This window comes from Salarias fasciatus, chromosome 5 (genome assembly GCF_902148845.1).
Source record: "Salarias fasciatus chromosome 5, fSalaFa1.1, whole genome shotgun sequence".
Taxonomy (NCBI): domain Eukaryota; kingdom Metazoa; phylum Chordata; class Actinopteri; order Blenniiformes; family Blenniidae; genus Salarias; species Salarias fasciatus.
Window position 1 is genome coordinate 6847146 of NC_043749.1, and position 229732 is coordinate 7076877.

General features: G+C 46.2%; 10 protein-coding genes across 22 annotated transcripts in view; 8 read left to right on the plus strand and 2 right to left on the minus strand.

Annotated features, from left to right (window-relative positions):
• Positions 1–44335: 44335 nt before the first annotated feature.
• On the plus strand, positions 44336–78209 carry sulf2a (sulfatase 2a). 7 transcript variants are annotated; one of them, XM_030091194.1, is made up of 21 exons: positions 44336–44646; positions 66747–67017; positions 67756–67995; positions 68086–68237; positions 68483–68652; positions 70195–70345; positions 70630–70805; positions 71119–71247; positions 71500–71556; positions 71687–71816; positions 72250–72457; positions 72870–73146; positions 73228–73324; positions 73417–73511; positions 73600–73659; positions 73750–73916; positions 75297–75439; positions 75588–75696; positions 75788–75821; positions 76356–76409; positions 76818–76848. In XM_030091194.1, exons 2-21 carry the CDS (start codon positions 66819–66821, stop codon positions 76846–76848), a joined length of 2679 nt encoding a protein of 892 aa, XP_029947054.1. In that variant the 5' UTR covers positions 44336–44646; positions 66747–66818. The 7 variants fall into 7 exon arrangements, with proteins under 7 accessions (XP_029947054.1, XP_029947058.1, XP_029947059.1 ...); XM_030091196.1 differs by lacking the exon at positions 44336–44646 and adding an exon at positions 51826–51844; XM_030091195.1 differs by lacking the exon at positions 44336–44646 and adding an exon at positions 62540–62903.
• A 2315-nt stretch (positions 78210–80524) lies between these two features.
• Positions 80525–111399, plus strand: arhgap46a (Rho GTPase activating protein 46a). Of its 3 annotated transcripts, none has more exons than XM_030092713.1 (10): positions 80525–80624; positions 91426–91932; positions 101129–102587; positions 104933–105599; positions 105822–105914; positions 108015–108088; positions 108352–108551; positions 109225–109316; positions 109405–109574; positions 109833–111399. In XM_030092713.1, exons 1-10 carry the CDS (start codon positions 80611–80613, stop codon positions 110025–110027), a joined length of 3471 nt encoding a protein of 1156 aa, XP_029948573.1. In that variant the 5' UTR covers positions 80525–80610; the 3' UTR covers positions 110028–111399. The 3 variants fall into 3 exon arrangements, with proteins under 3 accessions (XP_029948573.1, XP_029948574.1, XP_029948575.1); XM_030092714.1 differs by having other exon boundaries at positions 104933–105575; XM_030092715.1 differs by lacking the exons at positions 80525–80624; positions 91426–91932 and adding an exon at positions 99184–99719.
• A 1760-nt stretch (positions 111400–113159) lies between these two features.
• phf20a (PHD finger protein 20, a) lies at positions 113160–125683 on the plus strand. The gene is given in 18 exon segments (XM_030092716.1): positions 113160–113318; positions 115232–115338; positions 116028–116199; positions 116465–116549; positions 116888–116964; positions 117066–117633; positions 117742–117792; positions 117886–118155; positions 119093–119287; positions 119459–119554; positions 120117–120194; positions 120197–120271; positions 120659–120840; positions 120928–121027; positions 122723–122918; positions 123021–123465; positions 123786–123966; positions 124328–125683. Coding segments are annotated over 17 exon segments (2997 nt in total). The 5' UTR covers positions 113160–113318; positions 115232–115255; the 3' UTR covers positions 124471–125683.
• A 1755-nt stretch (positions 125684–127438) lies between these two features.
• Positions 127439–164054, plus strand: ndrg3a (ndrg family member 3a). Of its 3 annotated transcripts, XM_030091298.1 has the most exons (17): positions 127439–127592; positions 143020–143103; positions 145897–145929; positions 155493–155598; positions 155752–155872; positions 156098–156160; positions 156248–156308; positions 157372–157458; positions 159366–159422; positions 159790–159893; positions 160649–160714; positions 160795–160846; positions 160935–160982; positions 161056–161091; positions 161176–161227; positions 162444–162482; positions 162993–164054. In XM_030091298.1, exons 2-17 carry the CDS (start codon positions 143047–143049, stop codon positions 163166–163168), a joined length of 1158 nt encoding a protein of 385 aa, XP_029947158.1. In that variant the 5' UTR covers positions 127439–127592; positions 143020–143046; the 3' UTR covers positions 163169–164054. The 3 variants fall into 3 exon arrangements, with proteins under 3 accessions (XP_029947158.1, XP_029947160.1, XP_029947159.1); XM_030091300.1 differs by lacking the exon at positions 162444–162482; XM_030091299.1 differs by lacking the exons at positions 127439–127592; positions 143020–143103; positions 145897–145929 and adding an exon at positions 151250–151689.
• A 2479-nt stretch (positions 164055–166533) lies between these two features.
• On the plus strand, positions 166534–170865 carry sla2a (Src like adaptor 2a). 2 transcript variants are annotated; one of them, XM_030090682.1, is made up of 8 exons: positions 166534–166750; positions 167694–167818; positions 167894–167996; positions 168076–168162; positions 168509–168612; positions 169617–169769; positions 169858–169987; positions 170388–170865. In XM_030090682.1, the coding sequence occupies exons 2-8, from the start codon at positions 167746–167748 to the stop codon at positions 170509–170511; spliced, it is 774 nt and encodes a 257-aa protein (XP_029946542.1). In that variant the 5' UTR covers positions 166534–166750; positions 167694–167745; the 3' UTR covers positions 170512–170865. The 2 variants fall into 2 exon arrangements, with proteins under 2 accessions (XP_029946542.1, XP_029946543.1); XM_030090683.1 differs by having other exon boundaries at positions 167897–167996.
• A 1332-nt stretch (positions 170866–172197) lies between these two features.
• Positions 172198–184463, plus strand: trpc4apa (transient receptor potential cation channel, subfamily C, member 4 associated protein a). Its single transcript, XM_030090681.1, has 18 exons — positions 172198–172347; positions 174704–174832; positions 174918–175034; positions 175166–175223; positions 175322–175377; positions 175477–175605; positions 175997–176198; positions 176295–176480; positions 176566–176708; positions 176795–176926; positions 177008–177066; positions 177157–177342; positions 178250–178340; positions 178453–178593; positions 178679–178790; positions 180255–180367; positions 180478–180684; positions 182033–184463. Exons 1-18 carry the CDS (start codon positions 172222–172224, stop codon positions 182168–182170), a joined length of 2325 nt encoding a protein of 774 aa, XP_029946541.1. The 5' UTR covers positions 172198–172221; the 3' UTR covers positions 182171–184463.
• Positions 184464–184535: 72 nt separating this feature from the next.
• On the minus strand, positions 184536–197541 carry myh7ba (myosin, heavy chain 7B, cardiac muscle, beta a). 2 transcript variants are annotated; one of them, XM_030090679.1, is made up of 42 exons: positions 197397–197541; positions 196840–196943; positions 196604–196747; positions 196371–196527; positions 196256–196283; positions 195896–196013; positions 195091–195183; positions 194948–195011; positions 194759–194857; positions 194574–194677; positions 194326–194464; positions 194118–194236; positions 193686–193835; positions 193305–193475; positions 193052–193231; positions 192834–192966; positions 192676–192752; positions 192312–192399; positions 192109–192226; positions 191908–192031; positions 191225–191361; positions 189776–190031; positions 189454–189696; positions 189162–189338; positions 188898–189043; positions 188716–188806; positions 188250–188639; positions 188048–188174; positions 187838–187956; positions 187550–187746; positions 187280–187463; positions 186983–187148; positions 186751–186875; positions 186550–186665; positions 186276–186468; positions 185977–186180; positions 185765–185890; positions 185489–185659; positions 185295–185399; positions 185113–185208; positions 184881–185015; positions 184536–184641 (listed from the first exon to the last, which is right to left on the minus strand). In XM_030090679.1, exons 1-42 carry the CDS (start codon positions 197491–197493, stop codon positions 184630–184632), a joined length of 5823 nt encoding a protein of 1940 aa, XP_029946539.1. In that variant the 5' UTR covers positions 197494–197541; the 3' UTR covers positions 184536–184629. The 2 variants fall into 2 exon arrangements, with proteins under 2 accessions (XP_029946539.1, XP_029946540.1); XM_030090680.1 differs by lacking the exon at positions 184536–184641 and having other exon boundaries at positions 184850–185015; positions 195917–196013.
• A 16814-nt stretch (positions 197542–214355) lies between these two features.
• On the minus strand, positions 214356–217579 carry snai1a (snail family zinc finger 1a). Its single transcript, XM_030092704.1, has 3 exons — positions 217228–217579; positions 216192–216710; positions 214356–215600 (listed from the first exon to the last, which is right to left on the minus strand). The coding sequence occupies exons 1-3, from the start codon at positions 217301–217303 to the stop codon at positions 215416–215418; spliced, it is 780 nt and encodes a 259-aa protein (XP_029948564.1). The 5' UTR covers positions 217304–217579; the 3' UTR covers positions 214356–215415.
• Positions 217580–222965: 5386 nt separating this feature from the next.
• LOC115389087 (glutathione hydrolase 7-like) lies at positions 222966–225016 on the plus strand. Its single transcript, XM_030092480.1, has 9 exons — positions 222966–223119; positions 223208–223295; positions 223371–223501; positions 223589–223671; positions 223858–223998; positions 224112–224229; positions 224308–224445; positions 224528–224619; positions 224697–225016. The coding sequence occupies exons 1-9, from the start codon at positions 222991–222993 to the stop codon at positions 224698–224700; spliced, it is 924 nt and encodes a 307-aa protein (XP_029948340.1). The 5' UTR covers positions 222966–222990; the 3' UTR covers positions 224701–225016.
• A 1371-nt stretch (positions 225017–226387) lies between these two features.
• cyld2 (cylindromatosis (turban tumor syndrome) 2) overlaps positions 226388–229732 on the plus strand; it is a 5621-nt gene continuing 2276 nt past the window's right edge. Inside the window, exons 1-8 of the mRNA XM_030092479.1 lie at positions 226388–226505; positions 226702–227218; positions 227383–227494; positions 227980–228224; positions 228298–228466; positions 229027–229159; positions 229341–229445; positions 229629–229708. Of these exons, the coding sequence (XP_029948339.1) occupies positions 226766–227218; positions 227383–227494; positions 227980–228224; positions 228298–228466; positions 229027–229159; positions 229341–229445; positions 229629–229708 (1297 nt within the window). The 5' untranslated portion in view covers positions 226388–226505; positions 226702–226765. The remainder of the gene's footprint in view (positions 226506–226701; positions 227219–227382; positions 227495–227979; positions 228225–228297; positions 228467–229026; positions 229160–229340; positions 229446–229628; positions 229709–229732) is intronic.

Genomic DNA, 229732 nt, shown 5'->3' on the forward strand with positions numbered 1-229732 from the left:
TTACCGCCCCGCGCACCTGCAGAGCAAAGGGCTGTCAGCCGGAGTGTTGCCGCATTTTAACGCAAACGAGCCCCGCATTCCTGCAGAAACTTTCCCAGCCCTGCTTCTGTCTGACTAGTGTCTTTTTTTAAATACTGCAGTTTTTGCAAGTATGCAGTTTGCCTTCAACCTTAAAACATTCTGGTTATTGTAAGTTTAAAATGCAAAAAGATGAAGTAATGATATCAATTTAAAAAAAAAAGCACATTTCTATTTTTTTAACAATTGTTTCCAGTAAATTCAACTTCTGCATGAGTCATGTCTGTTTACTTGAGAAATTTTGCTTAAAAATGAATTTAAGACAAAACCATCAAAAGTAAATAAAACTTTTAAACATGTTTTTTTTTTTGTTCCAACCTCAGAAAAACAAAAAGAGACTTCCAGAAAATGACAACATCTGACTCAGTCTTGAGATTTCTGTTTGATGTTGAAAATGTCTTCAAAGAGGCCATACAATATTATAGTGACAGTATGCCTCCTATACATTTATATATTACAAACAATGTCTCTATATAACAAGAAGCATGCTTTATATTGTTTGAAATGATCTCTTTAAAACAACCTCAGCAGATGAGGTATGGTTTGAATATGCTTGAATATCTCCTTTGTCTGATAAATCTTGAATATTTTAAGCAAAATATCTCCAATATAGCCTCACAAAGAGTGAAACAAACATTTTTTGGACATGTTGGAAGCACTGCTGCTCCTACGTCTGCTCCCTCTGTGAATGCAGCCTCAAAATATTACTATAGTACTCTGTCTAAAGTGCCATTCCATTTATTCACATCCATATTAGTCCCTTGAAATGCTATTGAAACCAGATATTTTCATGAATCTATAAAATGTCTCAAACTCCCTGCACAAGATGTGAATAGTGGACATGTCAAGGGACAAATTGATATTTGATCACTCTATGTTAGTTCAGTACTTCTAAACAACAGCATAAAGGAAATAATAGAACTTGTTAAAATTCTAATACTTACAATTTGAAGGAAATAGAATATGACAAAAACATTCACATCCTCAGCTTAAGCTTAAGAAATATCTTTTATTCAGCTACAGTAAAACATAAATAACTAATTAGATAAAAGGGAGAATTTATATATATTAAGTATAAATTAACAAACATTGTAAGTTGAATCAGTATGAAATAAAGTTGAATTATTGTGCAAAGTCAAACATGTTCTTAATATATCAATGTCTAATATCATTTGCCACTCATTCAACAGTATATCCCTTCACTTTCATTTAGCACAAAGTTTTACATCCAGTTTAATAGCTCTGCAGGCTCCTAAAGGAATTATATCCAGCTTGTTCTTTCCAGATTTTAATATAAAAGCCATTTAAAGTGCAGTTGCTTGTATGTGCACAGATGTTGTACCATACTGAAGATAACGTCACTATAACAAAGTTAACTACCACCGGCTGTTTCTCCTAGCTTTTGCAGTAGCCTGTAAAAACTTTTTTTCTCAACTTTCTTTCTTTTTTTTTTTCCTCCCTTTTTTTTTTCACCCTCTGTCCTAGGTCGCAGCTGACAGGGCGGAGGGAAGGCCGGGTGGGCAGAACAATGGGAGTGCGGTGCAGGGATTGTGGGAGAGAATCTAGGCTGGAGCCACAGTGTCTGGAGCGCCCCTCCACTCCCCTCATCCAGCTTTTGTTCAGCTGCAAAAGCTATCAGCACTTCCTACTGACACCAACAATAACTCCACACAGCTGGGCCCTTTTTAGCCTGTTTACAGCACATCAAGGCAAGGGGAGAGAGAAGACAGAGGGAAGAGGCAGAGGAGGGGAAAGAAAAGTGAAACATATTAGCTCCTGATTTTAACTGACAGAGCGACATTGCCCTCTCTCAGCTCCCCGTCCCTCCTCTGTCGCTGACACAGAATCCCGTCCCCTCTGGATTATTACTTTGTGTATTGTTTTTTTTTTTTTATTTCTGTGACAGGCTGCTGTTTGTGTCAGCGCTGTCGCAACACAGTTTAGATATCAAACAGAAGAAAAGCAACACTTGCAATGTTATTATTTCAGAACATTGTGTATCTGTATCCTCGCCAGAGCGCAAAACGGCTTCCCAGCGGCGTTTTTCTGGATAAATTGTTCCATTTGGTGGCAGAGGGGAAACGTATTCGCTAATACGCCCTCTTTATCACAACAGCAAATAGATCTACAAAGGCACAATACAGGAAACCACAGGGGGAAAAGTTGGTGCCGGAATTCACTCAGAGGAAATCGGACATTCCAGCAATGCTTCGACACTTTTGCTGTTGTTATTACTGCTGCGAGGACAATAAGTGGAGCTCGTACTACTTCCTGAGACATGAAAGTGACCAAAGCACAATAACTGCAGACGGGAATAGAAGGTTTCTTAGACAGAGGGATTTTCACTTCGATGCGATTCCTGAGACACGCTGCTGAACAGAAGTGGAGAGGAGAGCAGCACATGCTAGTTTTCAACAATTTTGACTAACAGACACACACATGCACACACATCCACACACACACACACACACACACACACACACACACACACACACACACACACACACACACACGCACACACGTAGGCCATCTCCTTGCAGCTGTGGGATTAGTTTCCAGTTCCCAGTCAGGCTCTTCCTGTTTGCTTGATAATGATCACACCTGTGTGCAGGTGTGTGGACAGACTCGTATGAGACTGGGAGGGGTGAGCGTGGTGTCAGATGCAAAAACCTTTACCACGCCACAATGTCACATCTATTCTGCGCTGGGTGTTGACTGATGTCTGGCACCCGAGGCTCATCGGTCACATGTTTCTGCTGAATTTCGGCGATTGTGACTCTGAGTGTTTGTGTCACGCCTTCTGTGGGGGTGTGTTGTGTTTGTTTCCGCCTCGAATTCCTCATGTGTGCCCCGGCGTGGCCTGGCACCTCCCCGGGCCGCCCTCTGTAATGACTGAGGACCGAGCGGTTAGGACTCACTTCCTGTGGGAGTCCTGGTTCAGAGATGTGTCATCGGGAGCGCAGACCGTCTGGAGCCTTCACCGCCTGTTTTTCCCTCAGTGTGTGTGTGTGTGTGTGTGCAGGCCGGCAGCCGGCTGTGGGCGGGTGGATGGATGCCCTTCCCTGGGAGCCAGGGGCAGGTTTCAGGAACACTATCTGCATCTGATAGTATATGTGTGGCTGCAGAACCTCACAGAGGTCCTTGAACGTCCCCACAGGTGTCCTCTGCTCTGTGTCCTTGGCCCCGAGAAGAGTCACAGGGACAGCCCGGTCTCCCTATCTCTTGCTTGTGTGTGTGTATGTGTGTGTGTGTCTGTATTCACCGGACCTGAAGCTCACCCCCCGCCCCCCCCCATTTACACCCCTGTGGCCATCTCCCTCCGCCTGGTTCCCACACACACTATCAAAGCCCTTTAATGGCTTCTAATTAGCTCCCCATCTGCTGGTGACAGCGCACTGGTGGCATGCTAAAGCACCCATTGAGAGCATAGGCATTGTGCTCTGGAATACTTTCCACTCCAGTGGCAATTGCCTGGAGAGAGAGCTTTAGTTGAGCGTGTGTGTGTGTGTGTGTGTGTGTGTGTGTGTGTGTGTGTGTGTGTGTGTGTGTGTGTGTGTGTGTGTGTGTGTGTGTGTGTGTGTGGGTTGAGGACTGGTAGTCTCCGCTACGGTTAGGGGGTGGAGGACATGGGTGGAGGGACACACAATGGGAGACAGTGTTACGGCTTGTTGCAAATCTAATAACGCCGGAGTCTCTTTTCCATCCAGCGGTCGTCGCCGTCCGCGACTTCTTTTTCCCACGTCACCTCCTCCCTCCACTTCAGCCTCGCCACACATTTGGACGCCGATCCGTTGGGCGAGTTACCTCTGACTCCGCTCAGACGCCACCGTACGATAATGGCGGCGACGCAACCTGATGAGGCTGCCTCCATTGTCCCGAGAGGTCCCGGCGGCTGCGGCTCCCGTTCTGGACCCGACAATAGACGCACCTCTATAGAAACTGTAAATGAAGCCTAATGAGGCCTGTTCATTAGCAGAACCTGTCTGTGTGTGAATGCTGCCTGTTTGTCAGATCCTACAGGGACCCCTCTCCTTTTCCAGGACTTCCAGCAGGGCCCAGGTCCACTGATTGCTAGCAGAAGCAGGGAGGGGACCAGCTGTTCCCAGCTGGTAGCCAGAGGATGCCTATGGGGGACAGGCCTGATTGCTGCTGGCCAGCTGCCCCCTGCTGTATGAGGGAGATGGAGAAACAATAAATAGCTGCTTCTGTACTCACTCACTCTTCTGTATTTTCCTATTCACACCTAGGATATCTGACTAGATGTTAAAATAGATAAATGATTACTTTTGGAAGTAATGTCATGATTTGTGCATTTTTTAAGTTAAGACTATTAACAACATCATATCATGAGGAGAAATCTCACAAACATTCATGAATTCCAACCATTCGGTTGAGATTTACTTGGATTTCTTCATCCAGTACTTGACTCGCTCTCTTGTTTTCACGACTCCAAAGCAACTGAATGTAGCACAATCAAAAAGTAAGACCTGATGTCGAGCCACATATTTCTGTGTCTCTGTGTGTTGTGAGACAAATGGCCCCATCACCTGACCTTTCTCTCCACCAACCACCCCAACACACACACACACACACACACACACACACACACACACACACACACACACACACACACACCACACACACACACACACACACACACAAGCCCGCACATCCCCACAGCTGCACAGAGGCGTCCAGTCAGCACGGCCAGGGGACATGGGAGCCAAAGCCCAAAGATGGAGCATGGACAGTGGCAGCTGGGGAGCTGACAAAGCCCCATTCAGAGGGCCCAGGCCTGGGGACAATGGCTGGGCCAGGCTGAGCCCTCTCCTCCACTCTTCCACCAAAAGATTAATACTTCAGATGGGCTTCCCAGTGGCAGGCAGGGCTAAAAGGAGAGCCCTCCTGTTTGTCACTGGGCATTGTGCGACTCGCCTGAGAACCAACCTCTTGGATGGGCTTGACAAATGAGAGCCGCCATTGACAGTGAACAGATTGGGCCTGCCACTTTTGTTTTGATTGTGGAGCGGGTATAATCAAGTTATTTGGGCCTTGGGGAGTTTTTGTTTCTCTCTCCTGATGCTCTTGACACTAAAGTCCCACCTTAACAGTCTCCACTGGCTCAGCTGTGATCAGAGGCTGCTCGAGTTTCCCCCCCTGTCTTGTTTGTTGTTTCTATTTATCAAAGCTGTATAGAGGGCACAACAGCAAGAGGAAGTTAATTTACTAGGGTGTGGGAATCTGTCGCCTCTTTTCATGTGTCCTTAAAGAAGGCAGCACAGGTGCAACAGGTGTTGCCGTGCGTGTTGTTGTCACGGTGGAGCTCCAGCGCCGGCTTATTGTCATGTGTTCTATGCAGATGTCCCTCGTGCACCTGACCTGAATAGCGCGTGAAAAGACACGGTGCAGCCAGAGGACAGGAGTAATCAGAGACCCTGTTAGGTAAGGTTGCGTATGTGTGTGTGTGTGTGTGTGTGTGTGTGTGTGTGTGTGTGTGTGTGTGTGTGTGTGTGTGTGTGTGTGTGTGTGTGCTGCAACCCCCTTCCCACACACACAAACACACACACACACACACACACACACACACACACACACACACACACACACACACACACACACCACTATGTAACCCTGTGATTGCAGCACAGGTGTTTTGCCCCCAGCAAGGCAGCATTTCAGGTTAAACTGTAGGAACGCTGCCCCGCCTTCAGACTCGGAACGAGAAGTGGCCGCAGAGTACACAGAGCGTCACACCCGCACACCTGTGCTCCCAGTGTGTTGTTTCTACTCTGATCCGTCACCTGATTTCACAACAGGAAATATTCTGCCTCAGATTCCTGTCAAGAGAAGAGAGCATACTTTCATTTAGCACTTCACATGCCAAAGACACTCTTTTGAGCGCGGCATGCAAATGATACTGACCCAGAATTACACAATCTCCCGTTGCAACTTATACCTCAACAGATCGACGAAGGAACAGGCAAGGACACAGCCATTGTTTTTGCGTTGTGAGGCCATCTGCCCCGTCTGTACCGGTGTCTGTGCTGTGCATCGACGAGCCATTCTCACGATAAAGGAATGTGCCCAACTTCTAAACATACATCAACCCCCTGTAAAGAGGCAGTTCTCTTGGAATACGTCCTCCCACGCTCGGGTGTCCCTTCATACACCCCACTGGATGTGGCCCTCTTACCCCCCCCCCCCCCCCCCCCCCCCCGTCACTCCTGCCAGCCTCCCAGTCGGCCGGGCCGCCCGGTGGAGAGCCACCTCCCGCGGTTCCCACGTACCACTGATAAACACACGGGGAAGACAGGCCCCCTGCTTGCGGCCCAGGGCCCACTTCCAGGAATCTGCTGGTGTGAAACTTTGATGCAGCAGAAGGTGCCCTACTTTTTAAACTTCATTCTTCTCCACGGGATTGTTCCAGAGAACTTAACAAAAGGGGAAAGAGCCTGTGTGTGGGTCACCATTAGTGTCTGTGTGTGCATATGTGCATCTAGGTTAGACTAATGTGCACGCCGCATGTTGATGCAATAGCGCGTATGTGTGTGCGTGCACGTGAGGGGAGGGCAGGGGGATTATAAAGAGGAAGTGAATGGGAAGTACACACTCAGTGACAAAATAAGAGGGAGACATTCCTTTGCTGGCCCTCGCCTCCTCCTCCTTCCCTGCTCCCTCTTTCTCTTCTCTCCCTCCGCTGTGGCAGGGCCCTGGGAAAATCAAACAGGTGGTTTGTGCCTGGCAGGAAAGCTGGCTGGGTCCGGGGTGGGCAGGCCTACAGGCTGCTGGGGGCTATCAAAAGCTCTTAGCCCCAGCTTTAGGCCAGCACTCTGAATGGCCCCGGGCTTCATTATCATGTGAATTCTGGGAACTGCCCCGGGCCCCCAGTAACACCAGTGAGCTGCCCATATGGTGTTCGCTTGGCAACTAGGGAGACCTAGCACCCCTCCCTCCCACCCTCCACTGCTGCTCCTCCATTCCAACACTCCTGATATCAAGAGAAGAGGGAGAGCCCTCAGCCTCACCCCTCTCCTGCGGCAGCGGGGGGAGGAGGGGGTCTGGACCACACAGCGAAGCCCCGGGCAGTCCTCAGGGACACGGGGTGACTCCGCTGCCCTGAAGGGCACTGCGGCGATCCCAGCTCGGTCTGGATTTAGCAATCGAATTAGCATTAAAAGCACATTCCAAAGTGGTCAGTTTAGCATGAGAAGCTGAAGCTTTGACAGACAGAGATGTTGACAGGCCCTCCATCCTCTTAATCGGCTCCCCATCATCCTCTAACTGAGATGAACTGAGATGTTCAGGGGGTGATTTCCACACGCTTCATGAACTACCACTAAAGTGTAAAAGGTACACAATAAAAATCACAATGACATTTATGTGTGAATTTATGTGAAATGCGGCTTCCAGGGGTTCCATAGAAGCGGATTCTAATCTACTCCATTCATCAGACAAGTCCTAAACAAGACAGTTCATTTATTTTCCCTGACATTTTAAAAATATTTATCATCAGTTAAAGTTTCCTAGAAGAGTGTTTCTTTATTTGGTCTGAGCTGTGAATGATGACTACAGAGGATGTTGTGTAGTGTCACAACTTTATTTGCAGCCTGAGCTTAACTGACTTTACTTTTACCAAGAAACCTAAAGGCTATTTGTTGTTTTCGAGCTATCCATAGTCATGTGCGATTCCACACATTCATCATCGAGGAGACCTAAAAAACACATTATTTTTCAGTACGTCTATGAAAAGACACTTGGACAACAACTATTCAATTATATTCTCACTGTAGATATTTTGCAAACAGTAATATACAGCAACTAATTATCTTTCCCGCGTTACAGTGCCATTACTATTACTGACAATAATATGAGGCGTGGTTCTGTTTCTATAATTCACCGCTTAGTTTTTCCTCCTCCGGAGTCCAGCTGAACCGACAGAACATGAAGTTTGTAAACACAAACAAGAAACCGTATTGGTGCAAAGTGCACCAACAGAGAGACCCTGAGACCCAACGGAGGCCATAGAGAGCCCTGGTCATTCAACAGCAGCTTTTAAATGGAAGTACAAACATGTATGTCAGTAAATATATGTCAATGAATGTAGAAATGCTGTCTACAGTTACAAATCAAATCAGATTTTTGTCAGTGGTAGGTGGGGATGATGTGCTGTTGAAATAGTAATCAAGATAATATTTACATTAAATGCTTAATCATTAAATTAAATATTATACATTATATTGTGTTTTGTAAGAAAAAAGTTGCTTTAAAACTGATACATTGTTGCAAACTGCTCAGATGTCATAATCTAATTTGCATATCTGCTCATTTGCATATGTAGTTCAAATTAGATGATGATGTCAATTCAAACTGATACATTGTTGCCAACTCTTCACTCAGGAACATTTCAAATGAAATCATCACACAGAAAGAAGGAACCTTAATGGTGCAAAGTGAGAAGTGAGAGAGCTACATCCATAGAGCCCTGGTCATTCAAAGGCAGCTTTTAAATTGAGGTATAGACATCTATTGACATACATCTACTGTGTTTTATTATTCTTTGACAAATGCTGTCTACAGTTACAAGTCAAATTTGATTGGTGTCTTGTCTCATATTATCACACAGCAACATTTGAATATTTTAGATTAATGTAACATTTCCTGTTTGTAATTTATTCTGTCGGGTGTCAGGTGGATCTTAAAAGTTCCATTAAGGGGAGATCCAAATTCTCTGACATATTTATGCTTGGTTAGAATATTGCAGTAGTTACTTTGCCTAGTAATTATTTATTTTCAAAAAGTTGTAACTCAGTTAAGAACTCAGTTACTTTTTTTGAAGAAGTAAGTGTAGTAACTATGAGTAATTACTTTTTGAAAATAGCTTGCCCAACACTTCTCGTAACATGCAGTGTAGTCTCACATTTGATGATTGCAGTGACCCTGCATGGAGCATTAATACAGTCAGCACTAACAGATGTGAGATGAGTAGCTCCTATTCAGTGCAACAGCTTCCTTCTCTGATTCTGAAAGTGTGTGTTCTGTTTGTGTCAATGCGCACAGTGCTAACTTTGCAGCCTGCTTTTGTTTCCTAGTGCACAGATGTACCACAGCAGCCAGAATAATAGCTGCTCGCAGCAAATATTTTCCTCCATTATTATCTGTGCTACAACTCCTCTGAGATGTCAAGGGCCCCATACAACCCATAAGTATTCCAGTTACGTTTCTGGCGACATCCGACCGAGGTAAATAACCCCGTGAGTCATCTGATCTTCCTGGAGGAGGATGAGGACACTTCTAGAGAGGAGATGTCACTTAACAGTGGAGCAGGAATGCTGCTGCGGCTGCCGCAGCTCGGCCACCTGTGCTCCGGCGGAGGAGACGCGGGGGAGCGGAGGGAGATGAGGAAGTGTGTGAGCAATGTGTGTTATATGTGCCACATGATCTCATGCTGATGAAGCGACTCTGGATGGCTCCGGCATTGTTCATTGTGATCAGTGAGGTGTGCGTATCGGCATACATCTGGATGTGTGCGCGCACATGTGTGAGATCTTATAGAGCGCATGTGGACAATCTTGTCAGCTTACTTCACCGCCTGCACCTGTGCTGATGGGAAAGGAGGTGCGGAGTAGATGGAGAGAGAGCAGCAAAACAGAGCTGGAGGAAGAGACGCACATGTGTGTTTTACACACACACACACACACACATAGAGAGAGAGAGAAAGAGAGAGAGCTGAAAGTGTGATCTGACTTCTGAGGAACTTTACTGGTGATTCATGCCGTTACACATGGAGCGATTCACTCTGCAGCTGTGCGGGTCACATGCGCAATATGATTTCACAACATCTTCCCTGTCCTTGGAAATTCCTTTTTTTCATGCAGCCTTCTCGCTCGCCCCCCTTCCCTCCTGTCAGTGTGCTGGCGGCATATTTCTGACTGAGAGGCAGGTGCATGATTCAGTCACCCCCCTCTCTTCCCCGAACTGCTCTTCGTTTCAGCCAGAGCTCCAGTCAGCTGAAAAAGGGCTCGACTCGGTCCCGTCACAGGCGTGTGTTTATCATACTGAATCTGCTTCACCGTGACGGCATTATTGTTGTTATCACTCAGCTCGGCGCCGTTGCCTTAAGCGTCCGCAGGCAGCTGGGAGGGGAGCGACGATCTGTCAGCCTGGAGTGACTCAGCATCTCCGAGTTTCAGCTCCCGCTCCGTGCCTTCCAGTGTGTTTTGTTTATCTCCACAGTATCGCTCTCTTTCGAGGATTCACATCCACTCCATGTCCACTTGTTACCCAGGGGGCCGTGTCTGGGATCCCACCCAGGATGACGTGTGTGTGCGTGTGTGTGTGTGTGTGTGTGTGTGTGTGTGTGTGTGTGTGTGTGTGTGTGTGTGTGTGTGCTGGGGCTGTGATTCATCCCACAGCTGCACCCCCCTCGACCGGTGTTTGGACCGCTGTTCGCGGCTCACGGCAGCGGGGAAAGCAAAGCCGCTTTCACACTTGGAAGCCGTAATGATACCATGTTCAATTATCCAGGTAACATGATTGTTCCACACAGATTAGGCCGCTCGGACTCGAGTGCAGGCCGGAGTTTGTGAAAGCTTTGATGTTGTTGCCTGGGAATGCACTTTGGTTCGGCGCCTCATAAAGACTGGATGAACAACTCGCCTGCTGAGAAATCAGCTAAACTCATTTCATAACACTTTTTAATCAAGCGGATAGAACATCTTGGATTTCCCCATGACAGTCATGTCTTATTTCACTGACCTAATAAAAGAGGTAGATCAGTAGGGGTGTTTATTTAACATAAGCATTATCAATCCATATGAGCCACTGCTCTGTCTTGGTCACTTCCACACTGATTGGAGATTGTTCTTTTTCAGTAAAACAGTCACTACATAATATAAATTTACTGGAACGCTCAATGAATGCATTTCCTTCAACTTAACGAAGCATCTATCCATCCATCCAATACACTTTACAGTGGGGTTGTTTCAAATCACATGAGTTAGCACTACTGATTTGATGAAAAGTTTAGCTAGCTGATCCATATCTTATGTATGGATAGCTTATGTGGATTCTATAATGTCATGTGCATTACTTGTAAGTGAAATCTACACCTTTCACTCAGTCGAGAGGTTTGGATGATTCACTTCTCCAGCATGCCACGGTGTTGAAGGCCGTCTTACTCAGACAGACGTGGACCGGATCGGCAGATCTTTATAGTGTGTGAATTTCTTCCCTCATTGGAGTTACGTGGCGGTACGTCTCTCCCAGCCCTGCTGACGGTTCAGTCCACCTGCGCCTGCCCTGGAGGTTCACTGGTGTGCGAGCAGTAACAACACCGGTATGTCTGTTTGCATGGTGGACTGCACAATGTCAACTTAATGAAAAACACCAAGATTTTATGAGAGCTGATTTCACCAAACTCATTTGAAATAAAGGAGAGAAGCTTGTTGTTTTGCATCAAGATGCATTGAAAGCTTAAAATTAACAGCAGGGTTAAACATCTTTTCAAGAATCATGTTGTGGTTGTCACAAACGTTAATGTAAAAAAAGAAAAGATAAACACCTTTCTCAATGTAATAAAGCCAATAATGAAACATCTTGACAACAGAGTAATAAGGTATTGGATGCATTATCATAATAACAGTTTGCCAATAATGTAATATTACATAATTAAGGCTGTATTTCTTTTGTTTTGTGGGATTTGTGCAGTTTATTTATCAAAGACAGGTCTACTGGATGGGACAGTCGTCATATTCATTCTCTGAAAATGTGAAAAGTTGTAAAAAACCCTTTGTTGTTTTGTTATATTTTTGGTTCTGATCACTTTATTGGACATTAAGATGTTATTGGTTGCCATAGGTTGGAGTTTTGTACCAATTCGTGGAGCACTCAAGTCCCCAACAGGAAAGGCTTGATTGAATTTAAACAGGAACATTGTTACAATTAATTGACAATACCAACCACTCTGAAGCTCTATGTCACTCCAATAGCAAAGAGTGAGACCCCATCTATAAAAACACAGGTTTATTTATGTCTGCATGTTCTTTTGTATGTTCTATCTGTGAGTTGTTTTCACTCTGGAAAGGATAAATCTGTGAACACTGGCTCGAGGTTTCCAGCTTCATGGAGAAAAACACTCTAAAATACTGAAACTTTGACGTTATGGTTGCGCCGCTCCTTTAACCTGCATGTGTGAACCACACCAGCCAGGAACACCACAATCGAGGGCTTGTGCTGGAGCTCCAGCATCGACTGAGCTTGAAATGGGGTTTTGGCCATTTTTCACATTTTCTTGTAATTTGTTGGTTTTGTAATCTGGCGTGAGAGAAGTTCTTCATCGTCAATGTGAACAATGATTCTGTTCTGTAGACAGACACGTTTTTGCTGCAGATTTGTAAATGTGAAAAACTTTTTGGAAATGGAAACTTTTGCATCTCCATGAGGACAAAGACATGACATCTTAATTGCTGAATTGAATTATGCAGAAAAAGCTTCCTGAACTTTACAATGAATAACAAAAGGAAGGAGTTGTGATTGGAGGCCATCTGTTATGATGATAATAAGATATTCTTATACGTAATTCATTTATTTTGGAGAAACAAATCATTCAGAAGTGCTTTTATTAAGGGCATGAGCCTACGCTAATGTTTATCCTCTGCTTTCCCTCATATAAATCAGTGTTTTTATGGAATTAGGAGTAATAAATAGCATAAAAATGCAACAAAACAAAACATAATTAAAACTCTCAGATATAAATGTTTTACATTCTTTATTTGGTTTTTAAAAAATTGAATTTTCTGGTTTCCTGCTTTACAGGGTTGAAAGACATTTCCTCTGTGAACAGGTGAGATGTTTTTGCCATAATTCCACATGGGTTCAGTGTGTGGTTTCGTTCTCTCCACTGAAAATGGATCCCGGCTTTCAATGAACGTAATCTGTTTGATATAGATATAAATCACAGCTATCAAGAGGTGTACCCATTGTTTTCTTGAGTTATTTCAACTCCTAATCCTCCTCTCCACCCACACACACACACACACACACACACACACACACACACACACATACATGCACATCTCTTATCCCTCTTCGCGCCAAAAGAGCCACCAGGACGAACTGAAAGAAAGGAGAGAGAGCCTTCCAAAGGCGAGGAATGAGAGCGGAGTTGAGGAACAAGTGAGTGAGTTGGAGAATGAGAAAATGAGAAGGAGAGACAGCATGGATTCTTTTCTTTGGGGCCTTAAAGACATGTTTCCCTCAGATGTTGGCTCTTCTTCAGATGCTAATGGTTCACTCTTATTCCCAAGCCGGGCCTTAGCATAACAATGCAGTGGAAGTGAAAGAGCTAAACCTCTGCTTTCTTTAAGAAGCCAAAGCTGGGCTTTTCTCGTGGACTAATGCCCCTCTCAGTCTTTGTGCTCCCAGTGAAAGGCCCGTGGAACGCAAAGGCAAGGTGATCACAGAGTTTACTGAAAATGAGACTGAAACAACACATGTGCCTGGACCGAGGCTGCGCCGCTGAAGTCACCGAGGGCCGGGAGAAATGACCAAATATAGAGCAGAGCGCCGGCTGGCCGCGCGCCAGAGCGCTCGCTCCGCCGGGCTCCATGACGTTTTGAATACTATCAGCTTTTTTTTTTTTGCTTTTAAAGCTGCACCGAATTATGTCTGTTGGAAGACTCCTATCCAGATGTTATGACTGTGCGTCCCGTGCCGACTCCACCGCAACCGTCCCATCTGAGGCGGAGCTGAGAGCCCACAGGGTGCAGGCTGACCTTGACGAGGCCCTGCTGGATACCGCCGTGTATCTGACGGGGGCCCTGATATCCTCCGATAACAAAAGCAGAGCGCGCGTTTCTCTTCCCTGTCATTTATCAGGGCAGGGATGAACCCGATTGGAGGTAAAGGACAGGCGGGAGGACACCCAGATACCGTGGGTCGCACCGGCTGCACCGCGGCGTGACGACTCCAACTTATCCGTGTTTGCGGGAAAGTCAGACTGTTCGTTCTTGCAGCGCGTCACTCCATCCTCTGTACCCCCGTGCAAGAAAAAAAATAAAATATGAAATAAATAAAAAAAATCAGTTTCTTGAAACTTGGAGACGTCTCAAAGGACACATTCTGAGATGTGGTTTTAAAAGAGGCTGACATTTTATGATTCAATGTTTACGACACAGGAGCACATAAAAAAATATTCCGTGCTGAAACATGTGTTACATTCAAAATGAATTCCCACTCTGGAAAGAGGGAAATATTGCTACAGTGGAAATTAAGCAAGAAACAAGAGACGGTAAAGATGTAATATTAATGGACTGTATATGAAACACTAGCGGGGCTGTAATTTAAGACCTGCAGCTTTATAGTTGGAAAGACGTCACATGATACAAAAGTAGAATGGAACTGGGGGTGCATCTGTTCAACAAGGCCCAAACCAGGCTGCTGCTGCTGCTGCTGCTGCTGCTGCTGCTGCTGTCAACCTGCTACCAAATGTACCGAGTCCCGTCTCCACTTTGGACTGTACAAGCAAGACCCAGAGACAAACCAGGTCCACTTAAACCAATCAAGTCTTAGTGTGTTTACATTTTCAGAAATCAAGACAAACATACGATCAGTTAGGCTTGGTAGAGTTCACAGGATGTAATGTGTAGCTATCATCAAAAGGTAAATGAAGCTTAGCTCTATTCGTGTAGTCAAGCCTCTATAATTAGGAGATTTGCAGCTTCTGATGAAATAACATAAATAAGGAAAAACGCCAACAAAGCTCCTCAAATATGAATATGCAGGCTGGCAGCCAACATGCTGATTCATGTCAGCTACATCAGCATGGTTTGTCTTATTCGGGGTTTGTTGAAATGCAAAGCTAACATTTAATAAATTCTGCTATTTCACAATTTTTGTAAGCAAAGAAAAGAAAAACAGGTTGTTTTGGATTGAATTGGATGCTTCTTCTCCAGTAAGTTCAGTGAACCAGACCAGTCCAGGAACCTCATGCTAAACTTCAGAAGTCTCTGCAGCACCTGATTAAAATAAATAACTTGAAATATAATCAATGACACATTTCAAAATAGGCATCTTTCATGATCTATTTGGACACTGCAGCCAAGCCCATGAACATCTCCCGATGGGCGCTAGCCTAATTAGCTGCAAATCAACTTGTAAGATCCTTTGAATTAAGAAATCTGAACTAATCTCATGCTGTTTCAGTTTGCTGAAACGTTGTCCGAGCACCATCTGCAGCCTCTAACTGATCGATGTCAGCAGCATAAACAGCAAAGCCCATGGCTGAAAGATTGCATGAATAGAAATTAAGCTTGTGTGCTTCTGATAAAGCTGATCCACCCATCAAGATTAACAAAGTCTTTCACTGTTTGCTGAGGAGTAGTCGTTGGCTTTTAACCTAACCAGAACTGGTAATTCACTCCAAGTTCTGTCTCAGCAAATAAAGTGGAAAATTTTCACCAACAAACATGACGTAACAGGAGTGGTTGTGCAATTATTTTTTGATTTGGCTGCACAGACTGTTCATGCATTTAATAGTCTCAGTTGTCTGCAGGCATGTCACCTGAACAGACATCCAGTGGCTGCATTAGTCCCTCGGTTTATGCCCATTTCATCTACTCCTGTTTCGTCTACTCCCAGTTCGTCTACTTCCTTTTTGGCAAACATTCCCATTCCATCTAATTTTGTCTACTTCAAGATTAGACCACCAAAATAACATTAATTATGAAAGTTATTTAAGAAACAGGATATTTATTATGAAAACTGCTACAACAGCTATTTATTTCAGATATTATTAATGTGTTCATGATATAGAAATGACCTGAAAATAGGCTTGTAGCTGGCAAACTGTCTATTGCTGACTTCATGGACTCTGCCTGCCACTTGTCTGGCTTGTAAAATAGCTTGTAAATTTTCTATTATGCATTTGTAATTGTCAGTGTGAACTGTGATAAAGTGAATTGATCAATTTGTCAACGTGAACTGTGATAAATAAAGTGAAATGTTGAAAAAAAAATGGTGTTTTGTGTTGAAGTTTAGTATTTAAAAGTAGTGAAACGTGGGATAAATACGCAGTAGACGAAAGTAGACGAAAAGGGAGTTACCAGTCCCTCTCAGACGACATAGCAAAGGTTTCCCTTTCATACAGCCTGTACAAATTCATGAAGCATGCACATGCAAATATTTCAAAATAGAGATTTTGTAGAAGTAGTTATCATGTTAAACATTAACAAGAAGTGTACTATTTGTGTTTATTTAAAAGCACAATGTGTTGCACACTCACTGAAATGAAGACAAAAACAATTTGTAATCTAATGCTTCAACTGCTAAATACAACGTTTTATCTCCATTTCAGACTGTGAGAGCTTTTTCCAAGAACCTCTGTGTAAACCCGAGCGTTTTAAGTGGCTCCCTAAATTACCAGGTTTTCACCCATTAACGCCTCTGATGTCCCTCTTCCCTGTAGCTCTTTATTTTCCACTCCCCCCTCTGTCTTTATGTATATGAGCAGTCGGTCCAGGTGCAACACAGAGAGGAAGTTAGCACCTCCTCAGCACAGCCACGCACTCTATTTACATGCAAAACACTGGGCCCAGTCACAAAATGTGTGAACACAGGTGTGTGTGAGAGCGGGACATGACGGGGATGTTGTTCCTGGAGGCACTAATCTGTTTGTCCTGACGTACTCTGTGTTTGCGCCGATACCATTTGAAGCACAGTATTGTGTAATTAGATGCTTTGTGGAGACACATTTCTACTGGAGGAGATTTCAGGAGGAGCAGCTGAAAACACGCGTCTCTCAAGCCTGCATTTACTTGTGCTGAATTGAGCTTTTTGGTGCTCTTTCATTTCAGTGTGTGTGTGTGTGTGTGTCTGTGTGTATACATGTGTTTGTGTGTAGGTTGAGAGGAAGTCGGTGGTGGCACCCAATGTCATTTGAAGCGGAGCGCCTGGCGCCACAGCATCAGGAACATCACTCCCTGGTGCCAGGCTCGTTTTTATAAGCGCTCAGTAAATGGCACACAGCTGGCGGCACAGAGACAGCTGTCACTGCCGTCACTACGCCCTAATCTGTCTCTCCCTCCCTCTTATGTGTCTTTCCCTCTCTTTTCCTCCTCTCTCACACTCTGGTGTTCAGCTGGGCTGCCTCCCGTCCTCCTCCCCCCCCACCGCCTCCCCTCCCTTCAGGGTCCAGACTTCGTGGAGCCGAAGCTGCAAAAAAATGCACTTCCCGTAGCTGGTGCTCACTTCCTCTTCTTTTTGTGGGACTTCCCGTGCTGCCTCTGTGATCAGGCCGGTCAGAGCTGACTCTCTGGGAGAGACTTCCTGATGCACGGACAGCTGGGGAGATAATTCTCTCTCTTTCTGCCTTTGTCAGGACATTTTTTTTTCGATATCTTTCTCTCGCCGTGTCTCTGGAGGGTTTTTTTTTCCCCCTCTGTACTGTTTTTCCATTTACTTTGCTCAGCTGCAGGTTTATTTTTGATATGATGCAAAGCGAATCAGATTCCCCAGAGAAAGATCATCTTCTGAGAGAACTCATCTATGAAGGACACCATCCCGGGAAAATGCGTTAAACAGATATCATGCTGCAGAAAGGTATCAGGCCCGGGGATAAAAATGCCTCCCAGATACCTGCTGATCTAGAGAAAATATACTGAAATGTAGCACCAGGCTGTCCCATCCTTTTTGGACTGATGTTCACCTCATCAGGCACCTCGCCCTCCCCTCTGGCTCTGAAGTGGAGGAATGTGGTGGGTGTGTGGGCCTGGGCAGCTCGCAGAGACTGGCTCGAGTCGGTACGCCGAGCCCGAGAGCGAGCTGCTGCCACGGGCCGGGCGGGACAAAGCACAGACAGCCCGGCGAGGAGGAGGCCTGAGCAAACACAGGCCTCCACAGAGAGGAGCCGCGAGCGATAAAGGCAAAGTGGGCAGGAGGAGTGAGAGTGTAGGAGGTGGAGGAGAGAGTACGGTCTGATTTTAGACGCCTTTCTGTCTGAGATCCCGGCCTAGCGTGCTGCTACACATCACCTATCATCCATAAATGTTACTTTAACGCCGCAACGGCTGCAACATTTTAGTCTTTGAAGGCCATTTGTTGCCAAAATAAGAACAAAAGAACTCAGTTGTGAATCTCCCACTTCGCGGTACATCCACCTGTCGGCCCAGACCACCACCAACGACAGGCCGGCAGGTAAAGGGAGCTCAAAGAGAAACTAAACAAATGGCAGAGTGCCAGAAGCTCCAGGATTTACAAACTCATTTGGCAGATGCAAATCAAAAAGTGAGATTATTGTATTTTTTTCTGAACCTTCTCTACATTGCCCACTAAACTGTGCTGTCTGCGTGGCTGCTCTCATATGCTGGGAGCTCTCTGAGGGGAACGACCTGCAAGAGGCAATAAATAGCTGAACTGGATAACAAGTGTTGTTTCACCTGAGCACTGAATCCCGAGTCAAACAAGCCCAAGGACTACCCATTGAAGTATGCGGCTGTTAAGGTTTATATTACCTCGGTTAACTTTGACACAGATAGTATCAGAGCGTCTAGAATCTGAGTTATGCAAACAGAGCTGAAGCAGGACGGGTGATAGTGAGCAGCGAAGGTGCCTCGCAGAGATAGGAGTGTTACGCAGTTATCTCCTGGCAGCTTCACTTTCCTCCAACAACAAAAAAATAGCAGGAGTCGTGATACGATCTCAATCCATCATAATGAAGGTTTTGTCGTTTTTTTTTTGGGGCCTCGTCCTCGGGGGGGTATATATATATATGCTCAGAAACACCCTCGTGATAGGGGTATGCTCCGATTGTGAACCCCCTTCGAGCTGCACTGCTCTCTGGCCCCGGTCCGCCTGGCTTGGCCCAGCTGGCTGTTCCCCCGAGTGCTGAGTGACAGGCGAACACTAAAAGCTCTCCGCACGTCCTCCTGTTCCCGAGCTGCCGCTGGGCCCGGCGGCCCTCGGGAGCTCGGCGTGGCAGCAGGCTAAGTACACACACAGGAAGAGGTGACATCTGAAACAGCAACTGCTCCAACAGTTTGTCATCCCCTCAAAGCCGGTGAAACTTTTTGAGGGTGTGCTTCGTGTCCCCGGGCCATCCCATCACACTCGAGCATCTGGCAAGCAGCAAACAGCCGAATTCAACACGAATTAAAGCTTTTATTCCGCGAAACAGCAGTAAAAGACTCCCAAAACTTTCAGTTTGCTCATCACTGCATGAAATATAGATTGGTGTCTATGACGAATATGGCATGTTTTGACAGAATAACAAAAGTTTTGCCATCTGGCCTAATTACGGAAAAGGAGAAACAGCAAGAACTCGACATATTAGTCATTTTTGTAACTGTAATCTGTCAAGAAATTATTCAATTATTACAACAAAAGAGCTACAATTCAGTTTCCTGAGAGGCTAAACTTTGGATTTTTTTCCTCAGATCATTTAAACTTTCTTGATTTATCAAGAAAAGAAAAGTAATAATGAATTCTAACACTTCCAAGGTATTAGCAGCTTAGCCCAGAATGTTTTTTTCATATAAAAGGAGATGCTTTAGGAGAGCTCAGGGATGAATGTGTAATGAGCTCGAAATAACCTAAAGCCCTTTTTTTCTCTCTTTTTCTCCTCTCTGTGTCCTCCATCCCTCCTCCCCTCCCTGTCCTTTTTTTTTTTCTCCTCTTTTGGGAAACATGCCTTTCCCAGCTGCACAGCCCCCACAGCGCGAGGCCAGGCCAGGAGCACAGCTGGCCAGACTTGGTGGAGCCAGTCGACAGGCGCATGGAGCGCAGCCCGCCCAGGGCCCGCTTCCTCCGCAAACATGCCCAGGTGTGGGGCCTCCGAGCCGGGCTTCTGATCTCCACCAAACAGCAGTGTGTGTGTGTGTGTGTGTGTGTGTGTGCGTGTGTGTGTGGGGATGAGGGATCAAGAAGGCAAAAAGGGGAAAGAGAAGGAGGAGGGAAGGGGGGGTGTCATGGTGTGTGTGTGTGCATGTGTGTGTGTGTGTGTGTGTGGGGGGGGGGGGGGGGGGGGGGTCGTCCCTGTTGAAGCTGTGTCAACAATTGTGTGCTAATGTGTGTGAGTGTGTGCATCTGTATCTGCATGTGTTTGCGTTCGGGGAAGCGAGGGGTCACCCCTGGGGGAGACAGTGGGCAACAACAATTACCGCAGCATTGTAGCTAAATTGTGTCTGAATTGTTCTTCCCTGCCCACAGCGAGCCGGTGCCAGCAGAGAAAAGCTCAGAGTGGCTGCGTAATTACTGTGCAGTGGCTCATTTGAAAGATGCAACACTGCTTATTAGCATATAATAGAAAATAAATGATCACCTGCTGGATGAGTACACACTTGTGCCGAGCTCAGAGGGCTGTTTGAAGAATGTAATTCCCCGCCGATTACTGATTACTTTACACGTGTTGGAAAAGCACCTCAGTTGAGCGATAAAAGATAAATAATGACAACTATTTACCGTCATTAGTCATACAGAAAATTTAGTATCAGGCTCGATTAGGCACCAAGTGGGGTTTCTTTTTCACATTCAGTTTCTTTGGTAGTGAAAAACCTCATTAGATCCTTCACTAGAAGTTCTCCTTCTCTCCTATCTCAGTACTTTCTGCTCGCTCCAAGTTTTTGCCGTGCATGCTGAACCGTGGTCTTAACTCACTTAAGCAGAAACACACTCCGCTAACTCCATCCAGCTCAGGCCACAGAGCTCGCCTGAGCGACCCTCCAATAATTCCCTTCATAAATCACGGCACAAATGTTCGCTTAAACGATCTCAGATTGTGTCGTAACTGCAACGTTACCTGCGGCCGATTTGATATGCAGCCCCCTCCCATTCACTGACCTCACACAGGTCTGGTTGACTTTCAACCCAAGCATTTAACTTCATAAACAGATCCTAACACACACACACACACACAAATGCACACACACACACACAGACACAGACACACAGGAACTGTTTGCATGTGCGGCACCAGATGAAACGTAGTGTAACAGGAGGCGTATGAGCCGGGGTCAGATCAGATAAGGCGAGGCCAGACGGCCTCGGATAAGCTCTTTGAACGGCTCTATCTGCAGCGTCAGGGAGACGCTCTCCCCTCCAGCCGTTTCACGTGATGACTGCGAGCTGGGCTGCCGCCGCCGCCGCCGCCGCCGCCACGGCTGGCCCGTTTGTGGCCTGGCCCTGCTACTAATTAACTGGGAGAGCCCAGGGCCCTCTGACTGACTGCCTTGTCTCCTACAACCCCGACCCCCACTGCAACCCCTCATCCCCACTCAGGATTGCTCATGCATGCATGCTAACTGACACTCACATAAATACACACACAGACACACAGACTCCCATCTGCTGCCGAGCCCCTGGAGGACGGTGGAGGTGGCCCCCTTGTGGTACACAGCGAGGATGGGAAGAAACTCTTCACAGCACCAATACACATCTGTCTCCTGAAAGCCTAATCAGTTTTCATGCTAGCACACATACAAAGCTGAGGAAATACTCAATCACACTGGAGAAAATGTTAGAATACATAGATGTGAAGTGATCTTCTGGGACAGAGTGAAAGAAAAAGAAAATCATATCATGTTCAGCTTTAAAGGAGGACAGGAGGACATGTCCTTGATTCATTTCATAAGGAGTCACATTTATAATTCTTGCTTATTTCAGGTGGTTTCACCTATTGGTCAGATTTTCTGCCTCTGTAAATACTTTAACAGCTCAAACTAGAGAAGAGAGCATGAAGTCTTAGTCATCTTTCCATCAGTTTGGCATTTTTAAACCTAATATGATGAAGTTCTTCCCTTTTCAGAGTGCTGTCAGCCTGTTAGTCACAACAAACTGTGGAATCAATCAGTTTCTCATTAACCCTCAACATCTTATAATTTGCAAATATTTTCCATTTAATTACCAAACCATCCCAAATAATCACTCACAGCCTAATGAAAAGTAAAAATTATCCAATTCAGATGATGAAGAATTGGACTGAAGCAGAGAGAAACGCTTTCTCTCTGGATTCATCGTCGATACTAACACAGCTTTCTTTCTGTGTGTTTACTGATTGTTTCAAAGTGAGGAGATGCCGCGTGTCTTGCCTCATGCGGTCGAGCGCCGCTCACTTCAGGGTCTAACGTAATCTCCTGATGACAGTGGAGCTGGAGGTCGGCGCTGTGTTTGAGCTGCCGTCCACTCCCACAGAGCGGAGGTTAAAGCCCAGTTAACCTCATCTGTGTCAGCTGCCTTTCCCTGCAGCGCCCCGTCCAGCGCCTGGGCCTCGGCGGTGGGAACGCTCTCCCCCCGGCATCCCAGAGACAAGGAGCCGCTCAGCGGAGATGTTTGAACAACCATAAAGTGAAAGCACACACAGAGAAAGCAGCTGCAATCCCACCGTGAGTAAGCACAGGTATCTCCGCGAGGATCAGCTGGGACTTGTGTGTACGAGTGTGTGTGAATAGGTGTGTTTGTGTGTTTCAGTTACTATGTTTGTGTCCAATTGGTCAGGCTAAAAATGGTGGCTTGCTCACCTGTTCACACACACACACACATACACACACACACACAGGGCGGACAGGCGGAGCAGCCACTTCTTTCACAGGGCCACAGTCACGGCTGAGCATACACACACACACACACACACACACACACACACACACACACACACACACACACACACACAGAGTGACCTCCACATTTTTTCCCCTCGGCTCACCTGTTTGTTCAGAGGATGTCTGCTGCCCGATCAACTAAAACACAGCGCCGATGTTTCCACGCTACCTGTTTGAACAGCTGAGCGTTTGACTTTAGCACTCTGCACAATAGCTTGTGATTTGTGTGGAAGTACACACACACACACACACACACACACACACACACAAATGACTAAACCCTAACATGATCTTATTTGGGATAAGTTTGGCATTACCGCCCCATTTTTTCGATCAAAATATCACCAATATGTTCTTCCCCCTTTTCACTGTTCAGATAAATCTTTCCTGTCATTGTTCAATCACACTTTGTATGATAGCACAATACCATTCACCCCTCATCCACAACCGTGGCAAAAAAAGGACATGCAATAAGAAGCAGAACACACTTTTTCTGATCAATAAGCAACGTGTCGATATTGGACAGATTCTTGAATATATGGATCGTGTATAATGGGGCGATCTGACTGATGGGATGAGGCTCCAGCTCAGCGCCGGTGGATCTCTGCTGGACTGGAGTCAAGTTTGATGGTGATTGTGAGGTTAGCAAATGTGAGAGATGAGGAAAAACACAAGACAAAAGAAAATGTGGGAAATGAGCTCTTGTGGGAAATAAAACAGAATGCATGAGTTCTTAATGTAAACAACATGACGGTCTTCACATTGTAGCATGTACAAGAAAACACACACACTCACACGGTCACTGGATGTGTGAAGCACTGCTCTGTGAACCACCAAAGGACTTTGTTTCTCCTTTAAAATAGCTTACTCCGGTTTGAAGGAGCACAATAAGAAAATTTGGTTTTAAGTGCATGTTTGTGGTCTGCATTGCTTACTATATATGGGCCGGGCCTCCAAGTCCAACATTTAATTATGTGTTGAGCACTGATGGGAAAGGATTACACACACACACACACACAACAGACACAGAGTCGCACAGAGAAGGAATCTGTAATTGTGTGAATGCAGTGTGTGGATGTTGGAGTGGATGTGGAGTATGGGAAGCAGTGTGCTATTGAAGGAATGCCCTGGTGCCAGTCAGACTAGGGAGCCGGGCGGCAGACGAGCTGCGGTGGAGCTAAATTAGGGGAGACGGCGGCGTTTATGACACTGAGCTGCATTCCTCTCCAACCTATAGGCAGCTGCACGCTGCTGGGCGTCATCTGTATTCGGAGCGCACCTACTCACACGTGCAAACACGCACGCTACAATAAGAAGAAGCCGAAAGGTGTACGCGGAAAAAAAGGGCGGCAACTCCTGCGAGTCGGAGGCCTTCCTGAGCAGCGAAGGAGACTATTACAGGCGTAACACGGCACAGCGGGCTCGTCGGCGTCCGTCTGTCGCCGGCCGGCCCGCTTCTGGGGGTCCGGGCGGAGGGGTTTTGTGGCTGCGGTGCTGCCTGAGGCCTGGCTGGGCTGATTTACAGGCGGCGTGGGGACATGTGCCGAGGATACTCCCAGAGCAGCCTGGTGGGGGCCAAAACAGCCACACTGCTGCTGCCTGCACATCTGGAGTCTAGACTGAGTGGCTCTGCCGAGCGCCTCGCTCCCCTCCCTTCTTCCCTCTCCACATCCATCCATCCATCCTCCGGCTTCAGCTGCTCGCCCCCACCTTCCCCCTCCTTCCCCCCCAAAACCCAGCCATCATCCACTGTTTGTGTAGCTGCCGGGGCTCCATTGAAACTTAAGATCAGCTCTCACTTTTTCCTGTCTCCCACTCACTTTCCTTCGCTCCTGTCTCTCTCTCTCGCTCTCCCTCTCCCCTCGCCGCCTCTCACTCAACCTCCAACAAGCCCAATGAAGGACGAAATAGCCAGAAAAAAAAAAAGAAAAAGAAAAAGAAATGAGCGCACGTCACGGAGCGCATGTGGAAGAGATCATAGAGGGGATTGTTATTCCTCTCCCTCTGAAGGCTGGAGCCAAGCGTTCACAAGGGGACCCTCCGATGATCTTTCAAGGAATGGAGGATCAGGCTCCCGAGCCAGAGAGCGGTCATATAAACATATTGGCTCTGACACACATAATAAACAGCAGTAATAAACACAATACCACACACACACACGCAAACAAACACACACACTGCTGAGCTGCTTTCTATCAGGACAAATATTCCTCCTTTTTTTCTTTTTTTTTTTTCTGATGACCTCGTGGCGATGAAGACGCTGTCCGACGGGACACCTCTGGGATCCATCCTCCCCTCCTCAAACATAAACACGCCATCTCCTACCACTCACACACACACAGACACACCATCCACTGCTCCCAGTTTGGTTACACACACAAACACACAGACGAAGAGATAAAGCTTCCCATGCTGATAGTTTTCTTTTTTCCAGTTTTTCTCACTTATGCGTCCCATAGGGGAGCGCTCATTAGCATCGTATGGGAAAAACATAAAGCATAAACAGAGACGAGCGTTATCTCTCATTACTCTGACATGACGGATGAATCCCCTCACGCTCACAAGATGAATATGCTTTGGTAGTTTGAGTCTTTTCGATAGGAAGTTAGGAACTGTCTGTGCGCCGCAGTGGCTGGTTTGAATTTAAGGAGTGAGAGTGTGAAAGCAGCACGCATCAGGGTTTCCCCTCTGCACAGCAGCACAGTCACAATACTGTGTCCGTTCTCAACAGCGGAAACTTGCAGCAGGACCAGAGAGGCAGGCGTCACTGTAATTTACACAAACGGGCAGCTCGCTTTATTTCCATGCAGCCTATTTTCCTTCAGGAACACGAACACCGGTTTTGTTTTTTGTTTTTTTTTACTACTGTGTTCACCTCATTTCTCATATACGATTGGCTGCATTCGCCGACGCTCCCACTCTCAAATCATATAACTTTAATGCAGCACAATATTCACAGCAGAAAGAAACATCCCCAGGTTACATCTGGGTAGCACTGCTGTTTGCCTTCTCTGGAAGCCATTAGAACAAATAGTTTTCTTTCCCTATCTGACCCGTCTTCTCCCGCTCTCATGTTTCACTCTGGTTGAACTTCGCACATCTTCTCACCACCTGTATCAGCTCCGGTTCCCACCCTTGTTTTTTTGTCACAGGAGAGATACGGAGGGTGAGAAGAGGGAGACGGACACCAGATACAACGGAGGGAGGGACTCTTTGTGCGAAAGACAAAGAGAGCAAGTCGTCCCACCAAGTGCTGGAGGTGACCTCAGCTCTTCCGATTACAGGTGCAGGCCGCCGGCAAGGCCCTCACCTGCGTCGGGGGCCACGGGGCTTCGGTATCGCACATGACAGAAAGTCACGGGGACACTTGAGAGCCACACGGCTCAAAGCTTCACGTCAGCCACCTGCTGGTGCGCCGCGCTGACCTGCTGGACGCGTTGACAGGGCCTGCTCTCTGTCCGAAAATAACTCCTGTTGGCCACAGGCTGAAATCCTGAAGGGAGTCCTGGAGGTCTTTCTGACCTTTCTGAACAATAGTGCAGTGGTCAAACACTGTCGACCGGGTCTATTTTTACCCATTGTAAGTAAAAAATAGACCTTAATGTGATTGACAGGAAATTGCAATGAGAGGCAAACTGAGACGCCGCAGCTTGCACAATAGAGAGAACATCACATTTAGCTTTCTGCTCATGAGTCTGCAGAGGTGAGGAAATTTTTTTTTTTTTCTTTCGCCCTGTGGTTGCACAATAGGCCACCAGCTGGCTAGGCGTGTGCTCTGCTGGTGTGTTGAGACCCGCAGATTGGCACAGCATTGTGTGTGAATCATCAGGCTTACAAGGGCAACACCACTGTCAACACAAGTCTGCCCAACGCCCGCTGGGAGAGGCTGAGGGGCAGCGGCGCTGCTGCCGCCGCCGCCGCCGCTGCTGCTGCTGCACCCGGACAGGTATTAACTGTGTTTGTGCTCGGAGAGTCAAGTAAACACTGGTTTAACATGTTATCTGGAGGCTCAGTCGAAAAAGATCTGTGCCCAGTGATGAAGCCGGGGATGAAGAGCGTCACTTTAGGTTTTAAGTCCTGCATGTGTGATATGCCTGCTGATACAGCGGTGATAACCCTTTAAAGGGAGCTGTGTGAAAAGGCGTTTGGTACAATGTTGCATGATGGATATGAGAACAAAAACAAACTGACTTCAAGATTATTTCAACTCAAAAGGTGAATCCACAAATCATTCCAACACTTCAAGATGAAAAGCCAGACACTCCTCAAGTCAATCTGTGCCCAAACACGCAGGTCTAGAAATATGATGAGTCCAAATCACAACCTACCTTCACAGCCCACAGTCAACACACTTTGTCGCCTTTATTAGTTGTTTCTCAAGTGAAAGGCTGAGACTCTGAACCCCAAACTGCTCGATATGAACGGACTGAGCGTCCAGCGTGCTACATATGATAAAGTAGATTAATATAGTTAAATAAAAGTTTAAAATGTGATGTAGCTGCTAAAAGGTGTAACTTCTCCCCTGTTGGTGCCCAGATCTCCTTCCTTCCAGTCTTGAAGTGGATATAACCGTATGGAAGCTGGATGGATGTATAAAGAGGCATTATTACAGAGGTTTCATGTGTTTTATCAACAGAAACACATTCAGAGATTCTGTGATTGTCACCGTGTCAGGCTGTATTTAAACTGTGACTGTATGGATGTATTTCACAGTGCTGTCAGAGGTCGTTGTAGGGCTGAATGTGTCAGATGAACGTGAAAGAGTTTGTGTCAGCAGTCATGGCCTATCAGCTGGAACCAGACCAGAACATCCTGACTGACAAGTGACTTGTTATTATAGCGCTCACTGAGCCGGATCATGTCAGAAAAGATAATTGTCCTGTGTCAGTGTGGCTGAATGAGTCTTTTTCAGCTTCAGCATGTATGTGGGGGATCTGCCAAGCCAGTCAGTCACAGCAACTGTGTAAAATGCTTTTACAGCGCAGCAGCTCCAGTTGTTAACAGCTCCAGTGCGTTAACTTGGTTTGTAACAAACTACCTTAACAGGTTTTCTTTTTTTTTTTTTCTTCTTTTTTATGGCTAAGCTGTAGTGTCCTGAGCGGTTCGCTGACTGCAGGTGGCACTTAACCTTTTACTCAACTTTCCTCAAGCCACGCCGTATCTTTCCTTTTCGCCTTCACCCACGGCCGATCTCGTCTTGCTCCCGATCGACCCGGATCCGCATCTGACGGGACGCGGTCCGTCTGTCTGTCCAAACAGCTGTTGTTCCAATCTGTAATCTCAACAGCCTCTCTCACAACTCACTGCAATTCCTGTAATAACAGCTCTACGGGTAATTGCAACTCCAATTCTCACAGACACATTTAAATAGATCACTCCACTGGTGGAGCCTGTTGTTATATCTAAGACTCTTCTGTCTCTTGCAGAAAACTAAGACAAAGCGTGACACTGTTATTTAGCCTTCATCATTACAACCGTTTTCAAGACTAAAAATAGGACGGTTAAGACGGAGAGCAGTTTGGACGGGGCGCCGTTCTGTGTATGGAGCCTCTCTTGCAGGAGCTCAGTGCCTTTGGGAAATAATGAAAAATAAACAGAGAGGCTTGATGTTGACTCAGGGAGAAGTGATCCACAGGTTATTGCTGCACGCCTCGTTCTCCTTTCTCCCATGGCTCCTGGATGAGTTTATGTAATAGAAGAAGATCGCTGACCCTCCACTCCCTCCTCAAATCACACACACTCACACACACACACACACACACACACCTGAGGCAATGCATGTCAGATGCTGCTGTCATGTCTCATTTACACCTATTGCTCTGCAGCTGTAATGGATGAAAGAAAGCTATTTATGACAGCAGAGGTTTCTCACCCAAGGCTGGAGGTCAGTTCACTCAGAAAGAACTTTCCCGTAGTACAGCACACACACATTGTGACGATGGAGCAGTTTCTTGGGGACGATATCAGAACGTCTTGATTCAAATGTGTTTTCATGCCATTGGAGACTGACCTACTGGTGCATTTTGTGAGTTATAAAGTGAAATTAAAGTGTGTGAAGGAGGTCAGGACTGACTATGTGCTTAAGGGAAGTCGACAGAGTGAGTTTTTTCTCTTAGGCATAAACACACTTCATCCTGGAGTGGTAAGATCGGTGAAAAGGTAGCAAAAACAGATGAATTAATTTAGTGCACAGAGGCTTGAAAAGTGTTCATTTGCATTTGGAAAATGGCCGTATTTAACTCAACTTTTCACGTTTTATTTTCAAAGAAAAAGCATTTCCTCCATTCGAGGCTCATATTCCCCTCTTGAATTTTGTTGCATTCAAAAATAAAACAAATGACTCAACTTCAACATTCTGCAAATCTGATGAAAGATCTGAAATCCTGCTGCAGTGTGTTTCTCTGGAGACTCACATAGGCAGCTTGGCTTTGAAGCCAATGCTTCTCCACTAACGTTAAGGTATCATTGATCACTCAGCTTGGGTTTCTGTGCTGTGGAGGGTGTTCTTCTCTTATTAAAACAGTCCAATCCCCAGTGAACAAATTAGGAGCTGCTCAAATAGAAAGATTAAAGTTAAAGTTTTCTTTGTAACTTTTTCATCTTTGCAAGGTCATCCTGGAAAAACAGATTCAACCTTTCTTGTTTTGGTTTGGAACACAGGCCTCATGTTAGACACCTACATGAATAAACAACATTTCATCCACTAATATAAGAATGTACTGATTGGTAGCTGTGAAAAATTTGCAAATAAGACTTTTTGTAGCTAAGGCATTAAGGTATGGGTGGAAAACGTTGAATGAGGTGAGTGATAAAGGGAGAAAACCCCACTGAAGAGAGGTGGCGTGAAAGGATTAAACCGCTAGATTATCCCGACACTCACCTTAAATCTGTAATGCACCCACACAGTCACAAAGGAGCTCTCAGGTTTTCCACTGACAGCTAACAGAAAAAGAAAATAGTTAAAGTGGCGCTTTTCCCCCACTGCTTCCAGCTCGGACGTGCCTGAACGCACGGCGCGTGAAGCGCGCGAGGCGCGAGCTGCTGGCGCCATCTGCTGCTCCACACTGGTAACAAAACGGGACTTCATTTTCTCTCTCTTTACAGCAAGTCAGGCATGAATATATCAGCACGCCTCGTTGAAGTGGTAGGTGAATATTATCGAATTCCAGAGGACGTCGAGTCGAGGGACATATCGGGAAAAAAACAGAGGTGACATTAATACATTTTATCATCAGCCGCCATCCACGGAGGTGTTACAGTAGTTTCATATGGTGCAAATGTATCTTATCTTTATTGCAATGCGTGATTTCATATTGCTTTAAATATATCACCATGTTAAAACTGTTCTAATTCCTGAAAAGTTAGAAATAAAAGAGGAGCACAGCTGCTTTATGGAATATTATTAGTCAATTAACTCCTCTAACTGAATAAATACTGCCAATAGCAGAAGATGTGTAACAGATGGAATCCGGTAGTTTGAAAACTGTTAAATCTTTCTGAACCCGAAACCTTTTCCTTACAAATATTCAATATTTTGTTCTGCAGGTTGTACTGTGGAATATAATCATTTTTAACCACACGGAAGTTGCAAGTTGTTGATTTTACCCCAGGTGCACTTGTTGCCTCCACAGGGACTCGAACCAGTGCTACAGTCCCCACACTCAGTCAATTCAACTTAACCGTAAAGACTCGAATTAATTTCCCCATCTTCAAGACTTTTTCAGAAAACCAGATAAACATCTCTTCGCTAGTGCACCAAAAACTATTGTGCAGCATGGTATGCATGTGCATCATCAAAAATGTGTCAGAAAGAAAACAAATAACAGTTACACGAAACAGGATTAGCTCGTTAACCCCAGATGAATTGCAATGTGAACAGAGAATAATATTCCATAAAGCAGATAAAGTGCTGAAGGACTGAAGAGGGCAACATGTAGTTCATGTGCAGCGGAAAACCTAAAGTTAGAATACAATAAATTATTATTATTATTATTATTATTATTATTATTATTATTATTATTATTATTATTATTATTATTATCATCATCATCATCATCATCATCATCATAAGTATTGAAATTAATGTAAATTTCTGTATATTTTATATTTTTTGCCAGTAGAGGACACTGTGGAGCAATGCCAAACCGGAACTCAGACAGGTGTGTGTGTGTGTGTGTGTGTGTGTGTGTGTGTGTGTGTGTGTGTGTGTGTGTGTGTGTGTGTGTGTGTGTGTGTGTGTGTGGCACCAGGTGTTTTGCAGGGTTTTTTTTTTTAAATAATGTCCACAGGGCCAGAGAAAAGAAGCATTATGTTGATGCATCCAGCTAAAAGTTTAAGCCTGTTTTTAACCAGACAGCTGTTCCTGTGATAAGTCCTGGTCTACTGAGCACATTTAGCTGCATAAATATGGCGATTTATCAACATTTTTTTCTTTTCTACAAACAAACTGTGATTCATCCAAGCCAGTCTTTCACAGTTACGTTCATTCAGGTAGATTTCTGTGGATTGCTCAGGGCCTTTTCTTCTATTTGTCATGAGTATTTTGTTTGTCAGATTTAAAAAAAACCTGGGTTTGTGTCTGAAGGCAGCTGCAATATTTTCCCATTAGAGTTGTGAACAGAGCTGCAGCAGCTTATGTTTCTGTCAAACTCATTTGGCCAAAGATGACTCACAGCCAGGCTTTGTGTTGCACTATGAGACTGATTGCTTACCCACACTCTGTAAACAGCCAGCCGTGTCATTTATGGTTGGGTGAAAACACGGTTGTTAATATTTCTGCCTGAGTTTTTCCTTTGAATCCCTCACGTCATGCTGCTACCTGTTTGTGTCTGCGGCGTATTGATTATATAACAAGGCTGTGTTTATTGGGATTTGTGCAAGCTTGTTAATCACATTGTTACCAATTACAGAATAGCGGGAGAAAATATGCAAAACCCACGAGGGGAAAAACTGTGAGAGGGAAAACGCCAGCTTCTGTTTGGAGCCCAGATTGGCCCCAGGGGCGGCTGTTTGCCCACCACTGGTTTAAACCTCGTCGATGAGGTTTATTCTCCTCACAGACAATGAATTCAAGTGTTTGTGTTCGCAGTTTGTGTCATGCTGGAGAACACTTTCATCACACTGCGAATTTGATATTAATAGACTGTGAGTGATGTTTGGAGATTCAATAGACTGAATGAATTATAGATGATACGTCCTGGAAAATAAAACTCTAATCTCCGAGCAAAACATGGGAGACCTCAAGAGTTGTTTCTTCCACACTGCTCCGAGACATCCAGCCAGGGAGTAAGAGACACAGAGAGAGAGAGAGAGAGAGAGAGAGAGAGAGAGGGAGAGACTGTCACAAAATACTCCCACTGTTTGTCTGATGTGTCCTCAGCCGGTCTGACTGTCTCCCTCTGGCATATTCAGGCACCCACAGGTCAGCGGTGTGTCGGGGACGTGTGTGTGTTTGTGTGTGTGTGTCTCATTGCGGCTGTGGCAGAGGGGTCACTCAACGGCTGAAAAATACTCTCTTATTCTTTTTATAGATATCCTGTGTTCCACTCAGCGGGAAGCGGCTTTGACTGACAGAGGTCCTCAGCAGCGAGTAACAAAAAGCTAAGCGTCTGAGATCAAGGTAAGAGGGTTCACTCATTACGGCGGCCGAGGGAGGCATTCGCATGATTTGTTTACCAGAAGCTACACGGTGATGTGAAAATCAATTTTGTCAAGCTGAAGAATATCAGCCATATGCCGTGGCAGTGTTTGTCATCCGTAATATCGCTTTGTACAGTGTAAACACTCCTGATTGTTTTTGCAATATGTTTCATCAAATCCAAGACATGACATTGAGATTTTTGAGAGATTTTATCCGCTGTGAAGCTATCTTGTAATCTCAACTGTCAGATTAATTCGGGAGAATAATTATACAAGATTAAAACACTCAATTATAAAAACTATCAGTAAAGTCAAGCATACAGTTCCACCCATCAGTTTTCTCCTTAATACTATTTTGCTCCTCATATTGTCAAGTTAGTTTAAATATTTCTTTCAAAATCTTTGTCATTTTAGGTTGTTTTGAAAAAACATTAATTAAAAAAAGTATTTGTAAGTAAGTGTGGCATATTTTCAATCTATTTCTAGTAAGAAGTGTAAAATCTTTACCTTCACACTGGATTATTTCCCTGTAAGGCTACCACTTTAATGACCTGTTTAATGTCACAATATATGGGTCACAGGACGTTTGCTTTGAGCTCAGTGCGGCCAGCACTGGTCAAAGGGCAGGACACATGTCTGTACTCCACACACACACACACACACACACACACACACACACAGTCTTGTATTTCTATCCTTGTGGGGACCATCCATTGACTCCCATTCATGTCTAGCCCCTAACCCTGACCCTTACCCTAACCCTAACCCACACCACAACAAAGCCTAACCCTAAAGAAATGTTTTTGCACTTTTACTTTTTTCAGTAACAACAACATGGTCAAGAAAACACTGTTTCTCCTACTTAGGACCGGAAAAAGGTCCCCACAAGGCACGTCGTTCCACGTTTTGCTATCCTTGTGGGGACATTTGGCCCCAACAAGGATAGAAATACGAGAACACACACACACACACACACACACACACACACACACACACACACACACACACACACACACATCCACAACAGCAGCCAGCTTCAGAGTTGCCAATTAACCTAACAAGCATGTCTTTACCCGGAGAAAACACGGGGCGATATGCATATTCCGAACAGAGGGCTTCGGTCTGCCAGCAGGTTTAAATCAGGAATCTCATTGCTGTGAGAAAGCAGCGTGAACCAGGGCTGCCTGAAGAAAAGAAACAATCTCCCTCTGAATAAAAACACAAATCCATCTTTCATACAAACTCGCTATACCCTGTTCTCTTCAGTAGATTTTTATACACTAACAATCGCGGCAGACTGTTTCAGCGTTTCCTCCGCGAAAAAAGTCAATACTGTTATTAAAGAGAAATACACCCCAACTGCGACTTGACAAAGAGAAAACTGGTTTTTGTGTGTTTTCTTTAATGAAGCCATTGTCATTACAGTTTCTTCTGTTGGACAGATTGCATTGTGGGAAAGTGGGATCCATCAACAACACATTCAGGTTGACCTTATCCAGTAATTTGTTTTGTGTGCTGAACGAAAACATGTTTTTTAATGGAAGTCTGAATTCCGTTTAAACTCTTTACCTTTAGTCACCTGGAGGATGCTGGATACTGATCCAGCAAATCACATGGCAACCTTTTGGTGGATCTGATGTTTTTATCTGATTGAGGGATCAGATTATCCTGCTTATATGAACACTGAATGCAGTGATGTACATGTTTATTTGTACAAAGAGCAAGATCTGATTCAATCAGTGAACCGATCCTGGAGTTTGCAGGTAGAGGTTTACTGTTTGTGACAAACTCCCACATCCAGCTTTACGTTTTACATAGTTAAGATGGATCTATTGCATTTTTATGCATCCAAAAAGAAACATTCTCTTCATTCAGAGTCTGATCGGGAAGAGTTATAATCTGCTCTCCTGCATTGACCAGTTGTTCTTTGCCACTGCGATTTTTACCCTAAAACACAGTATGAAGCAAGTGTCACGTGTTAAAGCTACATATTAGATCAGATCTGACCCCAAGCAGGGCTACTCCTCCAATCCGATGGAGACTTCACTTGAATAGGGCCAATCTAATCAGATAGCCGTGTTTACATGATGCGGTTTAATCAGATTTGTTAAAACCTGCGTAACTGCAGCGTTCAGTTATTCCGAAAGTTGCCAAACAGACCATGCACAACTCAGCATTACAGAGTAAATTCAAGAGTGTTTATACTGTTTTTTTTCTCCTTGCAGCAAACTCAGTAGAAGCAGACAAAATGTTGTGCGTAGCAGGTACTATTTACTCCCATTAGACCGCACTAATCTAATTATTTGTTACACCTCCTCAGTTCCTCGGTGTTTTATATATTCACCTCATCTTGCCAGCAGATTTCTCTTGAGCACGCTGAGCCCACCGTGCTTTCAACACAGGGTCGGTCTCTCGTCTCGGTGCGCCTTTGTCTCTTCCTGTCCCTCCCATCCATCCATCCATCTGTGCTCTCGCCTCTCTGACTTTGTCTCTCCTCTGAGCGTGCTCCATCCATATTGTAGTTTGAAGTGTTTCTGCTTCTAATGAGCCAATTGTTCTTATGTTTTGTTCCCCTCGGGGAGTGTTGTCTAGCTAACAACATTCTGCTCACAACCATTTTAAAACATATTCACTGCACCGGGGAGGGATCGGGGCCAAGCAAACAATAATGCCTTGGAGCGTGTACAAAATGAAAAATGTGTTAATGACAGTCGCACCAGCGAAGTGACAGCGCATTCTTTTCCTGTCAATTAGACCTTGGTTATTCAAAAGCAATTTGCAACTCCCTGCAGAGCAAAATGTGTGCCATCTCCCGGGTCTTACACTGTGATTGTGTAAGTGATGTATTCATTCCGTTTCTCTGTGTGTGTGTATGTGTGTGTGTGTGTGTGTGTGTGTGTGCCCCAGTTTGAGGCAGGGAAAAAATATTAAGGTTAGAGTTAGAAAGAAACCACAGCACTTTATCCACTTCCAGCTCTTCCCGAGAAAACAGAGAAAAGTATAGGTCTATTCTGAGGTGTGTGTGTATTTCCTAATGTGTGCAGTGCTCCCATAACTGTGATATAAGGGGTATTGATACAGCTGGCATTCAGGGCCCTGATTAATTGCCATGGCATTTGGCTGTTCGAGGTAAATGCCATATCCCATGCTGAGCGCTCGGTTAATGGATGTCTGCCCATTGCAGACCCTGCATTGCCCCCCTCCCTCCATTTTCCCCCCCCCCCCCCTCCTTCCCTCTGCTCCCCTGCCTCATAAAAGGTTAGCTGTGCTTTATCAGCAGGAATAGACACACGAGTGGACTGAACCCATGCGGCTCAGATGTCCGTGCTCCTGACAGTTTTGTCCAGACAGAGCTGGCCACACAAAGGCCCGGCCCGCTTTTCACTGCTGCCAGCGGCAGTTCAAAGGTAGCTTAAGGTTACATCCTCTCCCCTTTCCCTTTAATCTAACAGTAAATAGGTTGTGATAAGAGCTGAGTAAATAGCTCTACCTCTATTGAGGTGTATTTGTATACCGACAGTACACAATTTTCCGAGTTTGTCTCTATATCTTTTTGAAGGGGGGGAAAAAAAAAAAAGATATGAAGTATTAGCTCTCATCCTCAAGTGAATTAGTTTGCTCTATCTTAATGAGGTTTGCCATGTCAGAGGGAGCAGTTCAGACCGTGCATGCTAAACAGATGGAAATTGGAATAGAGTATTAGCTCCCAACTGCAAAAATACCTTCTCTCCCGCTCTAATTCAACCGCTGCCATGCAATTACCCTTATATACCATTTTATCTTGTCACTTTCAAATGGGAAGAGAAGACCAAGCAGAGGAGAAATCATCCTGTTTTTTTTCCCCCCTCCGTTTTCCTTTCTTTTTGGAAAACTAATTCCAAAATCTAATTAACTGCAGAAAAACATGTCACCAGTTTGGCTGGAAACACAGAATGTAGTTATGCAAATACGGCCGAGAATTGTAAAATGTGATTTGACAGAATCTCATTCTGGATGATGGGAGTCCAGATAGAAAGATTACTCAGCCGTATCTGAGCGGAGGCAAACAGGAAGCGATGAGCCCGGTAATTTATTGTGTTGGTATTTCTCCTGTTTGACTTCAGACAGCTCATTAAGGGGCGAGGTGTCACCGGACTGGACAGAAAGACAGACATGAGCGTTTCTCTAATGGGCCCTCTTCTGCCCCGTCTGCATCAGCTCTTTTCTGCCTCATAGCGTGGCTTGCTTGGTCTCTTGACTTTTTTTTTAATATGAGGTGGCAAATAAGATTTTCTACAATTCATCATTTTGCTGCTCCTGGGAGCAGAAGGTGCAACTTCATCCTCCCACTTGTCTTCAGTCTGCTTACAGGGCAGTTTCAGGGCAGGAACAGAGAAGAAGCCCGCGGGCTGTGACAGGGAAAGGACGTCTGTCTTGTGTCTTCTGAGGAGACAATGGAGAGACGCCGTGTTCTGTACCGGTGTCCTGCTGCTGTTGCTTTAGGCAGTAAGTTGTTCATATACTGCGACTCAATTAACCTCTGCTCGTAGGTGCATGCTTATCCAAAGCTGCAAAGACTTAACTGGACTGCTTTAACCTTATTTCGTCTCTTTTATATAACTGCGAGACCACAAACAGAACATCATGACCCCAAAGTAGTCTCTCAAGGATGCGCAGTCAAGCAAAACATGTTCGCTTGTAATGTTTTTACTTTTCAGATTCATTTAGTCTCTCGGAAGTATAAAAATAAGCACGGGAGCACATTTGGAGCCGGCGTCCCTGCAGCGTTGACCTTTTCCTTGCGAGTTCAGTCCTCGCAGCAGACTCATCAGGAGCCCTCCTCACACCCTGACAGCCCCTCATTGCATGCCGGACCCGTATGTTTGTTTGCAGACACCGAGAGCCATGCTAAAAAGATGCAAGGTCCACCTCGGTGCAAACAAGTAATTAATTATTGAGGACACCAAACACGACTGCTTGCTAATCTACATAGCCGTTTAAAGCCCCTTGATTTATAATTCAGGTCGCTCTCTCACTCCGCCGAGCTCCGAGACTGGAGGGCTGCACTTGAGAGCACTTGAAACTTCAGCGGGGCAAGGTGTGTCTTTTCAGCGAGGGCTGTGCTCCGAGCTCTTTCTGAGTACAGCAGAGCACGCTCTGCAACTGTGACGCATTTCAATCAGGACCGAAAGAGCCGGACGTGTGCAACACAGCAAGTTCACACAAACATTCACTCCATCACAATGGAAAATTCACCCGTTTCTGTGCAATTCGCCTCCTCTGTGGAGCGGGCCCCACATCGTTTTGAAGCGATTACAAATGTATTTGTGCTACAAACACTGGGGTGCCTTGTTAGACAAACCCACCAGCACTTCTTATTTAATATGTGTGGCAGATATTACTCTGAGTGCCGTACATTAGGAATGCAAATAATACAGCGTCAAAGGGGTTTTAGTTAATTAGCCGGAGATGTGATGCCGACTGACTCTGGCCCACAGCGGCTTGAGCTCCTTGGGACCACAAACCTCGACGGGGGGCCACTCTTTGATCCGTGGATCCCACGGTCTGCTGCCAGTTTCTCAACTTCTGTAATGCTGCTGCAGATGGACAGATGGTAGCAGAGTGTGTGTGTGTGTGTGTGTGTGTGTGTGTGTGTGTGTGTGTGCGTACACACAGTTGTCAGCCCATGTTTATCTCTGTGCTGATCAAGTTTAGTTTTTAAATTCCTTTACACTGACAGCTTCACACTTCAAGTTTATCGGATTTGACTATTGACGGTTTATATTACTCATCTGCAGATGATAAGCTCAGATTCTCATCTCTTTTGCAAAGCCAAGAGAATCATAAGGAAGTGCAAAAGGGGGAAATCACTTTAGTTCACTGAGAGTTCACTGATCATAACATATCCCCCTCTGGACTCGGTTTCAGTGTTGATCTCTGCAGATTCTCCCATTACCGCTTATAACTTAAAACCTTTCAACGCTTACGCTAATTAGCATTTCATAGTCTGACACCTACAGAAATCGGCTTGTGAGAACATGAAGAAACAGGATCAGAAACACAGGAACTTAGAAAAAAGGAGAGAGACTTCAGCATTGCGGGTGAACGGCAACAGTCAGGAATTAATCAACTTTTCACACCAGCACAGCAGTATATCTCGACACAAAGTCTTCCTAATTCTTCTGATTAACAGTGGATGATTTATTCCACACAGACCTGAGTACGCCTCCCCCTGCTGGCTGTTGATCACACAACATGGGCTCTGTTGGCGAGCCTGGCAGGGCGTCCCACTTCTAATTACTGCGCGCGAGTACACTGTGTACTAATGTTTACGGCGCGCTGTTTTGGCAGATAGATTACACCAGAAATCAACGGTGTGCACTGTTCTGAACTAGCAAAAAATGGATAGAGGGTGTGTCGGGATGTCAGTCAAGCTCAAGCTTGGGAATTGGATGTTAAATTGAAAAAGAATCTTCGAATCGGCTCCAAAACAAATGTTTCCAGTTGTCACTGGCAGGAGTGAATTGATGCTGCTAATTGCTGTCTGGTCAATTCAGTCCTGTGAGCCGCGATTTCAGGCTCACTGAAAGAGTTACAGGATATGTTGGTGGAATTGAGCCATTGCTAGTGTTGGACAGATGCTGTTGCATCCTGTTTTCATTTTTCAGCCTGCCTGGACATTGTAAGTAACTGTCTTCATTTTCGGATTGATCAAAAGTCCAAAATGTGGTCGAATACTTGACAGTCAGACAATCAAGCAGGACAGAATCTTTCTCACTGTTATTCTGTTCCAGCTTTCATATTTTATTGCAGCGCTTTTACTTACTGAGTCGTTCAGACTGTTTTCAGACAGTAAATTGCGTTGGAAATCAGCACTGGGGAAAGTTTGACGACGCCTCTCTTCTTTTTAATTGTATCATTCAAAATTGCGGGCCACTCATGAAAGAATTATAACACCACCTCAGGATATGAAACCCACTGCGAGAAAATGATGGCCGCTCATACCAGCCTTATGAACTATTTATATTTTCAGTGGGTGCGTGTGATGGGATGGTGACAGCAGGGATGAAATAAATAAGAGGAGAATATATTAGACACGACAGGACAGTGTGTGATGTGTACCGGTGCTGGGGTTTCATGTCGAAGGGATATATAGCTAATCCTGGCTGACATACCGGCCACCTTAAGCTCTACCTATAGGAATAGACAGGAGAACGAGCTCAGGTGCAGAATGCAATGCAAATGATTCCACTATTTGCACTTGTAATTAGCAAAGGAAACACTCCATGGATGTCTGCGCATTATATTTCATTCCTCACTGGAGTATTTTGTGTGATATGTTTGAGCCTCTGCAAGCTGAGCAGGAGGTTGCAGTAGATGTAATTTGTCTATCTGCTTTTGAAGTTTTGTGCTCGCTGGTTCGATTGCCCTTTTAACTATTCCACCTGCAGAAGCCCCCGTGCTGCGCTCAGGAGAATCGTTTCACAGTGACAGGACTTCTGGCAGACTGGTGTCCTTGAGTGTCCAGACTGTTAGCTCCCGGGCTCCTCGCCTTTGTTTCTCCCTCTCTGTTCTTCTATCTCTGCTTCTCATCATAATGTAGCCATGGTGATGTGGAGCTGTCTCAACACACACACACACACCCACACACACACACACACCCACACACACACACACACACACACACACACACACACACACACACACACACACACACACACAGGTTCGTATTTCTATCCTTGTGGGGACCTTCCATTGACTCCCATTCATGTCTAACTCCTAACCCTGACCCTTACCCTAACCCTAACCCACACCAAAACAAGGCCTAACCCTAAAGAAATGTTTTTGCACTTTTACTTTTTTCAGTAACAACAACATGGCCAAGAAAACACTGTTTCTCCTCATTAGGACTGGAAAAATGTCCCCACAAGGGACGCCATTCCAGGTTTTCCTATCCTTGTGGGGACATTTGGCCCCCACAAGGATAGAAATACAAGCACACACACACACACACACACACACACACACACACACACACACACACACACACACACACACACACACACACACACACACACACACACACACACACATAGTCAGGATTTCATTAGTTTAGCAGACACTAAATTGATAACCTCCTGGAGACCTACTGTCACCTTAACTGAAACTACTCCATGTCCAACTGAATTTGAATTATTTATGTTATTTGGACATTTTTCTTTTTTACCCAGGAGCAAAACATCCTCGCAATATGACTGTGTTTCTACATTTAAGTCCCTACAACAATAACACCACACACACGCACACACACCTTCTGCTGGGAATTCATAGAGTGGGCCTGCGGCTCTGCGGTGGATACATGTGTGTATGCATACAGTGTGTGTGCTGGTGAAGAGAAATCAGCCCTTCAGCCTTGAACCAAGGAAATGAAAGGCGAGGAATATATACACTGTGTACATACTGCCTGTCAAAAGTTTGGACACAACTTCACTGTTTTTCGCTATTTTCTTGACTATTTACATTGTAGATTCTCACAGGGGCATCAAAACTATGAATGAACACATATGAATCATGCAACAAGAAAACAAGTGTGAAATAATTGTAAAGATGTTTTATATTTAGATTCCTCAAAGTAGCCACCCTTTGCTTTGTCGACAGTGCTGCAAACCCTTGGCCTTCTCTCAGGGAGCGTCATGAGCCTTGTCAGGCTTCATTTGTGGAATTTCTTGTCTTCTTATTGTTGGGACCATCAGCTGTGTTGTGCAAAAGTGAAGTTGCTATGCAGTTGACAGACCTATTTAAATTCATATTATGGCAAGAACCAGTCACCTCATTATTTGAAGAACTGAAGGTCATTCAGTCTGGAAAATTGCAAAAACTTTGAATGTGCCCCCAAGTACAGTTAAAAAAAAAAGCATGAAGCGCAATGACAGAACTGGCTCACTTGAGGACCGCCTCTGGAAAGGAAGACCACCTCTGCTGCTGAGGAAAGGTTCATCTGAGTCACCAAGCCTCAGAAATTGCAAGTGAAGAGCACCTCAGATTAGAGCTCAGATAAATGTCACACAGAGTTCTAGTAGCAGACACCTCTCTGCTGCAACTGTTCGCCAATCAGGCCTTAATGGTCAAAATGCTGCTAGAAAGCCAATGAAGAGAAACAAGCAGAAGAGACACAGGGGATGGATGTTAGACCAGTGGAAATCTGTGTTTTGATCTGACGAGTCCAAATCTGATATCATTGGTTCCATCCGCCATGTCTTGGTGCAATACTGACAAGGTGAACTACATTCATAATTCACACTGTGAAGCATGGAGGAAGAGTTGTGATGGTCTGGGGGGCTTTACTCATGACACTGTTGAGGATTTATTCAAAACTGAAGCCACACAGACCAGCAAGACGACCAGATCACCTGGCCTCGACACGGTTTGAGATGAGATGGGCCGCAGAATGAAGATAAAGGGCCAACAAGGCCTTAGCATCCCTGGGACCGCCTTCAAGACTGTTGGAGACACACTTCAGTTGAAGCTCATCAAGACAAGGCCAAGAGTGTGTGAGGAGTAATTAAAGGCTGGCCGCTATGAGGAATCTAAAATATTAAACATGTTTTGAGTTATTTCATACTTTGTTCATTGTGTGTGTGTGCATGTGTGTGTGTGATTATATATATAGCAGACAGTGAGGAGGTCTGCTTCATTGCTTCACTGAGACTTCCCCTCTTCATGCAGCCAGCTGACAGGGGATATTTTTATCAGCCTGGCACCCACAGTGTGCAGAAAAGGAACAAATTCATTTGTATCAGCACACTCCTAGCCAAGGACAAGATCTCAGCACGATAGAACACAGCTATCTTTCTGTGCTATCAGAAGAGACATAATTCATTTTTATTTATGCACCTGCCTCTGCATTATCATGCAAAGGTTGCACACAAGGCCTCCCCTCACTTTTAGTCCAATGAAGCAGAAAAACAAAAGCAAAATGCTTTTCCCCAAGGTCTGGACCCCTTTGTGTACGCTTACAGAGATGTTTCTCTCCTCTAACATGCAGACATTTGTATTACTGCGTCTCGTTTTTGCTCGGCTCTTCTATTTTTCTTTCTTTCCCAGAATGCCGTGTGGTTGTAAGGGCTCATCCTGTGGTTTACATCAGGAGAGTTACCCCGTCGGCAGATACTGATTTCAGAGAATACGTCTGTTGATGGGCGTTGAACCCAATTAGAAGCCAGCGGGATGACACAGCTTTGGTGTGCGTGAGAGCGAGTGAGACAGAGAGGGTGCGAGCATGAATAAACCATGTGTTAAAGTGGAGTCGCTGGGCTGCTGTGTTGGCATGCCGGCATCGCTCAGGAAAAACATGGCCATCTCTTGGGCATTGTCTGTAATCCGACATGTAGTCTTAAGCAGCCCCCGAGTCTCAGACATCATCACATAAGCATATATTTGGGAAATAAATTTCCAGTCATATATATTTTTTTGTTTTCAGGTTATTATGACAAGTATTAGGACAGCTTAATTCTTTTTTAACAAAGGGCTCATGGGACCAATTGGCTGACATTGAATGACAAAGCTTTTTTAAAAAAAATCAGGATTAGTGTTGAATGCACCTGATGTTAAAGCAGAAAACACAATTTCCTTCATCCTCAAATGCCATGCAAATCCCCTGCTTTGAATGGCTTGTTTTCATCTGCGAGGGACAGTCGTGGCCAGGAAAATAGCTTTTGATTTTCTCCAAACGGCACAGTTTCATCTCTTCGCGGTGACACAAATAGCATAGTGTGCCAAGCTGACAGATAGATGATCCATTGCAGACGTTGTAATTGAAAACACTGAGAGGGGGTGGACAATTAATCTCTCTTCTCTCACCGCTTCAAATTTCCATGGAGAAATGCCTCAAAATGCAGATAATAGATAAGAGGGTTATTGATTAGATGGGGTGGGAGGAGACGCAAAGAGGTGCAGAGGTTCTCCATCACTAATCTTTCTGGCTGCGTCTGCATCTAAATAACCTGCAGAGGGGGATAAACAGGTGCATCCATCATGGGACGCCTGGTGCGGACAGTGATGGATGTCTCCGCCCTCCGCCGCACCTCTCCCCTCCTGGTCAGGGATAGGAAGTGACACTGGCACTCAGGAGAAATACCTAGCTTAAGCTGAGCTGGAAAATGGTCACTGTGGCTCTGCGGTGATAGAGGGACTCTGGGAAGGCTTTGCATGTGGGAGCTTCTCAAATTGTCCCCTGTCCTCCATCACCCTTGTCTCTTTCAGTTTGTAGCGTCATCCATCTTGATAAGATCTGGTTTGTTTTGTCTAAAAGGAAATTGGTTTTGTGAATTTGTGAGAGAGGCAGCAAGATGGAGAGAGAGAGTGAGAGAGAGAGAGAGAGAGACAGAAAGAAAGTGCGTTTCTAAATCTGCATGTACGTGTCTGAACTTGCCCTTATATGCTTTTTTGTGTAAAATTGGTTTGTGTGTGTGTTACCGATTTGCGAGCATGCCCGTGCACTTGGGAGCCAAATCCCCCATGCTGCCTGGACCCAGCACGCAGCCCTGCCAGTGCCAGCTCTCCTCCAAGGTGCCAGCCTGATAGATATGGTGTGTGCGTGTGTGTGTGTGTGTGTGTGTGTGTGCGTGTGTGTATATATATGTGTGTGTGCCTGGCTATGGCTTCCCTCCCCAACCCTGCAGCATTAAGATTGATCCTCAGTTCCCTCCCATTCTTTTCTCTCTTATTCCTCTGTGTGCCTCTGCCTTTATGAGACTGTGAATGGGTGAAGCTCACAGGCTCCAACAGATGGCCAGAGCTGCCCTTGTTCACTGTCTAGCACACACACACACACACACACACACACACACACACACACACACACACACACACACACACGCACGCACACACGGTGCTGCCCTATGAATGAGAGCCCAGAAAGAGAGAGAGGAAGAGGAAAATGTGACAGAGAGACAGGGGAGAGACAGGAAGCAAGTGAAGAGAAGAAAGGCTACAACTGATGGAAACAGAGGGAATCGGTGGCAAATAACACGCAGGAGGGACGATGGAAAAAGGACACCGAGTGTTCGAATAACAGCAAGAGCATGTTGAGAGAAGTAAAGGACAAAAACGCCACTGGAAAAAGGGAGTGAGGGCAAAATTGAATTGTAGATTGAGGGAGCCTCTCTCCTCCCTCTTTCCCTCCCTCTTTTATTTATCTCATGTGAAACCACGCCTCCCTCCTTTCACTTGTCAGTGCATCTATAACAGTGAGCTGTCTGCGCCGGGCTGTGAGCGGGTGAGTCGAGCACCTCACTCTGCCAGCACAGCGGACCGGATCTGAGCAGACCGGACGGGACTGGATGGTACTGGACTGGCCAAACAGGTGTGTAAACGTCTGCTTGTTCCGCGTGTGTGTGATAGATGACGGAGGGCAGCGTGCGTCTGGCTCAGCGTGCGATCGCCCGCTCCTCCACAGGACTTGCTTCCTGGAGTAGCGTATCTAGAAGGTACAGTGCTGGAGCTTTGCCCTAGTTTACACTTGAATGCTCTGATCCGTTCTGTTCGCCTCCGAGATTTATGCATGGAGTCACTAACGGCACTGCTCATTGGGGTAAGAGAGACGAGACTTCTTCATCAGATGCACTGGAGCATCTGGCTCTGAATCAGAGCGCCGTGGAGATGAACCGCTGTTTATTCGGTGGAACAAGTTGGTTGTCTTTTTCACTGTACGATTTTGAGATGTGCTGTGTCTCCACGAAGTTTTGAAGTCCTTTAAGTGGGGCTCCTGTTTCCATACGTTTCACAGTTTCCTCTCTAAAGGTAGGCGATACAGTCAAGCAGCACTGAGAGTCTGGAGGAATCAGTAACACACAAGTCAGCACGGTTTTCACGGCTCTGTGGTTTGTCCTGTGGTTGAATCCAATTCGCCATCAGTTGTTTTTGTCTTCCGGTTTCACAGTCTGTAACGTGCATTGTTTCAGCGCTGCTTTGTATCCACTCAGCCAAAAATAATCCTGATGGTGGCTGAATGGTATGCAGGGGATTTAAATTTGGATCCCAAAAAAAAGGGACAGAAATAAATGTAAACAATAAAAATACAGCTTTTTTTTTTTTTTTTTTTTTTTTTTTTAAGACACAACTGACCAAACCAGGTGTGGGTTGTAAACTTCTTGGATCCATTTTTTGAGGACTTGAAATCCAACATTGATTGGAGAGTCGCCATTTCGACAGCAGCAGGCGCTGCCACTCCTATGGAAGCCTCCCCGCCTTCGCTCCATGACGCCGGTCCCAGCAAATGTACTCACTATCAGTGTTTTGTCAATATGTTTATGGGTCAAAAGGAAGTGTCATCAGCAAGTGGCGGCGCTTAAGAGCAGCAAAGTGGGTGGGGTGGGTGGTGGGGGTGAGGGGGTTGTAAGCGCTGACCTAGAGGCTGAAATATTTATGACGGAGACAGCTGAACGTCCCTTGCTGTTTGTAGCGATACGGGCGGGTGGATGAACGAATGCACAGATGAAGGAGTGGTTGGAAAGTAACGAAGCTTCGGAGATCTGTTCTTTAAGCATTCATTATTTATCACCACGCACTCTTGCCATGGAAGCTGTAACCCCCACATCAACTGGCCTCTTTTTCTCACCGAGATGCCAGTGGACTGTAGGAGGAGGCTTTTGCTGGGTCTACCTGTCCTCTTCTCATGTGATGACTGAAGCTGCACGCCGCGCACTCGCGCCCAGACGTGCGTTTATGTCCACACTTGTGGCTACAGAGACAACGCGGTAATTGCACAATTAAATTTGCTGACGCAATGGGAAGCGTGCAAAAATCACGCTCGCTTATTTGCATTGAGTTAATTGCAGACGCGTTCTGGGTACACTGCAAGTGCATAAATTTACGCTCGAGCAGAAGCAGCAGACGCACAGCACCTTGTTAGCCACCAGCCATATTTCTCATTTTCTGTCTGTAATTTTTTTCATACTTAAGTAGCTCGCACACACACTTTCTGAGACACAGGAGCGCCACACACCAGCCAGCAGACACACACCATCAGTGGGAGTGACGACCTTGAGACCTGTTGATGTTTGCGGCAGTCGTGTTGCGAATACATAAGAGGCCATGCGGGACCGCCGGCAAAAATGGGGCGCTTGACATGCAGTTTGTAAAAAATGGCTTGAAAATGTGCAAAGGGGGCTGGCGATGCGGGCGAGAGGAGACGCCAGCATGAATATGTATTGTATGCTAATGCCGCACGCCATGGCCTTTGATTCAAGCTGTTGATGAAAGCAGAGGACACGTTCCCCCCCACCCCGTCTCCACTCTTGGGAGGAAGTACTATCGACAAACCTATTGTCAGCGCAGCCCCATCCTCTGGCAACAGGGCCAGCCTGGTGACAGGTGGCAGATATCAGTGACAGCAGCCAAGGTGACACTGCTCGGCGGTCTCTGCGGTCCCGCAGGCGGCTGGGGCAGCGCCTGTGTCTGCCCGCCTTACCGCCGCCTTGACCTTTCGTAGTTCGACACAGGGAGGTTGGATCAGAGGGTCCTGAAGTTAATGTCACCCATTAGTGTCATTCAGCTGTCGCTATAGCGCCTCGCACATGCACCACCGCCTGTTCTGTGTTGTTTACACTAAAATATTTGTTCCTTATCACATGTCCATTGTGATTCGTCATTTAACTGAGGCGGAAGGAACGGGGCAGATGTGCATGTAAATATGAAAACCCACAAAGTTTTCAGTCCACAAGAATGTGTCGGTGCTTCTTGACTGATTTGGAAACGTCATATCCATCTATCCATCTGTACATCTTCTGTGGAGTGTGGTCCAGCGCTGCTGCGGTCCATCTCAACCAACACAGGCTGAAGTACAGCTGCTGTCACTAAAGGTCGGATAGTCAATTAAACCGATAGAAAGAACATGCAAGCTCCACTCAGAGACATCATGTTGACTTGTGCGACACAAATCTTGATGTTATTTGTCAAAATAATAGTCACTCACATTTAGGTTGAGCACAGAATGACATCTCTCGTGGTTGTAATTTTATGAAAAGATAACCGGAGTGTGATTGATCGTTCTCGTCCACGCGGAGCTGATTTAGAGACGACCGGACGGAGCCCGACAGTAAGTAGCACTCATGTGAATCTCTGTTCATCTGTATGTATGAGCTGCTGTTAACCGGTCCTGCGATGAGGCGGCTTCAGGAGATCAGTGTGTAAATCTCGGCGCTTCAGCTCCTCTCAGCTCTAATGATAGAGAGGCAGAGGGGCTCTTTGACAACACCTCTCAAATACTCCTCTCCGAATGGCGTGCCGGGCGCGAAGCGCCGTCTACGCCTGATAGGAGCAAATAAGGAGAGGCATGCTGGTGTGTGTTTGTGTGTGTTTTCCTCCCTGAGTCATATCCGATCAGCGTGCACAGCGTGCGTACGTGTGATTTCCAGTGTTCACGTGTGAACAGCCATTCGTTCGACTGCTGTGTGCGAGCGCAATCACATTTCAATCTCTTCCCTCTGTATGGCTGAGCTGCTGCAGCGGAGGTGCCCCACGGGGAAATGTAATTATACCCTGCTGGCCACAGAGTACGGGCTTCACTGCCCTATCTGTCTCAGGAGAGACGGCGGCTGGAGGCCTCTTCTCACTTGCAATATCAAACAGCAGAGATGTCACTAAAGCCCTGCTATAGCTCACAATTTTGTATTAAATCCCCGCTCCAATCTCCTCCCTAATCAGCTCTTAGATCCCGGGGTTATCTGTGGCCTTTTGCTACAGTTTTGTTACACTTGTGAATAATTTATGACAGAATTAACTGTGGTTGCTAAGAGCAGTGATTGGGAGATTTTGGAAGACGGCCAAAATGTGACTCCAGTTCAAAGGCTTTCTTTTTTTTTTTTTTTTCTCAGCCCTTTTTTTTCTGTCTGATAAGCAAAAATTTTTATCAGCGCGGGTGTAATTACGGCCATAATTACTTTCATGTGCATTCTCCTCACCTGAGTTCTTCACATATGAATCTGAAGAGAGGTGCTGGTTTATTGGTCAGCGCGCTGGACTTTCCTCTCGTCTTGGCGTTTCTGTCTTTTATGGCGGTTTCCCCTCCTGCCTCGGCTGCGACGGAGGTGTTTGAGAGCCGAGATGGTGTCCATTAGTAAGACTAAACATACAGACACACCCCACTCTCCTGAATTTAGGCAAACAATCAATGGGAGCACTCAGATAACGGCACACTAAGTGGCCCATTGATGTTACTATTAAATGTATACAGGATGCTGTGGTGGTAGTAGAACACAAACTCAAAGCCAATTTAAATATGCTATTTTCTATTCTGGAATAAACATACTCTGAGCTTCTTCCAAAACTTTCTTTGTGTTGAAAGGTTTTTGTTTTTTTGTTTTTTTTTCAAACCAAAGAGATAAAAGATTAAAAGGAAAGAGGATAAAAACAAGAAGAGCTTTGACAAACTTAAGACATCAGAACATTTTGTGAGTGTTGGGTAATGCCAAGACAATGAGCTTTAGGATGCTGGCTTTAAGTACTGACTGGCAACTTGAAAAATTCTCCCTACAAATATTAGCCTGTCACCCATTTCATCATCTCGCACCGAGCCATGGCAACTTACTGGAGGAGCAGCGGAGCCAAAACACTTCTGTCTTCTTAATTTCCCTGATTTGCCACACTCCAACTCAGCCTTAATCTCCGTTTCTGTGTTCCTCGCCCTCTCTCCATCCTGTGTGTTTGGCCCGGTCACAACCGCCGCTACCCGCCTTGCTCCACATCCTCACCCCCGCTTCCACATGCCTCCCCCTCAGGGTGTAGTATCCATTGTTGTGCCTAATAAGGTTTATGGAATTACAGATCTCTGAAATTGGATTTTCTCACTCTACCAAAACAGTGGGATTAGGGATTTAAGGCATGGTGCATAAGGGCACAGCTGACCTGTGACTGAACTGTTTCTGACTGCACCCTCAAGGTGGGCAGATCAAGAGATTGACGAGCCGACAGCTCTTCAGTGAGACAGACAGGCAGACAGATCCCCTGTTTCGGTATGTACCTGGCAATTAAATTGATTCTGACTCAGACAGCTTCTTGGCTCCTACGTGAGGATTGCTGTTTCTCCCATGTCGACCATTCTCACTCTTACACTCCTCTTCTGTCTGTCCTCACAACTTTGACTGTGTTTGATCTAATTCTCATCTAATGAATCTTTTGATCCTCCTCGCCTGACACCCAGACACATCCCAGATTTCTACATCCAAAGTAGCTCATTTCGTTTTTAATCCTCAAAATCTGGCTGCCGGTGAAGCAATTGATTCCCAGTGATGTAGAAAGATTTGCACTGTCTACCCCGGGCTTTTGTTTAAAGAACTGTGGGATTTCTTCACTAACCTTGATACAGCACACACACACACACACACACACACACATACACACACTCCCCACACCTCCTTTAAAGCTACCTCATCAGAAATCCACATCAGTGGAGTTATTATTGTTCAGACGCGACGGAGCTTTAACTACAGCTGGAGTGGAGGAGTAGCGGACACGACTGAGGAATGAAGTGAGAAAGCACCAGAGACAGTGGAGCGAGCGCAACGCTGGGATGTTGGCAGGAAGGTGGTATTCATTAGCAGCTGTGGCTTAGTGAACTCTTAATTGGGGGGAGAGACGGGGCCGGGGATGGGGGATCAATAGAGTGAGAGTCGGGGTTCCAGCCCGCTGAAATCAATCAGCCCCCACCCTCTCCTCCTGCGGGGGGAGAAAGCAGCCAATCAAAGAAAACACGGCCTCGGGCTGCCGCTCGTTTACCCTCTCGGTCAAACTTCATCAGGATCAGCGTGAGCAGACAGCTCATTCCGACTTATCTCCATCAAAGGAGGAAGGAGTCGGCCGGCTGCTTTTATTTGTTCACGCTGGCATTTGATCACACTGCTGAGAAATGTCTTCGCAGGTTCGCTTTAATACTGGCCAGAACAGAAGATTATTGAAAGGAATATGAAGCAAACTCCTGGCGTATTTTTACTCCTCCGCTAAAAATAGTCACTTTCTAATCTTTTCCCTCTTCATCTTGCTCTTTGCCTGGGTAATAGCCATCTTTCTGCCCTGTCACTTTTTGATGTATCATCCTCTTACTCACATCAAGGACAAGGCCAGGTGTCGCATTTTCCCTCAGTTGCCACGCTTGTCACACTGCCTTGTCACCCACCGACTGTTTCAATCCCTGCCTCTCGTCTTCCTCCCCCTCTCCGCTTATTTATATTAAACCTGTCACTCCTTTATTTTAGCGAGAGAAAAAGAAAATAAATCACTTTTGCCATTTGCAGCCTGCTGCGTCTGCTGAATGCTGCAAGTTTATAAAATCCTGTCAGAATAAATGATGTCTTCGCTGTTTTGTGTCGCTGTCACACAACAGAGGTTCCTGCTCGTTGTTGTGGCCTCAGACTTGAGTGCGTTTGTCACTTATGCGTTAAGCTATCAAGGAAAACACGCCAGGGTGTTAAGAACGCCTCGACGCTGGTCTGGTGCGTTTTGTTTTTTATTTTTCCAGATGGACGGGAGGCACAGGTGTCAACACTCACCTCTCTTTGATGCCCATGAGAGGCTGGCAGAGCAGCCGGGGTCAGAGGAGAGCCTCGGCTCTGAGGCTCTCCGGGGTATTCTTAGCCATACATCTCATACCAAACCACTGATTGTGTGTCTGCGGGCTTCGCCGCATTGGCGTATGCAAAACATCTCTCTGAAGACTACATATAGGAGAGATTAGGCTTCTGGCATTCGCTGTGATGTTGTATTTGGCTTCAAGATCACACCGCTCTCGTCAACAATGCTGTGCAGCTTGTAAAATCACAGGTGAGCTCTCACAATTAGCACTATGGGAGACATGGAGACTGTTTGATTGCCAAGTGTGAAAAAAAAGGGGGAAAAAAAGAAAAATCGTTTCACCGAACCTCGGCTTCTTTAAACAGCAAGTTTGCAGCTGAATAAAAATTGACTTGTTTGCCTGGCTGAATGCGCTCACAGTGTTACCAACACAAAATGATTATTATCACTATAGCTAAAAATGTCCTAGAGGGTGAGAAGTAATTATGTTAAAAATGAGCCCATTTTTACTCTCTGGCACAGGTCTAATTAGAGCACACCCTGAACCGCTGTGGGCTTCTTCAGGCGTCTCTACATCACTCAAACAGATTTTTGTCTTGCTTCAACCTGGACCGATGTGACGCGTGTGTGTGTGTGTGTGTGTGTGTGTGTGTGTGTGTGTGTGTGTGTGTGTGTGTGTGCGTTTGGGTACCGTCATGTTGTGGTTTGGCATCCCGACTCAAAAAGCTTTATGACATGCACAAGGGAGAAAGGATACAAAACAGGCTTGATTCAAGCACAGCTGAAGGGAAATGTGCTCATTATTCCTTATTTAAAAAGATTATAAAAGCAAGCTGGAGTGGCAGAGATATGGCTCTGTTGGAGCTTAAGAGTTAGAGTTGCGTATGTTCCAAGTCTTCATTCAATCTGGACTTTGTGTTTGCTTGCAGAAGGAGGTCTGAGGCTGATTTTTGAGGGAGAGGAGATCGTCAGAGGCAGCTTGTTTAGAGAGTAAGGTAAGCCTTCTTACCGCTTCGCTAACTCACTGTTAACTCAGACCTTATTTTTGTTGCTATTACTTGTCGAGATTTGTAAGTTTTTCTATGTTTTTTTTGCCTGTTTTCACTCACAGATGTGGGTCAGCATATGCAAGGCCACGTTTTCATGTTTCATCATTGATAAACCGAATCATGTAATCACAGTGCCTAACTGCGCAAGCTTTGCTCCCTCCTGAACAGCCTCATATATATTTATCAGCCTACCTCTGGGTATCACTCCACCATGTTTTTGCAAAAATAAGTCAAGTTCTGATTATTGTTGCTGTTACCATGGATTCCACAGATCCCCGAGGAAACAAACATCCCAGCAGGCTACGGCTAGTGTCAGCACTTTATTTGCTGCGGGGGATAAATTCAACACCTCCATCACGCCGCCTCAGTCAGAATAAAAATCGCACGACCTGATTTGATTTGCATGCCAGTGATTAGCACTTTGTTCGCCGCAAATGAGGGACTGGTTATTGTTGGCCCCGCTGAGCTGGTATTGATGTTCAAAGAGACCTGTGGGTGTGTTGTGGCCACAGCGGACATCCGCTCTGTGGCCGTCAGTCCGAACGGCATTCACGACGGGAGAGGAAATGAAAGTGAAATGAGCGATGCAGACAGTGGCGGTGAGGTGATGCTGTGGGAAATATTTATAAGAATTAATGAGCCGTTCTCAAAGCGCACGGTTATTAAATCAATAGCTGGAAAAAAAAAATCACCTTCACAGCCCCCTGTGGATTCAGCTTTGTGTCTTTTCCTAAACACTGGTTGTGTTTTGTGCCTTCAGTGAGGAGCGGACGGCACTGCAGCGTTACCACGGTTCTGTTGGCTTTTCACCAGTAACTTGCTTGTAGCACCGCAGTGATCAGAATCATCCTGTTTGAACAGTTGGATAGCAGCAGCAGAAGCAGCTCGCTGCACATGTGGGCATATTATGTGCACAGCTGTGCACAGCTGACTCATTACCACTTGCAAATGCATCAGTATATGCGACTGTAATCAGCTTCCCCTTTGATTAGCAGCTCCCTACAAAAGGCTCGTAGCGTGGAGGTGATGGTTCAGTGTTTAGCTGGCGAAGAAAATTTGCCTGGCTATGAAACTTTTATTGACACGGCATTTGGGAAAGCTGAACTTTGATTTTCCTTCTTGTCTTCTTGACACTAGCAAGAGCAGACAGGTGAATGATGTGCCTTTGGTAAGATATTCTGTTTGAGGACTGATCTCCACTTCAAAAACCCCGGTGTGAGGACAACGTTCACCTCTTTCTTTCTTCCTCGTCTCCTTGCTGGCAGAGGGGGCCTTCGGCGGTGAGGGATAAAAACCAAAAGTCTTCAAGAGAAAGTCTTCAAAGGCAGCGTTCATCCACTGAGTGAAGGCCTCATCAGCTCAGTTTTCTTCTGCTAAACCACTGTCCTTGCACACAGCTCTTGTTGTTTGTGAGCAGTGTTTTGTGCCGTGTCTCTCCCATTTCCTTGCAGCGAGTTGCATAAGGTGCTTTTGATATCCTGTTTGTGACAAAGGGATACTTTAACACTTTTGGGGGTGTTATTCTCTTGTTAGCTGCAGTTTCTCTTCAGGCAGGTTGCTCGCGTCCTCCCCGGGGTATGTAATGCACACAGTCGGACTCTTTGAGCATTTCCCTGACCCTCATTTTCCACATCAGCAAGACGGGAACTGCCAGCTTGCTTCCATGCTCCATCCTGCCTTCTTCCCACTGATTAAAAGTCAAATATTAAAGTGCTCTGTTGTGAGCTCGGCCTAATTGATTCTTTCCGCCGGGTGCACACAGAATGGGCTGACAGCAGGCGATACCAGGCTTTGTCAACATCGGGCACGCTGCCTGACGCTGAGGACGGCACCCCAATACAGCCCCCTGAGAGCGTGCCAACCTGCGACACCACACACAGTGAGGCCACTCGGCACTCTGGCCCAGCTTTATAGTAACAACACAGAGGCGGCTCATTCTTTCGCTATGTGTCAGCTCGCATCGGCTCGCTGGGAAGTCGGCGTTCTGTCTGTGAGGAAGTGGCTGGCTGTGTCGAAAGCCTGTGTGTGTGTGTGTGTGTGTACGTGTGTTTTTTGTGTGTCTGTATATGGAAAAAAAAAAACTCCACTTCCAGCTTGTATAGCCACTCATCTAACTTAAGCAATCTGGGGCGACGGTGCTGAAAGGAGCATTCATCTGAGCTCCACAAAAAGCCCTCTTATTCTCTTCCGATCCCCAGCTTTCCTGCCGTTAAGATAATTGCTTTAATAGTTTTTAATCACAGCTGCGGTGCACGAGGAGCTTACCAAACACAGGATGACACCGGGGTCTGTCATCACTGGCTGCTCTGCGAGGGGCGAGGGACGGCAGGTGGAGTTTCTGGTGGAAGCCTTGTGTCTTTCGCTTATAGTGTTTTACACTCCCTTAACTGCGATTTAAGGGTAATTAATTGAATCACTACAGCAGTAAAACAGCGTCCCTCTCTCCTCCTCTGATGGAGGCAGTTTAGTGTCCCTGTTCCTCTTTTGTCTGCTTACCCTTTGAATTTACTGGCCATTTTATGTGCCTCACAAATTCGGTTTTTGTCGCTCCTTCATTCTTTAATTCTGTTCGCGCCGCACATGTTGGGTGTGCGTAGCAGAGATTCTCGCTGCTATACAATGTTCATTAAATGCAGACATTCACCCCGGGCACTTTTCCCATGAATCTGATTGACCTTTTTGCTCAGTGTGATCCACAGTAAAAGAGGGTATGGGTGCCTATTAATCGTTTCACGGTTGAAAAGCTGGGTTTGTCTCCTGTCTGGTCAGGTGCTTTATGATCCATCGGAGCTCATGAGGAAGGTGCGATAGGAAGGTTTGAAAGGTGTGTGGGTTGGAGGTCAAAAAGCAGGCTGACGGCGCGGTAATTACTCTATTAGTAAGACGGAGGGACTCTGCGCTATGACACAGCGCTAATTAGAACACAAGGATGATGAACCCGATCGAGGTCCTGTTAATTCATGTTTAATTGAAGAGAGAAGGAGGAATCGGGTGAGAACGACCGTTTTGCAGCATGTAGAGAGCATTTTGAAGAGGACATAATCAAAATGTGAACGTTTTTTTTCACCCGTGGAAAATCGAGCAGTCAGTATTTGGATTTTTTTTTCCCCCCACATTGCGTCTCAGTGTGACCAATTCACCAGCACAGTCGCTGAACGGTCTCCCGGCTGCTTCAGTGGTAAAGGCCACTGAAAAGTAATCACAATGTCCTCTCCCTCGGAGCGCCGCGCGGGATTTCATTTCTGCCTCCATCCTGTTACGTTCCGGCTGCGGATCTAGGAGGGGGGTGAGGAGAGTGTGTGTGGGGGTCATGATCACACCCACCGGGGGTCCGACAGCTGGCTGCCTTTCTGACAGGAGTCTAATGGAGGGCTAATAGGAGAGAGTCAAGTCCCAGAGACCACTGCTGCGACCTTGACATGAGCCCATTGAGGGAGGTAAAGAGGAGGAGGGATGGAAAGGTGAACAGAGACTGACAGGCAGGTGCTTTAAATATTTTTTTTCCACTTGTTGCTCTCTTCCCCTCCCTTGACCTTTGCTTACCTCTGTTGTCTAGTTAGTGATTCCACAGTAAACGTTTTACTCCGCCACCCCCCCCCCCCCCCCCCCCCAGGCGGCAGGAGATTCACGGTTAACCGAGTGTGTCCGCCTGCTGGGGTGTAACTATGAATACGAGAAGGTTTTTGGGATATTCTCAAGATTTATTTTTTCCAGCGTTTCCTTTATATTATTGCTTTGTTGTTTTCTTTATTGCAGAAAAGATTTTCAAGTGCATTTTCCACATTCCGTTCAGCTTGGGGGAATAATCATTGAGATTACAGCAGTTTGATTTTTTTTTTTTTCACTGCAATAATTGAACTTTTCCAAGTAGCAAAATTCAGGTTCCAATAAAGTTTACTGCTGGTAGTTTGTTTTAATGTTTGATGGCTTTGATGACAGATTGAGCCCGTTAAGCATTTTATTCTGTTCAGCTGTTGCAGAACAACAGGATCCATCGCCGGAGTCACCTGACCTTTTATGGCACCGACAGCGTATGTTTGTAGTTAAAGAAAACGCTTTTGCTCGGGGAATAACTTAATTACAACTCAATGTAGCTAATAAAGCAACAAGTTTGATTATTACAAAACAAACAATTCATTCTCACTCTTCTTCTGTATTAAACAGACATAAAATGAGATATATGGACCCAAAACACAAGGAGTCTCTAATGATTTTACTGCACTGGATTGTAAAAAAAATCCCTTCAAACAAAATTATGATTATTTGTGTTTAGCAGAAAAAGATTTAATTGATCCTCTCTGTGCGCATGAATACCTTTCCTATTAATCTCTCTTTGTCAGAAATCAGACGGTTCTCAGGCCTGCAGGGACATCCAATAAGCGTTATCCATGGTGAAGAGAGAGCCACTACTGTCTGATCAATCTGAGCTCTCATTAAAAGGCTGCCAAGCCCTTTGCAACCCGATACAATATCAATACTGTAGCACCACAGAGAGACCTCCAGAGCTGTTAGGCAAGCCGCTGGCAGCTTAACTGTCATTACAGGGCGGGCAACATGCCAGAGACCCCCTTCATGGGCCACTTAGGCTCCCCCCATGGTCCCAAACACAGGTCAGGACAGACAGATGGGCTGTCTGGGCAGCTGTCCCAGAGACGAGGCCGAGAGAGATAGATACCGACCTGTAGAGGAGGAGACAGCCAGACCTCTCTCACAATGTGTGTGTGTCTGGGGGGGGGGGGTTGTTGATATGGACTGTGTGTTGAGTGCGTGCAGCTACACGAAGCTGCGGTCTCACCCGAGGCTCGTTTGTTTGCAATTAGCGTTTTCCGTGCGAGTTGTTCTGTGTCACCAGCGAGGATGACGACGAGGAGGGCTGCTCATGTTTGTGTTTAAACCGAACAAAAAGACCAAGACTTTGGTTAAGAAGCACACTCGGTGAAGAGCGTTAGGGGTTAGAGACTTTTCAAAAATCTGCGTTCTGGCATATCGCCCAGGATTCCTGCTGGGAAAAACCACAGGCACTGAATAGCACTCTGTGGTGATTTCTGAGTTGAGCAAACGGGGAGGCGGAGGGGGGGAAATATAAGTGGTCTTACATGGAAAGGCTCCGTAATTCAGATCATTGTGCGGAGGTCTCCCCTCTGCGCTCCGGCCTGAACCCCCTGTGTGGTTCCGATAGGGGAGGGGAAAGATCTGCGTGTGCGTCTCTAAACCCCCAGTAATCCGCTGACAAAGGGGCCGAGAGAAAGGCAGCCAGCGAAGGTGGGGGGGCGAGGACAGAGAATGGGAGGAGTGAAGAAGTAAAGAAGCGGTTGTTGCCTCTCCAAACCCCAAGGGTGTGCTTAACATCAGATAAGATGGTGCTCTGTGCACCCGCGGGCCGCTGGCACCCCTCAGTAAAACATCCCCATGCTGTGTAAGGCCTCTTTTGAGTTGTCAAGAGCCATTGTTTATCAGCAGAGTGGAGGAATCTCCAGTCCACAGAAGTGATTACTTCTGCTGCAGCTCAACTGTAACTTCCAGCCAGTGTATTGATTTATCTGGGCCCGTCAGTAATTTATTCAGCAGCAGTTGTTTACTGAAAGTTGAAACCGATATTGTCTGTAATCATCATTAAGTCAGGGCCATTAGGAGCAGTTCCCACTGCAGGTGCTAATTTGATGATGGGAGAGAAATGGCATGTAATTAAAACACAACAGATGACAGCTAAAAACCTATGAGTCCTCTGGAACCAGATCTAATTTTACCCGCACGTGCGCGGATTGCAAACTACAGATGCCCACCATTATTAAGAGAAATCACTGCAATATCGTTTGCGCCTAAACATCGCCATGTGTATCCCCTCGCTGAGTTCACCGCCCAGCTCTGAGCAGCTTGTGTTTTGAGCGATGCTTGATTTCTCAGCGGTGCGGCAGTCACACAAAGTCATCCAGAAGTCAGTTGGCTGCTGCGAGGTCTCAGCGAGGTAGTTAGGTTGGCGGAACAATGGGCCCCGGCTGATTTCTCTGTAATCCATTTAGTTGCGACGTGACACACTGTAGGGGGGCTTTGCCTCTGGTCAATAAGTGCCAATAAGAAACAGTCATCACTCAGCGGGCTGCCCTGTCCACCAGCTTGCTCACTTGTTTCAGCTGTCAACCCCGGTGTCAAAGGAGCTGGCGATTGCGCCGCGCTTTCGGACGCATCGCAAATGGCTTTCCCATACAAACCTGAATAGGACAGGAAAGGCAAGGACACTGGCGGACTGCAAAGCAGGCGCATTTCCCTCCGACGTCTGAATAAACCCATCTGAAGTGAAACCACAGCCACGTATTTGCAAAACACCATTGACAGTTGCTCATTCACTCAATCCTAAACCCCTGGAGGTGGGGCCGCGGGGGGGTTGAACCCAATTCCGAGACAATCGGGGCTCTGTTTGTGTTTTCTCTAACACCTCCGTGTTCTCTTTAGGCTCTCATGGAGCGTACCGCAGGGGTGCGGGGAGGGAGGGCTAAATGCCGTGACCCTACCGTGGACCCGAACTGAAGCCCCCTAAAAAAAAAAAAACCCTACAGACCACCACGCTAGCCCGACATGCCTCTCGGTTGCTGCTGGAAACAGAACGAGCGCAGAGTGGTCGAGTGTGCAAACGGGCGTCGAAGATGATGAAGGCTGATTTCAGGCATCAAAACACCGTCTCTGCTGCAGGTTCTGACATTGTTATCTGTGATGTGACGGCAGTCCAAGCTCATTAGAGCGAGAGCCTGTACCGAGCTGGCTTGTTACACCTTGAGGAGACGAGAAAAATGAAGTAAAAGGGCAGACAGTAGACGTGTGACGTCCCGCTAATGCTGTCTGGGCCAAACAGTTTGAGAACAATATAACAATATGAGGCTCTTCATTTCCTGCAGATGCAGAGATAATTAGCCTAACTGTTGTTCTCTCCTTTTATGTCCCCTTGTTGGAAAGAGAAGTTTGAAGTCTCATACACAGAGTGTGGGAGTGTTTGTGAGCCTGTCTGTTGCTCTGTTTGCATGTGTGTATATGTGTGTGTCTACATTTATAGTCAACAGAGAAGACCCGGGGAGTCTGTCAGGGCTCTTTGTTCTCCAGCAAAAACACATCCCGACTGGGCCTTTTGTCTGAAGTGACACCATCATGCAGTCTCCTTCTCCTTCTACCTCTCTCTCTGAGTTTATCCACCAAACCATTCAGGCAGCATCCCATCACTTTCTCCCTTGTGCGTTGAAACTATTTAAAAGATAATGGCCACTGTGCATTATGGAGCTGCAGAGGTGCAGATGATTTTTTTTTTTCTCCTTCCACTTTCATCTGGGTGTGGACCGAGTTCTGTGACTCTCTGAGAATATCCTGACTGCCACAGGACCACGGCAGCTTCTCAGGTTGTGTATTCCCATTTATAATTTACCGCTTTGTTTGTTCATCACCCAAGTTAATTTAATTTACCTGGCTTGCTGTGCTGCATAGCAAGTTCCTCTTAAAGTCTGAGCTCTCTGCAGGCCAGTCAGATTCATCCAAAACAAACAAGAGGAACAGTTCATCTGAAGACCTGGCCAAAATGTCATTTCTGTATTCAGTGAATACAGCAAAAGCGTCATGTAATGGGAGAGAAAAATGTATGAAGATTTGATGTGTGGATGTGTGTTTACAAGAGAGGGAGAGACAGAGAGAGATCCATCCAGAACACATCACAGCTTCACCTTTTTCCTCAGAGCAACCGCCTCGCTGCAGGATTAATGAGGTGCTAAGCGCTAAAATTACACACATTCATATTTCACCATCTGGCCGGCACATTCCACATAGTATTAAAGGTTAGGGAGGAATATTGCGTATAAACAAGAGAGGAATCGCACATTTCAGTGCAACCAGTTGAACTGTGAGTGCAGAGGGAAATACTTCACACTCGAGTCCCTTCATCGCGGCAGAAATCTCATTTTCTTATTTTTAAAGTCCAACTGCTGCTCTTTTGTGCCTGCGTATTCAAACAGAAAATTGCTGTGCAGGTTCTGACTGTCATCTTAAAATGTCTGCTGAGTGCGGAGCTTATCAGAACCTGGGGGAAATCTAAATTAAATCTTCTCGGTGAATGGGATCAGCCTCCACATTATCTCTTGTCATTCTCAACTATTAAAGTTAGTTATTAGGAAGTAAAGGCACATTTATCAAAAGAATATGCAGACGCGGTTTTAAACCAAAGAGCAGCGGGAGAGTTATTGAATATGATTTCAGGGTTATCTGTGAGGCGCGCAGTGTTTGGCTGGACCATGCTGACCTGTTAAAAGTCATTGTTTTCAGGCGGCGTCTCGCCAACAGGAATACCGGTCAGCCGCTAGTTTAGAGGTTACTGGCTGAAAAGTTAACCAGAGACACTGACTGTATGGCTTTTTTTTCTCTCTCCCTCTGTATCCATGTAGTCTAGTCACATTTACAAAAGTTGAATTTAAAAAAAATAAACCCACAGATTGCCTGGATCCATTTCAAGGACTGATGGTGTTTCCATGGAAAAACTGTGAAGTGTGACTGTTCTGACTCCCAGAGAAATAAACACACCTGAAATGTTTCCCAGTTTTATGGAACTGAGCTTCTCCATTTGAAATAATATTTCTTTTTAACGTACCCTGTAATGTCCTTATTTTCTCCCAGCTCAGCTCGACACGGTGGCTCTACATTGCCCAACTATAAAAACAGCAATAACTACAAATGAGTAGAAGTGAAGTGTAGATTTATTTCAAAACCACATTTTTTTTTCCTTTCTGAACTTATGTAGTTATGAAGGTTGCCGTTTTTTTTATTGATTTTGTTGGCTTTTTAACCATGTCATCTCAGATTTTCCCTGATGGCAATTTTTTTCAAGTTCCCCGCTAAATGAATGCTAAATAAGTCTAAAATGTTTTAATTTAATGACGTTCGAATTGAACTCTGTGGAGAGTTGCATGATGTACATCAGTAGCACCGTCAGATGGTGTAATTTTTTTGTTTTTGTTATTTCTTTAAAATGGTATAACTTGTTTTTTTTTGGTTTTGTTTTTTAAGATAAGACTGTAGGAAATGAATGTGGAATATTTTTGTTCTATTGCAGTAGTTTAATACAGTAATACCTTGGGTTATCAATAAAGTGTGATTGCCAGCATGCCCTGCTTATAATTGCAATGCAGAACTAGAAAATTAAAATTTAATTTAATCAATATAAAATGTAATGTGTACCCTGTTTCATAATTATTATAGTTGTTTTTGGTTTTTTTAGCATACTCAGATACATTCAATTTTCATAGTTTTTTTTTTAATTCTACACTTGGACATTTTCTGCTAAATTAAATTCTGACTTGATGGAAATCATCTAAATAAAATCCCAATTGCACATTTAATTAATTTCCGCCTCTTGGTTTCTGCATCTTAAGTTTGAAAAGTATTTAAAAAAGGAAAGTGCAATTAGTCTGTGAAGCACTGAACAGATGATTACGGCATTTCTCACATTATGCCTCTATTTGCCTTTTCCCAGGATATAAGGTTGACGTCTGGGATCTGCTATTACTGTCACGCAGACAAGCAACAACCAGGCCAAGCTACCAGTTCACCCTCTTTTTTTATTTTTCTATCTTGACTGGACAACTTAATTAAAAAGCAGCCGGCAAAACATACCCTTAAAATGGAAGAGGGTGCAATATCTCTCAGTTTGATTGTGTTGATGTTCACAACATCACTATAGCAACCAGCTGCAGTACGGTCTGCTCTGGAAGTGAAAACCAGAAAGCGGAGCTGCTACGGTGCAGCAGAAACTCGGCTCTGCAGCACAGGCGGCAGTCAGAGGGGAGCTTCAGGATGGCTGATAGCTACACAAATCTTTTGACACCAGGAAGCATCGCTGGTCCCCTCATAAAATGCATCATGAGACCCCCGCTAGCCGTCCGCTGTCCTTTCGCCAGGGTGTGAGTCATGCCCCGAGCTTAACTAACTGTCTCTGCTTGCCTACAACGCTGGAGAGGATTATTTTTCACCGCCGAAGTCCTATCTTGGCCTTGTGCAATTTTGGCAGGCTCAACTCGTTTCATAATAAAAATGCATCAAAGGACGATGAGAAAACAATGTGACGAGGTGAAAGTGGCTGCTCGTGTTGAATTATTGTGTTACTATCCCCCCTGACTCTGCAGCTGCCCTCAGCTTCATAGATTTTTATTACAAGTTTCCAGCTGAGTGGAAACCAAAGAGGGAGAAGAGGGAGACTGAATATTGAACTTCATCAGGTGGCCGAGGCAATAAATCCAAACAGATGATGATGTGTGTCTGTATATTTCAAAAATCTGACAGTAACATGTTTACAATTGTTTCTGGTGCCCTCAATGTGTCTCATTGGAGCTGCAGTGTGGAAAATATGCTTATTGTTATCTTTAAATCCAACATCTAAGGATGTTATCCATCATTAATCGGTGCGATCAATGAGCCTGATCGAGAGTAATGACAGCACCTCCCGTTCTGACTCCGTGAATGTGATGGTGAAGCGAAGATTAGAAAACAAATGAACCGGAGATGAGGAACGACTACAAACCACAGGTTCTGATTATCATAAAAAAGGCATTCCATACTGTATTGCGAATTGCAAACCCCTCCTTCCACTGGCACACACACACACATACACACACACACACACACACACACACACACACACACACACACTTCTCTGAGAGAAAGTTACTCTCACATAGATGCATGCCGTGGCGCGATTTGCATCTGAATACCAACTTTTGTTGGTAAATTCAAGGGTCCTTGGAGATTTTGCACATTCTGTTCAGAGCCGGGCCGGCCAGTGGGAACAAAGTCACACATTAGCAAAGCCCTGCCAGCCTCAATTATGACCAAAGGGATTGGCTTGATAGTGTTGCAGCAGGCCGCATTCAGCTCTGGATGTGTCTATTTAAACTCTCCCAGCCACTTCCTTTATGTTGTTCAGCGCAAGAATATAGCGGATGGCAAATTCCTGTGTCAAGAGCAACGCAGTGGAGATATGGAGGTTAGCTGCTACTGCATTCTGTTTCATTCTGTTCTATTTTATATGGAAGCCTTGGTCTGTGAGTCTGGTTTTTATGTTTTTGGAAAAATCCATCTGCAATGGAAGTGCCTGGTCTTTGTTCTCTCCGCACTGCATGCCTAGAGGTTTTTTCTCTCTTTTTCTCACACTTGCTCTGCCTTTTTCTCTCAATCTTTTTGTGTCTCAGAATACTCGTGGTAGAGAGAGCCCAGTATCGGGCTTTATGCATTAAGAGACGCAGCTGATTAAATTGCCAGTGTACGCCATCACTCGCCCTCCTTCGATATGTAATAAATGTCTGTGTTTTTTGGGGATTTTTTCCCTCAGTTTTCTCATATTCTGTCTGTGTTTTGTGCCTTCTCGGGGGGCCGCAGATTGGATGAATCAGACTTTATGCCTGTTTCAAAGCCCAAGGTGTTTTATTTATAGGGGGAAAAGTACATTAACGCCTCTGCAAAGTCTTTGGAAGATTTATCAAGTACCCTCTCTTCCCTGCTTCCACCCCGCAATGTGGTACTTCACGTACAGCTGGGTGTTGCTGGGCAGCATAATGTATCTATCTGTCGATTCGGTCTGTGTTTTCATCCCTCCGCTCTTGCCACTGTCTTATCATCACGCCCATGCTGTGACATGGCCGGCTGTGTTGTCACTCCATTTATAATTCAGCCTTATCAATAAGAGATGGGAAGCATTAAGTTTTTATCTGGTGATGCAGTGCTGCTGTCTCTTAGAGCCTCTTTACAAGCGACTGACTGAAGAGCAAAACTTTTCCCTCTCCATTCTGACTTCCAGGCATCACTTGGCATTAGTATAACCTCAGATGATCCTTGTTCCGTATACATGCTTTTAGAAGCTTATTCTCTATGATCTCATTCCGCTAGCTTACTCCCACTGCCTTCCTCTCCCAGCCTCCAGCCTTTAATGAGTTTTGCTGAGAGTTATATTTACTCGTGTTGTCTCGTGCTTCTGTCTAAATTGCAAAAAAAAAAAAAAATTCCCCCCTTTCATTCTGTCGTATCAGGCTGAATCAGCACTGTCTCCTCATAGTTCACTTAGTGCAAAAAGCTGATGTGGGCAGAGCTCTGTCAGGAAAACCGGCTGTAAAATCATCCGCGTTTACAGAAACAACATGGATTTTCCTGCTTTTTAAAACGCGTACAAACCGTTACACTTGTCATGACTGAGATGAGCTTCACTCTTTGTCCATCCCTGTTTTTTTTTTTTTTTCCCAATCGTCTTCAAGGTGGAACGGCTTCTGTCTGTTTAGACATCCGGGTTTCATCTGCTTCTTTCTTCGTGGTTTTATGTAGCATCTGCCACCCAGAGAGATAAACAATACGTGTAGATAAAAGAGCGAGGGAGAGCGAACAAACTGGAGAGAAAGAACTGTATGTGTCAGTTGGAGCTGATAAAAGCCTGAAAATCCAATTAGTCCTCAGTATCGGGGAAGGAGGAGGCCCCATGGGAGCAATGTCAGGAAATATCCAGCACCATAGCATGACAATAACACAGCATTTACATACTTGTCTATTGATGGATTTGCGTGGTGAATGGCAGTGGATGTTTTCTTGTACGTCATGACTATATTTGTTAGTCTCCCCTGATGGAGGCGAGTGCTGAACCTTCTATGCCAGAAATCGCTCTTAAAGAAGAGCCAGTGGTGGAGGGTGGAGGGTGATCCAAATTTCAGCACAATGAAACATTCTTTATTGACTGTTGATGTCCTGGATTTCATTTCGGTGATAAGGAAAACACCACTGAATGCAGATGGAACTGGTTAAATCAGTGTTTTTCTTTGTCACAAGGGTCCTTTTTTGTGGATTTCCTTGTTGCTTGTGCCTTGTTTTCATCCCATGCCAGAAATGAAAAGCGGGATGCAAGCCGGGAATGAACATGAGAAAGAAGCAAGGACAGTTTCAAACAGCACAGCGCTTCAGGTCAGAGCTCACGAGATCCTCCAGGGAAGAGCCTCACGTCCTGGGAGGAGGAAACCGCGGCAAACACAGCTGCTGCTTCGCGTCTAATCCGCACGTATTCACTTGCTGGTGGTGTGCGCAGTCTGTGCAGAGCCAGCCCGTGGAGGTGGGTGGAGGACAAGTGGGTGTTTGTGTGATGGAGAAGACCTTAATGAGCACAATCTGGACAACAGCACACGCCGGAGAGGAGCGGGGGACTTTGTATCAGAGCCTCCGCTCGCTTCGTCTGCTGTGTGGCTCTGCATGAGGGTAAACATAAACAGGAGTAAAGTTCGTTTGCAGTATTCATCTCTTCCCTAAATGATTAATATGTTTGTGATTCATGCTTTTAAGGGGCTTTGCTCTGTCTTTGATGAGCGTCTCGGCTATGTGCGTGCGCCCAGACACAGTTGTTCATTTGCTCCTGCTTTATCCCTGTGTCAGCCTGGATTCCGTTCAGGCTGCTGTTATAAGGACGAGTTGCGGTCCCAAAAGGCAGCGCGTGCTGTTGTGTTGTTGTTATTGTCTTCATCTTCAAACGGGATCCGCTCTGGCCACATACTCCTGGTGGACTTGCAGAGACGCAAACACGCACTCCCCAAACCCCCACCTTTCCATGGCAGCGGAGCGTCTCTGCACTGCTTGTAAATTGTATTTATGATTACGATTGCTGGAGTGTGTAGCTGCTCTGATTATGTGTCATCATAAATTAGCCACAACATTTCAGTGTTTTGCTTTTGCCGCAAGTATCAATTGAACACTAAATATAGGACACCGGCAAGCTCACTGAGTACCAGTTATTCATTTGTACACAATATGCATTCTCACCTTTGATTGAAGGAGATGTAAATATTATAATCATAAGATGAGTCGTCCCTGCTCCATCTCAGGAGCTTGACAGGCACTGAACATGAGTAATCTGCAGTGTATTTGATTAATACTGCTGTGCTGCAGTTTAATTGCTTTATTTCCAGCTCCAGCAGCCATTGTTTCTCTAGTTTTATTCGAACGTTAATTTAGCTTCACAGCAGAAAGTCAGGTAGCTCCTGCTGTGTGTTTGCAGGGGAGAATAACCAATAGTTGCCATGGTAAGCGCAGAAGGGATGTATTGTTAATGAGGGAGAGTTATTAGATCGCTAATAGGATTGAAGTGTGATTTTAGCAAACTGCTTGTAGAGATTAATTAAGAAAAGGCTCAATTTACCTCGCGCTTGACTCTAATTGTTGTGTTAAAGTTATGCAAAGGGAGGAGAAGTTCTCATTTTCTGTAGATCTACCAGCTGCTCGTGTCTATTGACCTTGCTGATGTTGAAACATTAATTTTGCCTGCTTTTTAAATGCAATTACTTTTTTTTTTGGTATACATAATGCATTTACTTGTGATGATTTTACATCAGCATTTTCTATAGAGTCTGCCTCCCTCTTCACGGCGTCGCCCTGTGCATTGACCCCTATCTTCATTTTCCTTCTCTCATCCCATCTCTCCTTCACCTCTGGCCCACAACCCACCTCCCCACATCCCTCATATCAACACTAACCCTCTCTGGGGGAGGTGAGTCCTGAGCTGGCCCAGGGCCCAGGCCCATTAGCCCCAGCTTGGCAGCCATGTGCTCATCACCAGAGATCATTACAACCAGCCAATGACACCACTCTAATGCATCATTAATGATTGATTAACGAGCTGAGCTCAGCCCAAACGGGTGCATTTATATGGAAGAGCACCTCGTAATGGCTGTTCAAGGCTTGAATCTGCTATTTTCTGATGAGTGTGTACATCTGCGTGTGTGCTTGTGTCTATTTGCATGTGTTTGTATACGTATTTTATTCCTGTTGGTTGCTCTGTGTGTGTGTGTGTGTTGTTGTTCCTCAGGTTGACTGAGGGGAGTGCAGATTCCTCTCTGTGTTCAAAGAAAGGCTGAGGAGGTGACTGCAGGGTAGCGAGATGGCAGGGCGGGGGCTCTCCGCCCCTCTCCCTCTTCTGATTCTCTCTCTCGTCCTGGTGGGAGTCCTTCCTGAGGCGCATGGCTCCGGATACCTGTCCGGATATCGTCTGAGGTCGCGCTTGCAGAGGGACCGGCACGTCCGCAACATCCGGCCCAACATCATCCTCATTCTCACCGACGATCAGGACATCGAATTGGGTAAGACGCCCCCCGCCCCTCCCGATAATCCCTGGCTTTCTTTTATCTATTTGCTGTGTGACTCTGCATCTGCCTCTCTGTTTGCTTTGTCTCGGTGTCCCATGGGTATGGATATACCGTCCATGTGTATCCAACAGCATCAACAGGGGAAAGTCAACCTAATGCTGCCTCCTGGCACCACAACAACTGGCCCACTCAAAGTCATGTGCTCCCGTTGCCAACTCCTCCGTCGCTGGCATGAAATGAGGGCGGCCCATGGCTTCTATTGTCTGGTTGCCAAACCCTGGCCATCTCCCTACCCGCTTAAGTCCTTCAGCGGCGTATTGGGCTGGAGTGGCTGTATAATGGCCTCGGTGACATCCTTTGTCCTCCTGTGATCGCTACTGAGAAGACTCCCATTGAAAAGCGGGAATTTATGGTCAAGCATCTGTTTCCCCAAACAATCACCATCAGCCTGAAAAGCTTTTCCTACATAAGAATCCAAAAGGGCTACACTTTACCAAGAAGACTTACTCCCTCGTTTAATTTCCAACAATTCTTTTCCTCTTAATATTTTTGTTAAGACGACTCAAGCTCTGTGTTTATATGTTTCACTCTTAACCCTCTCCTTTTGCTCAGTCCCTCACTCTTATTCTTCTGCAGCTACTTTATATCCCCCCGGGGGATTTCAGTCCCTGGCCTTTGAGTCTCCTCTCACCCTCCTGTCCCCTCACATGAACTCCCCTCTTTCTCTCCCAGGCTCGATGCAGGCCATGAACAAAACTCGGCACATCATGGAGAAGGGCGGCACACATTTCTCAAACGCGTTCTCCACCACACCCATGTGCTGCCCGTCACGCTCCTCCATCCTGACGGGGAAGTACGTGCACAACCACCACACGTACACCAACAACGAGAACTGCTCGTCGCCCTCGTGGCAGGCCCACCACGAACCGCACACCTTCGCCGTGCACCTCAACAGCTCCGGCTACAGGACAGGTGAGCCCTGCGAAGCGCAGTTTCAAGATTCCCACATCCAGTGTGAGTGCCTGAATACGTTAACATACCGCTCACCTGTTCCTTTCTCAGCCTTTTTTGGAAAATATCTGAATGAGTACAACGGCTCCTACGTGCCCCCTGGCTGGAAGGAATGGGTGGCTTTGGTGAAGAACTCACGCTTTTACAACTACACGCTCTGCAGAAACGGAGTACGAGAGAAACACAGCAGCGACTACTCTAAGGTATTAATGCTCTCTGTCGTCTCCAAGATACATGACGCCTGCCTCTGCAGAATAGCTCCCTCCATGACGCAAGTAAAAGTTAAGGAAAATATTTTTAGTTTGTTTGGAGAAGTGTGGATTGCTGTGCATTTTAAGCATTTGACATTAAGATATCCGCATGTTTTCCGAACACAGAGCACTGCGCTCTTTCACTCCTTGCCTCACTCCTCTGACTGCCTGATAGAAAATCTTTACTTGCTCCACAGGACTACCTGACAGACATCATTACCAATGACAGCATCAACTACTTCCGTATGTCTAAGAGGATGTACCCTCATCGTCCTATCATGATGGTCCTGAGCCACGTTGCTCCTCATGGTCCAGAAGACTCCGCCCCTCAGTATAGCTCTACCTTCCCCAATGCATCACAGCACATGTAAGGAAATCAGTAAGCTTCAAAATGCCCTTTGATAGCTCAAAGTTTCAGGATGTTCTGCGATGGAACAGGCACAAGTCATTTCAAACTGACAAAAATAGACTGCTTTTGCCGATATGTTGTAAACTCGGTTGTGTTCCCTGGGACACAGCTGAGAAGCACAAGGGTACACTTTTACATTTTCACATTCACAGCTATTTGCACAGCGATATGAGTCATCCACACGTTCACGCTCCCTTTCATTTGACCCAGAATGACACAAATTCCATAATCTCAGCCCGATCTCATCTTCCTCCGTGTTCCTTCCTCTGTGTTGCTGGCAGCCGAGGCCTCTCCGTGCACAGCCAGTGTTTTGCTCCACTTTATTTGGCTCATGCGTTCACATCAGTGTTATCACCATAATGAGCCCGGCTCATTTGTAGCATTTTGCCAGACATAATCAAGGTGAGACATGAAGGATTGATATTTAATACGCAGGTAATGGATTTCTCCCACAAACGGACCACACATACGCACGTGCTTGACACTTCAGCCTTTGTCTTACTGACCCTCCCTTCTGCTGGCTGGCTGTCTGGTGCTGCCAGCTAATAGCAGACCAGCTATTGGCCTCTGGAGATGCATCCAAGGCCAGTAATGAGACTGCAGTTTCTACCCCCTCCTACCCTCTACTTGCTTCAACTAATCCCTCCAGCATCATTAACCTGTGCCACACAGGCTTTATACACAGAATATTCTGAAAAAATCCAGCCCCAGTGTCTTTGTGCAAACTTTTAATTGCTCTTCCTCCATAAATTTCCCGTCCCTGGGGTGATGTTTCCAAGAGTACCCTCTCTGGCTATTTTTCTCACTCCATCTACTTCTGTCCTTATCAAGCACCCAGAGAGACCTCGGCAGTAAAAGTCCAGCACTCCTCTGGTGATAAACCTTCTTCTCACCTTGGTACCTCACAGACCTACAGTATCTTCACACCACATTAGACTTCCCGTTGCACAGCGGACTGAGCTGTGAGGCATTAGCATTTCTTAAAAGTCAAATCGATCCACTTTAAACGCTAAAGATACTTTCTTCTTGGAACTCATTAGCTATTTAGCAGGTTTTATTCTCAAATAATTAAAGTTCCATATGGCCGGGAGTTAAATATTGATCAGACTGTGCTCACTGTGTGCTGGCCTATTGATTGCAACACGTTGCATTATACATGGTTTATGCAACCTCCAGTTTAGCATTGCATAAACACTTTTTTTTGGCTACTTTTGAATTAAATACACTGGGGGACATTAACCAGCTCAGGCACTGAATGCTGCTGTGAATGCACTACGCGACCATACACATTTTTTTTTTCTTTTTTTTTTTGGCATATCTTCATAATCCAGTTTTTAAGTGTGGAATATGGAAACTTCCCAGTAGAAATATATGATTACCTTCTGTGATTTTTAAAAAGTATCTGTTTCAAGGTGTCAAAAAAAAACTGTGAGGAAATTCTATGCTTATTACACCACATGTGTTTTTGTTTCAATTAATCCCATTTTGCTCCTTTTTCAGAACTCCCAGCTACAATTATGCCCCAAACCCAGACAAGCACTGGATCTTACGCTACACTGGACCCATGAAGCCTGTTCACATGCAATTCACGAACATGCTTCAGCGTAGGAGGATGCAGACTCTGCTGTCTGTGGATGACAGTGTGGAGAAGGTAGGCAGACAAGCAGACAGGCAAACATATGCTTAACCATCGAAACACACACACACACACAGGCTCTTAAACACAGATATACACACTCTTCATCTGACAGCCTCCAGGTCCTGAGAGATCTGTGCTTGTTCTGGCTGGGATTGTGTAATGTATTCACTGACACACTTGGTAAATTGTTCAATCCATTTTTCCTTGAAACTGGCACAAGAGATTTGAGCCACTGAGCGTGAAGCATCACTTTTTTTGCCACCGTGTGGGTGTTTAATGTGGCATATCCTGTGCAGGTGTACAACATGCTGGTGGAGACGGGCGAACTGGACAACACCTACCTCATTTACACTTCAGACCACGGCTACCACATTGGCCAGTTCGGTCTGGTGAAAGGCAAATCGATGCCTTATGAGTTTGATATCCGCGTTCCCTTCTTCGTGCGAGGACCGAATGTGGAGCAAGGAGCCATGTGAGTGACTCACACTGATGTTTTATCTGTTACATATTCAATAATCCGTCAATCATCGTGAAAATGATGGCACTGCAAAGATCCACATTTTTTTTTCATAGAAGTAGGTGGAATTTTGATATTATATAACAGGGTTTTTTAAAGCTGAGAGGATGAGACTCCCCCTCTTCATAGAGCTTGATCAACATTGCCCCTCTGGCGCCCCCCCAGGGGAGCCCACTCTTTGAAAACCAGTCATAGATAAAGGGGTAAATGACATGTTGAGTCTTCAGCGAACTAAAAAAAGCTTCTTTTTTTTCTTGTTTCTCTGCAGTAACACTCACATAGTGCTGAACATTGACCTGGCTCCAACTCTGCTGGACATGGCCGGGGTTGATATTCCTGCCGAAATGGATGGAAAGTCTATCCTCAAGCTCCTAGACACAGACCGGCCAGTCAATAGGTGAACACACTCTGCATTCAGTATGCAAGACTGACATTTGAAATGCCACATTAGGCAGCAACGTGTCAATAATATTCTGGTAAAGTTTCCCCTTTGTTCCTTTTGGATATAATGAAATCTCTTTGGCCTGATATAAATGTATAGCACCACTGTCTCTGCAGTGGCATTTGAAAATGGAAAGAATGTTTGTTCTGTACAAATATCACAGAGTGCTTTGACAGGATTTTTGATTTCTTTTTGCTCATTTTCCAGGTTCCAATTGAGCAAAAAGGGTAAAACGTGGAGAGATTCTTTCCTGGTGGAGAGAGGGTATGTTTTATCGACTGACCTTTTTTCGGGAGATGTTCTCTCTCCAGTCATTGTCTTCTGGCATCCTCAAACTCCTTGTCTTTTGGCTGGTTTGGGGGGAAAAAAGCTATGTATTTTTCTGTGCTTTCAGGAAGCCTCCACACAAGAGAGCTGATGGGAAGGAAATGGCTCAGGAGGAGAACTTCCTGCCAAAATACCAAAGGGTGAAGGACCTGTGCCAGAAAGCAGAGTATCAGACCTCCTGCCAGCAGCCAGGACAGGTACCTGACCTGCAGGAGCTAAGAAAGAGAGGCCATTAAATTTTCAGGAGAACAAAATGGAGTGGAGCTCATGCACGGTGATAATTCGCAGTCTGCTTTACAACTGACTGAGTATAATATGCAGTCATTGTCCTCTCAGGGATCCACTTGACATCAGAGTGCCTTTTTTATGTCTTTTAAAAGGAGAAGCTCTCGGTAAAGCCTGTGCGTGCAAATAAAAACATCTTCCTGCTTGTTAAAAATCTGAATAAAGCAAGGGAAGACTCTCACTGGAAGAACTATTACTGTTGATTTGGAATATGTCTTGTTTTTTAAGGGCTCTGCAGAGCATCATTAGAGATCTGTGTACTGTAATTTTAGCATAACCTCATTAAGGCTGGGTCAAAATTACGCTTTGCTCTAGTACAAGTTATTTCCCTGTGGTTTGTTTCAGAAGTGGCAGTGTGTGGAGGACCCGACTGGCAAGCTGAGGCTGTATAAGTGCAAGGGCATGGCCAGTCTCTTTGCCCCACGTATGCAGGCTCTGATGGCCAGCAGTGCCTCCCAGCTGTCGCTCGCGTCCAACTTCGACAGCTGTAACTGCGGGGATGTGGGATTAAAACCATCCGTCCTCAAGAGGAAGAGGCTGCTCTCCAAGAAGAGTAAGTTCCTCGTGTCGCTCACGTGAACTATCGTTCTGGTGGTTATTAATAGAGTTGATTTCTGCACAGAAAGACACCCGTACTTCACTTTGAAACGTCCTTGCAGTAGCCTACAAAGTCTCGCCAAACAGGGCCATTAATCTCCATCTAAAATAACCAGCTTTTGAAGTATTCATGAGACAAGAAGGATGTGTCAGTGCTGCCATCAAGTGGTGGACTAAAGGAGATGAGGGAGTCTTGAGGGCCTGAAGTCACCAACAGAAAAGCAATTGTACATACTTGGCTATAATAGCAATTAGACTAAACTGTAATTGATGAACATTCTTTTGTTTGCCGTTCTCCACTTGTCTGCCTCATCATACATCCTGATCTGCAGCTTCAAAAGCAAGTCCCTCTTTTTCATCCTGTTCAGATTCCTCTGTCTCGTCTCATGCAGAGGTGAAATCCAGTAAGTCGGTGTCGAGGAAGCGGTGGGCTCGCTCCGTTTCATTCGAGCTGGATGGAGACCTGTATGCCGTGGACCTGGAGGAGGGCTACCGGCCCCTGGGGTACAGGAACAGCAGCTGGACCCAGAAGAGAGGAAGAGGTGCAGAGGAAGACCCTGAGGAGTTCAGCGGTATGGGAGTCACAGTCAAACCAACCGTCAGCAACAAGTTAACGCCATCCGCTGCTCTCAAAGTCACTTATAGGTGTGTGTGGGTTTATTTATGTACTTCAATGTGGTGCTAGTGGAGATGGAAGATTGTTTCATCGTTTCTTGCCTCCTTCAGGTGCTCCATCCTCATGAACGACACAGTCAAATGTGATGGCGGCCTCTACAAGTCCCTCCAGGCGTGGAAGGACCACAAGCTGCACATCGAACACGAGGTACAGCTTCAGGCTTCACGTCTGTTTCTACAGTCACTCAGCATCTCGTGAGGGTTGAGCACTGACCGTGTGATTGCCGATTCTGTATCCAGATCGAAACCTTGCAGACCAAAATCAAGAACCTAAGAGAGGTGAAAGGTCATCTAAAAAAAGTGCGACCAGAGGAATGTCAGTGCAACACTCCCAGGTGAGAATTCATTCATGGCAGGTTGTCGCCAAATCGCATGTTCATCAAATGTGAAAAAAACAAACAAAAAAAAACCATTTCTTCTCAGTTATCTTCTCAAGAATAAAGACACCTTCCGGCTCAATGTGGGGCGAATGCACTCAATCAGGTAAAATCTCTCATTTACTTCTTCTGAATTTACAATTTTCATTTTCTCACAGGACCTTTCTTTCTTATTTTTTTCTTTTTTATTTACCAGAATGCCGTCCAAGCAGAAGGCTCAGTGGCTGCAAAAGGAGCAGAAACGCAGAAAGAAACTTCGGAAATTTCTCAAGAGGCTCCAGAACAACGACACCTGCAGCATGCCTGGCCTCACCTGCTTCACCCATGACAACCATCACTGGCAGACTGCCCCCTTCTGGACAAGTGAGGAATTATATTTGGCTACAGAACAATTAAAAACCCAGTGGGACCTACTTTAATGATCTGAAGTGCCCAGTCTCGAGTTCAAGCTGCACAAGGATATGGAAATGTGTTTTTTTTTTTGCTGTTGTAAGGCTAGGAAATCTACAAGAAACAAGTGAAATATGTTTCAAAGGTTTCTCATGCAATCATTTAAAAGTATTTCATAACATTTACAAGACAAACAACAGTCAGTGTGTAACTTCGCACTGTCTGTCAGAGAAAAGTACACTCACATTTTGGCCCAAGCTGAACTGAAGTGGGGTTTTTAAGCAGCAGAAAATGCTTTTTTCTCATTCTCTGTGATTGCCTGTGGACACACGACAGCTGCTGTGTAACTAATAAACCTGCGGTGCCGCCGCATCTTTATAAAGTGGCTAAACGCACATAGATACTGACCCATACTGTGCTCCAGCCAGTGCTAACAAGTACATAAATTCATATTTTACTGCTGATATATGGGTAAATGTGCACTGCGCGCACACAGCAGCACATAAAGGTCCTGTCACAGAGATTTAATACATCTTAATTCCAAAATACTGCTGCGAACATCAAACACAGCTCCCAAGAGTGTATGGGTGTTGCCAGCTGGCTGTATATATGTTTTATTATTGACATATAAAATTACAAAATGTGCTGAAATAAAACTGGTTTTAGGTGGTTGGCAGTGCTTCACTGAATTTTAAGATAAATAATAACACATTTGCTATTAAAACAGCTGAACCACTGGATGGGACAACAGTGACGAGCAATGACAGAGCATTTCTCAGCGTAGAAATACCTCAGTGTGATATCTTAACCATTTGAAACACTAAACGGCACCTCAAATGGTTTTCCCAATTTAATGTTGGACCTTGACATGTCACTGTTATAATGAGAAGCCTGCAGTTTTTGAGACTGTATTGCACATCCCCTGCATAATAACAGAAATGTTGGGGTATCTTGCAATCCTAATGCACACTTAAAAAGAGGAAAATGCTGCATCATTGACAATGAAGCGTGGTTTGTTAGTCAGCGGCCCGATGTCCCAGCGTTGTCGCTGAATAAATCTCATTTAAAGACATGAAGAGGCACTACATAAACAACACGGTCACTGCAGGGAAAAGCGACATCGACAGTGGCGTCAGCCTGAAACTGGCAGAGACAGCCCCGCTGTGTGCGGCGCCACATTCTGACAGGAGTAAGATATCGCTTTGGAACATTTCGTTTTTATGTCCAGCTCTGTTTTCCAGACTTGATATGGTGAAAACAATATTTTGAAACTGTCTCATGAAAATCACTTGTTTTCCACATGCACTCCTCCCTTCCTCCCCCACCGCCACCGCCCCCCCGTCTCCGCCTCAGTGGGACCATTCTGCGCGTGCACCAGTGCCAACAACAACACATACTGGTGCCTCCGAACCATCAATGACACACACAACTTCCTGTTCTGTGAATTTGCGACCGGCTTCCTGGAGTATTTTGACCTCAACACTGACCCGTACCAGGTACTGCATGTGGAGGGGCACGGCGACGACAACAGCTCTGATTTCTGCTCGAACAATAAACGAGCAAATGATCTGCGGTTCATTTCTAAGCATATTTTCCAGAGTGAGCAACACCCTGGCTGACATGTTGTCCTCGTTGTCCCTGCAGCTGATAAATGCTGTCAGCACTCTTGACCGCAACGCTCTGAACTCGTTGCATCAACAGCTCATGGACTTAAGAGGCTGCAAGGGACACAAGCAGTGCAACCCAGAGAAGGGTGAGTATAAAGTCTCCCAGGCAAGCATGATTGATTACGGTGTCCACACTCATTTCTAACTGAGATTAATGTTACCTCCACTTCCTTTCAGGAGGCAAAGAGCGAAACTACTTCAGTGAATACAGGTATTTCTTCCTCTTACCGGCTCGCAGCTGATTACTTTCACAAACACCGCAGATGGAATTCTAGTTATACGATGAGCTCAGGGGGGTTCGCGCCTCCCCGGTGGGTCTTTGGTTATGTTTCTGCTCAATGTGAGGCATCCGGGGAGTTGAGGAAATAAAGTACAGTAATGCTGTTCTGAAATTGAACCTTTGAAAGCCGTCACGCTTCCTTAGTGTTGTGACCAAAGCCTTTTTAGCATGCAGAAGCCAAAGCCAAAGACGGGCTAAAATGCAAGCCTGCTTTTCAGCTTCTGCTGTTCCCTTTTGTAATGAAGCCTAATTGCTTGTCTCTGCTGTGCGTGCGTGGGTTTGTGTGTGTGTGTGTGTGTGTGTGTGTGTGCGTTTGTGTGTGTATACATGCACATACGTGCACTTCTGTGTGTGTGTGTGTGTGTGTGTGTGTGTGTGTGTGTTCTGTGTGTGTATATATCTGTGTGTTTGTCTTCATGCACGTGCATTTGCCCTGCACGTGTATACGTGCTGTGCATGCTTCAGGCCAGTTCATCGTCGAAAGAGGCCAAAAGTGAAGAAGCCCTCCTCCAAATCGCTGTGAGTTTATCATAACCCATCTGCTCCTCTGTAGTCAGCCAAGCTCCTCTCCTGTCTCCAACCACTTCTTTTTTTTTTTTTTAGCTCAGTCAGATGACCCAGCAGCATGCGTTCCTATTTACTGTAGTTCAATGCTCTACTTACAGTTACCCCCCCCCCCCCTTACCTGCATTGCGAAGCTCAGCCATGCTCTTTATCATTCACCCTCTCAAGTCAAATTCAGTGAAGCAATGCAGATGTGACATTGTCTCATTATGTTGTGGTCTCAGTCCTGTTTTTTGTCATTTCTTACTTTCCCTCGCAGTGTTGCTAGGGACAGGCTGCAACTGGAGCCACGGTTACCAGTAAAAGCCTCACATTGCACATTTAATTGAAATTATCTTTTTTTTTTTTCTATTCCCCCTACAGAGGGCAGATTTGGGAAGGCTGGGTAGGTTAACTACCTGGATTCCACAACCGACCACTTCAGCCTGCTCCAGCAAAGGAAGAGTGGGAAATGCTGGCAAACCCAAGGACCTTGACAATGCTTCGATGGATTAAAATCTGAGACACAACCTTTCTCTTATCTGGGTTTTACTTTTGACAGAGGTGCTCCTCTTAACACTCACCCAAGTGAACGACCGACCTATTGAATCTGGGAGGAAGCTTAAAGACGCTGCAATTATCTGCTCCCGGAAAAACATTTCATTTCTCTTTACATCCTCTGTTGCCCCCAGCTGTCAGGGTTGTTGCCGTCAACGGGATGCTGTAAATCAGGTGGGGCCGTTTGTTTGTGCACAAGCCTTTCAGCGTAGCGGCATCGCTTGTAGATAATATACAGTATATCAGCTTTAATCAGCTTTTCTTTCATGTCATGTGGAACTGGGTGGGAACGTGACGCCTGACATGCCAACTCCGGAGCTCCACCGCGGCGTCACGGCCTCTCGATGTCTCTGCGGCACATGCTGATTAACATAATAATTAGCACAGGGAGTAACAACAAGACATTCTGTCTGCACATGGAAGTAATATGGACTTTATAACGACCAACCGTATGAGACTTTTCGCCATGATCTTTTGTATTATAGTCGATCTTAACACTGATGAATGTCCTCCATGAAGCGCCGTCTTCCTCACCGCCGTGACATGTGAGGTGACCAGAGTTTGCCTGCAACGATTTGACACCACACACAGACCTTAGTAGTGTGTGTGTGTGTGTGTGTTTGTGACCTGGAACAGGCCTGCACCGACCACTGTCTCACAACGAAACGATCCTCCGCGACGTCCCGGAGGAGCCCGTCTTCTCCGAATGCCATTTTCCTCCTTCGTATTGTCAGAACCACACTGTAGAGGTGTCCCAGTCGTTCGTTCAGCTTGCTATACATGGTGCTACAGGATAACAATACGGAAGTTAAATCTTGCTGTACAGAACAGTATGTATTTGAATGTATGTTGTGCAATTAATATAAATGTTTACAATATTTTTTATAATACTGAAGAGGCAGACCTCATTGTATGATATGAGCAGACATAAATGAACTTATAGGAAGAGAATTAGCCTGAGACGTTTCATTGCTCGCTATTTGTACGTCTGTCCTTTCCTGATTTACATGGGAAAAGCACTTATGAAGGGTTCACTGTGAAGAGATGCGCCATGTACATTAATGAATATAGTTTACTCTGTGCCAGAGGAGAAACACAACAGTGTAATACTTATCGGTGTGAAGTTTAGCTATCTGACTTTGTTAGCTTTTTTTTAGCCAATGTTTCCATAGACCTGAGTGCTCATAGTAACTGTGAATAAAGTGTTGTTTGACCATACATGTGAACCGACTCCTGCACTGCGCTCACGCGGCGGTGTGTTGTTTTCTTGGCCAGCAGGTGTCTCTGTCTCCCAAAGCCACCCTGCAGACATGTCCAGCCATGTTTAATCGCACTTTATCCGACTCAGTCTACAAAATTAAAGCTGTCAAAAAGTTGCTAAATAGCCTGAATTTAATTGTAGAGGTAATAAAGTCGTCTCATTGTTTTAATCCAGCAGTCTGCAGGTGAATACTGTGTCTGCTGCTCTCTTTTGTTTGAAACACTTAAAGGATCTCAGCTCAAACAAACATTTTGTAGATTTTAAATAATTAAAAAAGCTTTTATTGCTGCTATCAAACTGTAAAATATGGACAGCAAGTGAGAAAAGTATTTTTATTGCTGATGAATTAAAGGAATAACATTTGAGGTATCAGTGTTATGATAATGGAAATTTAATAAATGGCCAACAAATGTATGTTGACATATAAATATCAGTTCCTCACTGGAAATACTGTAAGTAAATAAATAGTACACAGAAAAATGGAAAACTCACTAAGTTGAAATGTAACGTCCTTCTCGTACATGTAGAGACATGTCAGAACAGCTTCAGTTCACCTTATTCAGCTCTGCCTCAACAAAAAAAAGGGTTTCAGCTCCTAAAATACATTCTAAATAAATACTTTTCTTGCTGCAAAATTATATTTTTGAATATTGATGACAAAATGAAAATTGTTCTCTTGAAAATGTTTGAGGCTGTTGGAGATAAAAAGGTTTTGTTTACATTTATCAGTGCTGTGATCATGTAAATCCTGCTGAAGAGCCTGAGAAGTTCATTTAAATTACAAATAGCTGTTAGTAAGTGCCGTAGAAAACACAATGTGGGCAATGAATAAGGGAAGGGAAGTTTATTTAAATAGAACCATTCAGAAAGAAGGTGAGATAGTGTTTTAAAATGCATGCATTAACATTAAAATAATCTAAATACCTTTAAGCACAGCAAATGAGATAGCTAGTAAGAAATCTATGAAGAGAAGAGATAATGTAAATGGATTAATAAAATATAGAGAAATAAAAAAACTAATATTCATTGGAAAGTCTGAGCAAATAATAGTGTTTTTAGGCCTGATTTAAAGGAAGTGAGTGAGCTGACGATCAGGAGAAATAAAAAATCTGCTTCTGCTTCTGACTTTGGGAACTCTGAGTAAACCTCTTCCTAGCGACTTCAAGGGTCTGCATGTTTCACACTGAACAAGTAAATCTAAAATGCACTTCGGCCTGAGGCCAGTCAGTGTTTTATAGATAAGTAGTATTTTAAAGTAAATCCTTGACACACAGGCAACCAATGCAATGAAGAATAAATTAGACACTTGGAAAGAGGAAAGTAGACACTATGGTAACAATGTTGTAATTTAATGTCCCGCCCTTACCAGTCAAGACATGATAGGATAAATCATCCATCCATCTTCTCTACAACTTTATCCAACTTAAGGTCTCAGCTTACTGGATGAAGGCAGCACACAACCAGGACAGGGAAAACACTGGGAGATAAGCCATCACACACATTACCATTCACTAATTAAACCCAAATGCATGTTTTTGGAATGTGGGAGTAAACAAAAAGAAAAAAAATGAGAGAGAAAACATGTAAACTCAAACTGGGAACATTCTCACAAAAGGCACGAGTACCAAGCACTGCACCATATCCAGCCCAATTTTATCCCGAGAGAGCCCAACCAGTACAATAGTACATGATAACTTTTAGAATTAAACTGAAGTTTTTCTTTGCTGAAATGCAGCATAGACTTGATGAAAATGCTGATATTTTTGCCAAAAAAAAAACAACAAACAATTACTATCAAAAATTCTTACAATCGCAACAGAAAGCCCATTTTTAATCATACTTTGTGCAAAATACATGTTTTTACAAACTCACCCTGGCAGCATGGCTCTGAAATTCTGACCATTTGCTGGAGCGAAGCCTCTTGCATGAAGTGAAACCCTAACCCCTAACCCCTAACCCCTAACCCCTAACCCTAACCCTAACTCTAACCCTTGAGGGCCCGTTTTGGCCCAAAACTCAAAAATCTCAAATTGATGCAACATATGAATCTTCAACATTGTGTGTGTGTGTGTGTGTGTGTGTGTGTGTGTGTGTGTGTGTGTGTGTGTGTGCGTGTGTGTGTGTGTGTGTGTGTGTGTGTGTGTGTGTGTGTGTGTGTGTGTGCGCGCGCGCTCGCGTCGTGTGCGTGTGACCTGTGACTCACGTGCCGGGGGCGGAGCCTCCGTGTCGGATTCACCCGGAGGACCGTCCCGTCCTCACACTCACTACTCGGACCGCAGTGTGGAAACCAAGCCTCCATTCAAGACTGAACCAGACCGCTTCCCCGTCGCCCGCGCCCCGGGGACCATGTGAAGAGCCATGTCCGGGACCAGGTGAGTTCCCTCCCGCTCCGGCGAGCGGCTTTGAAAGCGGCTAAAGTTGAAGCGGCGCTCGGACTCATCCCGCCTGCTTTGTATGGAGGCAGCACGCTGCTCCCGCATCGCACCGCACCGCACCGCTCCCGCCTCAGCCGCTCCAAAACCTGGAAAGTGTGTAAAACAAGTGTGTGACTGCAGAGATTACAAGCAAAGATAAACACAGTGTTTGTGAAAAAGTGAAATTGAAGTGCGGATAGTTATCCTGTCGCGTGTTTTCTGTGAGAGTTTGGAGAGAAGTTTGGCTGTTTACCCTCCGCGGCGTCCCAAAGTGGACACAATGTGGCAGCTGCACTTGGGAATTAGAGTCTGTTTTCTTTTCTCTTTTTTTAAATCTCTCACCGGCGGTCCTTTTAGTCCTTGTTTTTCTTTTAAGCCGTCCTCAAATTGTGTGAACTAAGTGAACCTTTTGCTGTGGTTTTGGAGACCACTAACTTCAGCTGAAGGCAAATGTTCCACAGTCCATTTGTTGCTCCCAGTTTTTACTGGTGACTCTTTTTGCTTTCAGATCTCCACATGCTGGATTTGTCTGCCATCTGCTCTGGTGTGAGAGGAAAACAGTGCAGTTTGCCTTCTTTTAGTCCCCATTTGTCTATTTAAAGCTCCTTACATGTAATAGATGAACTATGTTAGAAGTTTGGGTTTGAAGTTCATGTTTCAAAGCTCGATGTTTGGATGAGATTTGAAAATTCGACGCCTGGTTGGACTCACGTTGTCTCCTCTGGCAGATGTCTTTTTATACAGCCTGGGGCTGTTAGTTTACCATGGCACGCCAACTCGTGTGTCTGGGTGCAGCAGTTGAAGCGGGTCCCTGCAGGGTGGCTGTGTTTTCCACCGTCTGTGTTTAAATCCAGCAGTTTATCACGGCACCATTATCTGACCGGATAAAAGGCTCCGGGACGATAGAGGACAGTGATCCACCGGGAGAGGCTTCCGCTGGAGGAGCGGTGATCACAATAGGATGTTGTCTTCCTGTTTACACGTTGAGCTGACGGCCGCAGACAAACAAAAAGGGCGCAGGCTAAACCGTGCGTGCCCCCTTCGAGACCAGATGAATCAAAACGAGGTCTTTCGACAAAGACGGGCCAGGATGTCCGTCCGCTCCACAGAGAATATGACAATAGACAAGTTTGTTTGCGTGTCGAGAGGAAGTGATTTTGAGCCTTGTTGCAAGTTGTGACATGTTATTGATATGTTTTTTTTAGACAGTTTCAAACTGCCTCTTGCCCATGCTGTAATCCCGGTCACACCCCTGGAGATCAGCACTTTTCTTTTCACTTTTCTTTCTGCCACAGTGACTCAGTAATAAGGCTAAGGTGATTTTCCCCAAATGTATTTATCTGTGCCTGTACACCTGCCGACATTGTGAACCTGCTCTCTGCGCGGATTAAGCAGTGCTTTAACTTCCCTGCCCTCTAAATGCTGAACCTTTATCCCGAGAGTGCTGATCATCACTCAGTGGCATTACAGGGGATAATAACTCTTGTCTGTCTGATTGTGATGATGAATAAATCTTCGCAAGAATTCAACTTTATGTCGGTAGTGAACTGAGAAAAACTCAAACCACAGAACCGAGATGCTTGTAACATCGAAACATGACAGTGTTGTCATGAAATATCGGTGCAGTGCAGCCTCGTGCCACCTCCACCTTCTGTAGGTGTCATGGCGTTAGGAAAGTATTAATCCGTTCCTACACGTCGGTCCCCAGCAATGGCCTCTTGAATCATAATCCAGTCCTCCGTCCAGGCCCGCGCAGGCCCGCCGTTAACATCTTCACCAGGCCGCTCTGCAAATCTAATCCTAGAGAGCCTGCAGCCTGCGCCTTCACTTCCTCCTGAGGACGATCCGGACGTGGCTTTCCTGTGCGTCTCCTCGGCCGGCTGCTGGACCCCCTCCCTCACCCAGACTGTAACTCTGCTCCCGGATTAGACTCTGGCCTCGTTTATCATGTCAGCAGGGGGACGATTCGGGGGAGGGGCCCAGGCTTAAAATGAAGTTACAAACTGCTACCGGTGTTGGTGCCAGCAGGTCAGACACTAATGGAAAGTGTTGTTTTGATGGGCGGTAAAAGCCTCTGTCCATGTTTGAAAGTCATTAATTTCCATCATGCAAAAATGGCTCTATAAATAGGAGTTTCGGATAAATTTCGAATGTTTTAGGCCATTAAATGCAGTTGCATCGTAATAGGCTCCTACATTTTTCTTGTTTTGACAAGTGATCCATTGTTCCGGATCTGACAGCTGGTGCACTGGACAGACAGGGCAGCCTGTGTGTGGTAAACACCCCGATCCCATCCTCGGCCTCTGCTGCACGTGTTCATCCAGAGTCCGATCTGACCTGAAAACCCCTCCATATGCTCCTCGGTTTAGTAAAGGGTGGATTTTTAGGAAGTACATGGAGGTCTGTTTCAGCAGGCTTACTCTAGCAGAAGGAAACCTTCAGGACCGTGTTGCTGAGAGGAGTTGGACACCAACTATTCGGTGGAGCGCCGAGGAGGCCGGAGGTTCCCAGAGTTTCTCCTGAAAGCTGCAGCATTCATGGGAAAAGGCACCAAGATGGTGGGACGAGACAATACTCTCCATAGAGAAATTACAGAGCATGGCTTCTTTGCATTTAGTGTGTAGGGGGATCGCAGCGAGGGTATCTGAAGTAACGCTCAGCCGCCAACACAAAAATGTTTTCCTGGAAGCCGCGCTGAGGTAGGCACTTTTATCTTGCGTCTCATGAAAAATCGGTTTGTTGCAGTGGGGGTGAAAAGTTTGGCCGCCACGAGGAGCGAATTCACCCATGCCGTGTGAAATTGCCGTTTGGACGGCGGCATGGGAAAGACTGGCCGTGCCGAAGGTGGCTGGGCGACCTCGTGAGATCCGGTCTAATCCAGAGCCAAAGGGAAGGGGAAACTGTGTCTAGTTCTGGATTAGAGCAGCTGTTGAAGGAGGTCACCCCCAGACCTCCTCTGCTTGACCCAAGCTCCTCCCCAATATGGCTCCCATTGGCGGCCCCCCGCTCACCCCCTGTGTGGAGGCAACACAGAGAGTTCTCGCTGAATGAAGTCTGCCTGTTGATCAGACAATAGTCCACATTGTTCCTCACGATCACAGGCTGCCTCAGAATAGAGCGCGTTTCAAACGCTTTGTAATGCGTATGACCGCGAGCCGTCACAGGCCATTCTTGTCAACTCGGTACCCCTTAATTCTGCGCACACAGAGCGCAGAAGTTATGGCGAAGAAGACGGTAGCAACTTGCAGAAATGCACCTAAATAACTGTCCTGCTGTGTGTATTTCACGAGTAATCACTTTTGTCCTGTTTTGTTTCTATGTCAAGTGAAAAACTTCAAGTATAGATTTTTCTTTTGTTATTACGACAAACTTTTGAAACTGACCCCCTTCTCGGTGTATTTTGTATAGACAGGTTATATACAACCCAGGCCAAACCGGACCGTCTGGTTCTTGAGGTTTTCGGTGCGTCACTGCAGTGAGTCAGAATTGTCAATCACGCTTTTGTCGGACGATACTAGACAAAATGAACGAGTGCGCATATTTACTCACCAACACTGAGTGATGAAGACATCATCTTGTCTGCAGGCTGTGTTGATTTTACGGGTTGAGCTTATTTACCTTTTGATTATGGTTTCAGCGAGCAGATTTCATTATGTCAAGATTGGAGCGATTTATTTTTCCATGTGTGCACGCATATCGGGCCATCTATCCCCCTCTGAATCATCAGCTTTGCAGTGTATTATCTGCCTCTTGGAAGTGAAGCAGGTAACAGGTTGTGCACACGAACACACACACACACACACTCCGTTTGCCTGTATCCTCCCATACTAGGCCTGCTCTCTCTGTTTGGTCTTAGCGTGCTTTACCTCTCTTCCCCTTGCTTGGCAAGCTGCCACCTCGGTTGCCTGGACCCGCTGGCTCAAGTGCCCAGCTCTGCTATGCCTCACGTGTTCCTGCGTGAAAGACCCCCCCCCCACACACACACACACACACACGCGCACACACACCCCTCCTCAACCCTCTGAACTGGTTTGCCAGCGTCAGCACACGAGGAGTGAGGACGGACGCCGACAACTGCAGCTGAAGTTTAGAAGAGGGAAGTAAACTGAAGAGGGGTCGACCCCCATGAGGCCCTTCCTCCATTAATGTGGTTCATCTTCAGAAAACTCCTTCTCCATGGAAAGATGAGGTATTTTGTTTGTGAAGATAAACTGTTTTCAGTCGTATGTTAAGGTTTCTCACCTGCCCACGCAGCAGGCGTCTGCTTTGTGTGAAGAGAGTTTACCTTTTGGGTTGATAAGCACCAGCTGTCCGAAAGGCTGTTTTTTTCAAGTTGGAAAAACAGCCCAGTGCTGCTAAAAGGCCAGATGACACGTGGTTTCTTCCTTCTCTTGTATTTTCGTCAACACATTCTGACAAATAAGCAGGTTTTTGAAAGTCTTTTTCGTGCTTCATCAGTCATCCAAAGTTTTTGCCTGTTGATTTTCCTGTACCTTTTTGATCATTTCAGTAGCATATCTTTCAGGGAAAGTATGCAAATTAATCGGTGGAAGTTCAAATGAGACAGTCGGTATGCGTCCCCGTGGGCCCCGCTTTGCAAAACACATCACTATGAAAGTCAGAGAACAAGATAAGTAAACAGCATTCTAACCCCCGAGCATTAACTTTTATGAGGGCCGCTGAAGGGATGAATGCTTCGACCAAGTCCATTACTCTGCAACAGAGTCAGCGGGCCTCATGCCAGCTTGTTTGTTGTTGAATTATATGCAGCACTGACACACAATTGTGCCGTGAGTTTCACTGAACCCCCCCCCCCCCCCCCCCCCCCCCCCCCCCCCCCCCCCCCCCCCCCCCCCCCCCCCCCAACTCTGGTGACACGGCAGGAACGAGAGGTGTTAAACACAAAGGCCAAAGAATGTGAGAACGACAGGTGCAGGACTGCTTTTTTTTTTTTGCTGTCATCTGAAACATGTGCACCCTTCCCCTCTCCCAGTGATTGTTCTAGATTCCTGGGTGAGAGTGTAGGAGCCTGTCCTGTCAACCACACAGTAACAGCCCAAAAGCACCTCCCTTTAGGCAGGAACAAAAACATAACCACTGTACAAAGCTGTGTTCAGCTCGTGATAAGGACCAGACTGCATGCTATTTGCATGAAAAAGCAATAAGCAAAAAAAAGCCTTGTATGTAGAGAGAGAGTTACAGGGATGTCACTACTGTTAGTGTGATGTTTTGAAGCTGGGGAGTTTCTTTGATGGGGTTTTGCGCAGGAAGAGCCGCTGCTCTCCTCACACCACTGAACAGGATTGCGGCCGCAGCGCTCGGCGTGCCAGGTTTACAGTTACTCTTTTATTCGTTAGTTGCTGCTACTGGAACTGCTGCCAAGCACTCTGTAGTCGGTCCATGTCTACGTTCTTGTTTTACAATATTTAGATAAGCCCGTTGCCTAGCAGCGGTGCTGAATAGACTTTGTACATGGTTTATGCATAACCAAACAGAAGTCTGCTTTTGGCAGATCACTCCTTGTATTATACTCAGGTGCAAGTTTCTGCATGTCGTCTGAGAGCAAATTACTGGTGGTTTCCCACTTGTTGCTTAATATTTAATGGTTTGAATCTGTGCATTGTGCAAGTAATTTTCTGAATTCCCTCCTTTCCTCAGCTTGAGGACTTATTTTTAAGCCAGTATCTGAGGAGAAGGGATGTTTTATGACTGTAAATAGGAAGTAGGAGCTCTGTAAATATACCAGCAAGGTTGGATCTTGGCACTTGCTGCTGCGCCCGGTGTACGGAGTGCTAAGGTTTCTGAAATGAATGGCAGGCCCTGTGTGAGAACTCCGCCTGCCTTCGTCCTCAAGGGACAGTCACGGGCAGCAGCTCAGAATAGTCTTGTTGTTGGAGAAGGTTATAGGTTACCTTACAGGAGGAGAAAATGTCAAATTGGAGCTTAGCCGGCTCGCTGGTTTTGTATTTGATCTCACCTTAATGAGTTCATGGATGAATAAATTCAGAACAACTCCCACTTTTCTCGATTTCTGAGAGTGTCCTCCTATCTGTCCATCAGCAGCCCCACAATGGCAGTGAAGCTTGAAGCTGTGCTTCAGCAACTACAATGTTATCAGATGAAATGCTGCTACAGTTGAGACAAAACTACTTTGACCCAGAGAAAACAGTCATTTCTCCTTCTGAGTATAGTTTATCTTACGGATGAAATCAGACAACCACATTGGCATTTCGGTTTTTGTTTGAAATCCAGAGCTGGACAATGACACAAGGCTGCTTGTTGCCCTATTTCTAGTGATTGCATTGTCCAGTCCTCTTGTGTTTACTGCTGCTGGGAAAAGTGCCATTTACACTTTGGCGTTGGCTCAGAACAATGGGGCAGATTCCATGGGCTGTATTCTGTTGTTTCCCTCACTCTGGGAAACCACTCTGAGTTTGAGTTATTTTTGGAGCCCTCTGTAAATTGTGGATGATAGATGTAGCATTTCTCCTGAAGAAAACCTTTGGCACATTGTGACTTGGGGAGGTGGGGTTGGATTGATGGTTGAGAAGGAAGGTATGTTTGTCTGCCAGGTTTTGTTTGCGTCCGTGTTGGCCTCCTGGCCTTGGCGGTGGGATCTGTTTGCACACTTTTTTTTTTTCTTCCAGAATTTGACAGGCTTTATATTTAGTCGCTGTGGAACAACCATCGGCTGGAGAAGTGTCTCCTTGACCCAAATGGGTGAAAGAGATCCTGTGTGCTGTGGGAGAACAGGGAGGGTGTTATTACACACAAGAGTGGAAAGGACACGGGATTTCTTACTTGAGCTTCCATATCTTTCAAACCTGTGGGCAGTTTCCTGACACAGAACTGTCTGTCAGTACGTCGATGATGAACCTCAACTTTTGTGAACTATAGTCAAGAGAAAAATGTCGATAAGATAAGGATTAAATGTAGGGAAGGAATTCTCAGGGAGGGATGCAGCATATATTAAAAACATCTATTTAAACGCACAACTGATTGTGTGAGTTAAAAGAATAGTGTGTTTGTCCATTCAGCTGCTTCCTTTTACAGGGGTCACCAAAGCCCGTCATTGTAACGTGCACTGTAGACTTGGACAGTTTTCAAACTGGATGCCCTTCCTGCTGCAACTGGGATTCGAACCCACGTCTATCACATGTAAGGGGGGAAACTTTGTCAACTTGAAAATATTTAAAAGTACATTTGGTGGTAAAGACCGGTCCATCCACTTCCCATTTCTCTGTTTGCTGAAGGCGGTCAGACGTGGCTCAAGACCACACAAAACTATAACTCTGCTATATGGGTCTGCTTCAATTTATCCAGATTTCCCCGGAGGTGAATCAGGTGCTGTGTGCTGCAGTCATCGGACCATATGTGCAACAAGTTAATTTTAGATGAATATAAAACATTTCTGCTGCAGTTTGACTTTGCTGAGCTGGTGCCGACCACATTCCAAGCCATTTATGAACATTTGCAGCGTGAGCCGGATTGCCTCGCTTGTTTGGCGTTCCACACTATACTTTAATGTCTGCTCCTTCAGTCGGAGGATTGTCTAAAGCAGTGAGGACTCAGGTTTATTGACATGGCATCATATGGAGACACTTTTAATCAGAAATGTGAATTAAATGCGGATCGTGTTCATTTAATCAATTCTTGTGACGCTGTGGATGCCATCAAAAAATCCTGGACACAGGTAAATAAGTTTTTATTTAAAGGTAGAGAAATAAAACGGGTTCGATCTCACTTTAGCTTTATCTTTAAAGAAGACAACCTCCATTGTATTCATCACTCTCAACTGTGTTTTTTCAGTTATTTCAAGTCCGAACAGCAGCCGGCCGTCCTGCTTATCAGGTGGTGCAACAGGGCCTCAGCAGGCTCCCTCTCGGCTCCAACTGCTGTTTATTTACTCAGAGAGGACTGTCCTTACGCAACCGCTGCACCTCATGCTGCTAAACTCGTCAGCCACGGCCCCTACAGTTGACCCTCAAACCCGGGTTTCCTGTTGGAGTGTTTGGGACACCGTCCTCCTTCTTTAAATTCAGTGTGGGTTCCCCATTTATTTCGTCACTGTTGTGGAATTTTTCCAACGTACACAAAAAAGGGCTCAGAGAGGGGACTCACGAGCCTCAGTTTCTTTTATTTGATGTACATCGGTGTAGCCCATGGGGAATTGGCTTAATTAGATTTGGATACAAACAGCGTGTTTACAGGGAGATGGTCGGCACTGCACTGAATGAGAAGGAATGCAGCATGGAGAGATCGGTTTCTCAGTGTGGGAATGCCTCATCTAAAGGCTGGGAGCAATAAAAGGATGAAGGCTCTGGTATGTGTGGGGTGGATTTGACTGTTTGGCCTCTGCTTTCAATGCCCTATTATTTCCTCATCCTCCCGCCCAGTAAGTGTTGCAAATCTAATCAGTCTGAAAGACATCTTTTAATGGCCGGGCCTCATTGTCTGTCCTCTTTCTTTGCGAATAGTCAAAGAAAGGCTTCCTGCATTGATTCCTTCGCTGTGCACTGCAAACAAACATATTGCCTCATGAGAATGATTTATTTAAAAACAACATTTCCATAGTGAAAACACACCCTTGCGTGGTGAGTCCACTGCGGTCAGAGCTGCTTGCCTGGTGTGAAGGACTGGAGCAGATGGCCTCTCAGCATAGAGCACTGAGGCACATGGAGTATGTGGAAAGCTCCTTATATTCCCCCCATGTGCTTTCTATGTTTACCTGGCTGTTAAATGGAAGTATGGAGACCCCGGGCTGCTGCTGGCAGCGCATTAAAGTGACGGAGTTTAATAGGCTGCGCTTGGTGAACAGGTACATCAGTGTTGCTCGTGGCCGGTCAGTGCAAGCGGAGAGCAGCTGCTGTTCCCAGTGTGCTGGAGCTGACAGGAGTGTAAATCTGGCAGATCTGACTGGCTCCAAGCTCCCCTGTGTCTATTTCTGAGGCCGGGGTGCACATAGGGTTGATTTTGGCAGGTGCTCAAGGAACGAATGTGGCCGTTTGGTGAACATTGTGGGCACTCCTATACACTGCTAAGCTCCTTGCCCCCCCTTGAACTCCCCAGGTAGCCCGGACAGCAGGCACGTACTACAAACAACTGTGACGATGAGAGAAGAAAAGCCTTTCTGTGTTGGTAAAGCCAAGAAAACCTCTAAACCTTGAGCAGATTCTTGTGACACAAATTCATCCCCACTGGCACTTTACTTTCTCAGACACCAGGCTGGATTTGGGTTGGATACTAAAGAACAGACAGGACCTGCCCTTGCCAGGACCCTAGAGTGGTCATTACCAGAGAAGAGAATGGGGCCTTGTGATTTATTGGACATTTTGAGACCGTCCTCTGGCTGTGATCTAGACGTGTATTGTGAAACTCGGGAAAGGTGAAAGCTCTTCCAGGCCGTCAGGAGTGCTCCTGTTCCCACACGGATTCACTGGCACAGTTAAGGCCTCCTTCAGGGAGCTTCATCAAAGAAGATATAAACTCACTACAAAGACGCATGACCTGGATTTGCAAATAATCTAATGATTTAAAATATAATATTACAAGAGTGGTGTTGCAGTTTGCTTAAACCGGACCCCAAATATGGCATGAGGAGTATTTCTTTGTACATATTAACACAAATCGTGTCCTACAATTTCTGAGAAATTGAGTTCATGGTCTAATTGTGTGTAATCATGTCCCTCTTATCTGTCCTCCTTTGCATTTGAACTTGTCGGCAAACTGGGTTGTCTTTGTGTGTTTATGACATTTTTATGGACCTCCTCTGTGTATTAGCAAATCTGTTTTATTTTGCCCAGGCTGTTTTATTTTGGATATTTTGAAAGTTTTTTTAAGAACATTTTTTACTGTTAACAAGTCAACTTTTGCAAGCAAATCCAACATGCCTTGGGATGTTGCACAGCTCAATATTTTGCAGATAACTTTGCATTTGTTAACTTTTTTTTGTGTTCGTCTCACCAGAGGCTGAGATTTATTTTTTTTTTTCCCCCTGATGTGTCTCGTAGGAAAACTCTTGTACGTGACGATCGGAGACGTGGTTACTAGGCAACATGCTTCCTCTCATTTGACCAGATTTAGTTCTTGTGCTTTCTGCCAGGGTGTTTTGCACTATCGGGACACTAACAAGAAGTAAAAATATTAATTTCCCTTTAATGTCAACATCTGCAAATTCTACATTGATAGGTAAATACCATCTTAATGCCTTGATTGCGTGATTCCGTTTGCGGAAATGGCCGGGCCCATTGTCTCTTATTTGTTAGTTTGAATGTGTTGTGCTTCGCCGTTCTCAGCCTGTAATTGTAGCTGAGCTCTCTGGGTTTCTTTTTTTTTTTTTTTCTGTGGTGGCGCTATGAGCGTATGCTTCCCTGTGGGCCCCGCTGACTCCGTGCCTGGCGTCTCACTGTGTGTGTGCACCTGTCTCTTTATCTAGAACACACACACTCACGCACCATCTCTTCTGCTGCTCCACTGCCTAAATATGAGATCACTGCTAACTTACAGATGGAGACATGTAGGGAGCACAAACATTAACACTGCCTCCATATGGACAAGTGGGCAGTTTTTTTTTTTTTTAAACCTCTCAGTCTGCCAAACAGTGAGAGTTGTTTCCTGCTCGTCAGGTTGATTAGTATTCAGGCGTGACTGGGACACCCAAATGTCTCATTACGTCATGTTTGTGTTCAATCTGTTGCCCTTTCTTAGCTGTGAATAACACTTCCACCTTTTTTTTTTGTGTCTTCTTGTTCTCCTTCAGCTCTGATTGGGTGGAGATCCTGGAGCCACGCTCCCGTGAGCGTATGTATGTGAATTTGACCAGCGGCGAATGCGGCTGGGAGCCTCCCCCCGGTGTTCCCGTCCGCCAGGCCGACGGCAACCAGTGGTGGGAGCTATTTGACCCTCACAGCGGCCGTTTCTACTACTACAACTCTTCTGGGCGCCGCACAGTCTGGCATCGGCCCCAGGGAGCCGATATCGTGCCCCTGTCCCAGCTCCAGGCCATGAAGAGATGCCGTGAGGCCAAGCAGAGCGGGGACGGCGTGGAGAGGCACCACCACCACGGGACCACGGGGACTCTCAGCAGCGTGGGGAGCCAGGGGAGCTGCACCCCTCTGCCTGAACAGGACGACGACGACAGCCCGGTCCCCAGGCCCCTGGAGGCAAACGATCAGACCCCCGAGCTGGACCCGGCCGTGGACAGCAGATCGCAGGGGGATGGAAGCAGCACCGAGCACAGCTCAGATGGGAGCAAAGATCCGCAGAGGTAAGCCCGACCAGACTTTAAGTAGCTTTAACAGAAGGTCTGGAAAGAGAATTGTGCTTAATCATTAGTGAATCGCATTACCAGGAGAAAAGTGGGGAAATGTGATAGTCATCACAGCATGTGGCACAGCCAGTTGTAAAGACCTTCAAATGCTTCTGCTATGAGAACTCCAAGGATTATTTTGACGTTTGACTACTTGGATGGGATCCAAACAGCCTTTTTGTTTTCATTCTCACTTATCTGAACATTCCATATGTCCCGTGTTTCCATACGGCTGCCTGCGAACCGTGCTCAGTCATTTCAGCAAATCGCTACCAAATGGGGGAAACGGTCAGCTATATTACAGAGCACGACATTTCCCCCCTCACGCCAGGCTTGCTGGGGCAGAACGGGCCCTAACAGTAAGTCATTCAAAGACCCCGTCATGTGCTCGGCTTTGTGGCCTCCTCCAAACCACCGTCCCGTCCCTCCAAGCCAGATTCCACACATGCCACTCCTGTTTCCCCTGGCACACGGCCCACCGAGGCCGTCTTGGTGTCCCTCTGTGTGCTCTCCGCCACCCCGCTCCAACGCTCGCTCCTTTTCCCTAAAACAAATCTAGACCCCGGGCCATCAAAGGCTGTAACGCCTCTCATGTGCACGCATGAGAGCCATGTGAGAGAGTGTTGTCTGTGGTTAATAACAAGCAGAACCACTACATTCTTGCCGCCTATAAACAACGTGAACCCTGCTGCTTCCCGAGACCTCTCTGTAGTGACGCTGGCTCTCCAGTTTCACCTGGCTCCTCTCGCTGGCCGTCGGGAGGGCTCAACCCCTGACCCCCGCGTCCACTGGCATTAGGTAAAAGTAGAGGCGGAACTAATTGGTCAGCCACGGCTCTTCGGTGACGCCACAGGAGGCCCGGGCGCATTGCGTCTGCTGAGTGCGGTGAGTGTTAAAGCTCCCCACAGGCTCCCACTCTTCCCCCAGTGACTCAACCTTTCCCAGAACAGTTTCTGTCTCCCCTTTAAAACAATGGCCAGCTGTATTCCGCCGAGGACGGCTGAGGGGTCTTTCGCTGGCTGCAGCTTGATACCCTGCCTTGCCATATGGCCTCTCACATGCTCACCAGCCACTGTCTCTTAGCAGGTAATTGGAAACCGCCATAAAACGCTCGCGGGGTGGAATGTGACAGCTCAAAATGGATGAAAACAAACTTGGAGACATGCTTGTCTTCAGTTTGTGGACCACCTAATTGATAAAGACAAGGAGCAAAGGGTGGGCACCACAGCAAGTGTTTAAACAACGGGTTGGAGGGGTCGCAGGGGTTTGAGCTTAGATAATTGTCTGGTCCTGCCCAGATTAGAAGAGTTTACAACTACTTACATCTAGATTCCAAAAAAATGCAAAAACAATTTTCAAGATTATTATTATTGTGAAATAATAATAAAACAGACTTGTTTTTATATGTTGTAGTGTATTTGAATCCTTCAGAATGAAGGTAATGTTGTTTAAGCATTTTTACTGAATTCTAATTGATTCTGTTTTTAATTCTGAAAATGAGAAGAAGGAATCTTCCTTAAAACATGGAGTCATAGCTTCTTTCACTTCCCTCATGAAGAATTTTCTTGTTTCAGAGTTCCTTAAAACTTGGTTGAAACGTTTTGAGCTCTTTTCAGCTCGCTTCAACATGTCCGTTTCTTCCTCGTTATTTTTTTTCCCATGTGACATTTGATTAGAGACAAAATATTATTGACATCTGGCCTTTGAAAAACAATGCTGTTCTCTGTGGAGATCCCAGTTCTTCCAATACTGGTTTCCTTTTGTTTTCAGATATGAATAGTCAAGAGTTTCCACACAACATGCGGTTATTCCAAACTCCGCCGTGCTGATGCGGCTTCCTTTGTCTCAGTGTTGAGCTCATATCTGTATTTGTCTCTGCCTGTGATCGCAGGAAGTGCAGACATGTGACTGCTGCTACCTGACTGCCAGAGCTGTTACTCATTGACTAGGTATTATCGGGCGTCCTGGGAATTTCTAGGTAATCGAAGCCTGTGCGGCTCATCAGGGAAGTACCGTGAACTTCATGGGTAAACACGTCAGTCACATGCGGTTATCGTCTGGAAACGTGTTCGGCTGATGTCTTTCCATGATGTTGGACTGAGAGGTGCTGCAGATCAACCGGCTTATAACATCTGCATTGAATTTCTCCCACCTCCTGAATCAGCCAGGTAACATCTGTGTGACATTTCAGCGTCGGAAGTGTCGACCTGTGACACCGTGTGTGGGCCTCCCGAGTAGACGGCAAAGTTCTGTTGAGGACAAATGACAGTATGTGGCACTATAACCTGAAGGTGAACTGAAGTGTTGCTGTGCCTCTTTTGTCTTCTGAGCCCTCCCAGAGTGTGTAATGGACCGCTAAAGGGAACAAAGGCCCTCCCTTGAACCTAGTTGCCCCCCAGGGTCATCTGAAACTTTTTCCCTTAGTAGGAAGTTTAGGTATGCTGAACAGAGAAGAACACCGACTGACATGGAGGTGCTCTCTCATTTGAAACGGTAATGATAGAGCGCTGCACAAGTGCTCAGGTGTAGGTGGTCACACTGACATTACACTCTTTAAACTTGTTTTTCCTGATTGTTGCCTTGCGTTAGATTCCACTGAAATGTTCCAGAAAGCTTACATTTGAATATGCGAGTGCTTCAGTGAACTGGGCTTGTTTTGGGTTCTCCAGTGTGTACATTTCATTAATTCAGCACACATAACGAAGCCCATGTTGCATTCTGTTTTAATCCTGTGTGGTTTAAACACTCACCCGAATGGGACAAGATTGAGGAAACAGAAACGCCTGTTTCAGTTTCTGTTTTGGGGAACTTTTTAAAACGGTTCACTGAAAGTAGAAGTATGAAAAAACCCCACTCCCTGTTTATGCCTGTGTCTAACTGGCTGTGAGTCATGTGGGAGAAATCACCAGTGGGTTTATTTAGGAAATGAGGGGGCGTCTTATGGGCCAGATAAAGTTTGAAGATTTTAACGAGTCACACATTGTATGGATGTTTACTGTGAGACCAAAGCCTCCCTTGCTTTTCATCTCCCGCTACTACGAGGACTTAGCCACAACATTTTTACGCACGCTCGAAGGCCACGTTTTATCTCGACAATCCCGGTGTGGTAAGCTCATTTCTCACACTGCGTTTCAAGTTTGCTGGCAATAATAAAGGTTTCCTTTCTTTTTTCCTCTCCAAAAAAACGGAGCGTATTGAACTTGTGATCCTGTGCTTTCCTCTGACAGTGGGGCTTTTTTGTGCTGTTGCTGCTGCTCCGGACTTGAACTCTGTATTTTTTTTTTAACTCATGGTTATCTTGGGGACTAAATGACTTGGCTTTGTGTCTCACTGAAGGAGTATATCCTATTTTTTTAATTTTTTTTTTTTTTATTATTATCTGGGATATCTTTCTTACGCTGTCTCGCTCTATGGTGTGAAGAAACAGTTTCAATGTTTTCATGAAGAACCAATGAGACCACATGTGAACAGGCCTCAGGCACGCAGCACAGTCTGGCTCAGCTGATGCGCTCGGCGTTCGGAGATACTGTTATCAGTGCATTTACGCAGTTTACACATTCATATATTTTCAAAGAGACGTGTGCCTTTTTTGGGGATGAAAGCGTTTCCCTACGCTACATTTTTAGCATTTCATTGACTGCAACTTTGTTTGAGTGTTTTGGAAAAACTCTCAGTAAATAGTAACCAACATCAACCAACGCTAGCAACAGTGTCCCCAAAACAGCAGCCGAGTATTCAATGGGGATTTGTTCTGGGTCGGTAAAACGATGGCTGAAGACTCTGCTCTAGAGTTTTTTTACATTCTCTCTTAGAACTACATTGAAGACATAAATTTGCTTTTACTTTTTTTTTGATGGTACGAATCGGACTAAAGAAAATACAGGCCTTATTTTAAATCAATAGCCCTTTGGCTCTTTATATACTGTTCCGTTATATAACTTTTTTTAAATTTTTGGCCACACTGTGTGTCAAGTTTTTATATCTGTATTTTACGGTATGAGGGTCTGTACAAAACTTAATTCATTCTGGCCCTCTCCACATATATTCACCTCTCACATACATGTATTTTCTCTCTCACACACATACATTCTCCTTTCACATACAGTCTCAGTATTGTGAGTTCTTTTGTGATCCTTAACATACTCTATAACTGACACTTGTGTCACACTGTGTGTGTGTGTACGTGCACGTATGCTTGGACTTTTTGCGCATCTGTGTGCAGTTTTAATAATGTCATACAACCGGTGTCTATAATTAGTCGTGTCCTAACGAAAATGGATGCAGATACACTTTCAGATTCCAGAGGCGGGTCTCTCTGGAATCCACTCTTTGGGTTCGGCCTCATCCTGTCTCTTCAGAACAATCCCAGCGGCTGTCCTCTGACCCGGCCCGCCACTCCTCCCAGAGCCGGGCTGCGGGAGCCGCAGACACAGCTGGTAGACATCTCGGCTCAGAGGAGGGAGGTGCGTCAGTTCAGCTGTCGTGGGACAGCTGCCTCTCTGGAGGTGTCTTACAGGAACTGGGATGCCACCAGCTTTGCTTCAAGCCTGGACTTGGCATTTTGTGGCAGACGAGAGCGCAAGGACAAGTTGGCTTTGAACACTGGCAGAATGGATGCAGCCTTGTCATTATGAATCTTCTTTGTCCGTTGAGTTTCCTTCCTCTACGCGTATCGCAGCGATCCCATTGGTCGGTGCTTGGAGGTGTTTGTGTAGCAAAAGCTTGGCCTAGGCGACCTCATATCCTCTTCCTGTCCAGCCAGCGTTAATAATAACCACTGTTTTTTAGACCCAGCTATTCCCAGGAGGTATATTTAAGAACGTCCAAATCCATATCTCCATCCGCTAAAATGACTCAGCTGATGGCTTTTCCAACAGCCGTGATTCCTGGCAGGAAAGAAAAGAGACAGAGCATGTGCTTACAGCAGCCCACCCGTAGATGTATTTAGTGGACCACTGAGGAGAACCTGACACAGGAAGCTCCAGAAAGCTGTAAAACTATCGTGTACCTAGCTGTGACTAATTAAATCTTGCTGACCGTTAAGTTCATTTGTTGCCTCTGAAGAAAATCAAATTATCGATGTTCTCAGAAAGGTAGCTAACTTTATTTTATCTGCGGTTTCTGTATTTTAAGGTCTCGCATGCTATCTCCAGCCTCCGAATGGAGAAAGGTTTTGTAAGTGTGTCTGTGGGAGGTGCGCTCATTGTCGTCTGAAAGATAATTGAAAATAAGAATTTCTTTCTGAAAGCAGAAAAATGTGGCTCCAGTCTTCCAGTGATGACTTGTTGTGTCTTTTTTACTCCTCCGAGTTGAATCACTGTCTATAATCCCTCCTTCAGCACCTGACTGCGACTACCTGCAGGCTGCACGCCCTTTCAAAACAACTTTCATTGTGGTTAAACTGCAGCCTGGGTCTCTTCGCGGTTACGTAACAGTCTGTTTGCCTGACCGACTTCAGATCCTGACGATGGATCCTTCTCTTCCCTTTCCTTCATCTCCATTGCTATCATTGAGGGGAGGCGTCTCCATGACGAAGGCACAGCCATGCATTGTGTGAGGTTCTCCTCACTGACACAAAGCCCTCTGAATGAGCCCTGAGGAATTCCAGCCTTCCCGCTCATTCCCCCGCTGCACTCTCCCACGACTAATCCCCACCCCTTCTCATTTACACAGATTTGCACCATCTTCTCTTGTCTGGTTCATTCTGTTCTTCCTCCACCCCAAAACAACCGTCAATGCCACCAGATATCTCCATAGATTGTTGTCGTTAAGGTACTTTCTCACCATTGTAGTGTCTTTGTGTCTGTTTTGGCTTAGGGTTTGTAATCATAGTTTGTTTTGTTGACCTGGGTTATACTGATATGCAAGTGTTGTTCTAGCTGTGTAATAGGATTAGAGGCTTTGAATCGAGGTTTAAGACACTGTACAGCCATATTGTTGGCGTTGGCTTTGGCCTCCATGCATTGGCGATGATCGTCACACTGCTCTCCCTGCTGGTGTTCAGCATAATATGCCAGTGCTGCAGGGGGGAACATGCTGGACCTGCGCTGAGGCTGACCAGGACAATGGCCGCCAAACAACAGAGACACTGTCTGACTGAATCCCACTCTCCCAACACCAAGAGATGGATGTAGTCCCTTGGGTACAGCTAAGGTCGTGCAGGAGCACTTGAGCAAACTAGAGTTTCAAAACAGCATGGAAATTTGAAGAGCCACCATTTAGCAATAAAACTGCAGAATGTTGCTTCTGCTGTCAGCCTCGCTTAGGCCACTTTGATATCGTTTACCCTGCGATGTTGTGATCGTACCCTGGTACGTCCTCGTAGAAAATAAATGCGCTTGGAAGTGTATTACTTTTAACCCGTGGGTTCAGACATTATACCCAGTTTCTGAATTCATCAGTTTGCTCAACAAGGCTTTATTGATGAAACAGTAAACCGTAGTGATTGTCTCATTATTTGACATTTCTCCGTTGTTCAAGGATGTTGAATTTCCTTATTGTAAAGTCAACACATTGTAAATCGTACTATAAACTTTCTTCCTCCCGAGAGCAGCGTGTGAACACGACGTTAAGCATTTCCTGTTTGTATTGCGTACAGGGAAGCCCTCTCTCCAGCCTCCAAAGGACCTCCCCAGACAGGAAGCAGTAGTCACCTCTATGTCAGGGTCAGTACTCTCAAAGTATGTCACCCACCCACTCAACAGGAACCCATGTTTTATTACAGTGGGCATTTTCACAAATCCCAGAGATTGTGTTCCACGTCAGCACCGCCGTTGGGTTTGTCCGTGGTTACTGGGCACAGATTTGATGCTTGTGGTTCTCTTTATGAAGTACAGTCATGAGAAAAGGTCTAAAACAACGTTAAACGGTAAGGTGTGCGTCTGCTGCTCACACCACAGGGCTTTTGTACCCCTTCCTCTGGCTCATCCAGAGCAGTGTGTGAAAACACACACAGTTCCAAAGAGTCCAAACAGTGATTTCACATGTTTACAGCTGTCACCTTTCACCCTCCGACCCCCCCACCCCCCCCACCCCGACCACCCTGTATAACCGTGCACATTCACACTTGCTTGCAACGCCCAAACAGCGGTAGTTTTGGGGGAGTCCCATCCATCAGAGCTTGTCTTCACACGTGTGTGTCTGTGTGCGTGTTGCGTGTTGTTGAGGCAGTAAACTGTCGTGGTCGGTTTTGGTGAGGCGAGGGCCTTTGGGTGGGGGCAGGAGGTTCTGGTGCTCTGCCAGGTGGCTGAGACCCAGCTGTTTACGGGCTCTGCCTGGATGGCGAATCCGTGGGGCTGTTTGAAGATGAGAGGCTGTTTACATTCAAACGGCTGAGGTGGTGTGACTCACTCTATCGAGGGAGGGGTGACACACTGTCCTGAGAGGGAGGGAGAGAGAGAGAGAGAGAGAGTGCCATGCTGCAGCTTAGAGTAAAGGAAGTTTGCCGTTGGCTCGGCAACCTCAGGGGAATTGTTTCAGCATTGTTCCAGGGAGACGTGGGAGGAAGAGGGGGGTCACTTCGCCTCTCTCCCTCCTCCTCCTCCTCCCTACGTCCTCTTCCTGCCGTTACAGCCCAGCTCTCAACTGATTCCTCGTGCTGTTGGAAAAAGGAAGCCTTTTCAACACAGGTTGTGCCTCCGCGCTGATCTGTGTTTATGTTTGGATTTACCTCCGCATGAGGCAATCGGCTTTGAAGTCATTAATTACCCCACTGAATGCTAAGCAGCAGTCGGAGGGAGGGAAAGGTAAGTCCGCTTTGCCTGGTTTCGAACTTCTTTACCTGTTTGACCCTTGATTAAGCGAGGTAGTGCACGGAGGTTGTGTATTCTGAGTCTCTTCGCACGTGTCTCACTGACAGTCGGCACCATCTGTGTCTGTGTTCGTACGTGCCACAGAAGCGGCTGTGGACACTCGCTTTGATTTAAAGAGGGCAAGTCTAGGTTCAGTTGAAGAGTGCAAACTGATTGCGGAGGAAGATTATGAAGTGACAGCAGAGTTTGGGGGCAGAGGGCCAGGACAGTGCGACCGGATTGACGGCCGATTGTTTTGCATTGCTGGGATTAACAGTTTGCCATTGGTGTTGAAGTTAGCCTTGTAACTCAAGCATCAGGGGCAAGGTTTAACCTTTGGACCTGAGTGAGGATCTCATCTGTGAACTAGTACAATCCCGACTTCCCTCAGATCAGCTGCTTCTCACTGGATCTGTTGATTCACAGCAGTGCGAATGTTGAGTCACTCCAGTTACTCACAAGAGATGAGTATCTTATGTGGTGGCATGCTCAACAACTGGTGCTGACCTGATGGTACTGAAAATTTTTACCATGAAAAACAGAAGATCATCACACTTTGACAGAACCCAAGATGTTTTTGCATGTTTGTTTTAATTGAGAATACAGAAGATGGCTCCTATCCAGTCACAAAGTGTCATTTTATTTTACAGTAACTACACAACAAAGAAAGACAGACGTAAAGAAGTGTTCTCAATTAACAGTTCCGAGCCAAATGCTGCATGAATTTCAAAACGAATGACATGTGCCTGATTTCAGATTAATCTTGTTGATGACTGAAGCAAAACTTCATAAAAACCCCTCGTCACTGAACAAAAACAAAAACGGTTACCTCAGTGACAGCTGCTGTAACTGGTAATTGTGTTCATGATAATCATTAGAATTCTCTGTACTGTTACACTGTTCACTGTTCCGTGGATCATATAACTCAATGTTTTCTTCAGACATCTGATTCACACAAAATATGCAAAACTGGAAGTTTCTCAGAGAGATGTGTTGCATTCAGTCACTCAGTCCTTTTAGCTGCTTGGTTTGTCCAACACACAGAGCAGTTATTGTCTCATTGCTTCAACAACGTTATTATGACCGCCAGACTAAAAATGGAGTGAAGTGTTTGGAGGTCAGTTTGGAAAGGAATTTGTGGATTGCAGCTGATTTTTCCCAGCCCAGCCCTTTCTGCCTTGGATGTTTGAGAACAGATGAAAAGCAGCCAGTGGCTCTGTGCCTGTGTTTGATTGCATGTGATGATGGGACTTTTATGAAGCTGTCTGTTGACTTTTAGGCGTTTATTTGAACTTCATGTGTGCAGAACTTTGGTGTTGGACTGAAGCCAGATCTCATACTGCTTGTGTTTTTTTCTGTTACAGGGATGCCTCCCAAAGATGGCAGCCAGTGCCAGGATCTAAGGCAGCCATGTTGGTGAAGGTGAACAGCATGAGCCGTAACCAGCCCACTGCAGCATTGCAGCAGCAGCAGCAGCAGCAGCACCACCACCTCCAGCACGGTCCCCAAAGCAAAGCCAACACCTTCACCCTGCACCCTTCCTGCAGCAAGGCCCAAGGAGGACATTTAAATTCTACCCAGGGATATAAAACTGCCCCCTCTGGCAAAATGTCAGGTGACATGCGTCAGGCCCATCACCTGAGAAAAGCCAGCAATGGCAGCTTTTGTCTGGTGACCACGGACGCCAGCCACCCAAGTCCTCTCCTTCACAGGTCACAGACCAGCACACCGCGCCCCATCTCCCCTCAGTACGGTTGCACTGCCCCGATCTATGATGAACCCGTTTCAGACAGTCCCATATACGATGAGCCTCCGACAGACATGGAGGTAGAGGGAGCGCACCTGTACAACGGACAGCCGCTGTCTCGCTTAACACCTACTCAGAGTCTGCAAAAACCCCGACACCTGCAGCACCCTGGATCATCTCACCTGGGATCCAGACACAGGAGGAACCCTTCGTCCTCCGACTACAGCCCAGCTGGTCTGGAGTGCATCAAGCACATGATCAACGTGGACCCCAAACAAGGGCATCTGTCCGGCTCCCCCGTGCCCACCCGCGCCCCCTCCCCTACCTCCAGGCAGGAGCCTGTCCTGACACAACCTCAACCTCATCCCCAGCCCCAAACCCACTCTTTGCAGCAGACTCGAGGCCAGCTGAGGGACAGGGATCCAGGCACTGCAGGCCCAAGTTCATTGGACAAGAAACAAAACTGGCGGGTCCTTGAGGCCACTGTGCAGCGTGCCATGGAGGCACGGCACAGCAGGCAGAGCAGCCAGGCCTCTCAGGACTTCCCCTCTTCGACCCCACAGGCTACAGCCAACTATCAAGATTCTGGTTACTCCACCGGCCCGTCCCCGAGTCTGAGAAGAAAGAACAGGCGGAGGGTGGGGGCCGGTGGAGGCGCAGGAGGCCGGCCCGGGTCAGTAGGCAGCAGCGGGGAGCTGTGCGCCCTCAATGAGAGGTTGATGGCCGAGATGAGGGAGGTGGTGAGTCGCTCCAACACCATGAGGGAAGTGAGAGCGGGACTGGATCCAGAGATGGCGGAGAGGAGTGTTCTTCCTCGGACGCGCTCCCCCGCAGACTCGCTGAGGTGGTACGGCGGAGGGGGCGCGGGCTCGGCAGGTAGATGCGCGTCACGGGAAGACCTCAGCGGCGCTGTCCGGTCACTGAAAGGTGCAAGCAACTATGGCAACCCTGCCCTGACGCCGCTGGACATACCAGGAAGGCAAAAAAGGACCTATGAAAAGGTGGACACCTTGGAGATGAGTGTAAATAGCCAAGCCAGCCTGTCTTCACCAGAGACCCCAGGACCACCCTCTCAGGTAACCACACCCCCAACATGTGCATGTGAAGCAACAAGAGAGAAGTGAAATTGTTGTTTATGTCAAAAGAGAGACTGAAAGACATTACATTTTAGTTAATCCAATATTTTTGTACTCTCCTCGCTGATTAAGAGCTCAACCGTGCCTGTTTTTTTGTGTGGTCTGTTTACCTCAGCAGTTTTGCTTGGATTATATTTTTTTGTTTGGTCTGGCTGAGCTCTGATGACTGATATCTGCACAGATTCTTTATCAGATTAGGGAAGAATTCAGTCTCGCTATCAAATGAGGCATAACCATGCTTAAATGAAGCATGGCTTGTAAGTGGGACTTTTTAGCTGCTGCCTTTGTATTGCCAAGTGTTTCTATTCCTTAGAGAGCTATGAGTGGCACAATGGACAGATTGTTTGGCTGAATACAGATATTTCTCACACAATAGCAGCAAATGAAGGCCTAAAAACCCAAAACAGCCCAACAGATTTGCTCATGTGTTGAATCGGTAATGTGTTAAAATGCACATGACACATGCCAATGGCTAAACTTGACATGCTGACGTGAACAAAAGGTGCACATGATTCAGGATCAAAGAATTGTTTGATTCCCCAAATGCTTATATAATGAGCAGCATGTGGAGCCAGTTTTATAATCTGCTATTTCTAATCTTCAAATCTCGTCTTTGCTGCAGAATCACGTCCCACACCACCCGACATTACAGTTCAGTATTCACCCAGCTCCACCTCTGCCCCATCATAATGAATGTTTGATGCAACAGGGACCTCTGGGATAAAAACAAGAAGGCTAATCTGTCTCTTTGAAGAAGCGAGAAAAAAAAAAAAAATGCATTTTGCGAGTAATGCCTCTTACATTCCAGGCATGAGTGCCTAAACGTCAGCACAGCATTAGACTGTGAGCAAACTGAACACGGCTGCCTGTAATGGCTGCAGTCCCAGCGATAGCTGTCATCCTCTTACCGCCGTCCATCTGCCCTGCTCCGCAGGTACTGTATAGTCATATGCCAGCCCGGTGCTTGGGCATCTGGGGCCCATGCCAAGCCAGAAAGATTGAGGACATAGCTTCCTTTGGTCAGGAAGGAGGGCCGCTGCGGCCCATATGGCTGTGGATTGGCAGAGAGCTGAGGTGGAGGAAGAGGGTGGCAAGCTGGTACCGAGGCTTATTGGTACCAACGTCGATCTCGCATATTACACGGCAGCCAAGGAGTACTGAGCAGGCCCCCTAAGTCTGTCCTGGAATGTTCTTCAGACCTGCTGTTATATCACTCACGCACACACACTCAAAGATTATGGTTTTCTATGTAGGCGCAACTCTGTTTTCCAGACATGAATGTTCTGTTCTTGCTGAAAGACCTTTGAAGTAACTTTTCAAAGCATCTAGTGAAACTTCAGCGATTTTCCGTCAATGGTTTTAGTTTTATGAGCATTTTCCACTGTAACACTGTTGTGTCTTGAATGTATAGTGTGACCAAATTACCACAGCTTGGTGGTGTGTCTGTAAGTTTTTCTTTTTTTAAGCTACTTTAATTTAAGTGGAAGTTGTACCACATATGTCTTATGTTTAACATCTGATCTATGGTGTTGTTGCATTTGATCTTCTGGAGCTGACCTCCGTCGCTCATTTAAAAAACATCAGTTTTCAACAGCTCAGTGGAGCCAAACCTCAGCTCTGCTCCATTTGATTAAGAAACCAAAATCTAAAGTCCAGTTCTTCTGGCACTCATCACGTCTATATTACTTTAGACTTTGACTAAAAGACATGTCAGTGCATTTAATGTTCCATTTGTAGGTTTGAGCTCTGAGTTTGACTCGGGGTTGGCTGTTATTGCTGGCTGTCTGTGGAGCATACCTGGGTTACTGGCTGTCCCCGTTAAGGGATGTGAGATGCTCTTTACAGCCATAAACCCAACCTCAGGGATCACAGGGAGTTCTTGTGTGTAGCATAGTTTAGAGTTTGCAGTGGGGGGGAGCTTGGTATGAAGTGAGACGCGGGGTAAAGGTCTGTTGTGCCACTAGGCACTCACCTGCTGCTGAGGCCAGGGTCCACAGGGATTTATGAGGCGTTTTTTTTCCCCCGTTCGAATTCTTTTCTCGCGTTAAGAAATGAATGTGCCTATCTTGCAACAGTTTCCCCTCTTCCAGTTCCAGCACTGCAGAGCAGAGCGGAGCTCAGTAGGCGGAAAGCAGCCCTGCTCTCAGTGCGACACGCTGTTGAAGTGCAGCTGTGCTCACACAGATCTGTACCTCTGCTGCTCTCTCGCCTCACCCCCCCTTGTATCTCCTCAACCCTCCTTCCTGCTCTGCTCTGCCTCATGTCCACTTATTGTTCTCCTGCAGGCGGGCACCCTAGAGCTGCAGGCTCAGCTGGAGAGCAGGAAGAAAGGCATGGTGGACGGACGGACCGCCTCGCTGGGCCCCCACCGCCCCGCCAGCCATGACAGCAGAGAGGGAGGTGATGGGACAGGAGGAAGAGCGGGAGGATCTGCCTACCAGCTCTCCTACGCCACCCTGCGGCAGCCCCCGCCTCCCGACATGGGCATGGAGGACTGGGCCAGCAAGCACCTCAACATGCACACGCAAGGACTGTTCCGGCGGCGCGTCTCCATCGCCAACATGCTGTCCTGGAACCGTGGATCCATCAAGAAGCCCATGCTGGTCACCAGCAACCGCGCCATCAGGAAGGAGGCCTGCGAGATGTTCAAGCTCGTGCAGGCCTACATGGGAGACCGGCCGTCGCGCCTTGACCGCCGCCACTGCGCTCTGCTCATCGTCACCAAGTGCTGGGACATGCCGGGGCTGCGGGACGAGCTGTACGTGCAGCTGGTGAGGCAGACCACGGGCAACTCCAGCCCCAGGAGCCTGGCGGCCGGCTGGGAGCTGATGGCTGTTAGCATGGCCTTCTTTGCCCCGTCGCCCAAGTTCCGCTGCTACCTGGAAGGCTACATCCAGAGACACACGGAGCCCACCAGCGACAAGAAATGTGAGTCTCAGACTGAGCAAGACGGTGGGTCACCTTTCTTTCTGCTGTAACTCGCTCTGTAGTCTATTTTTCAATCTTCTACTTTGTCAAACACAAATATTCTTCTTCTCTGATGTTTCACTTTTTCAATGTATATTTTGACTCCAATCACTTTGAGCACACTTCATGATGATTGTGTTACTCTTATCCCTGAGTTTATGTAACTGAACACCAGGAATTTGACCTTTGCTGTCCTCTGTTTCATAGTGACTCAGTTCATCCTGGAACAACAGGAGTTAAAGCTGAAGAAGAACTCAAAGTCCAGAAAGAAGCGAAAACAGAACACAGATGAAGAAGAAGGTGATTTTTTTCTCTCTCTCTCTCTCTCTCACTTTCTGAACTTCAGTCCAAAATATTCCTTTAAAAAAAACCCAACTGATTCGTGTTGTTTCCTTGGAGCTTATCTTCTGGACACGACTTGATGTAGATGCAAGGGAGTCCCAAAGATCTTTTTTCATTCTCATGAAAACTTGAGTTTTAAAACAGTGCTCACCATTACAAATCAAACGTATCGCTCCCCGTGGAGCGACCACTTCAAGTGGGATGGAAAACTGAGCGTGGTGCAGTATGTCAGCGGCGAGCATGTTGATGTACTTGGAGTCTCAATGAATGGGTTTCACAGAAAGCTCAGCTGGATAAAAATAAAAAACAAGTGGGATGAGAATTTCTGAAGGGTCTGTGCACGCACAAAGGAGCACAGTGTGACTCATTGCGGTGGTCTCTCTGGCCGGAGCCGCCGCTCATCGCCACGTGTCCTCGTTAGACCGCCTCACGCCGCCGCTTCTGATGATGATATCAGCAGAGAGGAACCCGATGGTCTCACAGCCGGGGCCTCTGCGGCGGCCTCACATGCCGCGCTTCAGTGAGTCAGACGTCTTGCTTTGTGTTGGGGAAGCTCCAGCTGACTGAGAGGTCAGAAAGCCTACCGAATATCTCTGACTAATTCTTTGGAGAGAAGTACCCCGATGACCGCCAACAGGCAGTAAAACAGTACAATACAGTGAGCTGCTGTTTGACTTGATGGATGGAGGAGCTGGAACGAGCGCACAGTCTGTGAGCACAGCAACAGGCAGCTGTGAGCAGCAGGAGTGGGAGTTGCACGTGGGAATCGGAGGCCTCCAGTCCAAAGCCTGCTGTGGCGTCACAGACTCCTTCAGGCTTTGGGCATGACGTGGGTCGGTTAGAGGACCACCTCATAAACAACAGCTAGCACCAGACAGAACATCCTTTGATGGCTCCGTGTTGTTGTTAAGTTTAGCCTCAGCCCATGAGCAGACAGGTGTCGTGCCGTTCAGACTGGTACAGTGCACTCAAGCTCCTAATGAGCTCATATTTTCTCCCGGGCTTTGGTTGCCTGGTTGTTGTTGTTTTCTTGCCATCGAACCTGATGTAAATATAGACCACCAGTCATGTTCAGATCCCTTTTTCTCACTGCAGCTGAGGGGCTGTGCACTTTTACTTTTCCCCCCAGTAAGAGTACAGGCTTCATGTTGGGGGCCTGAGGGAGAAATGGGGCCAAGATCAAGGGCAAATTATTGGTATGATCTCTCTAATGAGACATAATTATAGTCAGATGTGGTCAGATTAGCAGCACTTGTAAGCAAGTAAGGGAGTCACCTGTTTGCCATAAATCTCAGGACTCAGTCAGGAACTTAAAGGGAAGTGTGCTTTGCTTCTTCAAGTCACATTAAAACCTTCCATCTGGTGGTGGTTCAGGTAGCTGATACCGAGAGGATGAGGTGTAGACATCATGAGAATTTCATTTTTGTTTTGTGTAACTGCAGCAATCAAAGGTGGAGATGATGTGATGTTATGAAACTGAACAATCAGCTTGTGTTTTTCTTTTTCTTTTTCTTTTTTATTTGAACCGACACATTGAGAAAAAGATTGGATCATGCTTCTGGTCTCTGATGATCTTTTACCACATCACCCCTCATAAAAAGATCTGAGGCCTTCGATAGCAGCTTAGGGCAGGTAGCAGGAGGGGAGGGCCCGCGTTTTATTTTCTCTCCGGAGGCCTTTGCGTCTGTGCATGCTGGTGAATCACCTGAATGTTGGATGTGTTGGCTGGATCCTGTCTCCAAAGCTTTTGTTTAACAGCAGTAAATCTTCCCCCAGCCTGACAGTTTAGCCGAGCCCGCTCTAATCCCCATATGCCAGAATCACACCGTCAACATGTCTCTCCAATTACCACTGCCTCTCATACCCTGTTTGACATCTGTGGGAAAAAAACAGCTGCTTGTCCCCTTTGTGGGAAAGAATTTAAGTCATGTATTATTTTGTTTGTTCAGTAATGCCTCACGCTTAAGGGTTTTACTCAGGGGTCTTTGAGCATTCTGGTTCTTGTAGGGTTTTCCTTTGTTCTTCAGTCCTGAATTTGAATCCTCTGTCATCTGTCAGGTCTTCCCATCAGCACATATGCCAAGTTCTGCTATCGGAAGCTGCAGAAGGTGGCGATCACAGGTGGCAAGAAGGTAAGAGTCGAGCTTTCAGATGCACTATCAAAATATTTCACCTCCACACGATAAAAATAAATCACATCAGTCTGAGAGTCGCAGTTCTTGTCTGAGTCAGCCGAGCTACCAGAGATGCATAATTACAGGTATGCTGACAGAGTCGTAGTCACAGACGTAAACACAGACCCAGTCATGATACTACAGCTGCGCTCACAGCCATGATTAGTATCGTAGCCCTCAGCGTACCAAGTAGTAAATCTCCCCTCCGCCTCGCCCTTCAGGGTCTACGAAAGCCCACCTTGGAAGAGATCGACCACAGCCGCCGGGCCATCGTGACCCCCTCCCTCTTCGGCAGCTCTCTGGAGGAAGTGATGGAGCGGCAGAGCGAGCTCTTCCCAGACAGGAAGCTGCCCTGGGTGCAGGTTCAGCTCTCCCAGTACGTCCTGGCTCTGGGCGGGGCTCAGACGGAGGGCATCTTCAGGTAAGCCGGACCCACGCAGCACAGCGACATGCCTCGACCTGCACAGCCTGAGAGAGGTGCAGTCGAGGAAATTAAAAGATATGTCCTGCACATGTGTGTGTATGTGTGCCGTTTTGTATGTACAGTGTGTATAAACAAATGTGTGTGGTCTCCTGTAGCCCTGTATTTTTATAAGTAGGCTCTCCCTGTGTACAGTACACACAGCAGACAGAACAAACACAGCTCCGCTGCTCTCCTGAGACCAGATCTGTTTAATTTGATACTTGGCGATACATGTTTACAGAACTGCTTAAGCTTACAAGCATGTGGGAGCTTCACAACTGTGTGTTTTTGTAGGCCCACTCCCCCAGCAAATTTAATTCTGTAGCATCTTGACTTGTTTAGAGCAAAAATTTCTCTTCATCAGACGAACTCTACACAGATCTCCCCGTGAAACTGCTTTTCCTGGAGAGTGTGGTGTTTGGTAATCTTACGTTCAGCCCGTCTTTGTTTTGTTTGAACAAGTTCTGTAAACGGAGAACCGAGTCCTCGCAGTCACCGGGCCACATTTGCAGCCTGTTGGGTGTGTATCAGTGATAGGTTTGAATAGGCCATGGAAAAAAATAGGTACGGTAGAAGGAGAGCGCCCCCTTGTGGCTGACTTGTGTAACTGTAGGTGTTTGTGTCTACTCAGGGTGCCAGGAGACATCGATGAGGTGAATGCACTGAAGCTCCAGGTGGACCAGTGGAGGATCCCGGAGAATCTCTCTGACCCCAACGTTCCAGGTGAGAATCAGGGTTTTTCCGGTATTTGTTGATGAATCACATTTATATGTGAAGCGTTGTTTTTAAAGAAATGCTTCCTCTCGCTCAGCTTCTCTGATGAAACTGTGGTATCGTGAGCTGGAGGAGCCCCTCATCCCCATGAACTTCTACAAGCAGTGCGTCAGCAACTGCGACGACCCAGTGGCGGCCATTGCTGTGGTGCAGTCTCTGCCTGAGCTCAACAGGCTGGTTCTCTGCTACTTCATTCACTTTCTGCAGGTAAACAACACGCAAAGTGATTAACACCCTGTAGCTAACTCCAAAAAATATATATTCAGTCTGTGCACTAAAATGTTAAATATCACACTTGGTTCGTAAAATAAGCTTCCTAAAACCTGTGTACATTTACATTTAAACTGAATAATCTAAAGATGACTCACGAGACCCTTTTTCAGAACCGAATGTGAAACATAGTCAGGTCCAGTTCCAGCCCGTGTCTCATTCCTCTCCCTCTCCTCGTGTCTAAATCACTTCCAGGTATTTGCTCAGCCGTCCAATGTCGCCATTACCAAGATGGACGTGAACAACCTGGCCATGGTGATGGCTCCCAACTGCCTCCGCTGCCAGTCCGACGACCCGCGGATCATCTTCGAGAACACGCGCAAGGAGATGTCCTTCCTTCGAATGCTCATCGTTCACCTGGACACCAGCTTCATCGAGGGGGTGGTGTGAACTCGGGTGCTCTCTCGGCACCTCCGCCGGGTCCATGGTTACACATTTACAATCATGCATAAACACTGTCTCTGTTCAGAGCACACTGGAAACCGTCGGGGTGAGATATGACACCTCTTCCAACCCAGGGAGTGTGAAAACAGCCTGGACTTTGAGCCCCCCTGCTTAGTTACTCAGAGACAGAACATGCTACTTTAAATGTTATCGTTTTGATACTAAAATCCGGCGACGGCCGCTTTCAAAGCGGCTCACTTTAATGACTGTATTTTCTAACCGCTGCATGTGAAAACAGGCTCACCCTTTTGTTTCTTACTGACTGGGTGTTACTTCAGTTACATCAGACGACTGGGCCGTGCGAAGCGAGAGTGCTGCAGTATTTACTTTAGAAATATACACTTGCACACACGGAAATTAAGGCAGTAGTGTTGACGCTCTGCTTTATTTTTACTCTCACTGATTTCATTCAAGCGTGTTTGTGTGTGCCTGTGTGTGTGTGAATGTCAGAGTGTGAAGAAAAGAAAACAGCCTTTAATCGTGTACAGAAAATTGAAACTATGTAAAGTGAAAGAACTATTGTAACTGTCTTATTAATAAGCTCGCCTGTGCTGTTTGTAATAGGTGTACTGATAGGTGGTTTTCTCGTATTTAATTTTACGAAATATGATTATTAAAAAAACACGTGAAAGCAGGAATGAGAAGAAGTGTGCAAAAAAAAAAATTGTCTTTCTGATGGATGGTGAGAATTACCTGAAGCAAATGCACATGGTGGTGCTTTGATTTTCCTCATTGAAACTCTTAACTGAAGTTGGATGGGAGTGATAATTCTGATTACAGTTACTTTGCGGGAACATGGGAGGCTGGTATTCAACTGATGATACTCTTATCTGTTTGGACTTAAGCTGTGTTCTCTTTGTCATCTGTATGTTTTTGCTCAGGTCTTACGAAATAAACGGGTGTGTGAAAATTTGATCGATCCGACACAATCCCCTGTACCGTGAACAGACTATTGTTCAAACTGTTGTGTATCTTGAGAATGTAAATACAGCTTTTTTTTTTCTTTTTTTTTTTGTTTTCTGTGGCCTCCTCAGGCTTTGCCGATGTACATAAGGTCTGTGTGTAAAATAGTAATAACTTTCCTCAAGTGTATGCTAACAAAAGAGGTTATGGGTGAAGTTTAACTGTTGCTGCAGAAAGCAATAAAAAAAGTGTGTTTTTGTAATTAACTGGTTATTTCTCTGCTGTAACCGCTTGCCTTTTGAACATAGGAATGATTAAAACCACTCTCCATGTATGTGCGTGTCTGTGTGTTTGCAAACCTTCTTGTCATAATACGGAGTGACTGTCCAGAAATAAAGGATTGTTCAGTTGTTTATATATCGCCTTGTGTTTTTTTCAAGCCTCTCGTGGATGGAGCAGAAAGAGGAGAAGGTGTGATGTCTGACATAAGCTCTCAAAGAATGTGCCGAATTTGGATAAGTAATAAGTACAGCATTCTTTCAAATTTCTACTGATTGGGCCAGAAATGGGCTGGAGGTTATCAAAGCATCTGACCTCCAACAGTCAACATGATCTGTTATGGCGATCCGGTAGGAGAGGTTGTGCCACAGTTAAATTTAATCTTTAGATCAGGTGTGTCAAACATAAGGCCAGTGGACCAAATCTGGCATGCAAACATCTGCAGTCCAGCCCACAAACCCACCAAGAAAACACATAATTTTTAACTCGGCATTGTCTATAGTCGTGGACATAATGCAACACTGAGACCCAGGCTGAGACGTATGTGATTCTACCAGGACAGATCGCTCCCTTACTGCTACTGATTTACCAGTGGTGTCAAAGCTGTCAAGGTGAGTTTGGAAAAACATGGATTGAAAAGGCTGAAAAATACAGCAGTTATAGGTATTTTATAGTGCTGCATCATAAAGCAATTCTCAACACTAATTGTTTTAGTTTGGAAAAAATAGAGACTTTTTCAAAAATGTACAGTCTGTTCCACAACAAAGAAAAAGCTTTTGTGTAATTATAAAGATTATTATGGCACATGTTTACAGGTCATTCATTTAAGATGAAACTGGGCTATGAGGCCCCTGAACTAAAATGAGTTTGACACTCCTGCTTTAGATTTTCTTAACTTTTCTGGTCAACAGAATTCAATTTAAAATTCATATTGAATGTTAAGCATGCTGAATGGCTCCAGATGAATTTCATTTAGTGGAAAAATACCTAAAAAGGTTATTTTGGCCAGAAAAGCTGCAGATTTGGAACAGCCAGGGCTAGTTATTTTTAGCCAAAGTTTTGTTATTTCACTTTCTATCATCATTCTAAGACAAAAGTTCAAAGCATCAGGTGCCAATACTTGCACATAAAAAGTAAAAATCTTTTCAGCTGGCTTCAAGTAAACCACCCTACACAAAAAGTTCAATCTTTTAAATGATAGTGAATCCATAAAGCCTCAAAGCATTAGAGAATATGAGCAAAGATTTTTTTGTTTCATTTTTAAAACTGATGCAATTGTGTGAAGGAGGTTCTGTTCTTTACTTTTAATTGTGAAATGTAGCTATTCACTGTCTGAACTCTGAAAACTGGTGAGATCGAGTTTAAAGTTGAAAAAGGAGAAATGTCTCCCCACTTGATTGATGAGAGTTTATCTTTAGTAACGGGATGGAGGTAAAGTGAACTCTGAGCGAGTTCTAGAGTAATGTGGCTTACTTGGTATTTCAGGTATTTCTGTAATGCTTACTGAAAGCCTAAAGCCAACCCACCATTTGAAATGACTGGTACATTTCGGATAGATAGATAGATAGATAGATAGATAGATAGATAGATAGATAGATAGATAGATAGATAGATAGATAGATAGATAGTTCTAGCAATTTAACACACAAATACTGGTTCCATTATCTGCAAATTTTAATAATACAAATTACTATGCATTTATCACAATCTATCGATCAAGCACATTTTCTGGATTTTGTATGTAAATTAACCCTAAACCTAATGAGGGATCCATTATTTGTGCAGAGCAATCGGCAGATCGCGCCCATAACCCAAAAGTCCTGACAGATCCTGTGGATGTGGGTCTTGCTACACACACGAGGGCTCGGCTCCGTCCTTTGCGCATGCGCACTGCAGCGCCGCTCAGCGCGCGCCGGTGGAGAAGGCAAGGCAGCGGGGAGAAATTCAACTGCGTGATCTGGAGCAGACAGGCGGAGGCGGCGGTGCCTGTGCTTTTCAGGGATTACGCTGCACATTTTTTACCCCTAAACCGGACAACGAGTGACTGGAGAACAGGTAGGAGACCCGGAGCGAAACCGGCCTGGACATTTCGGAGCCGGGAGTTCCCCACAAACACCGCGGCTGAGGCCCGCTCGGTGGATGCATCAGCGGCGCGATGCCGCATGTCGGCTCTGCGAGTTCAAAACAAACGTGACGAAGTCGCTTATAAAATGCTAGGCTAGTTCGTTTTGAGCTCGGGTTTGGTGAATCCCCGGCGTGTTTTGGGGGGCCGGCCGCGTTCTTCGTGCTAGTGTGTTTGAGACATGTGTGCGGGTGGGGGTCCTCCCCGGTGGAGAAGTTTGATACGTCGCGCTTCCACGCCGCTCGCTCGCGGCAGGAAAGTCTGAAAAGTAGGCCCAGCGCGAGGCCCCGAAGAGCTCCATGAGTGACAGCGGCTCGACCAATCAGACGCGTGCGTCCCGCCCACTTCGCGGTGTTTTGACCAATCAGACCAGCCTAGTCCTCTGACGTACGACTCGGTTGTTCTCGCGCTGTATGTACCGGTTATAAAACACCGGACAATAAAGTGCCAGAGTGAGGTGGAAGTGGCCAACAATAAGAAACACTCAGCTCATTTTCTATGCTGGAAGATAACCCGGCCGGTAAAACCTTTTTAAACACGCGTTGAACGCATCTTGGGAAAATGTCCGCGTTTCCTGTTTATTCCAGTAAAATATTAGCCTGCAGTAAAAGCGACCTTTAAAAGCCATGCTTGCCGCAACCGCACCTTAATCTAATAATTCCTGCGCCTTCCTCGACTCATGTGGCATCACAGAATCCTCCGTTTCAGCTTTGCAGGTCAGCGTCCTCCATGTAGCATTTCGTGCGGGATACATAAAATCCACCTCCTTGGTTTTTTTTTATATTCTTTTTTTTTTTTTTATTCTCCACATTGTTACTTCGTGGTTATTTAATGCCAGGAATCTACTTGCACCATGCGGATATTGAAGATGCAATGTTGCATTGTCTCCTATTGTGTCTCTGCGTGTGATCGGCTGACCAGCAAACACGTGGGCCGGGTAGTGTGAAGATATCCGGTTTGTGGGAGCCAGCTCCTCCAGACAGGATCCGCTATGCTGAACGGAGTCGGCGGCATCCCGGCCCACTGTAAGACCCCCTTATGCTTGATTTTTTTTCCTCCCGTTTTTAGTTTGCTATAATCCTCGTTCGTCTGTGAATCTGTCGTCTGTATCGTGTGCATGACAAAAGAAGCGTCGTTATCGGGTGGATAAAGACGTTTTATCATCTGATCGTATCGCCCGCCCCCCTTTTGTCATATCCATTTAGGGAATGACTGTATTTGACGAGTCACATTAGATCCAGTTCAGACAGAATCATGAATTTGCTATAAAATCAGGCCAGAAGTCACTTGCTGCATCCCTCCCTCCCCTCTGAAAGGGTGGGAGCCTCCAGTGAAAAGATAGAATATGTCCGCTGTCATCCCCCTTACCTTTTCACCACCACCTGCACTCTGTTAAAAATATTATTTCCCTTTTTATCATTTCAAGACACCCATGCAACCGTAATTAGTGACTGCTGAACATCTGAACATGTCCACCACCATTTGAGGGGCACGGCATGGCTCACCTTCTGCCCGCACACAATGCTGCATCACATTACAACACATGCATTCTTCAGGGTGTGTGTATATTTGCGTCTGTAAAATTTCTCTCAGCTTGCACAGTAATGTTCTACTGAAGGAAAGGGAGTGAGGGGGTGTCTTACTTGCCATCCAATGCTACTATTCAGATGCTGAGGACTAGTTTCTTACCAGACACAAGAATGATTATAGACTTTGGTGTTTAGTGTACCTGTATAGTTTATTTTTTAATCTGTCTCATTGCACAGTCAAGCTCATATTTAGCAGTTTGTTTTAATTAGTGTGTTTATTGGTGTGCCTGCATGTGTGTGTACATGTGTGTGTACAGGAAGGGAGCCTTGATGTGGGCAGTATGAGTAAGACGCCCCCTAACAGAAGAGGGATAACATTTGAGGTGGGAGCTCAGCTCGAGGCCAGAGACAGCCTCAAAAACTGGTGAGTCATGGCCTCGCTCACTCCTTCCTCTCCATCCATGTTGCTGTCCACTCCCCTCATTCTCGCACATTAAGTTCCCCTCCTTTCTGGCCCGCGGTTAGGAGAGAGTGAAGGAAAGCTACTCGGATGTCTGATTGCATCACTGCTCTTCTGCTGTTAAATAACAGCCAGTTAATGGGATCATGCTCTTGACTGTTCACCAGAGTGAACTTTGACACGGATTTGTAATGAAGAGCAGAAGTTGTCATCTGTAACTCTCATATCAGATCACGACTTCCTCAGTTCTCTCATAGTAAAATGAAGCACTTGATTTAAAAATACGAAATGGCCATGGTTTACTGGGTTAAGCTAATAGATATTTCTTTTCATTGGTTAAATTCAATACTCCAATAACAAAAATGTAAAGATCAATACATAAGACATCCAAGTAACATAGTAACTCATTTTTATTTAAGCTCGTCATTTAAATTTGAACTGTAATTGAACAAATCAGACACAGAGTCTTGCGTGTATGTCTGGCTCTGCCTTCATTGCCCTTACGCATCGTGCCATGACCCATCGTCGTGCTACATATTCACATCATCGGGCTTCTGTCATTATGTTCTAAAGAAGGAAATAACTTATGAATGAAACACCATCACTATTCTGTCTTCCTTCCCAGTCACACGTGATTGATTGTCCTTGTGTAGGTATGCTGCCAACATAGAGAAGATTGACTACGAGGATGAGAAAGTGTTAATCCATTACCGGCAGTGGAGCCACCGATACGATGAGTGGTTTGACTGGACGAGTCCCTACCTGAGACCCGTAGAAAGGGTACAACTGAGACGGCAGGGCCTGAATGATGACGCTTCGAGTCCCGTAAGCTAATGAGGCCGTTTTCATTCCTGGGGCGTTTGGTGTGTGTGTGTGTGTGTGAGAGAGAGAGAGAGAGAGAGAGCGCCTTTGTTTCGCTGCATGTTTTGTCTTTCTGAGAGGGAAAAGTGCCCAGAAAATGACAAATTTTTACAGTTGGATAAGTGAAATGGTATCTATCGTTTCTACTCCGTGTCAGTTTACCAGTATTGTTGGTTTTGTCAGCCACTCCACCTGACCGTATGTTGATCGTGTCCCTTTTATTTTCCAGGGCTTTCGCGTGAATGACAAGGTCCTCGCCAGCTGGTCCGACTGCCGCTTCTACCCTGCTAAGGTCCTTTCTGTCAACAAAGATGGTGAGTTTCAGTCATTTCAGAGTAAATGCTGCCAACATCAAAACCATACGCTGGTTTTGTAGTGTTGTGATCTCAGTGAGATTTTTCTTAGGCTGAAAAATCCTACTTGCAACAGTTGTTTTCTGAAAGGAAACTGGTGTTGAGTGGCATCAAGCAACAACATGTGACTTTCTCTTTCACTTAGCAAAACAAAGAGGAACAATGAAGATAGATCTGTCTGAAAGTTGGAATAACTCACTTTCATTACAAACATTTCAAGCATGACTGCTTTGAAATAAAAATCTGCTGGAATCCTTGTGGTGGTTAGCATCAAGTTGCCTTTGTTTTTCTGTCCACAGCGTCTTATACGGTGAAGTTTTACGACGGCGTCATTCAGACTGTGAAGGGGATGCACGTGAAGCCGTTTATTAAAGAGGTAAACTGAAATTAATGGATTTTAAATGTTGATGTGTGTTTGACATTGAAAAGGCGGCTCTCTAACGGTTTTCTTCTTCCTCCTCCTCCTTATGCTGCCAGAGGGGGAGCGTCGGCGGAGGGAAGGCTCGGTCCTCTGACAGGACCATGGTCCGGCGGGTCCCAAACCGCAGAGACAGGAGGCCTCAGGAGAACGGGGCTCCAAAAAACAAGCGAGTCAGGCGCAGCACGTCTGACCAGGAGGACGACAGCAACAGTGAGGACGAGGAGCGCGAAGACGCGGTGGCGAACGAGAAAAGCAAAAAGGCGAACGGCGAGCTGGAGGCGACGCCCGCCGTCAAACAGGAAGTGGACACACCAGACCAGAACAAGCTGAAGGACGCAGTGGACTGCGCGGGAGTCACGAACGGAGTGAAGGTCGAAGGGGACAGTGAGGGCTCGCGCCACATCAACGGAGAGGTGAAGAAGGAAGAGATGGAAGCAGCGCAGAGTGTAACCAAGCCATACACAGACTCATCCAAGCCATACACTGAGTTACGCGCTCAGACGGAGCCGCTGCCCGTCACTATGACAACTGCAGAGTCCAATGGAGACGTGGAGCACAAACCCGGCGTCCAATCAGAGAGCTCTCAGCCCGCTGCGAACGCGCCCCCTCCGCAGCCCGTGAAACGTAAGTGTGTGTATAGTCAATTAACTGAAGTGTCACTCAGGGTAGTGAAGACGGCGTGTGTGTGTGTGTATGTTTACAAGAATTAATTGATCTTTTCTTCCTTGAAAGCGGTGAGGAAGCAGGGTTTCCACAACCCCAACAGATTCAGTAGAGAACCTCGTGAGTACATCCGAGCACTTGTTTAGATAACTTTCAGTTTCAACCATGTTTTCCTCACACAGGCCTCTCATTTTCATTTTTTTTCTCCCTCAGTGTACAGAGTGATTAAAAACCAACCTCCTCCTGTCCTGTCCATCAACCTGGACCACAACCCTTTCAAATGCAGCGCTCCCGGCTGCACAAAGTCATTCCGTAAAGCCAAGCTGCTGCATTACCACATGAAATATTACCACGGTGAGGAACAGCCTCTGGAAGGTGAGCGCAGCCCCCCGAGGAGTGTCCAGACCAGGGCCTCCGATAAACAGTCCTCTGCCGCCGGGCTGGACGGCTCCAAGAGGAGGCGCACCATCTCTGCCTCAATGCGTGAGTTTCACTTTTATCTGAAATTGATTGACTAAGGAAATGTTTTAGACTGCTTCCTAAACAAAATGATATGATCATCACCAGTTGCACAACAACTGTAGTGAAAGGACGTGACGTGGAGCAGGATGCATTTGGTTTGCAAAACAGATGAAGCCAACGGCGCGAGTCAGAAGAAGCAGACGCATAGAAAGAGTAGGAAAGTGTTTGCTGTGGAGTGATGAGGAAGTGCAGGCGCTCTTTAATAGATGGTCACAACATTATATTTTGTGGTTGTTTGTGGTTAGTCACTAGTCTGCTACTGGGGCGGGGCTTCCTGTTTTGTCCGGACCAATCAAATGAGCCGGTTTTCTTCTCCATCAGCGTTGGTTTTGGTTGACAGCGCCCCCAAGCGAGCTGCTGTTGTAATTGTATGACTTCCAAGCAATTCAGGCCGCTCTCAAAAGTACAGCGTGAAAGCAAGATTAACCAAATGAGGGTTTGAAAATTGTCCCCCATCCCAACCCCACCCACCCAAGAGAACCAAGACCTGGACTATCCTGGTGTAAAATCAGCCTCAGCAGGGTTTGGGCTGTTTTTAGGGTGAAACATCAAGCTTCAGTTGAAGAATTAAGTTTTGATGGTATTTTGCACTTTGCGTTTGTTTCTTTTAATATGAAAAGATCTTTATCAATAAAATTTGATTAGATCTTTAATTCTTTGTTGTAATTAAACAATAGCTTGGATTTGTAATGTTAGTGATGCCTAAACAAATCATTTCAGGCCTCAGGAGATGTTTTGAACATTGTGTTTCATTAGAGATTAAGATTCTCATCAGTTAATTTTCAAACTGTTTATCTACTAATTTGAATTAGTCACAGCCCTGAAATGTTTTGTATGCCTACCCTCCATTTAATTTGAGGGCGCCGGGTTTCTCTATTCCTCCTGTGGTTTCTCTCAGACTCGGTTGGAGCTGCCGCCGCTCCCCGTGGCGAGGTGAAGGCTGCAGGCAGGCGCACGTCAGCCCCACCTGTGGTCAACGCTCAGGGCCATCAGCAGAGGGCGCTGCTGAGAGAGAAGAGCAAGGAGAACCAGTTGGACAGAAATGGATGCCAGCTGCAGGACAAGGACTCAGACCGGACTGGCTTTGACATTGGTCAGTATGATGCAGCATAAAGGTGTCCCTTATTAGAGAGATTTCATTGTGTGACATCGAGTCTGACGGCTTCACTGTTGATTCAGCTTCATGTTTTACGCGGCGCACCTCCTCCAGTGTTCGCCGAACTGGTGTGTCTTCACGCTCCTAATGTCTCCTCATGGTCCTCAGGGTCGGTAAAAGACAAACTGAGAGACAAACCAAAACAGAAGGACTTCCTCCGCATTAAACTAAAGAAGAAGAAGAAGAAAAAGAAGTCCAAGTCGGGTAAGGAGCAGTTTCCTGGCATGAAGCTGCATCACCTTTCTGCTGCGCTGCATGTGCACTCGCTGTGACGTTGTGGAAACGGCTCGCCTGCGAAAAGCATCAGCGGCTCCATTCACTCCTGTCGGTGTGGCGGCTGAGCCGCTGTGTGTGGGAGAAGTGCTACATTTGTTTCCGGCTCCCTTTGCTCAATTATGCCAATCAAAAAAAAAGAAAAAATGAAAAGCTCCTACTGATTTCTGCCCGTCGTTGGCCTGCTGTTACTCTTATGTGAGAGAGGTAGTGATGAGCAGCCAGATTTCAGTGATCCAAAGAGAAATCCCACGCTCTTGGTATCACGGTTGGTGTTCCTACGAGCGCGTCTGGCATGCACGCCACTGTCTTACCTTTAGACCGTCCTCCACTGATTGAGAAATCGGGCATTTCTTGTCCCTGACTGTGATATCATTTGTCCGTAATGTATGTTGTGCCGCGTTTTATCACCTCCTGACGGGTGTTTGTTGAGCATTACCAAAGCTGACGTTTTTGTTCTACATCTGCTTCCCCCCCTTCCCTGTATTAACAGACTACACAGGTAGTGAGGAGAATATTGACATCTCTGTATTGGGTCTTCAGTCCAAATTGAATTTGCCACTCAAAACCCCCCCTCACACAATCACAACCCCGAGGCCTACCCCAGCAGGCCTGGATACAGCTACTCAGAGCAGATACATGTGGATGGTGGGTATTTCTGCGACAGTTTGTGTGCGCTCTTTAGTTTTCATTTGTGTCTGTGTGTGTGTGTGTCATTAAGTCGCTTCCTTCTCCCGACATTTTTCTGTCGTCTTTGGATTCAATCGATCATGCCACTGTTGTTTTTTTTTTTTTTTATTATCATTTTAATTTGTCGCTCGCCACACAGAAAACCCGTTTGGTAACCTCATGGTTGATTGAATCCAGAGCTGCTCTCTGCTGCTATGGCTTGCTTCATCACATAATCATAAACATCCTTTGAAATCCATTCATAAGAACAGATTCTGTGGAGTGAGATAGTTGCAGTCCAGCCGAGCGTTCTGACATGAAACCCAGTCACAGAGTTTTCCCCGTCTTTACCCCCGCTGCCCGCAGACGAGGACAGCATCAGCGACTGGTCCACCGACAGCTGCGGGTGGAGCGATGACGACTTTGAGGCGGACCTGGACGTGACCACGCCGCCGCTGAGCGTGGACTCCGGCGCCGTGGACACCAACGAGCAGGAGATCGTCCGGTGTATCTGTGAGGTGGAGGAGGAGAACGACTTCATGATCCAGGTGAGCTGCTGGGGTGTAGTTGGGTCTCGGTGGCTGAGGGTGGAGTGACAGAGCAGTGACGCCAGGTTGTTGTTGTTGTGTTGTCAGTGTGAAGAGTGCTTGTGCTGGCAGCACGGCACCTGCATGGGGCTGCTGGAGGACAACGTACCGGACCGATACACCTGCTACATCTGCAGAGATCCCCCAGGTGAGAGGAGCACACCCCCATCTTCAACCAAGCCGTCCTGCATCAGTCACATTTTTTGATATTGAAAAATTATGAAGGGTAAAAAAAAAAAAAAAATCAAGTTTTGTGTTGAGAAGAAAACATGAAAAAAGACGGTTATATTTTACATTTTACGTATAAATGGAAATATTTAAACCCTTTATGAGTCAATAAAAACACTAAGTATTGCAATTTTGATATGACTTGTGATTGATAATGTGACGTTGATGTGTTTCTGCTCAAGGATTTGTTCTCATGCTCTTTATTTTTTTTTTTCTTCAACTTGGACTAGTTTTGAACCAAGCAACAGAGTAATGTTTATGCTGCCAACGTCTGGCTTCCTGCCTCCAGGGGTGATTTAATGTTGAAATAATGAAGGAATCTTTGTGGAAACATTGAATTTATTGGCATTCAGTCAGGAAATTTTAAATGTTGATATCATGAAGATAAGTTAGCGATATACTGTGTGGCCCTACTTATGAAAAAAACAAATTCTGTGATTGATCGCCTTCATACTAAAAACAATACTGTTGTTGCTTTCTAATACAAGTTCTTTTCTTTAATATGGAAATACAAAACGGTAAAATTTTAGCTTTGGCCAGCTCACAGGGGCAGTTCCAAAGCATTCTCTCTAAAACTTTCAGTTCATCATACGTTGGACTAAATATCGAGCCGTAGTTCAGGGGGAGCATAAACTCGTAGTTGGACAGCTGTTTCATTTAAATGAAAAGAAGTGTTTAACATTCGACTCTAAACGATTTGTGTAATTGCTGTCCTGCTTTCTGCTCTGTGCTTTCATTTCCTGTGGTGAATTAGATACGCTTCTGTCTTAATTAAGCTGAACCATCAGTCACTGTGACGATAAACAGCTCTGTTCACATAACAGCTTATTCTATATATCCTCACTCCGATTAGAGTGTCAGCTGTGAGAAACACTGGCTGTTAATCCACCTATATAGCAACATTAAACTATTGATGTGCTGTTAATTCTGATTCACCTGTGAACATGTATCCTCAAACAGAGATCTTTTATTTTATATTGCACAATATATTAAGGTCTATATGGTGAAATCTGAAGTTTACTCAGGTTAATCTTTTCATACGTCACCGTTATTCTTCCTGCAGTGCAGTTTTTTCCACTTGGTCTGTCTTACAACACAAATCAGACCCAGAATAGAATTCTACTTAGAAGAAATGGGGATCAGAGGATTGATTATTTCTATATAAGTCCGTAATGACCAGACCTTTTTGTTGCACATTTGAGTTTTGTGAAACTAAAAATAAGCTGTCGATAGGTCGGCTGACCTTTCCTTTTTAGCAGCGATGAGAACAACATTAATACAGGCTTTTAGGAGCTGTACTAAATGTGGAAGTAAAGAGCTGCATGACTGTGCAGGGCTGTTTTTAGCGGGTGGAATTCAGCAGAATTGATTGTGCCAGAGTGGAGGAGTGGACTGGTGTGCCGGATCAAAGCGAGTGAACAGCACTGCCTGTGGAACTGTGAATTGTAGGAGGATTGTTCTGGTCCTCTACTGCTCTATATGTGTGTTTATTACCTCGAAACATTTTTAAAAAAGAAGCTTGTCGTTTTCACCTGATTCAAATAGACAGCTGACAATATGTATAAGATTCGTCATTTTGAACCGGTTTCCTTCCGTTTTCCGTTTGTCCTCTCAGGTCAGAGGCAGAGTCTGCGCTATTGGTACGACCGTGAGTGGCTGAGCAACGGTCACATGTACGGCCTGTCCTTCCTGGAAGAGAACTACTCCCACCAGAATGCCAAGAAGATTACCACCACCCACCAGCTGCTGGGGGACGTGCACCACGTGGTGGAGATCCTCAACGGACTGCAGCTCAAGATGAGCGTCTTGCAGTGAGTACAGAGGAAACCACAGTCCTGAATTATCCAGCTGGGCTGTCTTGTGTGGAACTGGCTTTACGGGATGTTCTCATTTTCTCTCTTCTGGCCTTTCAGGAGTAACACTCACTCGGACCTGCAGATGTGGCGGCAGCCGTGGAAGCATTTGGAGAGGTCCCAGATGTTCTCCGAGTCGTGCCGGGGGAGCTACGCCGCTCCGTCTCCCATGACGCCCGACGAGGACATGAGTCGAGGGGAGATTCTGATGTCCAACGCGCTGGAGAAGCTGAGCCGGGCCGCCACGGCCGCCACCACCTCGTCCTCCTCCTGCTCCTCCTCGCCCTTCCCTTCCTTCCAGGACTCATACATTACCAGCGAGCACTGCTACCAGAAGCCCCGGGCGTATTACCCGGCGGTGGAGCAGCGGCTGGTGGTGGAGACCCGACAGGGCTCCGAGCTGGAGGACAGCCTGAGGAGCACAGAGGAGCTGCTGGAGCGGGAGCAGCGCTACGGGGGCCTGCTGGAGGCCAACAGGCCCAAATCTGCAGCCAACAGTAACAAGGTTTGCATCCTGTCCTGAAATAAAAGGCAGTTACACTGAAAGATAAAAGCAGGTTCTGACATTTTAGGTGAAGAATCAATTATTATAACTGGAGAGCAAAAATGTGAGATTTGTCACATAGCAGTGAGTCTCAGACTCAAAAATGCTCTTATCTAGTCAGTTTCAGTCTGAAAATAATGTAAACAAACAACGTATGCATATTGGAGCAATGTTACAGCCAAGCATGGCCCCTCTTACATGCACAAAGTTTGATAATTGGCTAAAAAGTGGAATTTATATTTAGGTCTGTACAGCATCTAATTAAACCTGAACCTCTCTAGGCTTTGTTGGGTTGTTCTGACGCTCAGACTGAAATCAAAGAAGAGGGCAGGAGGGACCCTGAAGACACAGCAGACAACAGCAAGCAGCACCAGCAGTGGCAGATCAACCTGCTGGATCACATCGACGCAGTGCAGGATGAGGTCTCACACCGGTTGGACTTCATCGAGAGAGAAGTGGACGGTAAGGCTGATGAGGGGGAGGAATAAAAAATGAGCAGGGAAAGATCTAGAAAGTCTATATTTGTGATGATTAAATATTGGAGTGATTACTGTGGTCACAGGACGCCTACAGTTTTTCTTTATTTAGAAACAAAATACCTTTGATGCCTGAGAAGCACCATAAAAATACAGTAGCTTGAACTCTCCACTCAGTGTTGCAAACTGAATGTGAAGGCTTTTGCTTTGATGCTGTGAGATTTTGCAGCAAGAGAAAGTTTTCCTTTGTTCAGATGACAGAAGGTGTGTGTCCGGGAGCAGTACGGACCAAAACAAGCTGAGGATCACATACCCTGACCTGACTCTCTTCCCTGTTGTCTCTGCAGTGCTGGAGAGCTGGCTGGACTACACCGGAGAGCTGGAGCCTCCCGAGCCTCTGGCTCGTCTCCCTCAGCTCAAACACCGCATGAAGCGGCTGCTGACACAGCTCGGCAAGGTGCAACAGATCGCCCTGTACAGCTCCACATGAGGGCGCCAGAGAACGGCGGCAGGCTCGGCGTGCGTGCCGCACTAAGGAACGGTGCAGTGGAAGGAGCTCGCTGGTCTGTGGCTGCAAAGATAACAATATTACTGCAAGTCCAAGACCTGGATGGCTCAGCACTTTCTGCCTGACCTGACCTCTGCTGCTGTTTCTCCCTGTTGAAAGGTTCTGTGTGGTGGAATCCGATGCTGGAGCCAGCCTAGTGTCATGTGTGTAATTCATATGAACACGTGTGGAAAGTGAGCATCTTTAAAATCAGGATTAAACACAAAAAGTAACCTCGTAAATGCAGGAGAAGATCCTTAGGACCAGATTTCTCATCTGTGGTTCCCATGCAACTCTAAACCTATCGAATGCCTTTTGTCCGAGCTCCTGCTTAAGGTCACCCGTCTCTCCGTACACAGTGCTTTACAGGCAGAAGCTTTAGAATCAAATTGCAATGGAGTATCTGAACCATCACTCTTTGCAATAGTTCTTCGAACACATTTTGAGCGTGTGTTTTTTTGTTTTTGCCGTTCCAAAGTCGATTTTTTTTTTTCTTTTTCGTGTGTCCTGACATCGTGTTCTCAGATTCATGCTGCACCTGCAGACGGACGGCGACTTGAAAAACAGTTCTGCACAAGCAGCCGCCACACCTTTTCTTTAGTTGCTGATCGACTCAAGGGTTTGTTTGCAACCACACTGTGAAGCTATTCTCGTCAGCCATCAAAGGCGTCTTATTTTGGGCTTCAGAGAAGATAACAAAATGTGATTTGTGCTGGGTCTCACGCTGAAGCACTGCTTTCCTAACAGTGTCGTCATCCGTGTATCAGGTTTGTTTCTCCGTCACTTTCCGTTGCTCATACTGTTTATTCTTGGCATTGTTGTTGCTGTAGCACTTGACCTATTATTCACTGAAATCTGTAACGTGGACTTGTCTCTTATTTACCTTTGCATCTCGTGTCAGTGACAAATACTTAGAGAACCTATGAATTTATTTTCCTTTTTTTTTTCCTGTTTCATGTGTTCATTTACAGTATTTTGATTGTTTGTAAATATGTCATTGAAATGTGTTCTCCTTTATTGACAATGTTCCAAATACAGTTATTGTATGCCACTGTACTGTATAAGTGTCTGGCTTAGAAGCAGGGAAATGTCAAGACAATGCAAACAGATTTCCTGGTACATAAATAAACTTATCATTGTTATTAATCACTATGAACACGCTCTCTGCTGTTTTCCCTCCTCTTCCTGTTTCGCAGTGATGCCGAAGTTGCGTCATTGATGGTTTGATGTAACCTGCTTTATTCGCTGCTGATCTTACACAATCGGATCGACTCTCAGGGCAGCAGTGTCTGCAGACTGAAGACAGGAGCTCCTGTTCCCTGAACTGTAGAATTCTCTGCTGAGGTGGAAGACTCATTAACTTACATGCTAAACTGCAGCTGCTCATGAAGCAAAGAAGAAAAAAAACACTGGGGAGGGAGAATGTGAGATTTGTCTAGAAAAATGCCTTCAAAAGAGAGGAGAAATGGCTTGCGTGCATACTTTGATGTAATAAGTTTTTTTTTTTTTTTTGATGGCGTAGCCGATTTGCGTGGTTACATAATCAGATTGGAGAAGAGAAATTTGATGGGATTGTAATCGGTTTTAATCTCCAAATTCGAGGCAACATCATGTGGAGACGGTGGAAGAAAAATATATTACAAGAGGAACTTCAATCAGCCTGTTTGTATGTTGAGGAGACTCACATCTCTTGACCCAAATCAGGGATTTTCAAAGTGTGGGAAGATGAGCCTCTGGTCTGAAAACCTCACACAAGTAGTTTTTTTCACATCATTATATAATTTTGGTGGTTTGTGGGATCTGGTTTGCAGGCGCTCCTGAGAGTTGCTGACTGTGGATTTGAGCAGGCTACATACTTTACAGGTCACCAGTCCGTCATGACAAATACAGCGAGAGAGACAATCTCACACTGACGGGCAAATTGAAGCCAATGAGATTCAAACACACAGTTTTATTTTTGATTGTCAGAGGAAACCAATCCATACATGGGGAAAGGCCTCACTGGACTCAAACCCGAAATGAGGCTTAACTGTACTGTTCGGTGTTATAATTCAAAATTTACATTATGCATTTATAACCTTTCCTACGAAATTTCAATTTCTTACATGTATGCAGGTGCAGATCTAGGTATAACTGTATTGCTGCAGCTATGATCAGGAGAAGACATGAGTATTTTGTTTTTAGATTTGTTTCATTAGTTTTGTTGGTTTCAATATGTCCAATTCTCGATTTGTAGATTTCTAAAAAGTTTATTTTTTCTAAAGATTAACACAATTAACCAGAGGGGTCACAACACAACATCAATATCCACAGCACACATGCAACCCTCACAACAGAAGTGTGCAGTGGTTGGAAGAGCAGGCTTTGTTTCCAGGGGACAATATTTTGTGACGGACTATTTTGATTGCAGGAGATTAATGTCAGTGAAATGCTGCTGCTCGATGATTGGGATTACTATTATGTGGCTTCAGATATAAGTAGTGTTGATCACTGTTATAATGTTATGCGTGTGCTCTGCCGCCCATGTTTGATTCTGCTTTGGTTTCATCAGAAAATATTGTCAAACAAAGCCTGTTATTACATCTGTTACATATAACACATACAATGGTTAAGGCATCCCTCAGACCTGCAGATTTTTGAGTACAGTTAAGCCCACTTTCTAAAGCACTCGTGTGACATTTTAAAAAGACGCTTCCCGTCGTGACGATGGGACCGAGTTCAGATCCGAAGTGGACTATCTGTCTGACCTGACCCCGGGTTGATCATTAATGCTGGCACGGTGCTGCGAGGCAGAGTTCCGTCCTCTGATCCGGGAGCGGAGTGAGACCTCCTGCTCCTGCCTGTGGGCCGCAGCGCCTCCTCCTATTGGCTCCTCCGCGCTGCCTGCGCCGCAGCGAGTAGTTCCGCCCAGAGTCACAGCCAAATACTAGTGGAGGCAGAGGGAGAAGGAGCGAGCCGCACCGCCGCGCATTTCACTCCTAAACACACATTTCAACGTCGAGATACACCTGTGAACCGGGCCAGGAATCGACCGAAACTCACGGGATACATATTTCACCGACGAGGTGAGTGAGAAAAACCCGAGCTTTCCCATTTCCGAAGCGGGTTTTTTGCGTTTCCATTTACAGATGTGGTCGATGCCACAGGAGATTATCTCACAGCTCGCCGGATTCCCCTCCAACCTGTTCCTGCCGTTGTGTTCAGTGTCCTCCGTTCCGGAGTTAAAAGAACACCGGAGCGGAGCGTCGTGGCTTGCCGACGGGGAGCACATGTTAGCAGCCGGGGGCTGGATGAGGACGAGCGGAGGAGAAACGGCAGCTCTGCCCGCCGCCTCTGCCGCTGCTGGTGTTTTCTCCACGGTGATGCGACATAACGTCGGCGTTCTCATCGCCCGCTGCTCGGCGGATCGTTATGTCACCGGGACGAGTGTCGTGTTGGTCGTTACCGCTTCGTGCTCGCGAGGGAACAACTCGGAATAAGCTCCGGGACACGAGGCCTTTTTCACGACGCGTTCCGTTCCGACGAACTGAGCTGAAACAGAAACACCAGCTTTACAAACTTGACACCTACCACAGCCAGCACCGCTCAGAAAAGTGTGTTTATTTCGTAGTAGAATGTTCATAACCAATGAAATCCAACACAAGTTGTACATTTTAAATAATCTCAATGATAACGTGATGTCCTGTTAAATATTCAAGAGATGGGGACCGTGAAGTCCCCACAGCTCATTGTCTGATCTGCCTCATCTCATGGTGTCTGGATATATGTGCCACTCTGGATTTGCACATTTCTCGACCCAGAAGTGTCCCAGTCTGGACTTGGCTTGATCCATCACCGTCCTCGTCAAGCTGATCCATCACTGTGGGGGAAGCTGCAGGTGTTGCACCTTTCAGCCTTTCACGTGATGGATGGCAATGTCACAGTGGAGCAGGCGAAGGTCACACAGGTGGGAAGTGTAAGAGACTGGGCATCAGGTGTTTCCTCCAACTAAAAATAACTGCTGCTGCCAGCAGAGTGTGTATTTAAAAGCCACCCGTCTTGTGCAGCTTCATGTTGGAAGCAGCAGCAATCAGCGCATAAAGATGATTTAATATACAGGAGATTAAACAAAGTGGAAGAAGGTCATTGTGACCTCTGAGTGAAGGACTTGAGATATGATATGATTATGTGGAGCGCTTGATTCTGGTGTGGGACAGTTTAAAAACGTGGTGCGTTAAAGTTTAATGTCGGTGGTGTTGAATTCGAACCTTCCGTCTCCCGTGATGGCCCCCAGCTGTGTCACATGCTCACAATGCAGCTTGCACAACAAGCAACAGGCAAGATCGTGTTGTTACTCACAACACAGCTGCCGAAGAACTGTTGTTCAGACAACAGATGACAGGCTCACAATGCAGAACTGCTCTGTATGAGCTGATCCATGAGTCACATTGTCAGGGTCGTGGGTAGTTTGGGATTTATTTCAGTGTTGTTGCGCCTGGTTGATTATTGCAGTGCAAACCTACTGAGTAACTAGTGGGAGTGATAAAAGTTGTTTATTAACCCACACATTGTACTTCAGCTATGGAAATCGGTGAAAAGCCGTCTCTTTAAACTGATTGTCAGCCTCACAGATATGTTGAATCGCACAGACTGTTCTCTGTCGAAACAGTTTGCTTTGATGATAATAGAATTTGTTGACCAGTGTGAAGATCCGCCTTCCTCGAACTCACCCGAGTTGCACCGAATGACACAAGATGCTACAATTCTGCCATTTCTTTCACGTTAACCCTGGGAATGAATAAAGTAGAATAATTCCAGTGTGTCAGAATAAGAAAGTGACACAGTTTAAGGCGTCTTTCAGCCTGGATTACAATTTACACTCGGTGTAATACAGGGATTACCAAGTACATAAAGAGTTAGAAACGCTCTTGTGTAGAGGAGGATTTCTAACGGGGATGAATGTCAGGAAAAAGCACTCGCTGGGGAGATGCAGACAGTAATTAAGCCACCGCGCTGACAGTCTGCCTTGTGTTTACCTTTACCTCAGCATTACTGATCCTGTCGGTTTGCCAGCCCCGGAAAGCATAGCCTCCCTCCGTCAGATGACGAACTTCTGCAAATGATTAGAAACGCCAGAAAATGTCGTCGGCACCAGGTCATGACTTTAGTAACGCTGGATGTGTAGAGTTAGTTAAATAAGTATTTATGAAGGATTCTGTGCCTTTATCTGAATGGTGTTTGTAACTTAAGATGGACAAGAATACAGTTACAGCATTGTATGCATCAAAAATTGCTGACAGTAATATTTCTTCTAGGCAAAGACATTTTGTTTGACCTTACAGTAAACCATCGCCACTCAATCGCTGTCTGATTTGCTTGAAGTACAGAAGAGTCTCCTTATTTACACTCAAATGACTGATTCAGCCTGAGCTACTTTTCTTGATGTGGCTTCAGCGGTGGTCATCCTCCCTCGCCGCGGGCAGAGCTCTGTTTGCGTCTCTCTCCTCATCAACATCAGCAGGTGGAGATGAGGAGGAGAGACGGAGCACAGGTGGCAAGCTTGTTGATCCCAAGTGTTGGATGTGAGCCAAGCTGGACCGCTCTTCATCCCCGCTGTGTGTCTGTCTGCGGCACGCTGAAGCTCGCGCTCTTATTTCGCCCGCACGTAACGTTTTCGCAGCTGCTTAAATTCTTTCACATCAGTTTGTTTTTTTGTGTGATTTTGTTTCAGCTTTTTTTTTTTATTTATTTATCTGAAGAACGCTGTTCCATTTCCAGTCTGACAAATCTCAGTGTGTGACGGAAATCTGTGTTTGTGGGAGCGAAGTAAGAAGCATTAAAAGAGGATGTCCCCAATCCCTGTCTGTTAAAGACAGACGGAAAGCTGGCACATACCTCACACAGCATGGGCGACACGTAAATATGTTTGCAGCAAGCCACTTCGGTCACAGTGTCTCACTGTGGATTGAATCCTGAACGAATTATTTCACACTCTGCCTGTCTGAGGGAGAACCTAAGAAAGTTAAATACTGTAGTGCTTGTTGCCGTGACGGAGCAAACACAGACTGCGGTGACCTGGTGGTTTGGAGACGCCCGTCCTTCAGGCTGTCTTAGTCAGATCGCGTTGATCCTTCAAGACCTGATCCCGACAGACTTGGCGAGGTTGGGCGTCCTTAGGAAATGTGCGTAATGCTCACTGTGAGTCGTGACTTTACGCGTTTCCACCGTGATCCATATTATTAGGGCAGTAACTGTCTGTTCCCTCTTTATGACTCGAGCGACGTTTCGTTCCTGGATTGGAAGTTGATGATAAGTGCTCAGGGACCTTCAGAGCCAAGTGGAAGCCACGCCGGCTGGGAGACGATTGCACGACGCGTCGGCAGTTGTTACGAGAGGAGAATGACGTTATGTAAATGGTGGCGGTGGAAAAAGGTCGCTCAATTTCAGTGGCGCCACCAGCTGGGCTGCGGACGGCTGGGGAGGGGCGCCTCGCTCCGCGGTTGCCAAGGACACCAACCAACCTCCTCGGCAGGCGTTCACAAAAAAAAAAGGAAGGCGCCAGAGGAGCCACCTCGGTGTTTCTCCGGGAGATTGAATTGTCGGTGATCAGTCATAGTGACAGCCACGCTGACCACATGGATGGCTCTATTAGCAAAGGCCGTGTTCCTGCGAGGCAACAGGCCTCTTAGCACTGATTCATACGCTGAAACACGTTCTGATTCAGAGCCCTCGACGTGCTCACAGCCACACTCCTCTGGTGTCTCTGCGCTCTGTTAATCTTTTATGCTGTCTTGTGTTTCTGCTCAGCTCGTTGAAACGATGCTCCGCGTGTGTGTGTGTGTATATGTGTATGTGTGGAGATGTTGGTGTGTCTCAGCGAATTGGTGACCGGGGCAACACAGATGGCCTTGCTGCTGCCTCCGCAGCTGCCCCTCGGCCAGTCTGCAGATCACGCTGAGGACTCTGCCCCTCTGGAAAGTCTTACCTCTCGCATTGATCAGCTCAAAACACACACACATAAACACACTCGCAGTCTGTCTCCCCCTCTGCTCTCCACACAACTGAGCATGGCGGAGGAAATCCCCACAGACGGAGCAGCGGCGTGGCGAGGCAGGGGCAGGTTCTCTATTAGCACTGAGTGCCGGGCCGACAGAGCCGGCCATTCAGCCTTATTTATAGCCGGATAGGAAGAGGAGCTCAACCAGGAACGACTCATTCAGTCAGCCTCACACCTCCCGCTGACCTATCGCAGCAGATTTATCAAGACTCCTCTGTCTCCTGGCACCATCCTTAGAGGAAATGTTAAGTTTTATTCCCTCTCTCTCGTGCCTTTCCTTGTGTGAGACCTTTATATTCTAAATGTACATTGATTTATCGATGAGGTGCGTCATGTAGCTACAGCTATCTAAACCACTGCTCGTAATGCCATTCCCTTATTAAGTCTGTTTATCTGTGCTTGAAAGGATCAGCTGGGTCAGTGCCACGCAGCGCCCTGTGGAGTCTAAGGAAAGATGAAAAAACATCATTCATGTTTGTTTTTGTAGCAAGAGCAGAATAACGTCTGCCCTTTATTCCTTTTAATCCACTCATAAAAACCGCCGTCTCGAGCCAGTGGTGTCATCTCTCATAAGATAGATGAGGTGACCTTAATACAGCAGTATATCACCACAGATTGTTTCATCTATCTTGAATGGGATACAAGCAGCAGGACCTTGTGTTTTTTTCTGTATAAAGCGCAATACTGATGTCTGACTGAGAGAATTGACATTTTCACTTCCTCTGGCCTGGCTGTTTACGTCGGCAGCCAGTCACTGTGCCTGTACCTTCGGCTTTGTTGTGACTGTAATGAGGTCTGGTCTGGCGCATTGATGGCACATTGTAATTTCGCAGAAGTACACGGTCCTCTTGATAATAACCAGCTCGAGCAAGCTCCCCTATCAGTGACAAATGGTTGTGGTGACGTTTTTGTTGCTTCCATCTGTGTTATTAATCCTAAAAAAAAAAAAAAAATACCTGCTGAATATAACACGGGCATGTCGTTTGTGACGACATGCCCGTACACTTGTATGCATTTATACTTGTAGCCACTTGATAAATAGTCTACTGTCACAGTCTTTGTTGTAGGCCAGCTGTTCTCCGTCCTGACTACCACTTCAACTGTCGTACACACACTTTCCGTTTGTAGCTCAGTTTCCTTAGAAGAAAATTCTTTTCTCCTACTTGGAAAATCCAGCCTCATAGTAACTGTGTTTTCTATCTCTGACTAATCGTGGATTGACATTTATATTCTCTGCAAATCATCCCAGGTCAGAAATCGGTTAAAGCTGAATGTACGGTTTCCTGGTATCAGCTGCAGGTGGACAAAGTCATATGTATTGACTGTTGGGAGCAGGTTGGTTCCAGCAGGTCAGTTGTTGACTTTGTTTGTCCAAACAAAGAAGCAAAGTGTCCTAAGAGAAAAGTGAAATAGAAGCATCCGAGTAGCTTCTTGTGTCAGAGATTGTGCTCGACCAGTGGTTGCCAGCGTGGTGCCCCCCTTGTGAAGCACCATAGCTCTAAAGGCGGCCCAGGACTTTTCCTGATCTGAGGTCGTCAGAAATCGATTTTCTCATGTCAAGGATTCGAGAGCGGAGCTGGAGACTGATTTCATTTTGAAGGGTCTTGCTTTTATGTGTGTGTGAATGTGTCAGCAACGTACCACGATCGCTGTAAAGCTATGACAGTTCAGAGATTGAGTCCGCATTACTTTCAGGAAGACTTTCCTGTCGTTTTTACCGACAGGACCGAGAGAGTCCTGCCAGTTATCTTCTTATGTGTCATTTGAAAGAAAATAGCTTAAGAACCCGACAGAGCAAAAATATGATTCTCATCACATTTTAATGTGGTATTATATTGAAGAAAAAAAAGTAATAATGGTGGTGTAAAGATTTATCCATCCATCTTCTTTCCTGCTTTGTCCGTGAGGGATTACAATGATTGCAGTGGAGAGCAAAGAAGCCCAGGTATCTCTGTCCTCCACAAGTTGAGACCAAAAGAACAACATATTTCATCTTATCTTCTGCTACTCTTATATTTTGAGTTGAGTTTCAGTCAAAACACCATAACTGTAAGACTGTCCTAAAACTGATACGCAGCTTAGTGCAGGACCTACTTCTTTATTTATGAAGACCAAAATAGCCTCTCGGATAACTTGGTGCAGCTGTTTCGTACAACGCACCGAGCAGGGAGGCTCCACCGGCCGTCCACACCGACACACCCGGAGCCACAGCCGCTGTGCGCACCGTCCTCCTCGTCACCGGCGTTCTGGTCTGTTGGGCTGAAACATCTCCGCTGGGAAATATTACTGTTGGTCTGCGGCTTTGAGTCGGCACGGTAAATTTACCGGTCCACTGGAAGTTATGACAAATAACTCCACAAACCATATCGCCGTTTTTAGAGTGCTCTCTTCTTTCTGATGACTCTTTGTGTGGCGAATGTGCGTGCGCGCGCGCTTTCATAGGAGAGGTGAAGCGTGCTGAAGATGCCAATAGATGGGCGGTTATAAATCAATATGGCCAGATGCTGCTCTTTAATCTCATGAGAACATTAGCAGATAAAGTGGCCCTTCAAGGAATAATGCAATTTTTTAAAAGCCCTCGCAGAGAAATGAGATGGCCCTGCACTCTGCGAGCCCAGGAACGTGCGTGTCGCACATGCTTCTCTGCTTTCATTTATCTGGTGTGTGTCTCTGTATGGAGGTTATTGGCCTGTTTACACAGATGTCTTGGGGAGTGCAGCTGAGGTTGTCCCCAGTGTGTGTATGGAGGTCAGCCTTTGGCTACGAGCAGAAGAGGGGGCCCCCCTTTTTTTTTTTTTTTTTGGCAGACGCTTCAAGTGCGGTGGCTGCGACGTGCCAAAGAGCATCTTTTGCTGATGAACTGGGAAGGCTGAGTTGGGAATTCTGACACACACACACAAACGTTACAAGTGATGGACAACCACGGAGGGATTTCCTTCCTACGATGCTGCAGTGACAGTGGTTCATTGAAGAGGTGATTTCTAAAGGCAGAGACATGTTCAGAATGAACATCATAGTGTCGGGGATGGTTTTGACTTGCTTCCCCTCACTTATTTTGAGTGTGTCTCTCTACCATATCACAAAGTGTGTGTGTGAGAGAGAGACGTCTCAATTTGTGTCCAAGTAAAACCTCCTGCAACAATTTTATGACTTGCATTTTGAGTTATGAATGACCGAAGCCTCAGGGATATAAAACGTAGTGATGAGTGAGTGGGCCCGCCTTCACATTTGGTCGAAAGAGGGCCGAGTCAATTATAGTAATGCAGCATTTAGTATTTATTAGATCTTTTTAGTCCTGGAAATGAGACTGTGGGTATTTTAAGGTACGACTGAAAGGATCTTGCCGTTTCTTTTGTCTCTCCTCTGCTGCAGTGATCCGTCTGTATCCGTGTCCTCACATCTTTCAGAGGAACCTCTCATTCCGGAACAGTATCATGTCTCAAAGTGCTCTCACACATAGTTTTCAGTGTGGGTGTTGTTCTCCATTTTCATCTGGGATATTGGATAAGAATAGACCAGTTTTGATTGAATCTGGAGACGAGAACACTTCAGAGAGACGTCTCACCGTGGTTATTTGTTTCATCGACAAAAGGAGTGGGGGGGGGGGAAATCCCCGTTCTGTCAGCTCGTATCAGGAGAATCATATAAGCTGTAAGGAGGATGATGGCACCCCGGGAGAGCAAGCTGTCTTGTAATTAAGCAGACATGACGCACAGGGAGCTGGGTGCTGGTGTGCTTGCGTGTGAGCGTGTGCAGTCTCTGTGCTCAATCACCTGTGTGTGTGTGTGTGTGTGTGTGTGTGTGTGTGTGTGTGATTGACTAAACCAGCAGGGGATGCCGGTTGCTATAGGTCAGCTTTATCCATGATGGAAAGCAAAAGAGCATTCCATAGATCAAATTTTGATCCCGCGCCTCAAGAATTGATTAAAACGGAGTAAAATTCAGCTTTGGCTTCTGTCTCCCAGGCCGGTATTGACCTGACAAGAACAGGATGAGGACGCAGAGGGCGGAGGGGCGGGGAGCTGTGTGAACTGGGGTCTGAAATGCCAAAGCAATGGATTTTCTTCCTCTAATTCTCTTACCAAACGACCCGGGTTAGAGCAATAATCTGGAACTGAGCCTTGTCACAGTCCATTAGCTTTACTTTGGCGTGAATCGCCGCCTCCGCGGACTGAAAACTGTAAGCGTGGCTTGGCTTGGTTATGAAAAGTTGCGGCGTGGAGAAATTTCCTCCAGCATGACGGTGGAAGCGTCTCCCCGCCTTGACACCGCCCGCCACCCCGACCTCGCGATGGGGAGACAGTTGCTCAGCGTTGGTAGCCTTGACAGCAAAACACTCATGAAGAGGCGCATGGCACAGGCGTTGGGCTGTCTGAGTGGTTGGCAGGAGGGTTAGCGGCCCTGGAATTTATGTTGGCTTGTTTTCTTTTATGAGGGGAAGCTTGGTGAAGTGCGGACTGAAGACTGAGGCTCCGGCGGAGGACAGACCTGCCAGTGTTCCTCAATGATTGAATTGTTGGAGGCTGTTTGGCTTGAAGAGAAGGCAGAAAGCTGTGGGAATGTGTTGGTAATTTACGGAAAAACAGTGTTATTTATTGAGACTTGGCTCTTCTGCCGAAAGTAGTTTTGTAACATTTTGTTTGCTTGTAGTTTTAAAGTTGTATTACTGGGACGGGATCAGAAAATGTCTTTCAGGTCCGGTTTGAAAGAAACCAACTTGGAATGAGCTGCACCTCCATTCAGACACAATACGTCGGTTAATAACGCTCACTAGGAGGTGGAAGCATTATCCTTAATATTTCTGTGCTACTGTTTAAGTGCTTGATAATTAAAGTTATCATTATAATTAAATTCTGAGCACGCACACTGAAACATTCATCACGTATTATAAAATATGGAAAAACACTGCATTAAACAGATGGGCTGTTAAAATAAAACATTTTTCCCATGTGCTCACACTTCCCAGGCGGCTCTGAATACACACGCAGCACATTTCCAAAGTTTCACCAGTCAGATCAAGTCTTTGTAAGCCGTAATTTTCTTTAAGGTTAGCCGGTTAGCAACTGACTGATCCTTTTCATAATTTTACATTATTGCATTTCAGAACAAACCAATCGTGTTCTTGCAGAAATGTTGACAATCATTATTATTGGTAGCATCATTAGTAGGAAATAATGAAAAATCCCAGGAGCCTTATTTCATTGGATGATAACACTGACTCCTTGGTTAAGGTTGATACTGATGTGTCCCCGACCCAAATCCAAAAACATACACAATTTACTAAGATGAGATTTTGTTTTATCTGGGTTAGTTCAGACACTTGAGCATTGTGCAGTTCCAGTCATGAAATAGATATTCATACTGAGCCAACGCCATTTGGCTTTCAAGTCAACATCAGCTGATACTGATATGTTGTGTGTATCGCCACTTTTGTGATTTTACTTGTGGTGACACATCACATATTTTCCCCATGATGTGCTTCTGTTTATAAAGTCATCTATGCGCCACACAGAACTCTGAAGTGGGTATCTGCAAGTTTAAAAGTTCGAGCCAGTTTCTACAGAATCTAAACATTTAATTTAAATTTGTGCATTTTTTCTGACAGCTTTCAAGCAAGAACTCTTTTTTTTGCCCACCACAAACACTTCTCCTACTTCAAATACAGCCTGCTCAACGATGAGAGTCACTCTGAGGCTAAAAGTAACTTTAATAAATAAATGATAAGTTTTCTGAATTAATCTTTTCGCCTCTGAGCTGAAAAACCTTTATACATAAAGTAATGGATTATTTTGCTGGATCATAGTTCCTTTGAAGTATATTCAGATTAGACCCGTCGTACTACAGGTGACACATTTGTAATTTTCCTCATCAAAACCACTTTTGTTGAGTTGCAGAGTTTTGCTCAGCCGACATCGGCGTCACTGTAGTCCTTGTCTCGCTGCGTTGGGTGACAGTGTGCGGACACGATGTCAGCTTGACGGCGTATCACCATGGCAGCGTGCCTGACGGCTGACTCAGGACCTTCAGAGACGCGGAGGCAGGTTAATACGAGGTCAGAGTGGCGTGGGCGCATTGGTCAAACTTAAGCCTGAAAGGTCAGAGTTGAAATGGGCCCATGACGTGAATGATGATGACACTGAATAATCTGGAGTCCCGGTTGCCATAGCGACAACCAGAAAAAAGGGCTAATTGAAGAGGCTAACGGGAGGGGTCACATTACAGCGGGGCTCTCGGTCGTCCATCACGGGCCTCCTCGGACCTCCTGACAGCCCAAGGTGAGACGGAGACATAGCCGGAGAAGGCGAGGACGGGAGGGAGGAAAAGTGATGGAAGCGAGGGACGCGTTCATCATCCACCGTGGGCCGTCTGCTGACGTGGCAGCGACGCGGCGCCGTCGTGTTGGCAGACGGGACGGAGCTATAGTAGGTGTTTTGGCTTGCTCCGTTTTTGTCCACATCAGCTTGTATTCAGGCGCCTCAGCGTTAAGGAGAAGACCCGTCCTCTCTCTATCGGCTTCAGCTGGAGACACGGGGAGATGTGTGTGCAGCAGTGGCTGTCAACCGGCGAGAAGCGAGCCGCACTAAATAAGTTATCCATTTATTAAACAGAGATTTCAGCTTGTCCACGCACTTCTTTCAATAAAGTCGTCGTGTTAGAATTGAGAGTCCGCCTGTCTCCCCCCCCCGAGGTGTCAGTGGCACCAGGCTGTGGCTGTAGATCACTGACCTTTACCACATAAAAGAGCTTCACAAGGTTTCCTCCTGACACACTTTTTTACATCCTATTGTCTGTTCATCCCGCACGGCTCCCCTGGCATCCCACCGCATGTCAGAGATATTTAGCCTGAACATCAGGCTCCGCCGAAAGCACCACGCCGTGCAGGGAAATGGCCCTTAACAAGCGAGGAGGGACATTGGAAATCATGTGTGAGAGCTGACTTGTAATCTATTGTTATTCATCTCAATGGCGGAGGAGCAGAGTCGAACTGGGAGACGATTGGCTCCCACTATATTATCCCCCATCCTCTCCTACATTAATAGTGTTGTGTGAAAGTGGGACAAGCGCGCCACGCTGCCCAGATTGCAAATGGAATTTCCCCGCTGTCATCTGGAACCACTGTATTGTCGCAATTACACTAAGCTTTGCTGTCACATCTCGGCAGTATGCACGTCACATCTGTGCGGCGGGGATCGTCGGGGGCAAGTGGAATCGAATGATGCAGAGCTCTAAACAACATATGTTTAAGCAGCAGTCATTTCTGCAGCATTTCTTATTCCCCTTGTTTCCTTGCTTCACATCTGTCCCATGGGTCTATCCCAGTTTAGAATAAACATCAGCAGCGAGCTTTGTCTCTATGGCAACAGCTGTGCATGCTTGAACAGTACAGCAGGCATGAAGGAGGCAGGAGGAGGTGGATCTTTCTAAATCTGCTCTCCTCACAGGTGATTTAACGCAATGTTCGAGCAATGCAAGATCAGCAAAGGTGTCGGGGCGACTGTTTGTGTGGTTTTGAGTCCCAGATGGTCCTCAAATACATCAGATGACTCTTTAGATCAGCCGATCTCCACATATGTCTTCAGTGACCTCCTGTGATCTGATCACCAATGTTCTTCTCCTTGAATAAATAGCTGTGTAATGAAAACAAATCAGTAAATGAACTTGTGCACTGGAGTCCGCAGGGATGTGGCCTGCGAGTTGAATAGACATGCATTTAACAAAATGATGAATGAGACATCCTTGCTCACTGAAGCCTCGTTTTATTTTCAGTCGATATGATGCATTTCACATCAGAAAGTTATTACCGAGAGAATTATTCCTTCACGTCATGTTTTCACACCAAATTTGAAAGGCATTGAACAGGATACATCGGTTCAGCACTTTGTTTAATGAAACTCTGACGTCCTTCACAATAAATTGGAAGGGACATAAAAATTAATGGTCTTCAATCAAACCATCGTCTATGCATATTTATTGAACATTGGGCCACATGGCATTGTAGCCAAACAGTATATGTATGACAGTATGTATAAGCAAAACTAAACTCTGGTCTGCAACAGTAAGAACAACGACACGTAAGAACAGTGACGTGATCTCCTTTTCCCATCTGTAAGCAAGTCCTTTGTTAGACCCCACTGTCCTGGGAATATGACATTCCGTTTTATTTAATTTGGTCCACACTAACTGGTGTGAAAGTGCCCTAAATGCCAGGTGTGAACAGGGCCTTAGAGGTCAGTGGGGTTGGGCTGTGAAAGCCACACAGTCAGTCAGTCAGTCTAAGCTCGGCCTGACCCCTGTCCCCCACAACACCTCAATTAGCTGGCTAGCCAGCTGCAATTAAAGCAGCCTTTGCCTCCTACCGGCTCTCTGTGACAGCCTGAGGAAGTGTTGGATTGATCCAGCCAATACGCTCAATCTGCTCAAGCATGCAGAGTATTTGTTTTTCTTGTTTCCTTGTTCGCTTGTCTAAATATTATTTAGTTCCCCCCTTGAGCCGGATTTGTCAGCGGGGATTTTGCCGGGCATGTTTTCACTCCCCATTTGCGATCGCTGGGTTTTTCTACCTTTTTATTTATTTATTTATTTTTCTGCTCTCGTTTATGTAATTTGAGGATTGTGCTGGGTTTCTACCCATCTGTTTTCCTGGTCGTTTCCGTGCACGGTGCATTCAGCTGCCAGAACGGGGCGACCCCTGACCCCGTCCATGCGTCAACAGGCAGATGTCTGTGAAGACCTCTGTCAGGCAACGAGAGGATGAAACCGCTCGCAACGCAGACGCGCTGCGATGCCACCATTGCTGGCGCGTTCAGCAGTAGCTGCTGCTTGAATCCTCTCTAACCAGCCTTGAAGGTTATCTGATGCAGGCAGCTCAAGGTCATTTCGGAGGGGGCTGCGAGCGTTCCGACGGTCGACTCACCCTCTGCTTGATCGCCTTTGCTCGTACTTCTTTTTTTTTTTCTGTTACCAGTATGTGAATTTGACCCGCTAAACATTATCCTTCGAAAATATATCGAAGCTGTTTGTGGCGTGGAGCCGGCTGATTTGGCTTTGTCTTACAGCTGTAAGCATTGACCTAGAAGTGGCAGCGGCTCCATCTGCTGTTATTTGCAACCCGAGCCGCGCTCCTGGGCAGAGCCAGGTAATTCAATGCTACTTCCTGTCCTCACCTTGTGCAAACAGGCAAGGCCAAAGCGGTACCATTTCAGGGAGAAGTCAGGGGGAGGAGGCCTTTTTTTCTTTGCCTACAGTATGTTCTGTAATTACGTACAGGGACGAGCAACCGGCTTCAAGGGGAAAACAAATGAGTCCACGTTTTAGTGCTTCTTCGTAAACCTGGCTGATTCATCCGTGTGTGTGTGTGTGTGTGTGTATGGCTTTGCACTCCACCTGCGTGGGCTGGAAGTCTGCCCTTCCCTGAAGAATGAGAAAACACCCTCCCTCCTATGAGCAGCACCAGTAAGACAAGACAACAATATAGATATTTCTATTTTTTTTTTTCTTTCCCTTTATTTGAAAAAAACAATCACAGGGCATAATGGTTTTATTGTACATGTACAATAGTTCAATCCTTGTGATACTGTCATTGCATTGAGACATGTTTTCCAATATTTACTCAGAATTGCATTCTGTTCTTTGTTCAGCTTCTCTCATTCACCAATAATTAAAAACTAATTCCCGTTTCTTTTTTCTCTGATAAAGAATGTAGCTGGCAATCTAAATTTTATTTTTGCATTCCAAACAGGCCATTAATGTTTGTATCAGCACTATAACAAAGGGTCAAAGTTAATGTTTTAATAATGGCTGAAGTACAGTTGAAGCATCTTCAAACTATATTTGCAATATGCAATAAAAATGAATACTGTGCATCATGTTTTTTAAGTCAAGTTTAGGGTCCCCTGCTTTGGTGTGTCTCAGTTGAAATGTAAGCAGTCATCATGACGTCTCTTGAGGTGTAAAAAAAAAAAGTGCTATATTTTATACAGTAAGAGATTTCCTCAGATGGCTGTCACTGCCCTACGCCTGTTGATAACCTGCTATTATTTTCCTGTCATAAATTGACGACCGCTGTCTTACCGCGTTATGCGACTGTTACTCTACCCCAACAAGAGTTTACAGATTCCCTAGCCTGGCATGCCAGACGGACTTTATGTGTTACACACAAGACATGTTTCCCCATGTATCCCTGAGCATGGAGAGACAGTCTGGCGTGCCAGGCTACAGATTCCCATCAAGGCAACACACTCCACTGTGACCACATTCTTGACGTTTCTACTAAGCTTTTTGTCTGCTGATGTTCACGGTAATGTTTTTAGCCATATTGACGGATGGTATTGCTGTGGTCACCTCCATTTCAGTGGAGCTTCACATTAAGCCGTCAAGCTCACTGTCGTACCCTCGTTTATGAAATCCACGCTATTAATAAACTGTAATGGCCCAGTCTGTAGGAGCCTTTTGATAGCGTGCTATTAGAGGTAGTATCTGAGGTGCAATCAGAGGCAATATCTTGTCCATATGTAAGAGTGAACTGGCACAGTTGGATGACACCCACACAGATGAGTTATACGTTGCACATTTAACACTCCTGGTCGCGGGAGCCTGGCTCCATGTGTGAAACCGCACACCCGTCAGCTTTTGCTTGGTTTTTTTTTTGTGAAACTGTGAAGTCCAATATTGAGAGTGGAACTCATTACAGTGCGTTTAAAGCTTATTTTGTTTTCAGTTTTAAAAGGAGCTGCTCTTTGGCAAATGCAGAGGCACCCTTAAGGGATTTCTATTAAGTTCTATCAAAAATCCTTTCCGTTCCTAGACTTGGATGCGCCTATTTTTAGAAAAAAGAGAAAGGCAGTTTATATTTGTCAGCTGTACTAGTGGATGTGTGGCCCAGTATTACAAAGGTCAGAGTTCCCAACACACAGCAAAAAGATGGAGAGATGTTATATGGTGATCCAATATTGACATATTTAGTTCAAGTGTGTAAGCTGCTGCACAGCCATGATTGCAATCACAGACCTGCCACATCTCAAGTGTGCCCTGCTGGATTGCAGTCTGTGACTGTAGAGGCTGTTTGTCCCCTGAAGTTAATGTCATGCTGAAGAAACCCGTCTGAGATGATCAGAGGCTCGTCACATGTTGTGTGTATCCTGCTTCAAATAAGCGCCAGCAGATAGTGATAAAGGGATGATCAGCAGCTTTTTTTTGGCTGTCAAATGGGAACAAGGGTTTCAAAGTAAAGTGACCTCCACTACATCACAACAACAGCAGCCTGAACTGTTGATCAAAGAAAAGGTCGATCAAATCGGAATAGTGAGTGAGTTTGTGTGTCTTTTTTAAGACGAAATGAATGGATGGAGGGAAATGCCCATTGGAAAACTCTTCTGCATTGTAGTGAACAGTTCTGCCTGCTTCGTCGTGGTTAGTGCCTTCGAGTGTAATATATTCTTCTTTTTCTTGTTGCTCAGAGTGGTTTCGAGTGACCAGACAGGAAGATGGACGAGCTGCAGGATGTACAGCTGACTGAGATCAAGCCGCTGCTGACCAATAAGGTGAGTTGTGTCATGGTACTCGGGCAACAGGCACTTGGCTGCGCATCGGAGAACATCTGCATTACCTCACACGTTAAGTGAAATAAATGTACAGTGTGCTCTGTAAGTGACTGAAATACATAGGCTAATGCCGCAGGCATGCACACTCTGCAGTCCCGCTCATCAAAGTGAATTATTTATATCTGCTCAACTGTCGAAAGGGAAAAGAAAAGGCGGAAAAATGAGCAAGTACATAGGAAAACACAGGTTGCAGACAGAATGAGGCAAAAGAGAAGGAGAGAGGGATGTAAAGTAAGACAGAGAGAGAAAAATAGTCCAGTAAGAAGGGAGGAAGGGAGATCAAAGGAAAAGCTGCACCAAACTCATCTCTTTTATTTCTCAGAGCTTGAAAGACCCCAACGAGCAAGAGACTGCAAAAGCAGAAGGAAGTATGCAGGCAAAAAAAAAAAAAAAAAAAACACCCCAAAAGCTCCGGAACAGCAGATCAAAGCTCTGCACCCGTCCTCTTCTGGCCTTTCCTCTTGGCATTGTCTCGACAGCTGATTAACTGATTAGAAGAGGGCGAGTTTAGAGAGGCAGGAGTGTTTGTGTTCTCCCCAGGCAGAGGGCAGGGCGCAGCTCCTCGGCGGTGTGTGAGGACCGAGGGGATTGCATCACCCCGGTGTTGAGGAGGATATTGTTTCTCTTTGTCAGGCTCTGTGTCAGTTAAGGTAAAACGTCTTTTCATCTGCTTGAGGAGGGCAGCGCGCAGAGAAAGCATCAGGAAAATCAAATCGACCGGAGGAGACGGCTGACCTCTCACTCCACCTAGTGGCCGGCTCATTACCAAGAAAACCCAGGAGTCCCTGAAGGCACCTGGAGGCCATGTCACCCATTCCAGAGATGGCAGAAGATCCTCAAATTGATTCTGTTCTCATGCCAAAGTGGGGGGTGGGGGGGGTGGGGGGGTGGGGGGGGGGGGGGGGGTGGGGGAGTTGTGGTGGGCATACTGATAAAAAAAATAATCATCAATACAGAAAGCTAGGAGGCGGTGGGCCGGTAGTAACCATAACAACGGCGCTGACCAGAGAGATATTATTAGCAAACGTGCGTGAGTACATGTCTGTTCAGTCAAAGCAGAGCATACAAATTAGGAGGAAGGAGGAACAATATACTGAATTAATTTGAGAGGAACAGCACAGCAACAGAACACACCCCAATGAGCAAAAAGAGAACATTATCACAGGCAGACAAAGCTAATTGGTTATTATTGTGTCTCTTTAGTGCCTGCCAAACATTTCCTAAGTAAACAAACGGCAGACTGTCTGTGCATTTAGAAAATCAACGGGTAGTCGAGAGAAATCATTAAATGTTTTGTTTTTTCAGTCTTGTCAGAGCAGAGCCAGACATCAGCTAAGACGGAGTCGATGGTAATGATTGTCAGGAATGCTCCTCCCGGAAAACTCAATCACCGTCTGTTAACTTTACTTCATTAGTTTTACACATTTGATTTCAGGGATGCAAAATACAGCTAGCACGCTGTAGATTCATTAAACTCAAATTTCCAGCAGGAAATACTGTAATTCCCCAATGCAATGCCTGATTACTGTTATGAAATAACAATAGCAGAGCAATTACTTTAGCTTCAGCAAGCTTGTTTTTAAATCCACCTTCTGTGCTCAGTGTTGTTGTTTAGAGAAAAGGTCCCTCTCCACTTTAGCCGACAAACGTCTCCCTTTCCGGAAAGGCAATGTATTTGCTAAATAAATATTTCCCTACTTTTTTAGATGAGCTCTCTGCTCATGTTTTAAAGCTGCTTGTTAAGATTGTGTGTGTCTGTGTCGAGGCTTCTGTCCTGGTTGGAGTTAAAAATACCAGATAAGAACAAAGACTGATAAACCTATAGGTTAAGAGGCTTTATGGGTTTGTGTAATACATGTGTTACTTCTACAAAGAATCCGTTACCTTTCATTTGCAATAGCTCCACCGTGTTCTGAAGAAGTTTTAAGAAACTGGTGTTTCTGGTTTATTTTAGCAAGACTTCAAAACGCAAACATTTCAGGATCATCCATTTGACAGAAAAATGCATGATCCATACTGAGGTGCAGCTAGAGTAGAGTGAGCTACAACCACAAGAATTCATTCCTGATTCCTGCCTGGCCCATAGCACCTTTAAGGTTCAGTCCGTACAACATGCCATGAATGTCAAAGACAGGTAGCCTCTTCAGAAACTGGTCTTTATACTGCAGATTGGTACTGTATCAGCAAAAGCTGCACCGCACCGTCTCTCAGATTATATGAATATAGAAGCTAATAATTTATTTAAAATGTCCTCCTTCATGCTGACACTTCTATTTCACTACATTTTTTTGGTGTATCCGTATCTGAGGGCCAAGTTTCAGCAGCAGAGCGGCAAAGACTTTGGCTCTGGATATGATTTTTACCGTGATTTCCTGCAGCACAGCTATGTCAGTGGGGAGAAGAAAGCCAAACCTTTGTAGTCTCCATCTGCCTCCCAAGTCCATGAACACCCGGCTGGGTTTGCCTACAACCAAGTCCCGAAAGCATCTTCTCTGTTTTCTGCTGCCCACGCTCACTGCTCCAGTGGAGAAGTGCATCTGGCGGAGAGCAGGGAACGAACCGTTGTGTACAGCAGAGGTCTATGTTTTTAAATAATGAAAATTAAGTTTTGTACTAGATGATAGAGCATGCACCTGCAGGGATTGAACCTGAGTGTGTGACGTCGATGAGTAACTGCACAGGGAACATGGCATTGGCAGCACAAACATACATATTTCTTCTTCTCTCTTCCAGAATGCACGCAACTTTCAAGATTTTGACTGCCAGGTGAGTCTTTTTTTTCTTTCTTTCTTTCTTCTTCATGCATTGTTTGGAAAACATTGTGTTGCGCTTGCCGTGGGGGCGGTGTTGAGGGCAGTAGGTCACGGCCTCATTCTTCTGCCCCTGCTCTCGCTGATCTGTCCACTGACCTGCCCTACATCCCCACACTGCTGTCCACCGCTCACACCCAGTGTCACACGATGGTGAAGTGGTTCAGCGTCCTAATATCCCCGCTCTAGATTAACCTCTGCTGCTGTTGCTACTGTGCTCTTCTGTAAGAAAGTGCAGAGGTCTCTGTAAGAACGTCTTTTGTTGCGGCGCAGTCTATTGTAGCAGCGACTCAGGAGAAAGGACAAGGACACAGCATGAATATAAACAATAGAACTACGGAGGGTTGTTTGTGAAAGTGTTAGAAAATGTAGTCTGCTCCCATGAGGTTGTTTTGCTGTGAGATGAAACAGTAGTTGACTTACTGCTCATTTTGTGTTCATGTGAGCAATTGCAGTATCTTCAAATTAAGGGCATTTTCAGGGTAAGTAATGGAACGGCTTTGGGCCTGATCTGTTGGAAAGACAAGTTTTAGGAGATTGCTGAGACTCATTTCTAAAAATAAAGACCTCAGTGTGAGGCAGATGAATAAGCCTCACAGATGTAATCAACCATGGGATTGTTCCTGTGAGGCTGGCAGGCTGATGATCCAGCAGCTTGGCTGCATATGGGGGCTGGAATATCTGATAATCCTCGACATGAATCCAGCCGAAAGCCTCAATACGTGGCCTTTCTATCTCGCTGCCTTTGTAACGTGATGAAGGCCAAATACCACAAAACTGATCCTACAAGTTTCCTCTGAGGGGTTTCACTGTGTGTGCGGTCTTGAAGGGCATCCTCATTTTCACTCTTACCAAAATATCCAAGGCCTTCTGTGAAGAAGACGCTGGCTGGATGGGAACACGATGTTCCCTTGGTGCACTCTTCAGTACTGATTGTGCCTTTCAGGATGCTGGGTTTTAATTGTCATGATCGGAAGCCGGGTGTTTCTTTCTCCAGTCAGTTAAAAAAAAAAAAAAAAAAAAACATTTTGCTATTGCCATTGAGGTCTTTTCATCTTAAAATTCACATAAAAATCATGATAACAGGAGTAACTTCTCTCATATGGGCAGTGTTTCTTCACAGTATCTTTACACTGAAGCTCACACTCGCACCCATCTTGTCGAAAGGAGAAGCACCATCACACAGGCAGAGCTCTGTGCTGCGTTTTAACAAGCATCCCGGCAGCGAAGGGTTAAACCTTTCATCCCTCTCTCACTTTTCTGCAGTCATGTCTGCTTCCAGCATCCCACCAGAGCTAAATATAGCTCCTGCAAGCAGGGGAGGAGAGTAAGCATGTTAGCTGGAGCAGGCAGTCGTGCCACATGCAGCCCCAGCATCCCTCCCCGTGGACATTATTATTAATAGATTCACACACGGTGCACCTGTACTTCCTCTGCCCTCATCTTCATTCAGCTTAAATTCCACAGCTGCAGTGTACTCAAACAAATGCAGCTGAACTGTGCTGATGGGATGAACTGAGATTTAAATGTGTTTGAGGGTTATTATTTTCCGTGGCACCTCACTCCGTCACACCCTGGAGTTTTTACAAATGTCAGTTTTTTTCAATTTTTTTTTTAGTGTGAAGGCGAAAGATTTTTCTGACAAACGGCTTTCCTGTAGATTTTGCTGACTGTTTGAACTTATTGGTGAATGGAGCAAATTTATGAAGCATTATGAAAGGCTTCAGAGTGAGACTTGAGGAGGCTTTCCTCTCCGCAGCGATGACTTTCCAGCAGCTGGAGGACAAATCCAGCTGCTGCTGAAGCCCCGCCGCAGGCGGCGCTCAGGTACTGCAGCGGTCGTGTCAGAGCTGTGTGGGTCAGAGAGGAGAACCCGGAGTGGCTCTGCTGCTCTCTGCTGTCCTCTCCTGTGGTGAGGAAGGTGTGAGTCAGCCTCCTGTAACCCCTGGGACTTACTTTATTTTAAAGTGCACACTTGGAGGACTGAGTTACTTTATGGATGTAGAAATAGCTGACTGTACATAAAAAGTGGAGCAGCTGGTGTGATGCTACATCTGCAGGTCTGTGCAGTATATTATGATTATATTAATGCTTTGCATGTTTGTTGGAGTTCACATTATTTATTTTAACACATGAGCTATTTTTTATTTTATATATATATTTTTTCTAATTGGGAATACAATAGTGGACACATAGGATATCACACACCTTGCCCCCTGAATAATAAAAAGAAACCCAAACAGCAAGAACAATAGACCTCTGAGAGTAATAATAATAATGATAATGCACTCTGAAATTTTAAACAAACATAAGAATAGGAATAAAAATGTGAGTATATATGTAAGTATATGCAGCCAAAGCCTAAACATAAAGACTAACAGAAAACAAATAAGTAAACAAATCTGAAATGAGTGTTAAGTACAAAGTGAGCATATAATACAGCGCGTTCGGTTACATAAATGTTGTAAAGTGAAAACAGTGGCATAAGATAAACAAGTAATCTATGAAACGTAGCCTTGCTACCTTTTCCAAGAATATTACCTTTCTAGCTGAACAAGATGAAACACCTCTTTGCCATCAGGCAAAGATTGCGATTTGGGATTTCCATCCAAATAAAATCCACCATCTTTCTACCAGAAGTGTAGATGGATAAGAACAGATGGCTTCAATTGCATGTGGAATCGTGGCGTTATCCATCCACAATATTAGAAGATATTTGGAATATTCAAAATGTAGTTTAGTTGGGTTTAATTGAGTTTCTTGATCGTGTGGCATCATAACTTGATTCAGCAAAAATTTCTTTGTCTCTGTAGATCTTCGTTAATCCCAGCAGAGGGCGCCATAGGACAGGTTATGGCGTTACTGGAGCTTTCAGCAGATGGTGTATTGTCCTCTAAGAAAAGCTTAAGTTTAATAAAAAGCTGACTCAGACCACATCTTTAGTTACTGTCTTGGGACAGAATGAAAAATAACCATGTCAGGTAATTTCACAAGGTGTTGCAGTCAAAAAAAAAGGTGACTTTCAATTTAAAGAAATGTGTGTGAATCTGACCATATGTACAGCAAAAAGTGTACGCAGAGCTAAACACTGATCAGGTTTGTGCTGTGTGACTCAGCGACACAAAGAGACGCCTGCTCTGCTGTCTGTGTCACACTACGTTCCCTCATTGACCTCATACTACCGACATTAGGACTGCCTAAACCTGATTATATCTGGCATTGTGTTTAGTCATTTACCAGCAGTCTCATAGTGATACCTGAAAATGGAGCAAAACAGATCATTTATAAATGGAAATATTTAACATACTGTTTGACATCAGTTTAGTAGAAAAATGACTTAGCTTGATAAAAAAAAAAAAAAACATAGGCTGAAAAAACTAATGAGTTGACTTTATTGTTAAAGTATTGAAACAGTTATGAGTTTGAAATGTCCTAAATATTACTTTTCCATATATCTCTCTAACCCACCGTCCCCTGCTTCAGGTGCACTTGTACAGTCCGGTGTGATTCAGTACAGCTCTGTCATTATGTCTCTTTCATTCGGGACTGCATGAAAGTATGTGAGCTTTAAATCACTAGTTTGAAAATGAAGAATCCATATTGTGTAAAAGCAGATAAATGGACTGGATGAAAGGATAACCTTTTCTCTCCGTGTTCAACAATATCTTGAAAGCTGGACTATATAAGTCAAAAAGGTAAAGCCGAAAATCAAACTTTATTTTGTATAGCACTTTCATGTTTATAAAAATTATTTATAAAAAAAAAAAAAAAAATGTGGGTTTGCTTGGGATTGATTATGGATGGATTAACTTTCATCCAGTGTGAACTTGTGAGGTCGGTTCTTTCTTTTCCGTTCCTGTGCACCCTGTCACCACTAAAAGATACAAGGTTTCTTTGTTTTGCCTCCCTGCAGTCCAGCTGGTACGAGTGTCATTCAGGAAGTAACCGTTATTCTGAGGTGCACAAACATTTAGACATAAGTCTAATTTTTGTTACAAAGTCCAAAGTGTTTTTCTCCACCGAATTAGCTGCATTTAGTTACGTTTTGGTGCATTTGATTGCATTGTCATTAGCAGTGATTCTATTCAATTTACCTGAATGAATTGTATGAAAACCACATTTTTAAACTATAAAGTCATGCAGTGGACCCAGATATAAATATAAAGCAGGAAATTACACTTTCATAAGGAGCATTAGTAGTTGTAATTTGATACTTCCACCAAAGCAGTGAGTGTCTTGTTCCTGCAGCGTGTCCTCTCAGTGACAGAAAGAACCGGAGTGAGTTGTGTCACTGGGGGAAAAATGTTTCTTTATTGCTTTTTTCTGTCCTCCTGTGTTGTCATAGTTTGATCACGTCCTGCTTGTGTGTCACCGGCACCCTCTGTTGGCCACAACAGGAACTATTTCTACATTTTACTGCCACATTTCTTTCAGCCAATGGCATTCTTCCTCTTCTTGTAATTCCTGCGACTCGGCGCCCGTCTCCCTCGCTGCCATTGGCCGGTTGGAGGAGTCCGTCTCAGAGCAAGGCGTGACCGACTGCTCTGGTAGCAGGAATGCAGCTGATTGAGGAGAGAGATCAATACACTATCGGGATCAAATGACTCAGCAGGAAGTTTGGAGGATATTGATCCTGATGGTGTGTGGTTTTGGTTGTTCAATGAAATTCATTAAAAATAGTTTGTATTTCCTCTGGTGAGCCTGCTACATGAGCAGGGTCATCTGTTAGAGGTCGATGCTTGAAGGAAGTCTTGAGCGCTGCATGAAAGGTTCACATGACTGAGACGGAGGCTGCTGCTCGCAGGCGTCACACCCCTGCATTGTAAACTCAGTTAGCCGCACCTGACGGCGTCCGTTCACTCTGAGATCCCTCTCGTTTTGAAGCCTCGCTCATTGAGCTGCTTCTCCTCCCGCTGGATGATGCGGGGTTGGATGCGGGTGCCGGTAACGGTGGTGACGTGCAGCCATTTTGCTGATGCAGAGGAGCTGTCAAAGTCAGCCTCCTCTCCTCCCGCTTATCAATAACAGAGCGTGACGTCAGGCAGCCCGACCATTTCCCCCGGTCTGCCTCTGCATCCTTTGCACCCCTTCACCCCTCGCCGTGCGCCCAGCCCTCTCAGCTCCATCCCGCCACCACCACCCCCATCCTCCCCCTTTTCCATTCGCCGCTAAGCCCCTCCCCCCTCCCTCTACCCACCTGACCCTCCACAATCCAATTAGATGCACCAGTGGTTGGATGTAGGGACGCGCTGTGACTACCAAGCACAAACTGCAGTCTCACTCTCCTCCCCCTCTGTCTCTGTTCCTGCTCTCTTTCCCAACCTCTCGTCTCTTGTCTCTCTCTCTCTCTCTCTCCCTCTCGTTCTTTCTGCATCTTCTCCGCCGCCTCTCCCCCACTCCGCACACCCACACCCTTCTGCTTTCATTCAGGTTATTTACCCATCTCCTCTTCACTCCCTCCGCTGTCTTTCTCCTCCCTCTCTTCCTGTCTTCCCTGCTTGTCGCCGTGCTGCTCGAGCCGCCTCACCCTGTATCCCTCCCTTCCTACCAGCGCTCCCTCCCTTCTTCTTCTTCCTCCTCCTCCTCCTGCTTTTGGAGATCTTCAGAGCTGCCCAGCACACGCTCGCTCATAGCATAACACACTCCTCTCCTGTGTGGGAAAAACATGTCAGCTGTTCTGGACCTGGACCAGATTACATGCGGAGGAAATGGAGTGGTGAGTGAGAAAACGTGTCCCGCCTGGCTCGGCACACCTGGCTCGGCCCGTGCAGCGAGCGGGTTCTGGTTCAGAGCAGAGGTGTTGTTCTGTAGCCCGTCCAGAGACGGCACAGGAGCAGCTGGTTTGTTGGACAGGGAATAGCTTGTGGGGGTCTTGCTGACTTGCTGGGGCTTTGTCAGCCTAAGCAGCTGCTGGTATGGGGTGAACATTTGCTGTGTTAGAGTGTGTGTGTGTGTGTGTGTGTGTGTGTGCCTCCAGGTCACTCGGTGTCCATGTGTGCAGTCTGCACAGCCTGAGCATGCTCACTCTGCAGTGGTGCATTTTAATGTCATTATATGAAAGATGCATGCGCGTCTCAAGTGTCTGCGATTCTGCACAAACCACACTAAATAGACGCGTGCATGTCAGCCTTCCTCACAGGATCAGGGCTGTGACTGTTTATCAGTGTACATGTTTTGAAAGTGTTTCTGACTGCAGGGATGCATGTTTTGAGCAGTGATTAAAGAGGATCTGCAGAGCGTGAATGCACCGTGCTTTAGTCTTTTTTTTTTTTTTTCATTATCACTGAAAACAGGAGAGAGGTCACATATACTCACACACACGCACGAGCGCCACAATAAGGCATCAACACACTGAAACCACTGTAGCGACTCCCTCCCCATCCCTGAATAGACCTTGAGTTTGTGGTGCCAGCCCACTGCTTCAGATACACGTGTGTGTGTGTGTGTGTTGTGTGTGTATATTGCCTGTTCAGAGTGCTGTTTATGTTTCAAGCACACACACCTAGATCCATAAATGTTTTATGTATGTGTGAGTGTCTCTACGCACTCGTGTGTCACCTTCCTGATGCTGCTCTGAGCAAGAGAACGCAGGAAGTGTAACATCATGACTCTTCTCCCCACATCTTGCAGCCTCGTTGGTGTGTTTTAATTCGTCTTGTTTATTGAAAAAAAAAAAAAAAAATCGGCTGTGCTGAACGAAGCACAAATCTGTCCTCCTGTCCCGCCTGCCCCAAACACACCTTCACACACTATTTGTCCAACATAGAGCCCCATTGAGGTTTCAAAATGTGAGAGATTTGATGCCATTGCAGTGCACTAATTTCATTCCCCCCCCCAACACACACACATACACTCAGCTATCCAGACGTATGCCCCACCCCGTGTGTTTTCTCCTGGCGTCGCTGTGTGTACGTCTATACCCAAACATGTGTGATGAAAGGCTGAGCTCCCGGATCAATACAGCTATTAAACGGTGCCAGGAGCCAAATGGACAGATAAAAGGTCCGCTCCTCATCTGTCTTTCCATCACTGCCCGAGTTGTTATTCTCCATCTTACTGGCAGGACGGTGCAGGAGAGTCATGATAAATTAAAGTGTCTTCAGGCACACCCTTCCCCTGGCCACACAGGACTCCCTCCGTCTTCTTTCCTCCTGTTTCTGTCACTGTGTGCTTTCACGCTCTGATTCCTCCAGTCCACTTCCAGACTTTCTCCTCTTCTATCTCGTATTCCATCTCCGTCCCCCTCACCTTGTGTTTCGTTGAGCTGCGGTTCTTTCATGCCACCGGTGGGGCGTTCATGCGTTCTGTGGAGCGCGTCATGTGCGAACACGGGACACGGCGGACGGGCTTTCGAACAAGCCGTGTTTCCCTGGGAAAGCTTCTCATTCCGCTGAATGTCCTTGACTCTGTCCTTGTCTAAAAATGAGAATTGTGCTGAAGCCCGGCCACAGAGAGCGAGAGTTTCCTCTCCATCTGTAACAAGTTGTTCCGCCACCCCACCTAGTCGAGGGCAGGAGAATCATTTCATTATCTGTGAAAAAGGGCCTGCGATGGGTTCACGGCTTCCTGTTTGCTGAAGACTACTCCTATCTGCGGAAGGTCGGTTAGATTCCGCATATGTAGATTGGACTAAACTGTGGCTGGAAGGCAGCAAGCGGTGCATTGTGCATCGTTGTCATGTTTTGTGTGGCAGGCTAATCTCCCGATCACCACCCACTCAAATGGAAATACCTCATTCAGCTGCCGACAGGATGAGCGGTTTTCCTCTTGTGTTGCCGTGTCAGTTATACATTTCAGTGAGCAATTACTGCAGCCCTGTCCTTGAGAATTAACCTTGATGTCGTCTGAAGAGATTCTGACATACATCCGTCAGTCACCTGCAGTCGCAGGGAGTCGGCAGCACAGTCGGGGTAACATTCCCTCGTGAACTGGCAGCCATAAGCTCTCTCTCTCTCTCTCTCTCTTTCTCTCTCTCTCTGTTTCTGTATTATTGATGACTCGCAGGGCTCCAGACCGGGCCCCACCCGCCGTTCTGTGCAGTGCACACGCGCAGGTCGCTGCGTCATGCACAGTGCTATTTGTAGCACCAAATCACGCCGGCTGTGTGTGCGTGCATGTGTGCACGAGCGTGAGGTTTCGGGCAAAGTCTGGAAACTTTCTGCCCCCCCCCCCCCCCGTGCAGTGGGTTATCTTTCATATTGTCACTTCCTTCACCCTCGTCCTGAACGCCATCGGCATCACTAAGTCGTTTCTGCTGTGTCATCTTTAAATCCCCACTCGTTCTGACATCTTTTTTTCAGGCCTAACTTCAAGTCCATTTATCATGCCTTGTGGAGAACTAATGTGAGACTTCACAGTGCCCGATCGAGAAGAAAAATCTCATTCTAAAGTAGCGGAGACAATGAACATTGTGCGAGCTTTGAATTTTAAGGAGTCTCTCTGAAAGACGAAGGATGCTGGCGTTTTCGCCGAGTCATACTCGTGAAAGAGCTGTGAGTTTCAGGCCATCAGATATAAAGAGTATTTTTCTGGGTGAAGAGCCTGTTTTGCAGATCGCCCTTTCAGTGTTTTGTTTGGCCGAGGACACGGTCGGAGGTTTGGGGGAGACACGCGGTGCATGCTGTGCATCTCCAACTCTGCTTAGAAACCCTGAAATGTCTTGTTGGTTTATGGGGAGGGTTGCTTTTGGGAAATTGTTTCCCCTTCTGGATGCTTTGAAGGATAAACTTCAGATTTGTGCCTGTCATGGGAATCAGTCACATTAGAGAGAAAAATCCCACTGTTTATTATTATTATCACTCTGCTTCATGATGTGTTTCAGTCATTGTTATTAAATCCTGAGTCAGACACTGATAAAATGTCATGTTTATAGGTGTTTATAGGCGTACTCCTCCCGGCTCATCAAAACCTTGTACTTGGCTAAATTGTGTGTGAAACCCGAGCTCCCTTTCAACGTGAAAACACACCGTGCTGCAGCCAGCAACGCAGTGGTGTAACTTTAGCACTCTCTCACACACCAAGAGGCCTTCAGGGTTCCAGGGATGGCCCAATCGCCGTAACTGAAAATTATTAAAAAGCACTTGGAGGAGAAGAGATTCATTTCCTACGGTGAATTCAGACACTGTTGTTTATCCTAATCTAATAAGTAGGATAAATGAATTGATCCTTCTTCAGGGATCCCCAGTGATAACCTGTAGGATTTGAACCCGCAGCGTCTGAAACTAAAGCTTGTTTTTCTGACCTCCACAACACCACAGGCCCACTTTTAATATATAGCACCAGATATGAAACTGAGTAGAATAAACACCTGAGCTGAACTGTAAAAACATTCTGAGCGAGCTAATCGAGCTACTTCCTTGTTTACATCCTTTGGAAGAGTGAAGACTTGAGAGTGACTGATTTAGTGGCAATATCAGAACTGTAGTTCATGTCTTGAAATGCAACTGAGTTGGTGATGTCTCCTGTAAACTGTACAAGTGTCAGTGATCCGAACCTCTTCGCCCCTCTCTGTGACTGCAGGAGCATGACATTGAGACGCCACATGGCGTCCTCCATGTGACGATGAGAGGCGTCCCAAAGGGCAACAGACCTGTCATCCTCACCTATCACGACATCGGCCTCAACCGTGAGTCAGCTTAACGCCCTGCTCATCAGTATGCGCGGTGTCGGTGTTTTGTTTTAGCCTCTGCAACCTCACGGAGCCGCTCGGCTCCCCTGCAGACTCCTTACCGCCGCTCCCCCTCCTCCTCTCTCGCCCTGTGTCCCCGCACCTTTCCAGACAAGTCTTGCTTCAACACCCTGTTCAACTATGAGGACATGCAGGAGATCACCCAGCACTTCGCCGTGGTCCATGTGGACGCCCCCGGCCAGCAGGAGGGCGCCCCCCCCTTCCCCACCGGGTGAGTGTGGCGACGCCCGCAGACTGATGGGAGCACATTTATTCCAGCGCTGTTGTAAAAGCTGCAATCAATTCATTTGGCGTGAACCGTGTGTGGGCTGGATATTCATTTACTAATGGATATACTCAGTTCCCTGCCTGTTGCGATCATGAAGAATTTAAATTTACAATCGGATCAATTTCTCTGATTACCATATGGGAGTGAGACTGTGCCGTCCGTCTGCAGGTACCGCTACCCCACCATGGACGAGCTGGCCGAGATGCTGCCCTCTGTGATGACTCAGCTCAAGTGAGTGACGGACGATTACCGATGTGATGAATGTGCGTAAAGCGGCTGTTCGTCCGCAGTCCCACTGACCGGCCGCCTTCTCCACAGAGTCAACAGTGTGATCGGCATCGGCGTGGGAGCCGGAGCGTACATCCTCAGCCGCTTTGCAGTGAGTCCACAGCGTTCACGCCGCCGCTTTCAAATTCCTGTGTTGTTCTTCTGTCCGGCTCTTTGTTGCTCCTGTAATTATCGAAGGTTTTCACACCGCACTGCTCGTTGCACTGAACGTTAAAGGATCCCATCAAGCCCACTCAGGGCGCCAGGTTTCTCTGCAGCCCGCTGCATATGCTGCCATTCCCCAGATGATGAATCACCTTGGTGATTTTCTCCTTTTCAGTTGCCTTAGCCTTGTGTCCGCACTCAGCGCGGTGGAGCTAAAATAAGCACAATGTAGCAGAAAGATCCAGAATTGACAGCGAGGCGCGATGGAGCACTGAATGATAAATAATGGAAGGAGAGGATGCTCAACTGGGTGAAAGGGGAATGGGTAAAGTTTCGGGATTGCGATGCCAGGCTCTCTGTGGAGAGTCTGTTCTTGTTCAGAATTAATGAGGAAAAATTGATTCTGAAAAGCTTTTGCTTTAACCGACTTGGAACAAATGTGTTTAGCCACGATAGAGTTCCAGCAGCTGTTGCTGCTCTGCGTCCGTGTTGTGAGGAAAGCAGCATCCGCAGCCTTCGCTCCGCTCTGCAGGAAATAGATCTTTAGATTTCCCCTGACATCCTCGCTCTGTCTTCAGGCAATTCCAAAACCGCGCCCTTTTATTTAGAAGCCCCAAATCCCGTCGTCTTTGTTTTATACCTCTGTTTAAACAAAAAAAGAAATGCTTCACTTTTTATCATGTTTCATCAGCCGATTCATCTTCCACCTGCTCTGCTGAGGGAAAACACAAAGTCAAGGACAGAGGGAAAAATGAGAGAGAAATCCAGACTTCGCCGCTCTCGTGCTGTGGAGATGAAGCTCTGCCTCGTCACGATTCGCTGCTCCGCTGCCCAGACTAATCCACACTGTTGGTTTACACAAGGGTGACAGCTAATTCAGCTTCCAAACACTGCGAACCTGCAGCGGCTCGCAGAAGGCGGGCTAATCCAAGAGAGGGCTGCGTTTTTGCTTATGAAATCTTTTTGTTCTCAGTGCACTGACCCGCATCTCCCCCTCCTCTCCCCCTCAGCTTAACAACCCCACCCTGGTGGAGGGGCTGGTTCTGATCAATGTCGACCCCTGCGCTGAAGGCTGGATCGACTGGGCCGCTTCAAAGGTCGGTATCTGTGGCATCAATCAGCTTCTCTTTCACCGTACAACTGTTAGCTGGACGATAACCAATAGTCTGCGATCTGAAGTTTAAGATGAGAATTTCCACCTGTGTGTTCGTACTGGAGGGTCCATGATGGCTGGACTGCAAAAACACTCTTGTGGCGTCCCGCTGTGAACAGACGTCATCGAGCCCAGAAGAGTTCTGATTAAAAACGCTGCTCTGAGTGGAAGTGGTTCATTAAATAATGTACCAGCCATTTCACTTTGGTTTCCAGACTTCTGTCAGGTTGTTACTTATGAATGAATTCTGGTGTTCAAGCAGCCTCCGTCCCGCCCTCACCACACTGCTGGAGTGTGTGTCTAGTTTAGCCCATGAACGACACTAAAGACAGGTCCAGAGAAACAGTGTGTGTTTTAGGTTTCCTGCATAGATCTGATGTAGAAACATGGGACAAATGGAGATGTCTTATTGGAATTGGGAGCTGTAAATCAAAGTTAACGTGCCATTGTTCTGTTTTCTCTCTTGACAGTTTTACTTTGAGTGGAATACTTGGTTTCAAATGAAGAACGCAGTGGATCACACTGCTGTTACTGGGTACAGCGTGAGGCGTTGATGCGTTTGAACAGAGTCCAGAACATTCTGCGACCCGCTGGTGCTACACGCGGTCATGCAGTAGGAGGAACTCGAGGCGACCTTTGTCCCACATACGTTAAAAACAACCCCCGCTTTGTATTCTCTCCCGGTGTGATTTCACTCCGGCATGTTTCCAAACCAAAGTGAGAGAGAGAGAAGAATGTTCTCAGCAGTTTATTTGCGTTGTAATGTAGTCTGACTGATATTTTGCCTCAATGGATTACGATATGTTGAGAAAGAAGTCATTGCAGGGAATATGACTTGTAAGATCCTCAGTCAGAGTTAATCCTGGAGCTGGAGCTTACTGCCTTTTCCCAAGCTAATAACACAGGAGGATCTAATCCTCATACCTTCTAAGAACATGAACATGACCTTTTATTTCAGAAGAAGTCCTGTAAACACTCTTGGTGTCCTCATTTTCACCCTGATTGTTTTTTTGTGACATGAATGGTTCACACAAGCCGATGTTATTAAAAGAACGTCAAAGGACTTGATCAGTACCTCGGTCTGTGTTTCAAAGCTTTGAAGCATATCTTGAAACCATTGATTGTTTTTAAGTGGCTGAAAAGACCACAGAGAGCGTCGCAGACTGCATCATTACATCAGACGCGTACTACTTGCCTACATAAGCTCGATGTGCTCACACTCCTCTTCTTGCGTTTCATGTTTTATCACGCTCACATTGTAGTTGAAACTTTTGTGAAGCAGACAAGAGACTTTAACGAGAAGTTAGAAACCCGGTCATGCGGCTGTGGAGTAATGGCGTTTAGCTTTTCATCTCACGTCGTGTTTTGGATTCAGAAACCCCGGACGTGTTGGGTTATGATCATAAACAGACTGCAGATTTGTTTTGACTTAAAGCTGTGAGATTGTCAAGATGAGCAATGAGAGATCAGATTAGCTTTCAGTATGTATCGACTTTAATTAGTACTGAGGAGCTCATGTTCTGAATGCGTCACAAACTGGGGAATCTGATGTGCCGCAGAAGTCATGAGGGATTTATGCACACAAAGTTTAATTTCCCTGCTTCCTTCTGGATTTTGAATTTTTAAAATGTCATTAAGTGTGTCAGAGTTATGATTATGGGAAGTGTGCGTGCTTCCTGTCAGAACAGTAATCGAAAGGTTAAATCAAAGTAATTCCCTTCGGCTCTCTGCTGATGGCTCCCGAGGGACAAAAACTGAGTCATCTCCGGCAGTTCAAGCATCAAATGAGGTTTTCTTCTGAGTGATCAATAAACTGCGGCTCTCTAACGTGCTGGTTGTGCTTGTGCGCAGCTGTCTGGATGGACCAGCAACCTGGTGGATATCGTCATGGCTCACCACTTCAGCACAGTGAGTTTTCCATTAACTCTCCCCGCTGTCGCCCATCGACATGGTGAAACATTTCCCAGAGCTCTGGGGGCTTCTCTTGATTTCCCTCGACAGCCTCATCTTGATCCTTTAAAACAGACATTTGCTAATTATTTTCCCCTCTGTCCTCTTGGCATACATCGACTGGCAGTCTGATATTCACAAAGTTTAATAACAGACAGAACCGGGAGGTGACCCAGCGTCACTGAGGCAAATTAGAAACAACTCCTCTCGGTACGCGCCACTCGGTCGCTGTGTGGCCTCCGTCTAACGGCAGTTTTATTTTTGGTGCTTTAATTAGATTAAAGATTTCCTCTTTGTGTCAGATTAAGTCTTTTCTCTTCAACAGGATGAGCTGACAGACAACCAGGAGCTGATCCAAACCTACCGCCTCCATATCGCTCAGGACATCAACCAGGACAACCTGGCGCTCTTCTGCGGATCCTACCAATAGTACGGCAGTCAATGATTAGTTTATGTGCTGTACACTCAGTGTTTTAACGTGCTGCTTGTCAAATGAAGTGTGTTTAGGCGGGCTGAGTCTGGCGCTTCTGAGGTGTGCTGCTTTCCGAGTCTCAAAGAGAGCTTCATCCAGGATTGGGGAATCAGAGAAAAGTTTTAATACTGGTGCATTGATCCACTTTATCCTGGTTTCTACCTACTTCAGCTGAGTGAAAGCAGCACAAAAAGTGGCTGTAATCTTTTCATAATGTGTAACTGCTCAGAGGGATTTCCAGCCGAACAGAACTCTCCTTCACTGCTCTGTTACTCTGTTTCCCCTCACAGCCATGAATCCGCTTTGCAGCAGCTGTAATCAAGATTTCTCTTTCTGGAATTTATTCCCCCCCATTGTTGAAAATAAAGATAGAAATACTACACACTGGTCAGTATTCAGGATGCAGCTGTTTATCAGACATAGAGATGTAGATAACCCGACTTCACTGCTGATTGGAGAGTCCTCACCCGGATCCTCCCGTCCCTGTAACTAAAAGTGTTGTGGTGTGTGGCCACTTTGTCCTGAACTGTTTTCCTTGTAGCAAAGGCAGCTGCACTGAGCCTGACCTAAATACAAAGCACAAGGGTTTAATACAAAAACTGTGAACAGCACCAAGATAAAAAAAAAACAAAACTCTTTTTGTGCCAGGTGACCTTCCAGTTTTGCCAGATTGTTACTTCACAGATCGCTGCGTTTTCTCCCTCTGCTGCAGCCGCCGAGACCTGGACATCGAGAGGCCAGTTGTCGGTCTGAACGAGGACACGGTCAACACACTAACGTGGGTTTGCTTGATAGTCATGGTGAATGTGTTGGCGTGCGGCTCGGCGGCGTGATTTGACGACTCTCGCTGTGTTGCAGGTGCCCCGCCCTGCTGGTGGTGGGCGACACCTCGCCCGCCGTGGAGGCCGTTGTGAGTCGCGTCCCATCCTCTCTGTAACCTGAGAAGCAGTTTATTTCTGTCCGTTTTTCTCAGTGTTTCCCCCTCATTGGTGTTTCAGGTGGAGTGCAACTCCAGGTTAAACCCCACCAAGACCACGTTGCTAAAGGTGAGCCTGTGCGGTGAAGTCTCTCCTGAGCGCTCGAAGGATTTGATAATGAGACTCATGTTTCCCCTCACAGATGGCTGACTGTGGCGGCTTGCCCCAGGTGGTTCAGGTGAGTTATTAATGTCATAAGAAAACTTCCATCAGGAAATCTTCTCATCAATGCATTAACTTGGACATGTTTATCTCTTTGCAGCCCGGGAAACTTGCTGAAGCATTCAAGTACTTTGTTCAGGGCATGGGCTACAGTAAGTGAAGACATCTCACCTTTTCCATGGACAGAATGTAAAAACATCTAAATAAGTGAGCTGGGTGTAACAGGTTGTCTCGGTGGTCAGGGTTGTTTTTTACAGGCTTGACGTGTTTGTGGTCCAAGCTCGTCCGCTCTTCGCTGAGCTTCCTGTTGACGTGCTTGCAATGACAAGGGTTACTTCAATGAGGATTTTTTTTTTTTTTTTCACCGCGGCCTCCTTAGAGCTTGTTGCTAAACACCCCTGCCGATGGGGTTTGGACCGTGGCCAGCGGCATTTGAATGGAAAGCAGTTTTTTGTTTTCTGTGTGTGTGTGTGCGTGTGAGTGTCAGTGTCAGCCCTGGTCTCAGAGTGGAGAGGCAGTGGACGCTAACACACATTTCCTCTCTGCTCTTTTCAGTGTGTGGCACCCACAACCCTCAGTAGGTGAGGCGTTAGTGCTTTTAGCGTGAGTGGCGTGACAGCGGCGCTCCACGCACTGAACAGGGAGTTCCCGTTCAGTCCCGAGTGTGCTTCAACACTGACCCTCTGGTTTTTTTATTTCATCCCCTAAAGTTTTCTTTCATTTATTTGTTGTGCTTTTCTATCCAGAACTGTTTAATGATGCGGTCCGGTCTCTGTTGAGGAGAGACTGAAGGTGCAGAGTTAAACAGGGTTTTTTTTACAGTCCTTCGTTTGCAAAGAGAAAACAAACACATCCCCGTCAGACCCCACCGACCGCTCTGCTCCGTGCACGGACGGCGCTCTGAACGGTGGAGCCACAGAGGCCACCTCCGTCTTTGTGTGTGTTTCTTTAATGCTAATTCTCCTCTGTTCCCAAACCCGTCTCCGTGGGCCGCGCCCCCGGGTGCAGCGGGTCCATCAGAGCCTCGCTGTCGCTCTAAAGGCCACTGAGTCCCCCTATTGAGCAAATGCCACAGCAGGATTAGAGCAGATTAAAAACGAGTGTTTTCATGCCGAGAAAAGTGTGGAAAATAAACCTCGACACCTCAGCGTGTTTCTGAAAGCTGCTTTTCTCTCATTAACACGTTGCCACAGTGTGAAATGCAAAAGGAACCGGCCAATCGGGGCAGGAGCTGGGCATCGTGGCGTGCACACACGCCGCCGTATCTTACCTGGCCTCTGGGCCAGTTCTGGGCCAGACCAAGCAACGTAACATTTCTCCTCTTTCCACCCTCTCTCCTTTCTTTCCCCGTGTAATCGCGGCTTGCAGTTCCCTACGTTCTCCTCAGTCACCTGAGCAACGAATCAGGTACCGGACTCCTGAGCAGCCGTCAGACTTAGAAGGCTTCGAACCGGCAGCCTCGTAACGCTCCGTGCAGGATGAATGTCGGCGTATGCAGAAACGTCTCCAGAGAGCACCGTTTGGTATTTCCAGCAGCGGCGTTGTGTGTTTTGCTCGGTGGGATGGCTTTCTGCATACTTCCAGCACATTCATCTCTCAGCAGGAGTCTCCCGTTAGCATGGATCCCGTCCTCAGTGTCCCGTTTTTTTTTTTGGTTTTTTTTGCTGCATGACCTGCTGCTGATGCTTCAGTTGGATCGTTGCTCCTGCTGATGTGTTGCTTTTCGAGTTTTCAGTCACACATTTTGGGGGGTTTTTTTTGTGTTGTTTTTGTTCATTATCAGAGAATTATCTGCATGACAAGCACTTTTTTTTTTCCCTTTCTTTCTTTCTGTTGCGGTGTCAGGATGTGTGTGTGAGAGTGTGTCCAAACCGCGCCGCCGTGAGCGGACTACTAACGGCCGCCGCTCTGTTTCAGTGCCGTCGGCAGGAATGACTCGTCTGGCTCGCTCTCGCACCACCTCCTCCTCCAGCATCACCTCCATGGACAGCAGCCGCAGCCGCAACAACCTCAACAGCCTGCTGGAAGGCGGCGGCGGCGCCAGGGCCCTGGACGGCCAGGCCAGGCCTCAGACCATGGAGGTCTCCTGCTAAAGCCCCCACCCAACACACCCCCCCCTGTCCCTGCACTTCCCCGTAATAACTTATGTACCCCTCTCTCTCTCTCTCCCTCCCTCGCTCTCCTCCTGCCCGGAGGCTGTAACGACCTGTGTGATTAGAAAGGAGGATGTAATGAATATATTAACAGATGCATATTATGAGATGTTATATTGAATATACTGTCAGTCACCTTCCTTACACCGAACATGACTTACGTTGAGCTGTGTTTTGTTTTTCAAACAGTTAAAAAAAAAAAAAAAAAACATACGATTGACTCGACTTTCCAACATTGTATTTATTTTTTTCCACGTTGTCTTTCTTTTAAATGTCTTCACACACACTGTAGACATCCTCCTTGTGTTCAAAGTAACAGTTTTTTTTTTTTAAACTCTTAACTAATATGTCAACTGCATTGATTGTCAGTTCATTATCTTGTTTCTTATTTTCAAACTTGCGACGATGCAAACCAGCGACAGACTACAGGGAGAGCCGCGGAGAGCAGGCCGGCCTCTGAACGCAGGTGAACGCGGTGTGGAAAGCAGCGTTGCATAACTGTAGCACGCTAACGTCCAGCTCTGGTTGGGAGCTGCGTTCGCACTCCCTTCGAAGAACACTTAGCCGTGTCTCACTTTGCAGTCCATGAATTAGCAAAGTTTTTGTAATTTTAACTCATCGTCGTCTTCGTCTTCTTCTTTCTGCTTTGTGTTGAGGTTTCTTGTTCAGTTGAAAAGATTGTTCAGTGATGTTTTAACAACCTTTTAAACAAGCAGGATCTGATCTGAAGAGTGCGAGTCCCTTCACGTCGGGGGGCCGACCGATGCTTGTCACCGTCTGCTGATTCAGCTCATTTATATTACTACTGAATAAAGTAAGATGAGAACAAAGCGTCTGCCGTTCATTTCTGCTTGGTTGTTGAGGCCCTTGACTCCAGAGGTGTTGAGACTGCTTCTCTTCGTGGAAAGGTGAGGTGATTGTGGCGAGTTGAGTTTCCAACCGCACTTGTTCTCATTTCCTCTGTGAGTGAAAACCTGCCGCTGTCACAGAGGAGGCCGTCTATTTTTGCACACATTGTTTGAAACTGAAAAAGGTGATCAGCTGATCTGCAAATGAGATGACTTCAATTGGCAGCTTTTCAAACCTGCATGACCTGAAAAGGCTTTTTCCCTCCTTACCTCCCTCCATATCAAACTTTAGACCTTCTTAAAATCATGATTTGACCAGAACCTGGCTGAACCTGCTGGCGCCCCGGAGCCCCGCGGAACTGGGTCATGTTGTTTTACTTCTATTGTGCAACAGCCAATGTTAACATTGCGCTGTTTCATAAACCCTAAATCACATGGTAGTGTTTCTAAAATATCAAAAACTCCGCTTCTTCTTCAGTTTATTTGGAAACTTGCTCAGGCCATTATTTTTTTAATCGGTTGTATAACAGGCAGTTCACCTCCGTTTGAATCCACCGTCGAGCTGCAGGGCGGAGCGGTGGTTAACACGCAGCCGTCTGTTAGAAGGTCCCTGCTTTGTTCTGCCCGTCTGGCCGTTGTCCGGGCTCTCCGGCTTCGTCTCGCGGTGTGAAGGTGTGCAGAGAACACTGCGTTTGTTTCTCTGAATCTGTATGTAGGTGTGAATGAGACAACGTGTTAGTGTCTGTCTCTGTTTTGACCTTTCCAGGACGAACCTTGAATTTTATCTGATGCCTTCTTCCCAACCCCACGGACGACAGAAACTTCGACTTGCTTGACAAAGTGTTGACGAAAACATGATTTGCATATCGATCTGTGGAAGCTCCAGGGCGTCATTAAACAGGCTTAAGAGCTGATTGTGGCTTCTAGACCCCTGATCGGGGCGGAAATGCTGGTGAGAACATGAATAATGCGCTTCTGTCACAAAGCCATTCTGTTTTGTGCAGCGCTGCAGATTTTCTTGATTAAAGGCGCAGGGAGCTAAACCTGCCACACTGTAAAACCAATTGGCTTATATTTATGAGAAGAAGTTAATTAAAATACAGTTTCACTTAATTAAAAAAATGGACTGGTCTGTTTTAAGTTTCTAAACATAATGGCACAATGTGAGCACAAGGTTTGTTCACTAAAATGAAAATAAATGTCCTTATGAGATATTAAGAGTCAATGTAATGTTATGGGTTGTTGGTTTAGCCTGCACACACAAACACTGCATGATCAATAGCTACTCTACAAGAAGCAAATGGTTGAAGTTGGAAAAAAAAAAGAAAGGTTCCTTTCAGTCACAAAGCACTGGACTTCAGGTGGGTGTATAATAAAACCGCAAAATGCAAGTATTTACGGTTTCATAATTTGGGGTAAGTTTCCTCTGACACAGTGTTACTGTAATCAGGTTCACTGGAGCGAGTTGTAGTTTCAGCTCCTCATTAATGCTTGCACCATTTTGAGGAACACTGACTGAATGAAACCACCAGGAAGTATTTTCTTCAGGGTTTAGTGTCACGCACGAACAGAATGCCGAAGGATATCCATGCATCCATACTGTTAAATCCGGAGTGCAGGATCTGATCCCTGCCGACTCTGTTGGGGTCTCCAGGCCACTGCAGGGAAAACACACAGACACACACTCACATGAACACCTGAGACTGATGTACAGAGGCCAGTTCGCCTCAAACACACCTGTCTCTGGACTGCTGGGAGGAAATCACGGCTTTTCAAGTATTTCGATGGAAAAAAGGCTATTTGAGTTGAGAACACAGCAGTTGATGCTAGTCACATGATGGAATGAGGTGGTTTGTTTCCTGCTTTAAAAAAAAAGATTGCTCTCCATCTGTGCTGACAGGCTCCTCTGAGGTGATTCAGCAGAAATCTGATCTGCTCTTGTTTGCTTGTTTCCATCACTTCTCAAAAACGTCAGACAACAAGAAAAGATTACACAGTTACACCTCATCTGGGTGACTGAGCAGGAACACAGCCAAAGCCGTCACTGGATTAACTGAGTAATTTTATACTGAATAAATGCGTCGTTTTCCTAACCAGCTGAAGTTTTCCTCCACTGCTCTGTGTTAAAGATTCATGTTGACCTTCAACAGGACTCTAATCTGACCTCTGTCTTTTCAACAACGCAAACTATCTCCATTGAAATTAAGTAATCGCTGCAGCCCACAGCAAAGCACCTCAGACTGCATATACGTGTGTCCAAACTGCTGCTTACGTAGGGCCAGAACCCCACAAAAAAGTGCTTAACACCCCCATCTGAGACAGCCTGCATCAGAAGCAGATCAACAAGCGTTGTTCTGAATCAGGATGTGGACGTGTTGCTCGTCACAGGAAGCTGCAGCGGGGTGACGTATGTATAAAAGCGAGGCGGAAGACCTGAACTCTCAGTCAGCCCACGCTATCCAGCTGCAAGGACCCTGCAGTCTGCATGGGGACAGATCAGCAGAGGACACAGTCTGACTGACTGGCTGAGCAGCAGGCCCGGAGGGAGTCTGCATGCTGAAGGCTGATAAGCTGTTTGTCTTTCATTTTTTTTATCTGAAAGAACTGGAATTTTCTGGCTTCTCTGAGGGGAATCCACCAAAGTACTGAAGCAACTTTGTTGTCAGATTTAAAGGTGAGTCAGTCACTGGATTTTCTATTTGCTTTTTCCTACTTCAGTTTGCAAATGATCGCATGATGAATACCTAATAAGCATATTATTTGTCTTTTCATTTAAATATTTTATTTTACTGGTGTGTGTGAATCAATATGTATTTGATTGTATTATGATACATATGAGGCCTCAAGAAGCGGATCGTCATTCACGTGCTGTACATTTAGTCATCTCACCCCAAATAAAGTTAAATATCTCATTAATAACAAAAAAAAAGAATGTTATGATGCAGGGCTCTTGAGCTGTTTTGGGTGAAATGCGTGCTGTTGGATTAGATGCGATGAAAAAAATAAAACTGTTTCATCCTCTTAACTAATGTGAATTTTAAAAATTGCCTCCACTTCAACATTGAATACTTATCTTAAATTGCTGCACCCAAAAAGTGACTTTGGCAGTACTTTGGAAACATCCGTACACAAGTGTCTTATGTAACAAATACACACATTTATTGATTGAACAAGCTGTTTTTTTGTTTGTTTGGTTTTTTTTTGTGTCTGCAGCCTGAGATTTGATTTTGTGAATCTGGTTTGTTTTATATTTCATACACGTTTCTGTTTTTCCCTGATTCTCTCTCGCCACATGAAACCTTATGCAGGATAATTGACTATCTCCTTGATTCCATCAGTTATCAAACACAGCACACTTAACAGCAATAAAACCTCATCTTTCACGCACTTGTGAAAAAATAACCGGATTCCTCGCTTTCACGCTGGGTGGAAAGTTAACACAGGATATCAGCGTCTCTTGTTGTGGTTTCGGCGCCTTCCTGTTTCACCTTGTTTTTGTTGCCTGGTTATAAACCAGGAGTTTAAATGATGGCCTCATCAGACTATGACATGGTCAAGGTGTTTACTTGCATTAGAATTTCTCATGATATTGTCCTCATCTCTTTGCTCTTTTTCAGTTTTTTTTTAGGCCATCGTGGACGGTTCAGATTATCACGTAACCTAAAGAACATGGGAAACTGCCCCACCAGGTGTCAATCCAACCTGGCCATCCTTGAAAACTCATCTGACTCTGCGACACCAGGTAGGTTCCACGCCGAGACAAGCAAACTCCTGGTAAACTATAGAAAAGTGTAACGTATCTCCCCCTTTCTCTCAGCAGACCAGCAGGAAGACGTGATCGTTTCCCTCTGTGACTACCCATCATTCACCCTCACGGAGCAGACCATGAGCATCGGGGAAAAACTGACCATCATATCAGAGTAGGTGTTGCTCCCGTCGTCCCACAGTCGCCCGCCCTTAAGAAACAGTCACTGATCATTGGCTTGTCTCATCGAACAGCGATGGGGATTTCATCATGGTGAGATCTATAAGCACCGGCCGCGAGAGCTACATTCCCACAAACTACACGGCCAAGGTGACACACAGGTGAGCTCCGCTCTCCAGGGTGTGTGTGTGTGTGTGTGTGTGTGTGTGTGTGTGTGTGTGCCGCTTGTGAAAGCCGAGAGAAGTAGGAAAGACCAGAGAGGGTGGGGGGGTTCCCTCAGAGGTGGGAGGAGGACGGATGCACCAGTGGAGACAGATGTTTGGAACTTTCGTTCTGTGCAGTGACACCTTCAGCCTCCTCCTCCTCCTCCTCCTCCTCCCCCTCCGGTGGGCATTTTGCTCAGATGTTGTTCCAGTGGATTTTTCCAAAACGTGAAAACGTTTCTTCATGAGTGTGTGACACAGTTGGTCCCGCTGTTCTGAATGTGCGCGCGTCCTTCCTGCGCAGGTGGCTGTTCAAAGGCATCAGCAGGTGCAAAGCGGAGGAGCTGCTCATGCATCCAAACAACCACAACGGCGCCTTCCTGATCAGAGAGTCAGAAACGAGCAGAGGTGAGAGGGCTGCTTCATTTCTGCCACCATAAAATACACCTCTTATCCAATCCCAACTAATTATATTTATCTGTATGGATTGCAGTTTTTGTATTCTTGATTTGAGTAGATAAGCTCATGCTTCTGCTACACTGCCACTCAATAGTCAAACTTGTGAAAAGCACCTTAATCAGCACAAGTTTCACTCAACATTGCTAAAAACTGCACATATCTAACGTCAACATCTATAACAGGGGTGCCTCAGTATATGGTCCACAGGCCAAAACCTGGCAGCCTGAGGGATGCAGGATGACATTATAAAGTCTAAATATAGCCAAGAACACGTTTACTGTGAGACCTAATGTCATGAAACAGAAGATGGTAAAGTGTAGGTAGCTTGAGAGCATTTCCAGGAAAGCATGAAGTGCTGCACAAATCATGTGACCAAGGAAGAAAGGTTTTTACCAGCATCACTGTTTAGACAAACACTTTCTCAGATCAGATTTCCAATTTTATTTTGTAGGATATAAACTGAACTGTATGTCACACCCCGATCTGCAGCATTAAGATGTTCTGTGTGCCTCCATCCATTAATGGAATTACAGCAATATACTGGTTATCTTATAAAACTTTATCTGTCACATCTACTTATTTTTTTAATTTTGCGAGATGCAATTAATATTTTCTGCTTTTATGTCTGTATTTCACTCTTGCATGTGATGATAATGAAGTATTGTAATCTCAGCCTCTGCTCAACCCAGAGGGCTGTGACCTTTAAAACTGAAAGAGCTTGTTTTCACTCTCATTTTTTGCACCAAATGAAATTCATCTGAAGCCACGAAGCATGTTTAACCTTCAAAAGAAAAGAAGACAGATCATAGATAGGTTTGCTATACAGTTTAGTCTGTGCTGCTGACAAAGTTTCATGGTCCAGATCACGGTTCTGGCTCACCCTACCAGGTGTTTTATTCTTACTTGGTTTTAGCAACACTGGCTTCATGCTGCGTCTCTGTTCCTCTCTTCAGGTGGTTTCTCCTTGTCCATCCTGAGACGAGGCAACTCTTCCTCCCTGGACTGTGTGAAGCACTACCGCATCTCTCAGCTCCCCAACGGCTGGGTCCACATATCTCCCCGGCTCACCTTCCCCTCCCTGCACCACCTGATTCAACACTACCTGGGTCTGTTCTGAGTCCGCGGTCATCTTTCCCTTCTTATAACAAGCGAAACCCTGAAGGAGTGATACTAAACTGCTGCCTCCTGTTACAGAGACAAGAGACGGGCTGTGCTGTCAGCTTACGGCGCCTTGCTTCATCAAGGGTTTGGACAACATGATGGAGGCCAGGCCCGTCCCCACAGCGATCCGCAGGCCCACCATCAACTGGAAGGACGTCACCAGGTGAGCCAGCCTCTCATCTTTTGCTCCGTTTCTGTTAATGACCACGGCAGGATGTCACCCTGTTCGTGCCATCGGAGAGCTGTTGAATCACCTCCACAGTAATGTGTGATTCAGCACTGAATAAACAGGTGACAATCGTGTAAATAGCGACCAGAAATGTCAGCAAATAACAGTGTGGTGCCACTGGATGTGAGCCAGGAGCGATAATGTGTAACACAATCGCACCAGGTACACATGCAAATCCAGAGCAGGATGTTCAGTCTGAAAATCAAACATTTTTCTTTTTAACTGTGTAACATTTGTCTGTTATGAGTCATTGGTGGGCGGTGCGTCATGTGACGAAGCCAAACAACCACATTTCCTAGCTGGAATTCACCCAAGCGTTCACTGTGCCTTCCAGGTCTGTGCTCCTGAGGAGGAAAAGACCGGAGTCGGACAACCCTCTGGTGAGCGAGGGGCTGAGGGAGGCCATCAGCTCCTACCTCCAGATGACCGAGGGAGACGACAGCAGCTGGGACACCTGAGGACAGACCTTCAGACTGGGACTGAGAAAAATGACAAAGTCAGCCAGATGAAGTGGAGACAGCTTCTGTCCTGCTCTGGCTGCGGCACGAGCAAACTGCGAGAAAAGGCCGTCCGCAAGCCGCCCTGGACTGTCCTGGAACAGCAGGACGGCCGAGACACTACACTGCACTGATGAAGCACGATGTGTGACAGCATGGACAACTGCTGGCCTCCGTCCCCGCACTCTGTGGCCTCAGAGACAATAATGTTCACATTGCTGGTGTCATTGGTGATGTTAGGATGATGCTCCTTTCAGATTATTGCAATTTACTGTATTATCGTTTTGTTTATGTTTTTTAAAGATTAAAACAAATACTGACAAGGAGTCCGTTTCATTATATTAACTGTCATAGTTCTCATAAATCTTTGTGGCAAATATTCACCTCAGGAAGTGAGGATGAATTTGTAAGGCCTTCACAGTGATTTACTGCTTTAAATTGTAAGTGGAGCTCCCTTAGATAGAGAAAAAGTTACTTTGATAAACACACACCAGTGTTGATACTGCAAGGTGATTAATTGTACTCGGTAGGAGCAGCTTCAGTCTCAAGGACACTTCAACAGAAGGACAGATAGGAGACCAAACCTGTAACCTCACTGCTGAAAGACACTGCCAGCTGAGCCATAGCCGCCTCGATTAGAGTAGGACTGTTCTGTGTGTCCAGAGAGCGGAGCAGAGGAGGTGTGAGCTGAAAGGTCAGTAAGATATCTGTTCTCGTCCAGTGGTTTTCAAAGTTGGGACAGGCCGAGTGCTGCAGCAGCAGAAAAAGAGAATGATGGCCATGCGATGGTTTTTCAATGCATGATCTTTTTGTGTTTGTGTTTGGGAGGAAATTGTGACGTAAAAGAAACAAGTGGAGAGCAAAACTGTAACACACTTAATTTTCCAAGTGAATGTATTTCAAATGTGATGGAGACTAGAATTATAAATCAGGAAACAATTGAGACGATCAATGACTATTTTGAGGTAAAGCATAAAGAATTTGAATAATTTTTCTTTTTTCCAACAGTTTACAATTTAAGGTCACAAATTAACCCCAAAACAGAGAGGACAGACAGCCACACACACTTCCATTCACAGCTAGGGGGGATCTATTCCCCAGTTCACCTCACAGGTGGGAGGAAACCTTTACACCTGAGGAACATGCAAACTCCATACTGAAATGCCTGGCTTGCTATTTGAACCCATATTCTTTCTGTAGGTCAAAAGTGCTAACCACCACCAAGCACTCTTTAATAATAGAATATAAATAAAATAAAAACATGAAGAACCCCGGCAAACAAACAAACCATTGTTTGGTGTGAGACAATGCAGTGTCGTTGAAACCTTCCTAAAACCTGTATTTTTCCCTTTCACTTGAATATTTCAATCAATTTATAACCTTTAATGAATATTTATACTGCATTTAGTGTACGTGTGATTGGAATTTAATAAAACATGAAGGCTTTGCAGTAAATGATGTAAAGCACGTGTGCACCGACACAAAGGACCGTTTACTGTATTTGTTTTTGAGATTATAGTTTAAATAAAAAAAAAAACAGGTAGAACCACAGAGGCGTGTGCATGTTTGAGGAGTTTGTTCCTCTGCCAGCAGATGCCGCTTAATTACCTCCAATAATTCGTGAAAGCCTTTCACTTCCTGCCGAGCGGCTCAGTTCAGGAAGGAGAAATAATGGCGACGCTTCTGGGGTCCGACTCCCCCTGTACAGGAGCCAGACGGACACTTTGCACCGGCAATATCGTCACCAAATTCACCACCAGTAAAATTACTGGCAAGGGATTCAGCCGAGGCACACAGGTGAGAGAAATGCCCGTTTGCTTTGGGCGTTTCGCGGCTGCTGGCGTGGAGCGACGAGGCCGGGGACTCGCGCTCGGAAGCCAGCCTGAAAACGGAGACGCTGTCGCGGAGAGTCAGCTGGAGATGGAGTCGCTCCTCTCGGCTCGGTCTTCACGGCTAGCTGAAACATCAGAAGCGCGGATGTTACACTTGGATTGGGGCGATTTGTTGCGGGCGACATTTTTTACTGACACGCAGAATAAGGTTGTCATATGAGAAAGTGTTGAGAGGAGAGCTCCGCTGCCACTGGCTCTTTTGTTGTTAGCGCCTCGTTAGCTTAGCATTAAAGGCCAAGTTTAAACGCGATTTCGAAACGCCACACAACTGAAAGCAATTACACTTTAATTATTACTACTTGTAACGGAGGTGTATTACTTGCGTGATTTAACTTTTGAAACGCTAAAAACCCACGGTTGGAACATTAAGAGCAGAATCTTTTGCTAACTGTGGCTAAGTGCTAGCTAAGCCAGCTGAACGGCTCAGGTGATTACGTAACCTCACCGGAGCCACAATAACCATCGTTTCCATAAATGGAGCCCACACAACAGCTGTCCCAGCAACTTCACCTCAACGCGGCTGGTTTCCAATAAAACGAGCTAATTTTTCTTACACGACATTCCTAACTTTTGAACAGCACTTCGGTCGGGGTTGATAAGGATAGTTTGCGTCCTGTGTTATGTCTGCAGTCCTCCTGCACGTCCTCATACTTTCACACTGACTTCAGTCCACATCTCTGTTTACTGAGAGGCTTTAGTCCCAGTCTGTACTTCCAATGAATGATAGATCTGCATGTGCCCAGGGCTTATCTGTCCAGTTTTTGTTTATTATCAGTCTTAACGTGCTTTTCAGCTGTAATTTAAACCTTATCTGATTTCACTGTGAAGCGGTGCCACCCAATAGAAACGCATCGACACAGCAAAAGCTATCTGCATAATACCACAATAAAAGGCCCGTCTGGATTGAAGTTGCACCAACTTGATTCTGTGCAGTGATCACAATAACTGCAGCCGATTGCAGTTTACTGCTGGTGAGGACAGGGTGCATGGTGCACAGGTAACCAGTCCATCACTGGGCAAACAGAGACAGACAACAAAACACTTGGGGAAAATGTAGGGTCACCAGCTAAACACACATATGTTTTCAGACCCTGGGTAGAAACCCATGTACACACCAGGAAAACATGCAAACTCTCCATAGTAAGACTTGGACCTTCTCGCTGTAGTGCAAGAGCGCTAACCACTGCTCCACCATGCACCCAAGCGTAAATAAAGTATATAAATATTAACATTTTACATGTAAATCGAAGATAAAATACATTTCTAGTGTGTCCTTGCAGATGTGGGCCATTCATGTTTTCTGGAACTGTACAAAGGTGACACAATTTTATAAAAAATTGGCTTTAGGATCTGAAATTCCAAACACCTTCCATGTATTACACCTGTAAAGAATTGTCCTCAAGTTAATGAAGTCTTGGATTTCTCTCACATGGTTCATGTTGTGTGCTGTTGTCTTCATCCCATCTCCCTCGAAACCTGCTGTTATGTGCCTTAATGGCTCAAAGGTGTGTGTGAGACACCAGCAGTTTATCTTCAAAGCACTGGTGGTCCAGTCAGTGTGGCCGATGGGTTGCGTCTTGTTGATGAAAGTTTTTAGTTGTCTACAAACACTCGCAGAGGAGCAGGCCTTCGACTGCAGTTGTTAGTTCTCACAGAGCCGATAGTACGAACATTTGCAAACATCTAGGGCCTCTGAGGTGTTTTCAAGATTTTTTCAAAAAACATTTTGTCTGTGCTGCCATCCAGGTGATTTGTAGGATTTAGTTTATTAGTGTCCACCTGTTTGAAGAATAAAAGAAAAGGTTTCTGCTTTAGAGGGACTTGGATGACGTTTGGCTTTGTAGTGTATTTACATGATTAATCTCAGTACATTGCGGTGATGAAAGCAGACTGATTGGTTCGTGCTTTCTGAAGTCAAGAGAGTGAAGGCAAGAGAATGCAGCACACACATGTTGGCATCCAGTCTGCTGCAGGCTGAGATTTCAGATGTGAAGTCTTCACAATATGTTTATAATCGCCAGCTGTGTGCAAAGCAGGCAAAGCCACGCTGAAGTGATTAAAAAGGAAACTTTCCAGTTTGCTTTCAGTTTCTCTTCTCTTTAATACTCCACCATTTAAGGAGAAGCGCTCTGTCTTTTTCCTGCCTTTGACATTATGTTTAATATACCTTACACATGGAGGAATTCTTTTTCAGACTTCATCCCCCCCACCCCCTCTTGTGTACTGCACTGTTCAGAGTTGCCTATGTTTCTGCGTTGTAGCTTCCCGGAGGCCTTCTCCAGGAGAGAGATAAGCGCGCCAAGTGGCATGGCATCCCCACTCTGCTGCAGAAGCTCTTCGAGAGCAGCCATCCCAACAGCGATCTCTCTCAAGCACACAGCTTTCTCAAGGTAAGCATCCATCGGCCGTCCGCCCAGACCAGCTGATGGTGATTACATGTGAACACTGGTCTTTTTATTTTTTTATTTTTTTCAGGTATTATCATCCCAGCTGTCCATGGAGGCCATGTCCTTTGTCACGGAGGACAGGAAGACCGCTCAGGAATCCACCTTCCCCAACACGTACACCTTTGACCTCTTCGGTGGAGTCGATGTAAGTCTGACATGCCTGATGCTCTCCTGTGATTGGACTACGAGACATCAGGGAGGCGTGTGACCTTTGAAGAACCACTTGTCTGCTCCCGCATTGATGGCTCACGTTGTAATTGTTCTGTTCTATTGCAGCTGCTAGTGGAGATCCTGATGAGACCCACGCTAACTATGCAGAAGAAAAAACCTAAAAGTAAGACTGACTCCCCCCTTTCGCATGGTCTTCGATTTAATTTGAGCTCCACCCAAATGAGACGGGTCAACCTAACTTCTGTGGTTCTGTTTCAACAGTGAATGATGACCTGGTCAAAGACTGCCTTAGTGTTCTTTACAACTGCTGTATATGTGTAAGTATCTGTAATGAGCCACATTGTTCATTCAGTTTGTTCATGGTGTGTTGATTAGTCAGTCTCATTCAAGTGAACATCCGTTTTTGCCCTTTGTAGACGGAGGGGGTCACAAAGAGCCTGGCAGCGAGGGATGACTTTGTTCTGTTTCTCTTCACCCTGATGACAAACAAAAAGACCTTCCTGCAGACCGCAACCCTCATCGAAGATATTCTGGGAGTAAAAAAGGTCAGAGTTGAACTTGGCTTAACTCCTCAGCATGTGAACAATGTTTGTTTGGTGAAAAACAATTTTAATAACATGTGATCCTAAGAAGAGGACCAAATTAGTATTTTTTTTTAAATGAGATATACTCTTAGTTACCATTGTGCAGGGAAGTGTATTTGTAAACCCAGTATGTGTTTTACTGAGAGACTGCGTGTCTGATGCTGCAGGTTCTTAGTTTTCTGAATGCGTCAGAATCAGAAACACTTTATTGCCCGGTATCATAAAAAATAACTTTTTACAGGTCATTTTATTGGTTTGAGGTGCAAAAACACAAAGTCAACAGAAAATCTAACTGCATAGCAGCTCTGAGTTTTGAATGGTTGAGAACTGTGTGTCTGTCTGAATTCTTCAGGAAATGATCCATTTAGAAGGCATCCCCAACCTGTCGGGCCTGGTCCAAAGCTTCGACCAGCAGCAGCTGGCCAACTTCTGCCGCATCCTGTCCGTCACCATCTCAGAACCCGACGTGGGAAATGACGACAAGCACACACTGCTGGCTAAGAACGCCCAGCAGAAACGCAACGCCAGCCCCTCCCGGGCAGAGGTCAACCAGGGTATGATGTCCCCGTCGGAGACGGGCAGCAGAGTGAATGCTGTGTGTCGGCAGAGCGACGTGTGTTTACCTGGACTGGCTTGATCTTGACTCGCAGTGACTCTGCTGAACATCCCCGGCTTCATCGAGCGGCTGTGCAAGCTGGCCACCAGGAAGGTGTCTGAAGCCACCGGGGCGAACTTCCTGCAGGAGCTGGAGGACTGGTACACGTGGCTGGACAACGCCCTGGTGCTGGACGCCCTCATGCAGATGGCGACTGAGGAGGCCGAGCAGAGCAGCACAGGTGTGGCCCGCCTCGATGCCGCGGCGTGTCTGTTCAGCCCCGTGAGCTTCGGTTGAGACGTTCGTGTTTCGCGTTCTTCTTTCAGAGTCGTCCGATGAAAGCTCCCTGTCCACCAGCCCTCTGAGGCATCGGCTGCCTCAGTCCATGAAGATTGTCCACGAGATCATGTATAAAGTTGAAGTGCTGTATGTGCTCTGTGTCCTTCTCATGGGACGACAGAGGAATCAGGTACTGAGCCAGATGTTTTGGAGTGTCTGTTATAGTGGAGCTGGGGTTTTTCCCCCCTTTGTTGACCTTTTGTTCTATTCCTTCAGGTTCACAAGATGTTGGCTGAGTTTCGTCTCATCCCAGGACTCAACAACCTCTTTGACAAGCTGATCTGGAGGAAGTACACCGCTTCAAACCACGTGGTGCACGGCCAGAACGAGAACTGTGACTGCAGTCCGGTATGAATGTCTTCATCCTGTAGTTTGTGTAAAAACTGTCTCAGGGTGAACAAACCGTTTAAAGTTACTCTCTTGCTGCAGGAAATATCCTTCAAAATCCAGTTTCTGCGATTGCTCCAGAGTTTCAGTGATCACCACGAGTAAGTAGCCTCTTATTTCAGTTACTTTTAGTTTGGCGTCACCCTTTATATTTGTGCTGTAGGTTTTCAACTGTGCCGTCTGTCCCTCAGGAACAAGTATCTCCTGCTCAACAGCCAGGAGCTCAACGAGCTGAGTGCCATATCCATGAAGGCGAACATCCCTGAGGTGGAAGCTCTCGTCAACACAGACAGAAGCTTAGTGTGTGACGGCAAGAAGGGCCTCCTCACGCGCCTCCTCACCGTCATGAAGAGAGAGCCTCCAGACTCGTCGTTCAGGTGAGCATCACCAAGGCCGGCGATAAGGATTTTATTATGAACTGTCAGACGCCTCTGAGAGAGTCTGACCTCCTTGTTCTGGGGCGTCATAACTTTACAAGGGCAGACGTGCTCCGTGCAGCTCTTCTCCTGGGTGACGATGCCTGCTGGCCTCTTTCAGAGCAGTTTGATGCTTCATCGGCAACAAATGGAGGAAGCTTAATTCTGTCAGTGAGACATGCAGTGTGACAGAGACGGACTGCTTTCATTCCCATTGGACCTCACCGTCACTCATCCGTCCCCTTTTCTTTTACACTGACGGATGTTTGATCAGCACAACCTCCCTGATTCCGTTGATCTGGGTGTTTTAGTTTTCTCTCATCGTGGGGATCTGGGTGCTTTAATGGGTGTTGTCGTTATAGTCGGTGTTCAGTTGTTCTTTTTGAAAACAGCAGTTACACCACATTAATCTTTTCCACCTGTCCAGACTGACTTTAAACTCGGCATCATGGATGTTGAGCTCTTTGGAGACTTTCTGTGGCTTTAGCTAAATAACAGTTGTACCCCGCTTTACCCACATGCACCCTGAAGGTCAATACGAAATCTGACCCCTACCTGCAATAACCCCCGTGAAATCTGCGAAAACTTTAAATAAGGTATTAGATTGAGACCCATCACTTGATTTAAAAACTGTCTTTGCATTGTGTTATTTTATTTTTTTTGATTTTTTAGTCTTTGGGGAACCTGTAAAACAGCATCTTAACAGTTATAAGCCACATTAATCACAATCGGACTGAAACCATCATCATAACTCTCCTGTCTGGCTGAGTGATGTTATGTACTTTGGAGCCACTTTTCTCCAGGCGATCGCTCTGTTGCTCTCACTTTTTCTCTCTTTTGCTGATTCTCTCTGTTTTGTGTTTGATAGATTCTGGCAGGCGAGGGCGGTGGAGAGTTTTCTCAGAGGAGCCACGTCCTATGCAGACCAAATGTTCCTCCTGAAGAGAGGATTACTTGAGGTAAGCCTGCAGACAGAGGATTTTTTTTTTTTTTTTGATAAATATATATATATGATCATTTCTCCCCCCTAGCTGACACCTGGGTGATTTTTCTGCTTTCATCGCTCCACAGCACATCTTGTTCTGCATCATCGACAGTGGCTGCACGTCTCGAGACGTCCTTCAGAGCTACTTCGATCTCCTCGGAGAGCTGATGAAGTTCAACATCGATGCCTTCAAACGGTTCAACAAATACGTCAACACTCCTGAAAAGGTAGAATTTGAAGCTATGTTGTGTCGTGTGATTCCTGCTCATTGTTTTCAAAGTGGGGTTCATGGTGTGTGTGTGTGTGTTTCAGTTCCAGACCTTCCTGACGCAGATCAACAGCTCCCTGGTGGACTCCAACATGCTGGTGCGCTGCATCGTGCTGTCGCTGGACCGCTTTGAAAGCCAGACCGAAGACGTCAAAGGTGAGCTTGTTAAAGGGCGTATGAAGGAACCGTTTCTGAAATCCTTACTTGTTCTTATTGGTTATTTAAAAAAAAAAAAAAAAAAAAAGGACAACATATAATTCACATGTTTAAATATACCAAAAACATGTTTGTGTTTTCTTTTTTTTTTTTTGTTTTTCATTTTGCCTCATTCCAATTAGGGCTGCACGATTAACCGACACCTCATCGAAATTGAGGTTTTAACTGCTGCGGTAACCGAACCGCACAGGGCTGAGGTTTTTCGAGGCATTTGAGTGACAGACCTATCCAGCAATCAAAACGTTCGAGTCTCGCGTTCCGGGCCACCGGCCAATCAGAAATGACAACAGGAAGCAAGTATGTATGCACTGCACCACTGCAGCTAACTAGCGTCAGGTTGCTAACAACAAACCCTGCGTGTGTGCTTTGCGGTGTCGTGAGGAGCAAAAAGTTTTCAGTGCGACTCGTTCACGGTGTGAAAATGGCTGAGATGACAACAGAAGAGGGAGCGGAGCAGCTGGTATTAAAAATAAATTGTAGTTCAGTTGTTTGGACTTACTGTGGGTTTGAAAAAAAACGACGTGGAGCCAAATGTAGATTGTGTCGCCGTGCAGTAGCCAGATCCAGAGGAAACGCGTCTAATTTGTACCAACACCTGAAGACTCGCCGCTACACGTTACAGAAACGTCGACAAGTCGTAGGTTATTCTCTCTCTCACCCGATCACCCGACAGCTCCAGCCTTCATCCAGCATGTGGACGCGATCATCTTTCTCCATGAAAACCTGAAGCTGCAGTCCAAGAATGTGAGGGAAGATGACCCAGAGTAGGATTACTAAACTGATTGTGATCTAAGAATATTGCAGCAATAAGGATTCTTTTTTTTTACCCTTTATCTGTAGAGGCTGGTGAGTTCTTTTATTTATTTATTTATTTATTTATTTGCGAGTTGAAGTTGGTTTCACAGTGGTGCCTATTTGCGGTTCTGGTTTTTAATTTCTACTATGCAAGCAAGACCAGTATTGAATTACAATTTCGACAGCATTGGGTTTTTATTATTTTGTTATTTCATTAAAACAACGCACTCTTTTTTTTTTTTTTTTTTTTTTCAAACATGATGGGGACACGCATGGTGGCGTCTAGGCTGTTGCTGCCTGAAACTTTGTCAATTTAGTTTACATTAGGTTATTTTATGTGTCAACTTGAGCAAGACCATGTAAAAGTAACAAGAATTTTTTTCGACCATAATTTTAGCTGTTTTCTGCATTTGAAAGAATAAAATGTGAAAATCGCAAATCGAATTGCAATCGCATTATTGGTCAGAAAAATTCACAATTAGGTTTTTTGTCAAAATCGTGCAGCCCTGATTCCAATGTGGATAAACTCCACCGATTCTGTTCATATGTGAAATAAGTTCTGCTTTTGGAAGCCTTCTCTTCTCAGTCTGCGTGTTTTCTTCCCCTCAGTGGTGGAGGTGCTCTCCGAGTGCTGCTTGCTGTCCTACATGGCCCGAGTGGAGAACAGGCTGTCGTTCCTCTTCCGCCTGATCAACATCATTAACGTGCAGACGCTCACGCAGGTCTGCCTTCATTTTCGCTTTCACGTTTTCTGAAGATTGGTTGTGTTTTTTTTTCTTGCAAAAAAATGCTGCAACTTTCCTTTGTGTGTTTGTGTGCGTGTGTCCTGCAGGAGAACGTGAGCTGTCTAAACACCAGCCTGGTGATCCTGATGCTGGCCAGACGAAAGGCCAAGCTGCCCTTCTATCTGAACGCCCTGCGGGAGAAGGAGTACGCCGAGAAGTACCCGGGCTGCCTGCTCAACAACTTCCACAACCTCCTGCGCTTCTGGCAGCGCCACTACCTCAACAAGGACAAAGACAGCACCTGCCTGGAGAATGTGAGCGCCTCCCACTCACTGCCTTGATTCCAAATGTCAGGAAGTGAGGATTCCCAATCACAGCAGAGCCTTACAACACAGTCATTCTGAGGCACTTTATAGACGCAAAACCCAACAATTCCACCAGAGACTGGCTTCACGAGCCGACTCCTTCCCAACAGGAAGAAACAGTCTTTGATTATTTGGAGCGTGGAGACGCTTTCCCACAGATAGATACGGCAGTTATTTGAATCTTATCTGAGGTCAAGCGCAGCCAGAAAAAGACATAACAAAACCGTGCAGTGTACAGTGATAGACACACACACACACACAATTTCACCTTATGCAGACTTCTGTTTCATTTCTTCACTCTGAACAGAATGCTTTTCTTCTGTTAAATCTAGTGTCCAACACACAGTGTGTAGGAGTTGATACCCAGCTGATGAACACATGTACAGCTGGAAAGCCTGATCGACCCCCCCCCCCCAATTGAGGGACTGAGCCCATTCCAGCTAAAATTAGCGAGACTCATCACCCACATAAAGAAGTGACCAAAGACATATGAGTGTTAATGTCGCCTCTGTCTGCAGGATGTGGAAACAAGCAGCTCTTTGTCAGCTCCAGTCGGTGCTGCTTCGCTAGTTCCTGCTTGTCTTACTGCCCCCAAGTGGCAGAAAGTGTCAGTCACAGCTGCTAACTTCAGAAGCTTTTTACACAGTCATAACCGCTCTATTATTATTCATCACGCGAGGCTGAATGCTGGGATGTGAACGCATTTATTGTGTCAGTCACATTTCTGCCACCCCGTTAACGTACGCTCAGTGGACGGACTGAAAGAAACCGGCTTAACCTCGGAGCTGAAAGTCTCCCCGACAGCCTCCGGCACCAGGCGAACATGAGAACGTTGCAGTTGTACTGGTCCACATTATATGATACTGGAGTACCTGATAAAGAGGCTGTGCGGCGGACAGAAATAACAGTTGGGCTCCGAACGCCACATGAAATGACTCGTTCGGGATCACAGCCCCGCTTGGCTGATTTATCTGTGATTCGTCCCGCTCCGTCCTTGACATCAGAGAAGGCTAAATGACCAGGATTTATTTTTGCTCTAAACCAGACGCGGAGGGACATATATGGCCCGTCTGCCTTCTTTATGACCCACCAAATCATTCACAAAGTATTGATGATCGGAAAAAGCTCCAGTAACCGCATTTGAACCCGGCAACATATAAGTATTGGAAAACTGATTGATTGTTTCCATTGGGTTAGTTGCTCTGGCTGTTGTTTATTGGTAGGTAAACTGTGGCCGTGTGGCCGACCCGGTGAGGTTTGCTCGTCCTGCTCTAAATGCTGCCTCTCCTCCCGCCAGAGCTCCTGCATCCCGTTCAGCTACTGGAAGGAGACGGTGTCGGTGCTGCTGGGCTCGGACAGGACTTCTCTGTGTGCCATAGCCAGCTACATCGACGAGCCCTTCATGGACCTTGACAAGGACCTGCTGGAGGATTGACCTGCGGCGTGCGTGCACTGGATGCACCGTGCGCGGGTCGGGGCCGGCGGACACAGGAAGCCGCGGGCGACTCCAGCGAGCTGAGCCGCTCTGACGGCGTCGACGGCACAAAGACTCGCCCGTCTGCCGTCTGGACTTCACACGAACTCCGTCATCGCCACGGCGAGCAGACCGGGCTGCCGTCCTCCAGTAGTTCATCGGCCTCCTCTTGAAAGCAGGGGGACTCGTACTCCCACCACAGATTGGCCACATGGAACTACAGACAATTAAAGGACCTTTGAAACGGCGCCTGCATTGGTTGTTTGCTTTAGGTGAAATTCAGATAGAGCCTTTTATATAACCTATACAAGATTCTATGAAAAATGTGTATGATTCAACAAACTATATGGTAGAAAGAGCAGATTCTTTTCACGTGGACTCGGTTGGGAAGCCACCAGACGAGCCTGGACTCACCGGCCTTGCTTCCCGCACTACCTTCACGCTCTGCGGCTCCACCGGCTGACCTTCGGTGGGGACGAACTGGTTTCACGGGCGTCTTCCCCCACGGAGCCTCTAAACTGTCTGTGGCTCGGTAATTTTAATAGGTGGCTATCGTTGATTGGTGCTTTCTGGCTCTACTCGACACATTTTAGGTAGCTTGAGGGCCGGCTGACGTGTTCACATATCACAGAGTTCCTCTCACCTAAAAGAAAAGACAAAAAAAACAAACTGTTCTGTTGTGGCTTCTGAAGCTTCACCCAGGGACTCGTCTTTCGTTCTATAAATTGTATCTGTTGATTTTTTTTCTTTCCTTTTTGGTTTGGTTGAAAAAAAAATAATGGCTTTTAGATGTGGACAGACTGTAGAATGGAACCTTGCACACGTTTGTTTTTATTGTTCATGAAATTGCTACACATCTGTTCACCACAAACATCTTCATTGTGTAACCCCGTGTTGTGAGAGACGCTTCGGGAAGAGATTAAACTATGCAGGTTTTAGTGTCAGGATAAGACCTTTTTGTTTCACCCCACACAGAATTTGTTTGACGTTGAATCAGCCAAATATCTGCGACCTTCTTTTTTTAGCATTTCTCAAAAACACCTTCCAAGTACAAGCTGAGAATGACAATCCCTCCGGTTGCACGGCACAGGAGGTTCGGGTTGAGGAGAAACTGGGAGCGCGGCCCGGGCGTCGGCTGAACGGACGACGCGGCGTCTTACTTTGAACAGTTGGAGAAGTACAATAGATTCAGCTACCTCATACTTTGATCCCGACGCGGAGCAGATGGAAACCTCTGCCAGTGACAAGTGTACAGATTTGGTCCCAGCATGTCACCGCTCATCACGCCATCATGTGAATGTATAACGGGCATTTCTGGCATGAGATACTTGCGCGAAGCCGCCTTGGGATGCAAACAAACTCGTCTTTCTTTCTCTTCTTCTTTTTTCCTTACACTTTTGAAGCCTTTTCTTTGCTTTAAAGCCGATTAACTCGACGTTTCCTAGCTTTCATTCAGCATGTCTTAACTCTCTTTCGATGCGCGTGAACACACTCTGAAACTCGTTCATCTTCTGTGCTTTGCCGTGAACGTTGGCGCGAGTACGCTCGACAAGTGCTTCTCTTCTGACTTCTCCGCTTCACTGATGGAAAATGTTCCCAGACGGTCCGTCGGCGGAGTCTCGACGCGGGACGCAGGCCGCGTCCTCCAGTACTGATTGTGCGCCGACGCGTCCGGGATGGAGTTCGGCGAGGCCGTCGCTATGAAGAGCACGAATGTTGTGAGCTCCTCAAAGTAAATCTCTGAACCCCGACTTCTGTAGCTTTGTGATCTGAGTTTCCGAGAGAGCGATCTCCTCAAGACGCACAAGAGAACCGCTTCTCCACGGTTATGTGGCGTGACGCTCCTAGTAGGCCTTAGAATTCATTCATTAGTTTGTATAGAACATTGTCGAATATTATCCTCTTGGCCAAGAACATGCTGCAGAATATTACACACTCTTTGATTTTGGATCCCTGTTCTTTTGAATTTAACTGTAGATCTTTTGCGATGTTTAGCATGGTGAGGACATTATTAGACACATTTTTAAGCTTGTCCTTCTTTCTTTCGTTTGATCAGATGTGATTGTATCTCACCTCACTGGGACTTGCTAACGGTGGACGACATGGTGTAAATTCTCCAAGTTATTCTAAGAAACACCCTTTTATTTGTTTTTTTTTATTTTTACCTTCATCAGCGCTGGTATTGAATTTTGTTTTCCTTATTTAACAGCTGTTTGTCAAAATAATACTATAATAAATTCTTCTTTAGACTGTCCTTGTTGGATATATCTTCATCACCTTGTTCACATGAAGAGGGCGGATAGAAAAAACAATAGTGCAAGCCATGTTTAGAGGTCAATGAGTCTTTATTTAGGCGGGCGGCCACAGTCATGCACAGCTGTTGCAGCTGGTGGACGGTGATGCCTTTCTTCCTCGCCACATCACTCAGCGAGCTGAAATGCACAAGACAGGAGGGATGTTTATTAGCAACAACACACACAGTGTGGAGAGTTCCTCATGACCACACGAGAGATCACATGAGACAGCTATGCCAGTTCATCTTTAACAGAGGATTACGCCCACTCTCGGCTAAATTTAGGCCCCGCTATGAAGCCCGGCGGGCTAATTTTAAGAAATTCTTCCAAAGGTCACACGGTTTAGTTCAAACCGCTCCGCGGACCCGTGTACTGACCTTGCCGCCTTGGTCGCGCGTGCGGACGCGGAGCTTGTTGACCTGCGACTCGGCCATGTCGGCTCGCTCCTCGGCGTCGTCCAGCTCGTGCTGGAGCTTCCTGTACTTGGACAGGTTGGTGTTGGCTTGCTCCTCCTGCAGATGAAATAGAAAGTTGACACAGTTTTATACACAAGTCGTTTGAGTTCCATGAATCCTCATTTCTTCTGTTTTCACGCGTCGGCGGCCTCACCGCTTCGTCGGCCTGCCTCTTGTAGCTCTTCACTTTGGCCTGCAGCTTGTCGATGAGGTCCTGCAGGCGCGCCAGGTTCTTCTTGTCTTCCTCAGCCTGCACCGACAACAAGGTGACTTAACTTTCCCCACTTAAAAACTGAGATCTCCATCTTTCTCCGCGCACGCAGAGCGGCGGGTCACCTGGTAGGAGAGCTCTTTGATTCTCCTCTCGTACTTGCGGACTCCCTTCTGGTACTCTTGGCTCTTCTTCTGCTCAGATTCCAGCTCATTTTCTAATTCTTTGACCTAACAAGCAAAGCACAAGGGAACCGGTCAGCTGATTGCCGCCGTCTTGAATTCCGGCTGTGTGAAGCTTTGTTTGAGGCGGGACTCACTCTGGCCTCCAGCTTCTGGACTTGCTTTTTGCCGCCCTTGAGGGCGATCTGCTCAGCCTCGTCCAGGCGCATCTGGAGGTCCTTCACGGTCTGCTCCATGTTCTTCTTCATCCTCTCCAGATGTGCACTTGTGTCTTGTTCCTTCTTCAGCTCCTCTGCCATCATGGCCGCCTGCGAGAACATCAGGTAAAGTGAGTACATGGCTTTTGACTCGGGTCAGTCCGACAGTATCTATGAAGTCCTCCCGAGGTCTGGGTAGCTGGTTGAGGATCTCACATCAGTGATGGCCTTCTTGGCCTTCTCCTCTGCGTTGCGGCACTCCTGCACAGCGTCGTCCACCTCATTGGACAGTATTGTCAGGTCGTTCTCAAGTTTCTTCTTTTGGTTGATCAGCCCAGTGTTCTGGAAAACAACCGATACAACTTTCAGTAGAGTTGTTAAGATAGCTAATACAAAGCGTAAAATTTGTCTTGACTTCATCCGTCTACCTGAGAGTGCAGCAGGTTGACCCTTTCTGTGGCCTCCAGCAGCTCGTGCTCGGCCAGCTTGCGCGAGCGATCGTTCTGCTCCAGCAGAGCCCTGAGCTCCTCCACCTCGGACGACAGCAGGTTGTTCCTGCGCTCCGTCACCGCCATCTGCTCCTTCAGCTCCTCGTTTCGGTGGATTGTGTCGTCCAGCTCCATCTGAATGTCCTGGAGTCACAGATCAATCCGTTTGAGTCGTTTTCATCGACCTGATGCGTTTGAAAACCAGGAGAGCTTGCTCGCTAACCGAGGCGCGGGTTCACCTTTATCTGGACCTGAAGGTTTCTCAGGAGTTTCTGCGACTCGGCCGCCTGCCTGTTGGCGTGGTTAAGCTGCACCTCCATCTCATTCAGGTCGCCCTCCATTTTCTTCCGCAGGCGCACCGCCTCGCTGCGAGACTTGGCCTCTGCGTCTAAGGTGGCCTGCATGGAGTCCAGGGTCCTCTGGTGGTTTCGGCTGCGAAGGTCGGAAAATAATTAACAAAACAATAATCATGTTTCGAATGATCATGGTAAATTAATTATTGAGAAAGCTCACCGAAGGTTGTCAATTTCCTCGTCCTTCTCGGCCAGTTTTCTGTCGACGTCAGCCTTGATCTGGTTTAGCTCCAGCTGGATTCTGAGAGTTTTACTCTCTTCATGCTCCAGAGTGCCCTAAGAAAAGAAAACACGACACTTAAGACTTGAGAAGATCAACCCTCAGACAGGAAGATGGGAGCTTTCTCAACAAACTGCTTACTTCAGCTTCCTCCAGGGCAGCTTGAATCTCGCTCTTCTCAATCTCCAAACCTTTCTTCATCTTCTCCAGCTCGTGGATGGTCTTTGAACCCTGACTGATCTGATCTGAAAGATCGGCAATTTCCTCTGGAAGAGAAAACAGGAAGGAGATCATTTTACTATTCACAAAGTGGAAAACGAGCGATACCTCCGAATAAAACCCTCGGACTGGACGTCAGTGTGTTCAGATTTACCTTGGAGGTTCTTGTTCTCCCTCTTGATGGTTTCCAGATGATCTAAACTCTCTTCGTAAGAGTTCTTCAGTTTGAAGAGCTCCGTGCTCAATCCGCGGGACTCCTTCTGGGAGGCTTCCAGCTCTGACTGGCACTCCTCATACTTTTGCTTCCACTCAGCCAGGACCTAGAAAAAAAAGAAAAAACATTATTCTGAAGGTAGGAAAAAAATAAAACTTGGATGAATTCCAAGAGTTTCAAATTCTTTCAAATTTAGTTTCACTTCTATGTGTGTGAACTCCCTCCTCATGCCCACACCTTGTCAAAGTTGCGTTGCTTTTTGTCCAGAGCAGCGGCCGCGGCATTAGAGCGCTCCAGATCGATGACCAGGTCCTCGATCTCTGTCTGGAGCCGATGTTTAGTCTTCTCCAGAGAGGAGCACTTGGCATTGGAGGCCTCAACAGACTCCTCCGCCTCCTGCAGTCGAGTCACCAGCTTCTTCCTGATCAGAGGCAGGCAGGTTCAGAGATCTCACCTTGAAATCATTTAGCTTCATGATATCCTGTGAATTAAAGACATCTCACTCACTTGGCTTCCTCCAATTCCTCAGTCCTCTGGATGGCGTCAGTTTCATACTTGGTCCTCCACTGGGCCACCTCCGCGTTGGCCTTGGACAGAGCTCTTTGCAGCTCGGCCTTGGTCTCCAGCTCCTCCTCGTACTGCTCCCTCAGCAGGTCGCAGTCGTGTCGGGATGACTGCAGCGCGTGGGCAAGGGCGTTCTTGGACTGAACAGAGTCGGAGAGCGTTCAGTTTGATTATGAGCGTCTACTGGACCTGGTCAGATGCTGGAGTTATACGTGACAATAGTGAACTGACCTTGTTCTCCTCCTCCAGCTGCTTCTTGAGCTCCTCCACATTCTGGCTGAAGGAGTTCTTGAGGCGCTGCAGCTGCGACACCATGGCTTCCCGTTCCTCCAGCTTCCTGCCAAGCTCACCTACATGGGAACAGGGAGTCAGAGTGAGCGACTCCACACCAGCAGGTCACTGAAACTGTCTTTGTGAAAGTTAACAGTGAAGGTCCCGCACCGCTTTCAGCCTGAGCTCGGGCCCTCTGGGTGCTGGCGTCATTGAGCTGCCTCTGGAGCTCCTCCACTTTGGCCTTGGCTTCGTTCATCTGATCTTCATAATGACGACACATCTTCTCTGAAGAGGTCTGCAAACAAAAATGGACTTTTAGTCTTTTTAAAGCTCTGATTTTCTCCGTGTTTTTCTAATTCTTCCTACCAACCTTGGCTTTAGAGAGCTGCTCCACAGTGGAGGCCAGATCGTCCGCCTCCATCTTGGCCTCGCTCCTCTCCTTCTCCAGCTTCTGCTTGACCCGCTGCAGGCTGTCGATCTGCTCGCTCAGCTCGGCCACGCTGTCGGCGTGCTTCTTGCGCAGGGCGGCCGTGGTGGCCTCGTGGTGCAGCATGGCCTCCTCCAGGTCTCTGCGCAGCTTCAGGAAGTCCGTCTCTCTCTTCTTGTTGATCTCGATCTGGGCCGAGGTGGCTCCGCCGGCCTCCTCCAGACGCTCGCTCAGGTCCTCCAGCTCACGAGCCACGTCGCTCCTCTGCTTCTCCACTTTGGCCCTGCAGGCTCTGTCGGCTTCCAGCTCCTCCTCCAGCTCCTCTGTGCGAGCCTGCAGGAAAGCAGTATTCCGTTACTTCATGATGGATTCAGAGGTTTAAGTTACAAGATGTCAGATGGATCCTCACCTGCAGCTCTTTGATTTTCTTCTGCAGTTGATTGACCAGGGCTTGCTCGTCCTCAATCCTTGAGCTCATACAGTTTATGTCAAAGTCTTTCCTGTAGGAAAACATTCGGGAACCATCCTTTATGATTTGTTTCACAAAAACAACAAACAATGCACGGACTGTGACGGTGGGACGACTCTCACTTTTTCAGCTTCTCTTCAAGTTGCTGTTTGTCATTTTCCAGATCCATAACGGACTCCAGGGAGAGCTTCAGGTCTCCCTCCAGTTTCCGGCGGACCCGTTCCAGATCCATACGCAGCTTCTTCTCTTGCTCTAAAGACCCCTCCAGCTGATTTATCAGAGGAGGGATGAATGATGTGGTCAGCTACGTATCTTTTATTTCAAGCCTTGTACACTAAACCATGTGAAAGTGTATAATAGTCCCATCAGTTTGTTCTGAGACTCACGTCATCGACTTGTTGCTCCAGCTTGGCCTTGGCCTTGGTCAGAGTATTGACTTTGTCTTCCTCTGCCTGCAGGTCATCCAGAGTCTGCTGGTGAGCCTCCTGAAGAGCCTTTTTCTCTTTGGTCAGCTTCGCTATGGTTTCATCCAGGGCTGCCATCTCCTCAATCAGATTTTTCACCTGCAAGCAAGAAGGGGAAACAAGGTTTAGGACTCCAAAACTGGAAAAAACAAAGAAATGTCTTGAGACTATACTGTGGAAGGATATCATATCTCCTGTTTTCTGAATAACGCACCTTGTTCTCAGTGGCATGTTTCTCTTTTTCCACTTTGGCCAGTGTGATCTCCAGATCATCAATGTCTTTCTTCAGCTCGGCACACTCGTCCTCCAGTTTGCGCTTCTTCGCTAACACATTAGCGTTCATCTCCTCCTCGTCCTCCAGCCTCTCCATCAGCTCCTTGGCTTTAGCCTCCAGCTGGATCTTAGTTTTGATGAGCAGGTCACAGCGCTCCTCAGCATCGGCAAGATTGTCCTGCTCCTGTAGGAGAAACGGAGTGTGTGTTTGGTGCGCTCCGGCACGTCTACAGCGCCGCGTCGAGTCCAGGAGGACAACTTACTGCTTGCAGATGTAGCGAGAGGTCGTTTTTCTCCTGCGTCAGGCTGACCTGCCTCTCCTCCAGCTCCTTCCGCTTGACCTCGGACTTCTCCAGCGCCTCCTTCAGCTTGGTCATCTCCTCCTTGAGAGCTGCCAGCTCTTTCTCAGTGGCAGCGCTCTTCAGCAGAGGCTTGATTTTGAAGAAGAGCTTCATCCAGGGCCAGTGTTTGACGGCGTTGAAGGCCCGGATGTTCCACTGGATGATCATGAGAGCCTCGCTGCAAAGAAACAACAAAGCATTGAAGGAGTTAAGAAATGGCTAATAATAACTGATCACCAGTAGTTTCTGCTATCAGACATACATCTTATGGATTTTAATAATATCCAGTAATAATGGTGAAGTAGCACTGGGTTTGCATTTTAATGAATGAATTTCAGAGCGTGGATGTCAGGAAGACTCATCCCGGACTTCCCCGTTCATCTATTTTGTTTATTTTCTCCCTGGTGCCTGATTTTTGGCCCTGATCCCGCTGCTACCCGCTCCCTCGTATCTAATCATGCTCGTAGGGATGCCGCTTGAAATCATACACCTAATGCTGCTTTTGATGTTTCCCCACTGTGGCCAAACAGGGTTATCAGATTGATTTAGTCTGAGTAGGATGGCGTCTCGCAGCCCTAAATATGGACCCGCAGCAGATTGGTCAAGGACTTCCCGTCGCCGTTCAGAGGGGCCACCGAGTGAGGGTGGGGAAGGAGCTGATTGCATTTTTGACATGACTCCACGCTGGGCGCCTCTCGTAGGTGAGCGTTTGTGTTTATTTAGGAACTAAAGCCCTCTGTCCAACGGGCCGCCTTTAATCCTCTGTCACCCGCTACATATCCCATCAATGCACTCAGAAGTACAGGCGCCGTGGACAAAAGGGGCCAGGGGCCATCGGGCATCCAGGGAGGGGGGCCGGGGGCTGTATTTTTATTTTTAGGGAGGGCCCGAGCAGCTGCCACTTGACACATGTCGCCACCTGGCTCTAAGGACACCGTCCGCATTGTTTAATTTAGAGGGAGTGAAGGAGGAAAATGACCGGAGACCTGCGAGTGTCCTGTGTGTGTGTGTGTGTGTGTGTGTGTGTGGGTGCGTGTGTGTGTGTGTGTGTGTGGGGGGACCGGGGCCCTTATTACCAGGGCCACACACATGCAGAGTAACCATACAAGGGCAAGCACACGTCAAGCACACTGCCCTTGCATGCCCCACATATTTGAGTGAGGGAGTGAATGGTAAGGTGTAATGTATCACAGGCCGCCACGGGAAACCTCTTCAGAGCACCAACTGTTATCGTCCAACCTTAAAGTCAAATTCTTGTTCCTCAAAGTCGTCGGCTCAGGAACTGAGGTACACTCCCCCCCCCCCCCACCCCCACCCCCACCCCCCACCCCCATTCATTGTGAATAGCGTTTGGGGCGTCTTTTTTCTTACGTGCTCCTGGTCATACGGTACAGCTCCATCCTCATGAGTTTTCCTCGAGCCACCGCCTGCATCAGCGTCAGCAGTTTGGCCAAACGCTCGTCTCTCAGCTCCTCCAGCTGCCCCAGCAGGCCGGCTTTAAAAAACACCTGCCGCAAACAAAAGGGAGCAAATGGTCAATTTAGCTGCTGAGAAATATTGTTAAACACAAATTTAATTACAGAAAAAACTAATAGAGCCAGTTTTTAATTTAAACTAAATACAATTTAAAAAATTGCCACAACATTTAAAAATATAATTTACAAGTTCATTATATTTTTCATGCAGATAATTTCTTTATTCATATTCTCATTTCAAATAAAAAGCTAAATAAAAATGGACAATGATTCTTTTTCATTTTGGGATATGCCTGCAGTTTGTTTGCTTTGACTAAACTAAAGCAAAACTGCAAGTAAAAAATAAATACCAGCTGTTAAATACATGTACTTAAATCATTAAATATTTCTTAAATATATAAACTTTTTTAATATTTAAGAGCATTTTGTCATATTTGGCATTATTATTAAATTATAAGTATTTTATAAACTATTATAGAATTAAATCACTGAGTTATTTAATTGAATGTATTTATGTGCGTCACATACTAATTTCACAATGTGCGTAACTCTCTGCCAGCTGTGCTCAAATCGTCTCACCTTCGTGTGTCCGAATCTGTACTGATTGTGGTCGATGTCGAGCGACGACAACAACTTCTCCGCAGCCTTCCTGCTGTCCACGAACTTGTCATCGGGGATGGCATGTGGGTTCAGGATGCGGTAGCTGAACGGGTCAAACGGCGAGGATGAGTGTCGTGTGTTTCTGCCGGGACCCGAGCGGGATCAGCGCGTTCTCTTTACCGCTGTTTGAAGTCGGCGTAGATGATGCGGTTGGGGAAGCCCTTCCTGCAGATCCTGATGCCTTCCAGCACACCGTTGCAGCGCAGCTGGTGCAGCACCAGGAATGCGTCCATGATCCCTGCACAGAGTGGATTTCAAACATGAGCCGTGATCCCGCTCCGCTGCTGATCCTCTGCTGATATGAGGATTCTGCCGTGTGTTACCTGGAGTCTTGGTCTCGTTGGGGATGATGCAGCGGACAAAGTGCGGCTGCGTGCAGCGCAGGTTGGTCATCAGCTTATTCAGATTTTCCTGAATGAACAACAGAAAATGGTAATTACTGTCAAGACGTGCGTTACTGAACACAGTTCACTCAGCAGGATTTTGTGTCTCGTGAGGAATCTTCGACGTGAAGGAGAGAGGAGCCAGCACAGACTTAAAGTGATGTTCATGTGATCATTGCCCTAAACATCACTGCAAGTCTTAACTGCCTCCGTCCCAGCTGTCCAGCGACGTCCCACATCATCGAGAACACTCAAGAACATGCGTTCACCTGTAATGGCAGATTCTATTTGCTGATTCTCTCACCTTGTGGAGCTGAGACACCGTCTGAAAAGAGGCCGCCTTCTTCCTCTTCTCCTTACCTCCAGGTTTGGTTTCGGATGCTGTGAGGGAATCGGAGGAGACGTTAAATCTAAAAGTTATTTATTTTTACGGTCCGCTGTCTGGATCCTGCAGACTGTTACCTGAGTCTGAGCCAATGTAATTCTCGTACAGCGAGGCCAGCAGCTTGTTGGAGGACTTCTGGAAACAGGCCACCACCGTCTCATTCAGCGGATCCTTGTTTTTGTCCAACCAGCCAAAGATATTGTACGGTACCTGCCGAGGGATCACAACGATGAGATGAGGAGGGATTTTGGGAGAGACTTCCTGTGAGGTTGATAAGTTACCGAGAGGCACTCACCACTCCGGCGTAGTGCACCAGCTCAAAGTGAGCCTCGTACTTGCGCTTCTTGTCCGGCCGCGGTTTTTGGAAATTAGGCGATTTACCAATGTGATTATCATAAAGCTTGGCTTTGAAGCTGCTGTCTGTGGCTTTCGGGAACATGCACTCCTCTTCAAGGATGGACATGATGCCCAGCGGCTGTTGGAAAAGCTCTTCGTTAGAAACACTGACGACTCATTTTAGGATATTACAAGTACGGCGCTGTATTTACCTTCTCAATGAGATCGATACAGGCCTGAAGGTCCAGGCCGAAGTCAATGAAGGTCCATTCAATACCCTCCCTCTTGTACTCCTCCTGCTCCAGGATGAACATGTGGTGGTTGAAAAACTGTTGCAGCTTTTCGTTGGTGAAGTTGATGCACAGCTGCTCGAAGCTGTTGAGCTGCGATGAAAGAGAAACCAGGCGTTCAGAGAGCGGACAGCAGGAGAAATGAGGAAATAACGGGATGGAGACTCATCCTGAAGAGCCGCTGATGAAACAAAACACGAGCACATGATAAACTGTGCAACATGAGACGAGCTTTAAAAAAATTCACCTGGCATCTGAAGTGATTCTTCCGTAAAATAAAGGATTTTATGGTGAGAAACTTACCTCAAAGATCTCAAAGCCGGCGATGTCCAGGACTCCTATGAAGTACTGGCGAGGGAGGGAGGTGTACAGGGTCCGGTTGATTCGCCCCACGAGCCATTTGAACATGCGGTCATACGTGGCTTTGGCCAGAGCGCCGACGGCATAGTTAACCTTGAGCACCCAAGAGCAAACACACACACACACACAGACACACAAAAGGATACATCTGTCATTCACATACACAGCCTTGGTTACTTGGATACCAGATTCTAGTGTTTCTGGAGCGGCGAGTGCATTGATCGACTGAGGATTACTGTCAATATCCTTCCCGCATCGTCAGACTACCGGCTGCAGATTTTCTCATGTGATTTGAACATATTGAAAGATGTGCGATCGTTTTGAGGTCGGGAGACAACATTTCAAATAAACGAAGGCAACGCTGCATCTCCTCACCTGCTCGACGTTCTGTCCCTTCACCACGTACTCGTTCCCCACCTTCACCCTCGGGTGGAGCAGGCCCTTGATGAGGTCAGCTGAACTGACCCCCATCAGGTACGAGGCCTTGTCTGCACCTGTTCACCGAACAAAGAGAAGGAAGCTCAAGCTTGGCTTTACCTCTTGACTTATCAGTATTTATTTGCGGTCGTCGTGTTGCCCTTACTTTCGGTGCCGTCGGCCTCCGCCTGCTCCTCTCGCTGCTTCTGCTTGAATTTCATGTTGCCAAAGTGCATGATGGCTCCCACTATTTTGTAGCAGCCGTACTTCTCATCGGGTAGGAAGCCCAGGATGTCCATGGCATGCTGTGGAAATCGCCGAGACAAACAGCGTCACCCGGTGGCAGATGCACCCAGCTCTCGGTATCCTCTGCATCTTTCTGTTCGCGATGCGGAAACGACGGAAAGCGCTCACGTCAGTGGCCATCAGCTCCTGGCCGTCATCCAGGTTCTCCACTGTGGTGACGCCCTGAGAGCAGAAGTGGTAGTCGTACGGGTTGGAGGACACCAGGAGCATGTCTGGAAAAACAAATTCACAAATTCATGCCACAAGTTTTCAGAAACATCAGAAAAATCCCAGGCGGCAGCAGGAGGACCAACCTAAGAGCTCTGGTTTCTTCTGAGACATGATCTGGTAGTAGATGTGGTAGCTTCGCTCACCAGGCTGCTGAAATATCACCCTGGATTTTTCCAGAAGATCTGAGAGACGGAATGAGGAGCAGCAGCTTAGAGAGGAAACAAAGTGAGGAATGTATGCTTTTAAAATTCACCGTGCAGCCGGTTACTCACATATATCAATATCGGCCGAGGCCAGTTTGCCCGACGGTCCGAAATGGATCCGGATGAACTTTCCCTGCAGAGGAAGGATCAGAATGAGTCCGGGCATGAAACCTGTCAGGAGCTGTGGATCAGTAAACATTCCCTCTACTCACAAATCGGGATGAGTTGTCGTTCCTCAGCGTTTTGGCGTTACCAAACGCCTCCATGGCAGGGTTCGCCTCGATGATCTGATCCTCCAGAGTCCCCTGAAAAACCAAAGAGTCGTCAATCCCTTTCCAATCAAATACATTCCTGTAACTTCATGTAGATGCTGATTCAACTCACCCCTGTTTTTGTGACGGGATCTTGCTGCAAAAGTAGGTGAAAAGCAAGTGAGCGTCTCAGTAAATGCAGCATGTATGAATGAAGCTTTCAAAATCAAAGGGGGACAGCATGAAAACACCAACTGGAAAATTAGAAACTGGTTGTTAAAGCTGTGGTAAAAAGGAAAAAGGAACAAAAAACAGTGGCCATTGTGTTTTATATGATGAAGTGTGGTGAACTTCAGGGAGGAAAAGGAGAAAAGGAGGAAAAATGGGCATCAAACAACATAGAAAAGTCAAAAAAGTGAAAATCAAAGCAAGGGTAGGAAAAAGAAGGGGAAATGAACATTTTGAGCTATAAAAAGGACAAAGGGAGGGGAAGAGCCCAAAAAAAACAAAAAAAACAAAACAATTAAAAACCAAAAGCAGTGGAGTGGAGTGGCTGGACGACACATGAGGGTGAAGACATGAATGCAATCAGTTCTCACGTTCGCCATTTGGACAGTGGAGAAAATGTATGGACATGGTTTAAAGGGGAATACACTGAATGATTCCTGGGATCAAAAAAAAATGAGGGAGACAAAAAAAATATATAGCAGAAAAAACAAAACAAAAAAAAAAGCTTGAAAAGGAAGGAGGTGGGAAACAAAAATACGGGTTGCCACATCAGCCTTACTCCTTTTTTGCCAGCTGTGTCTCCGAGAGCTGCCACAATGGCAAAATACTGAATGACACGTTTCGTGTTGACAGTTTTGCCAGCACCGGATTCTCCGCTATAGGAGTGTGAAAAATAACAAAGTGTATATACAACAGACACAAGGAGAAACTGCACACAAAAAGTATGGCACAGATCACAAAAGGAAAAAAAAGAGGAAAAATTGGAATAAAAAAGATAAAAAGTGACAAGTCGTAAAGGTGTGTGTGGGGTGTCTACAGCTCATACAGTTACAAGGTGTGTGTTTATTTAATTTTTTGTGATTTACAAAAAATAAACTAATAATTTGAGGAAACTTACGTGATGAGCATGGACTGGTTCTCCCGGTCTGGAAGGAGCGTAATGAGCAAAAGGTGTTTATTCATGACAACTGTGCTAATACAGTCAAATAAAACGTGTGTGTGTGTGCACGTACTGCGCAGCATGTCATTGTAGGCGTTGTCTGCGATGGAGTAGATGTGCGGCGGCGCCTCGGAGCGGCGTTTGCCTTTGTAGGCAGCGACTACGGGAGCCGTGTAGACCGGCAGCCATTTGTACGGATTGACCGTCACACAGAAGAGCCCGGAGTAGGTCTGAGGACAGAAAGTCACAGGTCACACACACACACACACACTGTTCTGCAGGGTGGGCAGGAGACGAACCACTCACGTAGATCATCCAGGCAGAGTAGCGTCGGCGCAGGTTGTAGAGCACGGAGGCCTCGTTGAGGTGAGTCAGCATGGCCATGTCTTCGATCATGTCATACTTGGGAGGGTTCATCTGCTGGATGTCGCTGTCCTTCACCGTTATCGTCTGAAGAAACGCACACATGGGGGAATCACAGTCATACGGCGGAAGCGTTAAGAAGATGCGGCAACAGGTTCAACGGCGAGACGGACACTTACGTTCCCATCTTTGGTCTCAACGACGACTTTATCGCCGCTGAGCTCCTTGATCTCAATCTCGATGTACGCTTCTTTCTCATCGGGGATCCAGGCTCGCTTTTTACCTGACAAGTAAGCAATGAAATTTTTCTTTTATAATTAAAAATAAACAATAATTATTAGTAGTAGTACTGATGCATATAAATTAAATAATTACTGTACTTGTTACATTTCACACAAATCATCATGAACAAAACCACAGAAATGAATCAATTTGTTGGGCACCTTTGTTATTTGTTATAAAAAAAAATAAACATTATATCTAGTAAATTTGTGCTTATTTTACAAAACGTTTTATGATTTCCCAGACTTTTATAATTAATGTGACATAAACTGATGGATTTTATGCCATTTAAGAATTGTTACAAGTTCGAAAACTGCGCAAATAAAGAGAATATATAAACTACTTCAAAACTTAATAACTAATTTATCATGAGAATATCAGAATCATTTTGAAAAAAAATAAATAAAAATCAGTTCAACAAAGTTTGTTTGCAGTGCGTCCTTGTCAGGCCTACCGTCAAACGGGATGGTGTGCGCCGTCAGCAGCTCCAGCTCGGATTTGCGTAAATACTGAGCGGCGTCTCCAAAGTCCTTCATGTCGTAGCGCGACATGGTGGAAGCTCCTCACCGGCCCCGGAAAGCACCAGCACCAGGGACACAGACGACTTGAGGAATTCCCTTGGTAAGAAAACAAATCTTTGCGTTAGGCTCTGCAGTTTTTTATCAAACACTGAAAGCTTGTCTCCCAGTAATTCGGAGCAGTGGAAAAAGCTCGTGCGTAAAATGCGCATCCACTTCAAACCAAACGAGAGCTAAAGTGCCGAAATGTGCAGCTCGACACCCGGCACGTGCCAGCTTTAAGTAAACAGTATTACTTTACTGCTCAGAGAGAAATTCACACTTGTGGGACCACTTTACGCGGCCCGTGCACAAAATGCGCAAATGACCGACCCACCGAACTAAAGCGAAACAAACCATCCACTGACCTCAGGACGACCACAACGAAATAACAGCCTGCCGAGATGTGCCCTCCTTTATACTGTGCTCCTCAAGGTCACGGTCAGTGGACATTTGTCCCTCATTAGCATATGCCACCTCCTCCCACGCCCATTGGTGCAGCGCGCCTGTCTCAATTGACACAAAAGGAAAGCTACGTTTTTGTCATTGCGCTAAACTCCAGGCGGCTATTTTTGTATCCCAGTTATTTTATGCACTGTACACACTGCGAGGGAGTGGGAGCGAGAGCGGCATCCCAGTTGGGAGGAATTTTATTCTCCCAGTAGGTTTTGAAGGGCAATGCATCAGTACCACAGAAAAGTTCAAAGAAAACAACCTGAAGTAGATTTTCCATGTGGAATTATTGAATGACACACAGAATATCTTTAAAAATATTCTTCTAGACCTCTGTGAATTCATCATGTGGAGGTGTTTGACCTCTGGACTATGCCTAACTTTGGGGGGGGTTTGAGGCTGTGGCCTGCGAGCGGAGCCCCGCCGTCGCTGTGTTGTTATGTGCTTCCAGGGATGTTTGCTATTGTGTGTGGCCACAGAGGATGCAACCTTAGAGGAGATTATTTCAGGAGCTGTGTGGCATTAAACAGCCTACTATAAATACACGGTAATATATTAATAGAGTAAAACATGGCGCATGGCTTCCACCACACAATAAAGTGTACCTCCTATGAATTTAAAACCAATAAACACGTGCACAAAAGACGTGCTGAAAGGTCCTTGTATAGATTTGTTTTTTTAGCTTGTTTCTAAAAAGCCAAAGTCACACCGCTTTGACTCCAGTTCCCAGGGCCTCAAAAGAGAAACGCGGGATGTTGCTTCGTCGGTGTCTTATCGATATCAAAGTGCGCTTTGTTACGACACGTCGGTGCTGTAAGTTCGCATATCCGTAATTGTGTCATAAGCGTTGCGCCTCTCACACTCCTGCTCCACCAGATCTGACCTTCAGAGCAAGGGGAGAGGTTGGTGCCTGGTATGGCAGCAGGGTGACAGTGCAGTATGGGGGGAGGGAAAGAGGACCACCGTTTCTCAGAATAGACAAAGCCAGAGTCCAGCATTCCTGATAGGGAGATCGGCCGTTTACTGCCGGCTACGTTCCGGTTCGGCAAAAGCGGCGAGGGGAATCTGTGATTTCTAGAAAATACCGTGTGTTTAAACGCACGCGGGAAAACTGAGAACACGCCGAGCAAAGTCAAACAGGGATGTCAGGATCGGAGAGGCCGCCGCCATCTTTGTTGATGCCCCTATCTGTGGCGGCGGCAGAGTGCGAGGTGTCGCCGCGATGGCTCGGACGTTCCCGGGGCATCAGCGAGATAGAGCGGGCCGCAGCTATTCTGGGACAAGGGTCTCTTCAGAGAGGCAGAGGCTGCTTTATGTACCGTGTCACTCGCTGCAGCATTTGAAAAGCTGGCATGCTGATAACACATGAGGAGGAGACGAATCCCAAAGTCCCCCAAGCTGCTCGCTTTAAATAAGTCCAGAAAAACTCCTGCACGTAAACACACACAAACACACTGAGGAGGAGGAGGAGGAGGAGGAGGAGGAGGAGCGCACGGCGGCGTTACGGCTTCATATCGCAGCACATCTCTCTGCAGCCGCCTGCAACAGCTGACTTCTGAGAGCGGCGGCTCTCCTTACGTCCCCAGTGTTCCGCAAAATCATTTGGAGCCTTAAGTGGCCGGGCCCATCGATGCTCGTGTTTTTCATTATTCGACAAATGTGCAGCTTTAAATTACCGCACCCTATACACTGACCGGGCCGGGCGGCCGGAGGCCTCAGCGCCGCCATGCCGGGGGCGGTCGGTCCGCTCCGGTGGGAGGCGGACGGTTTTGGGGATGTACGAGCGAGGAGCTGACATTTTGGGCATCAGGCTCTGATCTGGGGGTCGGTCACAGTTGTTTTAGATCATCATGCACCGAATGCCAGCGGGCTTAGGCAGAGAGATGGAGAAAGATTGGGAATTATGGCTGAAGTCATTCTCGGCGGTGTTTAATCAGGCACTGCAGTCACACCTCTCTCTCCGCCTGGCCTCGGCGCAGGTGAGACGCTTCGCCTCACACGAGAGCTACAAACGAACGAGCGCTCGATGAGCCAGACAGAAGTCAGTCTAATTTCACGTGCTGGGAAATTAAATGAAATTAAATTCAAGCTTTTCTGTGGTCAATAATAATGTAGTTTTTTTCTCTCATTTTCACTCACACAGATCTGAAGAAACATTATCAGAATCGTTGTACAGCCTATAGCAGGCCATCTTTTAAGCTAATAAATAAAATACACTCAGGAGTGGTTAGGTGCTTTATTAATATATATTTCTTGACCACTTCTTAACTCTACTTCCTACATTAAAACTTTTTTTCCCCATGTTTTCATTGCTTTTTGTTTGTTATTTTCCAGGAGTGTTTTTTTTTCTTTAGGATTACGTGGTGACATTTCACACGAAAGAAGCAAAAATCTCTTTGAAAAACAGAGACGTGTGTTAACGTGAGATCTTTTTCTCGAGTGAGAACACACACGATTAAAAGTGAAGCCGATAAGAGTGACGGATGAGATCCAGAGCGGTCACACATTCACTCTGCTCATTGAAGATAATACTAAAGACGACTGCACAAAGAAGGAATATTGATAATAAAATTATATAGTATACACAACATATTATTTAGTATATAATTCAAAATCTGGACCTTGACATTTTCTTAACTTTACCTTTTTTTTATCCTTTAGCTGTATTTTCCCTGTATTTATTTTTATTTTTTTCTGTAACCTTTTGTCAAAAGTGCTTCTTCTTCTGTTTGCTGACTCTCGCTTGCTGTAGTGACTGAAAATGAAGACCTCTGCGCTGCGCCGCAGTGGTCGCCTAAAATTGGGCGGTGAAGCAGTGTTTCATTTTGGATCAAAGCATTCATCGCTGGTGGATATTTCTGTAATCGCCTCGTGCCTGCCCACAATACCTTGCAGCAACTGTGTGGGCTCAGGTCTTAGCCGTGGGTTCATCGGAGTGGAGCCGGGCAGACGCGTGGCACAAACACACTCTAAAGCCCCAATTACTCCTCCACACACTCCCCAGCCTCCCCCTCCTGTCATCTACCCATATTCAGGCAACACAGCGCGGGGCTAATCAGTCCTGCGGCGATCCGCTCGGGGGGTTTGATACCTCAGCTATTAGCCTCTGGCTCCAGACAATACCCCATCCCTCATTGTGCTAAGTTGTGGTCTGGGTCAGTGGGCCCGGCCTGCCCGGCCAGCCCTGCCTGCAGTATGCGTGGCAGCCCTCAGCTGTCTTTCTATTTCAGGCATATGGAGGCATACCTCGGCCCAGCTGGGGCATCAGAGACAATGGGTATACGGCCTTATCTAAACACAGGCCCGCAGACAATCTGACGCACTCCAGGATCCTGGTGACAGCCACACTGCACCCCTCTCCCGTCCAATAAAGCTGAAGGGAAGGGTTAACAAGGATGCACAGACACTTCGACATATCACTCGCGCGCCCGAAGGCTTCCTCTAAACACTCGCTGATGAATCCGACACGAGGAGAGACTCATTTGCCGTGTGATACATGATGATGGGCTGGAACAGAGCAAAGAGCCTCTTTATTCATAGCTGTTGAAGCGTATGGCCCGAGATGAGTGATGAGACTGTGGGCTGTTTGCTTTGTGGTTACAGCTACGTCTCACACACTCACACACACACACACACACACACACACACACACACACACACACACACACACACACACACACACACACACACACACACGGGTCAATTTATGCAATATATATAGTATATTCTATATTCTTCTCAGTTTAGGCTGAAACAGGAGCCTGTTTCACTCAATGCTTTAGTTCGAGCCTCGTGAATTTGAGTCAACAATCGAGGTTGCGGCTCAGATGAGGACTCATCTCCACGTTTTTAATCTCTCCAGGTTCCAATGAAATCACCGTTTCTAAACGGTGGGCCATGACTTCAGTCGCTCTGCTCGACTTTAAATAGACTTGGACTGGAAACCTGTCTAACTGCCTGGAAAGACCTTCAGTCAGTGACCTACAGCATCTCGCTGTCAGAGCAGACATAGCTGCACCTAATTTACTGTCAGGCCCCGGAGCGGGTCTGCCGGGAGACGTCCGGGGATACAGGTGGCTCTGCTCGGCCTCTCAACCCTAATCACTGTTTAGGCAGAGCCGCTGTCACAATGAGAAGCATTCGGCGGGCCGCGTGGCGGCTCCTTCACAGTTTACAGAGCGCTCCGGACACACTGTGTTTCCTTTATGCACAAATGCACACAGACCGGAGTGCAAACGTACTCCCAGACACTCTCAGCACGGAGCGGTCACCTGTCGCCAATGACAACTGCTCCCAGCTCCGAGCCGGCGAGAGCAGCAGCACATGTGTTACGCCGTCTGAATGAGAGTTGAATTAGTTCATTTGGCGTCCAGACAGAGCGCTGTCAGAACGAGACGGAGGCCTCGGGAGAAATATCAGCCGCAGCGGGAGCGGCGGCCTGCAGAGAGCGCGCCGCTTTGGTGCCGCGTTTTATTCGACTGATGTAAGAAACGGAATACATTTGATGCCTTTAACGTTCTGCGGGCGTTAAAGCTCGCGCCTCATTGATACAACGTCAGGGTCTTCCCTGGTGTTGGCATGTTCTCCCTGTGCATTCTTTATTTCTCTCTCTCTCTCTCTCAGTACTCTGGTTGTCTTCATCGATTTGAGGTGGAGGTGTAGAAATGTATTGGTGTTTTATTGAGGGTGTAGGCTGCCTGGACGGATCCATCGTTTCTGAAAAACTCCAGATCACGTTTCTTCCAGTACCTCGTTTCATAGTACATTTCATTTCATGGGCTTCATTAATAAATTCCCGAGGAAATGATTTATGGAACAAATATAACACCAGCTGTTGTACTGAATTCATGATTTAATCTGATTTTCTCTAATCAAGAAAATGACGATTCTCTTCAATCATTTGTTTGACAGTTTACCGACACAAAACCAGAAAGGAGCTGTTGATGTACAGCACAAACATTTATCATCAGGTCTCTGTGTTGCTGTTTTTCTACAGTTCTCCAATGTTCACTCTTTCGAATCATTTCCATTTATTTATTGATCTCTAATGAATATGAAAACAACAGCACTGTCATGATTATTATTATGCTGGAGCCAGAGGGAGCTCTTATTGCTGTCATTCCGTCTGAGACGGTGTCTCACCGCTGATCGACTGAATGTCTGTTTTTGTGTCATGAAGATTTATGAATCGACAAATCAACACTTGTCTGACGATTTTGGAGGAATTAGCTTGAATTGACAGGCGCATCTCTATAAATGATCTGGTGAGTCTGAGCGAAACAAAACATTTTATTTACAGCTTCACAGTGCAACATTGATTATAGATAAAACTGAGAAACAATCTATAAACGATTCATTATCCTTTAATGGCTGGTGGATTATGATGGAGCCAGACGCTGGCCTTTTTTTTCCCCCACCGTCATTTCTTTTCTTATAAACATTAAGTTGGTAATAAAAACAGCGCTGCAGCCTGTCTTTATGAGGGAAACTGATAAACCTTTGGATCAGTTGCTGTATTTCTCAGTTTTTCAAAGAAAAGCACTCTGTGAAGCTGCCAGACTCGCAGCTTTTCATCACTATAAAAGCAGTGAAGTTTTGTTCTGGTCCTGCTTCAGAACAGCTGAAACCTACTTTGAATTCTACCTGTACCTGTTGAATGAAAAAGGTTCATCACAAAATGAAACATAAAAAAATGTTTGGGAACATCAATCGTCATTTTTGGGTCGAAGGTTTCACATGATTTGAATTATCACTGATTTGAGATATGAGAAGACCAAAATGCGGTTCCCCACGGTGGGTTCATGTGGCTGTGGGAGGTCTGAATAATACAAATACTTGAGAATCCTGGTTTAACAGCTGACTCATATCAAAACTCTGTGGGATCAGATACAGACAAGAGCAGCTCCACTTGTCATTCTTTTGTCTTCCTGTTATATTTTCATTTCCCAACAAAATACAAAAGTTACTGTAGCATCATAGGAAGGTTCTTTTCACACATTTCGGCCACAATCGAGCCAGCTATCAGCTGTAGTCTGTAAGAACCAGCTCCCACCTCGGACTTCCTCCTCCTTGGGCCTCCCTGAGACGCTGCCAACATTTAACAGCTCGTCGAAGGTATGCGGGGCCCCGGGACGTTGAGCAGTGAGAAGCAGGAGCGGGAGCAGGTGAGGAGAGTCCTGAGGGAGGCCTCCGCACTGCTCCTTCGCTTCCGAAGACGTAACAGAAGGATCAGCCCGGCATCCAGAGAAGTGCTACTTCCCGGCAGCAGGCCAGACTCCGGGACAGCTGGCGGCGAGTGTGCATCTCAGTCCGCTTCTTTTCTCACACTGCATTTAGCGCACAATACGATATATATGTGTCAGTGGTCTGTTGTCATCTCCTAATTGGCAGTATCAGAATAGTGTGAACACCAGAGGTCAGCGTCTCAGACGGGCCTCTTGATGTGTGGCTGGTGTTTAATAAGACATCAAGATGATTCTGTGAACAAAATACATTTTATACACTGTTCAGAGTTAAAACCTTCCTACAGAGGATCTGACAAAGGATTTTTAATATTATTATTTGTCAGGAAATCTGAAGTGAATTTGACCTTTTTCTTAAAGCTGCTGTGACTCTGACCAATGCTGCCCTCTGCTGGCCCGCCCTGTGAATCACATGTGTGAATCACACAAATTCACCCACTAAAGACCCCGACCAGACCCAGACCAGAGACCTCCCACTGTGAGGTGAGAGCTCTAACCACTGCACCACCATGCAGGCATGAATCATCCCCTCATACTGAAAGAGAAGTCTGCTTGAGCTAATTCTGATTACTGCTTTCACTAGTTTTGTTGTCCATTACATTTACATTTGTGTTTGATTTGTGTGTGTGAGTGTGTGTGTGTAAATGAAACGTAAGTAAACAAGACATTTGAAGTTTAAACTGATAAACTGCCCATACATTTGACAAAATGTAGAATATGTTCTATTAAAATCCACTCTTGTCTCCAGGTGTTGTTGGTTTTCTTACCTGTAACTCAGTTTGGACTCGGAGCTTAAACCGGCTGCCATCAGGATGTGACTTTCAGCACATAACAAGGACCCGACCAGGGCCCTGTTGGTCAGGTGTTAGTCCAACATTTTGGTTTTCCCCGTATCTTCTCTGTCTATTCATAACATTTACTGTTTTTCTTCGTTTGCTTGAAATACTGAGAAGTTTTGACATGAAATAATGTAGCTTTTGTCAATTCTGTGTCTTTTTGTCAAAATTATTTTGAATGACAACTGTATATCATCCCACAGTCACGCACAAACAGTTTTCTTCCGCAAATAAACATATTTTGACTCTTTCCATGATAGTTCATGTACAGAATACTCACTGAATAGCAAAAGCAATATTTCACTTGTACTTTGACTTGTACAGTATTTGTCAAATGTATTAATACAAGTCAGATTAAAAGCTGAAAATTCGTTTTGTTATTTGACTCCTGCCGCACTTTATACATCAAACAAGTGAATATTTTAAATTCTCTACAGAGGGAGCAGCACACACTTGCATCCCTTTGCATCAGAATCAGGACTTGAACACTTTTCTCCTGATTGATCAGTGCAGTGCTGCAGAGTCACCGGCAGGTGGCGCCACGTCCCAGTGCCTCCTCAGAAACATGGTTCGAGTCTGCTCACATGTGGCGGATTCAGCCTGAGAGGAAACACAAAAGGAGTCTTATGCCTGCACTGCACCTTGCAAGCAGCTGGTTGTTGGTATTCCAGAGGAGGACAACAGGAGTTACATTCTGCCGTCTCTAAAAGTGACCGCTTGTTTACGGAGGCAGATTTGAACTAATAACAACTTCACCAACTTCAGTCCTCCTGCTAGAATAAAGGTCATTCCGCCAAACAGTCACCAGCGTGGTGTTTCTCAATGACAGGAAGGGGCTATCTCATAGGAAGTGGAAGTAGGAGCGTCCCTCTCACACACACACACACACACACACACACACACACACACACACACACACACACACACACACACACACACACACACACACACACACACACACACACACACGGTATACTCGACCTGCCACTTGTTGGCCCATCCTGTAGCTGTGCACACTGAGAGCCAGGAACACCCCCTTCTTTTTTTTTTTTTTTTTTTTGCAAGGCTATGGCTGCCTGCTAGTATTTTGGTAATCGTCATCCTCCCTGACCTGCTGGCCTGATCCTGGCGCCAGGAGTCTCCACGGCTCCCCCCTCCACCGACTACCCCCGACCCCACGGATAATTCAGACCAGCTGTTGCAAGGTGCCTTGCCTACTCCCACCCGCTATATACTCACACTTGCGTCTTCTACAGCCTTGAGTTTGTCTCAGGGAAGAAAAAAAAAAAAGGGGGCCTGGCGGTGGAGTTTTTTTGGAGGCCTCTCAGTCTTTGCATGGGGTCTCACTGGTGCATAAAATAAATCCAAGTCAATCAGAGGCCTGGTTCCTGCTCTGCAACAAATCAGCGCTGGGTCTGGATTCGATGTTGCAATGTGGAAACACATATTCAGTCGCTATTGTCCTGTGGCTAAGACTCCAACGCTGATATGATTTCTGCTTTCCTGCTTCTCCCCCAGTTGTTACTGACCTGAATTTCTCCCATTCCTCCAACTGCGGAGTCTTAATGAAGTGGAATGTGTGTCACTGTGAAATGAGCGTCCGGAATAGAATCGAGTTTTGTTGCGTTCTCCCCTCCACAGAGCCATCTCTTCATTGGAGTCACATGAAGAGCATGTGCGTCCTCAGTGATCAAGTGATACTGTGAGGAAATTCAGACTTATTGTGCAGGAATGTTTGACGAGAAGAACAAGTGGGGGGGAAAAAAAAGGCCCCAGTTTGCCGCAGATCCCCTCAGCTCAGTGTTGATTTTGTGCTGCGAGAAAGGAAACTTTGAGTGTTTTTTTTTCTTTTCTTTTCTTTTTATTTTTTTGCATAGTTAAGTGTTTTTGGCATTTGGGAGCTGTGTGTAAAGTAAGGTGCCTCTCTGTCTACAGCCTAACCACAGTGGGACTTTGGACTGAGTTGGAGGGGAACCCCAAACGTTTGATCCCCACTCCTCAACCCCCATCACTGCTGAGTAACAGCCCACAAGTGAACCGTGTGTGAATATGTGTGTGTGTGTGTGTGTGTGTGTGTGCGTGCGCGACAGAGGTTTGGATTGTTTTTTTCACAGTGGTGGTGGTGCGGTTGCCTCGTAGAACAGCAGTGGATGTTGTCAGAAACAGAGGCCTGATAGAGGAGCTGGTGTGGGGGGGGGGGGGACTGGTACAAAGAGTTGCTCTAGTGGAAATATGGAGGAAAATAGTTCATGCTGCATTGGGATTTCCTGCCTTTGCCCTGGTTAGCCCCCCCTCATTCCTTTCCCTCGCCTGTCTGCGCGCTCTGTTCTCGACGCCCTTCAGTCGTATGGAAACTGCCGGGACAATATTTCAGCCTGTGATGGGCGAAGCGGTGGAGTTAATGAGAAGAACCTCGGGATCCACAGGGCCAGCAGATCCAGCGACTTTGGCAATCAGTCCTCTGTAATTCCTCCTCCTCCTCCCCTGATCTGTCCGTCCGCAGGCCGCGGTGCAGAGGAATAGTTTTCACTGAGCACAGCGTCCTGCTCGCTCCGTCTCCCACGCTGACCTGCGGCATGTCTGAACGCTGCTATCTGATCTCTGATGGTCCGCAGCTGGAATACACATTGAATCGCTGCGACACTGGTCGTGTGAACGGACAGCGACAAAACCACTGCGTTGTGATGTAAAAAAAAAAAAAAAAAAAAGACAGGTGCATCGCCATTTGGCCGCCCTCAGACATATCGCGTGGGTGTCAAAGAGGAGGTAGATGGCGGAATAAGGGGGTTTAAAACTTCTCTTCCAGGGCTTTGATCTGAAAGTGTTAGCAGCAGAGCTGGAGGGGGGGCATGTGTCGCTCATTAGCGGTGTGGTGAGAGTGTGCTGGCTCGCAGCTTTTTCCCTCAGCGTGGAGAGGATGCTGTGAAAATGGCTGCTCATGGGGTGTTCCTGCTAATAAAGCCTGAGGGTGGCGTCAGGGCGTGTGGGGGGTTGGGGGAACTAAAAATAAACCCCGGAGGAAAGCGGGGCAGTTCACCTTAATAACTGCCTATGTGTCGAGCATCGCTTTCGTTGTTTTCTTGTGGCGGGCGCGCGCTCACACACACACACACACACACTGACCCGCACACACACACACACTTATGCTAAACTGATAGCACAGGAAGTTGAATAGACGATTTCATTGAAAAGCCCCGCTGCCAGCATTCACTGTCTTGGGAAGAAGGGAAATGGAAACCAGATGTCTGAGATCCACCGTGAATATGTCAAAGCCCTCAGACTATGTCAGTTCCTGCGCGTCCCATTGGCGGACTGAAACTTTTCTGCGCTGTCATCAGTAATGTCCATAATACTCCCTCCCTGCGGACGCCTCGTACACTCTTGGCTGCAGCTTCGATCTGGAGACTCGGGGAAAGAGAAGCTTTGCTGTTCCAGTAGATGATCATTTTCTGTATTCCTTAGGTTTCAGACCTCACCACATTCCTCAGATTTCAGGGTAACTTCCCATATCCCAGGGCTCAGTCGGGTGGCAAATCTCTCAGCACTCCTTTGTGGATAGATTGCTTTCTCTTGCTTGAGAAAATAACAAGCTATAGAGTAATGACTTAACAAGCAACAGGATAATGGCTTCAACATGTGCGAGACTGTGTGCGTTTGTGTCTGTGCGTGCTTAGGTTTGTGCGAGTGCTTGCTTTCTGGCCTGTGTGTGTCTATTGTTTGGGAACCAACTGTGCAGAATCAACTGTGTCTCTGTTTGGTTGGTGGGGTTGTTTGAAAGCTGGGGAGCTGATGAATAGATGGCTCTGGTCTGGGTTTGGAGCCTGGGAGCCTTTGGGGACTCGGCGGCCCGGCTTGGTGTGTCACGGTGACGGGACAGTCCGCGGGGTGTCCGTGGGAGTATCGGGAGATTTCCATCATAACCAGCTGCCGCGCCGGCCTCCCACGCAGGAGATGGCATCTCGGTTAGCGCTCCTGTGTTCACCTATATCTGTGTGTCTCTGGAATGAGGGCTGATTAACCGCGTTAAGACAGCTGCTCTGTGTAATCCATGTGAGAGTGTGTGTGTGTGTGTGTGTGTGTGTGTGTGTGTGTGTGTGTCTGTGTGTATGTGTGTGTGTGTACATGAAGCAGATTGTTGGTGTTTACCGCCTCAAAGAGTGTGTTGATGCAATGCATCTGTTCCTGGAGCTGTAACTTTCTTTGATCTTCGCAGGAACAAATGGCAGAACCTTTGACTCCTCACCTTTCAGCAGCACCAAACCAAACTGCTGTTGCCGCTCCAAACATCTCCGTCTCTCACTCCGGTGTGGCTTCAAGACTGCGAACTTGTGAGGCCGTCTGACGTGGTGCAGACACTATCGTGACTCAATTAGCCTCTTCCTGTCAGTGATATTCATGTGTGCAACACATTTAGCTGCAGCGTGACCCAGCTTGCCCGAATCAGCGCTTCTCCCTTTCACACAGCGCTATCTGGATTTCAGCAAATCAAAACCGAGGACAGTAAGACAGAAGTGGGCCGACTCTCCCGACTCGGTGCGCGATGCTGTTTACACACGGCTGTGCAACGGCATGTTCTGACAGGTGGTCACAGATCTGTATTGCCTCTTTCATAATGCTCTTTCAAGCCCTCGGGCAGCAGCTCAACGTCGTGCTGCACCTTGTATGGGAAAATATGCTCAGGTGCATTTCGCCCAGGCAGACAGGTGATATTTGCTCCTATGTCAAGTGGAGAGGAGTCCTAAGTATAGACTTCGCATGCGGTTGTGACTTTCTCTGGTTTGAGCCATGAGACATAAACGTCGAGTCCACCACCTCAGTTCAGACCTGGGAAATTCAAGTCAGCTTATGAAAATAGACAGTTATTACAGTTTTTTTGCCGTGACGTTGGAGGATAAAGCCAATTTACCTGATGATTCTTGTGTTTTTTTTCTGCCGTGAGGCGGCGGTTTTTATGTTGCTTAAAGTTTATAAAAAATAACACATGACTTTGCCTCGATGTGTCCCACTTCAGAAAACTGAGTAGTCTGTGTAATCCGTCCGTTTTGTCCGTCGTCATTACTTCTGATGTGACAAAACAACTTGTCACATGTATGTTGTTTTGCTTCATCTCCTAATTCCTTAACTTTGTTTTGAGGGCAACAAACAACATCAATGAATCAGGAATCATTGATATTATTTTAATTAGGTAATGGAAATTTTAAGAGAAAATAATTATAAACTGGAAATCATATGTAATGAAATCTGCAGTTGGTGAAAAACAGGAAGAAAAACAAGAACAAGACGTGATTTGTCTTTGTGGAAAGAAATAGAGACATGAAATATATGCAGGCTACAATCTGTGATACTCTTTGTGGCGAATGTGTTATGCAGTGTCAAAAAAATTAGGTTTGAGGTGAAGCTTTTGGGTCTCTGAGGAGGACAACGACCCAAAGTAAACATCCAGCAGCACAAAGGAATGATTGAAACAGAAAAGATGGACTTTTTGAAACTTTCCAACAAAGGAGTCCTGACCCAAATGCAACTAAAACAGAGCAAAATTCTGTCACCGCAGCAAGATCACGTCCAAAAATAGCTAATAGGTAATCATTGTTGGTTTTGTAACTATATATGAACAGAAAACTGCTTTTACTATAACAAAGCGCCTTTCGTTTGTGTCATTTATTGCCTTAATTTTTACCGGTGGGTAATTTGCAACATTATTCTGTGTGAATCAACGTGCTGACGTTAGCCTTGAGCTCAACACCGAAGTGCTTCTCCAGGGACTTTTTAAAGCGATAGCGCAGAAGTTTCAATACAGATTTAGGTTTCATAACTTTTCTTTCTTTCCTCTTTAGTTGCAGGATGAAGTCGGGGATGACTGTTATTGCATTAGTGGACGTGCTGCTCTTCAGCTTGGTGAGATGCCACACAAGAATTTGGGAGTAATGATGATTAAAAAAGCTGGGTCAGGATCCTTTCTGAGAAGCTCTTGTTTCCTGTCCCAGGGTAGAAGTCAGGTTTATTTTCTCCCTACATCTCCACTGCGATCCCATCAGCCCCAGTGTGAGGCAATGCCCAGAAGGACACATGGAGGAAAAGCAGAGAGCACAGGCGCCATCCGTCCTCCCACCTCTTCCCCCTTTCTCCCCGCTTTCTCGCTATGCTTCTCACTGGCATCGAGTCTGCAGCAACACATGTCTCTGATCAAGTCCAGCCTGCGTCATCAGTTAGTAAACTCCAGGCTCCAGGAAAACCAACAGAGAGCACATTCATAGCCGGCGACCCTGTGACTGAGTGTGTGATTCATTACTCTTTAATATGCACCCCTACCCCCATCCCCAAACCCACCCAACCACTTCTCCAATGCAGCCTTGGGGCAACTCCACAGCCTGATCAAATCCATCATTAGGCATACTTGTGGTGTTACCGCTGTTGGCCTTCTTATTTACCAGATGCAGCGGTTGTGTCTCTGGCCTGTGTGCGGGGATTAGCTCCGGATTCTGACATTTACATCGAGACTCCGAGCTTTAAAGACGGAGACGACGACGCTGGAGAAGAAAGGAAGAGAGAGAAAAAAGTCCCTCCAGAGAGGAAAACTTATAAACACCAAAACATGAGAGAGTAATGAAGTGCTGCTGAGCACGGTGATAGACATTGAGAGGTGCTAATCTTTGCGGAGGAGGCCGGGGGAGTGTTGTGTGAGGTGAGAGGCGTTATGGGAGTGATTTTATACAATGTATAAAGAACGAGGATGGCTTTGTTACCGCCGCCCTGGAGGGCTTGCATTTCACACTGATATCCTAACTAGCATGCTTGATTTAGACTTCTCCGCTGGTGATAATCGGCTTACTGTGAAGGGAATGCATCGTGTTTGTAAAACAACAACAACTGACTCTCAGGTGACGGTCACAAGTGTGACGGGCCGCTAATGCATATTCAGTGTTATGGTTCATCAGCGAAGCGCCAGCCTGGAGGGGAAGGAGTGTTTGAAGGCTTTTTTTCCTGGGAGAGTTCTCTCCAGGTCCTATGTGTCATGAGTGCAGGATGAGTCCTGTTTATGGGATGCTGACAGCTCCTTCCTGTCTCCCAGACCTGGAGCCCCGACCGCCAGGCCGCCGAAGGCCGCGCCGTAGTTCCCGGCCACCCAGCTCCACCCCGAAAACTTGGCTGCAGCAGCGGCCATGGGTGGGACAGCTGATGGGGGGATGGGACATGGCGCTGGCAGTGGCGGAGTCCAGCAGCAGAGACGGCTCTTGAGCTCTGCAGCTCCTCAACCCGGCGCTGCTTTTTCTGAGCAAAGTAGGCCAATGTAAACTCCCACTTCCTGTCGGCCTTGTCTCAGAGGGAGAGAGATGATCCTCCTGTGAAGAGCGAAAGGGCTGCAGCTCTGTAGGGACCATTTCCACTGACTTCACACACACACACACACACACACACACACACACACACACACATAAATAGAAATACAGCCGTAGAGGCAGGCAGAGAGTGAGTGGGAGAGAGCTAGCGAGTGAGCGAGGAATACACAAACACAGTGGGGTTCAGGAATGTTAAACACATGCTTTATGGCATAAATAGCAGCCACTTTTGGTAAATTACAGTGAGTGCTCTGGCACTGTAAAGCACACAGCAGGAAAACGCTCTCAGATTTCAGATCCAGGCCCTCCACTCTCCCTCAGGAACGGGAAGGGGAGCATGTTGTGTTTTCAATTCTCTATAAAAAGGCAGAAAGACGTACAGTAATGTATGATGCAGCACAGACTTGAAATGTTGAGTATGCTGGTCAACTGAGGCTCCACAAGTCCTGAGGAAAATGCTGACTGGGTAAGAACGGCAGAGGAAAATAAAAGGAGCCAAAAGCGGGTAGATTAAAATATGTTTAGGCCCTCTCATATTCTGCCAAGACCACATCTTATATGAGAAGCCTCTGAAAATTGGGACTGATGACAAAAATGAAAATCATCTGTAGATCAATAAACTTGAGGCAGAGGTTTATTAAATTGGGGACCGGGGTGGAGTGCGGGGGCTGGGGGGGGGGGGGGGGGGGGGGAGAGGGGGGGGGGGGGGGGGGGGGGGGCTGGAGGTTTCCATTGTCTCTAACAGCAGAGCTAACACCCTCACCTCAGGACACACCAGCTGACATCATCAAAATAGTCCTGTGCTAACTTCCAACAGCTGAGCTTTTAATAGTCCCTATATCCAGGAGCATTATGGGAAAAATACATGGGAACATAAGGCCACAAGGAACCACAATCAAGGACTCCGACATTAGTTCCACATTGGGCCCGGTCGGCGTTTGCACACAGATGTTTCAGAGCGCTTTTCCTCAGCGGGCGTGAGTGTACGAGGTGAATCACTCGCTACGCGCCGCAGAAGCCGTCCCGGCTCGTAGCTGTGAGCACATTTCCCTGACTCAAAGGGAAATAAGGAACCGTACCGTGGAACAACTTACCTCATACAGTGCTGAGCCCGGCGCGGAATCAGCCCACGCAGCCCGAGTGGCTGACTGACAGCCGCGCCGGCCGGGAGCCTGACTTAGTGGCTGCGAGCGCCGGAGCCATGGGAACCCATCGCTCCAGTCTGAGAGGAGTCTGACTCATTGTCTAGCCGCAGGAAGAGGAGAATGTTTCACTCTCCCTGAGTTTGGAAAAGATATATGGACTATATGCTGTATTTATGTTGCTGCTATCAGGGATATAATTAACTCGAATTCCTCCTTAGGGTCCTGACAAGGGTTTAATCACGAGAGGGACTGTGAGGCACTCGGGCTATCCAGCAATGTTTGCACAGCGACAGCAAGAAGTAACTGGCAGGTGGAAACTGGAAGCAGGTGCAGTCAGTTGTTCCCATCCATTATATAACATGTTCACCTGCACATCTGCAATTCCCTCGCAGCACAAAGGCCGCCTCACTCCCCACGCCTAATTACTCGACACTGAACAGAAATTCCCCGGTTAATGATCTAACAGGCCTTTATAAACCCAACGTTTCTAAACCGCACACGGTTTGAAAGTGGGGATGAAACTGAAGCGACGACGCGGGTTTTAATAAACATAAATTACTTTATTGATGAAAACGTTTCAGTTATGACATACAGGAAATAGAGGTGAACACACAAGCATGGTACAAAAAAAAAAAAAATTCAAATAAAACATCATCTGCACATTGCACTAGAAAACACAGCCATAAAATGCTTAGGAAAGGTAAAAATTCATCACTGTACTGTCCATTTACAAGGTTCTCGTCACATAATAGGCAACCATGTATCCATGGTGTAAACTGAAAACATCTTTGGTCCCAGCCTTCTTACATTTCAAAACTAATTCCTACTAATACTGCAATCCACTTTTTTTTTTTTTTTAACTTTAAGGCCACGACATGTGAATGAGGTACAAAAAAAAAAGGCACGTTTTGGTTTTTAAAATATAACACAATTTCAAGGCACTGATTCATTTAAGTTATATGGCTTTGGCTGGTATACTTAACACTGTGGTAACCTTGAGTGCATGGCCTGCATCGCCATCCACCTGACAGCAGAGCGGCACCGTGGAGCTTCTTTGGATGATAAGAGAGCAGCTTTTCCTATCTCTGAAACTCATCAGATTAAAGACCAGGTTTGGATGTAGTCAAAATAGAGGCTTAAAACGATCCCCGCCGGTGAAGGAAAACACTAACCGATGCCATTCTTTCTCGATGACATGCTTCCTCTTTTTTTTTTTTTTTTTTAAGCAAACCAAGGGCAGTGGAAGTCACCTGCTATCAACCAGCGAAGGTCATGGCTCTAACACCTGTTAGCACCTCGTCTATCTACACCACAGTACCAGGGACAGCTGTGTGTGCTTTTGCCTTTGTGTGTGTGAGTGTGTGTGAGTGTGTGTGTGTGTTTTGAGGCACGCTAAGAGATTTATTCCACCCACGCTCCCCTACCTCTGAGCAGCTGTGTCTAGGCCGTGAGCCTGAGCTGACCGGCACCGGGACAGAGACAGGAAAGAGCACCTCTTACCCCAATGACTTCACTACATACTTGGTGTTTGGAATGCACACAACAGCAACAAAGGGGACTGGTATCAAGTGTGTGTCTGCGTTGGCTGTTCAGTTCATATTTGGTCCAGCCTCAAGACCTCAGTCTAGATTGAATGAAAAGAAAAATCAGCTCCTCAGCTGTTTTTTGGTGTTTTTTTGTTTTTTTTTTTTTAAAGGAGAGAAGCTAAGAGGCTTGTAAAGTCAGATCCACAGCGAAGGTTTGATTCCCCCCAGGGTCTGTTAAAGCGGCCCATGTTATGCTCTCGGTCTTAAAGGTCCTCGACAGGCGAGCCGGGCTTGTTGGGATGTCTCCTCCATGGCCACAAAGCCCTCGGCCGCTCTGCTCCTCAGAGTGAGTCCTCCTCGGTCTCTCCCATGGCGGCTCACACCGACGTGGAGCAGCACCCCGATGAGCTGTGTTTCTGCAGCAGCGACATGCGGCTGAAGGTGCGAGAGCACACGCCACACTGGTACTTCTTCACCTCGGCGTGGGTCTGCAGGTGAGCCCGCAGGTTGGAGCGGTCGGCGAAGGCCCGGTTGCAGTGGGGGCAGGAGAATGGCCGTTCGCCTGGAGACACACGGAGGAAGCATTTCACCGTAAAGCTAAACCGGCATCGCTAGAATCTCAAAGGGTTTCTATTAACAGCACTTACAAACACACACAATGTGTTGTTATTATTGTATCACATGATAAGCTGGTGGGAACACAGCCTGACTGAATTAGCATAATTCAATCAGGGCTGAATACGATTAGTATGCTAAAAAGTTGCAGCAGATAAGAGTTCACAGATAGCAGGGAGCCCTGCAGGTATTCTTTAAACCTTTTGTAACTCCAGTGGCCCTATTCTCCCTCTCCCCCTGCAGCCCTGATAAGATAATTGGCCGACAGGCCATTGTTGCTGGTGCATTAAACACAATAAGTAATCAATGAAGGCAGAGTCCACAGAGAGCTCCCCTTTGTGATAATGTGAGCTGGTCAAGTGCTGTCCTCATCCCATTGATTGTCATGGATAAGTCACAGCTCAGATGATGAGGGACTGACCCAGAGACAGAAACACGTCATGCCAGCCGTCGCCCAATCGCGTCTCGCTCATCTGGATCAATAGTTAGGTGGAGCTAAGCCGCTGTGAGATGATGTGGAGGACTTTGTGGCTCTTACCTGTGTGAGTGCGGATGTGTCCTCGCAGCAGCCACGGCCTGGAGAACGCCTTTCCACAGGTGGTGCAGACGCAAGGCAGGGTGTGTGAGCGGATGTGCATCTTCAGGGCCCCCAGGCTGGTGTACTCTTTGGGGCAGTGTTTGCAGAGGAAAGCCGGCCTGGCCGCCGTGACGGGGGTCTCCCTCTCCTCCTCCTCCTCCGGGGGGCTGATGTGAGCCATGACGCCCGTGCATTTCATCCGCTGGCGAGGGGCATACGTGTGTACGGGCTCGGGGCTGGGGGGGTCCGAGGTGCGTCCCTCGTCCTCCTCTCCGCTGCTGCTGGCGCTGCTGCTGAGGCTGGACGGGGAGCTGAGGTCCAGGGGGCCCGGGGCGGCCGACGGCTGTGTTTGGGAGGCGGGCAGGTAGAGGGCGGGGAGGACGCTCAGGTCCCACACCAGACCTGTGCTGAAGCAGGTGGCGGCAGAGTTGCTGTCGGCCGAGGAGAGCTCAGCCAGAGGATACCTATCGAGTGAAGCGTCTGGGAGGGAGAGGAGGAGACGGGTCAGTAAAAACAGTGAAACACATTGATTTCAGACAGGGTTATCAAACACATTACAAAATACAAACTGACAAACATGCTGTAAATTTCTTTCACCTGTTGCACAGATGTGCTATAAATATTATGCTGTAACTTTTTTTTTCTTCTTCTTTTTTTTTTTTTTTTTTTTTTTTTTTTAACTGAGCACAGAGTTGGAGGCATGGGAAGGCTCCACGGGCCGTTTCCTCCCACGTATTCACAAGAGCTTGTAACATGAATGGAGCTCTGTCTGGCTGCAGAAACGGGGAAAGTGCATCTAACGGGCCCCGACTTGATCGGGGTGTAGCCCGGTCTGCGGTCCAGCCGGGCTCCAACCCAGAACGTTCACAGAAAGTTGGTACTTTTGTCTAAACTTTCTAAATAAGCCGAGAAAAGCAGCGGACCTCTGTGTAGTTGGCGTCACTTATATAAGGATGCTTTCATAATTCACTGAGAAATAAACAACTTCGTAACTCACCATTCTGACATTCCAGCTCACTGTAGTTTGGCTTTTGTTTGGCGAAGTACTTTTTGACCAAGAAAGATCGCGGCATTGTCCTTTTTTTGAGCGTAAAATAACCGTGCGTAAAAGTATCCTGCGGTCACGACGCACAGACTTTTTTTTTTTTTTTTTTTTAAGAGGAAGAGGAGAAAAAAATGACGATCTGATCGTGGTCCAAGTGTCCGATGAGACACTGAGCAGTGTCCTCCTGCAATCCACAAGTCGGAGTGGACTTCAGCAACTACGTGATATGAAGAGCTTTCATGCGGAGTGACTAAATGCTGGCCTCTGTTCTGAAATACTCTGACACAGGCAGGAGGGGTGTGCTCGCCCCGAGGGCCCTCCCCACCTCACGTATCACCGCTCAAGTGCTCAGGAAGAAGCCTTCATGCTCACACACTTTACAACAACAAAAACATGAGACCCGCAACGTTTACGCGCAGGAATCCGATGGTGTCGACCCGCAGACAAGGAAGGGTGGGGGAACCATAGCTGTGACTTCACATGCGGCCGGGGTGCGGGGTGGCGCGGACACTCGGACATGGGATGAAAACCCACCAGTCTCTCTTCTGTAACCCATCAATTTGGGATTTATCACACACACTGTATTTGATACTGTATAACAACAATCCATCTACACATTTAAAGTCTGATATGATGTCTGCCATGTGTTGTCAAACCTCTAAACTCAACGTTTGTCCCAACACTCCTTATAATTACTCATTTAAAAATCCATTTTAATCTGAATTAAATAAAGAGCTGCGACAGATATTCGTAATTTAATCAGCAGTTTCCACATCGATCCTTATCGTAAAGTAATTATCGTGGATAATAAGAGTCTTGATGAAGCTGCACCTTCACATCCAGCACATGGTGGTGCGTCAGGTCCCGACCCGGAGCGCGCAGCTTCAGTGGAGCAAGTGCGTCCTCTCCTGGAAGGGAGACATCCACCATGTCTGAAAGGTACATGCCAATGCATTAGGTGGCGCCTTAACACATATGTTCAGCATCAGTCGGCGCCTTTGTAAAAGTCAGAACAAGTTGTATGGAGTATTAAAACAATGCTTTACAGCTGTATTATCTGTAAAAACAAAATCAGTGAGAAGACAGTAGTTGTCGTCATGTTTGGAGGGAAGGTTTTGGTACATCAAACCCCATTTTACTCTGACACAATCTGTGAAACTTACTTTGTATCAATTCTATCAAAGAATTATTTCCATAACAGTGAAGTGTCAGTGGAGCATCTTAAAACACTGGAGGGAAACAAAGAGTTGCCCTCGTGTAACCAGTTCCTCTGCACTTGTCAACATTGATCTTTGTTTTTGGAAGTGTTCTGTTGTTTTTATTCTATTCATTTGAAAGTGATGTTGCTTGAATTACCTTTAGTTCATCATAAACATATAAATTTACACTGACAAGGAGCATGGCATTGAATATGAAAAGAAAGAGAACACGCTGAAGGAAATCAAGGATTAGCTTTGCCTTTGTCTCCCTCTAATCTCATGCTAGAGGTTTCCACAGCTGATACTCTTCTACTGATATCCTCTGAATCCTTCTTTACACCAGCAGCCTGCGTGTCCTCCTTCACTGCATCCATCTGAACCTTCCTCTCCACACTCAGCATGCTTTCCCGTGCAGAGCTATGGTCTCTCGCACATACATGACCAAACCATCTCCAGCTCGTCTCTCTCACTTGACCACTAAACTGTCCAATGCACTCATTTGTCATTCCAGAGATCCACCCGGCAGGTAATAATACTGTGTTACTGAGGTTGTTACCAGTGTAGTTGACACAAAGGACTGGAGGGAGCGTGGTCACAGCTGAGGGGGAATCATCTTGACGGAAATGTTTAGTCTCTGGTGAGAATTGAACGCGTTCCTCGGCTTCTGATTGGTGGTTTGGCTGAAGGGGGCGGGTCCAGGGGGCGGGTCTTCTGTTGTCTCAGGTCGGTTGAATATTTGAAATACATCACAAAAGTGTTGTTCCTGCGATCTGCTGCTTCTACGCGGATTACAGTCATATTCCAAAAATAGAATTCTATTTTTCTGACCCGATTCTCATTCGAGGATGATCTGCGAGTCAAACTGAGAGAGAAAACGCAGGTAAGGACGCGACGATGACTATTTATTTACAGATATGACCGTTATATTGAAGCCACTCTGCATGTCACCAGTGAATTACTATTATTTTTGTTGTTGTTGTTAGTTGTAGTACATAAAAAATACATTTGATAAGTGCTCATGTGTTTTTTTTAATGAAAGATCTGACATATATCGTTCCGTTATTGTGACAATCAAAGAAGCGCCTCTGAATACTGAATTGAAAGAAATGCATTAAAACCGAGTTCATTCATTGAGAAAACATTATGATCCTTCATTATTAATGCTTTGGATCCCTTTAGAGGATCCATTAGGTCTGTGTCTTCAGCAGACCAGAACAATACACCACTTTACTGCAGTGTGCATCTCTCAACATAATAGTTATTAATTAATAATGTTCAGTGTTGCAGCATATAGCTGGTGCAGAGCAGGTTTTTCATGAAAGGAGCCCCTCCCCCATGTATCCACAAACAGATGGACTAACAATGAAATGTTGGGGAGTGGGCATCCTTATTCAAGCCACTGTACTAGAAGACATTTCATTGGACCTCCTGATCAGCTGACCCCTGGTTGCTTGAATTTTGAAAAATAATCTACAGAAAGCCTCTAGTGGCATCAAGCACACAAACACACACACACACACACACACACACACACACACACACACACACACACACACACACACACACACTCCCCCAAACAGTCAAACAGATTAGATAAGGGGTGGGACACTCATTTCCTCAGAGGGACCACCTTAAAAACTTCATCACTGTTCAAGACTGAAGCATAGTTTAGTTCATAAGAAAATTATATTTCTATCTCTAAACATTTATATGAGCCAATGTTTCTTTTTTTTTCTTTTCCATTTTCTAAACAGCCCCCCTTGACTGAACGAGAAACAAACACAGCAGGAACAAACAGCCATGTTCAAAACCATCAGCCGTCTGATTTTCGGAGGAGTGGAGGAGACCCCCGAGGATGTGAAGCCTGGAGAGGCTGGGGAGGAAGGGTGGCATGTGGTCACCCATCAAGGTCAGTCAGAAGAGCGTTTTATAGTCTGCATTTCATATCAGAAGCTAAACACTGAAACAGCCACATGTGTAACGTGCTGGAAAGCTGCTTGTTGTTGTAGGGTTGAAATTCATCTCATTAATATACAAAAAAAAAAAAAAAAAATCATAAAACTTATGTATTGTCCTCTAATGTTTCTGGATTGATGATTGAAATTGACACTGACGCATCCTGATTTGTATCAATCAGTCTGTATGTTGATAGAACTTATCATGAAAATACAATGTCACACAAAATGTGTGAGAACTGTACTCCTAACGTGCTTCCTTGTTGTCATGTGTCTTTATTTAGAAGCAGGCTCAGCAGAAAACCAGGAAGCTCTATTAGTCGACAATCAACTGTCCATCCCGAGCCCCTGTGGAAATGCATCTGCAAACATGGAGGCTGACTGGTGAGAGCACAGCATCGGTTATGTTCAAATACTGGGTTTGACGGTTAACGTATTGAATTCCCTCTCTGTGTTCTTCTCAGCGCGTCAGATGCTGAGCAAACAGTTCAGACCAGCAGCAGCAGCAGCAGCACCTCAGCTCCAGCCGCGCCTGTAGCCTTTTCCCAGCCGAAGACTGTGTCAGAAGTAACACAGATCTCCTGCATCCAGAAGGCCAAGGCCTGGGCGGACCGACACTACGTCTCTCGCAACGCCATGCAGCGCCAGAACCGCGTTCGCCAAGGAGTCCAGTCCCATTCCTTTCAGCTCCAGCAGCCGGGCCACCGCAGCCTCAGCCACTGAAGCTCCGCTCGTACAGCCGGGATTTATCACATGGGACCCCCTCTTTCACAGAACATGCCTGATAACCACACACATTCATACCTTACAGGATGATTCTGATTTCCAGATTTTTATGATTCTCACTAAACGTGTCACCCGTTCCTGCAGCTACATTGTTATTTAAACTCGTCTTGTATCTAAAGTCAGACTGAAAGTGTTTTCCTCATTAAATGAGACGTTTCTTTTTTTCTTTTAGTTTTGTTGGTGTGAACTTGAATCTATACATGTGGATTAACAAGTGCAGCCTATGCAAAATGAAGGGATGTGTTTTAAGTACCAACATTCACCTGTATTATTTAATACCATTTTTATACTTCAATAAAAACAAAGTATGACTTTGCAGCTTGTCTTGTTTTTTATGGTTGGAGAGAAATGACATTTCCCAAATGACACTGAACTGCTCACAGTCTGACAGAAGCAGGTCGTTAGTCCGGACTAGGTGCAGCTGCTGAGATCAGGGAAACTAGCGAAGCAGCTCTGCTGTGTTTCTGAGTGAGGATGTCAGAAACCAAGCTTTACCTGCAGTCGCCTTTGAATTACAACAGTTTTGGTTCTTCTCGTTTGGCTGACGACTCCCCCAAAAATGACTTGGCTCAAAAACATGGTGAGAATATACACACTGCATACACCTGCTTTTCAGTCGCCTCAGGGAACAGGCAGGATCTGCTTCCTGAAAACTGCTCCATTCAAATTTACCTTGTGAACCCATCAAGTGTTGAGCCATGTTAATGTTTTCTCACTGCTACTACAGATATCATCCAGCTGACTGAGCTCAATCCAGACTCCAGAAGTCCAGATTTATTCAACCAAAACGCCAAAGAGGACGAGAAGGACTACTCCAAAAAGAACAAACTTTTGCCAGTCTATGTATTTCTGGCTGTCTTTGTTATAGTAGTCACAGCTGTTCTGGTCCTGCAAATTTACCTCGATAAACCTTTGGTACGTCATTTTCTATAAAATTCATCATCCGAACCCAACAGTGTAAGGTTCTTCTCACCACAGCTTCTTTCCAGGTCTCCTTTAAAGGTGTGTTGGTGTCAGATCATGAAGACTGTACTGCAGTAGGGGAAAAAGTCCTTCTCGATGGTGGCTCCAGTGTGGATGCAGCCATTGCTGCCGTTTTGTGCCTGTGTGTCGTCCATCCACATGCGTCGGGTGTCGGAGGGTCTGTGAATCTCTCACTGTAGTTTTTGCACTTTCAGACGTCTGATCTTATAAGGTTCCATCAGAGTTTCTTCACTTCCTGCAGAGGAGGCGTGATGCTGGTTCATGACGTCTACAGCAATAAAACCAAGGTGATCAATTTTCAAGGGGCTGCGCCGAGGTCGTTCAGAGTGGAGATGCTGCGAAACGTGTCCGAGCTGAAGGTAAATCTGCCAGGAAGGAGAGACAATTGAACATTATCAGTCATCTTTTAACGTCTGTGAACCATTTTCAGCAAGGTCTTCAGGTTGGAGTGCCTGGTTTGCTGATGGGGCTGCACCAAGCTCACCGTCTGTTTGGGAGGTAAAAGTAGAAAAACTTATTAGGAATACATATATTCCAAGGTGCTTGAATGAAAAATTTGATATCAAGTATTCCTGCAGGCTCTCCTGGGAGGATATTGTCAGTAGAGCAGCAGATGTGGCCAGAGGAGGTTTCACAGTATCCCGCAGTCTCTGTCAGACAAACTAGCTCTATTTCCGAATGCATTCATCTCACCTGAGGGAACCGTATCAGTGCTGACGTATTTGTTGTCTCTTCTAGCTGATGCACTGTCAAAGGTACAAGGTGAGCAGCTTTCGCGGCGCTTCAGGGACATGTTCGCCCCACACGGCCGAGCCCTGAGTCCTGGGTCGGTCGTGAGGATTCCCGCTCTGGCACGAGTCCTGGAGGCCGGACTGTCCAGTTTCTACAACGGAAACTTATCACAGGAGATAGTGAAGGAGGTATCTGAAAATCTCATCTGATACAGCCTGGTTTGATGAGGGTGAAAAACATGTCCAAAGTCAATTTTTTTTTCCTTTTCCATCCAAGGTGCGAGCGAATGGAGGAGTCCTGAGCCGAGTGGACATCAGTAACTACACTGCAGAGGTCCAACAACCACTGGAGGGACACTTTGAGGGTAAAGACCAACTCGCAAAGCAAGTGCATCTATATCCTGGGTGTCTTCATGAACATTTTGTGACTTTTCTCATAGATTTTATAATTCAAGTTCCTCCTCCTCCGTCTGCCGGTGCAGCCTTGATATCAGTTTTGAAGCTTTTGGAGGATTTTCATCTGCGTGAGAACAACGCTACAGAAAATCAGACCCATCAGTTGAATGCAGAGGTGCTGGATTTCAGAGTGTAACTGCAGATTGAAGTGTATGTCATGGTTGTGATTTTCGTGATTTTATTGCATTATGCTCCCATAAAGGCTCTGAGAGCAGCTGCTGCCTCTGTTCTGGATGGAAATACGTCCAACTCCTCAGTCACGGAGCTGCTCTCTCACATACTGAGGTACAACGAGACACTTTAAAGGGCCGTTCAGCTTTACAACCACACTCTCAAACACAGATTTACTCAAAGTCTTAAAGTATTTTGTAGACATAAAAAAAAAAAAAAACGTGTTTAAACTCACTTCAAAATTCACTTGCAAACTTTTTATTTACAAATATTACATCTCCCATGTCTGTTGTAATATAGCAAGAGTCAAGCAGACGAGCTGTGGATGAATTCCTCCCATGCGTCCGAGTACGACTCCTCACGCCACCCCGCGCAGACGGAGCAGATAGGTGGGCAGGTAGTAGTCATGGGATCCGATAACCTCATGGTGTCTGTTGCGAGGTGATTGTGTTACAGTTTGACTTGTATGAACACACAGGCACGATATGTGTGGTATGTGCTCCCGGGCAATGTGACATTCTCCGATCTTATCCGTCGTCTCTGCGTTCTCGCAGTTCCTTGAGCCGAGCCTTCGGGAGCAGGATCGTAACCCCGTCTGGCATCATCCTCAACAGCCTCCTCCTCGACTTCTCCCGGTCAAATGAAGTCGGAGGCCGACTTCAGAATGTCCGGGTGCAGAAACCTCACCTCTGAAGTTCAAGTGTTGACAAGTCTTCCATATCTGTCCCTGAATTGTCCTTTCTGACGTAGAACATCAGCGATAACGTCGAGAGGAGGCCTGAACTGTTTCTCCTGCCCACAATTATTATCCCGGCAAGGCATCGGTGTGGCATCCGTATGGCTATAAGCAGCTCCGGTGGACAAAGCCATGTGAAAGTAATGACCCAGGTTGGAGTTATTTATAAAAAAAAACATATATTCTCAGTTTCCCTGCAAGAAGAACCCACTTAAACCATTTGTGATGTTCCAGATGTTAAGTGCTGCGCCGCTAATCCAAAAGGAGGAAAATGAGACTCATTTCATTGACAGACTCCAACTTCTGCCAAAGTCACATCTTCTGGGGTAAGTTTACCATTTTCAGTGTTTACTTTTAATTTGTTTTAATTTGAGTAAAGCATGTCTTTAATATGCGTCATCAGGTGATCGTCCAGAAGACCGTCTGCATTTGTTGGATGGAAATGTTCAAGTTGAAAGGATGAATTCAAACAGCTGTCTGGGCATATCATCAGGCCATGGAGGGACTTCACTGATTTCATACCATTTCATGATGTTTTTCTTCTCTCAGACCTAGAAATAAATATGCTAATTGAGTAGATCTACTTCTGCACTTCATAATATAAATCCAATTATTTTCTCCTCTGCTGTCATTGCTGTCACCAGAGAGGAAACCTATTTCTTTCTAATAAGAAAAAAGAAAAATTGTCAAAATAATCTAGGTTAAATAAAACATCTAATCATGTGTGATTTCTCCATTAATATACCTTCTGTGTTTGTTGCTGTGTGATGAAATGTGGCCACTGTACACACTCTGTGCACTTGCTGGAGTGAATGAGGGCTGTTATGTAAATCTGATGAGAAGTGAAGATACTATCAGAGCCGCCTGCGTCAGAGGGGAGGACGTGACATCTGTGAAGCCTGAACAAACATGTCACTCAAAGTGCTGAACTCCACCTGTGGTTACCATCAACATGCTGGTCACTCTGTGCAGACTCTGGTTCCTGCCGGTTCCAGTGAGTGAGATGTGATTATTACTAATATATGTGGTTTTTTTCAGATGACAATGAATCCTCCCTAAGCTTCTTCATAATGTATTCTGAGAAATGAAGGTGTTGCAGTCTGGTGACACAATTGTTGATGAATCCACACACAAAAAAAAGATAACATACTCGTATCATGAGATGCTGAGGAAAGAATGACAGCAGCTGATCTGTAAGCCTTTTATATTCTGAGTTTTTCTCTGAAGAATGTGCACCACTATCTTGTGTTTCATGTTAATGATTGAGGTTTGGTTGAAGTTATTCTGACTCTTGAGCACCTGGTGGATCATTGCCACTAATCAAATGCCACCTGATGCCAGAGAGCTGGGTCTGGGTCAGCTAACATACTATTATTAGGATAAGTTATGGTACAAGTAGGAATTATAGACTTGAAATGACTGTATTGTTGCTGTCACGTAGACTAGTTTTCATTCCATTAAGTATTTCTCATTGATGTCCAGGATAAGAAAAAGGGTTCAAAAGGTCATGAACCGAGGTCTGATCTACATTTTTACCCTGAGAGGGAAGTATATTAAAAAAAGACTATTAAGTGTCATTGTGAAGGAGTGGCTTTCAAAGTCCAGTGGCAGGCTAAAATGAGGTCAGATGGTTACTGTTTACCATCAAGATGTTTTTCCTTTTTCGTTTTGACTCAGAAATGATTGCAAACAATAAGCATGTGGAAAGTAGGGCATTCTAAGTTTTTATGTAATAGCAATAAAATTAGAATACAATCAGTTACAATCACAGTGAATGTAACAGACCCTGTGATATTTAAAGAATGTCCAGTTAAATTTAAAGCATCCCACTTTCATGGAAAACAGTTGTACAAATATCCAAACTTTCTGCGTCCTGATTAAAAAAAAAAAAAAAAGGAAAAAAAAAGGAAAAAAGTGCAGCATGAGAATTTTGGGGGCGTCAATTACTGCCAGAATGCCATGAGAAGAGTCAAGTGATCTCTTTGGGGAAGTTGACTGGATCAATCCTCATATTTTGAGGGCGGAGAAGAGGCGCGTGGTCAGGTGGGCGTTGTCGGTCACGCGGAGGTCGCTGTTTAAATACCTGCAGCTGAACCCTCCTCCTCCTCAGAGAAGACAGGAGGAAGTGATCTTCCGGGCGAGCGTGCTGCGTTTAGTCTGATCCCAACACTGGATTTACCGATGGAGGGTTAATTTCTCTTGAGAAATAAAAGTAAGTTTTTATTTTACATTTAAAATAATTTAGATGAAAGTTTTGAAATGCGCAACGAAAAGAGCAGGTGGACTACTTTTGGGGAAAACTATAAATCCTACAAGGTGTAATCAATGAAACTATTATTTTTGTGCGCCTTCGGTCGTGCACATATTTGAACTTATTTGTTTTTATTTATTTATTCGCGTCTGTGTAGGTTTCTGGCCTGACTCTGCAGGGCGCATCGGGTCTCCGTCCTGGAGGCGCTCTAAACTTCTCCAATGGAGCCCAGCAGGGGGGTAAACGAGAGGTTCTTCATCGTCATACGCGGGAAGTCCCGGAAAGGTTTCTCCCGGGGATGCATCGGCCGCGTGGAGGCGGAGACGCAGCGCGGAGAGTTCGTGGGGCCGCTTTACGCAGGGAGCAGCGGCGGCGGCGGCGGCGGCTCCGCGGGGGGGCCCAAGACCGGAGGCATGGTCCGCAGGGAGGACACCTACCCGCTCACCAGGCACCAGGCCCAGCTCCTGCTCTTCGTCCCCGGAGCCAGCAAGCGCCTGGAGCTGCTGTGCAATCCGCAGCTGTTCTCCGCCATCTGCGAGCTGTCCCCGGACGACCTGGTGGTGGTGAAGCACAAGAGGGGACACCTGCCCGGCCTGGTGAGGAACCTGATGCAGATAGGCAGGAAGGAGCACCGCGAGGACCTGTACATGCTGGGCTTCGAGGTGGAATTCGTGGTGGGTTTGGATCAATCTCAGATCTTTTGGAGCCTTGTGATCACTATCAGACCAAGGCCACTGGTCTCTGGTTATCTGTGTCATCAGTTAAAGATGAGCACGAACGTCTGTCTCTGTCTGCACATCACAGAACATATGTTTTCCTGTTCCTCTGTCTACCACAGGACTGTGACAATAATTTATCATCGAAGAAACCTGCCCCTCTGCCCATTTTTAGCGCAGCAGACATAATCCAGGTGGTCCCATCTTCACACTGGAGCAACAGCAAATGTGCAAGTGAGTCATCCAAGCAAATGTGTTGCATAAAAAATCAGGTTGTTTTTCCTTTGTGTCATTACATAATTACTTTGATAAGGCAGTAAAGTTATTTTCCTAAATAATGGAGCGAAACGTAACAGTATTGGCTTATAGAAACACACAAATATGTTTGTTTAGTTCTAAACAGCCAAAGACGTTGTTAAATGTCAAGTTCTGGGTGACTGAGTGTGACCTGTGACTCCTCGGGGGTTTGCAGAGACAGCAGCTCAATAACACAACTGGAAATACTGGTCCTCTTTCACTGGAATGAAGTGAATGCATCACATGGTCTGACATTTTTGCACACCATGCACTACAACTGTCTGCACACCTCATGTGCAATGTGAACTGGAGTTCAGCCTGATCAGGCATCATGGGATGTGTCAAAAACATTATATCGCATGACCTCCTCAGCATTCAGCCTCCTTCACTCAACTTACACGACTGCCTGTTTGTCCCCACAGGTACAAATAGAAAAGCGGTAACGCGCATCAATTCCATGCCAAATATCGGATCGCGTACACGTCAGGTGACGGAGAACCAGACGGTGCGGACCGTCTCGCACAACCCGAGCGCGCGTGAAGCTCCTGTCCTGGAGGTGGGCTCCCTGGTGGAGGTGGTCTCCAACACGGGGATCACGGTGTACGGGGTGATCCGCTGGTTGGGAGTTCCGACAGGAAAGACTGAAGAATGGGCGGGGATTGAATTGGTGAGTCTCCTGTGCAGTGAAGTTGCTCGACTATATTAATGATCAATATTAATTTAGTATCTTGTCGTTTAAGGACTATGAGGTGAACGGCTGCTCTGACGGGCAGTACAGGGGTCAGCAGTATTTCATCTGCAAAGGGAGCAGAGCCTTGTTTGTTCCCATCACAAAGTGCAGCCCTGACAGCAGGTTCGTCTCTTCTGTTCCAGAAGAGGAAACACTCCATCTTAAAGAAACGCTTTCAGGTTAGACTCGCAAACTTCATTCTCACTTACTTATTTTCATCTGTTGCATTTAGTTAGTAGTCGATAAAATGATGTAAGTTTGGTTTTGCAACAGGAGTGGCTGGTGCACTCTGCTTCAAAACATGAGAATGTTAAACATAACGTCTGGCTAATTGGATGAGGGTGCCCGTATTATGTCATGTTTGTACTTGAAACTCTCCGATTAGATGTTTTCGATTCCATTTGGTGTCTTGTCATTCACCACTGTGCAACAGACACACTGTCAAGTAAAAGATTCTCATGTCCTGCTTTCCAATTGTTTCAGCCAACAGCATTTTCACACACTTAAAACACGCCGGAGATACTTAAAACAGTGCTCAGTTTGTGCCTTTTGTTTGTCAGGCTGACGCTTGCTGTGAACTTCCTTCTATGGAAAAGTTGGTTAATCATTCCCTTCACGGTCCTGTGTGTTTTCAAGCCAAACAAGAGTTTCTGGGATCACATCAGGAAAACCGTGTGAAACTGAAACTTCAATCCTTGATTTCTTTTCCATTTGCTTGTTTTTTTTTTTTTTTTTTCAGTTCCTTCATTTGAGGAGTGTGACGAGGACGCAGCGCCGGTCTCTGAGTCAGAGGCATTGTCTTTGTTAGTGGGCAGAATGAAGGGAATTCAGGGTCACTTTAACTCCTGTTACCTCGATGCAACCCTCTTCAGGTAAAAAAAAAAAAAAAAAAAGTTCACTGCCTCTCAGGGTGTATGATTTACCTGAATCTCACAAAGCCCTTTCATTCAGATGATGTCTTGTTCAATGAAAACAAGCAGAGTAAAAAATATTCAGATAAACACCTAGCTGATTTAATAGAAGAAAAAAACCCCACGGTTTCTCTCTTCTCAGTTTGTTCAGTACTTCTGCGACGTTGGATAGTATCTGCCCGATGCCTGCTGATAAAGACAAACCCATAACCTGCTCGCTGAGGACCATAGTCAACAGTTTACGCAGGTAAAAACAGAACCTTGTGTGCTCTTTTTGCCTTTTTCTTATGATAGTGAAACAGTCATCTTGTTTTTTAATACTTAAAAAAACACAGTCCTGTAAAGCTTGTGGGTGTTTCCATGTTCTACTTCAGTGTTTTATCATGTGGTCAGCGCAGATTTAAAAGTCTTGCTTAATGTGTCGATGCAGACGAGGCTTCGTGCCTGCTGAGAGCGTGATGAATTTTCGCAAACAGCTTGGCTGCGACACTTTCCAGACTGAGGAAAAAGGTACACGCCCATATCTCGTAAACG

Bases quoted from the DNA above. Each gene is read 5' to 3' on its own strand.
- sla2a (XM_030090682.1), top strand. From the start codon at position 167,746: ATGGGAAACTGCCCCACCAGGTGTCAATCCAACCTGGCCATCCTTGAA. The intron at 167,819-167,893 runs GTAGGTTCCACG...CCTTTCTCTCAG, and splicing joins ATCTGACTCTGCGACACCAG to CAGACCAGCAGGAAGACGTG. The intron at 168,163-168,508 runs GTGAGCTCCGCT...CTTCCTGCGCAG, and splicing joins ACGGCCAAGGTGACACACAG to GTGGCTGTTCAAAGGCATCA.
- snai1a (XM_030092704.1), bottom strand. From the start codon at position 217,303: ATGCCGCGATCTTTCTTGGTCAAAAAGTACTTCGCCAAACAAAAGCCA. The intron at 216,711-217,227 runs GTGAGTTACGAA...TCTCCCTCCCAG, and splicing joins TGAGCTGGAATGTCAGAATG to ACGCTTCACTCGATAGGTAT. The intron at 215,601-216,191 runs GTAAGAGCCACA...GTGTGTCTCCAG, and splicing joins ACACATCCGCACTCACACAG to GCGAACGGCCATTCTCCTGC.
- myh7ba (XM_030090679.1), bottom strand. From the start codon at position 197,493: ATGTCGCGCTACGACATGAAGGACTTTGGAGACGCCGCTCAGTATTTA. The intron at 194,678-194,758 runs GTTGGTCCTCCT...TTGTTTTTCCAG, and splicing joins GAAGAAACCAGAGCTCTTAG to ACATGCTCCTGGTGTCCTCC. The intron at 190,032-191,224 runs GTAAGAAAAAAG...GTTTCTTTGCAG, and splicing joins TACCGTATGACCAGGAGCAC to CGAGGCTCTCATGATCATCC.
- ndrg3a (XM_030091298.1), top strand. From the start codon at position 143,047: ATGGACGAGCTGCAGGATGTACAGCTGACTGAGATCAAGCCGCTGCTG. The intron at 159,423-159,789 runs GTGAGTTTTCCA...TCTCTTCAACAG, and splicing joins TGGCTCACCACTTCAGCACA to GATGAGCTGACAGACAACCA. The intron at 161,228-162,443 runs GTAAGTGAAGAC...CGCGGCTTGCAG, and splicing joins TGTTCAGGGCATGGGCTACA to TTCCCTACGTTCTCCTCAGT.
- LOC115389087 (XM_030092480.1), top strand. From the start codon at position 222,991: ATGTTCGCCCCACACGGCCGAGCCCTGAGTCCTGGGTCGGTCGTGAGG. The intron at 223,296-223,370 runs GTAAAGACCAAC...CTTTTCTCATAG, and splicing joins ACTGGAGGGACACTTTGAGG to ATTTTATAATTCAAGTTCCT. The intron at 224,446-224,527 runs GTTGGAGTTATT...GTGATGTTCCAG, and splicing joins ATGTGAAAGTAATGACCCAG to ATGTTAAGTGCTGCGCCGCT.
- arhgap46a (XM_030092713.1), top strand. The intron at 105,915-108,014 runs GTGATTTTTTTC...GTCATCTGTCAG, and splicing joins GAACACAGATGAAGAAGAAG to GTCTTCCCATCAGCACATAT. The intron at 108,089-108,351 runs GTAAGAGTCGAG...CTCGCCCTTCAG, and splicing joins CGATCACAGGTGGCAAGAAG to GGTCTACGAAAGCCCACCTT.
- trpc4apa (XM_030090681.1), top strand. From the start codon at position 172,222: ATGGCGACGCTTCTGGGGTCCGACTCCCCCTGTACAGGAGCCAGACGG. The intron at 176,927-177,007 runs GTATGAATGTCT...CTCTTGCTGCAG, and splicing joins AGAACTGTGACTGCAGTCCG to GAAATATCCTTCAAAATCCA. The intron at 177,343-178,249 runs GTGAGCATCACC...TGTGTTTGATAG, and splicing joins CCTCCAGACTCGTCGTTCAG to ATTCTGGCAGGCGAGGGCGG.
- sulf2a (XM_030091194.1), top strand. From the start codon at position 66,819: ATGGCAGGGCGGGGGCTCTCCGCCCCTCTCCCTCTTCTGATTCTCTCT. The intron at 73,512-73,599 runs GTGAGAATTCAT...ATTTCTTCTCAG, and splicing joins TGTCAGTGCAACACTCCCAG to TTATCTTCTCAAGAATAAAG. The intron at 73,917-75,296 runs GTGAGGAATTAT...TCTCCGCCTCAG, and splicing joins GACTGCCCCCTTCTGGACAA to TGGGACCATTCTGCGCGTGC.